This window comes from Nilaparvata lugens, chromosome 3, assembly GCF_014356525.2.
Source record: "Nilaparvata lugens isolate BPH chromosome 3, ASM1435652v1, whole genome shotgun sequence".
NCBI lineage: Eukaryota > Metazoa > Arthropoda > Insecta > Hemiptera > Delphacidae > Nilaparvata > Nilaparvata lugens.
This window is the reverse complement of record NC_052506.1, coordinates 78,821,502-79,065,894: the sequence shown is the minus strand read 5'-3', so window position 1 is coordinate 79,065,894 and position 244,393 is coordinate 78,821,502. Positions and strand designations below refer to the sequence as shown.

General features: G+C 36.2%; 4 protein-coding genes and 1 non-coding gene across 9 annotated transcripts in view; 3 read left to right on the top strand and 2 right to left on the bottom strand.

Moving 5' to 3' along the window:
* Window positions 1–110,948, top strand: part of LOC111046759 (LIM/homeobox protein Lhx3) — a 158,372-nt gene extending 47,424 nt beyond the window's left edge. The window contains exons 1-7 of one of the 3 annotated variants that reach the window (XM_039424734.1): window positions 72,302–73,286; window positions 79,073–79,247; window positions 84,342–84,544; window positions 86,405–86,588; window positions 89,049–89,197; window positions 105,050–105,214; window positions 108,989–110,946. In XM_039424734.1, the coding sequence (XP_039280668.1) occupies window positions 73,223–73,286; window positions 79,073–79,247; window positions 84,342–84,544; window positions 86,405–86,588; window positions 89,049–89,197; window positions 105,050–105,214; window positions 108,989–109,122 (1,074 nt within the window). In that variant the 5' untranslated portion in view covers window positions 72,302–73,222 and the 3' untranslated portion in view covers window positions 109,123–110,946. Of the gene's footprint in view, window positions 1–72,301; window positions 73,287–79,072; window positions 79,248–84,341; window positions 84,545–86,404; window positions 86,589–89,048; window positions 89,198–105,049; window positions 105,215–108,988 lie in introns of those variants that run through there. The other 2 variants (XM_039424733.1, XM_039424732.1) reach the window with 2 other exon arrangements.
* On the bottom strand, window positions 68,696–68,767 carry Trnah-gug. Its single transcript has one exon. It is a non-coding gene; the product is annotated as a tRNA-His (tRNA).
* Window positions 110,949–118,098: 7,150 nt separating the features above from the next.
* Window positions 118,099–137,343, bottom strand: LOC111046762 (mannose-P-dolichol utilization defect 1 protein homolog). 2 transcript variants are annotated; one of them, XM_039424730.1, is made up of 6 exons: window positions 137,005–137,343; window positions 130,625–130,690; window positions 129,521–129,653; window positions 125,345–125,549; window positions 122,882–123,163; window positions 118,099–118,415 (listed from the first exon to the last, which is right to left on the bottom strand). In XM_039424730.1, exons 1-5 carry the CDS (start codon window positions 137,105–137,107, stop codon window positions 122,885–122,887), a joined length of 786 nt encoding a protein of 261 aa, XP_039280664.1. In that variant the 5' UTR covers window positions 137,108–137,343; the 3' UTR covers window positions 118,099–118,415; window positions 122,882–122,884. The 2 variants fall into 2 exon arrangements, with proteins under 2 accessions (XP_039280664.1, XP_039280665.1); XM_039424731.1 differs by having other exon boundaries at window positions 122,875–123,163; window positions 137,005–137,294.
* Window positions 137,344–137,535: 192 nt separating this feature from the next.
* On the top strand, window positions 137,536–215,461 carry LOC111046757 (cleavage and polyadenylation specificity factor subunit 1). 2 transcript variants are annotated; one of them, XM_039424729.1, is made up of 25 exons: window positions 137,536–137,763; window positions 143,222–143,430; window positions 146,532–146,746; window positions 147,455–147,822; window positions 152,087–152,337; window positions 156,457–156,638; window positions 158,189–158,348; window positions 160,458–160,564; window positions 162,358–162,531; window positions 165,023–165,166; window positions 167,540–167,647; window positions 171,785–171,991; window positions 174,288–174,406; window positions 183,835–183,930; window positions 185,899–186,095; window positions 186,968–187,143; window positions 189,923–190,296; window positions 193,271–193,360; window positions 196,410–196,597; window positions 205,997–206,229; window positions 207,540–207,676; window positions 210,681–210,994; window positions 212,535–212,664; window positions 214,329–214,496; window positions 214,595–215,461. In XM_039424729.1, exons 2-25 carry the CDS (start codon window positions 143,250–143,252, stop codon window positions 214,611–214,613), a joined length of 4,338 nt encoding a protein of 1,445 aa, XP_039280663.1. In that variant the 5' UTR covers window positions 137,536–137,763; window positions 143,222–143,249; the 3' UTR covers window positions 214,614–215,461. The 2 variants fall into 2 exon arrangements, with proteins under 2 accessions (XP_039280663.1, XP_039280662.1); XM_039424728.1 differs by having other exon boundaries at window positions 214,329–215,461.
* A 5,376-nt stretch (window positions 215,462–220,837) lies between these two features.
* LOC111046761 (WD repeat-containing protein 74) lies at window positions 220,838–242,515 on the top strand. The gene is made up of 7 exons (XM_022332392.2): window positions 220,838–221,079; window positions 223,090–223,327; window positions 225,373–225,586; window positions 229,798–229,899; window positions 237,036–237,136; window positions 238,952–239,153; window positions 242,123–242,515. The coding sequence occupies exons 1-7, from the start codon at window positions 221,025–221,027 to the stop codon at window positions 242,489–242,491; spliced, it is 1,281 nt and encodes a 426-aa protein (XP_022188084.1). The 5' UTR covers window positions 220,838–221,024; the 3' UTR covers window positions 242,492–242,515.
* The last annotated feature ends 1,878 nt before the right edge of the window (window positions 242,516–244,393 follow it).

Here is a 244,393-nt window from a genome sequence, read left to right as displayed (position 1 = left end):
TGGAAGAAAGGTCATTAGCATACAAAGTGAAGAGGAGAGGGCCTAAAATTGAACCTTGTGGTACTCCATGCATAACGTTTTTCCAAGTAGACTTTTTGTCACCGACAGATACACATTGCTTCCTACCTAATAGATAGGATTTAAACCAAACTAACGAGTTGTGACTGAAACCAAGAATATCCAACTTATTCAGAAGGACTGTATGATCAACAGTATCAAATGCTTTAGAAAAATCAAATAGGGTGAGGATGGTGCATTTTCTTTGGTCCATAGCTAACCTTATATCATCAGTGACACGAAGCAGAGCTGTTTCAGTTGAATGGAATTTTCTAAAGCCTGATTGAAAGTTATAAAGCTTACTATTGTTGTCTAGAAATTTTACAACTTGAGCATGAATGAGTCTTTCTAGCACTTTGGACAATGCAGGTAAAATACTGATTGGTCTAAAATCCTCAACTTTATTGGGTGATGGAACTTTATTTAGAGGGCGAACCAGAGCAAACTTCCAGTTTCCAGGGAAAATGCCTTCTTCAATTGACTTGTTGAAAATGTATGTAATGGTTGGTAAAACAGCAAATAACATTTTCTTGATAATTTAATAGGAATTTTGTCAACACCCGTAGCATTACTATGAATACGTTGAATTGCTCTGAAAGTGTCTTCTTCTGAGATTGGATGGAAATGAAATTGATCAGTAATTGGTAAATCTAAGTTTGTAACCAGCTCTTCAAGATCATCGATATGATTAGCAATGACAACTTCGTCGCGTTGGTTAGAGTGTGAAACGAAATGGTCATTTATATTGTTCAATGCTAAGTCAATTTGTGGATTCGATTTCTGCTTGCCAAGCCCGAATTCTTTTATTCCCTGCCAAAGTGATTTAGAGTCTTGTCTGTTGTTTGTCATAAACGAATTCAAGTACCTAATCTTTGAGTTCCGTAATTCCTGTTTAACTCTATTTCTAAGGCTCCTATACTCTATCAAACTGTCCAAGTCAAATGTCTTTTTAAATTTTCTATGTGCTTTGTCTCTACGTCCCATCATCTTAAGTATGTCTTCAGTCATCCACGGTACTCGTCGTTTTCTATTAATCCTCCTTGTCACATGAGGTGCATGTTTGTCATACAGAGTCAAAGTCCAATTCTCGAAAGTCTTGACCATGTCATCAACTGAGGGTAATGCTTCAATTTGATGCCATGGAGTCTGAGCCACATCAGTCAGGAAGGCGGCTTCATCAAAGTTTTTGAAGTCTCTATAAGTGATAATTTTCTGTTCTGGCTTGGGTATCTTATGGAAAAGTACACAGTAGATCAAATCATGTCTAGAAATAGCTGGGACTGAGATTTGGCCTGCTTGAACAACCTCATTGGGATCACTAACAATGAGAAGGTCAATGAGTGTGTCTGATTCATTAGTATGATGAGTTGGATCGAGAGGTAAAATAGTCATGTTTAGGCATTGGAAAATTGTAGTCAGTTGAAAGTAGTCAAAGTTCCGATTTGTCATGTTCAAGTCGGTGTTCATATCCCCCATAACTAGTATACGGTTCTAACAAGGCATAAGAGAAAGCAAGGCACTTTCGAAATCTGTGAAATGACCTATTTTTGGTGGGTGATAACAGATACCAACGAGTAATTTATCAGTACTAGATAAGGATAATTCAAGTAGCATAAACTCTGGTCTTGAACAATACTCTTGTTTAGATGTGATTAAAACTTTTGTTTTGATACCATCTTTCACATAAATTGCTACACCCCCACAAGCTTTATTCAATCTATCATTCCGGAAAAGATTATATCCAGGCAAAGCAACAAAGTTTGATGGAATACTAGGCTTCAAAAATGATTAGGAAATTCCGATTATATTGAAGTCCTGAAAACGGAAGATTGCTCTGAGTTCATCAATGTGGCAGCTGAGGGATTGTACGTTAAGGTGAGCAGCCTTGAAAAGTTTTTTGAAAGAGTGGAGCTTATTTGTTAGAAACATACCTGCGTCATTATTACTATTATTGAAATAATCATACCTACTTGAGGGCGAGCGAGCTGACGTGTCAGTGAGAGGCATCATGGAAGCAGCAGACCAATCGTGAACCTACCTCAGAACGACACATGACGGGGGAAATGGGGATAAAACTCAACCTAAATGAAAAAGTCTCTTGATTCGAGTGCATTCAGTATGCCTTGACAGTTCGGCTCACTTCACTATTTAAAGCACTAGTTCAGAAATTCACTAAACACAATAAGATGTAGATGTGTGGAGTTTCGGTGATGAATAATCCTAATGGTGAATAAGATGAAGATTGAGGAAGAGCTGGTAGTGGGAGATCTGGTCCAAGTGGAGATAGAGCGAGTAGGTATCCGGTAGTGGAAGAATCGGGTCCAAGTGGAGGTAGAGCGAGATTCAGATTCAGATTCAGATTCCTTTATTCATGTCAGAGTCCAGCAGATAATCCAATGTGGTGGGCAGTTTGCAGTGGTAGATGCTGATGCGAGCGAGCAGGTGGGGGAGCGAGAGAGAGCCAGGGCGGCGGCAAGAGAGAGCGCGTGCAAGAAGTCACAGGAACCAGGTCTGAGAACAGGAAGAAAACTCCAGCAGAAACACAGCAGAAAAAAGTACAGAAAGTATATGAAAATCATTGAGAGGATAGACAATTAAAAGAGAGTGTACAGACCTACAGAGAGATGGAAAATAAGAACGAGAAATATGAATCAGTAGATTGATTTCAAATTGCAGTTGACGGTTGTTAGAGAGAAGAATGTGAAGAGAGGACTAAGCTGTGTGAGAATACACATAGATTATGTAAGATTATTGTCTAAAAAGGTGGATGAAGAGAGAGATATTAGAAGAAAGTAGTAAATATCCGGTGCATAAAATGAGATAGATAATAAGAAAATGAAATTGGAGGGATGAGAAAAACCGAAGGAAAGAGTGAGGGAGTGAGTAAGAGAGAGCGAAGGGATTGATACAGATAGCATAGAGTACAGTGTTAATGATCTGGTATAGAAATGAAGTAAGCATGTCTATATTATTAAAAATATACAGTATAACTAGTTTTGAGCATGAATTGAGCTAATTTGGAGGGAGGTCTGAATGAGAAGAGGTAGGAAGAGAAGAAATTATAGAAGTTACAGACATGTAATACTGCATATAAGAAAACAGAATAACGGATATATAAATAGAATACGCGAATAGAAGGTTGGAATGTGACTATGGTGAAAATCACAATAGAAGTGTCAATCATAAGTTTACCGTCATTATTACGATGACTGTTATTTCTGTTATTGTTGTCAATTCCACGAAAAGTCAACTTGAATCCTGCTGTAAGTTTACTATACACACTAGTAATATACAGAGAGAGAGTGCTTAAAATAAAAATTGACAAAAGAACTAATATTCAAGTCATATAGAGCATGATTTAATGAAGGCATTCAAAGACGGATTGAAGAGATCGATATCACGAGATACTGTGTTGAAAAGTCTCATGGATCGATTGATGGGTGAGTTATAATCTTGCAACGTTTGAGATCTTGGTATAAAAAACGAAAAATACCTTCCACGAGAAACAGTCGGCACGTAGAAGCCCAATCTTTCAAGGTGAAAAGGATCAGTTTGTTAAGACCATTAACTACTCTATATAAATGTAAGATGGCTTGGAGATTACGTCTGGACTATAATGTTGGAATTTTGAACATGATTCTGAGTTGTGATGTGGGATATGCAAAATAGGGATAGTGGCCAAACTTTTTAAAATACAGGTAGCGAAGGAATTTATTTTGAACTTTTTCAAGAGAATCAGAATATTATTCAGCATGATAGGGATCCCAAATAATTGAGGCATACTCCAATCTACTCCTTACCAACGACTTCTACAGATATATTATAGTATCTAAATTACTGAAGTGTTTGCAAGTTCTAATAACAAAGCCCAACAGTCGATTAGAAACATTTAAAATGTGTTCAATATGAGAGATGGTTGATGGTAACGTCAGCACAGGTAATTTTAATTTTATAAATTAAATTGAATTAATTATGATAAATTATAATTTGTAATTTTCCAGTGGTTTATCCATTGTTATTTGTTGTTTCATTTTATTTTAGAAGCCTCTAGTTTATGACAGCTGTGATGACACAACAATTTAAGTCAACTGTGTATGCGCATGCATATTCTACCGTTAGTGGCCAGCCTTAGAGATTGCCGTACATGTATACATTAAAGAACTTTCAAATTTACATAACCCTACATGATCAACTATCCGTTCGGTTTGAAATCACCCTGTACATTAAGAAAAACTTCAAGTTAATCTAAATACTGTACATGATCACTTTCAAATTTACATAACCCCACATGATCAACTTTCCGTTCAGTTGAAAATCACTCTGTGCATTAAGAAAAACTTCAAATTAATCTACATACCGTACATGATCAAGTATAATGGAACCAATCCATCCCATCAATCAATTTAACTATCGTTGAACAGGAGTGTCGATCACCGTATTAACTATTATTACAAACTGTGACAATAGCCACCTTAATTTGCATTTATAGACTTGTCGGATACAAAAAGGGCCGCTCAAATTTTAGGGTGTCGCCCTTAGCACAGGAAGGGTCATTGCATAAAGTGGTCCGTAAAGGGGTTGAAGTCTACTAAAATGTTCATAAGGCAGAGTACTTTTGCATCTGGTCTAATGGACGGAATTGGTAATAATTCTTATCGTGATGACAAATGTAGATTCAAAGTAATGAATAGAAGTAGTCATACGGCCACAAAAGGGTTTATAAAAGGTTGGAAGGAGAAGGAAAGAGTATGAGAGGGAAGGAAGAGATGTATGGAAAGTCTATGGAATAAGGAAAAACTAAAAAATAATCTAAACAGCGATGTATAAGAATTATTTGGGAAGCTTTTAAAATAATTTAAACCTAATGATTTAGTGACAGTGATAATGTGAATCACAAGACAATTAATAAACGATTATATAAAAACCTTTATAAAACTTTGTGAAAGGTTATAAAGATATATGACTATAAGATATTTCGGTACAGTTTTGAGCCACTCAAATCTCCAGAAGTTTTCTAAAAGTAATCTTGAAAGAGTATTACAGTCCGGTTACTTAACTGATTTCGTGGGCACTTCGTGAAGATGGAAACAAACCCAAATATTCTGATTCTAGGGTAACTCAGGATATCCGAACCACTTAATGCGCATTTGGGTGTCGCAACTGGGCCCCGTAATGCCCACGAGACCTTGTTTTTGAGCCATTAGAAGCCGGATTGTAGGACGTTTGATGTTTTGATTGAATATCGATGAGAGTTCTTAGACTTGAAAAAAATTTGGCGAGTAGAAAATCAAAAAAAAAAAAATATAAGTCATCAGATCTTGATGAATTTTCATGAAAAATTCTTGATTTGGCGAGTAGAAAATCAAAAGAACAAAAAAAATTCATCAGATCTTAATGAATAATTGAATATCTATCTGTTTTTAGTCTAATATTCTAGTTACTTGAAAAACTGCTTGAAACTTGAAACAAAACTTGTCTCCTACAATCAAAGGTCTCAAGGATTCTGGAAGTTATCCGTTGCCAAAGTTATCTACAAACTGTATTTATAAGTGATACAGCAAATGTATTAAAACAGAATTTCACATCTTTATAAATGGCTTGAAATAGTATTGAAGAAGCCAATCAAAATAAATAATAATACAAGCTATGAATGAACAACTGTATAAACAAAAAATAATGTAATAGCAAACTCGAGGAGTCAGAGAGATCAATGGGGAGTTACATTAGATAAGAGTTCTGTATTTATGTATGTTGGAATATTTACTGGCTTATATTAAATGGCAGAATTGCAAATTATTCAACGAATTTCACAAAGTAAGAGAAATTGATCAATGAGAATAAAGATTGAATGAAATATGAAAAAGATAATATAATATTGTGATGTAACTTCATAGATTGACGGTTTTTCAACAAATAACTATCGATTCTCTGAAAAAATATCAAAATAATATTCTTTCCAATAACACACGACCGGGGCAGAGGGATATGAGTTTCATAACTGAGATAATATTATTGATTAATAATATTCAATAAGCTAGATAGTATTAATTGAATTCTTTCCCAATTTTCCATCATTATAGAATCGAATTTCTTTGAAAACATCAATTAGTAATAAAACATTTACTCGTTGAAACATAGTAAACGATACATGCTGAGCTGCCATTTTAATTTGAATCGATTTGACAGCATCGTAACCCAATCACAGATTAGCAGCACAGAATCGACACGCCTCCAAACTTGTCGCGCCTTCCTATTGGTCGAAATGGATCAGGCTACTCTCAAGCTATTTCCTTTTAGAAACGAATCATATTCTATCAAAGAAAACTTCATTCAAACAAAAATTATCCAACTTCAAACTGTATTCAAGTGAAATTTTAATTTAAAAAAAAGAATATTTTTTCTCTCACACATTATTTGAGTACTAAAAGGTAACTCGCGCTCTGCAAAGGTCTAATGAAACCTTGACAAACTGAAAACCTGACCTCCTGAAATCTCAAAGAATTAAATATGGGCTATAGCCACCCACGGTAAATTGATAATCTATACACAAAATTTCAATTTAATCAGTCTAGTAGTTCAGACGTGATGATGCGTCATTCATGAATTTCCTATCCCGTACGTGTATAAGCTGATTATTTCCTTTTTATATTATAGAAATTTTTGTACAGCATAAGGATTTTCGGAAAGGCACAACAGCAAACACGAAGGGCTAGGGAAATGCTGCAAGTCTAAAGCACGAAGAGGAAGAAAAATAGTATGATTGTATAAAGAAGAAAAATAATAGAAAACCGTATAAAGGACAAACAAGAAAAAATAACTGAAAATGAATGAATAATTATTATTGTTCGAAAATGCAAACCAAATGCTGTAAATTACCCCGATGACTTCTGGGTGTTTTTCAGCATTTAATTTGGATTTTCGTTTAATAATAATCATTAATTCAATGACATTTAAATGATTGCAATATCTCAGTAATTTCCATGAATAAAGAAATCATACCATGGATGCAAAGTATTGAGTGGAGAAAAAGTTTTCAATTTTTCCCTACTCTCTATTTCTTTTTCTTGCCCATTTTTAAGCTCTTTATTTCTCTCCGCTATGCTTAATTCTCCATCTTCATTTTCTCCTACTCCTCGTCCCTTTTTAACCTCCTTCTCCCACATAATGTAAAGGGAAGTACAAAAAGGATAGAATGAGAGGAACAACGAAAAGAAGGAAATGAAGAATTCTAAAGAGTGGGTGGGTAGTTGGAACCACCGATAGAGTCGATCCGTGGACCCTATGGTTACGATTTTCCAATCTGACTAATGCCCACGCACTAATCTTCCTCCCGTTCTCACTCCCTCTTCCTCTATCCAACCCTCTCTCTCTTCCCATTCTCCTTCATGCAATGCCAGATGTCCATGTGAAGTCACGACACAATACTCATTCATGCACGGTAGCATCTACAGGGTGTATTTCGTACATAAATGCATATATATACTACGATATAATAAATATGTCTGGAGAGTGGGGTTTCTTGTAGGCACCGTATCATGCTATAAGTTAGTAGGTTGGTGGTTGTCCCCCTTCCATTTTAAATGTTAGTTGTACGGAGTGAGTTATTTTCTTTCACCGCTGTAAAATTTATATTTACGACTGTCCATTTAGCGTAATGCCAACCTGGTATTATTCATTTTTGTTTCCCTTTCATCATCTGTTTCTCTTTCTCTCTTCAACCCTTTAAGGGTTGTGTGGGAGAGAGGACCTGAGGTCCTAGCTCCGCCCTTGATAAAGGCATATAGGTAATCAATCAATCAATCTCTCTTTCTCCCTCCCTCTCTCTCTCTCTCTCACACACTCTCTCTATCTCTCTATCTCTCTCCGGTCGTGTGTTGATGGGAAGGATATCATTTATATCCTTCTTAGAGAATCGACAATTATTTGTTGAAACACCGCCGATTTATGAAGTTACATCACAATATTATATTATCATTATTCTAATTGCATTCAATCTTTATTCTCATTGACTAATTTCTCATACTTTAAAAAATTCGTTGAATAGCTAGCATAACCGTCATATTTAATGTAAATTAGTGTATAGGCCAGTAGATATTGTAACATTCATAGATAAAGAAATCTAATCTAATCTAAAGGAAACCCAATGCAAATCCAAAGCAATGAATGCAATGCAATCGGGTTCCTCTATATTCATAATTCTACCTCTATATTCTACATCCTTACCCCTCACCTAGCCTTAATATCCTCCCACTTGTACCTTTCATATTTTCCACTTCCCTGTGAATTCTGCAGATTTAATTCATTCATATCACCCATCATTTTCATTCTCAGCATGAATTTTCGAAATATGTTTTATTATGTACTGTTATTGTAATTAATTTTTTATCATAGAAGTGTTATTATTTCGTTTATTATTACCAACAGTGTTTGCCATAGGTCTTGTCAGACCCGACAATGTAAGATCTATTAAATAATATCAAATATCTCCCACAACCCTTTAAGGGTTGTGTGGCAGAGAGAACCTGGAGTCCAAGCTCCACCCTTGATAAAGGCATATTATCAATCAATCTCTATTTCTCACTCTCTCTCTCTCTCTCTCTCTCTCTCTCAATCAATCGATCAAATCAAATCTCTCTCTCTCTCTCTCTCTCTCTCTCTCTCTTCGAATTGAATTCAAAGTAAAGTCAATATGAATACTTTCATGAAATTATGAATTTTCGCTAAGAACACTTGAAAAAATCGCATAAATTGCTTTCGTTATGACAATTTTCCTTTTGATTCTAATTATGTTGTTCTGGCCAGATAACTCGAATTGTAGCGCCAGTGTTTGTGTTTGCGCCGGCGCAGACCGTCCTGCTTGCTTGGCATTGTGGATGTTTTTTGTAAGTCGTCTCTGTCTTGTTTCGTCGGCCCGTTCTTTTGCAAGAACAAATTTGTGTTTGTCTGTCATGTAATTTTCGTTCGGAAATTTCTTGTAAATTGTTTGAGTGTCGTGTGTGTGAATTATGAATATAACAGCGTAAATAGTATTGAATTGAATTAATTTGAATCGGATTTGTATTTATAAAGAATCCAGTTTGAGCTTTGTTCGAAACACAGTGTATGACCTGCAAGTTGAACGCAGAATCAACGAGAAGGCAGCCCGTAAGCAATAACCTGTCTATTCCCAGATTTCGTCCCACCCTCAACTTGACCAAAACACCCAATAAAGGCTTCGAAGGGCAAGTAGTCAAGATTGAAATAAATTTGGTGAGTTTTTGCTCTTTTTTATTGTTCATTAATGCAGAGTTTAACTGTACAAATAACCTGGCTCAAATTGAAGATTAAATTTTGCCCCTTGTTTGTATTTGATTATTTGAATTGTAAATTACAGTCCTCTGGTAGCTCTAGCCTGAGCTTTGTTCAGAACAATGTTGTTTTAGAAGTAGACTACTTATGCTACTATGCAATTGTGTTGGGTGGTAGAGGGAACCAAATGGTTTCAATCCTGCCAGGAGAAAAATAAATCAATCTCTCTCTGTACGCCCATATATGAAAAATTACTAGGGAAGAGTGAAGTATAAAAGTAAAATAAGTATAATATTATGCTATAGTAGAAAGTAGAAACAAACAACAACTTGGTAATGTCAGCTGGTAGCAATAACTGTGAACAGATATGACAGAAAATACAAAAGACAATAATATTATTTGTTTAAAGAGAGAGAGCTATATTATTAGTCAGAGAGAGATTCAGACTAGAGCAGTCAGCTGTTAGATATATGACAACAAAGACAAAAACAAGAATATTTGTTTGGTCTCCCTATGATATGACTAACACATCGCAGCGGTGTGTGTTGAAGTTTTCAATTAAATTTCATGGATGCCAGCTCCCCGTGGAGTCACTTCAGGGGGGTGAGAGGGACGGAGCTCCCCCGGGAGGCGCCCCCTGGGGACCCACGGCTCAAGTGGCATTTTGTTAAATTAACTCATTGCCATATTTACAAACACACGGCTCTCCTCTCTGTGTTTACACTGCGCCCTTTTTATGGACCATAAATTCCGGAGGGCTCTCACTTCCTCCTCCTCCTCCTCCTCCTCCTCCTCCTCCTCCTCCTCCTCCTACTCCTCCTCCACCTCCCACTCATTGATTTTCGGCCTGAATTATTGATGACGTCGACAAAAAAGGCCCTCGACACCCGTCTACGCAATCTCGCCAACATTGTCAATTCAATTCAAAGATTTATTTTTCTCGGTGATGACTAATTTTTGCGGATGAGCAGCCTACTGTCTTATTCACTTCAAAATGTGAGTATTGGGTGGAAAGCATTTCTCATTCATTGTAATTGACCGAACGTAGTGAGGTCTATGTTTTCACTCGGAATTTCTTTTGTCTGTCTGTATATATGTAACGCAATCACGGCCAAACGCGTTGATAGAATTCTGTGAGATTTGGCAGAAATATTCCTTTTTAACTGCGCGTCTACACAGGTTTTTTTGAAATTTTGCATTTTAAGGATAATATGAAAAGAGAAGGAATTCCTCCATACTCCGATATCACTATATATATAATTTACTCTGGAGATAGGATTAATCAGGCCATAAAATTATTCATAATCAATCAGCTGACAAATGATTACACAGATGTATGGAGAAGCCAATCTATTTCTGTATTTCTATAAGGTCTATGATTTTAATCAAATACCTTAAAGAGGTATGCATCTTTAAGATCTTTGGTTTCAATATTTTGTTTTGCAGTCATGGTATTATTATGCCTGCCAATCAGTATCAATATTCTCACATTTGAAAAAACTAATTCAATGGGTGATTAAAAATAATCAAATGAACTAAATAATGATGAAAAAATTATAATATTTTTGATTGTGAAAAAATTAATTTTCATCAGATGGAAAGATTATCACGGATGAATCATATCATATGGAAAACAAATTCAAACGTGAACTGAGTTTGTTAACATTTAAAACAGGTTGTCACCTGTTTTGCAACTTAGAGTCGCTTCTCGCATACACTTCGCCATGGCTCATTATCTCTCCAGTTATACTCTCGCAAACCTCTGCATTCCATCTCTTCTAGAACATTATATTAGTACTATAGTAATTTCCTTAATAATTATTGACCGAGCGAAGTGAGGTCTAAGATTCAAGTCGACGGTTTGGCATTTCTCTTAATGTTTAAATGTTTTTATGTTGCGCATTTACGGCGAAACGCGGTAATAGATTTTCATGAAATTTGACAGGTATGTTCCCTTTTAAATTGCGCGTCGACGTATATACAAGGTTTTTGAAAATTTTGCATTTCAAGGATAATATAAAAGGAAAAAGGAGCCTCCTTCATACGCCAATATTACTGTAAAAATCAGACTATAGAATTATTATTCCTCATAAATCAGCTGTCTAGTGGACTATAATATTACCCGTTCAAAAACATCGAACATCTTGAAAATGTATCTTTCCTTTAACGTTAGTAGACAGTTGACTATAATACTACCCGTTCAAAAACATCGAATATCTTGGAAATTGTATCTTTCCATCAACGTTGTAGACAGTTGCAGCCAGACCTGATAACAGCGCTCACACTCACATTCCGGGACGACACGTCACGGTACGATAGGACAGAAAGCTCTATGTTTATCTAGGACTTTTTCTAGACATTTTTAATTGATAAATTATTTATTAATCTTTGAGAAAACAAAACAACAGGTCAATGTAACTTACTGAGCGCGAGGTCTACTGTTCACTAGTACTAATGCCACTTGAAGTCCAAAGTTATAGACCTACTGGAATAAGAGATGTAGGGAGGCCGAGAAAGAGATGGGTACCGTAGCAGGTTAATCAATAAACCTAATCCCTGTAGTGAAGATGATGAATAATTTCTAATTTTCTTCACTAATATCGCTTTAGCAGGGTGGCCACTAACGACAGGACAAGTGTGTTGAACATGTGTGCACACACATGCTCGTCATACATTACTGTGTCATCAGACCGAAAGGCTTCAAATATCATTTTTTGAGATTAGGTTTTTGTATCTTCAAATTTTATGTTGCATATTTTTTATTCGCTGCACTATTTTGAGGACGAATTGTTTTTGTATCATCATAATTTGTAATTATATTATCCTATACTATTGAATGAGCAGTTTCTGTTTATATGTTGAGATATTTATATGTTTATATATCTGTATGTGACCAGATCTCGAAAACGGCTCTAACGATTTTCACGAAATTTGGTACAAAGTAGGTTTATGATATGAAAATTCGATTGCACTAGGTCTCAACTCTGAGATAACTCACTGAAGGACATTAAAAGGATAAATACGTCCTTGGAAAAACAGCTGGAAATTTTGTCGTCTGTCGATACCGCAATGGAAGTGATTGGATGAGCGAGTGCATTGTGTTGGTCATTCTTCAGCTGAGCTCACTTGCAGAATAATCCTCCAAGAAAAACTTATTTTTGTTTATTTATTTTCTTTTTAGAAAACATGTTTACTTCAGAAAGTCGAAAATATCAACTAGATGCTGTTAGTGTAGAATAGTACATAGTGTATTAACAAATATTGTAGCAAACATAGTATATCATTCTAAATCGAATTCATAGTATATCTATTTGTAATTGATGATGTGTTTGCTTTTTGAAGTGTGAATAAATTGTTATTTTGATGAGTGATATTAGCTTAATCTAGATTTTGATTTGGACTGTAGTATAAATTTGAAAAGGGACAGTTTTGGGCATAAGCCTGTTGTGCCTCCTCTTACAACTGGAAAAATAATTGTACGACTGAGAAAATGAATAAATAAATATAAACTATAAATTCAATCCTCCGTTACAAATTTTCCATGCTTTCAGTTTTCTACACTCCAGAGCGAAGCTCGGTCCCCCGATATTAATCATAATTTGTAATTATATTATTTTTAATGTAATTGGTTGCTTATTTTATGTTAGAAGCTGCTGTTGAACAGCTGTTCTACGTTCAAAGCCTTCCCCGTATATTACGTCGTTTTCGTTTGAAGACATGTTTATTCACACATGCTCGACACTCTTGTCCTGTCTTTAGTGACAGCCATTAGTGTGTGCAGAGAGAAAAGAATACTAATATAGTAGACTATTATTATCAGTAATAGTTTATCTCTGGAGTGTGCAAATGATAAAATACTGTATCACCCTCTCCTCTTTCCTTCTTGAATAGAGAAGAAAATAAATTTTCAATGCACAGCCCTAATGTGGGACTACAAAAGCCGACCCCTTCACCCTAAAGAAATATAAAATTTGAAAAAAAAACGCTAGCAATACCTTATTTGAATTCAATATTCCAATCTACATCCGATATAGTCCCCTGTAACTATAGAAACTGACCTCTCCACCCTAATAGTTCTGTGAACAGTAGATCTCATGCAGTTTTCTCATCCACAAGTATCTGATGTCACCAATTCTAGTTGATTCAGTTGAATCCCAATTCACAGTTGAATCATAATTTACTCTTAAAAACTGTTATTTGTTTTCTCCGAGATCAAAAACGCTCTTATGTTAATAAACTCAGTTCACGTTTGAATTTGTATTATCCCATATTATAATGATTTATCCAGTTTCGTGATTATCTTTCCATCTGATAAAAATATTTCTCAATCTTTAAAATTAATTATTTTCAATTAAAAATATTATAATTTCTTCAGCATTATTCAGCTCATTTAATCATTTTTATTTTATTTTCAATCATCTATCAAATTTGTTTTTCAAAAGTGAGAATATTGATGGGCACGCATCTTGAAAAATATTGAAACCCTACCTCATAGAAATAGACACGGCTAGACATCTGTGTAATGCATGCAATGAATAAATCTATTGGCGTATGAAGGAGGCTCCTTTTTCCTTTTATATTATCCTTGCAATGCAAAATTTCCAAAAATCTTGTGTATACATCGACGTGCAGTTGAAGAAGGAAATTCCTGCCAATAATTATCGAATTCTATCAAAGCGTTTGACCGTAATCGCGTTACATACAGATAGACTAGTAGTTCTGTGAACAGTAGACCTCACGCAGTAACCTCATACACAAGTACCTGATTGAAACTATAGACCTTATGGAAATACAGCAATAGACTGGCTTCTCCACACAACTGTGTGTTTATACACTTGTCAGCTGATTTATAATGAGTAATTCAATAGTCTGATTTTTACTCTGATATTGGCGTATGAAGGAGGCTCCTTTTTCCGTTTATATTATCCTTGAAATGCAAAATTTCCAAAAACCTTGTATATACGTCGACGCGCTATTAAAAAAGGAACATACCTGTCAAATTTCATGAAAATCTATTGCCGCGTTTCGCCGTAAATGCGCAACATATAAACATATAAACATTCAAACATTTAAACATTAAGAGAAATGCCAAACCGTCAACTTGAATCTTAGACCTCACTTCGCTCGGTCAATAAACATAAACATTCAAACATTAAGAGAAATGCCAAACCTTCGACTTGAATCTTAGACCTCACTTCGCTCGGTCAACAAAAGCAAATCGAGTTGAAACATAAACCTCACTAGGTTCGGTCGAAAAAAGGAAATTTGAAAAAACTCAAGAAATTCAATATTTACTTCGAATTTCAATTATGATCTCCAGAATATGTGGAGGTTCAATACAGACAAACAAAAACAGTTAACCAAGAAATCTATACAATACTGGTTGAGTATATCTATACAACCCTTCAACCCTGAAAGGGATAGAACAATTGAAAAAACGCAAGAAATACCCTATTCCAATTCAATATTCACTTCGAATTTCAATTATGATCTCCAGAATATGTGAGGGTTCAATACAGACAAAAAAAAATTTTGACCAAGAATAGTCTATTCCTACTCACATACCAACCTTACCACACACTGCCCCCCCCCCCAAACTTAACCAAAATCTATTTCCCAAAGGTGAAGTTGGAAAAACAGCGAAAACCGCTGAAAATAGACTGTGGAGAGAGCTTGACTTCTTGACTTCATGTTTTCCAACCATGCGTACAGAAATTGAACGCAAACTCCCCACTTCTTTGCCGCTTGTTTTTTCTCTTCTCACACACTCACTCTCTCTCTCTTTTCTCACTCACTCTCTCTCCCTCATCCGCCCCACTATTTGCTATTCAATATTTGAAGCTGTTGAGCCCGGACCAGTATGTACATACAAACTATGCTGCGGGGCCTGGACTGGCTTCCCTCATGAATTTCATGCGCTTTTTCATTTTTCTCATCCCTTTCTTCATGTTTTCTATTCCTTACTCCCCTAAAAGCGATCTCTCTTTTACAAGTTACCGTATTTATTTGATTCCTTTCTTCATATTCTCTATTCCTTATTTCTCTTATTCTGATATCTCTCTATCTCTCTCTTTCTATCTATCTCTTTTTTACAATATTTCCATTTATAATTATAGTTTAATTAATGAAATTAACGTTTTGGTAGAGAGTTAGTGGGAATGATATTTTTAATATTCTTTCCAAAGAATGGACATTGATATGTCCAAAGCTCTGCCAATTTATGTAGATGCATTACAATATTATCTTGTATAGTTATTCCAAATTGATTTTTTATATCATTGTACAGTTCAATAATTATCTCTTAGTTTATGCTATGTAAATTCATCTAAAACTTTGCTGTATTGTAAGCTATTGTATGAGTGTATAAGCCAGTATATATTGTAATCTACATAAATAAAGTACTCAATCAATCAATCTCTGGCTCCACTTGGTAGAGAGTTACTGGAAAGGATATCTTAATATTCTTTCCAAAGAATGGACATTGATATGTCCAAAGCTCCAAGAGTTTATGTAGATGCATTACAATATTATCTTATATAGTTATCCCAAATTGATTTTTTTTCATATCATTGTACAGTTCAATAATTATTTTCTTAGTTTACGTTATGTAAATTCATCTAAAACTCTGCTGTATTGTAAGCTATTGTATATAAGTGTATAAGCCAGTATAATTGTTGTAATCTACATGAATAAAGTACTCAATCAATCAATCAATCAATCTCTCTCTCTCTGGCTCCCCTCATAAATTTCATACAATTTTCCATTTTTCTTCGTGTATTCGTCTTATTGAGTAAAGTATTCTTCGTGGAAAAAATAAATGCAAAACCGATTTTATCAGAATAATTATTATTAAACGAAAATCCCAATTAAATGCTGTAAATCACCCCGAAGACTTCTGCTACTGCAAATTTTGACAACAGCGTAAACAGCTAGATGGAAATTCGATGAGAGCTCTACTACTGTATACAAAAATTATTTGTTCCCTGGCTGACAAATATTTAAATTTTGTATAGTAGCGCTCATCAAGTTTCAATCTAGCAGTTTACCCTGTTGTCAATATATGCAGTAGAAGAATTCTTCGGGGTGATTTACAGCATTTAAATGGGATTTTCGTTGAATAATAATTATTCATTGATTAGCATTTGAAAAAATGCAACTTCCAATTTATTTCCATCTGTAGATTTTATCAGATGCAAAAAATGGTAAATATTATTATAAATCGAAGATTTACATAGCCATTCTGCAACTTCCCATGCACATGTTTCTCTCTTTTTTGCACTGGACTTTATCTCCACTCTTTTTCTTTCTTCCTCCTACTCCACCACTTCCACCACCTCTTCCTCCTTCTACTCCTCCTCCTCCTTCTTCTCAACTTCCTCCACCTCCTCCTTCTACTGCTCCTCCTCCTCCACCACTTTCACCTCCTCCTACTCCTCCTCAACCTACTCATTCTCCTCGCCTCTTCCAGTCACTCCTGCTTTCCACTCTCAATTCTTACTCCCCTCTTTGATTTGCTCAGGCTACACCCCATGTAAAAACTCCTAAGAATATTAATATTATTAAACCAACACACCGCTGGATTGAACAATTCCCTTGGTCGATTTTTTTTGCAGGATTTTGTGCAAATATACATAGGAACCCACTCCGCTCTTCAGAATATAGCAAAATGTACATAAATGTGATTATATATAATATATGTTGTGATTGGAAAATTTTATAAAAAGATTCATAAATTTTTATTTTTATTTCTATTCAAGAGTAGCCCCAACGAAAAAAGACAGAATACATACATAGGTTTTGTGTATCTTTTCTCAGCTCTTTCCTGGCCTCTCATCTATATGCGTTTTTTGTGTATTTTTCTAATCACATTTCATACCCATCTCTTTGCTCACCACTGATCCATCTATATCACATTTCTCGAGAGTATAAGTTGCCACAGAATAACGATAATTTGGAAAAATCAATAAATAAAGTTTTTAGAGTTTATTCTGTGGCAATCTTTTATCCATGTTGATCACCACTGACAACAGTGGATAATTGAACGAGCGTTCCAAGTTCCTGCTTTCGACTTGGGACACAAGTCGTTGTCCCTGTGTGGGTTTGTGTATATGCTCGACAATAACTTTCGAATGCTATCAACAATCAATTACTAAAATCATTATCCCATATTCTTTGAACCATTGAACAAATCGAGTTTGTTGTACAATAAGATTGAATAAGTGCTTTACCTTTTATGAGTCGAGAAAGGATACAATTATGCTGAATAGCCTACTAATATCAGTTTTACTATGATAGATAGAGCTTACTTTAAATAAGGTGCGTACAGACTAACGTTCTGCTCGGAAAATGAACGTTACACGAGCAGATCGCAAGAAGATCGCAGGTCGAGCAGGAGCAGAACGCGAACAGAGCGTGTAAAGGTGCGTACAGACATACGCGCTACGAACACGCTCCGACCATGAAAGTTAAGCGAGATGTCACTCAAGGGTTCGCTAGAGGTTCGCAATATGTTCGCAAGATGATCGCGTGCTTGTATTGTTGAATTCGCTACAACCTAACCTCACAAAAATGTGAAACGTTTAATCCAGCTGATCGGGTGAGAAAACTAAATAAAATATTCTGACCAGGGAATTGCTGGGTAGCCTAATAATACATTATGTTAATATAATAAATCATAATGAATATTATGTTTATTACATTTATGTTGATGCTTTATTACAAAAAAAGGTTATGTCTGTCAATGTTTTGAAAGGTAAAAAGGTGAAAGGTGAAAGGCTTGGTTGGAAGTTTGGCTTCTCTATTCTAAATTCTAATAAATGCTGGTACCTATTATTAGAAATGTTTTTATAATATTCAATTTTGTTGATTCAATAATAAATTAATAATTTTGATCATTTTACATGCTACCACACAGAGATCGTGATATAACAAAAACGTTCACTGCGCATGCGCAGCTATTGGTCAGTTCGCCCTAGGAGCTTGCCAAGCTCGCGCTCTGTTACACGGGTTGTGTTCGCGCTCTGCTCTTGCTCGACCTGCGATCATCTTGCGATCTGCTCGTGTAACGTTCGTTTACGGAGCAGAGCGTACGTCTGTACTCACCTATATGCAACAGAAACCATAGTTTGTTATTTCTTGTCTCATCATTTTTCATCAATTGTGTACAATTTCGTTAAATCCAAAAAAATTGTCATTTATATCACAATTCAATTTACAAACTATGGTAACTGCTGCATATTTAAAGTCAGCTGTATTTATCATATCATATCAGGTACGGTATGCAATAAATAGAATCGATAATCGCAAGAGGAATAATTTCATGAAAGTCATATCGAATATTCTAAATCGATTCCAACTGGAGAATTTGATAGCGAAGCTAACAGAATATTAGAAAAATTTTGAACAAGTTCTCCAGGCCGGATTTTTTATCTGAAATGACATTAATGTAGTACATACTGTACTCTGAATAAAACAAGTTGAGACTTGAATGCATGTCGCCAAATTGTGCTAAATTTCAATCTTTTCATGCAAGCGACTGGAAATATTCAATTTCACAACACAGTCGAAGAAGAAAATCAACAACATGTAAGAGATAGAGAGGGAAGATGCTCAGGAAAATAGACAAGAGACTAACAATAACCAATCAGTTGATAACAACAGCTTCTATTGTGATAACAACCATTTGCAACATAATAACAACAAAGGTCCGTGCCTTGTGGCACCGTTTTTCACTGTTGCATCTTCCTTCCTACCCTAGCAGCCCTCAGCCCTCATACACACTCCACCATTGTTGTTGCAGCAATGTTGCCCCTATTACTGTATTTCCGTTATCTATATAATAAGAGAGAGAGTGGGGTTGTGTTTGTTCGCATCAAAACATGTTAACTTGTGGATTGCATACCGGAAAAACGGGAATGATTCAGGTCTCCAAATTTTGCACATAGATTCTAAAAATGTCATTCTCGTGCAACTCGCAGCCCAAATTTCAAATTTCCTTTTAGATTTTTTCAAATTAATTTTCAAATTTCATTCTTGAGACAGGAATACATTACAATTGAAAAGTACATATGTTAATATAGAACTACTTTTTTATAGCCCAGAGAGACTAAAGCTTGGTTTACACCAAAGTTATTGACCGAGCGAAGTGAGGTCCAAGATTCAAGTCGACGGTTTGGCATTTCTCTTAATGTTTGAATGTTTGAATGTTTAAATGTTTATATGTTGCGCATTTACGGCGAAACGCGGTAATAGATTCTCATGAAATTTGACAGGTATGTTCCTTTTTTAATAAAATTGCGCGTCGACGTATATACAAAGTTTTTGGAAATTTTGCATTTCAAGGATAATATAAAAGGAAAAAGGAGCCTCCTTCATACGCCAATATTAGAGTAAAAATCAGACTATTCATTTATTTATTTATTCTTACAAAAATTCTACAGAAACTATTGAATTATTCATCATAAATCAACTGACAAGTGATTACACAGATGTGTGGAGAAGCCACTCTATTGCTGTATTTCCATAAGGTGTAGGCCTATAATTTCAATCAGGTACTTGTGGATGAGAATACTGCGTGAGGTCTACTGTTCAAAGAAATACTAGTATAGAACTACTCTGGTATAATCCAGAGAGACTACCTCTTCGAAACAGTTAAAATAATTGGTGGCTAAATTAATAACCAGTCCAATTTTGACAGGTTGGCATTAATTTGAGGAATGTTTTTAAACAAGATTTGAGTTCTGTCACTTCATTATGTTAGTACCAAGTTGAAGAACTTATCTCTACTATAATAAAGGAAACAACTTGCCTATACAAGTACGGGATAGGAAAATTGTGACGCATCATCACGTCTGAACTACTGGACTGAAATTAACTTGAAATTTTGCATATAGTTTCTTAGTTAACCGAGGATGGTTGTAGGCTCATTTTGAACTCTTTAAGGTTTCATTACATCAAGTTAACAACTTGTCATGTTTTAAAATAGACCTTTGCGGAGCATGGGCTTCCTGCTAGTTGTAGATATACTTGGCTATAACAATAAATTGTTGCTACTTCGATTATAAAACGGCACTAAAATGTACTTTTAGATGAATGTACTTTGGTCTACACACAGACACGTGTAACACGTGTGGAACGCGTGTCTGACACGTGTCCCGCGTTTGACAGATTTCTCATCAATCGGCAATGATTGGCACGTAATGTTCCGGCGGTCTGCCAGACCTGGGGACCCTCGCGCGGTGGTCTGTAAGACCCTGAGGCCGCGTGCCCTCTGTATAGGTGATAATGGACTGGGCGGAGTCACTTGTGATTTGTTTACTTTGATAAGTACACGATCCAACCTATATTTTACAGTAATCTCCAGTCTTCTATCCATCATTGAATTCTTTAATCAACAAGTATACTACAGTCCTCTTCTATTCTGCATCTTCTTAATATGTTCTCCATTCTGTTGTACTCATCCCTTATACAACTCATAATAATAAATTATAGCTTCATCCACATGTCCTTTCGAGATCTTCTAAGTGCCGTCTGCACAAAAGCCAGTTAAATTTTAATTGTGATCAATTCCACGAGAACCAATCAAAGATGCCTTCTCTGATTGGTTCTCCTGGAATTCATCACGGTTAAAATTCTGTGCAACAGGGTTTCCAACCGTTTAATAAACTACGAAGTCGCAAGTCTTATAGTCGTAAGTCGTTTAGTAAGTCTTCAAAATTATTCTGTTTTTAGAATGTCCATTTTGCTGTCGTCCCATTTTAGACAACACATAATTTATTTTAGCCACATCATCCCTTCGAGATCTTCTAGGTCTTCCTATAAACTACGAACTATAGTATGTCTTCAGTAATCAGAATTATTCTGTTTTTAGAATCTCCATTCTGCTATCCTTCTATTCAAAATCTCTTAGACGATACATAATAATTATAGTTCAATCCACATTGTTCCTTCAAGATCTCATAGGGCGTTAAAGTTCCAAATTCTACTGTTAACTCAAGCCGAAAGTCCTAGTATTTCTTTTTCGAGATGTTACGTGACGTTGGTAGTCTCTCATACTGTGCCATTCTTAAGGTGCGTACAGATATACGCGCCGCGAACATGAGCAATTCACTTTTAATCAGCTGATGCCAAGCTTTTTATATCTGTATCTTACCGTTTCTGTAAAAATATAGATTTATTTAGCTGATTGAAAGTGAATTGCTCAACATGGTCGTGGCGCGTATATCTGTACGCACCTCAACACTCTCACCCCAACAACACAGTAGTCGACAGAAATTTGGAACATAATCTCTCACTCTCACTCTCATGGGATATCGTCTTAATATGCTATCACCATAAATGATACAGTATGACCACAAAATGATACAGTATCATTAAACATGATACAGTATCATAAAACATGATACAGGATCAACAAAATATGATACAGTATCATCTCAACTTGATACACAACATCATAATTTGTTACAAAACTTACATAGAAACGTCCGTACTTAGAATGAATTCTACAAACCTTGGGATATCTTATGCTATATTTTCTCTGTGATGTCACCCAATCTCACTATAGCCACATAGGCTACATGTATCCAGTAATGACTCCGTTGTTTTTTGCTTCGATTTCTTTCGACTCTTTCCCAAACCATATGCACTCGTATGGAGACCCAGAACACATGTGTTTAATGAACTGGTTGTACGGTCGAATGGAGTTGCGCTAGTAATAATTATTATCGCCACTCTATTGATGGACACGCCACGTGTGTTGTTTTTGGCCGCGTTTTTTCAGGGGCGGGGTTTGCGGGGCGGGAGTGCACGTTGTTTTAATCAATCAAAATGTCGAGACAGCGTTTTGTGGCTACCAGAGCGCCGCGCCTCGCGTTTGGAGGGTGAGGTTTTATGTGTGTGTGTGTGTGTGTGTGTGTGTGTGTGAGTGAGAGTGAGAGAAAAGAGGTGAGAGTGTGTGATAGAGATCGAAACTATTTGTGTACCTGTATCAGTGGCTGTGATAGTATGATGAAATTAACAATTGAAAAAGCCAATCTTCAACAAAAATGTTCATTTAGAAGGGAGCTCCTCAATATTAGATGTTCAATATCAACAGATATTCCAAAACTTTAGGCTGTGAAAAGACTAAAAATAAACTTTTTACACGTGATATTTTTCAAAGTTTTTCGATTTTTATATCATCAAGCTAACAAAATGAAAAAGTTTTCTCAAGAAAACATTTTTTTACGATCATTACTTTTTGAGATAATATGAGCGCCTTAAGTTTAAATTTTTGGTACAGAACATTCCAAATTCGTTAAGTGCACAATAACATAGGCCTACCTTCATGTCCAAATCCTCCTTGCTTCCAGGCTCCCGGGTCCAGATCACGATATGAGACGAGACGACACTTGTAATAAATCACAATAAATAATCAATAGATCACATTGCAAAAATCGACATTACGAGAAGTGAGCTGTTCAATTGGCTGTCAATCGACGACTGGCCACAATTATGCTTTGCGCATCACCGTATAATTGCCCCCTCCACCACACAACGCCAGACAAGCAAGGGAAGCATTCATAACGTCCGAACACCTTATGACTGTCATACTACAGCCGGGACCGACAGTTTAACGTGCCCATCTGATAACCCCGGGAGTGATCTGGTCAAAAACTTTTGGTAATGAGAGGGTTTGAACCCGGGATATCTTTGCTGCTACGCAAGCATTCTCTCTCTCTTCGGTTATGTCGAGTGAGTAAACGTGTGTCAGTTCGGCTCCGTCTTCTAACAGATATTTCGTAGGGTTATACAGTTCAATTCACTTCAAATTATACATCTAGTTATTCAGTTTCTCGAGCTTAATTCAATAGTGAAATTATATTTTTTGATTAACTCACACTCTTTTTATTTATCTTGAAAAAACATTCCTAAATCTTCAGTTCACCTTCTCGCCTATAAAAGTGTAAATCCACCTAACGGTACACGATGGTTCGACCGAATAGAGGCACACCGAAGAATGAGGTCAATGCTCCGAAGCCAGCTATTTCTGGAGCATTGTCCGAAGAGACCCTCCTCATTATTCGACAGCAAATCGAAGAGTCTGTCCACAGTGCTGTATCAATGGCTGTGAAATCTATTTTCGAGGAACTTCAGGCATTGAAGGAGGAGAACAAACAGCTGCACGATAGAATTCGTGAGCTGGAGGTGTCTTGTCACCTGAAGGTCGACGACCTCGAGCAATATGGGCGCCGACATTCTATACGTATTTTTGGGATCCCGGAGAGTGACAAAGAAGACACGGACCTGCTGGCGCTCGATGTCTTTAACAAGAAGCTGAACGTGCCCGTGACTTTGGCGGATGTCAACCGCTCGCATCGCGTTGGAAGGCGTCAACCACCTCAACAAGGGCAAGCTAAACCCAAGGACCGACCCATCATAGTTCGACTCTGCAGCTACCGGACCAGGAAGATGATCTTCGACGCTAAGAGGAAGCTGAAGGGTTCCGGCGTCACCATTCGCGAGGATCTGACTGCGGAGCGCCTCAAGATCCTCAACGCTGCGGCCGACCGTCATGGGCATAGGAATGTCTGGTCATCGGACGGGAGGATCAAGATCTCTATCGGCGAGGGAGGATCCAAGAGGGTCCACACAGTCGAGAGGATGACCGACCTTCAAAAAATAAAGGTAAATTAAATCATTTCAGGATTCGATTACTAAGGTGCCCTTCACTACAAAAATAGGAAATTCGTATTAAAACATTTCACAATAGATATACCTTGGCATTTTTCATGAGCTGGCTTTCTGTTCTATAAATGAATCTTTCCACTGCTATTTATGATTATGTATGAGGCAATTATTTCAAACTAAGGAGATCCACATTTGTTAATACTGATTAATAATTTATCTTGATATTAATTCCCAAAACTACGTTCAATGCATCAACTACTATACTCCAGAGGGTACTTAGAGAATCATTATCTCTATTCTTACTAATAATTATTACATCTCTTACCAAAATTATTTCCATAATTAATAATTTTCGAAATGCTGAATTTCAAATAAATTGGATGATTAACATACGTTATAGATATGGATGTAATCTATAGGTAAAGATAGTAATCTCTTCTATTCTTCTTCTTCTTCGTCTCTTCTTCTTCTTCTTCTTCTCTTCTTCTCTTCTTCTTCTTCTTCTTCTTCTTTCTTCTTCTTCTCTTCTTCTTCTTCTTTCTTCTTCTTCTTTCTTCTTCTTTTCTTCTTCTTCTTCTTCTTCTTCTCTCCTTGATTAATTCAAGATCACAATACGATGTTCTATTTCTTATTCTATAGTTCAGTTTCATAAGTTCTTCTCAATTTGTGCACATTCCTTCTTTCTCTTCTTTTCTTCCCCATTGTTATCATTATTTTCCCTGTGATTTTTTCACTAGCTATCCAGCATGTTCAAATGTTTATTTCTCTTTCTATATCTATTTATCTTCCTACCTTTTCTCTTTCTATCTGATTACCTTCTACTAGTATCCATATATTATATTATAATATCCATATATTTATCCATATAATATTCGATTCTTTCCCACATTGAATCATACTATTCCTCTTCAATTTTATGGGGATATTATTCATTATCAGTTGTATTATGTATCTTTTCTCAATTGATAACTTTCTTCAAAGATTTTTCGTTTTTCTGCTGGCTTTTTCTTCTCTTTTTCAGTTTTTACTGGATCCCATTTCGCTCTATCTCCACCATGAACACGATCTTCCACTACTGGATTCCATCTCTCTCTATCTCCACTTGGACTCGATTTTCCACCACTGGATTCCATCTCTCTCTGTCTCCACTTGGACTCGATCTTCCACTACTGGATTCCTTCTCGCTTACCTCCACTTGGACCCGATTCTTCCACTACTGGATACCTACTCGCTCTATCTCCACTTGGACCAGATCTCCCACTACCAGTTCTTCCTCAATCTTCATCTTATTCACCATTAGGATTATTCATCACCGAACTCCACACATCTACATCTTATTGTGTTTAGTGAATTTGTTTTGAACTAGTGCTTTAAATAGTGAAGGGAGCCGAACTGTCAAGGCATGCTGAATGCACTCGAATCAAGAGACTTTTTCATTTAGGTTAAGTTTTATCAGTTTCATCCCCATTTTCCCCGTCATGTTTGTTCTGAGGTCGGTTCACGATTGGTCTGCTGCTTCCATGATGCCTCTCACTGACACGTCAGCTCGCTCGCCCTCAAGTAGGTATGATTATTTCAATAATAGTAATAATGACGCAGGTATGTTTCTAGCAAATAAGCTCCACTCTTTCAAAAAACTTTTCAAGGCTGCTCACCTTAACGTACAATCCCTCAGTTGCCACATTGATGAACTCAGAGCAATCTTCCGTTTTCAGGACTTCAATATAATCGGAATTTCCGAATCATTTTTGAAGCCTAGTATTTCATCAAATTTTGTTGCATTGCCTGGATATAATCTTTTCCGGAATGATAGATTAAATAAAGCTTGTGGGGGTGTAGCAATTTATGTGAAAGAAGGTATCAAAACAAAAGTTTTAATCACATCTAAACAAGAGTATTGTTCCAGACCAGAGTTTATGCTACTTGAATTATCCTTATCTAGTACTGATAAATTACTCGTTGGTATCTGTTATCGCCCACCAAAAATAGGTCATTTCACAGATTTCGAAAGTGCCTTGCTTTCTCTTATGCCTTGTTATAACCGTATACTAGTTATGGGGGATATGAACACCGACTTGAACATGACAAATCGTAACTTTGACTACTTTCAACTGACTACAATTTTCCAATGCCTAAACATGACTATTTTACCTCTCGATCCAACTCATCATACTAATGAATCAGACACACTCATTGACCTTCTCATTGTTAGTGATCCCAATGAGGTTGTTCAAGCAGGCCAAATCTCAGTCCCAGCTATTTCTAGACATGATTTGATCTACTGTGTACTTTCCCATAAGATACCCAAGCCAGAACAGAAAATTATCACTTATAGAGACTTCAAAAACTTTGATGAAGCCGCCTTCCTGACTGATGTGGCTCAGACTCCATGGCATCAAATTGAAGCATTACCCTCAGTTGATGACATGGTCAAGACTTTCGAGAATTGGACTTTGACTTTGTATGACAAACATGCACCTTATGTGACAAGGAGGATTAATAGAAAACGACGAGTACCGTGGATGACTGAAGACATACTTAAGATGATGGGACGTAGAGACAAAGCACATAGAAAATTTAAAAAGACATTTGACTTGGACAGTTTGATAGAGTATAGGAGCCTTAGAAATAGGGTTAAACAGGAATTACGGAACTCAAAGATTAGGTACTTGAATTCGTTTATGACAAACAATAGACAAGACTCTAAATCACTTTGGCAGGGAATAAAAGAATTCGGGCTTGGCAAAGAGAAATCGAATCCACAAATTGACTTACCATTGAATAATATAAATGACCATTTCGTTTCACACTCTAACCAACGCGACGAAGTTGTCATTGCTAATCACATTGATGATCTTGAAGAGCAGGTTACAAACTTAGATTTACCAATCACTGATCAATTTCATTTCCATCCAATCTCAGAAGAAGACACTTTCAGAGCAATTCAACGTATTCATAGTAATGCTATGGGTGTAGACAAAATTCCTATTAAATTTATCAAGAAGATGTTATTTGCTGTTTTACCAACCATTACATACATTTTCAACAAGTCACTTGAAGAAGGCATTTTCCCTGAAAACTGGAAGTTTGCTCTGGTTCGCCCTCTAAATAAAGTTCCATCACCCAATAAAGTTGAGGATTTTAGACCAATCAGTATTTTACCTGCATTGTCCAAAGTGCTAGAAAGACTCATTCATGCTCAAGTTGTAAAATTTCTAGACAACAATAGTAAGCTTCATAACTTTCAATCAGGCTTTAGAAAATTCCATTCAACTGAGACAGCTCTGCTTCGTGTCACTGATGATATAAGGTTAGCTATGGACCAAAGAAAATGCACCATCCTCACCCTATTTGATTTTTCTAAAGCATTCGATACTGTTGATCATACAGTCCTTCTGAATAAGTTGGCTATTCTTGGTTTCAGTCACAACTCGTTAGTTTGGTTTAAATCCTATCTATTAGGTAGGAAACAATGTGTATCTGTCGGTGACAAAAAGTCAACTTGGAAAAACGTTATGCATGGAGTACCACAAGGTTCAATTTTAGGCCCTCTCCTCTTCACTTTGTATGCTAATGACCTTTCTTCCATTATCAAATTCTCCAGTTTCCATACTTATGCAGACGACCTTCAAATCTATTTAAGCTGTCCCATAACAAAAATTAATGAAACAGTTGGAATAATGAATCAGGATATCAATTCGATAGTGGAATGGACAAAGAAAAATGGCCTTAAGCTTAATCCCATCAAAACACAACCCATTATAATTGGATATTCTCGTCTTATAACAATATTGACCTTGAATCGATTCACAAAATTAGTGTAGACGGTAATGACATTCCTTACTGTAGCTCAGTTAAAAATTTAGGCATTATTATGAATAATACTCTTGACTGGTCAGAACAAGTGAACAAAACTTGTAAAAAGGTATTCTCAGCCATGCATGCATTGAAGAAAATGCACGATATCCTCCCTAGAAACATTAAATTATTATTGGTTCAATCTCTCATCTTCCCACATTTAATGTATTGTAATTCTGTTCTTAACGATATGCAAGTCACTCTGAATGATAAACTACAGCGTTGCCAAAATTATTGTCTACGTTTCGTCTACTCTCTCCAACGCCATGATCATATCACCCCAGCCCACATTGCTAGTTCAACATTAAGCTTCCCGATCAGAGGCTTTTTCGAATAGTCAAGCTTGTTAGAGATATCTTGATATACGGTAATCCGAACTATTTTAAAGATGATTTCAAATTTGTCTCTGAAGGTAGGAGGATAGATGCTTCACATACTAGAACCGGAGAAAGTACTTTAAGGATACCCAATCATCGAACTACTATTTTCACAAAATCCTTCTTAGTCAGTGCCTGTCGTGCATGGAATGCACTTCCTGTTTCTATCAGGTCCATCGAGAGCCGAGCGAGCTTCATCCTAACTTTAAAAAAACATCTTTTGGAACAAATGACTGAAACTGTCCGGCCCTAGAACGATCACATGACATCCATCCCCCACCCATCCCACAAATACAAACCTTTAAACCATGTTATAGAACGAATTGTATATATATATATATATATATATATATATATATATATTATATAAACTCATGTTATTTCAATTATCCACTGCATATGCTGTATATTACTGAAAGTTGATAACCCTGATCTACTTTCAGCCTACTTCATTTTATTAATCAATTATTTGATCTTATCTACCTATATAATTATTTTACTCTATCAATTTTCTGTTTTTTTCTCTTTAATATTCATATTGATTAAAACGTTTTATTTTATGAATTAATGCATCTCTTTGAAATGTCAAATCTCCGATAACACCCATAGTGAGGCGATAACAGTGAGCGCTCGTCGAGAGAGTGAGACAAAGAACCAAACAAGAATAAGAAGGAAAACACGAGAGCAGGCGACACAATGGAACGAACAATGGCTGGCTTATCTAATCATACAAGCCAAGCCAGCATTTCAACTATGCTCGGTAGAAATGATCGGTTACAAGGCTAATAATACCGTATCGATACTCATTGGAACAAACAATATCTGCTATTAATAACGAAGTAACGACAATAATCAATGCAAATAACTGCAAGTATCCTTTGAAAAAGTAACAGTTCCAGTTACTGTTACAGCTAGACGACGTATAAGTCTTTCTCTACTTATCGACACGAACTTGCCAGTCCAGCGTTGTGGCGCCAATGCAACAATCTTACGCAATAATACTACGACACAATTATTTACGAAAATATTACTTGTTCTACTCAATTTCCAACTTAAATTGAGCCCAAATTTCTTAAGAATACCACAATTAAAGCGTATATTCATCTACGACGACAAAAGCAAGCCATATACACAGAACAAACCAAGAATAAAATAGGCATAAAAAACGACAAACCTATTAGACGATATTTCAAACTTATGTCCTATTCAAATTCGATGAACAAATCAATTCCGGACGGTTGGGCCAATGTTTAAATTCGACAGAGGCTGGCTCAAACAGCACTCTGGTTTGTGGACTGTATCAATAATTACATCGAGAACTTTTGGGTTGTCTGGCGTCGGGTAGCAATTTGAACAATTAAAATGGCTAAGTGCACAATAACATAGGCCTACCTTCATGTCCAAATCCTCCTTGCTTCCAGGCTCCCGGGTCCAGATCACGATACGAGACGAGACGACACTTGTAATAAATCACAATAAATAATCAATAGATCACTTTGCAAAAATCGACATTACGAGAAGTGAGCTGTTCAATTGGCTGTCAATCGACGACTGGCCACAATTATGCTTTGCGCATCACCGTATAATTGCCCCTCCACCACACAACGCCAGACAAGAAAGGGAAGCATTCATAACGTCCGAACACCTTATGACTGTCATACTACAGCCGGGACCGACAGTTTAACGTGCCCATCTGATAACCCGGGAGTGATCTGGTCAAAAACTTTTGGTAATGAGAGGGTTTGAACCCGGGATATCTTTGCTGCTACGCAAGCATTCTATCCACTAGAACACGGATCTCTTCAACCAGAGATAAATGAATATCCTAGTATTTTATTCCAAGGCCCGGTTGCACAAAAGCCGGTTAAATTTAAACCAAATATTCAAACAAAAGGCCTGATTAAAGGCCTTTTTGATATAACGGCTTCTCTGAATGGTTCTCGTGAAATTAATTGCGATTAAAATTTAACAGGCTTTTGTGCAACCGGCTCCAAGTATGCTTTTCTATTCTCTCTGAAGTAACCTACAAATTACTGACAATGTATAATATTGACCAGTGCTTAATTTGTGAATTTTCAGGTGCCTGAACTCTGGCTGGCCCGACTTCCGGGGGGTATGGAATACCCCCCAGGGGAAGGGGGTCCCGGGGCCCACCCCCCGGAAAAATTCTCTAAATTTAGCCTTAAAACCCGGTTTCAAGTTTGTTTTCAATTATTTAATTTGACCAAATCTGTATTTGTTTCACGTAAAACTAATTGAAAATTGAAATTCAAATCAAATTTTGTGGAGGAAATAAATTTGATTTGAATTTCAATTTTCAATTAAGTTTAACGTGAAACAAATACAGATTTGGTCAAATTAAATGGTAATCTTACGAAAATCATACGGTGTTGTATAGCCAAACTGTAAAGTATAAACACGACCTAAAAGATGAAGAAACCTAGGTTTGAAAAGCTTTACGAAACCCACAGTTGATCCTCAAAAAAACGGCGTATCCCCTCCCATTATTGTGTTATATTTACTCGTTCACATGCGTGTGGACGCGAGTTGTGACGCGATTTTTAGCTGCAACTACGTTACATTCCGGTAAGTTCCGGACGCCCTGGGAGGTACCGGAACGCCGTTCCGTTGCGTTCCAGCACAAATTAAGCTCTGATATTGACCTAAGCAATATTAGGTCAAGCAATATTGACCTAATCCTACCAACTATTGAACATGCTAAAGTTGCGTTCTATCTGAATTTCTCTTCCTGATACATAGTAACAACTGATTGAATATTTAAAAATAAGAAATTGTGGATAAATCTTCACCAAGAATTCACTATAAAATTTATATGAGAAATGACTGATTAAATAAAAATACTAGGAAATTGTCAAAAACCACAAATTTATTGATACTTAGGAATACCAGCAAAAAAATCTGGTGTGGCGCACTCACACAGCTTTCCTTGCCGTTATGAGAATTGATCACCTGACGCTAGTGTTCACGCGCATCTCAAGTCTACTTATAAACAAAGATCTGAGCCAGCTGGTGACAGGACAATAACGCTGGAGACATACGAGGTCTGTTATCTCTCCATAGTGGATGATTTAATAGAATCAACAGTTACCAACAGTTTGTAATAATTGGATTATCACATTTTCTCGAATTTCGAGCTTATTTTCAATTTTAGGTGAAAATGTTACTAGACATTAATTGAAGAGATTTTCATGCTCAATCTACTCCACTTGATTTTTTTTTGTTTAAATTGTATCTGAAGCCTGATAATTGGGAATCTAAAATCAAACTTTCCATAGATGGGGCGGAGCTTCTGAAATTTTTACAGATATGGGACTTGTGGCAGTTGATAGAGCTTATCAATAACTATTCTAGGTATGAATTTAATTGAAATCGTTGGAGCCGTTTTCGAGAAAATAGCGAAAAGCCCTGTTTTAGACAACATTTTCTCCATTTTAGCCGCCATCTTGAATTGCATTTGTTCGTGTCGGATCCTTATAGTGTAAGGACCTTAAGTTCCAAATTTCAAGTCATTCCGTTAATTGGGTGATGAGATATCGTGTACACACACACACACACACACACACACACACACTCACACACATACAGACCAATACCCAAAAACCAGTTTTTTGGACTCAGGGGACATTGAAACGTATAGAAATTTAGAAATTGGGGTACCTTAATTTTTTTCGGAAAGCAATACTTTCCTTACCTATGGTAATAGGGCAAGGAAAGTGAAAATAAGAAATTTTAGATAAATCTTTACCAAGAATTCACTATAAAATTTATATGGAAAATGACTGACTAATAACCTAATCCTCAAATACATTTCAAAATTTCATAAGCAATCTAACTTCCACCTCCAATCTAGTAACAGCCTTGATTTCCAGCTATTAAATTTGAAAAGGTAGTAAACAAGTGCAGTATTCGATTAAGCTGTGTTAATCCGACATAAGGGGGTGTAATGGAGGTCTTACCTTCTTCAGCAAGTGACACTGAGTGCGCCTTTAATGGAGAGATAATGGAAACTCAAAATGGCTACGAGGAAGGAGATGAGTGAGAGAGAGACAAGGTGTAGAGAGAGCAAGATGTTGTAAAGAAATAAAGGTACTAAGAGGGATAGAGACGGAGTGATAAAGGGAAAGTTCTGGAGATTTTAGCTCGTGAAATCTTAACAGGGTGCAGACTCTTTGACTTGGACCTCAGGTGCGCTACGGGAACTAATGAAAATTCTCACAGCACTCATAGCTAATCATCCCTCCCTATTCACTCAGTTGAAGGATGGAAGATGAAAGATTCTTCAGGACATTTTTAGAATTAAAATTTATCATCCATCCACAATCACTTGGGCCGTGTTAGCGACGGAAAAGGGAAAATTCTTCGAGATTTTCTGAAAATTAAAATTTATGATCCCTCCCCAACTTGAACTGAGTACAAAAAAGAACATCCTTAAAGATTTTCCAAGAATTGAAAATGAGATGAGCAGATTTTTTGAAAGAAATTTCCTTGGAATATTCCAGTTTTGTCTGAGTTCACGGAGGAAGTATCTCTATTGCTTTCTCCAATACTCTACTCAGGCCCGGTTGCACAAGAGCCGGTTAAATTTTAATCGTGGTTAATTTCACAAGAACCAATCAGAGAAGCCGTTTTATCAAAAAAGCCTTCTGTGATTGGTTCTCATGGAATTAATCACTGTTAAAATTTAACTAGCTCTTGTGCAACCGGACCTGAGTAGAGTATTGGAGAAAGCAATAGAGATACTTCCTCCGTGAATTCAGTATACTATAATTAATCAAAATCGATGATATTTTATCATGAGTGGGCTACCTTGAGAAAGAGATGTACTGAATACAGTAATTCACAAGTTGTGGGTGATTTAATCTATATTTATATGAAAGTATAAGATAAATTGAACAATTATTACCTATAATTTATTGGTCAACTGTTTTAGCAATTTCCATCAAATAATCATGATCACGTTTGCAATAATCAATAGTTTATTGATTCAATCTATATAATTATATTTCAATTCAATTCAATTCAATTCAATTTATTAAAAACACACACAAAACAAAATTACAAAGAATTATGAAACAAATAAACACAATAAAATGTTACATATATAAAAAACCATGGGCGTGTTGGAGAAGAGAAAAAAAGAGGAAGATACCTAGCCAACTATGGTTTCCCATGTGGCGGGCAAAGAAGAGAAGAGAAGTAATGAGGGAAAAAGGTAAGGGAGAAAAGGGGGGAAGGAAGAAAACAGAGGAATAGGTACTCAAAATAAAGGTAAGCGAGTCCACTGAAAAAATGAAAAAACAATGCTGGAGCAGAAATCTCGAGTCATATATCTAAATGGAAGAAGAAATTGTCCAGTTTTTTATATACAGTTTAATTTTTCCGCTGATCTTATTGTCCATATGAAAGTATAAGATGAATTAAACAATTATTATCTGAAATTGGTCAACTGCTTCAGCAATTCCTATCATAATCATGATCACAACCATAATAATCAATTATTTTTTGTCATGCTATATTTTTGGGAATATTTCATTCATTCATTTCGTTCATTCTACTCTCAAATTGAAGAGCTAATGATTGCTTGATGACATGGAAAATCAACAATTACTATGGTCACTACTCAGAATAATGACGATCATACTCTAATCATGCAACATTCTCCTTCCCGCAGTATTCCTTCATAATTATTATTGTTTAAAGCAAAATTGATACAAAGAAACTAAACAATTTTGTAAGTGTGTTGCGAGTTTCTACTTTTAACTAAAGACTCGTGTCGTTGTTCGTTTGTGAGTTTGTATGTTCGACTATAACTCACGATCGCTTTCATTGATCAACTTCAAATTATCAACACATATTCTTTGAACCATTAAACAGGTCAAGAACATTGCCTATCAGAATCCATCCACTCCTTCGTCCTTTTCGAGGATATAACAGGATAACTTTATAAAAAGTAAGTTCGTATGGCTGTTGCTGGTGTAGAGTACCACTTCGCCTGAATATATATTTAAGCCGTTAATGAGCCTTACGACTGTCATACTTCAGCCGGGTTTGACAGTTTAACGTGCCCTCCGATAACACGGGAGTGATCTGGTCAAAAACTTATGGTAGTGAGCGAGTTTTGAACCCGGGGTTTTCAATAATGACATTTCAATAATAAATGCTTCAGTATTATTCATCTATTTATTATTAAAAATTGTTCTTATTTTTGTAACCTAAGGATTATGATTCATAAGGCATTAGGACAAAACAAAAATATGCGAGGCCAACTGCAAAAATAGTTTAAAGTTCCCGATCAATTAAACCTAAAAAGCAACAATTCAGTTTCGAGTATTACTCGATATATTATTAGTATTACTCTATAATTATTAATAAATACTTTAATTCTGTAGGAATAATTATTTTTACAATTCCAATCACTTTTATAACACATCATATTATGTTCAATCTACAATGATAACAGCTAAAAATAAATTTGAAAATTGGTGAACTAGAACCCAACAAAATGGCGATTTTCCAATCCATCACAAGATTGTGTCATGACCTGTATTTAAAGACCTTGATTTCAATAAAACAGCTGACAGTTTTGATAAAACAGCGGCATCTTTGGTGAGTTCTCTTTATTCTCTCCTTGCAAACTTCCCGAATATAGTAGCAGGATTTCTAAATTTTAGGCCTCAGAACAACATAAGTAGGAGGAAATATTCACACAAACATTTCCACCCCGTTTCACAGACTCTATGACCGCCGCGCGTGAGAATGCACCGCCTCTCTCAAGGGACATCACTGCACAGTGTGTGGGAACCGTTATTTTATCCACCCGTCTTTCATGGCTCTGGGGTCCACCCCAAACAGGGCGACCGATCTGTAATCAAGCACCCTTCGCAATTCCAAAAGATACACCCGTTGCTATTATCATATTTCATGCTTAAACTGTGTTTACTCTGCTATTATTTCTGGTTTTTGTTTCGGCACCAAAACAGTTGCTCTTTGAAAAGTGCTTAGCGAGGCAAGGGAGCGCCACGCGACCCAACCGATCACTCCCATATTTTGTCGAAACGTGGGAGGTCTGGGGTTCATTAACCCCCCCCCCACAAAAGGGATGCTGTACCACACCCTCTCACCCATAACTTCAACCAAAACTCCCACGATCTCCCACGCACAAAAATTTTGCTATCAAATTACTGCCGGCATAGAATAAAACAATATAGGATGAACGCGTGTCCTGGAAAAATATGTAACGGGTATGTATTTTTCAGTAGAATAGAACAATCTATAGTGAGGTCCACGTTATAATGGCAGTGAAGAAAGATAGGAGAACAACGTTTCCGATCTTCGGTCTAGTAATCTCGGTAGATAATACACGTTTATCAATACTATTATATAAAGCGAGCAATTTCTGTATGTATTGCTATGGTTGTTTATGTCCAACGGATATCGAAAACTGCTCTAACGATTTTCACGAAATTTGGAACATAGTACGTTGATGATATAAAAATTAGATTGCACTAGGTCTCATCCCTGGGAAAACTTGCTGATGGACATGAAAATGATAATAATTATTCATCCTTGGAAAAACAGATGAAAATTTCGTCGTCTGTCGATAACAGAAGATGCATGTGTGGGAGAGAGACAGAATTATTTTCAGCTGTTGAATCAATCAGCTTATTCACGAGAAATATCATCTAGAAATTTTAATCGAATGATCAAAATAATCTGATTTGTTGACATGACATGGTATATCATAATTTTCAAAGTTAATCATTATTTTACAGTTTTAAGTGATTAGTGAGTATTATTTTGTTATCCAATTTGGTTAGTAAACAATCTAAATTAGAACTTTTCTGTTTTCAAATGTTTGGACTGAAAATTGAACCTGAATTCAAGAGTATTGAACATAACCTACTTTTTGGACTATTTATAAAGTATAAATCAAAATTAGGGGAAGAAACAGTTTTGGGCTGTGCCTGTTAGTCCTTCCCCAATCAATTTGAATAATTGTGTTCTGTTCATCAATAAATAAATAACGAGCAAAGCTCGGTGCTTCGATTTTGTAATATTAACTGTTTATTCTCGTTTAAAATAATCAATTATATTTTTTATTAATTTCATAATGAATTTTCATAATTAAAATGGAATATGTTGTTATTGATATTATTCATTCTACATTGTTAAAAGACGATCTGGCAACAGAGCAAAGCAAGAAAGAGATATCGTTATCCGCTTTGTTGAATGATAGACAAGGTTGGCAATACCATTGCTAATCAAACACTGCCATTATAACGTGGACTTCGCTATAATAAGGTTTCTCTGCAGCCAGGATGAACGCGTGTGTTGGGAAAATATTCAACGTGGTTGTATCATGACAGCTTCCCTCATGAATACTACATTATCGCACCCCATTCAATTAAGGCTGACAGTTTAAAGTGAATCTCTCTGCCTCTGCAGCTGGCGGGTGTTTTTCTGCGTATAAATAACAATTATAAGTTGCAAGCAGGAAGCTCTAGGGCCTCGAGCTGAAATGGGAATGTGGTGTATGTTTATGGGTTGAATTATTAATTCTAGTTTCGAGATTGCTTGTGGATGGTGATGGCTCGTCGCATGTTATATTTTTAATGTTTAATGAAATGCTCTGTACAAAGTTTGGAGTAGCATGTAATTTGTGGACTCTTATTTTGAAAAATTAATAGCTGATGAAGTACTGTTCAATTCCCTCTTTCTTGGAAGGTATTATGTTGGAATGGATTTTATGCGAAGTCGATCAATTTTCAGTTTAAGTTTCAGTTGAGTTGAAAAGTATTTCATGTGGAGTCGATCAGTATGCAGTTTAAGCTTCAGTGCAGTTGAAAAAATCTGGTGTGTCGCACTCACACAACTTTCCTTGCCGTTATGAAAATTGATCAACTGACGCTAGTGTACTCGCGCATCTCAAGTCTACTATTCAAAGTTATGAGACAGCTGGTGATAGGTCAATAACGCTGGAAACACACGAGGTCTGCTATCTCTTCATGATAGTGAATGATTTAATAGAACCAACAGTTGCCAACAGTTTGCAATTTAATAATCACATTTTCTCGGATTTCAAGCTTATTTTCAATTCTAGATGGAAATGTTACAGGTCATTAATTGCGGAGATTTTCATGCTCAATCTTTTCCACTTGAAATTTTTTGTTTAAATTGTATATGAAGGCTGATAATTGAGAATCTAAAATCAAACTTTGCATAGATGGGGCAAAGCTCCTGAAATTTTTACAGATATAAAACTTGTTGCAGTTGATAGAGCTTATCAATGACTATTCCAGGTATAAATTTGATCAAAATCGTTGGAGCCGTTTTCGAGAAAATCGCGAAAACTCCTGTTTTTGACAACATTTTCGCCATGTTAGCCGCCATCTTGAATTGCATTTGATCGAAATTGTTCGTGTCGGATCCTTATAGTGTAGGGACCTTACGTTCCAAATTTCAATTCATTCCGTTAACTGGGAGATGAGATATCGTGTACACACACACACACACACACACACACACACACACACACACACACACACACACACGCACACACAATCAGTATTCAGTTTAAGTTTCAGTTCAGTAGAAAAGTATTTCATGTGGAGTCGATCATTTTTCACAGTTCAGTTGAAAAGTATTTCATGTGGAGTCGATCATTATTCAGTTTAATACGTCTCAAGTCGATCAATTTCGGTGTAAGTACAAGTTCCAGTTTGGGCAAGTTCCACATAAAGAATAATTGACGTTTTCAATTTCCCATCACATAATTTATTATTACATCAATACTTATACTAATTCGAAATGTCAAGTGTTACCTTTCAAGAGTAGATCTAAAACTTCACGCCCTATACTAAAAGTATATTCGAATTAAAACTATTACCGTCTTGGAGGGATAGACAAAATTCACTTTTTATCAAAATTTTGTAAAGAAATAGTACAGGCTCAGCCTAATTTTTCCTCCAATGTCATAATTATATTATGATTGTAGTACTTTGTACAGTAAATAAATGAATGAATTGATTGATTGAGTACTTTATTCATGTAGATTACAATATATACTGGCTTATACACTTATATACAATAGCTTACAATACAGCAAAATTATAGATGAATTTACATGAATATGCGGTGCAGAGAGAAATTTAGGGGTACAACGGCGGCGATGTTGTCGTGGTGCTAAAGTAGACATCGTTCTGTAGTCTTTATTAGTGAGTGTTCAACACCTCATGATACGCATACCTAGTTTCCTCTCTGAAAGCACTGCATCGATTGAGTCTGATTGTTAACTTGGCAACCGCGCTTCTTTCTAAGACTCTAGCACTGTAATTGGCTGATATCTCCCTACATTTCTGTGCTCCGCATATCCCTCCAAGTAGAAAATTGTTTTAATTATTCTACTTTAGTTATTCTTGTTTTAATTATTCTACTTTAGTTATACTTGGGGTAACTTCCAATGCTGATAACTGCTCAGAACTCAGAACAAGAATAGAGAAAGCACGTTCCTCATTTATCAGGATCAAGAATTTACTGACATTAAGCTTGAATTACGAATGCGTCTCCTCAAATGTTTCGTGTTTCCTGTACTATTATATGGTGTGGAAGCATGGACATTGAATAGATGGGGTGAGAAGAAAATACAAGCCTTTGAGATGTGGACCTATCGCAGAATGCTGAGAATCTCATACACCGATCATGTTACAAATGAAGAGGTTCTGAGAAGAATGGGTAAGAAACTGCAACTCATTGGTGGAATCAAGGAGCGCAAATTAAGGTACCTGGGTCACATAATGAGAGGTCACAAGTATGGAATATTGCACCTCATTATGCAAGGCAAAATAACAGGTAGGAGGTCAGTGGGGCGAAGAAGGATATCTTGGTTGCGCAATTTAAGGGATTGGTTCAAGTGCACCTCAAATGAACTTTTCAAGTCAGCTGTAAGCAGGGTGAAAATTGCCATCATGATAGCCAACCTCCGCCTTGGAGACGGCACATGAAGAAGAAGAAGAAGTTATACTTGAAATATTGTATTCGTTGCCAACCACATATACCTCATAAGAGAGGCTTTTGTTCATTTAAGAATGCAAATAAAACTATATTATTATACTTTCGTTTCCAGTACACAAGATGAAGAACTACACATTTGCCAGCTCTAAACACATTTTTTTATCAATATTCAAGTATGACATTCAATTCTACAAAGTAAAAATTGTTCCGGAACGTATCTGATACCTGATACCTTCCAACTTAATAGACTCTCAAATTCATTTTAATTTCAGAGAGTACATTTCACAATAAATTCCCCTGAAAATTACTCCTCTAATATGGAACAAGTCCGTGTTTAGAGGAGGAGGGAGGCTCGACTCCCACTTACGCGGCTCAGGTTGAGAAGAGACTCGACTCTAGTCGAGAGCATGTTTTTCCAAATGGTGACACTCAGACCAGTCGACTCTGGTATCCGAGACTGTCACTATTATTTTGAAATCACATGCTCTCGACTAGAGACGAGTTTCTTCTCGACCTGAGTCGCGTAAGTGTGAGTTGAGCCTATATCTATCTCTACCGTTACATAATATCAATGAATACAACCTGTAATGTTTTCAAGTGTAGAAATAAAGGCATTTAATTGATCTATCTCTCGAACAAACTATCTAGTGAATACACGTCAACATGCACCCAGCCACTAAAATATCCCAGTCAATACACGTCGACATGCACCCAACTAATAACAGACATGTCCACCAACCTGACAAGCTGATTAATTGCAACATTGCACTGCAACTAATGGCGATAATTATGATATGGTCTCAGTGTTCAACATGACAGCCATCATAATGAGTGAGTGACCCCTGGTGGCAGACGAAGCAACTAACTACTGTCCCTCAATCCCTGAAATGTACTGTCCTCGTTCCCTCACCTCAAAACCTGTATATATCTGTATTTCACGATCTGTATCCACTTGTGATGCTTATATTGTGCATGTCGTGTCATAGAACTAACACAGACAGCTTGGGACGACACTACGCACTACAATAGATTGACACACAGATGAGAGGAGAGGGGAAGGTTGTCATGTGACTCCACAGGATCCAACACACCGGATTAAAATATTAATTTATAGTTAGGAAGTTTTGTATCAAATTATGGTGTTGTGTATCAAGTTGATATGACACTGTATCAAGTTGAGATGATAGTTGTAAAGTATCGAATTTGGGTAGATAAAAATCCCTAACCGAAATAGTAATAGGTCTGAAAATAAAGTAACTGGCTAATATCGCCAAATAGATAATAACTAAGATTAGATAGCATCAGCTTGTTCTGGCTAAACGGTACAAAAACCTAAAAAGGATGTGAAGGAATTTGTTGCTAATAAATAGATTATTATATAAAATATTTTGAAGATTGAGGTTAGGTACATGTATTCACGGATCGGTGACCTAGAGATCGATCAAATCGAGAAACGTAGAATCTGACCAAAACCCCTTGGCAGAGCTCTATTGCAATCAAACGGTATGCAATGTGAAAAAACACATGATCACGTGGCTAATTATTAGGTAGCATGAAATTAATATTAATGTATAGAATATTAGCTAGCATGTAAAGAGCATAACCAATAAACCAAATAAAAATAATTAAGTGTATTCAGGAAATAGGAGGTACCAGGCGCATGAATACCGAATAAAATTTGCATGCACCAATAGCAAAACGGCGGTTAATAGGCGGCAACTGTAGGCCAATTCAAAAATATTTCTATATATTTATATAAATGTACTGGATTTGTGTTAAAACATTGTATAGTCTATGTTATCGATATGGCTCGAAGGCAAAGAAATTATTAATCGTACAACCTAAGTAATAATTTGATATTTTTTGTACGATCTATTTGAACCTAAATGGCGGAGGACTAAGATATTCAAATTTTATGTTAATTTGAAAGTCGGAAATAAGATTTGTAAAATTGAGAAAGGAGAACCAGCACTCGCCAGCCAAATGCCACCATAAGAGGACCCCAAATATTTTAGAGCGTAGTACCTTGCTAATAATTTTGTAAAAGTTAAAGTTAAATCAAATTATTAAATTTCTTAAAGGACTTTGTGATGCTATTGTAAAGCAGAAGTCATTTTCAATTTCAAATAAATTTATAACCCCTTGGAAGAGACGATTCCGGCTACCATATTCCCGGACCACATGGAGTTGGATCGACATCGGCGGCTTACAAGAAGATTTTCGACACGTGAGTGATAAATATTGAATTAGTGATGGGCGCCCTAGTGCTTCGAATTAATCTAATAATCAAAGCTAGCTCGTCGAAAGGGTTTTTATTATAAATTAAGAAATCAATAAGAGTAATACTTGCGCAAGTAAAATTAGTATTAAAGGTATTTTATTAAAAGAAAAAAGATAGATCAATACATTTCAGAAATTTCTATTGAATCAAAGAAGTATAAAATCTAGGCTATTAAAACATATGCATATGATATTTAAATTTTGCAATATAATTTGCGATAGTTTGTTATAGCTCTAATTCACTAGATGAATGGCTCTACCTATTCCGTCAGGTGCCGAATCTTGCACCCTGAGATAAAATATATTCTCAATACAAAGAAATCTACTAAGTACTAGAGATTTTAATATATATATATATATTTGGATTATTAGTGGCTAATTTATCAAGTTGATTTTAAAGAACATATTTTTTTAATTGAATTGTCCAAGTCGACAAGTATAAGCAAGCGTATATCGCAGCTACATGCAAAAGAATGCATATGATTTTAAGATAAAGGCACATGGTAATGATTCGTGCCATAAATCTAGAATATAAAGTTTAGCCTGTGATATTTTACTGATTTCAATTATTGTTCTATTTTTATATTATATTTTTATATCGCTCTTTATATATTTTTTGCCTCGATCTATTTTCTTTTGCATTATTGTTTAATATATGTATGATATGTTTATGGTGTGCAATTTATTTTTATTCCTCAACACTATAGTATAAGTATCATATTTATATATATATTTATTTTTATTTAATTACAAGAGTTATAGGAGAAGCCCATACCTAGGCCTATAAAGATTTTTTAAGACTGAATCCTATTAAAAAACCACGACCTAAATATATGATTATATCGAATATCTCATGCTTTACCGACTGATGCCAAGCAGGAGGCTAATCGTTATTTAATTATAAAGAATAACGTGACATAAAACATGCCGTACCAACGTGGGACTGATGATGAGAGCCGAGCTCATTGAATAATTATTTGAAATTAAGTCAATAACCATATTGAAAATTATAGATAACTTATACGAGTATTGAGGAAAACTGGCGAAGTAAAATTTGTATTACTTTTTGGGGAATCAATAGCTTTAAATAAGGAGAAATTATATGTTTTAAAGAAAATTTTATATTATTATTGTAGAAAATATATTTTATAGAGAGAGCTATTATATTTTATGGGCCTAAACTGCTAGTCAGAAATCAATGAATAGTATTATTATATTATAAGAGCTTAAGTAATAAATAGGTTACCTGGCTTGTAATGTCCATAGGCCTATCCTCATTTGTGTCCTTATTAATGCCTTGTTGGCCAAAACTTTCACTTTTTTAACAAACACTTGACACTTAATCCATTTTTAAAATATGAGTCTCTTTTCGTCCACGCAAAGTAAGGTAGCAGACACACTGCAGACGGCGATAGTAGCGGAGATCGACGCTGAGGGGGGTGCGATGGAGTCCAATGCCCAGATCTCTTCAATCACCGCCAAGAATCCTGTGAACAGTAATAAACCGTTAAATGTCTCCCAAGAAGCAATAAAAAGGGTTATAGTAGAGGGGATGATCAAGTCATTTTCTAATAGTTTAGAAAAAACAATGACCATGGTAATGAAGGACTTGAAGGCGGAAATGAAGGAAATGCGGGAATCATTGAAGGATACATCGGTAAGAACGGGTAAGGAAACTGCGGACACAATACCAGCATCTACCGCTGAAAATCAAGAACTAATTACAACCGATTTAACAGCAAAAATAGATACTGTCACTTGTGAGTTAAACGAAAGAATAGATAACCTACCAGCACAAAACACTTCGCAAATTCATGAAATAGCTCACCCAAATTCTGATATAAATCAAAACATAGTAGAACTCAATTCATTGGAGACAGCCGTTGGAGAACAGCAATTATTTTCATCTGAATTAAATGCCGAAGTAGTAGATAATGAAACAGAAGCTTCTAGTCATTGGAAACAGGCCCAAGAGAAGTTAGCACAACTTGAAAGTCAAATACATCAATTTCCGCACGAGAATATAGAGCCTATTCCCATAGCAACGTTTGATTCACTACACAGTTTCAATGAATTAGGCCGTTTTGACAATACAGACCGCTATCTCCAACCTAAAGAATTTATAGATCAGATAAAACTAGTTCAATCATTAACACCCACCTCTTGGAATTTTTGGCGTCTTCGATTATCCAGTTTGTTAAGCGGTGAACCCCTGATGTTCTTTCGGAGTAGAGCCCATGAATTTACATCATTGGATGAGTTTGTAGCTGTCTTCCTGGAACAGTATTGGAGCAGAAGTAAACAGTTGGACGTGCTAGCAGACATCATATCATGCGATTTCAACCCTAACTTAGACGGTGCATGTACCACTTTCGTCACTGCCCTACAGTTTAAAAACTCTCAATTGAGCGAGCCCATTAACGAATCGGCATTAGCAAGTATCATTTTAAAGAAGCTACCGTATCAAGTTAGAATGGCACTCGCCACACAACCCATTACTGATTGCAAACAGCTGATAAATCATTTATATGGCGTACAGTCTGTGATGGCAATGTCAAACCACCGATCAGACCAAAGATACACACAGAATCAACATAACTCAAAAAGTAATCAGTATACCAGCCAAAACTATGAATCAGTACCATATGATTGCTCACGATCTACCCCTCAATTTAAATGCCGCTATAATCATAATCAAAATAACAGCTGGAATAATAGAAGTTTTCAGAATCGTCAAACAAACCATTATCCACAGCAAACCTATGAAAGAAATTATTATTATGGCCATGATCGATTTAACACAAATAATGATTACACTCAGAATAATTATAATAGAAATTACAAACCGCCACCTCATCAAATAAGTACAAACTATACATTAGCGCATGCAATAGGATTGAATCAACAAAAAACCCGGAACCCAGCACCCAACGACCCGCCACCAGATATACAGAAAACTACAGCTAATAAACCAGGACTATATGATACCCCCGATATAACAAGCACAAGCTCAAATGAAACAAACCAAGAAAAGCAGGATATTTCAACGTCATACACCACATTCAGAATTCAAACCCAGGGGCGCGTGTAAAGTATCGAATTTGGGTAGATAAAAATCCCTAACCGAAATAGTAATAGGTCTGAAAATAAAGTAACTGGCTAATATCGCCAAATAGATAATAACTAAGATTAGATAGCATCAGCTTGTTCTGGCTAAACGGTACAAAAACCTAAAAGGATGTGAAGGAATTTGTTGCTAATAAATAGATTATTATATAAAATATTTTGAAGATTGAGGTTAGGTACATGTATTCACGGATCGGTGACCTAGAGATCGATCAAATCGAGAAACGTAGAATCTGACCAAAACCCCTTGGCAGAGCTCTATTGCAATCAAACGGTATGCAATGTGAAAAAACACATGATCACGTGGCTAATTATTAGGTAGCATGAAATTAATATTAATGTATAGAATATTAGCTAGCATGTAAAGAGCATAACCAATAAACCAAATAAAAATAATTAAGTGTATTCAGGAAATAGGAGGTACCAGGCGCATGAATACCGAATAAATTTGCATGCACCAATAGCAAAACGGCGGTTAATAGGCGGCAACTGTAGGCCAATTCAAAAATATTTCTATATATTTATATAAATGTACTGGATTTGTGTTAAAACATTGTATAGTCTATGTTATCGATATGGCTCGAAGGCAAAGAAATTATTAATCGTACAACCTAAGTAATAATTTGATATTTTTTGTACGATCTATTTGAACCTAAATGGCGGAGGACTAAGATATTCAAATTTTATGTTAATTTGAAAGTCGGAAATAAGATTTGTAAAATTGAGAAAGGAGAACCAGCACTCGCCAGCCAAATGCCACCATAAGAGGACCCCAATATTTTAGAGCGTAGTACCTTGCTAATAATTTTGTAAAAGTTAAAGTTAAATCAATTATTAAATTTCTTAAAGGACTTTGTGATGCTATTGTAAAGCAGAAGTCATTTTCAATTTCAAATAAATTTATAACCCCTTGGAAGAGACGATTCCGGCTACCATATTCCGGACCACATGGAGTTGGATCGACATCGGCGGCTTACAAGAAGATTTTCGACACGTGAGTGATAAATATTGAATTAGTGATGGGCGCCCTAGTGCTTCGAATTAATCTAATAATCAAAGCTAGCTCGTCGAAAGGGTTTTTATTATAATTAAGAAATCAATAAGAGTAATACTTGCGCAAGTAAAATTAGTATTAAAGGTATTTTATTAAAAGAAAAAAGATAGATCAATACATTTCAGAAATTTCTATTGAATCAAAGAAGTATAAAATCTAGGCTATTAAAACATATGCATATGATATTTAAATTTTGCAATATAATTTGCGATAGTTTGTTATAGCTCTAATTCACTAGATGAATGGCTCTACCTATTCCGTCAGGTGCCGAATCTTGCACCCTGAGATAAAATATATTCTCAATACAAAGAAATCTACTAAGTACTAGAGATTTTAATATATATATATATTTGGATTATTAGTGGCTAATTTATCAAGTTGATTTTAAAGAACATATTTTTTAATTGAATTGTCCAAGTCGACAAGTATTAGCAAGCGTATATCGCAGCTACATGCAAAAGAATGCATATGATTTTAAGATAAAGGCACATGGTAATGATTCGTGCCATAAATCTAGAATATAAAGTTTAGCCTGTGATATTTTACTGATTTCAATTATTGTTCTATTTTTATATTATATTTTTCTATCGCTCTTTATATATTTTTTGCCTCGATCTATTTTTTTGCATTATTGTTTAATATATGTATGAAATGTTTATGGTGTGCAATTTATTTTTATTCCTCAACACTATAGTATAAGTATCATATTTATATATATATTTATTTTTATTTAATTACAAGAGTTATAGGAGAAGCCCATACCTAGGCCTATAAAGATTTTTTAAGACTGAATCCTATTAAAAAACCACGACCTAAATATATGATTATATCGAATATCTCATGCTTTACCGACTGATGCCAAGCAGGAGGCTAATCGTTATTTAATTATAAAGAATAACGTGACATAGTGTATCAAGTTAAGATGATACAGTATCAAGTTGAGATGATACTGTATCAAGTTAGATGATACTGTATCAAGTTTAGTAGATACTGCATTACGTTTAGATGATTCTGTATTATATTGTGGTGATGCTCTTCTGAATCCAAAACACACCGAATTGAAATTCATTCATAGTTTGAAGTTTTGTATCAAGTTATGATCTTGTATAAAATCAAGTTGATATGATAATGTATCAAGTTTAGATGATACTGTATCATATTGTGGTGATGCTCCCCAGAATCAAACACACCGGATTAAAATATTCATTCATAGTTTGAAGTTTTGTATCAAGTTATGGTGTTGTGTATCAAGTTGATATGATACTGTATCAAGATGAGATGATATTGTATCAAGTTGAAATGCTACTGTATCATATTGTGCTGATGCTTCCTAGAATCCAACACACCGATTTGAAATATTCATTAATAGTTTGGACGTTTTGTACCAAATTATGGTGTTGTATCAAGTTGAGATGATACTGTATGATTTTAGAATAGAATAGAAAGACCTTTATTCATCAAACATGTACAAATACATATGAATAGAGTCAGTTTGAAATTAGTCCATGTGATATGATATTGTTTCAAGTTGAGATGATACTGTATCAAATTAGAATAGAATAGAATATAAAAATCTTTATTCATTAGACATGTACAAATAAATATGAATAGCGTCAGTTTAAAACTACATATAAGTCTTGACTATAGTTGGTACACAAAAAAATGCAAAATAAATCGATGATCGCTGTTATAAATCAACTGATCGATATTGTGTGGATACTGCATCATATTGTGCTGATGCTCCCCAGAATCCAACACACTCAATTAAAATTCATCCATAGTTTGGAAGTTTTGTACCAAATTATGGTGTCGTATCGAGTTGAGATGATACTGTATCATATTATGTTTATGCTCCACAGAATCCAACACACCGACTTAAAATTATTTCATAGTTTTGAAGTTTTATATCAAATTATGATACTGTATCAAGTAGAGATGATACTGTGTCATATTGTGCTGATGCTTCCCAGAAACCAACACACCGACTTGAAATATTCATAGTTTGAAGTTTTGTATCAAATTATGGTGTCGTATCGAGTTGAGATGATACTGTATCATATTGTGCTGATTATCCCCAGAATCCAACACACTCACTCAAAATTCATTCATAGTTTAGAAGTTTTGTATCAAGCTATGGTGTTGTGTATCAAGTTGAGATGATACTGAATCATATTATGATTATGCTCCTCAGAATCCAACACACCGACTTAAAATTCATTCATAGTTTGGAAGTTTTGTTTCAAATTATGTTGTTGTGTGACAATATGATTGTATCATCTTGTGTGGATACTGTGTCATATTGTGCTGATGCTCCCCATAATCAAACACCCCGACTTGAAATTCATTCATAGTTTGGGAGTTCTGTATCAAGTTGATATGATACTGTATCATATTGTGTGGATACAGTATCATATTGTGCTGATGCTCCCCATAATCCAACACACCGACTTTAAATTCATTCATAGTTTGGAAATTCTGTATCAAGTTGAGATGATACTGTAGCATATTGTGCTTATACTCCCCAGAATCCAACACCCCGACTTGAAATTCTTTCATAGTTTGGAAGTTTTGTATCAAATTATGGTATTGTGTAATAAGTTGACTGTATCATATCGTGTGGATACTGTATCATATTGTGCTGATGCTCCCCAGAATCCAACACACCGGATTAACAGGAGTTAAGTCCCACACTCAATAAACTGGACAATCGTTTTGTGACTTCAACAAACTAGCCTCTATAATCCCCACCGTGACATTCACTCCATCACATTTAGTCACTCAACATTAGTTGAATACTTTATCTGTCAACATCATTTGAATAGATAGCATTGTTGTTATTCACAAGGAATGCTGACCCTACGAAATGAAACTTACTAGAGCCGGGATATTTAGTTGGCAAATTTCTGTTTGGCCGTGTGCTGTTAATCCCAACTCGCAGATATAAGTCACGAACGCAGGGATTACGTGCCAAAATGAGTCAGATTTGAGTAGAGCTTATGGCCCATTGTTCAATAGTTGGGAGAGGATTTTGGATTTGATGGCTTAATCTCTGGGCATTCAGAATTGTGCAGCCTATTTTCACTCGGGGTTGTTTTCACAGGGTGTCTGATTCTAGTGGATACTTTGTTGAATGGTATAATCTGAGACTTTAGGAACGGTTTGTTGAAGTTTGATGGTAGCTGACAGCTTACAACATCGAAATTGTTCAATTCTATTGTAGATACTTTGTTGAATGTCATAATCTGAGACTTTAGAATCGCTTTGTTTGAGTTCGGTGCTATGTGTTTGATTAGCAATGGTATTGCTATCCTTGTCTATCATTCAACAAAGCGGATAGCACTATCTCTATCTCGCTTTGCTCTGTTGCCGGATCGTCTTTCAATAATGTGGAATTAATAATAAATTAACAAAATATTTCCTCTTAATTATGGAAATGCATTATGGAATATTTGGAAAATATAATTTTCTGCTTAATAAAATATAAATGATTATTGACCGAGCGAAGTGAGGTCTAAGATTCAAGTCGACGGTTTTGCATTTCTCTTTATGTTTATATATATGTTCCGCATTCTCGGCGAAACGCGGTAATAGATTTTCATGAAATTTGAGAGATATGTTCCTTTTTAAATTGCGCGTCGACGTATATACAAGGATTTTGAAAATTTTGCATTCTAAGGATAATATAAAAGGAAAAGGAGCCTTCTTCTCATGCCAATATTAGAGTGAAATCAGACTATAGAATTATTCATCATAAATCAGCTGTCGAGTGGATTATTAATTGCATGCAATAACGCATGCAATTTAATATCTCAATGTAACTTAGTGAAAAAATCAGCTGTCGTGTGGACTATTAATTGCATGCAATAATTTTAAGTGACATAGTATTTTCTCCTGACTTTTCTCTGCTTTCAACTTGTAAGCTTTTGATGATAGTAGCATAGCTGCTCAAATCAAATTATTAGCATTGTCAATACAACAACCAAAACAGCCATTAGTCGTTTATACACCGATATCTGGCCAGCACGACAGGACAGAGTTTACTCTGATGAACAGTATTAGAGGAGACTGTAGGAGGTCTACTGTTCACAGAACTACTAGTTTTGAATGAGACTGAACATTTAATATTTTCTCCCATCTCTCTCCACACTCATTATACCGTAAACATTACTATAGCTGACAGCTCAAAGCTAACCAACAGAGTAGGAATCAACTTGTACGTTAATGATCAGTAAACGACGTGCTTATTAACGAAAGTCCACGTTAATGTTCAGTATACAATGATTCTGAATGCTGATGTACGAAAGTCCACTTTAATATTATTATCAGTAAATGAAGAGCCACTGTACGAAAGTCCACGCCAGTGTAAAACAAACAAACACCGTAGATTAGAGGAACCAAAATAATCTTTCATTATTCAAGTAAGTTTAAATACATGATGGTTGTTGAATGCCATAATCAATTAAATCAATAATAATCATAAAAATGAATAAATAATAATCTTCAACTTCTTATTCTTCATCTTTTCCTCCTTCCTCTTCATCATCCTCTTTTTCTTCTTCTTTTCCTGTCTCCTGCATCTTCTTCTTCTTCTTCTTCTTCTTCTTCTTCTTCTTCTTCTTCTTCTCCTCTTCTCCTTCTTCTTCTTCTTCTTCTTCTTCTTCTCCATCTACTCCTCCTCCTCCTCTCTTGGCTATGTCGAGTGAGTAAACGTGTGTCAGCTCGGCTCCGTCTTCTAACAGATATTTCGTAGGGTTATACAGTTCAATTCACTAGATATTATACATCATTATTCAGTTTCTCGAGCTAATTCAATAGTGTAATTATATTTTTGATCACTCACACTCTTTTTATTTATCTTGAAAAACATTCCTAATTCTTCAGTTCACCTTCTCGCCTAGCCTATAAAAGTGTAAATCCACCTAACGGTACACGATGGTTCGACCGAACAGAGGCACGCCTAAGAATGAGGTCAATGCTCCGAAGCCAGGGCCAGCTATTTCTGGATCACTGTCTGAAGAGACCCTCCGAATTATTCGACAGCAAATCGAAGAGTCTGTCCATTGTGCTGTATCAATGGCTGTGAAGTCAATTTTCGAGGAACTTCAGGCATTGAAGGAGGAAAACAAACAGCTGCAGGATAGAATTCGTGAACTGGAGGTGTCTTGTCACCTGAAGGTCGACGACCTCGAGCAATATGGGCGCCGACATTCCATACGTATTTTGGGATCCCGGAGCCGACAAAGAACACGGACCTGCTGGCGCTCGATGTCTTCAACAAGAAGCTGAACGTGCCCGTGACTCTGGCGGATGTAAACCGCTCGCATCGCGTTGGAAGGCGTCAACCACCTCAACAAGGGCAAGCTAAACCCAAGGACCGACCCATCATAGTCCGACTCTGCAGCTACCGGACCAGGAAGATGATCTTCGACGCTAAGAGGAAGCTGAAGGGTTCCGGCGTCACCATTCGCGAGGATCTGACTGCGGAGCGTCTCAAGATCCTCAACGCTGCGGCCGACCGTCATGGGCACAGGAATGTCTGGTCATCTGACGGGAGGATTAAGATCTCTATCGGCGAGGGAGGATCCAAGAGGGTCCACACAGTCGAGAGGATGACCGACCTTCAAAAAATAAAGGTAAATTAAATCATTTCAGGATTCAATGACTAAGGTGCCCTTCACTACAATAATAGGAAATTCGTATTAATAGATTTCACAGTAGATATACCTTGGCATTTTTCATGAGCTGGCTTTCTGTTCTATAAATGAATCCTTCCACTGCTATTTATGATTATAATAAGGCAATTATTTCGAACTGAAGAGATCCACATTTGTTAATACTGATTTATCTTGATATTAATTCCCAAAACTACGTTCAATGCAAACTACTTTACTCCAGAGGGGACTAAGAAAATCATTATCTCTATTCTTACTAATAATTACATCTCTTACCAAAAGTATTTCCATAATTAATGATTATTTTCGAAATGCTAAATTCTTTATTATTCTTATTCATAACTAAATAATTAAATCTTATTCTTAATTCATAATTAATAATCATTTTCGAAATGCTTAATTACAAATAAAATGGATGATTAACATACGTTATAGATATAGATGTAATCTATAGGTATAGATAGTAATCTCTTCTATATTTAGGTATACAGAATGATATCTTCTACTATTGCCACAGCTCGAACAATAAAAGCTAATGTGTGGAGAATTATTGATAGAACGGAGGGGTGGTAGTCTGTTCATATGCTTATATAGGGGCTGTGTTTCATTTAACGTTATCTTAGACATTCATCACTAAACTATTACAGTTCTCAATTTACTACTTTTATTGTTATTGCATCTCCCAATAGTTAATTATACTTCTAATACTATATAATATTTTTCACACTTCACATACTATTTAAAACTCATCTATAATAATCTAGCACTTTCCCCATCGTCTCCTCTACTCCTTATTTTTTCTTTCTCGTTTCTCTTCTTGATCTTATATTTATAATGATTACTTGAATATTGTTGTTTGCGATGATGATTAGTATTCTTTTCTATTCTTCTCTTCTTCTTCTTCTTCTTCTCCTTCTTCTTCTTCTTCCATTCTTCTTCTTCTTCTTCTTCTTCTCCTTCTTCTTCTTCTTCTTCTTCTTCTTCTTCTTCTTCTTTTTCTTCTTCTTCTTCTTTTTCTTCTTCTTCTTCTTCTTCTTCTCCTCCTTCTTCTTCTTCTTCTTCTTCTCCTTCTTCTTCTTCCTTCTTCTTCTTCTTCTTCTTCTTCTTCTTCTTCTTCTTCTTCTTCTTCTCTTCTCTTCTTCTTCTTCTTCTTCTCTTCTCTTCTTCTCTTTCTTTTTCTTTTCTTCTTTTTCTTCTCTCCTTGATTAATTCAAGATCACAATACAATGTTCTATTTTCTATTCTTATTCAGTTTCATAAGTTCTTCTCATTTGTGCACATTCCTTCTTTCTCTTCTTTCCTTCCCTATTATTATCATTATTTTCCCTGTGATTTTTTCCACTAGCTATCCAGCATGTTCAAATGTTTATTTTTCTTTCTATAACTATTTATCTTTCTACCTTTTCTCTTTCTATCTGATTACCTTCTACTAATATCCATATATTATATTATAATATCCATATATTTATCCATATAATATTCGATTCTTTCCCACATTAAATCATACTATTACTCTTCAATTTTATGCGAATATTATTCATTATCAGTTGTATTATGTATCTTTCCTCTATTGATAACTTTCTTCAAAGATTTTTCGTTTTTCTGCTGGCTTCTTCTTCTCTTTTTCAGTTTTTACCGGATTTCATCTCTCTGTATCTCCACTTGAACTCGATTTTCCACCACTGGATTCCATCTCTCTCTGTCTCCACTTGGACTCGATCTTCCACTACTGGATTCCTTCTCGCTCTACCTCCACTTGGACCCGATTCTTCCACTACTGGATACCTACTCAACTTATACAGTATCAATACAATATGATACAGTATCAACACAATATAATACTGTATCAACACAATATGATACAGTATCAACACAAATGATGCAGTATCAACACAAATGATATAGTATCAACACAAATGATGCAGTATCAACACAACATGATACAGTATCAACAAAATATGATACATTATCAACACAATATGATACAGTATCAACATAATATGATACAATATCAACACAAATGATACAGTATCAACACAAATGATACAGTATCAACACAAATGACACAGTATCAACACAAATGATACAGTATCAACACAAATGATTTAGTATCAACACATCAATATGATACAGTATCATCACAAATGATGCAGTAACATCACAATATGATACAGTATCAACACAAACGATGCAGTATCAACACAACATGATACAGTATCATCTCAACTTGATACAGAACACCATGGAATATCTTCTTATGCTATCTTTTCTCCATGCTGTAACCAAGCTCAAAGGGTGAGCCTATAAACAGTATATAGCGATCTCCCATAGGCCGTTAGAAAAAGTACAGTAACACTGAACATAACCATAACCTTAGCAATTCCATAGGCTAACATTCCCAAAGGAGAGGGGTAGGGTTTGGGTAACAAAGCAGTATTTTGCAAGTCATAAACGAAGTACTCTAAAAGTTGCCCCCCCACCAGACTTTTATTCCTTTTATGGGGGGTTGGAGGAAAAAACCCTGGAGGTATGCATCGTCATCCGGGTATCCCCTCTCCACAACCATCTTAACGCCCCCTTCCCCGGCAACCAACTAGGTAGTGGGGAGAATTTAAGGGGGTGTTCACGTTTTTCCGCGTCACCACTAAACGATACAAGTAAGGGCTTTGACTCGTTTTGTTCGCCACATACAATATTCATGAGTGATAGCTGTGTTGCACCCCCCGACATTTTCGATACTCACCCCTAAATGAAGCCCATTAGCCCCGGGATTACTATACACACACTCACCCCGACTGGTGACATTCCTAGAGGGTTGGGGTCGAAACGTTTTAAATAATTAAACATAACGCAGTTGTGTCTGTGTATGTGTGAGTTGGTGTCCTTTAAACGTGTCGTATGCCCTTCAACAGCACTTCCGCTACTTGGAAGGGCTAAGTGACTTTTTTAGCACCCCTACTCTCTCCCACTCAGTCTCTCTCACTCTTTGTCGTAAAAACAACAGAGTAATTAGCCTATTTAGTCGCAACTAATCCGATTAAAGTGTCGTTCACGCTTTGACTCCTTTGCAAATCTGTTGGAAGGTGAGCTGAGGGTTGAAGTGGTTTGGTTTCATTAAATATTTGGGACATTTTACACGTTGACTGAGTTGATTTGTGTTAACCAGTCTTGGTTGAGCATTATTTTATTTATGTACTAGCCGTCAGGCTCGCTTCGCTCGCCATATCCGTCTAGACCTCCGACTGGATCGTCCAAAAATGAGATCAGCGGGCTCGCTTCGCTTGCCTGCATTTTCATTTGAGCATGCTTTAATTCATCAGAAAGTCAAAGTACTTCCTCGCTCGATTCAATCACCGATTCATTTCAATTATTTAGTGCAGGGTGGAAAACTTCGTTAGGATATTATAAGAATGATTGTACTCCAGTCTATCCTTTAAAATTAGAGATAGGAATGACGTTGGGAATTTACAAATCATTCATTATCCAACTCTCTCGAATATGAATTCAGTTAACACAACATTATTACACTCCAGCTGAGCTTCCAGTAATGTTCTATAGTAAATTTGAACATTTTCTGTTCATTTGTTCTCGATAAAGCTGAGAAAACGCTAAAAAACACTGGAAAAACGCAGATTTGGGCGTATCTTTGAAATTTTTCCAAATCCGTTCTTAGTGCGCCTCTAAAGGGCAACTGAACATACCTACCAAATTTGAACGTTTTTGGTCCGGTAGAATTTTAGTTCTGCGAGTAGTGAGTCAGTCAGTCAGTTAGTGAGTGAGTGCCATTTCGCTTTTATATATAGATAGGTTGTGTATTTTAAATATTCGTTCGTTGACAATAATAACGTAAGTTACGTAGGTTATCTTCTTTCTTTAGGGCTACTTTTAAATATAAATAAAACAAAGAAATCTATGTACCCTTCTGAAATTGTTCAATAACGACATGTTTCGGATATATAATGCCATGAAGGACTTCACTTGATAATGACATTAAATAGCCGAAACATATTGTGATTGAACAATTTTAAGCTGCGTTTATTTATTTATTTATTTATTTATTCAAGGTGATACACATACTATAATTAGGAAAGAAAAAACAGGCAATTGCCCAAAACTTCTTCAGTTCCTGGATTTTCACATAAGTAATTTTTTAATTATACACCAAATAAAATAGAGAGTTGGATAATGAATGATTTGTAAATTCCCAACGTTATATTTTATAATTTACACCAAAGTAACTAGTAGTTCTGTGAACAGTAAACCTCACGCAGTATTCTCATCCACAAGTACCTGATTGAAACTACAGACCTTATGGAAATACAGCAATAGACTTCTCCACACATCTGTGTAATCACTTGTCAGCTGATTTATGATGAATAATTCTATAGTCTGATTTTTACTCCAATATTGGCGTATGAAGGAGGCTCATTTTTCCTTTTATATTATCCTTGAAATGCAAAATTTCCATAAACCTTGTATATACGTCGACGCGCAATTAAAAGAGGAACATATCTGTCAAATTTCATGAAAATCTATTGCCGCGATTCGCCGTAAATGCGCAACATAAAAACATATAAACATTCAAACATTAAGAGAAATGCCAAACCGTCGACTTGAATCTTAGACCTCACTTCGCTCGGTCAAAAAAATGTTTATTTTTATGTTTTTATTAGATTGAACGAAACTTTCATTGAACTAAATAAAAATTCGGCGAAGAAACAGTTTTGGGTTGTGCCTGTTAGTCCTTCCCCAATCGTTTTAAAGAATTATTCAGTTCTGTTTATCAATAAATAAATAACAAGCGAAGCTCGGTGCCCTGATATTCAATAAAAACAATAGAAAAATCTTGTAGTACCTTTCATTTTTTAAAAACTTTAAGATAGCTCAACAACTAGTTACGTCCCTGACTTACGACATTTTCATTTTTTTGCAAAATGAATAGTAGCCTATAGTAGTGTAATAAAGTTAATCTGGCATATCTAATCTGATATAATTGTTGATTCTTTGCGTTTTTCAATATATTCAAGAGGTCATATCTCGTGAACAGTGAAGAATTTACATAATCCGTTTCCAGATTCGGGTTCCTCACATCAAGGACCATAAGAAGGCGGATTTTATAATGATTCTATTACACCCAAGAAATGAGAAAAATAATGCACTGATCAATATGCTTTTCTCAATTCATACAAGAGGTCATATATCGTGAACGATGAAGAATTTTTCTAATCCGTTTGAAGATTCGTGTTCCTCACATCGAGGATCATAAGAAGGTTGATTTTATAATCATTGTATTGCTTCCGGAAAAATGAAACAAATAATGTACCAACGAATTTGCGTTTTTCAATATATTCAAGAGGTCATATCTCCTTAACGGCAAAGAATTTTCCCAATCCGATAGCAGATTCGTGTTCCTCACATCAAGGACCATAAGAAGGCAGATTTGATAATGATGCTATTCTTCTCCAAGAAATGAGAAAAAAATATACTGGTAGCTTTGCGATTTCCTATATATTCAAGGTCATATCTCCTGAACGGTGAAGAATTTTCCTAATCCGTTTGCAGATTCGTGTTTCCCACATCAACGACCATAAGAAGGCATATTTGATAATGATGCTATTCTTCTCCAAGAAATGAGAAAAATAATATACTGGTAGCTTTGCGTTTTCCTATATATTCAAGAGGTCATATCTCCTGAACGGTGAAGAATTTTCCTAATCCGTTTGCAGATTCGTGTTTCCACATCAACGACCATAAGAAGGCATATTTGATAATGATGCTTTTCATCTACAAGAAATGAGAAAAATAATATACTGGTAGCTTTGCGTTTTCCTATATATTCAAGGTCATATCTCCTGAACGGTGAAGAATTTTCCTAATCCGTTTGCAGATTCGTGTTTCCACATCAACGACCATAAGAAGGCATATTTGTTAAAGATGCTTTTCATCTACAAGAAATGAGAAAAATAATATACTGGTAGCTTTGCGTTTTCCTATATATTCAAGAGGTCATATCTCCTGAACGGTGAAGAATTTTCCTAATCCGTTTCCAGATTCGTGTTCCTAACAAGGACCATAAGAAGGCAGATTTTATCATGATTCGAATGCTCCCGAAAAATGAAAAAATAATGTACCTGCCAATCTGCGTTTTTCAATATATTAAGAGTTCATATCTCTTGAGCGGTGAAGAATTTTCCAATCTATTTGCAGATTCGTTTTCCACACATCGAGGATCATAAGAAGGTTGATTTGATAATCATTGTATTGCTTCCGGAAAAATGAAACAAATAATGTACCAAAGAATTTGTGTTTTTCAATTCATTCAAGAATTCATATCTCCTGAACGGTAAAGAATTTTCCCAATCCGTTTGCAGATTCGTGTTCCACACATCAAGGACCATAAGAAGGAGAATTTGATAATGAATCTATTTCTCCAGGAAAAATGAGAAAAAAATGAACCGATGAATTTGCGTTTTTCAATATATTCAAGGGTCATATCTCCTGAACAGCAAAGAATTTTCCAATCCGTTTGAAGATTCGTGTTCCTCACATCAAGGACCATATGAAGGCAGATTTGATGATGATTCTATAGCTCCCGAAAAAATTATAAAAATAATATACTGGAAGCTTTGCGTTTACCAATATATTCAAGAGGTCATATCTCCTGAAGAATTTTTCCAATCCGTTCGAAGATTCATGTTCCACACAACAAGGACCATAAGAAGGCAAAATTGATAATGATTCTATTGCTCCAGGAAGAATGAGAAAAATTATGTACTGATCAATTTCTGTTTCTCAATTCATTCAAGAGGTCATATCTCCTGAACGATAAAGAATTTTCCTAATCCGTTTGCAGATTCGTGTTCCTCACATCAAGGACCATAAGAAGGCAGATTTGATAATTGTGATAAATGCTCCCGATAAATTTTTGATTTAGAATAAAGAATAAAGAATAAAGAATATTTTATTTGCCAATGTACAATACAAATAATGAGATGAAATACATTTTTACACATACTTGGCACAGCCATCAAAGTAAACTTGTGCCGTTCCAAATTTGAGATTTGATAAATGCTCCCGAAAAAATGAAAAAAGTAATGTACCAATGAATTTGCGTTCTTAAATATATTCAAAAGGTCAAAAGATCTCCTAAACGGCAAAGAATTTTCCTAATCCGTTTGCAGATTCGTGTTTCTCACATCACAGACCATGAGAAGGCAGATTTGATAATGATTATTTTGCTCCCGAAAGAATGAGTAAAATAATGTACCGACCGTTTTGCGTTTTCCGATATATTCAGGTCTATAGACCTTAAGAGGGCATATCTGTTGAAGGAGAAGGAATTTTCTCAATCCGTTCGCAGATTCGAGTTCCTCACATCAAGGAGCATAAGAAGGCAGAAAATGTTATTCAACTCATTTTTCTGAATATTTGATGTCAGCTAATAGTTTCCAATTTCAATAAAACCTGACAATTGATTTCATATGAAATGAAAAATGAGAAAAGAAAATGACAAATGAAAATAAGAATAACCACAAACTCATTTGACACTTGCTCCCACCTCACCAGTTGTCACCACAGAGTGATTAGTCAGCACAAACATGCCACATGTCACCCACTAATACCATACCATCCATCACACCACAATCATCCTCACAAATCAGCGGCCTGTGTAAACAGAGCCGCGCATGCGTACTGAACCCACAAATCCGCAGTCTGTCATTTATAACTATAATCACTAGATTCCATTTCAATAGACTATGAAATCTTCCGCTATAAATGCGGCAGCTTATGATAGAAGGAGACAAAACACCAAATCTTTGGTAAATTTATATGAAGATAGAGGGAGAGAAAACACCGGCTCTATGGAGAATGTACAAAGAGATGGAGTGAGAGAAAACACCGACTTTTTGGGAAATGTACACACAGATGGAGGGAGACAAAACACCGACTCTATGGAGAATGTACATGAAGATAGAGGGTGACAAAACACCGGCTCTATGGAGAATGTACAAAGAGATGGAGTGAGAGAGGGCACCGAATATTTGGTAGATGTACACACGGATAGAGGGAGACAGAACACCGGCTTTTTGGAAAATGTAGACAGTCAGTGCATTTGTGCACCATACAGATCACAATGATTTGCACAAAAGATTTCTGGTTTCACCCTTCACAAATCACCGAAAACTACTAGTAAAGTCAAAAACAGGGTTGGCAGTGGAAGAGAAAGAGAGAAAAGAGAGGTAGGGTGAGAGAGAGGAAGAAAAAGCTAGGGAGAGAATAGTAATTCACCATCTGCTCATTCATAGAAAGGTAGTGGCACTTGTCAATACACTGTGGTGTCAGCGTTCACGATTTATAAATTACAGTAACCCCCATTCAACTTCCACTGACAGGGTGATGTGGATTAAACTACAGATGAGAGTATGACTTACAAAAACCATTATTATTATCCTCTCCCACAGTCAGTGTCGATGCGGCTTTTTGTTTTCCACCCCACGATATTACGGTCCATTCTTCCCCTTTCACAATAATTCGCAAACAGACCTAGAAACAGACTGTGAAATAAAGAGAAATCAAAGGAAGAAACTGGCAGATGTCTGTCTGTCTGCAGAGAGGGAGGTGAAACAAGTGAGAGAGAAAACATTCAACCTACATTTTTCATCTGTTTATGTGTTTTGAGCCATTTATTCCATTATAATCGAAATATTTTATTGCCTCAGAGATAGTGACCGTAATGGTGTACAGTTGGAAACCCCATCCATCTACAAACAGCTCAGTTTCTAGTGTTGTCTAAAATGGTCCATCTTTTGGGGGCATCCCAAAATTACGTAACTAGAAAGGAAATCAAAAGCGTTACGGTTGAGTGTTAACTCTTCGAGACTGAAATTATTTATTCAATTTATTTTGTTATCAGAAAGAACGACTAGCAGTCTAATTTCTTCAATAAATGAATTTATTAACTTACTGTGACAACGAGATGTTTTGGCAGGTCTGCCATCTTCCTGGATGAAATCCTTTCCAAAAATAAACATCCATACTTCCAAATTCATCGCTTTTACATACACTCCACACATGTATGTTTGCATTATCGATAATATAATAAAGGAGAGAATCGGTTTATACATCCAGGGGATGGGATTTTCACGAATGATGCATCATCACGTCTGAACTACTCAATTGATTAACTTGAAATTCTACATATGGATTCTTCATTCACCGAAGATGGATATAAGCCTGTATTAGTATTAGTATCATTTCATCCACTGACCACCTGTAAAAGGGGTATAAGGATATGTCAATTTGTCATTAATCAAACAGTAACATGTTTTCTATCTTCTCAAACCTCCATCTTGAGGTTTGTAAAAATCTTTGTATTCCTCCACTGAGTAGGCACATATGGATAGCAGCTCTTTTTTCAATAAAAATCTGAAAGCTTTACCAGACTTTTCTTTTATGTGAGATGGCAATAAGTTGTACATCCGGATACCTGAACTCCTTACCCCTCGCTCATACATAGTACTACGGTGTGCATCATCTCTCAAATTATTCCTGTATCTGGTCGAATATTGGTGAAATGTTTCTCCTGTATTAAATTCATTTATGTGTTTTTCTTTAAAGCAGATTGTTTCCAGAATATATAGGCTAGGAAGTGGGAGAATTCCAAGTTTTTTGAAATAGGGCCTACAACTAGTTCGGATTGACTCCCCTATCAACACCCTCAATGCCCACTTCTGAAGTCTAAAAACCTCACTACACTGCTAGAATTACCCCAAAAAATAATTTATTCTATTCTTAAAGATTTCATTACATCTAGTTTTTAGTATGTCAAGCTTTCAATTGGACCCTTGTGGAGCACGGGTTACCTGCTAGCTATCAATATATTGAGCATCTAAATACCGAATACCTGTTTAAATAATCTGCTAATAGAAAATTGTGAACTTCAAAATCACATTTCTGGTGGCTCGTACTCATACTCATATCTAATCACTATTTCTCTCATTTCTCACGTCTAGGGCTTATATGGACATCATCCTAGTCGAAATGATCATAACATAGGAATAGAATATTTCTTTTATTTCTTTGACCGTATTCATTTATCAAAGCGGATAGTGCTATCTCTTTCTCGCTTTGCTCTGTTGCCAGATCGTCTTTCAACAATGTAGAATTGATAATTCATTAACAAAATATTCCATCCTAATTATGAAAACGCATTATGAAATTGTTGAACAATTTTACTTCTTGCTTGGTAAAATATAATTGATTATTTTAAACGAGAATGAACCGTTAATATTACATTAATAAACCTAATAAAAACAATATAAAAACTTGTAGTTTAATATTTGAAGTTTTTAATAAAGTTTTTATCAATTGAATGAAAAAGCCCATCTTTTATCAATTGAATGAAAAAGCCCATATAAGTGAAGTGATTCTATCAATAAACCTGTATCAGCTACCACCTATAGAAGGCATTGACAAGACAGAGGATCGGCAACGTTTTTCTCCTATCTTTCTCCACTGCCATTATAGCAACCCCAGTCAGGTTCACCCGCAACTCAAATGGTGTGGAAATTATAGTTGCCAGGCTATTTTCGAAATTGTAAACATTGATAGAATAGTGTGTGCAGTTGTAATGAAACTGTCTGGAAAATTCTATAGCCTTGGAAAAAATCGTCAAGGTTTTGACGTCAGAACAGCAATTAACCATTTTTATAGGTTTCACTGCTTGTTGGGAGTGGATATATATCACTAGAATATGCACTTGGCTCAGTGGCAATTATTGTGAAAACGTAATACCCAATTTGTTCAATTGTTGTGATTGAATTTATTGCGGCAAGTGCTGTACTAGTAGTCATGTTTCAATACATTTTTGTGTATTGTCCTCATTTTTCCTATATTCCAGAACCAGTTAGGCTAGCTGGTACTCCCTAATATGGCAAAATAACACTTGTAGCAAAACTTTCACTGTTATATTACAAGACTTGGTTTCTGAGTTCCATACTATCATAGAGAAACAATAGCGTAATTAGATATCCCATGGTATAGGGCGTTTATGTCGCAACTTCAACTGTTATCTCAAGCCGATTACAGTCTATTATTGTCGATTTTTACTATTTTGACCGGGTAAAAGTGTATGAACATCACAATATGAGAGACTACCAGCGTCATAAAGCTTCACAGGAAAGAACTACGTGGACTATCCGCTTGAGATAACAGTAAAAGTTGCGACATAAACGCCCTATACCATGGGATATCTACTTATGCTACTGTTTCTCTATGATATTACCATAGAAAAATATAGCACAAGAAGAAATACCATGTTATAGGGCGTTTATGTTCCAATTTTCAATGTTTACTCAATTCAATTTATTCACAACACACAAAAATACAATGAGAAAACAATGATATTAACACATTAAAAGACAATATTGCTAAAATGATGTGTAAAATTATGCGTGCTGGAAGAAAGAGGGGAAAAATACCTTGCCAACTATGGTTTACCATGTGATAGACAGGTAAAATAGTCCTATAATGATGTACACGTTATAATGGCAGTGTTTGTTTAGCAATGGTAGCCTATTGCTATCCTTGTCTATCATTCAACAAAGCGGATAGCGCTTTCTCTTTTTCGCTTTTCTCTTTTGCCAGATCGTCTTTTAACAATGTAGAATTGATAATCAATCAACAAAATAGTTCATCTTGAAAAATATATAATTTCTTGCTCAATGAAATATAATTATCTTAAACGAGATTGAACAGTTGATATTACATCAATAAACCTGTATCAGCTAAAGTCTGTAGAAGGCATTCACAAGATGATAGAGGATCGGCAACGTTGTTCTGCATTACCATCATAACGTGAACCTCACTATAGTATTTTTTTTCGTGAAGCTATGTGACGCTGGTAGTCTCATACTGTGCCGTTTCTACACTCTCACCCCAACAAAACAGTAATAAATAGACAGTAGTCGACAGTAATAAGCTTGAGTTAACAGAATCTGCTTGAAATTTGGATCATAAACGACCTATATCAGGGGATATATTATTGTGCTATGTTTTATCTATGGTACTATACATTTCTTAAAGCGTATGATTGCTAAACGGCTGGGTGTCTAAACCGTTAAATTATGACGTTGAAAAATTCATCCTCTTACGGTCATTCAACCAAAAAAACTACATTTCAACGTTGAAAAGATGATCTTGTGCTACCTGGGTTAACACTTTTGTGTTGAGAAACGCTTTCCTCAAATAAAAGTTAACTGATAACTTAGTGGGCTTTTGATTTGGAAACACAGTAATATGATCTATAATTAATCTGAAAGAAGGTACTTACCACGCCACTGAGCCGAACTACCTGCAACAGAAATAAATTTTAATTTATTATAATATGAAGACGTGTATTGTGAATAATTGAGTGCGGTTTTAATTTGATAAGGAGGAAATTAATAAAAAGGAAAACGTTTTCTACTAGAACCATTCGATCAATTAAACAAAATGAGTGCAGGACCAGGAATACATCTCATGAAACAAACAATTTTCACAAATGCTCCACCAAATCATGGGTTTAAACTAAATCAAGTATTTTTATGTGCGAGTATTTGAACGATTTATGTAATCTAGGCCTATTATCTTTCTGAAATATTACATTATTTTTCTGGAATATTGGATTGCTTCTCTAGAATATTTGATTGCTTTTTCACTTTCTTACCGTACCATTTATGTATTTGTCATTCATTACTACTTTTCTCTCATCTACTCTCTCTTCAATTAAACTGTAACTAATTTCAGTTATACGTCGATTATCTAGTTAGGGCGATGAATAAACCTAATTTTTCCGAACAATCAAGAAGTGATTTTGAACCTTAAAAGCCTAGGCTATTTTATAACAGAGCTGTTCTCAGGCAGCCATCATTCCAAGGGAAAGTCTCCGAGATCACATTTAATCTATCTAAAAACTTTCCGAATTAACTTATAGTGCCCATAGCGTTATAGAAAAAATAGCTATAGGAAGATTCACTCTCGTACTCAACTGTAGAAATTCCATACAAATAGCATTGATGCTTCCCATTTAACACATGCTTCAAATCTCAAGTGTATGATAATTTCTCTGATTTCCAATGAATTACCATCAGAGGAGTTTATTTACTAACGCATTTCCAAATATACTGTTTTAAAAATATCACTAAAGATTCTGCTAATCAAAAATGGGAGAGTGAAAATAATTTGAACCTGTTTCAAATGAAATTCAATTATAAATAGTTTGCCTTGCTAAAATGAGAGAATGTCTAAGGTGGGAATGGCTATAAAAGCAACGAAAACATTTCGACCAATAGGAAGGTGGTGTAACGATATTGTGTTCCTGCTCTGTGATTGGCTTACAATTCCAAGTCGATACCAAGTCAAAATGGCGGTTCAGCATGAATTGTTTACGTTGCTTCAACTAATTGATTAATTCAGGTTTTTGTTCAATTACTCTAATATTACAATAATAATAGTTACTGAGGGTGATGTCCACATAATCTCTTAGGCTTGTGCGTGGGAGTAGGCGTAATGAGTGAGAGAGATGATGATGAGAGATGACGACTAGTTTTTAGGTTGTCGGGACCGACGGCTTAACGTCTCCTCCGAAAAAGAAAAAAAGAAAAAGAAAATTAATTCAGATAATACTATCTAAACGAATTATTAATAGTTAACTTATAAGCCAAAAGATAGATTCCGTTACTAATTTTTTTAAAAACATAGAAATCTATCAGCTTCTCTGATTCTCTGACCACTTCATAATATACTCTTCACATTACCAATACTATAGAGAAAATGTAGCATACAAAGATATCATGGTATAGGGGTTTATGTTCTAATATTTTCATTGTTAAAACTCAAGCCGATAGTCCCAGTACTTATTTTTGAGATGCTATGTGATGCTGGTAGTCTCTCATACTGTGCCGTTCTTACACTCTCACCTCACCTGGCCAAAACAGTAATAATAGACAGTAATCGGCTTGAGTTGACAAAAATGAGCTTGATATTTGGAACATACTCGCCCTATTAATACCATGGGATATCTTCTTATGCTATCTTTGCTCTAAGATACTAGTATAAGCCGATCGGTCACAACTCTAAGAAATTGTCGAAAACAACAGATTTATTGATACTTAGAAAGACCGATTTTGGTTGTTACACTATTGTCAATCTCTTATAAACTAAAACTAAATACAGTTAGTTTATCAGAGATTGACATGGTATAACAACCGAAACCGGTCTTTCTAAGTATCAATAAATCTGTGGTTTTCGACAATTTCTTAGAATTTTTACCGATCGGTTTCGATTAATTACCACAACATCAACTTCTCAACATCTTTGGAAGTCCAAAAAAATAACAAAGATTTATCACACAGAGTGCAACAAAAATAGGAAGAAAGAATGAAAAGTAAAGCATGAAATCGGTGCAAAGGAAGGTTACGTGAAAAATAGCTATATTTTTTCTGCTGCCGTCTATACCATCCACAATGTGGCAAGCGAAAAAGAAAATTAAGAGCCGACAAAAGAGCAAAAAGGAGAGAACAAGAAGAAAGAAACCAAAGTCTGGCGGTTGTTCCGGAGAAAGAAAAGGCCATAAATTGAGCGGGGCAACGGTCATCGAGGGAAAGGGGATCTAAGGGGGTCAGCACCCCTGAGACGTTCAAATTTCATTAAGAGCCACGATTTCCAGCTTTTCAGTGCAACCCTCACGCAGAATCACATGTGTGTGAGTGAGATGGAATGATTTAGAATCACATGTGTGTGAGTGCAAGGGAAAGAGGGAGAGGGACATTTGAGTGAAGAGACAGAAAGAGAGAGAGTGTGAGTGAGGAGGGGGAAACAAAACGTCTCTCACCTGGTGTGTCAGTGGTCAAAAACCAAAGTCGTAATTTGCTGAGTTTTTCTTTCCCTTCTCAATTCTCAACCTTTCCCCAGTCAATTCAAGGTTGGATTGGTGGTTTCAAACGCGGGAGATTTCGAAGTGATCAATGCAAAATATAATGGCGTTACTATTTTTTTATAGTGGCGAGAGGAAACTATAAACTAACTGTTAACAACTGAAGGGAATAGATATAAGACTGCTAAAGATTTGAAAAAAAATTTGAATAATTAAATGTTATCACCTTATTTTCTTTCATTATTTTTGAAACTGTTCATTACAAATATGAGATGATACAACAGAACTTATATAATAGGTTCATAAAATTGCATATTGAATGAAAAAGACTAAGAAATTGTCAAAAACCACAGATTTATTGATACTTGGAAAGACCGGTTTCGGTTATTACACCATTGTCAATCTCTGATAAACTCAGTTTATACTGATAAACACTCATTTTATCAGATATTGACAATGGTGTAATAACCGAAACCGATCGGTCACAACTCTAAGAAATTGTCGAAAACAACAGATTTATTGATACTTAGAAAGACCGATTTTGGTTGTTACACTATTGTCAATCTCTGATAAACTAAAACTAAATACAGTTAGTTTATCAGAGATTGACAATGGTGTAATAACCGAAACCGGTCTTTCTAAGTATCAATAAATCTGTGGTTTTTGACGATTTCTTAGTATTTTTCATTCAATATGAATAATTACCATAATATCAACTTCTCAACTACACAAAAAGTGAAAGATTGCATATACTTAACTTCATATAGTACGTACATCAGCTACTTACATATAACATTGACTAAGAAATTAGACAAAGTGTCTATTTGAACTATGATACATTTATCACGTAACAAAATTATACACATGCACATTCATATCTGTTTTGTCAAAATAATGACAGTAAAATTTATTTATTATCAAAAAGAACATGCCAATATAGGAATGGTAACATATAGGAATATATAATGGTAACCAGTATAATTATAGTTATAATAGTTAATTATAATTATATATAACCAGTATATTATAATGATAACCAATATAATGGTAACAATATAGGAATAGTAACATAATAGAAATACTTTTTTAGGAATTAGGTACTCTCAACGATACCTTTATGGGAGTTACCAAATGATAGAAAATAATATAATTCTCCTATGAGCATTATAAAATCAAAATGATGTACTGTATACTAACTACATCCTTGTATCGAAAAATTAATTAGCCCACAGTAAAATTATATTTCGCACAACTCATTTACTCTAATTGAAAAAAAAAATATTTATTTAGCGTATGACAGATACACAACAAATATATAGCTGATGAGTCTCAAATCCCTAGATATACACTGTATATTTCTAAATTCTTTGAGATATTGTGTAGTTTTTGGTCAGGAGAACATAAGTTTGTCTGACCGCCATCATTTGCTAGTCCATTTATTGTTACCCAATGTGCACCATGGAGGCGAACTAGCGTTACACATATTTATGTTCAAAATCTGATTGCTGGAACAATTTTGAGGTTAAACAAGGTTGAAACTCAATTTCAAATTTTCACAGAAAAAAAACATTTTCAAAAAATCATCTTCACGATTACAAGTATCCAAAATTGCTTAAAATAGTAATTTATCACATAAAAAAAATCCAAATGTAGAATTTCTGTTTGAAATTCATATCAAATCATATTCAAATTCATATTCATATCATGCTGTTGTTGATTCATGAAGTAGCTCGAAAATGACCCATAATAAGTCAGAAATGAAAAAAATATATATAAAATTGGGGTAAATTTCCAACGTAAAGTACCTTATGCCAGTATATTATTGAACAGTAGTAATGAAGTATTAGTAATTCTGAAGAATCAATTGAATTGAATTGAATTCAACAATAAAATTGAAACGTACAACAGTATGGAAACGAACAATAAGATAACAAGTCCATAATTCATAATGCATCTATTGATGCCTCTCATCTCAAATAATGTAGCTTATATTACATGCCATTCTTTAACACTTCTAAATAAATAAATAAATAATTTTATTTCCCTCATAAATTTCACTTGACATTCATTTTAAGTTTTGGAAATTATATGAACACTTTGACAAGTTGTGTGGTCATTTCACTTCTTTGTCCTGGAGTAAGAAATACTTGATTGATTCATGATAATAGGGATGGAATTAATCAATAATTGATTTGTAGTATTCAAAATTGTATAAATTTCTCTCAAGTATTATTCTTTGTAAGCTACATCTCTTTTTGTTCGTTTGATTCTACCGTTGTATGACATATGATTTACATACTGATTGCACATTTTTAAATTTCATAATTTAAAAGACATTATCAATAAACATTGCAAAATCAAAAAATTGTGCCGTGACCAGGATTCGAACCTGGGTTACTGCGGCCACAACGCAGGGTCCTAACCACTAGACGATCACGGCTTGATGGAAACCAACAGTTGGTCTAAGTACAAGAGCTGTACAATCTGCAACTGTGAAGCGAATTTAATTAGAGCACTTCACGGTGTGCTGGTCAACAGTTTATAGCTGCAGTTCGATTGTAAAAACGCTGGAGGAAAGTGGACTGAGGCGGAAACAAGGAGTGGATCGGTCGAGATGCGCGGTGAAGACTCACAGTAGAGAGCGGAGCTTTCCTTTCCAGACAGGATAGGATCAACTGACTATAGTGAGGTTCAAGTTATAATGGCATTGTACGATTAGCAATGGTATTGCTATCCTTGTCTATCATTCAACAAAGCGGATAGCGCTATCTCTTTCTCGCTTTGCTCTGTTGCCAGATTGTCTTTTAACAATGTAGAATTATGAAATTAATTAACAAAATATTTTATTTTAATTATGAAAATTCGCTGAGAGAGTGGAGCTTTCCTTTCCAGGCAGGATCAACTGACTATAGTGAGGACTACGTTATATTGGTAGCGTTTGATCAGCAATGGTATTGCTATCATTCACCAAAGCGGATAAGCGCTATCACTTTCTCACTTAGCTCTGTTTTTTATGTCGATTTTATAAGATTGTTTTTTACAATGTCGAATTAATAATTAATTAACAAAATTTTTCATCTCAATTATGAAAATTTATTATGAAATTATTGAAAAGTATAATTTCTTGCTTCATAAAATTTAATTGATTATTTCAAACGAGAATGAACAGTTAATATTACATCAATAAACCTGTATCAGCTACCGTCTTTAAAAGGCATTGACAAGACAGAGGATCGGCAACGTTGTTCTTCTATCTTTCTCCACTGCCATTATAACGTGGACCTCACTATAGTTACTTGTTACGAAATAGATATGCGAAATCAATAGGAAAATATTACTAGAAAACTAAAGGAATAACAAGTTACTAACAAATTCATATAAAACATGATTGGTGATGTTGTAGTCTATTGGTTGACATGAATCTGATCTTTTCAACTTATTGTGAACACCTGTTCATTTCTAAAGTCTCTAGAAAATTAAAGCCCGGTTGCACACCAGACGGTTAAATTTCAATCGTGATTAATTTCACAAGGACCAATCAGAGAAGGCGTTTTCGAATAATAGTCTTCTCTGATTGGTTCTCATGAAATTAACCACGATTAAAATTCAACATTCTCCTCGGCCTTCAATTTGTAGTCGTTTAATATGTTATTAAATGTTCAGAAAAGTTAGAATCCCCATTAATATATTCCAATCTCTGATATAATTATGTTCTTTGACCCCAAAGTTAGACAGAACTGTCTACTATATAACGTTGCTTCGACCCTACTTTTGAGTTGATATATCTAATCTGGAGTTTATAGTTTAGTCTGCAATTGATTTAGATTTCTGTTCTGATCATTAGTGATTTATAGAGTTCAGTCCAAATATGTACATATTGAGAGTTTTTTAGTCTAAACAGTTTTGGATTGATTTAAAGCTCAGTTTTTTAGTCTAAACAATTTGAGATCGATTTAAAGTTCAGTCTGAACATAGAGACTTCAGTAGACATCAGATTTTAAATCTAGACTAAACAGCTAGAGTTTTCTAGTTATTTCTACTAAAGAATACATTTAGATTCAATATAAAGGCTAGATTTAGATTCAATAGAGAGACTACATTTGAATTCAATTGGTTCATTTAGATTTCAATGGCCATAATCTTTCCTTCAGGAGTTTTAGGAGTTCTGAGTCTCACACGACACACTGAAAAAGAATTATTAACAACGTTCTTCTTATAAATAATAATTGAGATCTTAGTATCCTTTTCAATACTGTTTAGTCACCACATGTTTCAGCTATGTTATGCCATTATCAAGTTAAACTTGATTTGACAATTTTAAAAAAGTACTTAAATTTCAATTATTATTTATAAGAAAAACATTGTTAATAATTCTTTTCAGTGTGTCGTCGTGTTTGACACAGAACTCCTAAAACTGCTGAAAATTGGAGAGGATGAGGCCATTGAAATCTAAATTGATCGATTGAATTCAAATGTTAGATTTCTATTTTTGATTATATTTAAGAGTAGGCCTAAAGAAAACAAGACAAATGTTTCTCTTGTCTAGTATGTTTATTGTACATCCTTGGGATCCTATAGGCTCTTCCTGTTCTACAAAACTTCTAAATTTTCATGAAACTTCAGTTTCATTCAACTTACTGCTAAATAGGATTTAATAGTTTACTTCTTTTCTCCAATGTTTTTTCATCTACCAAATTTCACCGTTCAATGAAGACTTTACCATTCATTTATTCCCTGTCATTGAATAATACTTCTTCATTAGATGCTCTTCATAACACCTACTACAACGTAATAAACTACGATATCTAATACATTATGATATTAACACTCACGGTTACAATACAAGGTTTGGTCGTATAATAGACAGGCACAGATTAGATCTTTTTACGAATAAAAACCATAATATATACAGAGGTAAGAAGTGTTTTGTAAAGTTACCAAGCAGTCTCCAAATATTAGAAGATCCAAGAATGTTTGCAAAGAATTTTAAGGAATATCTGGTCAAATTGTCGCTGTATTCGTTTCAAGAGTTCAACATTGATTTTTGACGAAACATTTTTGTCTAACTAGGCTAGCCTAGTTATTTATATCTATACATATTTAATTATTGACACTGTTCCAATGTATTTCTTACATCTGATGAATAAAGACTATTTCTATTCTTTTCTATTCTATGATAATACATAAGATAATCCAAGATCGAAACCATATCGTTTTTGTAATTCACTATTGGACTAAGAAATTTGGGGACTGATTTACAAAGCTTTAAATGTTTCGGGAAGATGAAAGAAGGCTTCCTAAAATATATTGATTCATTACAAAGCTCTTCTTACTTGAGTTTTGATAAAGACGTGGAGATACGTCTACTGTTTTCGACTCTTTCTTCTCTATAAAATAAAATTTTGAAAAAACAGTAGTTCTCATCTTCTCAAAATGTCTACTACACTACAACAATATTCTTGTTATGTTCCAAAATAACACGCTGTCAAGGAACCTACAACAATTCAACCTCCAGAGTTACAAGTTTTCGAGAAACCTACAAAAATGTCCTGGTTATCTTCCAAGGACCGAATGTTTTCGTGTAAACTAAAACATTTTCCAAGTTACACAATTCCTTGTCAAATTTACGTTCAGTGCATGTAACCATTTTCCCAAGCTTTCCACAACCAAGCGCTGTTGCCAAGTCTCATCCCTTATCAGCATTTTTATTTCCTCGAGACAAAAGTTACAGCATTTCCTGACTGTTGGGGTGCACTTCGAGGGGGTAGTGACGTCACAGAGGGGGCGGGCTTGAGTCGGGCCAATGGGGATGCGCGTTACAAGCGGCTCTCGGCCATAAGGTCGAATTCACCCCTCAAAAGGGGCAGAAAAGCGACCTTATCGACCGACCACGATCGATTCTAGTGAATGGTCAGGGTGGTAGAGCACAGGCAGTCATCAGTACTTGCGCTGAAGCTCGCGTGAACGGGTCGAGGCGTGCGCATAACGATCTGACAACGACTTCAACTTTGACTTCATCGTGCGTGCTTTATAGTTTTCTTCAAGAAATTAACAACAAATTTCCAATCGTTTCTCTCGACATCTCACTAGAAAAATTTCCAAACTATTCGACATTGAAAAAACAGTGGTAACGTGAATCTACTTTCAGACAACTAGTGATAACTAACCTCAAATCACCGAAAACTTGTTGGGAATTATTGTGCAAGAGTGAGTGAACTCTGTTACCAAACACCTTAGTTTTATCAAATAACTTGCTATTATATCAATATCATGAACTTGTAGAAAAAACAGCCTTAGAATAACGTAGCCTACTTGAAAAGATTTTGAGAGTGGACCCAAAATGTGTTATAACGAGGACTTATACGAATACGTACGGTAGTAATATTCTGACAACAGTTGCTTTAACTTGAAATTTATACAGAAATCTCAGTTGGGATTATGTTAGGTTGTTGCACTGTGACAATTTTTTTGCTGTAGAAAAGTGATTCATGGTTGACGAAATGACCATTGATGATTGTATACTTATAAAGAAATTGAGAATTTTATTCTAAAGACATAGACAGGGTTCTAAGTTAAGAGTACCGCATGACTGTTGGGGTATCTAAACAGTAGTTGTGAACGCTGTTGATGGCAATCATTATTATAAACTTTGAAGTATATAGATTTGAAAACAACGATTGATTCTTGAAAGAGATTGTACTTTCCTGTAGTAGGATCTTATTAAAGAATATCTATCTACCGGTACCCAATAACTTAAAGTCTGAATTCTCCGTAGATAATAGACAATTAGATAGGATCCTGAATGATTTTCCGTTGTAAATTTTGTCGGACTCGGAAAGTTGACGTGATGTTTGTCAAGTGATCAGAGTGCAAGTGAGTGAAATGTGCAGAAATAATGATCGACTCGCACTTCCCGCAGCACGCTCAAGAATTGAAAAACTTTCCATGGCAAATTTGGTGTAAGTTACATTATTTTTCATTATTTGATATAGTTTTTCATGGTTGAACAATCTTTTTGCTGAAACGATTGTCTAGGAAACTGAAGAAATTGATTTCCACAGTGTTTTTTCTACTTTCTGTGATAATTTCCATGGTTTAAAAATCGTTTTGCTAAAACGAATTGTCCAGGAAAATGAAGCGATTAATTTCCACAGTAATTTCTCTACTTTCCTTCAAAATTTTCCTTCAGAAAGCCAATTTTCTGACTCCAGCTGTTTGAAGTCTAGGACTTGGCTAAATCCCGAGCTCGAAAATGGCCCTAAATGTATTCTGCCGTCCTAATACAAATGTATACAAAACGTAGACAAATAACCGGACTTAATTTCAATTCGAAACGATCATAGTGATTTAAATCTGAATGACTACAGAGATGAAATTACTAGAGAAGAAACACTACTCCAAACCCACAGCACCAATCAAGGCTATCTTTATTCAAAAGTTTCATCTGCTTTATCCAATACTGTATTCATCAAACAACTCAATTGATTGAATTTGTAGATTATGTATTGATGTTGTGGAACTTTTCCATAATTGAAGAGACTTGAAATGTTGTCAAAAACTCCACTTTACTTTAATTAATAAAAATCTGGTGTGGCGCAATCACACAACATTCCTAGCCATTATGAAAATTTATCACCTGACGTTAGTGTTCCCGCGCATCTCAAGTCTACTATTCAAAGATCCAAGCCAGCTGGTGACACGACAATAAGGCTGGAGACACACGAAGTTTGCTATCTCTTCATAGTGAATGATTTAATAGAATCAACAGTAGCCAAAAGTTTGTAATTGAAATAATAACATTTTCTCGAATTTCGAGCTTATTTTCAATTTTAGGTGAAAATGTTACTAAACATTAATTCAAGAGATTTTCATGCTCAATCTTTTTCACTTGTAATTTTTTGTTTAAATTGTATTTAAAGCGTGATAATTGGGAATATAAAATCAAACTTTGCATAGATGGGGCGGAGCTCCTGAAATTTTTACAGATATGGGACTTGTGGCAGTTGATAGAGCTTATTAATAACTATTTCAGGTATAACTTTAATCAAAATCGTTGGAGCCGTTTTCGAGAATTTCGCGAAAACCCCTGTTTTTGACAACATTTTCACCATTTTATCCGCCATCTTGAATTGAATTAGATCGAAATTGTTCGTGTCGGATCCTTATATTGTAATGACCTTAAGTTATAAATTTCAAGTCATTCCGTTAATTGGGAGATGAGATATCGTGTACACAGACGCACATACACACACACATACAGACCAATACCCAAAAACCACTTTCTTGGATTCAGGGGACCTTGAAACGTATAGAAATTTAGAAATTGGGGTATCTTATTTTTTCGGAAAGCAATACTTTCCTTACCTATGGTATAATAGGGCAAGGAAAGTAGAAATTACTATTTCACAGGAGAATGCTTTCTTGTATGCTCACACATCTTAAGGTGCGTACAGATATACTCGCCGCGAACATGAGCAATTCACTTTTAATCAGCTGACTATATCTGTATTTTTACAGAAACGGTATAAGATATAGATATGAAAAGCTTGGCATCAGCTGATTAAAAGTGAATTGAACATGTTCGCGGCGCGTATATCTGTACGCACCTTAACAGCTGATGATGTGTGAGCACACACGAAAGCATGCTCCTGTGAGAAAATTATAATTTTTATTAAAATGAAGTAGATTTTTTGAACATTTCAAGTCTCTTCAATTAACTCAATTGATGTTTAAGCTCCGTCAAATCACCGCGATATATAACAGTCATTACGTTTCACACATTCTACATTCTTCACTCAATTAACAAAACAAGGATCCTCAAAACATTATCCTCTGTTTTGATTCAAACCACATTTGATTTGGTCATCAAATACAATGTTGTTAGAGACAGTCATGTGTTTCGCAAACGTATTCTAATAAAAATTTCACTGTCTTCAGAAATGTTGTCGAACTTCTCCATGATGAGGTGGATAAGTGATTACCCAAATTCGACTGAGTCATTACCTGAGTGATCATTACCCAATCACTCAGTCATCGACTGAGTGATTACCTGATTCGACTGAGTCATTGTCAATATTGTGGAACCGTTCCATAATTGAATGAAAACACATATATGTTGTCAAATTGTACACAGTTTTATTCGGTACACGACCATGGTTTCGTGACCATACCGGTCACATTTTCAAGTTGACTGTCAACCATGGTCGTGTACCGAATAAAACTGTATAGAATTTGACAACATATTTTATGTTTGTTTTTATTCAATTAGGCTACCAAAATATTGTGAAATCCACAAAAATAAGTTTCTATATAAGGATTTAGATTGGAAATTGTCGACCTTTCTTCATTGGAGCTCTTGTAAAATTTGATGAAATAGGTATCAGCTTATTTGGCATGAAATAGCATTTTCCGCTAATTGAAGTATTTAAAATTCATGTTCAATCAACATAAACATTGTATTTATATCTTTTCTGTATAGGGCTACTTTTATAGAAATAGAAATAAAAATAAAAATCTTAGTACCCTTTTTGAATATTCAATCACAACATGTTTTGGATGTTGTGATTGAATATTCAAAAAGGGTGTTAAGATTTTTATTTTTATTTCTATAAACATTTATTCAATTAGAAAGTACTATTGCTTTGACAGCGGAGCTCATGTTACCAGATAGTTGAAACTAAAACGATGAAATTGTTTTTTTTGTGTACGGTAGTTGAGAAGTTGATATTTTGGTGATTATTCATATTGAATAAAAAGACTAAGAAATTATTGTCAAAAAACACATAAATTTATTGATAGTTAGAAATACCTATTTTGGTTGTTACACTATTGTTAATTTCTGATAAACTGGTTCAGTCAGTTTCATCAGTTCAGTTTCGTCAGGTTCATCTCTGTTTATAAGAGATTGACAATGGTGTAACAACCAGAACCGGTCTCTCTAACTATCAATAAAATCTTTGGTTTTTGACAATTTCTTTACACTTTGACAATTTTTGAAATTTGCATAATATTTGAACGATTTGAGACAAAATTTGTGAATATTCTATTCTGGGCAAGTTCAGGGGAAGTTCTGGGCAATAGCCGATTTTATATTATATTCAAATTCAAATGATCTTTATTCACAAAAATGTTATACAGCAGCAGAAACATTATATATAAATAGTGAATATTCCCCACAAAGACAACAAGTCTGGGTGTGGGGAATGAGCACCGTGAACTGCATTACAACAACCCGACAGTTGAAGATGTACAATAAAAAAACAACAAAAACAATAGAATAAGTAAAGTACAGCAAATAAATAAAAAAGCATCTTTAGAGGATGTGGAGAGCACTTATTGCTTGCTCTCTCTAATGTACTAATATTTGACCGCGGAGTTTTGGGTTGGTTGCGGCTGGAATACCTTTTATTCAATCGTCCCAATGACTCTACTATTAACACTAACCAATAATAACTAGGGTACAAGAGTGGAAATGAAACCACTGGCATAAATGGAAATTGATGTTTGCCAGTAGAAATAGCAAATTATGCAAATAATTGACCAAGATTTTTGGTTTCTTTGCAGCTAACTTGACTTCTTCAACTTCTCTGCCAGCCTTCTACGATACCTTCCTACCTTCCACTGTGTCTTAATAGATGCATTACTTTCTACACTGTATAGGTGCGTACATATTTACGCGCCGCGAACATGAGCAATTCACTTTTAATCAGCTGATGCCAAGATTTTTATATCTGTATCTTACCGTTTCTGTAAAAATACAGATATAATCAGCTGATTAAAAGTGAATTGCTCATGTTCGCGGCGCGTATATCTGTACGCACCTTGAGCTACTCACACTCTACCTCCACTGCTCCACTATGACGTCATCATCGTCGCCATGGATTAGGTTCTTCAAGCCAGTTCCGGGCCCATCTCCTCCAATCGGTCTACCAATACGTCTTCTGCCTATTGGCTTGTGCAGTATGTCATTTAATGGGGAACAGTCAAGTGTCATTCAAGGACATGATCTGATCAATAAATATTTCTGTATGTTCCTATCAAACTCAACACTAGTTGGACATCACATTGTCTTCTTATATTTTCATTTCGAATTCAATCCTCCCTTGTGCATCCCTTGACTTTTCTAAGAAATCGCATCTCTTTTGACTGTATACTTGATTCATGCCTCCTTGTCAGCAACACTCATGCTTCACTTCCGTAAGTCAAAGTTGGTATTGCCAAGACTCTGTAAAATTTGAGCAAGGTGTTCCTTCTGGTTCTACCTTTGAGAAATCGAGTAATTGCTCCGCATACCAGGTTGAATTTTGATACCTTGTGGTCTTAATCATAATTATGTGATGGTAAGATCCGCGTTATAATGGCAGTGGAGAAAGATAGGAGAACACCGTTGCCGAACCTCTGTCTTGTCAATGCCTTCTATAGAAGGTAGCTGACAGGTTTATTTATGTAATATTAACTGTTTATTCTCGTTTAAAATAATAAATTATACTTTATTGAGCGAGACATTATATTTTTCAATAATGAATTTTCATGATTAAGATGAAATATTTTGTTCATCAATTATTAATTCTACATGGTTAAAAGACGATCTGGCCACAGAGCAAAGCGAAAAAGAGATAGCGCTATCTGCTTTGTTGAATGATTACCATTACTAATCAAACACTGCCATTATAACGTGGACCTCACTATGGTATCAAATCAACTTTTATTCAATGATATCGCTTACATGACAAATTCCATTATACAAATGATATTACAGATCATTGAATACAATACTGTTCGCTTAAGAAAAATCTCGTCTGCAAACAGGAGTGAAATACATTCAGAACTCAATGCTTATTGTAAACTCAAATGAAAATACTCATCTTAATTAAGTTTAATCATCTTAATTCATCCAACACACACACACACACACAACACACACACACACACACACACACACACACACACACCACACACACACACACACACACACACACACACCATGGAGAAATCATAATAATCATTGATAAAATACTGAAATAATTGAAAAAAGTGACTGTCAAGGTGATTCATCTAAGAATGATAAAAAGTTCATTAATCTCAACCGGAGAATGATCCATCAACCATAGGTGTAATTTATATTTGTAAGATTAAAGATTATTTGAATTTCTAATCTCGACGGGCAGGCTATTGAAAAATTTAGGTCCCAAGAAAACGAAGCTCTTTTGAAAGAGACTGCAATATGATCTGGGAGAAATTATAAACCCTCTAGTATTACCTCTTGAATTATAAGCAACATCCGCACCTCGATTGCCACTTAACCTAAAGAACATGGAAAGAACTTTGAATACGGTACATATAAATGGCGCAGAGGCAATATAGATGATTCTCTGAAAAGGGGGTAAGAGTGAGCACGTCTACTTAGTACTTTGATACCCGTTCCGAAATCGTGGTTCCCAATATATTACCCAATGTTATTTGTAATATTTGGAAATGTAATCTAAATAGCAATGTAATAGTAACAATGTGTCTCTTAATGTGTGACTGTCTATTTCATGTTCTACTTGTGTGACTTTGTCTTGTGCTTTTTTGGCTGGCTGAAAATAAAATTGTATTTTAATACTATGTTTGACCCTGTCAGCCACTTGCCATGATTTTGGCTCTAATTGGCGGGATTTTCATCTTAAAATACTGCATTTGCTTACTATGTCGAGCTTGTGAACGCTTGAAATAATAGACTTGGATTGTTGTGATTTGTTTGCAGCTAGCATTCCCAAGTGCGGCGGTTGCCACGAACTGATCTTGGACCGGTTTATCCTGAAAGTGCTGGAACGCACGTGGCACGCACGTTGCCTCAAGTGCAGCGAGTGCGGCGCTCAACTCGCCGACAAGTGTTTCGCGCGCAACGGCATGCTCTTCTGCAAGGAGGACTTCTTCAAGTCAGTATCTATGCCCACTCTATCACTTATATTCAGATTAACTAATATATTCTATACTATAGCTTTTGAAAAACATTGTGAGGAAATTGGAGAAGATTGAGAAAAAATAGATTGAAAGAATAAGACTTTGATATTGTCAATACCACTTTTATTTATTCGAAAATTAATTTATAATTCAGAACCAGGTTTCATGGTAAAACCTACCACATCTTCAGCTGAACTAATAAGTTTGTTGTTATTGGAGGAACAGGAAATTCAATTTTAGGTTATGTGTTGGGATTGTATAGGGGAAGGAGAATGAAATTTGTTAGTGGGAATGGATGGATTAATGATGAAATTAAACTATGTTAATATTTGAAGCACATATTTTGGTATCAAGTTCTTTTTTATGCACTGTTGATTAAACCAATTAACATAAAGTAATTGAATAAACTTTCAATTGACAATATCAAAGTCTTATTCTTTCAATTATGGAAAAATACCACAACATCTCATACCATACAATCAAATCAAAAAATAGATTATCATTGAAGTTAAATTTCGAAAAATACAGTTATCATAATGGCGTCCTAGCACGTGACACGTTTAGAGTCATGGCCCTTGTCACGTGTGTGTAAAGTAGAGCATGCACTAGGTCGATGGAGCGGCGCGGCGCGGCGCGGAGAATTTAAGTGCACCTCTGTGCACTAGGACTGACGCGGGGTGCGACGCACTAGGTGCCTGACAAGGTGCCTACTGCCTAGGGGTCTGACGCACTAGGTGCGACGCGGATTTCGAAAAGTCTCAGGACTTTTCGGGGTCGGACCGCGTCGCGCCGCGCTCCTAGTTCACAGAAGTCAAGTCGGAAATTTTCCGCGCTCGGGTAACTTCGTGAGGGCTCGGCTGTTTCCGACCTATGCTTTAGTAAACAGCCTGCTGTTCTGTCGTCTTCCAGTTCACATTCTAATCAATTACCTACGATTACGGTAAGTTAATCGGATGTACCAACATTTTCTCTTTATCCCTTGATAGTTCCTATTTCTTTGCTTCATCCACAACTACCAAAAATAGTATTTCTTCATCTAGAGTCATCCATCACTCACATCTGCCACTTTATCACTACCTCGAATTAGAACTGACTTCATTTCATTCATTTCATTCATTCATTTCATTCATTCATTTCATTCATTCATTCATTTCATTCATTTCATTCATTCATTTATTGTATAAATTACTATAATCATAATACAATTATGACATTGGAGGAAAAACTAGGCTGAGCCTGTACTATTTCTCTCCAAAAATGTTGATAAAATGTTAATGTTGTCCAAAAGATAAGGTTATGTAATCACACACTGCTTCGTTACTTGATTTTCGGTCCAGAAATGATGATTTAAAATTTTGAATTTTGAAGGTTGATTTTATACTCCAAATGAATCACAGAATGTATCACAATAAATTAAAAACTTTAGAAATATTGCACTTATTTAAAAGATTTTAATACAAAATCAAAAACCTACTCACTATTTGTTATTCACAGCATCAATTAGAACTCTTACTTCAAAAACTACGTCTTAATTCGAATCGCAATTGACAAGTCTACGTCACGACTAACTAGTCCAAAACGAGCTCGTAGTGCACGGACCTTCCATTTTCCGCTCTCCTGCGCGCCGCGCCGCGCCGCTCCACCGACCTAGTACACGCTCACGCTCACCGTGCGTAAATGCCGTCGTCGACCGCGACAGGGTGAGTATCTCAGATTGGGTAGATTTCAATTTGTCTAAATAGCCTAAAAGATTGTTTTCAATTATTTTCTAATGGGGGAGGTTAAGTTTATACTTTTAAATGGCAATATGTTGATATTATTAGAAATGTTTTGATTCTTGAATAGTAAACTCAGTTATTTGATCAGCTGTTTTAGCACACTTGAAATTTGGACAATATGAATGTCAACAATGCTTGTCGTCGTCGACTACGCGGAAGTTTACGCACAAATGAAAATGCACCTTTAAGTGTGATGTCTCATAAAGGGATCTGCAAAGAGAACTTCAAGTCCATACGTCTGCAAACACTAATTAATTTACTGTAGGGGATTGAGAGTTTTATACGAGAGTAAATTCGAAAATACTGTAGTAATAAGTTTGTGACAGTTTTCAATTTCATATTCGTATGTTGGCCTACACACACACTTCATTCTATGCTTGATTCAATTCAATTAAAAGAATTCTTTATTGGTTCTTCAAGAAAAAACATATGCAAAAAAAACTTTCAACCAGAATACAAGAAACCAATCACCTGCAAGGAAAAACTTGTTCGCAGGTAAGAGTTGCTAATACGATTCAATTCATACGAGTCATTAAGAGCTTACAAAAGATGAAAATTATATAATATAATAACAAAATGAGATGATTATGAGATTTCTTACAAAAATTGAGCAACCAACAATCTCATATGAGACGCAACTTGAAAAATTCTTCTAAATAACTACATTACACTCAGCTTCACATTGCAAAGAAATGAAAAGATCAGTCGGAAAAAGCAATGAATTCGTGAACATGTTTCAATGTTTGAAGATGCTCAAATCAAACAGTGATTCTCCCAATTGAAAATAAATTAGTATCACTCCACCCAGTATTTTTCCGGCTTCTGCAAATTAAAAAACTTCTCTCTGTAGTGTGGGACAGAGAAGAGGATGGTATCAGATGATACCCTTCAATTCTCTTCTCATTTTCTTTCTTTCTCTTTCCCTCTCTACTCTGCCACTTTTCATCTCTCTTCTTCTTTGAGCGCCGCACTGAATAATTTATCAGGTTTAATCAATTCGAGCGTGAATAAAAAATCGCGAAATTCAGATAATATTGAAGATAAGGGTGGTTGAGGGGTAGGAATGGACTCCTCCAGGAATACTGCAGTGTGAAAAATTGTTTGATAAAATGAACCGACAGGGTAGTAATGAAATGTTTCATTTGAGCAGTTCTTTCAATTTTCATAAATTTTTGATTCGCAATTTGCTGTGTGGCTGTAGTTTCAATTTCAAGTCCGTTTCAATTTCATTTTGCACGGATACTTTGTGGAAACAGAAATATTCCCAGTGTTTCTCTGTACCAATGTACGTTTCTCAAGGCATAAGAGATAGAATGTTAATTAGATTGTAATTTTCTAACTTTTTACTTTCCTTGCCCTATTACCATAGGTAAGGAAGGTATTGCTTTCCGAAAAAAATAAGGTACCCCCAATTTCTAAATTTCTATACGTTTTAAGGTCCCCAGAGTCCAAAAAGTGGGTTTTGGGTATTGGTCTGTAAGTGTGTGTGTATGAGTGTATGTATGTCTGTGTACATGATATCTCATCTGCCAATTAACGGATTGACTTGAAATTTGTAGCTTAAGGTCCTTCCTTACACTATAAGGATCCGACACGAACAATTCGATCAAATGCAATTCAAGATGGCGGCTAAAATGGCGAAAATGATGTCAAAAGTAGAGTTTTCACGATTTTCTCAAAAAACGGCTACAACGATTTTGATGAAATTTATACCTAAAATAGTCATTGATAAGCTCTATCAACTGCCACAATTCCAATATATGTAAAAATTTCAGGAGCTCTGCCCCATATATGCAAAGTTTTATTTTAGATTTCCAATTATCAGGCTTCAGACTTCAGATACAATCTAAACGAAAAATTTCAAGTGGAGAAGATTGAGCATGGAAATCTTTAAAATTAATGTCCAGTAACATTTTCATCTAAAATTGAAAATAAGCTTGAAATTCGAGAAAATGTGATTATTCAAATGCTAACTTGATGGGAGAGGCAATGAAAGAATCATTCACTGGAAGAGACAGCAGAATTGATCTAGTCAGCTGATTGATTTTAAATTATAATGGAAATTTTCATAACGGCAAAGAGTTGTGTGAGTGTGCCACACCAGATTTGTTTTGTTTTCTGCCAAATACTCTGTCCACACGAAACTGTGGTTTTAAATAATTTAGGATGTGTGCACAGGCGTTCCGAGTTCGGCGTTCTTGTCAAAGACCTTAAAGATGTCAGATTTAAAGATTGGCAAAGACCTTGGCAAAGACCTTACCTCTTCAACGTCTTTGGTTCTTGGAAACTGAATACATGAAAAATTATGTCAATATTATTGAATAGACAGAGAAAGAAAGACGCTCATCACATTGATACTGAAGCTGAAACTCTCTGTCTGAGTATCTTATTTTCTTTCATTTATCTTCAAATGAGAAATTCAACTAGAACCCTTTTATTTGACCGCCGCCATTTTGTCCGTAGAATGAGCGTGGGCCACAGAGATTGGAACGCCTGATCGCTCGCTGTTTGTACATACATACCCTAGGTTGAAATGTGTTTGGGTCAAGAGACAAAGATGAAGATGCGTACGAGAAGATGAGATGGAAGATAGAATAAAAATTTGGATCCTTTCGTCCCATTCTGATTACTTTCGGGTCGTGAGGAATCTCTCTGGAGTAGCAAACCAACCTTGAGTGATACGCTACTTCACTATGGTTACTACTACTCTTCAGCATTTTACTCCCAATTCTTCTTCTCCTCCTCCTCTTCTTTCTCCTCCTCCTCTTCTTTCTCCTCCTTCTTCTTTCTCCTCCTCATCTTCTTTCTCCTCCTCCTCCTCCTCCTCCTCCTTCTCCTCCTTCTTCTTCTTCTCCTACTTCTCCTCATCCTGCAATGTGTCTAACTGATGTTGGTTTGTTGCAAGGAGGTTCGGCACCAAGTGCGCCGGCTGTGAGCTGGGCATTCCGTGTGAATGCTCTCATAAGATGCAATGTGTCTAACTGATGTTGGTGTGTTGCAAGGAGGTTCGGCACCAAGTGCGCCGGCTGTGAGCTGGGCATTCCGTGTGAATGCTCTCATAAGATGCATGTGTCTAACTGATGTTGGTGTGTTGCAAGGAGTTCGGCACCAAGTGCGCCGGCTGTGAGCTGGGCATTCCGTGTGAATGCTCTCATAAGATGCAATGTGTCTAACTGATGTTGGTGTGTTGCAAGGAGGTTCGGCACCAAGTGCGCCGGCTGTGAGCTGGGCATTCCGTGTGAATGCTCTCATAAGATGCAATGTGTCTAACTGATGTTGGTGTGTTGCAAGGAGGTTCGGCACCAAGTGCGCCGGCTGTGAGCTGGGCATTCCGCCGACGCAGGTGGTGCGGCGCGCACATGACTATGTCTACCACCTGCCCTGCTTCGCCTGCGTCATGTGCAGTCGTCAGCTCAACACTGGCGACGAGTTCTACCTCATGGAGGACCGCAAGCTCGTTTGCAAGCCCGACTACGAGGCCGCCAAGACCAAAGGTATGTCCCGCAACTCATTCATTAATTCATGATAACTCATTCAACTCATTTTACAATCATGCTTCTATCAGTCAATCATGCTTCTGCCAGTCAATCATTTATAAAATCATGACAAAGATGCATCTGCAACTCATTCAACATCACATCTATAGTGAGGTCCACGTTATATAGGCAGTACTTGATTAAAATTGGTGTTGCTATCCTTGTCTAACATTCGACAAAGCAGATAGTACTATCCGTACGGTACCCTTAAAGGTACGCCCCCGAAACTCATTCTATAATCATCCATAAACTCATGATAACGGTTTGCCCCCGCTACTCATTCAACATCATATCTATAATGCTGCTATCCTTGTCTATCATTCGACATCCTCTTCTAGCTCCACCAAATCGTTTTTCAACAATGTAGAAATATAATTTGTTGACAAAACATTTAGTCTAAATTATAAAAATGAAATATTCAATCATTGAAAAATAAATTTTCTTGGCGAATAAAATATAATGTATTATCTCAAATAAGAAATAATAGGTAATTTATTGTTTCAGTATTTTTCTATATTTTTGTTTCTGACAATTTTTGTATTTTATTAGAAACTTACTTTTGATTGTGATTTTTTGTATTTTTATTTATTCTATGTATTTGTGTTGAATTGAATGAAATTATTGATTCATTGATTGAGAATGAATAGTTAATATTACATCATAATATACCGGTATCAGCCAGCTATCATCTAGATAGAAAAGGGGAGAGACTACATCATGTGAATATATGAATTATTTGAATTCTTTGCAAAACAATTAATAACATTTCTGAACGTATGGTTTTTATCCAGGGGCGCCATTTAGGGGTGCAGGGGGGGCCTAGGACCCCCAAGGATCAGATAAATATTGAAAATACGGGTCTATCTACACGAATCCTCAGAATCTCATTCTGATTTAATACTTTTTTAAACAGTAGTAGTATAATTCCTTCTACACAGTATCAACAATGTAGCAAAATTGCCTTGAAAGTATGGATACGGGTACGGAGTAATAAAGAATATATTTTTCTCTGTGGTATAGTTGAAGCTTGAATATAGAATGGGTATAATATTTTGATCAGGGCACAATAAGTGAGTTATTGCATAGACCCCAACGTGAGAATTAACAAGTTGCAAGATGGCACAGTGAAAGCAAAAGAAAGGGCACAATCAGACAATCAAAAATGTATGTACAGAGTTGGTGAAAATTATGAGAATAGCTTAATGTTTCTTTAGCTATTTAACTGGAAGTTATTCTCCAATAACTTGAATATGATCCCAATAAAACTGTCATTGTAAAAGAAAAATTTATCTTTTTCCATTATTTTAGGAAATCTGTTTCAGTGTATTCCTACTTTAGGGCCTCTCTGTAGACCTATATTTCTAATAAATATTTCATGATTTAATAACTAATAATGTATATGTTTGTATTGATACTTCAACCACATTTGTATAAAACTGGAAAAAATGAAGCATATAATAACATCTTCGGAAGTAACATTTATGGGGAAAATCCAGGACCCTCTATCCTTTGATGGTATTCCTTCCACCCCCCTTACCTCTTGGGTTTTGCCCCCCTAGCAGTTTGGTGAAATGGCGCAACTGTTTTTATCAACCGCTTAATCGAGTATAAATGTTGATTTCAAGGAGGCCCTCAATTTTACTTATCAATCTGTAATATTTGAATTTTTTGCAAGACAATACCATTTCTGAACTTATGGTTTTTGTTAACTGCTAATTCAAGTATAAGTGTTGATTCCAAGGAGACCCTTGATTACATATCAAAATTTGTATTATTTGAATTTTTGGCAAGACAATAAATTGGTTTTTGATTGGACAGACGGCGCATGCTTGGACGGCGACCAGCCGAACAAGCGGCCGCGAACGACGATCACCGCCAAGCAGCTGGAGACGCTGAAGATGGCCTACAACAACAGTCCCAAGCCGGCCAGGCATGTGCGCGAACAGCTGTCTCAGGACACGGGCCTCGACATGCGGGTCGTCCAAGTCTGGTTCCAGAACAGGTAAACTAACTAATCACCTCTTATCTATTCAACAGTAACCCCTACTATCAGTAAGCTTGGATATCTAACACACATTATAAGTGGAATAGGTAGAATGAAAGAGAAAGCAGGAAAATGCTGACATGTAAAAAAATCAGCTGATAGTTGCAGTGATAGTAGTTTTAATTTTTCTGCTCAAAATTTCAAGTTTATTTCAATATTATTGAAACTTTCGGATTGTTTAGTGTTATTTCCGGCTCTTATCAACCCTTCGAAATTCAAAATTCATCTTATGAGTGTTAATCTTTAGTGAAAACAGAAATTTTAAACTTAACCTCACTTTGGACTATTTATGTGCCAAAATCAAGGAATTGAAGAAGTTTTGGGCAATTGCCTGTTTCTCTTTCCAAATATCGTGTTTGTGACTGTTCTAATAAATAAATAAATAAATAAAATGGAAACCAGCAAGACCTATTCTATTACAAATTACAACAGAGACAACACCATATATAATATCTCCAACAACAACCCCTACTCTAAATAAACAGGGATACATGACCCCTCATCCTACTTGGCACAGAGTGAATGAACCTAGCAGGAGGGATGGGAACTGGAAAGGACTGGCATACTAATTAATCAAATACACAAATCGCCATGCACTTAACAGTGCGGTTGATCATACAAAGGGCAGGTTTCGAATCTACAGTACCATATATACTATATCTATATCCTATATATACTATATATACTATACCCCGAATATGTATCCCCCTGTTTGTGAACTGTAGGCTTATAGTAGACTATACCCCGAAAATATGAATTCCCCTGTTTGTGAGATTCACTGGCAGCATTGATTAAATGGGGAGTATTATTGTTCTTATTTATTGGGGTTTCTGACAGTTTAAAGTGAATCTGCCGGAAGTCATCCCTAGGGACAGAAGCAGCCGTAAAGATCAATAAACTATGCATGGTTTCCTTGTGCTGGCAGCTGATCAAACCTCCGTATTTATATATTTTCATCCGTTCCTTTGTTTTTTCAGCTAGAGGTTATTGTCATATTGCTTCTTCTAATTCTTTTCATATTTTTCTTTACAGTACTAACTGCTTGTTAATGATCACTTTCAAATACTTGAAAGTATTCTGCAAAGATTGCAGTCAATCAGACTGCTATGTCGTAATCTAATTATTTGAAAGTGATTCCTCTATTCTTACATTTTATAGTAAGATTCACTTTGAACTGTCATAAATGGATCATTGGTTGAGTAGCAAGTCATCATATTCAAATTCAGTTTTCCCCCACCTACTGTCTAAAGTTACTATAGTACCTTAACTGTACCTCATTTTTTTCTTTTGAGGGGAAACAAACATTTGAAAACTGTACTTTTCATTTTAGATAGACAAAAATAACTATTATTTTCAAAGAAATTAATGCAATTGATAGAATACATTTCACCAAAAATTACTGGGATTAGTGAGTGTTAAGATGTTATTATTTATGATTAAGCTACATTTTTTATTGTTATTTTTAATAAATGTTGACAGTCTCAATAAAAATTTCCACCTGAAACCTTTACATATTGAACTGTTTGTTGTTGTTAGAAACCGCATGCAATCTGACCAGAATAACGCTTACAGTTATTGTTATAAGTTTTGCTAAAATATTCTATCAGGATTGCCAAAGGAATCCATAATATTCAAGGAGACAGGATCATTTGTTTTATTACAAACCGCTTGTAATAATTTGGTCCAGTATAACTCACAGAGACAGTCATTAGTTTTTTCAGAGTATTTGAATATACCTAATATATTGAAAGGATTTTTATATTACAAATATTACTAAATTAAGCCTTCTGTATTTATTTATTTATTTATTCCAAGAAAAATATAGAAAAGCTCACAGACAAACTCCAGTACGAGCCTTAATGACATATACGATAGTATAACATTACAATTAACATACAAAAAAGAAAACAAAAGAAAATAATATCGCACTTCATTAAATATTCACGATTCAGTATAACTAATAAGATTAGAGGAGAGAGATATTTGGGTTAGATTCCAGAAAGTTAGTAGAGGGTTATAGGGTTATACATTATACTAAGAAAGAAGAAACATTTGAAAAAAAAAGTTAGTAGAGCTTAAGAATAATAAATTATTCATCAATTGAGCAGAATAATTTTTCACAAGACTTTCTGAATGTATTGTGGCGGTCATAGAAGGGGTCAAGGAATGGGTTTAATAGTCTATTGTACAATCTCATTGGTCTATTTAGGTAGGAATTGAAATGGTGAGCGGTTCTGAGGAACGGTATTTGAAATAGCATATTAGTGCTATATTCATGAGTGCAATATTCATGACATAACAGAATGATTACAACAAATCTAAAAATCCTTGAAGGTGATTAATTGTTCACTCATCGGTCATCACACAATATTTTATTTGTTCGCTTCAATAAATCTATTTCTTAAATTATTGTTGAAGGAGAGCGAAAGAGAAACGACTAAAGAAGGATGCAGGAAGAACAAGATGGAGCCAGTACTTCCGGTCGATGAAGGGTGGGGGATCGCCCCGCCATGACTCCAAAGATGACCTCAAAGTGGACCTCGATTCCAATTTCAGTCATTCTCATGGTGAGTAATTTGCAAAATGTACTAGATAATTTTTTTCTCGTTATGCTACAAGAGAGACGTCGTACAGAATTTTCTCAAAAAACATTCATCAAACTCAAATCAAATCAAATGGTTCTTCATTTTGATATCAATAGGCTACAATCTATTACTACTGTGGTACACTCTTCTGAAAGTTGTGGTAATTTTTCAACCGGGCGATATTGTCTTTGGTATGACTTAAAGTATAAAGCATAAAGTAAGTGTATTTCAATGAAAAATAACCATTCCATGTGTTACTCACTCAATAAAATTTTGGAATTTCCTTTAGACGAGTTTCACTTATCATCCCGCCGCGACGCTGTCTTCTGGAAAATTAAAAAAGTTATCCAATAAGCATATTTATTAATAAAAAACATGAATTGAGAATTTGTAGCATACAATTACATACCTCCGTAGCTTGTGATATTTGGTGAGATGCACACTCCAATTTCCTAGTATTTCTATCTAATAATATTAATAACTCTTCATTCTTGTTTTAAATAATCAATTATATTGTATTCGTCAAGAAAATGTTTTTTCTATGATCAAATGATAAATTGTCATAATTGAGATTAAATATTTTGTCAATTGATTATATTGTAACATTGTTAGAAAACGATATTACAAATTTGCAGAGGGTAACGCTAACTGCTTTGGAAAATTATAAACAAAGATATTATAGTAATCTTTTTGGTCAGGGAAGGGTGAAGCATGTAACTTATTTAGTACACGTTTTAGAGGTATTTATTCATTTATTTGAAAATTTACATATTTTATATTATCTACCCAAATCATATAGTCACATTACATATAATCACATTAATCAAGAAAGGCCCATATTCATTCTTATATTCTGTATATTTCTTCTATTTCTCATCTTATTTCATTCTCATAATTTTATAATTAGCTACTTATTTTTATAATTTTTCATCTTATTTCATTTTCATAATTTGATAATTGGCTATTTTCATAATTTATTATTTTCTCATATTTTCTATCTTCTTTTTATTGAAAATTGTATTAAGTTGGAAATTATTGTATAGTGTGAAGGAGGCAAAATGGGGTTTTCACCTGTTGTCTCCATGAATACATAAATAAATAAATAAATAATAGATAAATAAATAAATAAATAAATACATAAATAAACACAAATAGTGTGTTTGTCTTTTCGGTCTCAAAATTTTATAGTTTTTCAAAGTTTGGAATTTTCTAATTAATTGTGAATAATTTAATTTAAAAGTATTTTTTTAATTTAAAAATTATTTTTGTGTGTTTTGAATTGTAAATTGAGTGTTTAATTGATGAATGTTAAGTGACACATAACCTATTAGCTACATTATTCGGACTGTTGTATAAATTAGAATTGGAACCGTTTTGGGCTTATAAGCCTGTGGTACTTTTCTATAAGTTGTGTAATTCTGAATGATTAAATAAATAGATAAAATAAATAAATAAATAAATATTACATGAGGATAAAAATTTTCAATGCTTTGCCACATAGAATTCAAGACAGTGTAACCCATGATCGTTTCAAAGAAACCCTTATTAAATAATAATATTGTCTCTCGAATATTTGCCCAAATAAAATTGAGGAATTTTTTGGAAAAATCTCCACTGAAACTTGATGCTATACATACCCTAAAATGTAATAAAATGTATCCTAAAATGTATCATGTAATATGTATCGTCCATTCATCTATTAATTAATTCTTCATTGTTTCCATTTATATGAGGTTGACGTTCCATACATCACTGGAGCTTTGCTCTATCAAGTGATTTCATGTGAAATTTATGAAATAATTATTATACTAATGTTAATCAAATACTGCCATTATAACGTGGACCTCACATAGCATATCTCACTAAAGTAACAACACGCTATACTTATACAGTTTAATTGAATGAAAAAGACTACGAAATTGTCAAAAAACCACAGATTTATTGATACTTAGAAAGATCGGTTTCTGTTATTACACCATTGTCAATCTCTGATACAGTTAGACAGCCAAACAAACTTATACAGTCGTATCGTATAATATGTAGGCTATTGATAGCTATCTTTCACCAGAAAATCTTCAGTTATGATGTTGACAGTAGGCTACATAATCACAGACCAGATCACGTGTGTTATAACAGATTTAATTGATTGTAGAACAACTCAATAAAGGGGTTTACTATTTACACTCCACCTAACACACCGAAAAAACACACAAAACATTTCCGGTTTGAAGAGGTTCGGTTAGGACTCTCGACCACCTGACGCGCGCGTGCGATACGATGGAGTGCCCTTCTGGCTTTTAAATTTTCTAGCATGCATTAAGGTTATGTGGGGTGCTTTTTCTAGCGTGACGTCGGTCCCTTCCCTGGCATTTTACAAGGGTGGAATATCCGTCTGGTGACACCCTTTGCAATTTACAAATGCACTCATCGTATAGATCACACACACTCGTATAAAAAGCTGCTGTTTGGAGTCGGCAGATTATCGTACATTATCGGGGATCTAATTAGGGGTGCTCATCCACGTCATATGTTGCCGGTGGCGCTTTTTTGGCAGGATGAGTCAACTGGTTGATTTCAAATAGATAAAAAGGTGGGGAAATTACCGTGAAAAATCTATTCCACATAGAATAATAGAATTCTGTTTTCATCAAGGGTCGTTTTCATCTACTCTGCTTGACAATATTTGTAAAAATATATTTATTTGTAAAAATATTTCTTGTATTTGGCAATAAAAAAATATCACTTCTTATCAAATTTATTTGATAGAGCAAAAAAATAAACAATAGTCAGATAAGAAAAAACAGGCTATTGACCAAAACTTCTCCTACTTTTGTTGATGATAACAAAACTTCTCCCACCTGGTCATATGGGACATTTATAATTAATCTCATATTGATCAGGGTTTAAGGCTATGTACACATGGTAGCGTCGCACCGCGCGGTTTGAGACGCGCGTCCGACCGCGCGGTGTGATATACAATGGAGCTAATGGCAGCGTCCACATGCACCACTCACTCAAATCTGGACGCGCCGCGCACTGCGCCGCCCAGACTTTCAACCTGAACCGCGCGGCGACAGCGCAGTTCCCAGTACACTACAGTCAGTTGGACTGTACACATGAGAGCAGTCGGACGCCAGTTTTGATCTAGTTCACTTGTTTTGGGTAGTGATTTTACAGCAACTCTGTTCAGTGTGCAGCCATGGAAATGAACAATTTTGACACAGAATTGTTTATAGAAGAAGTAAAAAGTCGACGTGTCATATGGGATATGGCGAGTCCTGATTACAAGAACAGAACAAGAACTTGATGCCAAGTCGTCTTTTACGATCTCCAACAACTCGTCAAAAGATGAAATCGACATTCGCAAATAGTTAAAAAATTTGGGTTCGTATTTCCTCAAGTTAGGGTAAAGTGTCACAAAAGCCCAATGCGTTAATTTATCTGTCAAAATAGGGTGAACCCAAAAGTTTCTTTGCCTTCGTTTTCTCGCTTTATATCTACGATACACAAGCCACATACATGTTACCTCTTCAACTTCCATTGCTAAACTGGAGGTGGACGCTGCGTATAAAACGCTCGCATGTGTACAACTGCAGAATTTTGAACGAGCGTCGCACCGCGCGGTGCGACGCTACCATGTGTACATAGCCTAAGAGTTTTTAAATTAAAAGTTCAATGAACAGTATTTTGTCTTTGAACAATCTTTTGTCATCGACAGAACGATTGTTTATTTTATTTGTTGTCAATATTAACGTTAGCATCTTTCTATTTTTAATAAGAAACGTGCGCGTGTACGATAGATAGAAATATGTACTCGAGATGGCTTTTATGTTTGGCATTCACTGGTTGAAACGCGACTTTACAGTTAGTATTAAAAAAAAATTAAATGAACCAATGAATAGGTTCAGAACCTGTCTCCCTTGATAATAAAATTATTTTCAAACTGCCGGTCTGTGACAGAATAACTGTATTATGAAACGAAGCAGGTCTATCCTTTTTCACTGGATCAGCCGGACTTTACTCACAGTCCTAACGAACAAGCTCTCCCCAAAAAGATAAATGTTGGGTATTAATATAAACTTAGTCAATGCCAAACATAAAAGCCATCTCGGGTATTCCTATCTATTGCACAAGCGCACATTTGTTATTAAAAATAGAAAGATGCTAACGTTAATATTAACAACAAATAAAATAAACAATCTTTCTGTCGATGACAAAAGATTGTTCAAAGACAAAATACTGTTCTTTGAACTTTTGATTTAAAAACTCTAAAATCCTGATCAATATGAGATAAATATATGATTAATGTCCCATATGACCAGGTGACACTTTCAAATAAAATATTTTGACGCAAGCAACAATGATTAGAGACGGAAGTTTCTTTCAATCATTGTCATAATTATTATTATAATTAGCTTTTTCATATAGACACTTTGTTTTTATGTAATTATATAAACCTTTTTTGTCATGTCACATATTACTGAGAAATGCTCCATTATATGTAGTGCTTATTGTGATTCGATAAAGTCTATTATATTCTATTATATCGTCGTATAAAACCGCATTTAATGAACACAGCTACATTGTGATAAGAACGTTACTTAGGTGGAATATTATTGTGACTGTGGGATCAGCTAGAAGAACGTTTTACTGGCGATATTTTATTTGGATACTGGCATTAAGTTATCAAAAAAAATCCAGGAAATTTAAGAATATTGATTTCTGAGATATGAACGTCAAAAATTTAAATTTTTGGAACATATATCATTTCAAAAAAAATTGATGAGAGATGAAACAATAAAATTTTAAGGATACATTCTTCATGGTATTGTTGATAAAATGAAGATATTTTCCTTAAAATGTCAATTTTAGAAAAAAATAGGTTATTCCATTTTTAATATAAAAAAATGTCTAAAAGCTGCTTTTACACCAAAGTTATTAACAAAATGTTAATAACTTAATCCTTATAGATTCTATTAGATTGAACATAACTTATCATACACATGATGAACATATGTGTTTGTCAAGTTCCGTTCAATCTGATAGAATCTATAAGGATTAAGTTATTAACATTTTGTTAATAACTATGGTGTAAATGCAGCTTAACTCAATTTGAGTAATTTTTTGTGGTATTAAAAATGAATGTATAACGTTTTTCAATTCAAGTAGGCCTACGGTATTGAAAATGACTAAAATAACTCAAGCTATTTTTACTCGAGTTACCTTGAGTTATATTTTTAGTCATTATATTAAAATTAGAAATAAATAAGTCAATATATGAATGAAAATAAAAATTGATGTTATGAAGAAACAACTCTTCATTTCATGAAAAAATACCATGAAAAATGTATACTTGAAATTTCATTAATATTATTCATCTCTCACCGTATTTGAAATAATCTGTTTAAGAGATTTGAACTTTAGGCGATCATAGTCTATCTCAAAAAGTAGGGAGCTTAATAATTTGAAAATGATCGTTTTTTTCTATATTGATAACAAACTAATCTTATTCTGATAATTTATCCAATTGTCAAAAAACGTTACTAAAGTTCCGCATCCGCACCTAAAAGTTAGGCTACTACAAGTACAACAGTACTGTTTTTGTTTCAATTTATTTTATTGCGGATGATGACCATAATGATCTTTTTGCTTGTGCATGAGTAATTACGAGAAATGCAAAAGTGATTTGATCAGATGATTAAATTTTTATGGCTATTCATGGGATATTCAAACCCGCGACCAGGCAGCACTAGCAGACTGAGTGCCGGTTAAATTTTAACAATAATGATTAATTCCACTAGAAACGTCTTTTCAAAAACGCCCTCTCTGATTGGTTCTCGTGGAGTTAATCACTGTTAAAGTTTAACCGGCTTTTGTGCAACCGGGCCTGAAGAGTGCAACGTCTTAGTCCTTTCAGCTATCCTGGCCAAGGATTTTGTTTGCATTTCTGTTCAATGCATTGTATTCTTAATGTAAACACTTGGTCTAGATTAGTCATTATAATAATTTAATAATAGGCTATAAAATAGGAATATTATAAAGTTCAAAAGTTGTTTGATGTTGATGGACTGAAATAAGTGAATCGGTAATACCTGCATTTAAATCACACAGAACAGCAGAGTTTCTAGAAAAAATCTGTTTTACATAATAACTATTCAACTGTAATGTTATAGCACTTGATTTGAGCAAGTAGAATAAACACAATATAAAAACAAAACACTTTTAAAATCAAATTGATACACCACTACTTCCACAGATCAAAGAAACACAATTCGTATTTATGCAGTTTTGAAAACCAGTGAAGCCAACCTAATCAGTTTTGATTTTCGCAAATGGTGGACACAGAAAACTCAGTAGAAAGATTATATTATTGGAGAAATATAATGAATTTCGCTCTAAATACAAATTTCAATCATCAATATTATCATTCAATATTCCTAATAATCACAAAATGATTGTTCCAATCAAATACCTGTCCGCTCGACACTACTTTGAACAGCGGGAATTTTGAACTGTGCGTAGAACTGATCTTCATAGACTTTCTCTGCAAATAAATAAGTTATGTTTTCATAGCTGATTCTTCTATAAGAACTCATTTTTTCTGCTCAGTTAGCTCATTACACATAATATATTATTATAATCAGCTTTTATTGAATGATTTGTCATAATTTCTTACGCAAATAGGAAATGATTTACATTTATTCATGACTTGAGAAATAATACCGTAAACCGGGGTGAATTCGGACTACTGTGGCGAAGTCGGACAGAGCTACCCGCGTCTACTGATTTTGAATTTGGAGGCATTAGACACTCGATATAACCTCAAAAAGTGGTGACTCGAGAAGGCAGTAAGCTGTTGAATGTTGTTTACATGTTTTAAGAACCAACACACGTGATATTTCGAGTGAATAAATAGAAATTTGAAGTGCCAAAAATATTGATTTACATTTATATTGATCAAAACCTCCACAAATCATCGATATCAAAGTAAGTTGAAGCTTGCACTTATTTTTCTTCGATAATACATATTCTCAGCTACATAACCAAACTTTCACATTCTATGTTTTCGACTTTTTAGTATTTTTTATATAATAAATACTGAAAAGTCACACTTTTCAGGGGCGAATTCGGACATGCCAAGAATGGTTGTAAAATGGTGTTTAAAGTTTAAATGTCAAAACAAACGTAATTTTTCATTATTCTATGCATTGCGGTACAGATACGGTATCATGACAAACTTTTTTTTGGGGGGGGGGGGGGGGGCAAAATGTTTTATGAGTGAAGGGGTGTACAACATGCCAATATTGTGTAGTTTTTCATTATTTTATGTTTAGCTAATGCATTATTGTGTACCTACATTTTTATTACCTATTCTATGCATGTCGGTACAGAGGTGTACTGTGATCAACTTTTATTGTTGGGAGGGGGGGAGTAGAATAACTTTTTCTTGAAGGGGGTACAACATGCCAATATTGTGAACTTTTTCATTATTTTATGTTTAGATAAAATGAGTTACAGTGTAATGTTTCATTATTATTAGCTTAGTGGTACGGAGGCGTACCGTGACCTACTTTTTTAAAATGGGGGGGGGGGGGGGGGGGGCAAAAATATTTTTTGTGGAGTACAACATGTCAATATTGTGTAGTTCAGGCATTGACAAAATTCTTTTTTTTTAAGGGTTTTCAACATGACAAGGAAATATAAGCCAGTCCTTGGGCCAACTGGCCACAAGAAATATAGTGAAGAATCACTTCTAAAAGCTGTAAGAGAGGTGAAGACTGGATTACTAACGATACGTAAAGCTGCAGAGAAACATGGGGTCCCAAGGTCTACGCTATCAGATTATCTGAAAAGAAGCCGTTCAGGACAAATGCATCGTAAACCGGGGGGACAACCTGTTTTGTCAAACAATGATGAACAATGTTTGATGGATGGACTCCTTGTATGTGCAGAGTGGGGTTACCCACTACACGCTGCAGACGTGAAAGATGTTGTGCAGTCTTTTCTGAACCGGGAGGGTAGGGTAGTGAAGCGTTTCAAAGACAATAGGCCTGGAGAGGATTGGACTTGGAATTTTTTAAAAAGACACACCCAACTGACCAATAGGTTCGCGGAGAACATCAAGAGGTGCAGAGCAGCAGTTGATGCTGAGGCAGTAAAAAGCTATTTTGAACACTTAGACAAAACTCTTGAGCCTGAAGGAAGTGCTGCAATTCCACCTGAAAATTGGGTGAACTTCGATGAAACAAATTTTTCCGATGACCCCGGATCCAAAAAAGTAATTGTGCGTCGAGGCTGCCGCCGTCCAGAAAGAATAATGGACCACTCTAAAAGCTCCACTAGTGTTATGATGGCAGTAAATGGGAGGGGTGATCTACTGCCACCATTCACTGTGTACAAATCTCAATTTTTGTACCCCACCTGGATAGAGGGTGGTCTCCCAGGAATGAGATATGGATGTAGCAAGAGTGGGTGGTTTGACATGCGCCTGTTCGAGGAATGGTTCATCACGGTGGCCCTCGTCTATTTTCGTGACAAAGTGGGGAGAAAGTTGTTGATTGGTGACAACCTAGCCAGTCACTTCTCAGCTGAGGTTATAAGACTGTGTAAGCTGAATGGCATTGATTTTGTTTTCTTACCGCCAAATTCTACCCACTTATTCCAGCCGTTGGATGTTGCAGTTTTCAGAAGCATGAAAGCTGCCTGGCGTAGCACATTAGGAGAGTGGAAGAAGAGGAACAGAGGTGCTGTGCAAAAATCTGTGTTCCCCAGACTTTTGCGTGAAGCTATAGAATCCATGGGGGACAAACTTCGAGCGAACATCATTGCTGGATTTAGGGCTACTGGTCTAATCCCATTAGACAAAGAGGAGGTGCTCAAGAAGCTACCTAAGCAAGCAGATGATACTTCACCAAATTGGTGCGAAGCTCTAAGAGAAAAGTTGGAGGAGACACGAAAAGGTGACACTCCTAAAAGTCGTGGGAAACGCGTGACTGTCCATCCAGGGCAGAGCATCACAACAACATGTTTGAATAATGACACCGACAATAACGTCCTGCAAACTGTTATGGCTGAAGAGGAAGGAATCTTTGCATCTGAGTCTGAAGAAAGTGATGCTGGCACCTCCCATGAAGAGCTGGTCGACATCCCTGATGAGCACAAGGCTGAAGGTGACTTCGTCCTTGTTAAATTCGTGACACAAGAAGATAACCGGGACAAAGTTTATGTTGGAAGAATCGAAAACATCCTTGATACAGAGAACACCGAATATGAAATTCGATTTTTAAGAAAGAAGGATGGAAAAAAGGAGATTACTTTCAGTTTTCCTGATATCCCAGACATTGAAACTGTGTCACTGGGATCAATCATAACAAAACTGAAACCCAAAAAACTGCGTAGAGAAAAGTTCATGTTCCCTGGACTAGAAGACTTTGTAAATATTAAGAATGTATACTAATATTATCTGATTGTGTTCAATTCATTCCTTCATATTATCTGATTGTATTTTTGATTTTTTGCATTATTGATTTTGCATTATAGTAAATTTCAATAGTGAATTTTATGGATAAATGCTTCTAATTATTTTTAAAGGGTTTTCTGTTTTTTTTTAAAACGAAAATATGTGTCCGAAATAGCCCCTAGTGTCATCAGAATTCGGAAATAAATGCAAAACAACCTGTGTCCGACTTCACCCCAACCCATGGGGTGAATCCGGACACAATTTGGGATTTAAAAAAAAAAAAAACGGGTTGGTGTACAAATATGAAAATGGGATAGAAAGCACCGGGAAGAACAGTAGATTTTATATTCCAAGTATGAAAATGATCATTTTAATATAAACCACTTAAATATTTAAAAAACCTGAAAAAGTGTCCGACTTCACCCCGGTTTACGGTACCAAAGTGTGAACTTTAACTTACTATCAATATTACCGTACTGTGATAAGTGGAATGATTCAATTTTGAACTTGATTTAATTATTCTTATTCCAATTCCGAATGTTTCCATCCTGCTGCCTTTCTAAGTCAATATTACATTTACTAGGCTATTACTTATACGGTAATAGCTATGGTGGCTCTAATAAAGGTGGCTGCTTATAGCCTACGTGCACTAGCTCTCTTGACAGTATTCAATGAAAATGTACCTAACTATAATAGTGAATAAATATATTACATTTGTTAAACATTATCATCGGAAAGCCAACCTTATTAACATTAATAAAACCACTTTTATGCACTAGTCAATCTGCGTGTCAATAATGATATGTTGTGGAAATTATCATCTGTATATCACACACTGATGTTGCAGTCTTTTTTATGTTAGACATGTGCCACAGTTTTACAGCTGTTACAAAGTGGTGGACAGCCCATTATCTACTAGTAGATCACGATCGCGTGGCGAATAATTTTGGGTCTAGGGGTAGGTGTGGGGGCTGATGACCCCAAGGGATGGAACGTCTCTTTTAGTCGACTAGCTTTATTTATTGGGTCTGATCATGCAGTTTTCCAAAGCCAGGTGACTCTCCTACCAATACATGGGTGATATGTAATAATAATGCTCATAGTAATAATAAGAGACATCAATGTTGAGGGGGGTTGAAGGGAGCCCTGAGGCACCATTTGACTAGTAATCCCTTGGTAGATTAAGAGAGAGAGATAGAGTGAGAGAAGAGCATCACTAAAAGTGGAAAGCATTGATTTGCTTCCCACAGAGGGATCGATCATGCGTTTATAGGAGTGCAATAACTTTGTTTAATTTGTCATAGTTTCTAAAGTGGGTATCAGAGAGACATGGAAAAAGTGAGAGAGAAAGAGTTGATAGCTGTGTGTGAGAGAGAGAGAGAATGAGTAGGCATCAGAGAGAGAAAGAATTGATAGCTGTGTGTGAGTGAGAGAGAGTGATAGAGAGAATGAGTAGACATCAGAGAGAAAGAGAAAAGGTGAGTGCGGGGGTGAGTGAATTATTATTAGGACGTCCATTTGCTTAATCAAACGTTGTTGTCTATTATGATCATCTATATCAAACTTGTCACTGATTATGGTGGCATTAAATAATCATTCATGCATGCAGAGAGTGGACTACAGAGCTGATTGACTTCTAGGAGAAGATTTTTTGGTAATTTGATTGATATTCAGTTGATCATGTGTGATGGATCTTGATGGGATGTGTCAGTTATTTATTGAATCAAAATTATTTTCCAGTCTTTAGGGGTTCTTTTTTATTTATTTATCATTTACAATCAACTTTAGGACAAAGAAACAGACTACAGTCCAAAACTTCTTTTCATCCCAATTTCATAAAATAAATTGTCCAAATAAAGGTTATGTGCGACTTTTTTGAGCTAATCTGTAGATTTTCGAGTGATTCAACTATTTATATAATATAGTATATAGATACTATTATAAAATCACTTCAAGAATCAAGAATTTTATTTGCCGTAAAACTTTACAAAAAAGCAATAAGCATCGTCAAACAATGGAACAATTTATAATAAAATAATAAATTATAATACAACCTCTATTGTGAGTTACATAGTTGAAACCGTTTACATTATTTGAATATCATAAAATTTATAAGCTCATATTACTTATAGTCTAGTTGAAATAATGTCATTATTACTACAGGGTACTTCATATGTATGGGATACATTATTACAGTTACTATAAAGAATATAAAAAATGTAGTACCCTTTTATGTCTTAAAGTTTGCAATGTTTCAAATACAAGGGTACTTCATGTATTTATATTGTTTTCAATAATTAATACTATATAATTATTGTATTCCATTCAATTACCGTACCTCTTTTTTCTTCCCATTTTTAAAAAATCTAAAATTTCACGTTTACTGAAGTTTTATGCGTTGATTTTTCTCAAAAAGTTCTAAAAGCTGTGAAATTGCGTTAGCATTTGCCTTAAAAGCATCATTATTTCGATGGGACACATTTGATGGTTACAACACATTAATTTTGTTCTTGAAAATTAATCTATTTTTCAATGATAAAGTCTTCCAGAGAAGTAGAGCCTACTCAGATATTTTCTATGATAGCAGTACTAATGTAGTCTATACATTTTTTCCTACAGTTACCTTGAAAAGTGACCATGCACTGATTACAAAACGCAAAGAATCACTTTTCCGCTCTAGTGCGCAAAGTATTACTTTGCATACTCTTTATACTTTGCGTATTATCTTGCAGCCATCTCAATCAGCTGTTGACATTGTTGGCGTGTATTTTGAATGCGAATTTGTTCTATCTATATTTTTTCTGATTATCAAATAAATTAAAATGAGTACTCATTAAATTATACATCTTGAATATTATCAATTACTCATTATTTCAAATAATATTCAAAAATTATTTAGAAATTAAGATTCACTCAAAATTATTCAAATTTTCAAATTAATTTGATTAATTTAATTTTCAATTTGAATAAATTATCGATTATTAATTTTCAATTGGATTATCAAGTTTAAAATAAATTAAAGTTGTTATTAATAACAAAATTATACAGACAATAAACATTTGATGGATTTCAGCCATCATTTTACCCATAATCAACCACTTTTCATATTCAATGGTAACTGTAGGAAAAATTTAATGTGAAATACGAGCGCAAAGTTCCTCTGCTGCAATCAAGAAACCATTCCGTAAACGTTTCTTTCGGTGCAGCAAGCTGTCACTTTGCGCACTAGTTGCACAAGTAACTATTTCTGACTACAAAAATCGCCATTATAGAGTATTTTTCTTTCATTTATAATCTTTCAAATCTTTAATTCTAATAGAATGATGTCTAACTAACTTTGAATGATTAAATAATAATTATTTCAAAACTCAACCCATATAGGTTCAAGAGGATCAAATTTTCATGTTTTTTTAGAATCAATAAAATCATAGTTTTATTGATCATCAAACTGCCCATTCACACACTATACTCACCAAATTCAATTAAATGGAAATCAACATAATAATATTCATACTGGAGTAAAGAACGGTACCTGTTATTCATTCAAATATTTACTGACAGCGTTTTATTAAATGAATCGCAAATACTATTATACTAGTGCATTAGAGTGACTAAGCAGGTTCTATTCCAAATAATTATACAGAATCCTGTCCACTATACATGCTTGAAATAATATTATTGTAATACATTCACTTTTATGATAATTGAAAGAAAATGCAGATTAATATGCAATCGACCATCCTGAAGACTTCTGCAACATACAATATGTATTTATTCAATCATATTAATAAAAACAATATAAAACCTTGTAGTGCCCTTTATTAAAGACTTTAAAATATGAATATCAAGTTCTTGAAAATGACCTATGGTCGAAACTAGTCGTTAAAATATTTTAAAGTTTTTAATAAAAGGTACTACAAGTTTTTAAATTGTTTTTATTAATTTGAACAAAAGTGGCCCATATAAGTGAAGTGATTTTATTCAATCATTTACATTCTTACACGAGATACGATACAAATATACAAATAAATAGGTTTACATTTACTTTTATGATAGTTGAAAGAAAACGCGAAATAAATGTGCATCGACCAACCTGAAGACTTCTGCAACAGAACTATATATTTATTAATCATTTACGACACGAGATACAATACAAATATACAAATATTGGTTTACACTTATTTATATGAGTTTAGTCATTTATTAAATAAAGCAAACAATTACAATATTCATAAAATAAAAAATATTATAGATAAGCACTTGTCAATTGCAATACTATATTATTATTATTATACTTGTATAAATTCGACTGAGTCATTGTCAATATTTGACAACATATGTGGGTTTTTATTCAATTATTATACTTGTAACGTGCAAAATCATTTCCATGATGTGTGACTTCATCATTACTGCTTCTATTAACATCAACAATCACACACATTCTTGACGGAAAACAAAGGGTTTTCTCTGTGATGTAAAAATAAAATAATAAAACCAAAGGTGGTTTTTCACTATCATGTAAAAATAATGTCTGCAATAATAAATTAATTTGTCTTGACTATATAAGTCTCAATACATCTGAAGAAACTCTGTACTATTTCAGTCTAAATCTTGACGTCAACTAGATTTTATACATCCACTTCTGTTTTTTTTATTGTAAATCAAAGTACTAGCATAAAACTTCAGATTAGCTCTATATCACTTACAATTTGTAATGAGAGTCTCTCAAAAAAGGTCGCTTTCTCCAAAAAAGTAAAACTAAATTTCTAGTTTAAACAATCAGCTACCTCAATTGAAAAACATTATAATAAATGCAACCATACATTGTTTGAACGGGTTATAGTTGAACCTATACAGTAACTATATCACCCAATATAGGGCCGGTAATATAGTTACTGTAGTTGAAACAACTTTTTGGAGAGAGCGGCCCCTTAAGGTTTCAAATCATCTGGAAGAAGCTCCATATGATTGCCACAATCTAAATCGTTGGGGAAGGACATTATCAATCGTGATAATATACAATTATCGGCACACTTGGGGATGCAGTGACATTGTGAGACTAGGAACGGGGAGTGATTCCCAGAAATCCCGTTGGGACCTTGAACGGTGAGGGACTTACAAATGTCCCTTTCTAGTTCTCGCTCTCTCTCACTCTCACTCTCTCTCTCTCGCCCATCATATACCACACAATTCACATGCCAATTTAGTGAATTACACACGGTCACTTGCAGTAGTGTACACTGCATATATAGTCAATTTTGTCAGTCTTCGAATACAGAGTGTAAGATAACTGGTGGGGACAATTTTGATAATATGAACAAAAAAAAATACTTTCACCTTTGAGCAATTTTAGAAGTTTTGGGCTTATTTGTGCCGGTTTTTTTAATTCAAACATACTCACTTTCTTACTCCCAGGGCCATCTATACCTAAGTTGACATTTGGCCACACCAACAAACTGTCTCCACGTAGTTCGCTCCTCAGCATCTCTTTCTGTCGCTCCAAGTCTCTCCATGTTAGTCTTAACCTGTTGCCACCATCTTGAATTGAATTTTATTGAATTTCTTATTGTCAGATCCTCATGGTATAAGGACCTTAAGTTGAAAATTTTCAATCGGTTAATTAGGAATGGAGTTATCGTGTTCACAGACACACACACACACACACACACACACACACACACACACACACACACACACACACACACACACACACACACACACACACACACACACACACACACACACACACACACACACACACACCAACACACAAAAATCATGTTTTTAGACTCAGGGGACCTTGAAACATATAGAAAACTTGAAATTAGGGTACCCACTGTCTGGGTCTCCCACGGGGTCTTCTTCCTAGAGGGTTGGGTGTTGAAACTTGTTTCAGTTTGGACTCTTTTCCTCTTGTGAGTATGTGTCCAGCCCATTGTAATCTCCTACATTTTATTTCACTTACAATGTCTGGTTTATTGTAGAGGTCTCTGATTTCCTTATTATGTTTCCTCCTCCATTCTCCTTGCTCATACGTGGGCCCATATATCTTTCGCAGCACTTTATTTTCAAAGACAATGAGCTTTTGTTCTTCTTTCTTGGTCATTTTCCAAGTTTCAGACCCATAGAGTAACACTGGACTTATAATTGTCTTGTATAGTCTGAGCTTTGTTCTGTGAGATAGGGACTTAGAAGAAAGTCGTTTTTTGCAGGCATACATACACCTGTTGGCTGAGTTTACCCTATTTTGAACATATTTTTTTAAACTACAATGAATGAATTTTTTAAGTACGGTATAAAATAGAAACATAAATTTAATACAATCACTGGTTTTTAACAAGTTTGAGATACATTTATTATGTGTTTTTGTGCAGATTTGGAGAGCAACGACAGCTATGGCACCCTAGGCTTGGACCAGGAAACCACGTCGCCCCCCCACAGTCGATACCTGCACGGAGGGGGCTCCCCCCCGCCCTACATCTCCTCACCCTCTCAGCCTCTGCCTTACAACAGTGAAGCCTACTCTTCGCTAACCGCAGGTAAACCTAATTAAACTATTTATATTATCATAGAGAAAAGATAGCATTAGAAAAAAGCATGGTACGGTATAGGTAGTTTATGTTCCAAGTTTTAAGCCGATTTCTTGTTAACTCAAGCCGGTTCAACACCGACATGCTGTTGTGTATCAAGTTGAGATGATATTGTATCATATTGTGGTGATACTGCTGTATCATTTATGGTGATAATATCCCATGGTATAGGTCGTGTATGTTCCAAGTTTCAAACCGATTTTCTTGTTAACTCAAGCCGATTCAACACCGACATGCTGTTGTGTATCAAGTTGAGATGATATATTGTATCATATTGTGGTGATACTGTATCATTTATGGTGATAATATCCCATGGTATAGGTATGTTCCAAGTTTCAAGCCGAGTATGTATGTTCCAAGCCATCGTGTATGTTCCAAGTTTCAAGCCGATTTTCTTGTTAACTCAAGCCGATTCAACACCGACATGCTGTTGTGTATCAAGTTGAGATGATATTGTATCATATTGTGGTGATACTGTATCATTTATGGTGATAATATCCCATGGTATAGGTTGTGTATGTTCCAAGTTTCAAGCCGATTTCTTGTTAACTCAAGCCGATTCAACACCGAGATGGTGTTGTGTATCAAGTTGAGATGATATATTGTATCATATTGTGGTGATACTGCTGTATCACCTTTGAGCAATTTTAGAAGTTTTGGGCTTATTTGTGCCGGTTTTTTTAATTCAATCATACTCACTTTCTTAACCTAAGTTGACATTTGGCCACACCAAAAAACTGTCTCCACGTAGTTCGCTCCTCAGCATCTCTTTCTGTCGCTCCAAGTCTCTCCATGTCAGTCTTAACCTGTTGCCACCATCTTGAATTGAATTTTATTGAATTTCTTATTGTCAGATCCTCATGGTATAAGGACCTTAAGTTGAAAATTTTCAATCGGTTAATTAGGAATGGAGTTATCGTGTTCACAGACACACACACACACCACACACACACACACACACACACACACACACACACACACACACACACACCAACACACAAAAATCATGTTTTTAGACTCAGGGGACCTTGAAACATATAGAAAACTTGAAATTAGGGTACCCACTGTCTGGGTCTCCCACGGGGTCTTCTTCCTAGAGGGTTGGGTGTTGAAACTTGTTTCAGTTTGGACTCTTTTCCTCTTGTGAGTATGTGTCCAGCCCATTGTAATCTCCTACATTTTATTTCACTTACAATGTCTGGTTTATTGTAGAGGTCTCCTTATTATGTTTCCTCCTCCATTCTCCTTGCTCGTACGTGGGCCCATATATCTTTCGCAGCACTTTATTTTCAAAGACAATGAGCTTTTGTTCTTCTTTCTTGGTCATTTTCCAAGTTTCAGACCCATAGAGTAACACTGGACTTATAATTGTCTTGTATAGTCTGAGCTTTGTTCTGTGAGATAGGGACTTAGAAGAAAGTCGTTTTTTGCAGGCATACATACACCTGTTGGCTGAGTTTACCCTATTTTGTACATATTTTTTTAAACTACAATGAATGAATTTTTTAAGTACGGTATAAAATAGAAACATAAATTTAATACAATCACTGGTTTTTAACAAGTTTGAGATACATTTATTATGTGTTTTTGTGCAGATTTGGAGAGCAACGACAGCTATGGCACCCTAGGCTTGGACCAGGAAACCACGTCGCCCCCCCACAGTCGATACCTGCACGGAGGGGGCTCCCCCCCGCCCTACATCTCCTCACCCTCTCAGCCTCTGCCTTACAACAGTGAAGCCTACTCTTCGCTAACTGCAGGTAAACCTAATTAAACTATTTATATTATCATAGAGAAAAGATAGCATTAGAAAAAAGCATGGTACGGTATAGGTAGTTTATGTTCCAAGTTTTAAGCCGATTTCTTGTTAACTCAAGCCGGTTCAACACCGACATGCTGTTGTGTATCAAGTTGAGATGATATTGTATCATATTGTGGTGATACTGTATCATTTATGGTGATAATATCCCATGATATAGGTCGTGTATGTTCCAAGTTTCAAACCGATTTTCTTGTTAACTCAAGCCGATTCAACACCGACATGCTGTTGTGTATCAAGTTGAGATGATATATTGTATCATATTGTGGTGATACTGTATCATTTATGGTGATAATATCCCATGGTATAGGTCGTGTATGTTCCAAGTTTCAAGCCGATTTTCTTGTTAACTCAAGCCGATTCAACACCGACATGCTGTTGTGTATCAAGTTGAGATGATATTGTATCATATTGTGGTGATACTGTATCATTTATGGTGATAATATCCCATGGTATAGGTTGTGTATGTTCCAAGTTTCAAGCCGATTTCTTGTTAATCAAGCCGATTCAACACCGAGATGGTGTTGTGTATCAAGTTGAGATGATATTGTATCATATTGTGGTGATACTGCTGTATCATTTATGGTGATAATATCCCATGGTCGTGTATGTTCCAAGTTTCGAGCCGATTACTGTCTATTATTACTGTTTTGTTAGGGTGAGTGTGTAAGAACGGCACAGTATGAGACACTGACCGCATCACATGTATAGTTTCACGAAAAATAACTACTTGACCTATCAGCTTGAGTTAACATTCAAAACTGGAACATAAACGCCCTATTTCATGGGATATCTTGGCTATATATTAATCTACATTGATAATTAATAAAAACAATATGAGAACTTGTAGTACCCTTTATTATTTCTTTTTTTTAATCTTCATTATCATCTATATATATAAAAGCGAAATTGCACTCACTGACTGACTAACTGACTGACTGACTGACTCACTCACTCACTCACTCGCAAAACTAAAAATCTACCGAACTAAAAACGTTCAAATTTGGTAGGTATGTTCAGTTGGCCCTTTAGAGGCGCACTAAGAAATCTTTTGGCGATATTTTAACTCTAAGGGTGATTTTTAAGGGTTTAAAGTTCTTTTAGCATGTATATTCTTCTTATTCCAATATCTTAAAATTATAATTGAAATGTCCATACCATATGTTAATATAGAATTATAATCTAGAGAGAGTACCTCTTCGAAACAGTTGTTCTGGTAACTAAATTAAAAATTTTGTCAGGTTGGCATCAAGTTGAAGATTGAAATGCATTTATCCAGGACCTCCTAAATACCAATTCATCCAGTTAGCCAAAATTAGCGTTTTCTCAGCTTTTCTGCGTTTCCTCACCTTTTTAATATATTAAAAAAATTCAGTACACAGGTTTAGCTGAGGTGGAAGAATTTTGTTCGCTAAAGATACGCCGATATAGTAACAGGTTTTTTTCGAGATCAAATTGACATAATACGTTCAAATTCGGTACAGAGGTTCCGCTGAGGTCTACATGCAGGCGAGCGAAGCAAGCCCGCTGATCTCATTTTTGGACAATCCAGTCGGGGGTCCAGAATTCGGTACAGAGGATCCGCTGAGGTCTACATGCAGGCGAGCGAAGCGAGCCCGCTGACCTCATTTTTGGACGATCCAGTCGGGGGTCCAGGGGGCGGAGCCCCCTGTCTAGACGGATATGGCGAGCGAAGCGAGCCTGACGTCTAGTACTTTTATATAGAGAGAGTGGCCAAAAAGTATCACCTATGAGAATATTTTTAGGAATGGTGATGTTTTATTAGGTTCTAATATGATTGGTTTTATAGTTTTTTATTAGTATGATTCAAAAACGTGACTTTAATAGAACAATTTCCTATTAATTTTAGAAAAAATGTAAAAAATTGTCTGTTTTTTTTGCAGTGCAAGGTACAACAGCACCGTCAGAGTTGAGCGACGGAAGTAGCACACACGGTTATCCCGACTTTCCGCCCAGTCCGGACTCGTGGCTCGGCGATAATCCGGCAGTGGCCGGGGGGGCACCCCACCGCTACTGAGACAGGGCCCCCCCACCCCTCGTCCAGGACCTGTCCACGAGGACACGATCTCCCTCCATCATGCCCCTTCAGCGCTAGAAACAGACGATAATGGTGTTACAGTACTGTGTTTAGTACGATTCTTCGACAGTGTATCCTACTGAGTTTAGACGAACTAATATTTGAAAAAGTCTTGCTTTTAGTACGATCATTCAACAAATAACTGTTAACTAAGTAACAAATAACTGTTAACAACTGTTGACAACTTTTAGCTTTTAACAAATAACTTTTATTTGTTAAATAACTGTTAACTGTTAGGACTGTGTTTAGAACTAAAATCTTTGGAGTACTGCGTCTAGACGAACTAATATTTGACAAAGTACTGCGCATTGAGTACGATATCTCAACAAATAACTGTTAACTGAGTAACAAATAACTGTTAAGAACGGTTAACAACTGTTTTAATAGATGTTAACAAATATACTGTTAACAGTTATTTGTTGAATAACTGTTAACTGTTAGTACTGTGTTCAGAACTAATCTTTGACAAAGTACTGATGTGTTTAGAACAATAATTTTCCAACACAAGCAGCATTGTCCAACTTTTTTGACAAAAGTTAAAAAAGTTCTACAAAGGTCTTTGGTATTGTATAAACATAATCAGAGTACTGTTTTTAAACAGTGTGGTGTCGTCAAATATATGGAGCAAATTATGATACTGTTCTGTATTTAGCACAATTTGCCAACAGTATTCAACAAAGATCTACTGTTACTGATACAGATGTTGAGCAGAATACCATTAAGGTGAAATAGCAATATCTGCTCTTAAGTGGTTGTCAGGTAAAATATCTCTGTTCAGTGCAAAACACTATTTTTAGTGCGAGTCTTCACCAGACGTCTAGCACCAAAAACCAGTTAATTGGTACTATTTTTAGTACAATTAAATTTGGCAACAGCATCATGAAGTGCTATAGGCTGAACACAGAATAAGTTGGCATACTGTTTCTAATGCTAGTATATTGATAAAAATACTGTTTTTAGTGCAAGTTTTCACCAGTCTTAGCAGCACTAAAAACTAGTTAATTGGTACTATTTTTAGTACAATTAAATTTGGCTACAGCAACATGAAGTGCTATATATTGAACACAGAATAAGTTGGCATACTGTTTCCAGTGCTAGTTGCTATATTGACAAAAATACTGTTTTTAGTGCAAGTTTTCACCATACTTAACAGCACTAAAAACCAGTTAATTGGCACTGTTTTTAGTACAATGAAATTTGGCAACAGCGTCTTGAAGTGAATTGAACACAGAGTAAGTTGGCATAGGCTACTGATGTTTTCAGTGTGCTTCCTAAGCAAAGTAGCTATGTATAGGCTACTATTGTCAGTTCAAGTTGTCAACAGTACAGAACAAAGAGTTACTTTATACCGAGTGGTTCAAAAGTAACCATAACTACCCATTACCCTGAGGTATTAGCTTCACCTAATAAGCTGTGAGATGGGTAGGTAGTGACTTCTAGGGCACTCTGTATATAAGTACGAACTCCAGCTGTCTTTAGTAAGAATCGTCAAGAGCACCGAACTAAGTATTGTTTTTAGTCAACAACATTGAACAATGTACTGTTTTTAGCAGAAGGGGAAAAGCGTCCTGGACTTGTCGGCTTGTGATTGGCCGAGCGGTCACCAATGAACCGCGTGGTGGTTGAAAATAATATTATATACTGTACTATATTTAGCTAGCGTGTTATTGTAAATTGTCTGATTCATTGTAAGTTAGTGGAAACTATATTGTGAGTGTAAAGTATATGCATGTGTGAATTGAATATATTATTGAGAAAAGAAAAACACTGCGATAATACTGTGAGTTAATGAATAAAATCAAAGTATGGAACCGGTATGAGTATCAAAACTGTGGCCTACAATGTTTGAAAAAGTATTTCGCTCTTCCGAATGAAATATTCTTGGATCTCCAAGATAATATCTTTATAATATATTATAGAAGCTCTAATATTTTTTAGAGCAGTAGGCTACAGTTTATTTGCCCAAAAAACTATTTTAGCGAATGTGTATAATCTCTGTTCTATTAGATGAGATGGGAAAACTGTGGTATCCTATCAGGGACTTGGCAAGCTTATATTTTATGAGATATGAAATCTGTTTGATTTTTGCGCGGAAGAAAACAATAAATAGGTATTATGACCTGAACATTTTTCAAACATAGTATTTACCAAAATACTGTAATTTGTTCCAAACTGAAGGACAACAAAAATGAAATGAATAATTCAACTAAATAAATTCAATAAAATCTTCATTACTTAACGAGTATTATGGTTGTGATAAAAAGCCTATGTAGTAGTTTAATAAACATTATAATTATACTCATTCATTTGGCCTACATGAATTTCACATAAGTTACCGTACCGTAAATATATTATAGTTTATCACAAACATCTCATAGATATCTATCATTATCATCTAAAGAAAATTATGAAAAATAAATCACACTTGATAAATAAAAATTGATAAAACTAAAGCTGATGAAAATTGGATGAAGAAGTTTGTAGAATTCAATGACATTTATACACATAATGCACTGAGAATTTTTACCTCCTAATTTCAAGAAAGAATCCTCTGTAATTACGTTCAAATAATGAGGTAAAAATGGTGATAAATTGATAAGCTTATTTGGAACTATTCTATTAGTTTCCCGTATGTCAGAGCTGTTTGATTATAAGAGATAAAATCTGAGAATGAGAATATTATTGGTAGATTTACTTTGTAATAAAACCAAGTAAAATTTGTAATTAATATTAATAAGTTACCTTCGATATTTTTAAATAAGCAATTTTCTTCTCAAAGTGAGAAATTAACACAAATTTCATAAAAATTATTATCAGTTATTCTCTTTTTCTTAGTCCTTATTTTCTAGTCATTTGTTCAAGTTATAGTCAATTTATTTATTCTAGTCATTCTATTATAGTCTATTATTAAGTTACCTTCGGTATTTTGAAATGAGCAACTTTCTTTTCAAAGTGAGAAATCAGTACAAATTTTATAGAAATTATCAACAGTTTTTTACTTTTTACTATTCGTTATTTTCTAGTCCAGTTTTTCTAGTCACTTGTTAAGTTATAATCAATTTATAATTTATTCTAGTCATTAATTTCTTGTCTTCAAGTTTCTAATGATTTTATCCATTTAAGCAACTTGAAACACACAAGATAATTATAATTCCATATACAAACACTGTATATAGAAGACCTATTTTAAATATCTGTATGAGTATATGAATATTTCATGTTGAAATTAAGAAATATCTCATGTTGCACTGGAAAAGTCTAGTTATAAAAGCAAGTCATCACGCATCCTGAATCATTCTTTCCAATTTTTTTTCGTTGTTGTTTATCCATCTTGTTTTCACTATTATTATTAATATTGAATTTTGTAAAACTTTAGAGTGAAAAAACACTCACATTCTTTGATGTGGCAACGTCCGTTTCGTGCTGGTATTGCACATTTTCAAGCCAAACAGTTAATAATTATATTGTGTGTTTCTGTTTGGCTTGAAAATGAGCGATACCAGCACGAAACGGACGTCGCCACATCAAAGAATGTGAGTGTTTTTTCACTCTAAAGTTTTACAAAATTCAATAGTAATTTATTTTTGTAAATGTATACAGTACCGTATTTGCGATTATAATTTATGAAAAATGATATAGGGAAATCAAGTCAAATCATTTTTATTTTGCCAAAACAATAATAATTCCTATTACATAATTCAGGTGCAGAAGTACCCTGTAATTTATATTTATAACGAATACTATTCAAGTGTAGCCCTAACGAAAAAATACGAATAGGCTACCAATTTCCTACTTACATTACACACGGTAGAAAATCCCTCTATTTCGAGACCTAATTTAATGTGTTTTTATTACCTTATATCAAATCTAATCAAAATTATATAATTCAATAATTTATTATTCGTTTTAAAAATACGTCATAATTACGTCGATATTAAATGATATGGAAACACTCACAACGAAACCGATTATAATAATGAATCAGGATGATAGCTTATACTAAAATACTCAATACAAACAGGAAAATTCTATCAAACGTTTATCCTGCAAAACAACGAAATTCCGTCGTCTGTGGAATGAGAAAGAATTAAACGGAAGAGCTAAAATGTAATGAAGTGAATCAATTAATTCAAAGACCAAAGTGATATCTCAATAATTATTAAAATTTTTGCATCTAATTAATGATTGTCAATTAATAAGGAAGTGGAGATCTGTGAGAGTGAGATGAAGACTTGTAAAATAGTGTTTGATTCTATTGCTGTAACCAAAGATCTATCGCCATGTAATTTTAAAATAATATATTTGTGTGTAAATAACTATCTACTATTATAAAAAACAACTAGTCGATCTGTTAATATGAATTTATAAATATTATCTCTATGGTTTCTGGAATTGATAGATAGCTAGTCGTAGTTTCAAATTTTTAGATGAACGTGTAGGTTTAAAGAAGAAATGTGAATACAAATTTTTGATCAATCATCAATAATTATTGATAAATTTCATTCATAATCGAGATAAAAGTCTAGTAAATCTTGATCTATTACAGTTTTATATAAATTTTCAGGTCTAATATAGAATATATCTTAGTGTCTGACGATTAGGCATGAATAGATGTTTGTTTCAAGAGAATGTTTCAATTATTTAGAAATCATTAATAATTTACATCCATTTTTAAGCGATTATAATATGTTGTAATACTTGCTTGAGTATTTTTTCTATCACCATGTGTGACTAATACAGTAATATCCTATAAATACTAGGAGCATTTATATCACTTTTATTTTAAACATGAAAACAGCCTTACAAAAATTATTTCAGATTTTCAATCAAAATGTATCTGGTAAAGTTGTACCATAGAGAAACAATAGCGTAAGTAGATATCCCATGGTATAGGGCATTTGTGTCGCAACTTTTACTGTTTTCTCAAGCCGATAGTCCACGTATTTCTTTCCCAAAAAACTGTGTAACGCTGATAGTCTATCATATTGTGCCGTTTATACACTCTTACCCGGTCAAAACAGTAGAAATCGACAATAATCGACAGTAATCGGCTTGAGATAACAGTAAAAGTTGCGACATAAATGCCCTATACCATGGTATATCTACTTACGCTATTGTTTCTCTATGGTTGTATACTCTTATTAAAAGTTTCACTGAAAATTGTCCAAACAGTATATTGTTGTAAAACATTTGCCGACACAAAGGAGTTAGTAGCCTAGTAAATCATTTCACATTTCAAGAGAATCTTTAAATTTTCAGAAAATGAATTTAGTTTCAATAATTTACATCTTTCATCTGCCCATTTGTGAATGATGATAACTAAATGGATGTGCACAAACGTTTTCTATGATGTATGTTTAATGGAGTAAATGTTATGTGATTATACATGTAATTATTACTGTATTTGAACGTCTTATTCATTTTAATAACCCACACCTTATGTAAATAAAATATAAATCTAAGTAGACCTACCCTTTTTGAATTATTTCGTCACTATATGTTTCGGTTACTAATGCCATTTTGACTTGAAAATAGCTGGAACATGACGTGATGAAGTAATTTAAAAAGGGTACACTCACATTCATATTTTTCTATTTATATTCAAAAGTAGCCCTAAAGAAAAATCTGGTGTGGTACACTCACACAACTTTCCTTGCTCATATTTGAAACTACGATCAGACTTTTGTATATGTGTATATATAATTGTTTTCAGAGTACTTTTTCCTTTGTGTAAATTGTGAAATTCGATAATTTTTTTCAGTCGTCATTTTTTTAAAGTCGTCAAAACAGCTGTTCTACAGATGAAATATCTCGACTATGTGTTATTTTTATGAACTGCTCTACCTACCTACCTCATGCACGAGAAGGAGGTTACAAAGTCCATTTCTCAAGGATGGGGTGGACCCCCCATTACTTTCCCAGAAAGGAGACTCATGCCAGTTAATAGAGTGATAAATAACTATACAGAGTATGAATATGAAAAAAATCGGTCAAGTTATTTTGAGAAAATCGTGAAAAACATGTTTTTTTTTAGTAATTATCCGCCATTTTTCTCAAGTATATTACGGAGCTCCTGCAATTTTCTCAGAAATGAGACTCATGTCAGTTGATAGGGCTTATAAATAGCTATCAATGGTATGAATTTAAAGAAAATCGTTAGAGCCGTTTTCGAGAAAGCCGTGAATAACATGGTTTTTTAGTGATTATCTGCCATTTTTCTCAAGTATATTATGGAGCTCCTGCAATTTTCTCAGAAATGAGACTCATGTCAGTTGATAGGGCTTATAAATGGCTATACATGGTATGAATTTAAAGAAAATCGTTAGAGCCGTTTTCGAGAAAACCGTGAATAACATGGTTTTTTAGTGATTATCTGCCATTTTTCACAAGAATGTTACGGAGCTCCTGGAATTTTCCCAGAAATGAGACTCATGTCAGTTGATAGGGCTTATAAATAGCTATCCATGGTATAAATTTGAAGAAAATCGTTAGAGCCGTTTTCGAGAAAACCGTGAAATACATGGTTTTTTAGTAATTAACCGCCATTTTGAATTCAATTTTATTGAATTTCTTATTGTCAAATCCTCATGGTATAAGGACCTTAAGTTTAAAATTTCAAGTCAATCGGTTGATTAGGAATGGAGTTATCGTGTTCACAGACATACACACATACACACACACACACACGCACACACACACACAGACCAACACCCAAAAATAATGTTTTTGGACTCAGGGGACCTTGAAACGTATAGAAAACTTGAAATTAGGGTATCTTAATTTTTTTTTGGAAGGCAATACTTTCCTTACCTATGGTAGTAGGGCAAGGAAAGTAAAAATATACAATTAGATGACGAATCAGCCTACACCTTATATCATCTTCCTACAAACTCGCGTCTTCAGAGCAGATACTTTCTTATCTTCAGCTCACTCGGTAGGCCTTTTTCCCATAAAGAACGGCAAAATACGCCTAGATATGGGCCTAAAACAAAGCTAAATCCAACGTATGTGAGACTGTATATCCCTGATTTGAAAGCCCAGTCCAAGCCCAACATATTACTGAGTGCATACCCAATCAAGAATCTACTGCCTATAGTCAGGTCCACGTTATAATGGCAGTGTTTGATTAGCGATGCTATTGCTATCCTTGTCTATCATTCAACAAAGCGGATAGCGCTATCTCTTTCTCGCTTTGCTCTGTTGCCAGATCGTCTTTTAACAATGTAGAATTAATTATACTCAACAAAATATTTCATCTTAATTATGAAAATTCATTATAAAATTATTGAAAAATATAATTGCTTGCTTAATAAAATATAATTGGTTATTTTTAACGAGAATGAACCGTTAATATTACATCAATAAACCTGTATCAGCTACCGTCTATAGAAGGCATTGACAAAACAGAGGTTCGGCAACGTTTTTCTCCTTTTTCCACTGCCATTATAACGTGGACCTCACTATTTATTTATTTAATCATCAGAATTACACAACTTATAGAAAAGTACCACAGGCTTATAAGCCCAAAACGGTTCCAATTCTAATTTATACAACAGTCCAAATGTAGCTAGGTTATGAGTGTCACTTAACATTATTCAATTACACACTCAATTTACAATTAAAAACACAACACAAAAATCATTTTTAAATTTAAAAAAATACTTCAAAATTAAATGAATAGAAAAGTCCAAACTTTAAAAAACTATAAAATTTTGAGACCGAAAAGACAAACACACTATCTAGATCCAGAACTTATCACTATAGGAGATAACCTGTTCTAATACAACTAGTATTTTTATTAAATTCTTTTATTTTTTGAATAATAAAATACAACTAGTGACCCCGTGGGTTGTACAACTCGCTCAACAACTGTTTTATTGTAATCTTCGAAACCTGCAACTTTCAATCATACAGAGTTGATGAAAATTATGAAAACATCTAAATATTTCTCTTACAAGAATAATTATTTGACAGTAGGTTTTATTGGGGACCCTATTTGAAATGAAAAACTATTCAAATATTACGCCGAGTCTACACTAAACAAATGTTCGACATACATGTTTGTTGAGGAGCTCAGGGACAAACATTTGAAAAAGTTTGGACAGTCGTTGTTTGCCAAACAAAAAGTTACTGTTTTTCCAAACATTTTCAGGGTTGACAGCTGTAAAACATAAAATCTGTTCTTCCCACTTACAAATATTTTGTTTGGTGACGCGTCCACACTGGCTCCGGGCAAACATTGTTTGTCAAACATAATAAAATTTGCACACACTTTTTAAACAAACATGTTTGTCGAACATTTGTTCAGTGTGGACACGGCTTTACTCTATCGCTTCAACATCTAAAGCTGCGTACAGATATACGCGCCGTGAACATGAGCAATTCACTTTTAATCAGCTAACTATATCTGTATTTTTACAGAAACGGTAAGATAGATATAAAAAGCTTGGCATCAGCTGATTAAAAGTGAATTGCTCATGTTCGCGGCGCGTAAATCTGTACGCAGCTTAATATTAACCAGCTGAAATCATGTGTCAGCGCGTGTGGTAGCTCCTAAATAGCCTCAGCTGATGTTTTGAATGAATGGAAAAACTGTAGTAATTGCATGCAATGAATTATTCAGCTGACAGAATGATAAATCTTGACATCTTTTTTCTCATGCACTTTCAATGTTATTTTTATAACCCAAAAAAGGACGAAGGTGTGAGTCAATTTTGTTGTCCAATGAACTTGTTTCGAAGAATAAGAGTTCAAAATTTGAAACTGATTCATCAATTCTTGCTAAATTTATTGTAGAACATACAAACAGACGTACAACGACTTTGGCCTTCAGTAAGTCAAAAGTGAGAACTCGCTGACGCTCGTTCAATAACACTTCGAAAAGCACGGGTAATTCGAGACAATAAAACTCAGAAGCTATTTTGCAAAAATATAATTTATTTCGTTTCGTCAACGAACATTATGCTAGCCTACATCTCTTAGAAAATTGACACAAACACAAAGCAACCGATTACAAAAAATTGACTACAACACTAGATTCAATAAATTATCGATTTCGATTAGCCTAATCGATGGGTTGAGATAATAATTTAAACGTGTAGTGGAATTTTGAAAATAAAGCTTTAAGCCTTTGATGAGGAAGAATTTAATTGGAGAATGGTGATTTATACTAGATCCATTACCAGCGAGATCGATCTTATTAGGCCAAGTTGCTACATTAACGCCGTTTCAACCTGAAATCAAAAGAAAACATTATGTTAGATTCATGTCAAATAGACGGAAGGTTTTTAAGGGCCGGTTTCCGAGCTCGGGATTTAGCCAAGTTCTAGACTTTAAACAGCTGGAGTCAGAAAATTGGCTTTCAAAAACGGGGCATAGTCACAGTAAATAGTTACAGCAAAATAAATCTTTCTCATTTCTATAATTATTGGAACCGTTTTCCTTTATGAAATGAAACATTCCTAAATAATTCAAAATAGCTAAAACTTAACACTATCTTCTTTTTATTTTACTTTGTGTTCAATTTTCTAATTTTTCAAAATTTACTTTAAACGTGGACTGCGAATTTTCTGACTCCAGTTGTTTAAAGTCTAAAACTTAGCTAAATCCCGAGCTCGGAAACCGGTCCTAAGTGAAAATAGATGTAACACTTTAAATAGGGGCTTGGTATGGGTGTTTTCAGTGTCCCATCTTACAAATATTTCTATAAATCAGTGCATTCCAATATTACTACCCTGACACTCTCGAAAGTTAGATTTAATACAAGTATTCTTTATAAATAGCTTCCCATGCTTCTCAATGAACTAATGCTGTAAAGTGAATCTCAATAATAAGTAACATAAAATTATATCTGAAATATAATTATTATACATTCACAAGGGGAAATATATTTCATGATTAAATAGTGATAATAATAATAATAATAATAATTGTTGAATTTCACATCCAATTCAATGATTGAAATCATTAGTTCCTTCTTTACCGCCTGGAGCGCTCATTTCTTCTGCTCACATTTCGTCTTCTCTCCAGCAGCTACTGCGCTCTGGTGACTGCTTTTCAAAGCTGGACACAGCCTATGACTTGCATTTTTGATGGCGTTTAGCGTCTTCTCTTCTTCTCGTCATGTTGAAGTCGTGCTTCGTTTAATCTCTTCAAGTTTTTCAAGTGAAAACTTTGTTCAGTGTAATGGGATAATCCTATTTCTTCATTCTTGTGAGTTGGTGACGCGTGCGTGTAACAAATTGATTTAATATCAATTTCATTTTCTTTTGGGTGAACCCGTAACAACATCTACTTTTGACTGTAACTTGGCGTGCCTTGTTAACATTTTGTGAATCTACTTCAACTCTATCATCTACTTTCAACTTGGATTGACGTTCCTTGTTGCTATTAATGAATCTGTTTCAATATCATATTGAATCTTCTTTTAAACTTGATTTCGAACTGTAACTTACTAATGTTTGGTAATGCCCTGCCTTTACTTGACTGTTGTGTTTAAACTGGTAGCCACACTTGCTTAGGCTTACCTCAGTTTCCATATGAACTGGACAATTCAACTAAAGTTAGCTCTTCAAATATTGAACAGTGATTAATATTTTCTTGGAAGATCTTTCAATGTTTCCAAATGAACTGGGAGTTATCCATGTGCTGTAACCAATCGTCTTATCCATACAAGTGTTGGAAATCTGCATCAATTCATCACGGACAGTATAACCATACTTCAAGCAAGCCTACCTTGACTATTTCCTGGAACCAACTTGAACACCACTATCATGTTGAAACCCTAGGTAACTGCATATTTTTACCATCTTTGTATTTGCTAATTACCTTTATCTTCTTATCCCTTAAATAAGGTTAGGGTTGAGTTCATTTATTATTTGGATCTATTTACTTAGGCTAATTTTGATTTTTTGTTGCTTCATCATAGGTCAGATTTTTGTATGAAACAAGAATAACTTGACAACCTATTGTAATTTTTTCAATCATGAATGTTGTCAGAACATAATCTTTTCTTGTTCATGATGCAATTTACTATTGCAGAATCACTTAGCCTAACATATTAAAATATTGGTTACTTGGTAAAATATTGTACATCACTTGCTTAGGCTAGTTATTTGATCATCACAATTTATTGATTTAGGATTTTTAAACAAACAAGCAATTTTTATTGCATCAAATATATTTTGTTCAATCACAATATTTTGTAATCTACAAATTTTATAAATATTAAATTCATCACATTTTAAATTCAATTTCAGTATTTTTCAAGCTCATTATTATTGTAATCTTATGATTAGTATTCAAGTTCTTTGTAAGTGTGAATTACCATAGATTCAGTGTATCTTAACTGAATCGTCCCTATTAAACTTCGATGTTTATCAATTATAAATTTTCCATATTAAACCTCAATGGTTACTGATTTTGAACTGCTTCTAATGATTCTTGATGTTTATCAGCTATCTTGATTGTCTGTTTCTCCATTTAAATTTTTATGTTTGCTGAACTTGACAATTTGTTATCAACTTTACTTTTGTATGACTATTGAGCTACTTGTATTCACTATCAAAAATTATTGTTCTGCCATTTCTATTTCAATACATTTATATATTGCTCATTTGGTATTTTTTCTCCAAGAACCTATTCATGTTAGTAATAATTTTTCCGTCTTTTATGAAACAAGACGGTGGTCCTCTTCATTAAAATTATATTGTATCTGGGTCAATGACCAATAAGCAAAATATCTACATCACATTGACCAGCCGCTCTATACTGAGCCACTAGCTACCAGAATTCGGACTCAGAAACAATATAATAATAATAATAATAATAACAATAATAATAATAATAATAATTGTGAACATAAGTGAAATTTTCAATTTTTTTGCGATTGTGAAGGAAGATTTCTGCTTTGTCTAATGATAGACAAGGATCGCTTCTTCTTCTCTAAAGGTGCGTACAGACTTTCGTTCTGCTCCGCAACGGAACGTCACTCCAGCAGAGCGATTGATGATCGACCGGGAGCAACAGTGGTTCGACCGGGGAACGTGAGAAGATCTAACATCTTCCGTAACGTTCATGATGGGTGCGTGGGAGGAGTGACTGTGGTTCGATGGAGGATCGAGGGCGGTACGAGGGCGGAGCGTGCTCGGTGTGGGTTGGAAGCGCGTATATGTGTACGCAGCTTAAGAGCCGTCTCCATTTCGGAGGTTGGCAATCATCATGGCAATTTTTACCTTGTTCACAGCCGCTCTAAATAGGTCAATTAAACGCTTCCCTCAGGTTTCTCAACCAAGACATTCTTCTACGTCCCACCGAGCGCTTACCAAACTATTTTACCTTGGATTATGAGGTGCAGAATCATGTACTTGGGTCCTCTCATAATGTGTCCAAGGTATGTATTTCGTATTTTAATGTCACGCACAATATCTAGTTGCTTACCCATTCTTCTGAGTCTATTCGTGACTCTATCTGTCCACGATATACGGAGTATCCGCCGGTAGCTCCACATTTCAAATGCTTGAAGTCTGGTCTCACATTCCCTATTTAGTGTCCATGCTTCCAAACCTTCAAGAGAACAGGGAACACATAGCACCTCAAGAGACGGGTCCTAACCTCAAGAGACAAGTCACGAGCCGACAGTAGAGTTCTCATTTTTACAAAGGCAGCTCTGGCCTCATTTTTATTTCTGGCATGTGACTTGCATTGCAGCTGACGCAGGTTCCCAGATAGTTATATGCCTCTACCCGCTCTTTCATATCCTGTCCAGCAAAAAGGTGCTCTTGTGGAATTTCTTGCTTTTTAATGACTATGTACTTTGTTTTCTTGGCATTTAACGTGAGCCCATATTCCTCACTTATTCTTATCAAATTGCTTAGAATTCTTTGCAGGTCTTCTATGCTTTCAGCAAGGAGTACAGTGTCATCTGCATAGCGGATGTTGTTTATATGGATACCATTGATGACAATGCCCGCTGCTTCTTCTTCAATAGCTTTTGCTATGATATTTTCCGAGTATAAATTGAACAAGAGAGGGGAGAGTACACATCCTTGACGGACTCCACGCTTTATTGTAAGTTTCAATTTATACTCGGAAAATATCATAGCAAAAGCTATTGAAAAAGAAGCAGCGGGCATTGTCATCAATGGTACCCATATAAACAACATCCGCTATGCAGATGACACTGTACTCCTTGCTGAGAGCATAGAAGACCTGAAAAGAATTCTAAGCAATTTGATAAGAATAAGTGAGGATATGGGCTCACATTAAATGCCAAGAAAACAAAGTACATGGTCATTACAAAGCAAGAAATTCCACAAGAGCACCTTTTTGCTGGACAGGATATGATAGTGCGGGTAGAGGCATATAACTATCTGGGAACCCGCGTCAGCTGCAATGCAAGTCACATGCCAGAAATAAAAATGAGAATTGAAAAGGCCAGAGCTGCCTTTGTAAAAATGAGAACTCTACTGTCGACTAGTTCTTGACTAGTTTTCGACTAGTTCTTGATTTGACTCGGAATTCTGCTGTTTGTATAAATTTTTGATTATAATAAAGTATACATTTTTGATTATCTGAATGTCCCTAGTATCAAGGATAGTAAACCAATAAATCAGGTGCTGAGTTTATAACGTGTACCTAGCTACAGGTTTGTTTGCTATATCATTATCAATCACTAGTGAACTATTATCTGACCACTCACTCGCTAGCTAGTCTTCTTAGCCTTGGCCGCCTTTGCGCCCTTAGCCGGCTTGCCACCCTTGGCACCGGCTGACTTGGCCTTGAAGTAGTAGTAAATGAACTGTGAGACGAGCAGGGCGTTGCCCGCCGTGGCCAGCGAGTAGATGAGCACAATGATGGGGTCGCCTGTCTCCTCGATCGACGTGAAGATGCGAGCGGTCGATCCAAACAGCAGCATGAAACACATCATCGCCGACAGCTGACCGGTGCTGCCGTTTGCGTAGTTTGTGTATGCTTGCACCAGCTGCAAAAATACGAATACAAATTGATTTCAATCAAAGCAATAACTAAGATAAGGCAAGATACATTGTTCTTAAACAACAAGGATCGGACAACTTAAAGAAAGGTAAGTCAAGGTTAATACTATAAGGTTGGCCTGTCCACTGGAACCGTTTTCGTCCGAACTAGTATCGGCCGAAAACAACCGACCGCGACCGAACGATCCCCCAACAAAGAAAGGAATAGATGCTCATCCATTGCAACATGCATCGTCTCCGGCTGATCAATTTTTCGATCCGAATTGGATGGGATTTTCCGGCTCTATCCGGCCGAACTAACTAGTCGAGCTGAGACAACAAAGTGTTCCTAACCTAAAATTGTTTCACATTCTTGTTTGTTTTTGTTTTTTGAAGTTGTTCTGTTTTATAAAGTTGTAACTATGGACAATGAAAAGTTGATAAGTTTGGTTCACGAGCATGTTCCATTGGGGATATGCGAGACAAAATATATCATCGTCGTGATGTTCAAAGGAGTCTGTGAACATAGATTGCTTGGTAATGAATATCTAATTTAGTGGATATTTGTTTATTCAATTTTCAAAATCTCAATAAATTATAATCATTGTTTATGAAAAATTTTGATAGCTATAATAGGAGTTAATTCAATAATTGGCAACTGGACTGACGTAAACGGTCCAATGGGCGACCATATTCGGCCGAATTAACGGCCGGCAGATTCGTTCGATCCAACGGTCGAACGGATCGGTTCCAGTGGACGGTTACCCTAAAGGCAAGGTTCTTGTTTCTGTATGTATTGTATGACGATTGTCTATATAGTAGCCTATGTATTACTGTTAATGGCAAGTAAATAAATAGAAATATGAATACATTATATTATATGTTACCTAATTTTCGCCGCTCTACTATTTTCTGACACATTTTCAACATTCTCAGTTACCTTCTGTGTGTCAGTTCATTCAAATGTGTCAACAAAGTGGAGCAGCGAAGGTAGGCAGCTTCATCAAATTCTCAGTCAGAGCTCAGAGCTAAGAGCTTGTTCACATGACAGCGATTTACGCTCGGTTGTCGCGCGGTTGACAAATCGCTCGATTTGCCAGTCTCGTACACATGACAGCGATTCAAGAGCGATTTGCCCTCGGTTAAGGCTGTGCAAAGGCTGAAATTGAACTTTCTACTGGTAATATTTTTCAAAAGTTTTTCGATTTGTATATCATGAAGCTATCAAAATGGAAAAGTTTTCTCAGAAAAACATTTTTTTTTCGATCATAACTTTTTGAAATATGAGCGCCTAAAGTTTAGATTTTTGGAACAGAACATTTCAAATACGGTAAGAGATTTGGAAGATAAATTCTTCATGGTATTGTTGATTGAATAAAACGAAAAGTTTCTGAAAATATCAACTTTTGATAAAGCTATTCAATTTACTAAAAATGACCAAAAATAACACATTATGTACCTAAATAACCTAAAAGATTATGTTCAATTATGTTTAAATTTTGTTTGAAACGTGGGCCTAGTTTACCCTACTATGAAATATGATCCTCTACAAACTAACTTAAATTGAACTTACAAACTAAATGAACTGAAAATTGTAATAGAATGAATTTTAATTGAACTGAAATTGTAATAGAATTTGCACTATGAGAACTGTTCTGCTCGAAACCGCTCGGTTGACTGAAGACATGTGTACGCTCTCATGCCTGCTCTGGTATATCGAACCGCCCGGCAACCGAGCGGTTGGACTGGAGACTACAACCGCCGCGATTCGCCGGCGACTGCTCAAACCGAGCGATGCATGTGTACGGCACCATGTGTTTCCCTATACCTGGCAACCGCTCGGTTGGTCAACCGCGTGACAACCGAGCATAAATCGCTGTCATGTGAACAGGCTCTAAGATGCATATGCATATTCAAGATGAAATATTTTATTAGAAAATTGTAGTTAACCAGCTGCTTTAATTAATATTATCACTGAATTCTATTATATTATTACTGTGTTTTATTTATAGAGCTTTTATTGGATATCTATTATATAATAAAGGAAAAAATTGGCTTATACTCGTACGGGATAGGAAATTCACGCATCATCACGTCTGAACTACTGGATTGATTAACTTGCAATTTTGCAGTAATGCGCATATCCATTTTATGATCAATTAATTAGTGAAAAAAGGTATGATCCTGACCTTGCCAACGAACATGATGGGCGCGCTAACCGCCTGCATGGACCAGAGAACGTCGAGACTGGTGAATCCCCCGATGAGACCCACCAGCACCCCGCAAAAGGCCACCACAAACGAGGCGGCTGCAGACGGCGAGAAGTTGTATCCGAGCACCAGAGCTGTGATTATCGTGCTCTGAATCAGCAGGAACAGAGCGTCGCCCCAGGCACTGCAATCAAACATTCGTCCAAGTATAATACACAAAAATTAAAGCCAAATATTAAAATCTAAAGGTGCTCACAGACTAGAACGCCACGAACACACACATTTCACTATTACATATGTATTTGTACAGAAAAAAATTAAAAATGTCTCTAATAAGTGAATATTCTCTATTTTAAAAATAACTAAGTGTTATGAATTATTATTATTATTCTGGTATTTAAAAGATCTGAATACAAAAGAATGGTTTGTATAAATATTTTTGGACTGAAAATTTTGTGGAAATCTAGAAGACATAACCTCATTTTGGACTATAATGTTTTTTAAATTTGGGAGAGAAATAGTACAAAGTATTCTTTGTTTTTCTCTCCCGATTTGTGCTCTATTGTAAAAAATAATAGATAAATAGAGAATAAAAGGTAAAGTCTAATATAAAGAATAATAGGTAAAGTTCGGGTCCTGTAGCTTTGCCTAACGGCGAAGGGCCACTATAGTAAGGTCCACGTTATAATGGCAGTGTTTGATTAGCAATGGTATTGCTACCCTTGTCTATCATTCAACAAAGCAATAGCGCTATCTCTTTCTTCCTTTGCTCTGTTGCTAGATCGTCTTTTAACAATGTAGAATTAATAATTAACAAGATATTTCATCTTAATTATGGAGATTCATAATGAAATTATTGAAAAATATAATTTCTTGCTTAATACAATATAATTGTTTTCGATAATTTTATAATGAATCTTCATAATTAAGATGAAATATTTATGTTAATTATAAATTCTACATTGTTAAAAGACAAAGACGATCTGGCAACAGAGCAAAGGAAGAAAGAGATAGCGCTATCCGATTTGTTGAATGATTATTTCAAACGAGAATGAAACGTTAATATAACATCAATAAACCTGTATCAGCTACCGTCTATAGAAGGCATTGACAAGACCGGCAGATAGACAACGTTTTTCTTCTATCTTTCTCCACTGCCATTATAACGTGGACCTCACTATAGACTACAATACTACCCGTTCATTAACATGCAACATTTTTGACAATGTATCTTTCCATAAGCAACAGATGCTCTTTTGTATCTTCTCAAAAGCAACGTGTTGCATCCGAAAAGATATACAAGGAGCTTTACTGTATCTTTCCATAGGCAACATAATGCTCTATTGTATATTATCAAAAGCAACGTGTTGCATCCGAAAAGATACACAAGGAGCTTTAGGCCCGCCGCAAAGTAGACCCACGCTAATCCACGAAAAGCAAGACACGCCGTGGGATGTTTTGTAAACCATTGCTAGGCTTCTCCAGACATCTGTGTAATACATGCAATGAATAATCCACTTGTCAGCTGATTGATTATGGATAATTCTATAGCAATGATTTACAAAACATCCCACGGCGTGGGTTGCTTTTCATGGATTTGCGTGGTCTACTTTGCGGCGGGCCTTAATGTATCTTCCCATAAGCAGTAGATGCTCTTTTGTATCTTCTCAAGAGCAACGTGTTGCATCCAAAAAGATACACAAAAAGGAGCTTTAATGTACCTTTTCATATGCAACATATTCTCTTTTGTATCTTCACAAAAACAACGTGATGCTTCCGAAAAGATACACAAGGAGCTTTAATGTATCTTTCCATAAGCAACATTATGCTCTATTGTATCTTCTCAAAAGCAACGTGTTGCATCCAAAAAGATACACAAGGAGCTTTCTGGAGTTGAATCATGTTAGCACAACACAGCCTATCAGCTGACATTCGTTCAACACTGAACGATCAACTGAAAACTTGATGGAATGAGAACTTGATAAGCTGAGATCTTGATGGATTGAAAATTCAGTTTGAAAAAATACAAACTAAATGTATACTTGATCAAGTGAAAACTAGACAAACTGAAACCGTATCAGAATCAGAAACCATGTTTTAATGTTGATGCTACCAGCATCGAAAACCGTGTTTTAAATGTTCAAGCCATTGCATGAAATCCTCATTATAGTATAGATTTGAAAATTTATTGCGAAATCATTTCATTAGCAAATAATATTCTTATTTATAAAATTAGAGATAATAATAATGAAATAAAGATTTAATTATCCTACTAACAGTAACTATATGGTCTATGGCTGGTTACAAAACTTATTTCGAGCTCCTGTATCACCATTGGAAAGACTTGCAGTTACTTTAAAATAGCTATGAGTCTTAGATAATAAATGTAGATAATGACCTAGGCCTTAATGTCGATAATAATGATAATTTATGATTTTTCAAAATAAGAAAGTCAGAGATGATTGAAGGAATGTATGAAAAATAATGATTTCAAATATGACGTATTCTTTATTAATTGAATTCATTTATTATTCTATTCAATTCAGCACATCAGTTGAAAACTATTGTGAACGCTTCTATTTGCTTCAATAGCGCGTCAGTCGAACGATGGAACGAATGCGCACGAGCTCGACCGATGGTCTTTGTAAGCAGTGTAAAACGCATGGTACTGACCGTGCGCATGCGTGCGCTTAGTGCAGGGACACACGATCCGGCGACATCGCCGTCCGGCGTTTTCGCCGGATCCGGCGGCAATTAGCATTCAGAACACACGACAGACGGCGAAGCTGCCGTCCGGCGTTTTCGCCGGGCCCGGCGGCAATTATTTCCTATTATTATTATTATTATTGTTGGGGATGAATATTTCCTTCCTGTAGGACAGTCGCTGTTCAGAAATGACACTGTCAAGACGGAAGAAATTGGCTGCGATATCTCTGCTCCACCACAGGAGAAAGAAGAAGCACACCAGAAACAGAAACATCTGGGTTCATCCAATAGTAGAAAAAAGACTGTTCCATGGTGCATTTTATACTCTATTTCTGCTGCTCAGGGATGACCAGAACAAGTTTTTTAATATAATGTAATATATATATATATATATATATATATAATTATTTATACTGTATATTTTCCTTTACTATAATATTCTTATTTTAATGAACGTTTATACACATGAGATGAAGATAATATAATATTATTATAGAATGCAATAGATAAATAGTGGAATTTTGCAATGTAGAATTGCAATAATTATACATGAATAATGAAAAATGTCTCAAGCCCCCCACTTTTCCCCTTAATATAATTAAACTTACCATAGTTTTTCCTTTCGCTTTCTTCCAATTCCTCAAAGTCAGGATTCAGAACAGAATAAATTTGCCGCCAGCTATCTCTGGTTTTGTTTTTGTCTTTGTATATTTCTAAAGATCGGTCCCAGATTCCAGGCTTTTCAGCAACAAGGCTGATGAGTAGGTCCATGTCTACGTTGTCAGCACACATGACAGGAACAAAATATTGGAAACTAGACAGTAACAACAATATTATACTCGACACTGAACGAAAAAAGGGCAACACAACCAGTTGAATCAGGGTTGAATCAGTGTTGTAAACCCTGCAGAAGAAAAATATCGTAGCAGCTACCCTTACAACCCTACCCTTGTAACCTACCCTTGTAACCCTACCCTACCCATTTGTAACTTTACAAATGTTAATAAATAAAGAAGTGGCATGGGTGGGGACAGCGCCGTCCGGCGTTTTCGCCGTGTCGTGTGTTCATCTCCATATAGTACAATGCCCTGCTACTGCTTTCCGGCGGCAAAACCGGACGGCGAAGTAGAGAATACCCGGCGATATCGCCGGGTCAATTTCTCGCCGGGCCGGCGTTTTCGCCGTCGCCGGCGTCGTGTGTTCTGCCCCATGCCTTCCTGTGTACTTCTTGCAACCGGACGGCGAAGCTTCGGACGGCGAAAACGCCGGACGGCGATGTCGCCGGATCGTGTGTCCCTGCACTTACGGATACATGGAATCTCTATGGAAAAGACAAGCGCGGCTGACGTACGCACTGACGGTCGGTCGAGCTCTGTAACCGGCCTATAATTATTATGCTTCCACGAGTACTGTGAATGAGATTCAGAAATGAATAAATGAATGAATTACCTGAATGGAAATTGCTTAGCATAGGCATATGCGACGCCCGCCACAACGGCGTACAAGTCGAAGAGGACACTTGTGAAACTAACTCCCGCGGCACTTTTGTTCTGCATTATTTTCAGTATTTGAGGCACTTTCACTGAAATAAACAGCAATCGTCAAGTTTAGTAACAGAAAATCAAGTAAGATTCTTCAAGGAATAGAATCAATACAATGAAATAGTGACTAGAATCTTAGAGAAAATATGACTAACAATATTGACAACAATTATTTAGGCTAAATCAAATTAAATACTTTGGAATACTTTCAAAAATTGACTTCTATTAACATGAATTTTATGATTCGTATTGATGAAATTAATGAACCAAGCAAACATTCAATTACAGATAAAATCCACAAATTCAATTCTTGAGCGAGTTCCAAAAATTTTCTTGATCAATGGTTGAATTACAGATAGCCTACTGTAAGTAAAATACAATAAATTGCTTGAATACAGCAGATTTATATTATCTAATTACATTGACAGCTGAGTTAAAAAAAGAAAACTAGAATTTTGACACAACACTAACAAACTAAATTCATGGTCTTAGCAACTTTACAAGACTTTATTTTACTCCTACTATATTTTTGTTGAATCCTAAATCAAACATGAATTTCAAATCTTCATTTACCGAATCTAAAGCTGGGTTTACACCAAATTTATTAACAAAATTTTAATAACTTAATCCTTATTGATTCTATTAGATTGAACGGAACTTGACAAACACATAATATATGTTCATAATGTGTATGATAAGTATGTTCAATCTAATAGAATCTAAAAGGATTAAGTAATTAACATTTTGTTAATAAGCAGCTTATAGCTGAGTTTACACCAAAGTTTTTAACAAAATGTTAATAACTTAATCCTTATAGATCCTATTAGATTGGACATAACTTATCATAAACATGATGAACATATGTGTTTGTCAAGTTCCGTTCAATCTAAAGATTAAGTTATTAATATTTTGTTAATAACTTTGGTGTGAACGCAGCTTTAGAGCTGGACATTTTACTGCAATCTTTATTTACTTTTTAAAATGTGGAATCTTGTAATTGATGTAGTCTTACCCATGCAAGAGCCAGCTACTATAGCCAATCCGAGACCTTTGCTTATAAGGGCTTTGATGCATTGTTCTGGAAAAATAGCAAAAAGAAACTTGATAAATGATATGATACATAGGGAGGTTCATCATAATATAGTGAGGTCCACGTTATAATGGCAGTGGAGAAAGATAGGATAGCAACTTTTCCGATCCTCTGTCTTGTCAATGCCTTCTATGGAGGGTAACACAGTCGGACGGTCACTGCGGTATCACAGCTAGTTGCTGAGATCCTCAACTCTTTTGAGGCGGGTGACTCAGTGTCTCTTGCTCTAGCGGACTTTAGCAAGGCTTTTGAGTGTGTTTCACACGATATTCTCCTCAAGAAACTGGCTGCTTATGGAGTGCGCGGTCCAGTCCTTGCCACCTTCAGAGCCTACCTTTCTGATAGGAGGCAGGTTCTTACCCTTGATGGAGCGAACTCGGGTCCACTACGGGTTCGTCACGGAGTGCCACAAGGTTCAGTGATTGGTCCTGTTCTGTTCCTGGTAATGATAAATGACCTTGGATTTATGGGCAACATCCTCATGTTTGCTGACGATGCCACTATTTTCGCAAGGGGTAGAGCACCAGATTTGTCCAAGAGGTTGGCAGCAGATATTTTTGAGCAGGCGAAGCAGTGGTTCACCAGCAACGAGCTGATGCTTAATGAAAGCAAAACCCAGGAGACAACATGCACTCTTGTTCGGGAGCAGCTTGACGATCTCACAGAAGTGAAGCTACTGGGTTTTACACTGGATGCTAAACTTGGCTGGAGTAGCCACATTGATAACATCTGTAGGAAACTAGCCAGAGTGATGTACCTACTGAGACGTCTGAAGCCATTAATCTCCAGGAAGCATCTGGTGGAGGTGTATTTTGCTATGTTTCATAGCCATATCAACTATGGACTTCAGTTATGGGGGCACGCTCCAGGCTGTAAAGATGTACTGCTCCAGCAGAAGAAGGCTCTAAGGATCCTAGATTCGGCGGGATACTTGGACCACTGCCGACCCATCTTTATCAAGCTGAGAATACTCACGGTATACAATCAATATATCTGGCTCTCCCTGTTGCACGCAAGGGATAATTTCCACTTGCTCACAAGAAGAGAAGACAGACACTCCTACAACACCAGAGGAAAAGCGAAAATAGACATCCCTTTCTGCAGGCTGAGTAAGAAGAAGGATTGTTTCCCAATACTAGCCCTGAGGATTTACAACGCCTTACCTGACAGTGTGAAGAACTTGGACGACAGGAGCTTCAGAACAAAAACCAAAAACTGGTTAATAGAGTCTCCATTCTATTCAGTGGAGGAACAGCTAACGTCGAGTGATAATTAATGTAATGCATACAGGCAAGGCCATCTTGAAAAGTTCAAATATTACTATTCTTAAATGTTTTTTATATGTTTGACTAAGTTTATAAACGTAAATAAGTGTTTATTACGGACATAGTTTTATGTCAACTCTACGACAATGACCAAGTCAGGTCCATTTTCTGACACAGTCAATCCAGTTATCTGGTCATGACTAAGGAGAGAAGTATGAAGTAAGTACAGATACCGGTTTATCGACCAACTGTTCATTCTCGATTAAAATAATCAATTATATTTTATCAAGCAAGAAATTACATTTTTCAATGATTTCATAATAATTCTTTATAATCAAGATTAAATATTTTGTTAATTGATTATTAATTCTACATTGTTGAAAGACTATCTGGCAACAGAGCAAAACGAGAAAGAGATAGCGCTATCTGCTTTGTTGAACGATAGACAAGGATAGCAATGCTAATCAATCACTGCCATTATAACGTGGACCTCACTATAGACTACAATACTACCCGTTCATTAACATGCAACATTTTTGACAATGTATCTTTCCATAAGCAGTAGATGCTCTTTTGTATCTTCTCAAAAGCAACGTGTTGCATCCGAAAAGATACACAAGGAGCTTTAATGTATCTTTCCATAAGCAGCAGATGCTCTTTTGTATCTTCTCAAAAGCAACGTGTTGCATCCGAAAAGATACACAAGGAGCTTTAATGTATCTTTCCATAAGCAGCAGATGCTCTTTTGTATCTTCTCAAAAGCAACGTGTTGCATCCGAAAAGATACACAAGGAGCTTTAATGTATCTTTCCATAAGCAGCAGATGCTCTTTTGTATCTTCTCAAAAGCAACGTGTTGCATCCGAAAAGATACACAAGGAGCTTTAATGTATCTTTCCATAAGCAGTAGATGCTCTTTTGTATCTTCTCAAAAGCAACGTGTTGCATCCGAAAAGATACACAAGGAGCTTTAATGTATCTTTCCATAAGCAGTAGATGCTCTTTTGTATCTTCTCAAAAGCAACGTGTTGCATCCGAAAAGATACACAAGGAGCTTTAATGTATCTTTCCATAAGCAGTAGATGCTCTTTTGTATCTTCTCAAAAGCAACGTGTTGCATCCGAAAAGATACACAAGGAGCTTTAATGTATCTTTCCATAAGCAGTAGATATTTTTGAGCAGGCGAAGCAGTGGTTCACCAGCAACGAGCTGATGCTTAATGAAAGCAAAACCCAGGAGACAACATGCACTCTTGTTCGGGAGCAGCTTGACGATCTCACAGAAGTGAAGCTACTGGGTTTTACATTGGATGCTAAACTTGGCTGGAGTAGCCACATTGATAACATCTGTAGGAAACTAGCCAGAGTGATGTACCTACTGAGACGTCTGAAGCCATTAATCTCCAGGAAGCATCTGGTGGAGGTGTATTTTGCTATGTTTCATAGCCATATCAACTATGGACTTCAGTTATGGGGGCACGCTCCAGGCTGTAAAGATGTACTGCTCCAGCAGAAGAAGGCTCTAAGGATCCTAGATTCGGCGGGATACTTGGACCACTGCCGACCCATCTTTATCAAGCTGAGAATACTCACGGTATACAATCAATATATCTGGCTCTCCCTGTTGCACGCAAGGGATAATTTCCACTTGCTCACAAGAAGAGAAGACAGACACTCCTACAACACCAGAGGAAAAGCGAAAATAGACATCCCTTTCTGCAGGCTGAGTAAGAAGAAGGATTGTTTCCCAATACTAGCCCTGAGGATTTACAACGCCTTACCTGACAGTGTGAAGAACTTGGACGACAGGAGCTTCAGAACAAAAACCAAAAACTGGTTAATAGAGTCTCCATTCTATTCAGTGGAGGAACAGCTAACGTCGAGTGATAATTAATGTAATGCATACAGGCAAGGCCATCTTGAAAAGTTCAAATATTACTATTCTTAAATGTTTTTTATATGTTTGACTAAGTTTATAAACGTAAATAAGTGTTTATTACGGACATAGTTTTATGTCAACTCTACGACAAGGACCAAGTCAGGTCCATTTTCTGACACAGTCAATCCAGTTATCTGGTCATGACTAAGGAGAGAAGTATGAAGTAAGAAGTATGAAGTAAGTACAGATACCGGTTTATCGATCAACTGTTCATTCTCGATTAAAATAATCAATTATATTTTATCAAGCAAGAAATTACATTTTTCAATGATTTCATAATAATTCTTTATAATCAAGATTAAATATTTTGTTAATTGATTATTAATTCTACATTGTTGAAAGACTATCTGGCAACAGAGCAAAACGAGAAAGAGATAGCGCTATCTGCTTTGTTGAACGATAGACAAGGATAGCAATGCTAATCAATCACTGCCATTATAACGTGGACCTCACTACAGTTGTTGAATGGATTCAAACCATAGGCTACTTATTATTCCACAATTAACTTCAAGTCAGAGCAAGAAGGTCATGCGTTTTCCTGTATTTCCTGACAACTAAAAACGAGAGTATTAATGATTTGAGCAGTCCATAATACAGCTATAGTGAGGGGTCCAAGTAGGCTTAATAATGGCAGTGTTTGATTAGCAATGGTATCCATCTATTCAATCATTTACATTAACCAATGCACAAATCAAATAAATGATAGGAAAAGGACCAACAGGTCTAGCCCAAAACTGTTCCCTTTCCAAATTTTGATAGTAGTAAGCCAATGTCTAAAAGGTAGGTTGAGTTGCTACACTTTAAATCAAATTCCGAGTTCAGAAATATACAAACCAAAATTTAGAATTTAATTAGATTGAAAACCGAAAAGAATAAAAATATTGCACTAAACTATAACTTTAAAGTTTTCAAAACTTGAAAACATTGCTATCCTTGTCTATCACTAAACAAGGCGGATACCGCTATCTCTTTCTCGCTTTGCTCTCTTGTCAGATCGTCTTTTAACAATGTAGAACTAATAATTAACTAACAAAATATTTCATCTTAATCATGGAAATTCATTACTGAGAAATATATTTTCTTGCTTAATAGAATATAATTGATTATTTTAAACGAGAATTGACAGTTAATATTACATCAAAATAAACTGGTATCAGCTACCGTCTATAGAAGACATTGACAAGACAGATGATCGGCAACGTTGTTCTGCTATCTTTCTCCACTGCCATTATAACGTGCACCTTAATATAGGAAAAAAATATTGTATGGTCAACTTGAAGTGTGAAGTCAGAGCAAGAAGGTTATGCATTTCCCTGCATTATTAAGACAAATAAAAGCCTTAGTATTAATAATTTGAGCAGTCCATAATATAGCTAGGCAATAATTATAGTAAATTTCATAATATATTCTTCGCATGATGTATTTTGCTTTTTTCAATTGTAGGTTGGAGTATGGAATTTCTTGCTATGCTTCCACATTCATGTCACATTTTAAAAATCTTATAGTTCTACAAAAATCTGTCATTAGGGTCATTTATGGTGCTAGTAGACGGGCTCATACTTTCCCTATGTTTAAATCATTGGGGATTCTCCCTTTTAGATATATGAATGTGTTGAAAGTTCTATCCCTGTTTTATAAAATGAGTGGGGATAGATATTTGATGGAAAATATTGGACAAGACAGTTTGGTTACACGGCAAACTACACGAATGCTGGTGAGACTTCCCAAACCCAACTGTACCACCTTCCAAAGATGTTTCATTTTTCTGGGACCAAAATTTCACAATATCCTTCCTGAGGAAATAAGGAAGCTGAAAATTTGCAAACAATTCATCCGTAAAACGAAGTGTTGGCTATGGCTTCATTCACCTTTGGAAATTGAGAATTTATTCAGAGTGGTAAGCTAAGTAAATAAATTGTCATAAAACCTAAACATTTTTCTTCTTCTTCTCTCTTCTGTCTTAAATTTTTTTTCTGCCTTAAAATACCTATTGGTCGATTTATAGGTGGTGGCTTCCTCCCTACTGTTCACATGAAGTTTATATCACTATGAGATATATGTAATGAGGGGAATGCTCTGATATGTCAATTGTCGAATATTGATGACTGTGTGAATGCATGTGTGTATGTGTCTTATCTTTTTCATATGTCCCATTATTCAAACTCCTATTCACGGACAAGGGCTTTGCGGAAGCTCGGCTTTTGATTGCATACATCATGAAACCTTCATTGCTTGCAAAGTAAACACTTGGTGGTGATGTGTTTGTTTGTAATCCTCAGCTCCTACTTGACTGGAAAGAAACACACTTTGTCCATTGGAGATGCTGTAATCGCAGTGTGAAACTGTTCGGATTCAAGATGGATGCCGCATTGACATAAAAGCAACATGTTGACATGATCTGCAGTATCCAAATATATAAATTCTTGATCGTTAGCCAAGTGTTCCCAGAAAGATCGCGTCAAAAAGAAATAAGAAACTTTTAACTGGAGAATCAAGATGGCGTGATGGCATCACAGTAGATAGTCAAATGTCACATTTGTACCTGGTTACAGCATACCATGGTCTCTTCCACAGCCATATAAATTATGGCATTATGCTTTGGGGTAATGCAGGGGCTGTAGAAAGATCCTGCTCCTACAAAAAAAGGTTCGCCGGAACAACACCTCGTCTCATCGGCTGGAACACTGTGCGTTGTGTGTACAGGCTGATTTACCTTTACAAAACTAGGTGATGAGAGTGCTTATTTTCATATTTGATTACTGCCTATGGGGCAGCTTTATTTCACTTTTTCGACGTGTTCCAGTGGGCTTCACTTTAGTGATTTCTTTTATGGACCTAATTAATTAAATACAAAAAAGAAACTTGGCATTTAATAAGCCAGACATGTAAGAGATTTCAACATTAATACTTAATAGTAGACATATTTTGTTTTGCAAAGAAACGAGTTAAGTTACATGATAAGATTAACCTACATTATAAGTAGTCTATGCAACTAACAAGGTTAGCGGTGCGTCATCCTTCATGTTTCTGTGTTGAAAATACTGCTGAGCATTTTTATTTGATACAGAATTCATTGAGAACAGAATAAATGTATACTTACCATGGAGAAAATTGTATTCAATAAAAAATTCGTTGTAACATTGCGGTGTAACCAAAAACAAGGCTGCTTTTTCAAAGTATTCTGTAGCATTGAACGAAGACATTGTAAAGAATTTTATATTACAACAAGAAACTATGACTGATCAGTACATAACTAATCTGAAATAAACCTTAATGTACACGTATTATAAGTTATAAAAATGAAAATGCGGCTTGGATTATCAGCAAAAATTAATCAGCATTGGTTTTCTTTCCATTCCACATCAACAACGCAGAAGACAAGAGTAATTCACAGCGCAGAGACATAAATAGATAGAGTAGTCAACATTGCTGTTTCAAATATTTCTATTTGGTGAAAAATATGAATTTGATGTGATATGATATCAATTTTTTATTCTTGTTGATAATGAACAATTATACTAATTTTTGAACAGATATAGATTAATTTTTATTTGCCATCAATCTTTCACTACTGCCATTATAATCTGTGCTTTCAGGTAGACCTCTCTACCGAATTATCAAGCTGGCCCGCTGCCGCTGACGCTTCCAAAAAAATGTTGAATTTTTCATCTTCGGAGCATTTTATTTAAAGATTTATTTAAATATTATAAATTATGATTTATTAAAATAGTACTCACCTTTCCCATAATATACTCACAGCTTATTATTGCATTAGAGGACATAAATTACTGTCAAATTTATTGGTTACTGTGATATAGAACAATGCTATAAACTCTACAACCGGGTTAACCTAAAATAGGTAGGTATTGCTTTTTGCAAGGTTTTTATAAAATATTTAATTGAATCGTTTTCATTTTAACTTGGAAAGTAAATTTAAAAGAATACATTCAACGAGTTCTAACAATAATATTACATCTTGTCTTCAGGTTCAGATAGAAAATGCTTGCACTGAATGATAGTTTGTTGGCATTATTCAACTAATAGAAACAAAATCAGACCTTTAATATGAAGATATTTTTAAAAATTATCTATACAAATTCTTTCTTGTAATTACTGCTCACAATATTATATCCATATTGTATAATAATTGTAAACACAACATTTTCATTATTGTAAAGCTATTTGAAATGTAAACATAACCTCCAAAGGTAAGTTAGTAAAGTTCAACTTATACGTTCAACCCATCCTTAGCATTTAGTATCATAAGTCCAATGTGATTACAAAAACCTTAAAGACGTATAAGAGCAACCCCTTTACCTGTGACCTATTTTACGGTCAAATTGTGTAACTTGGCCTATTTTATTCTCTATTAGGTCCAGGCGTGGATCCAGGACTGGGTGATTGGTCGTCCATGGGACCCCCCTTTCCGTTGTTTGTCTTTCGGCACTCGAAAAATTGTTGAAGTTTTTATTTAATATTAAGCTAATTAGATTTTTTCAAACACCACTTAAAAAAGTGGTGGGGGTGGCGATCGCCCCGCGCTGATTTAGATCTGTTTTCATCTAGCAAACAGTCAAATAAAGATAACCTATCAAACAACACTGATTAAATTAACCGGTTGAGCGGGTCATTCACTATGTAAGTTATATGATGTCATGTCCAACATTCAATGTTGGATCTGACTTTGGTCGTGAATGGGGTTAAATGTTCAATGTGTAGTTGGATGAGTTGGATCTACCGGAGGTCTAACATCCAATGTTTGTCCTTATAATCATAGTGGAATGGAGAAGTAATATCCGACTAGTTGGGAAAGCAGTGGGAGCAAAGCAGTGTTGAAAGATTCAACTAGTGGTCTTACTGCCGTTCCAACACGTTGGACCGCATGTCGGACACTGAAATTTCCTGCCATATGTTTATAATGGCTCAATTGTTTTTCAACGTAAAGTTCCTATTAAAATTTAAAGATTACTAGGAAAAACCCATTAACATAAGCGACTCATAAATCACCAGTATGTGTATTGCATACACTCTTTGATACATTCTTATGATACACGGAGACGTCACCATTTATTTAATTCTCATTTAATAGTACCAGAGACAACTGATACAACTTTTTCAGAGATGAACAACAAAGAACCACACTATATGCTAAGGGGGTTCCAAGTTTAGGTATAAATCTTTATAATGCCTTACCTGATTATATGAGTCAAAACGATTCAGAATGGAATTGAATAGGAAGCTGGTAAAGCATGGCATCTATTCAGTTTCCGAATTCCACGATCACTTCGCCGGCACCAGAGTATCGACATAAACTCTAATGTTATTAATTAGTTTAATTAGGAAACTGAATTTTAGTAAAAAAATTGACAAATCCTTATACCACTTCCACAGGAGGTCACTGGTGAAATATATTAAACTAAAGTAAACATAAAAATTCCTGGGATTTGTTATTGATTCCAAGTTAATATGGGCAGGTCACATCGATGGAGTTTGCACCATGCTGGCACGGGTAGTCGAGTAGTCTACTTACTGCTTAGCCTCAGAGCTAAACAATTTGGTGATGGTGTACTTCGCCCTTTTCCATTACCATATTTTGTATGGACTCCTGCTTTGGGGGCATGCGGCGAGTTGCTGATGCTCCAGAAGAAAGCACTTCGTAAGATGCTCATAATGCCCTACTGAGATGATCACTTCAAGTGATTTCTTCTGGAGCATCAGCAACTCGCCGCATGCCCACACAGCAGGAGTCCATACAAACTCCATCGATGTGGCCTGCCTACCTTATACCTTATAATCTTCTCCCTTTTTGTGTAGTTGAGAAGTTGATATTGTGGTAATTATTCATATTGAATGAAAAGGGCTGAGAAATTGTCAAAAACCACAGATTTATTGATACTTAGAATGACCGGTTTCGGTTATTACACCATTGTCAATCTCTGATGATGAGTTTTTGATGAGAGAAATTGTCAAAAACCACAGATTTATTGATACTTAGAAAGACCGGTTTCGGTTATTACACCATTGTCAATCTCTGATGATGAGTTTATCAGAGATTGACAATGGTGTAATAACCGAAACCGGTCATTCTAAGTATCAATAAATCTGTGGTTTTTGACAATTTCTTAGTCCTTTTCATTCAATATGAATAATTACTACAATATCAACTTCTCAACTACACAAAAAGGGAGAAGATTATAAGGTAGGCTAATCTTCTAGGTAAGGTAATCTTCTTCTTCATCCATCTCCCACACTTGTAGTATCGATGGCGTCATGTCATGAAAAAATAAAATAATCAATAAACACTAATTGATCAGATGGCATTGATCAAGTTCAGATCGAAAATTATTTATCTTACGAGGCCGCGCTCTTTAACATAATGGAACTATAGCCTGATAAAATTTGAGACAGGTCATCATTTACATATTCCTGGACATCGTAATAAGCCCTGGTTCTCAGGAAACCGGTCACAACTCTCTTGAAGACGCTGAGGTCCAACTGCTCCACCCCTGCAGGTAGCCTGTTGAAGAAGCGTAGCGCTGAACTCCTATATAGCATACCCGCGATCTCTGGAGGCGCACCCTGGGGACGTCAAACAGCTCTCGATGCCTGGTGTTGTGATGATGCACATCAGTCCGAGTCAACAAATTTTGTTCCCGTGTTATCGGATGGGCATGTTAAACTGTCGGTCCCGGCTGAAGTATGACAGTCGTAAGGCCCATTGACGGCTCAAATTATATATTCAGGCGGTGGGACCTTCCCGCAAGGGACTCCCCACCAACAAAAGCCATACGAATTTACTTTTTTTTAACAAATTTTGTTGATTCTTCTTGAAGTACATGAGGCAGAAAAGGAGGAAGTGGCTGATTACAGTTACAATACCCAGCCTAGCAAAAATGGGCTTGCAATAAGCAAGATGTTCGCATCCAGTAATGATCCTGGCGGCCATTTTTGCAGCTTCAGTATGTCCACAACCATGGCTGAGTGACCCCACATGAGTAGACCGTAGGAGATATGGCAGTGGAAAAGTGCTTGATACACCATGACCAGATTTGCCTCCGTCACATGTCCCCTCAGTTTGAGCAAAAGGAAACAGATTCGGGACAGTCTCTTGGTCACTTGCTGGATGTGGCTGGCCCAGCTGAGCTTTGAATCCAGTATAAAGCCCAGCAGCTTCACAGGTTCCTGATCATGAGGCAGACTTCGCGACAAACTGCAGGCAATGTTTTTGCCCATGTTGACTCAGAATCAATAAGAAATCCCAGGAGTTTTATTGGTGATTTATGAGCTGAGTCAGCAAGGCTGCGAAGTCCACAGACTAGATGCCGAGTCTTCTACTCATTCAAGCAGAGCCTATTTCTCTCAAATCAAACCACAACTTGGCGTCATCAAAAACCTGCTGAGCCCGCAAACCAGCCTGTTCAACCGTCGGCCCTCTGGAGAAGATTGTTGTTTCATCCACAAACATCAGCACCGGTCCAAGGAGTCCAAAATCTTTCATCATGACCAGGAAAGGTCTGATGATCTTAGGATTATCAGAGGTGGTAGGGGGCCCACCAATGATGCCTGTGGTACGCCATGATCAAACTGCATAATATAAGCTGTGATAGAGCATCTCCAATATATATGATCTGCTTCTTTCCAGTCAAGTAGAACTTGAGGGTCACCCATACAGCGATTTTCCCCTGTAGACTACCCCCTGTATACTTTGAGGCCACTAAAAACATCAGCTGACGTCGAGTTTATTAATTCTTATGGCTTCTATTGGCAGAGAGATCCTTTCGGATGTTCTGCCTTGCCGTATTACCCAATGTCTAGTTGACGTCGAGTGATAATTAATGTGATGTCTACAGACAAGGCCATCTTGAAAAGTTGAAATATTACTATTCTTAAATGTTTTATATGTTTGACCAAGTTGACAAACGTAAATAGTGTATAATTATTATTGATATAGTTTATATGTCAACTCTACGACAAGGACCAAGTCAGGTCCACTTTCTGACACAGTCAATCCAGTTATCTGATCATGTCTGAGGAGTGAAGTAAATTAGTAAATTACTGAGTGTAATAAATCAGTAAGGAGTGTAAGTAAGAAGACGATTTGGGGAATAGAGAAATAGTAAGCATAATTTAGTGAGAAAGATACAGACTGATTTTTAGTCATGTTCCTCTATTCTAAGTGTTTGGTAATTTATCTCTAATAACGGGAAAATTAATCGTTTTGTAGCCTACGTCGAAGCCTCAGTCTCTAACGTTCAGGTTTTCGACTGTATCGGTCATGTGAAACAATACGTTAGTGGTCTGCCAAAGAGGGAGAAGTTCAATATTCAAACGATGAACTAGATACTTAGAAACTAGATAGAAACTTATACTGGATATTATAAAAGGTCAAACTTAGATATTATAAGGTCAAACTTATACTAGATAGAAACTTATTCTATAGTGAGGTTCACGTTATAATGACAGTGTTTGATTAGCAATGGTATTACTATCCTTGTATATCATTCAACAAAGCGGATAGCACTATCTTTTTCTCGCTTTGCTCTGTTGCCAGATTGTCTTTCAACAATGTAGAATTGATAATTGATTAACAAAATATTTCATCTTAATTATGTAAATTCATTATGAAATTATTGGAAATATAATTTCTTGCTTAATAAAATATAATAATTGTAATCAATTATATTTCAATATCGGGGCATCGAGCTTCGACGTTATTTTTATTTATTGATAAACAGAACAGAATTCTCTAAAATGATCGTGTTTATATTTCACAGCTGGCTATATGTCATCTTATGAATTTCGGGGATGCGATATTTTGATTTTTCACATACTCGCTCACTCACTTTTTTACTACCCACAGCTGTTTCAGCCAAGTATAAATTATCCTTTTAATGTCGTTCAGCGAGTTTTCCCAAGGATGAGACCTAGTGCAATCGAATTTTTATATCATAAACCTACTATGTTCCAAAATTCGTGAAAATCGTTAGAGCCGTTTTCGAGATCAGTTGAACATAAATATCCAGATATAAATAAATATATATAACCAGATATAAAAATACAGAAATTGCTCCCTTAATATAATAGGATTAAGCAAGAAATTTCATAACCTAATTGTAATCAATTATATTTTATTAAGCAAGAAATTTTAAACGAGAATGAACTGTTAATATTACTTCAATAAACCTGTATCAGCTACCGTCTATAGAAGGCATTGACAAGACAGAGGATCGGCAACGTTTTACTCCTATAGATATAATATATATTCTAAATAACATGGAAGTATCACTAATTTTAGCATTGTTTATGTTATTTTGCAGAGTTGGAGAGATACAAAAAGGCTTGAAAATGCGCATGTACTCAATTTGCAAGCAGACCCATCCGGCGACGGGGATCGAGCATGCAATCACCTGCTACTTCTTCAACCGAGTCGAGCGGTCCCTGGTGGTGGCTGGAGCCAATGTCCTCCGGGTGTTCAGGCTCATACCTGATGTCGACATCAACAAAAAGTCCAGATACAAATACACCGGTGAGCTAACTTTGAATCTTCTGTTTCAAGTTGAGATGATACTGTATCATATTGTTTTGATACTGTATCATGTTTGGTGATATCATGTATCATTTTTTCATCCCATGGTGTTGTGTATCATGTTCATAGTTCCAATCCTGATCTTAACTTTCTCTTGTGGTGCTGTTCCACTACGCCTATTAGCAAAATGTCCTCCCCGGAGATTCGAATGGGGGACTATTAATCTATTTATCTATTTAATCATTCAGAATTACACAACTTACAGAAAAGTACCACAGGCTTATAAGCCCAAAACGGTTCCAATTCTAATTTATACAACAATCCAAATGTAGCTAGGTTTTGTGTCACTTAACATTCATCAATTACACACTCAATTTACAATTCAAAACACACAAAAATCATGTTTAAATTTAAAAAAATACTTCTAAACTAAATTAAATCATTCACAATTAATTAGAAAATTCCAAACATGTAATATGTAACATCGGGGGACCGACTTTCTCTCTGGAGTGTAAAAGCATAGCACATTTGTAACGATAGATTGAATTTATAGTCTATATTTATTAATTCCTTTTGTCAGTCGTACAATTATTTTTACAGATATATGAGAAGACACAACAGGCTTATGCCCAAAACTTTCCCTTTTAAAATTTATACTACAGTCCAAATCAAAATCTAGGTTAAGTTACTATCACTCATCGAAATAACAATTTATTCACACTTCAAAAAACAAACACATCATCAATTACAAATAGATATACTATGAATTCGATTTAGAATGATATACTATGTTTGCTACAATATTTGTTACTATACTATGTACTATTCTAAACTAACAGAATCTAGTTGATATCTTAGACTTTCTGAAGGAAACATGTTTTCTAAAAAAATAGAAATAAACGAAAATGATTTTTCGCCACACTGCACAGAAAGCAGCTGTTTTCCAGTCCCTATGTAGATCTGAAAGACCTTGTTTGCAGACGACTCTCGTCTGACGTCAGAAAAGGGTTTCTTTTCCGGTCAAGGCCAGAAAGTGTTCACTTTCCAGCCGCTCATGGAAGTCCGTAGTTAATGAGTCATCCGCTAGATCAGGCGAGTGTCCACTTATCTGAAGTCGCCATGATTTCGAATCAAACTAATTCAGCATTCGCTTCGCAACCATTTTTATTCAATAATTATTTATTGTTGATTAGCGCATTCCGAATTTTCAAAAATGCTTGAAGATGACGACGCCCGTGATATTCCAAGTGAAATTTTAAAAGAATCTGAAATCCTGACTGCAAATCTTCTACCTCTAAAATCAAGAGATAGGTACGATAACAAGTATTCTCTATTTTGTATTCTTTATTTATTTTGTCAGCAATACCTGTAGTGTGGCGAAAAATATCGTTTGCACCACGTGCAAAAATGTTTTTCCGGCTCTCAATCTTTTCTAGTCCTCGGCCTACGGCCTCGGACTTGAAAACTGATTTCGAGCCGGAAAAATATATTTTTCTGCTCTAGGTGCGAAATATACTATTTTCTTGCTGGATTATTTTTCTCGTGAGATCAGCTGAGGAATAACCCAACATGCAATCGCTCACTCACTTCCATTACGGTATCGACAGACAACAAAATTTCCAGCTGTTTTTTCAAGGACGTATTTATCCTTCTTATGTCCTTCAGCGAGTTACCCCAGGGTTGAGACCTTGTGCAATCGAATTTTCATATCATAAAAAAACCTACATTGTTCTAAATTTCTTGAGAATCGTTGGAGCTGTTTTCGAGATCCGGTCACAAACAGATATATATATATATATATATATATATATATATATATATATATCCGGTCCTATACTATTAAACGAGCAATTTCTGTTCATATGTTTGGATGTTTAGATGTTTATGTTTGTATTTCACCGGATCTCGAAAACGGCTCTAACGATTCTCACGAAATTCAGAACATAGTAGGTTTATAATATAAAGATTCGATTGAACTAGGTCTCATACCTGAAAAAACTCGCTGAAGGACATTAAAAGGATAATTCATCCTTGGAAGAACAGATTTCGTCGTCTGTCGATAACAGAAGATGCGTATGCCTGTGTGGGAGATCAGCTGTGTAATCATTCAAACAGCTTACCGTATCTCGCGAGAAATATCTAGAAATTTTATTAGACTTTATCAAAATAATCTGATTTGTTGACATGACATGGTTTATCACTCTAAATTAAAGTATATAATAATATTCAAAGTTAATCATTATTTTACAGTTTTAAGTGATTAGTGAGTGTTATTTTGTTATACAATTTGGTTTGTAAACAATCTAAATTAGAACTTTTCTGTTTTTAAATATTTTGACTGAAAATTGGACCTGGATCGAAGTGTATGAAACATAACCTACTTTTTGGACCATTTATAGTGTATAAATCAAAATTCGGGGAAGAAACAGTTTTGGGCTGTGCCTGTTTGTCCCCAATCATATTTTGAAAAATTGTGCTCTGTTTATCAATAAATAAATAACGAGCGAAGCTCTGTGCCCCGATATTAAACATATGAACAGAAATTCTGTTAAACAGGTAATTCTGCAAAAGCAAACCATTCTGCCTCCGTTCGATCGTCCGCTTCCAATTGGCCAACTGAAGCCTGTCCATGAGATCCTGCCTATGGACGTTTATGACGAGATCATCAGTTGTGCAATGGACAAAGCAGCTTCTAACAAGTCCTGGTTGGACGATCTTATGGAGGATCGCGACAGGAAAGAGAAGAGTAAACCTGCGAAAATGCAGGGTTTGTATCCGTGTAACTTTTTTCGTGAAATGCCTCGACCCAGAGAAGGAGCCATCTGCTATGGAGGAGTGTTTAGTGACTTCGCAACCACCCACGACATGTAACCTTGTAACAACTGTCGTGTTCCAGACACATATTGATAATCCAATGTAGAATGTTCAAGAAGAAATAAACCACATTTTTACAAATTGCTCGTTTAATAGTATAGGATTGACTATATTATTCACTATTCATTGACCATTCTTATTCATGTGACTAGAGTTGATATTGTAAATTGTAATGTGTTCAATGAATGAATAAAGTCAAAACATTTGTGGTTTTGTTTCTGTGGCAGAGCTGAACCCGCCGAAAATGAAGCTGGAGTGCCTGGCGTCGTATCAGCTGTTCGGCAATGTGATGTCGATGCAGCCAGTGTCGCTGCCCGGCTCGCAGCGCGACTCGCTGCTTATAAGCTTCAAGGACGCCAAACTCAGTGTCGTCGAGTACGACCTGGACGCGCACGACCTGCGAACGCTGTCCTTGCACTACTTCGAGGATGACGAGATGCGGGTAAATATTAGTCAAGCTTACTTGAATTCAAGATGCGGGTAAAGTAGGGTTCACATTAGTCGAGCTTGCTTGAATTTGAGATGCGTGTAAAGTATCAAGAATCAAGAACCATGAATTTTTATTTGCTACAAAAACTCTACAAAAAGAAATAAGCATCGTCAATCAAATACATTACAATAGAAATACAAAAACATGAAGTAAGGTAAGCTAATAGAATAAATACATTCATATTGCAGAATATTTACAAAAATCAATTTAAATCAAAATCTTTATTTTGCCAAAATACAAAAATACAAAATACAAAATCACCTGAAATACTTCAAATTATTAATACAATAATAACTGCAATATTAAGTAAATACATAATCATCGAAATGAATAATACATTTTTGTCTTAATTGCTCGGTTTTCTCTGTTTTCTTCCTTCCCCCCCTCCATTTCTCCCTTCCCTTTTTTCCTCATCACTTCTCTCTTCTCTTCTTTGCCTGCCTATTACATGGAAACAATAGTTGGCTAGGTATCTTCCTCTCTTTTTTCTCTTCTCCAACACACCCAACCACAAAGCCCATGGTTTTTTTCATATTTGTAACATTTTATTGTATTTTATTTGTTTTGTAAGTATTCTTGTTATTTTGTTTTGTGTGTTTTTAATAAATTGAAATTGAAATTAAGATTATTTTCTTCACTGAATGTATATTTTGTGTGCAGGGTGGTTGGACTCAACACTTTCAAATCCCGATGGTGCGCGTGGACCCGGAAGGCAGATGCGCAGTCATGCTAGTCTACGGCCGGAAGTTGGTGGTGCTTCCCTTCCGGCGCGAGTCGTCGTCAGCCGCTGCCACTTCCGGTGCCGCTGCTTCCGCTTCCGGTTCCGCTGGTGCCGGTGGCGACGCCGCCGACAAGTCAGACCCGAAAGCAAAGTCGTCCGGCGCGAGGACGCCTGTCCTCGCGTCCTATACTATTCGACTGAAAGATCTGGAGGAGAAGATGGACAATGTGATCGATATACAGTTCTTGCACGGCTACTATGAACCGACACTGGTCATACTGTATGAGCCGGTCAAAACGTTTCCTGGGTGAGTGATTCCTTCTATTGCTTCATCTTTTTCTTCTACTCATTTGTGTTACATGGTCTCATCTACTCCAATTCTAAGGCTCGTCGCAAAGTAGACCCACGCTAATCCACGAAAAGCAACCCAAGCCGTGGGATGTTTTGTGAACCATTCCCAGGCTTCTCTAGACATCTGTGTAATCCTATTATATTAAGCGAGCAATTTCTGTATATCTGTTTATATTTTTATATCTGGTTATTTATGTTCAACGGCTCTAACGATTTTCACGAAATTTGGAACATAGTAGATTTATGATATGAAAACTCGATAGCACTAGGTCTCATCCTTGGGAAAACTTGCTGAACAACATTAAAAAGATAATTCATCCTTGGCTGAAATAGCTGAGACTTTCGTCGTCTGTGGATAGTAAAAAGTGAGAGAGTGATTCTGTGGAAAATCAAAATATCGCATCCCCGAAATTTATAAGCTGACTTACAGCCAGCTGTAAAATATAAACAAGATCATTTGAGAGAATTGTGTTCTGTCATGGCTTACTCTATCTATAGTATAAGAGATATGGTTCTGTTTATCGATAGTTTATAAATAAATAACGATCAAAGCTCGGTGCCCCGATATTGATATTAAAACATGCAATGAATAATTCACTTGTCAGCTGATTGATTATGAATAGTTCTAAAGCAATGGCTTACAAAACATCTCACGGCGTGGGCTTAGCGTGGGTGTACTTTGCGGCGGGCCTAAAGCCTGCTTACTCGGTTGCTGCAGTCATTTTGTCTGTTCGTTTCCGGCTCTGACATTTATCAAAGACAACCTAAAGCAATTAGATCTAAGATGCTATATACATGAGCACTATACTAGAGAGCGTAAATTCCGGGCGGGTACGACTCTCAAAAACGCAAAATAACGCTGAAAGTACCCGTAATAAAAATTCTAAATCATTCAAGTAAACAATTTCTAAATTATTCAAAGATAGGGATTTTTATTCATTCGATTGAGGAGATGTTAGACCATATAACTTTTTAGCCTATTATGTGTATTAATATTGGGGCACCGAGCTTTGCTTGTTATTTATTTATTGACTTTTGATAAACCGAACACAATTCTTTAAAATGATTGGGGAAGGACTAACAGGCACTGCCCAAAACTGTTTCTTCCCCGAATTTTGATTTATACACTATAAATAGTCCAGAAAGTAGGTTGAATTTACTTGAATTCTGGTTCAATTTTCAGTTCAAAAATTTGAAAGCAAAAAAGTTCTAATTTAGATTATTTACAAACCAAATTGAATAACAAAATAACACTCGCCAATCACTTAAATTGTCAAATAATGACCAATTTCGTAAATTGATATACTCTAGTTTGAGAGGATTATCATGTCATGTCAACAAATCAGATTAATGTTGATCAAGTCAATACACTTGTTTAGCTAGATAAAATTTCTCGCTGATTGATTACACAGCTGGAAATAATTCACCTTGCATTTTCTGTTATCGACAGACGACGAAATTATCATCGGTTTTTCCAAGGATGAATTATCCTTTTCATGTCCGTCAGCGAGTTTTCCCAGGGATGAGACCTTGTGCAATCGAATTTTTATATTATATCATAATAAACCTTCTATGTTCCAAATTTCGTGAAAATCGTTAGAGCCGTTTTCGAGATCGGTTGAACATAAATAACCATAAATAAATATAAATAACCAAATATTAAAATGCAGAAATTGCTCGCTTAATATAATAGGATTCTATGTTACTTTTATGTGCTTATATCAACTATTCAAATGTCTACTCGTACAAAAATTTGTATGACTATATATTCTGACTTTGCCTTGTTTACAATTTTTTGTATTGTTGGCTGTAAATAGATAGAATTGAATAGGTATGACGTCAACCATAAGCCGCATCTACTAACATGTTGGCCCAATAAAGGCCAATGTCAACCAGCGCCAGTGTGTGGATGCGTGGTTTGTCAACGCTGGGCACTGGTCACATTGTAGGTTGGGTCAGCGACTGGGCCAATATGTAGATGCGGCATTACCTCCTATAAATTAATGAATGACTGATCGGATCATCATCTAAGAGTAGCCGTCCACTGGAACCGTATTCAACCGATCCGTTCGGCAGTTGGATCGGACAAATCTGCCAGCCGTTAACTCGGCCGAATGCGAATATGGTCGTCCATTGGAACCGTTTACGTCAGTCTAGTTCAGTAGTTGGCTGAACTATTGAATATTGAATTAACTACTATCATAGCCACCAAAATTTTTCATAAACAATGATTATATTGGTATTTTGAAAATTGAATAAATATATCCACTCAATTAGTTATTAATTACAATAATCTTACCTTTAGATCCTAATTTGTTCAGTAATCTTTGTCTACAGATTCCTTTGAAAATCACGACGATGATATCATTTGTCTCGCATATCCCACAATGGAACATGCTCTTGAACCAAACTTATCAACTTTTCATTGTCCATAGTTAAACTTTATAAAACAGAACAAGTTCAAAAAACAAAAAAAGACAAGACTGTAAAACAATTTTGAGGTTAGGATGATGTTGTCTCAGCAATTTTTAAACTTTACTTAAAAACTTTAATTAAACTTTATAAAACAGAACAAGTTCAAAAAACAAAAAAAGACAAGACTGTAAAACAATTTTGAGGTTAGGATGATGTTGTCTCAGCAATTTTTAAACTTTACTTGAAAACTTTAATTAAACTTTATAAAACAGAACAAGTTCAAAAAACAAAAAAAGACCAGACTGTAAAACAATTTTGAGGTTAGGATGATGTTGTCTCAGCAATTTTTAGGTTAGGATGATGTTGTCTCAGCTCGAATCAGGCCGGATAGAGTTAGAAAATCCCATTCAAAAAACTTTTTCAATTCAAAAACTTTATTGTTTCTTCCAAAACCAATACATTCAAAAATTTCACTTGAACAGCAAAAATACAAGAAACCATTCAATTCGGATCGAAAACTTGATCGGCCATGCAGTGACGTGCACGTATATGAACCTGTTGCAATTGACGAGCATCTATAGCTTTCTTTATCCCAATGGGGGATCGTTCGGACGAGTTCGGTAGTTTACCGCCGATGCTAACAGACGAAATCGGTTCCAGTGGACAGCCCAACTAAACACTGGGCCCGTTCTGTGTACATGGAATGTGGTAAATTGTCCGATTCACAATTTACCAAGTAAAATGTTCCACGCTCCATGGGAGGAATTTTGACAGATTCTGTTCCAGAATCCTGTTCCAGCTCCAACTTTTTGCCCCACAGTCGAAGTGTGGTAAAATGTCCGACCTGGTACAGTTCCAACAGGTTCCAACTATCTGAGCTCTCATTGGTCGATCATTGTAGTCTGCTTGCTTCTCTGCGCATGCGCTGATAGTTCGTTTACCATAGCATAGAATACATAACCAACAATATGATGTTTGATAGCCATTCATTATATGAATTTTTCATATTTTCATATTTTCTCAATTTTCATAGAAAATTTGAGAGTAATGGAATAAAATAAATTTACACTTTTCTAGACGGTAGGTTTGTAAAACAGCCTTTCTTCATTCACGCAGCTAGTAAACGACACATTTTAGTGTAAATCAACTTTATATGTGCGCGCCAAAAGCTTGAACCAACGATTTTGAAATGGCGTTCCATGGGAACATTTTGCACTAGTCACGTGATGGAACAATTTACGATTGGAACTGGAACAATTTACTGTACACAGAACGTACACATTGACAAGACACAGGATCGGCAACGTTGTTCTGCTATCTTTCTCCACTGCCATTATAACGTGCACCTTAATATAGTAAAAAATTATTGTATGGTCAACTTGAAGTGTGAAGTCAGAGCAAGCAGGTTATGCATTATTCCACTGCATTATTAAGACAAAAAAAACAGCGTATTAATAATTTGAGCAGTCCATAATATAGCTACGCAATAATTATAGTGAATTTCATATATTCTATGAAGAAGCAACTTGTAAAAAATCACCTCACAACGTTCTCAGCTATACGAATGGTTAATTACACCATTGAAGCATTTGAGGAGATGGATCTTAGGCATATCTCGTCCTATGTGATCTGAGCATGGCTTTTGATTGCGTACAATCTTTATTGGAATCCTAATAAAAAATCTTGCAAAGTAAACACTTGGTGGTGATGTGTTTTGTTAGTAATCCTCAGTTCTTACTTGTACACAGAACGTACACATTTTCAAAATTTCAAAGAAAACTATAAATTAATAATTGTGTTTGCAGACGCATAGCAGTTCGGAAGGACACCTGTTGCATGGTGGCGATCTCGCTGAACATCCAGCAGAGAGTGCACCCGGTCATCTGGTCGGTCACCAATCTGCCGCTAGACTGCACCCAGGTGGTGCCCGTGGCGAGGCCCCTCGGCGGCACACTCATCATGGCCGTCAACGCACTCATCTACCTCAACCAGAGTGTGCCGCCCTACGGCGTCAGTCTCAATTCGGTCACCGATGTCAGCACCACGTTCATTCTCAGTAAGTTTACAGAAAAGATTAACATTGTTCTTATAGGAGTGTTCACACAGTGGCCGGAGAAGATTAACATTGGTTCTTATGGGAGTGTTCACACTGATCCACCTCAACCAGAGTGTGCCGCCTTACGGCGTCAGTCTCAACTCGGTCACCGATGTCAGCACCACGTTCATTCTCAGTAAGTTCACTAACAAATTAACATTGATTCTTATGAGCGTGTTCATACAGTGGCAGGGGAAGAATACAATACTTTCTTATGGGAGTGTTTACACTCATCTATCTTAACCAGAGTGTACCGCCCTACGGCGTCAGTCTCAATTCGGTCACCGATGTCAGCACCACGTTCATTCTCAGTAAGTTTACAGGAAGATTAACATTGGTTCTTATGGGCGTGTTCACACATAGATATGGAGAGAATACAATACTTTCTTATGGGAGTGTTTACACTCATCTATCTTAACCAGAGTGTACCGCCCTACGGCGTCAGTCTTAATTCGGTCACCGATGTCAGCACCACGTTCATTCTCAGTAAGTTTACAGGAAGATTAACATTGGTTCTTATGGGCGTGTTCACACATAGATATGGAGAGAATACAATACTTTCTTATGGGCGTGTTCACACATAGATATGGAGAGAATACAATACTTTCTTATGGGAGTGTTTACACTCATCTACCTCAACCAGAGTGTATCGCCGTACTGCGTCAGTCTCAAATCGGTCACTGATGTCAGCACCACGTTCTTTCAGTGATTTTACAAAAATATTAACATTGATTCTTATGAGCGTGTTCACACATAGATATGGAGAGAATACAATACTTTCTTATGAGAGTGTTTACACTCATCTATCTTAACCAGAGTGTGTCGCCCTACGGCGTCAGTCTTAATTCGGTCACCGATGTCAGCACCACGTTCATTCTCAGTAAGTTTACAGGAAGATTAACATTGGTTCTTATGGGCGTGTTCACACATAGATATGGAGAGAATACAATACTTTCTTATGGGAGTGTTTACACTCATCTATCTTAACCAGAGTGTACCGCCTACGGCGTCAGTCTTAATTCGGTCACCGATGTCAGCACCACGTTCATTCTCAGTAAGTTTACAGGAAGATTAACATTGGTTCTTATGGGCGTGTTCACACATAGATATGGAGAGAATACAATACTTTCTTATGGGAGTGTTTACACTCATCTATCTTAACCAGAGTGTACCGCCCTACGGCGTCAGTCTTAATTCGGTCACCGATGTCAGCACCACGTTCATTCTCAGTAAGTTTACAGGAAGATTAACATTGGTTCTTATGGGCGTGTTCACACATAGATATGGAGAGAATACAATACTTTCTTATGGGAGTGTTTACACTCATCTATCTTAACCAGAGTGTACCGCCCTACGGCGTCAGTCTTAATTCGGTCACCGATGTCAGCACCACGTTCATTCTCAGTAAGTTTACAGGAAGTTTACATTGGTTCTTATGGGCGTGTTCACACATAGATATGGAGATAATACAATACTTTCTTTTGAGAGTGTTTACACTCATCTATCTTAACCAGAGTGTGTCGCCCTACGAGGTCTCGGATGTCAGCACTACATTCATTTTCAGTGAGTTTACAAAAAAGTATTAACATTGTATCTATCTGGGAAACGGTAAATTGTTCCAAGCGCTACATTGTGACTAGCGGTAATAGTATTTTACGTCACATGGACGGGAAGGGCCCCTTTGCAGGGCAAGAATGATGTTTCTAGACGAGGCGGTAGCCGAGACTAGAATTTCATTCAAGCCCTGCAAGAGAAATTCACGTCCAAGTAATGTACGCTATTTTTTGTAATAATGATCTAAAGAAGAATAATTTGGAAATAGAAAACATTACCTGCTTATGCAGAAGTTACTACATAACCTTATACCTTATACGCGGGGTTTTACAGCCTTCCCGGCCGTTTCCCGCACTCAACATCTGCCTCGATCTCTCCATATGTCTTGTTTGATGCCCCTAGTTTACAAATTCCGAATCAGGAATTTCTTGATTGTAGATGACAAAACTTTCACCTGGAACGCTAAAAGGCGTTTTTTTTTGTAGCAGTTTTGCTGTTCCTTTTTTTTGAACTGGGAAGCATACTCGACTGTAAAGAAAACATATGATTCTATTACAGTCTAGTATGCTGTAATGGGAATCATAATATGTTTATTTGTTCTACTATCAGCTATTTACCGGCTTGATTTCATACATGTAAAACAGCTGAAATTGAATGACTATGACAAAAAAAGTTTCACGTTTCATGGGAACCATTTTAACAGTAAGACTCAACTCACACTTACACGAATCAGGTCGAGAAGAGACTCGACTCTAGTGGAGAGCATGTGTTTCCAAATGGTGACACTCAGACCAGTTGATTCTAGTCTCCGCGACGTCACCATTTGAAAACACATGCTCTCGACTAGAGTCGAGTCTCTTCTCGACCTGAGTCGCGTGAGTGTGAGTTGAGCCATAAAGTTCCAAAATCCAGTTACCGGTAAATTATTCCTGCCTCGCACTCACCACTAACTGCGGTGCATTCACAATGTACCACAATCGAAGAGCGGTCGTTGGTCGATAGGATGATCCGTCTGCGCATGCGCTGATAGATTGTTGGTCCTCCATAGCAAAGCCACAGAATACATAACCAACAAAATGGTGTTTTATAACTAACCATTCGTTAAATGAGTTTTCTTTAAATAATATTTGAGAATAATGAAGTGGAAGGAGTGCACACTTCTCAAGATGGTAAGTTTGTAAAGCAGCCTTTGTTCTGTAACCGCCCTTGATGGAGGTTGAAGATATCTTATTATTACTTCAAGGGTGTCATGGGAACTGGATAGACAACAATATTGTATTACCTAAAGAATTTCTCATTTATTATGCCAATTACTTGAAATTTAAAGAACGAAATATGCAGTACATTTTATCAAAATATTATTCCTACAAAAACTACCTGCCAATAAGATTCTGAACTAGAAATTTTACTACAACAAGATCATCTCTAATTAGGGTCTCGGTCGGGTGGAAATGTTTTATAATGAGCTAGAAATTTTTGGCACTTACCCACAGCTATCACTCCCACTGGTAATCCCAAAACACAGGACACTCACGTATCTCATGATGCCGGAAAATTAACTAAACTTTTTGCAATATGGTTTTTGATCCGCTCGGTATCTCGGTTGTTCAACGACTGCAGGTTTTCCATCCGGAAAACTTCCCCCTCTCCACGTTAGTGTTCCAGAAGGCCTAACTGCTGCTATTGGAAGAGTCGGTTCTCACATGATTCGGCAAGCGGGTACTTGCCAGGTCTGCAGTATTCCTCTGTGAGAATATCTACAGGCTACCAAAAATCCGCCGTGTCCTTGCCTTGTGGAGCCACCTCATCCGTGAGAACTAGCAAATATCCCTGAATTTGCTGGTTCTCAGAGTCGTTTAGACATAAGTTAGCAGAATCTTATTGTCGCTGCAATAATACTACTTACTCAATTATATTTTCTCACTATAGTCCAACTACGGAAATTGTTATTTTAATATCAAAGTCTTATCTCCTGAAAAATCTTAAATCTAAAACACACAAAAAATCAATCAATAAAATAAGTACTTAAATCCTACCCATGTCACAGTTCATTTACGGATCTAATATATACTCACTTTGGTGGAAAGCAACTTCAAAAGTGCGCGTCAGTCTCAATTCAAAGATTTTGTAGGTTTTGGGAGCAATTAGTTCTGCACCAGTAACGTTATAGGTACAAGTCACGTGACATGTAACAACTTACCACTGGAACTGGAACAATCTACCATTTAACGTGTTTCCAGAACGAACTCATTGTTTCTTATGAGAGTGTTCACAGGGAAAGAATATGATACTTTTTTATGGGAGTTTTCACACTCATCTACTTCAACCAGAGTGTTCCACCCTACGGCGTCAGTCTCAATTCGGTCACCGATGTCAGCACCACGTTCATTCTCAGTGAGTTTACAGAAAAGATTAACATTGGTTCTTATGGGCGTGTTCACACATAGATATGGAGGTTTAGTTTAGTGACTTCTTTAGATTATAATATTGTATTTCAATGTCGTGACATTTTATTTTTGTTCACAGAGCCACAAGAGAACGTGAAGATAACGCTGGAGGGCGCACAGGCCTGTTTCATTTCACACGAACGACTTGTGATCTCACTGAAGGGAGGTGAACTCTATGTTCTAACTCTCTATTCCGATAGCATGCGCAGTGTCAGGAGTTTTCATCTGGAGAAAGCTGCTGCCAGTGTCTTGACTACTTGTGTGAGTGAATTTATTTATTAAATTCAATCTTATTGGATTGTTTTGGTAGAATTACGAGGGTGAATCAAATGAAAACCTTGAAAGTGTAAAGCTGCGTACACATATACGCACTTCCAACGCGCACCGAGCACGCTCCGCCTTCGTACCGCCCTCGTACCGCCCTCGTTCCTCCATCGTACCACAGTCGCTCCGCCCGCGCACCCATCATGAACGTTACGGAAGATGTTAGATCTTCTCGCGTTCCCCGGTCGAACCACTGTTGCTCCCCGGTCGATCATCAATCGCTCTGCTGGAGTGACGTTCGGTTGCGGAGCAGAGCGAAAGTCTGTACGCACCTTTATATATTATTCATTTTGACAACTAATTAATAAGTAAAACTTACATTTACCATTTTTTACTTTCCTTGCCCTATTACCATAGGTAAGGAAAGTATTGATTTCCGAAAAAAATTAAGGTACCCCAATTTCTATCAGAAATGGGGTACAAATTATGTTCAGATCGAACAATTTCGATCAAATGCAATTCAAGATGGCGGCTAAAATGGCGAGACTGTTGTCAAAAACAGGGGTTTTCGCGATTTTCTCGAAAACGGATCTAACGATTTTGATCAAATTTATACCTAGAAAAGTCATTGATAAGCTCTATCAACTGCCACAAGTCTCATATCTGTAAAAATACCAGGAGCTCCGCCCCATCTATGCAAAGTTTGATTTTAGATTCCCAATTATCAGGCTTCAGATACAATTTCAAGTGAAAAAGATTGAGTATGAAAATCTCTACAATTAATGCCCAGTAACATTTTCACCTACAATTGAAAATAAGCACGAAATTCGAGAAAATGTGATTATTACAATTGCAAACTGTTGGCAACTGTTGATTCTATTAAATGATTCACTATGAAGAGATAGCAGACCTCGTGTGTCTCCAGCGCTATTGTCCTGTCACCAGCTGGCTCAGATCTCTGTTTACAAGTAGACTTGAGATGCGCGTGCACACTAGCGTCAGGTGATCAATTTTCATAACGGCAAGGAAAGTTGTGTGAGTGCGCCACACCAGATTTTTTACTTCCCTTGCCCTATTACCATAGGTAAGGAAAGTATTGCTTTCCGAAAAAAATTAAGGTACCTCAATTTATATCAGAAATGGGGTACAAATTATGTTCATATCGAACAATTTCGATCAAATGCAATTCAAGAAGGCGGCTAAAATGGCGAGACTGTTGTCAAAAACTATTGAAAATAAGCTCGGAATTCGAGAAAATGTGATTATTCAATTATTGCAAACTATTGACAACTGTTGATTCTATTAAATTATTCACTATGAAGAGATAGCAGACCTCGCGTTATTGTCCAGTCATCAGCTGGCTCAGATCTTTAAATAGTAGACTTGAGATGCGCGTGAACACTAGCGTCAGGTGATCAATTCACATAACGGCAAGGAAAGTTGTGTGAGTGCGCCACACCAGATTTTTTTTTGATACCTGATCTGATACACTCTACCTTTGCAGATCCACTTTGTTTCCACCTTACTGATACTTTTTCTGTTTCCAGATCTGTGTTTGTGAGGAGAACTATCTGTTCCTCGGTTCCCGTCTTGGAAACTCACTGTTGCTCAGGTTTACTGAGAAGGAATTGAACCTGATTGAGCCGAGAGCTATCGAAAGCTCACAATCCCAGAATCCGGCCAAGAAGAAAAAGCTGGATACTTTGGGTAAGATGAAAGATAATTTGACTCTTGTATTCCATACCCAAGGTATACATATCATGAGATTGTAAAATTTATAGCGGCTCTTTCGTTTTTATAGTTTGAAGTTGAAATATTTTTTGTTCCTTCTATTCCATAATCAAGGTATCATTATCATGCTATAAGAATGCGGTATGTAGTGTCTCTTTCATTTCATAGTTTTTAGTGATGTTTTATAAATTATAAGTAAGACCAATTATATCGTGGTTCATGTATCATCATCAACCATGATACATGGTTCATTAACCATGTTCTTTGTATCAACGAGTTCAAAAGTCGGCCATTACAGTTATGGTAAGTGAAACAGTGAGAACAAGCTGCCGGCCATTCTTCAAGGAGCTGGTATTCTTCCTCTTCTCAATGTTTTCATGTATGAATGTATCTCCTTAATTAAGAATGAGAGCGATATGACAAGAGGATCGGCATACATTTATTCGAAACAAAGATACGCCATCATCTTAGAGATGATCATCATCGCACTACTCTTTTCGCTAGAGGGGCTAGGAGTTTGGGTATCAGTCTTTACAATGCCTTGCCTAAACATATAAAAATTTTTGAATTCAAAAAATTAAGAAGAGAATTGCAAAAGAGCTAATTAAATGTTGTTTCTATTCGATATGTGAGTTTAATGAGCATTTCAACGGTAATCACTCATCCTCCAATGCTCTTATCAATTAAAAGTAAAATGACTCAACTTTAAAATCGACATGACAAGTCCTTATACCCCTTTAATTGGAGGTCACTGGATGCTTTAAATATCAAATATCAACAGTTCATGGTAAGCAAAAGCAGGAGGATTCAACACAGGCTTTCCTTAAAACTGTTGTACTCCCATATCTATATTATAATAAAGGAAAGAACTGGCCTAGGCCTACACACGTACGGGGAGGAAGTTCAAGGATGACACATCATCACGTCTGAACTACACAACTGTTCAACTTGAACTTTTAATAGCACCCTTGCGGAGCACGGGTTACCTGCTAGTTTCAAATAAACTGTCCATAGGTTTTGTATTTGATATACCTATTTTATTCAAAATGTTCATAATAATTAGTCTATTTTACGATATTCTAAGAATATGCTGAAGATTGTTATAGAGATGACATTTTTTCACGCTATTATTTCAAAATTCTAAACTCAACTAACCTAAAACTCTATTCATAAATAGAAAACAGAGCAGACGACGCAAACACAAGCGGTGCACCCTACTTGCATATTTAGCGCTTCCGTGAGCTATAAAAACAAACTAAGGCTACAAAAGCGAATCAGCTGATGAAAAATCTCTAAAATACGTGAGCATTTGCTCCAGAGTTCAGGAGCTTAAGGTAAGAGTATAAGGTAAAGCTTATTCATATAAAAATGAGCAAATGCTTTTGCTTCTACCTTTTGCTCATGAGCAAAACCTTATGCTCCATGCTCTTGCTCATGAGCATTTGCTCTGGTTTTATTCATATGGGCCTTTATTTCGACGTTTACTCTGGTCAGCTGTGGAAACAAAACTGAAAGCTGAATGGTGAATAGCTTTATTAGTGAGCACAGTTTGTAGTCACACTACCGAGTCGTCAACAACATGTCGCCACTCATTCATTTCCCCCCTACGCCTCAGACCTCAGAAGCCAAGTTACGAGCGGTGGACAGTACTATCCAAAACTTATTTACCAGTCCGGGAATCGAACCCGGTACCTCCTAATTGCTAGTCAGGTATGGTTCACCCTTACACTAAACTGACAATCTCTGGATAGCAGAGATCATTTTATTCTAAGCCATAGCGGCCAGCCAGTTTACCGATGGAAATTGATGAGAAATTTCATCTATTCGAATTCTGATGGGTAAATAATTATTATTAAACGAATAATATGATATATTTTATCATATCAGTGGGATAGACTTTTAGAAGAATATCAAATCCGTATTTATTTATACATTGATAGATATAATATCATTCTCAACTATGAATGGTTGGGGAAGGAACAACAGGCTTAGAGCCCAAAACTGTTCCTTTATCAAATTGAATGTAAGAATATGGAATCGGCAATCAAATGTAGCCCTTTATTAATATTGTCTTTCTTATTTTAGGAGATTGGATGGCGTCTGACGTCACTGAAATACGCGATCTGGATGAACTGGAAGTGTATGGCAGTGAAACACAAACCTCTATGCAAATTGCATCCTACATATTCGAGGTAAATTGAAATATTTTCTATAAATAATGGAGATTGGACTTTTAATTGAATTATTCATTTATTGTATTAGTGTTTGGAGTATAAATAAATCATTCAAATTCTTAAGGTGCATTTCCTAAGCGACGACTGTATGACTCTAGCCAAGCTGTAGTTGACATTATAAGCCTGGCTTTCATTAGTAGAGTTAGTGGTAGAGTTTCCTTGGCAAGTACTAACTATCTTGTGAACTCTCCCAATGAATACGTTCATGATGGAGTAGTCATGGTAGAGTACTAGTTTTTAGTAGAGTAGAGTGGGATAGCACCGTGGGATAGTACCATAGAGAAACAATAGCATAAGCAGATATCCCATGATATAGGTCGTTTATGTTGCAAATTTTACTGTTATCTCAAGCTGATAGTCCACGTAATTCTTTCCTGTGAAGCTTTATAACGCTGGCAGTCTCTCATATTGTGCCGTTCAAACACTCTTACCCAGTCAAAACAGTAAAAATCGACAGTAATCGGCTTGAGATAACAGTAAAAGTTGCGACATAAACGCCCTATACCATGGGATATCTACTTACGCTATTGTTTCTCTATGATAGTACTCTACCACTTGCCTTCCCCCTTCTCGAGCTAGTAGAGTAGAATCGAATAGAGTAGTTTTTAAGGTTAGTTCTCTTCACTAGACAACGCGCTTCAACTACTATTCTCAATTATAGTGAAAACAGTTACTCGACCAAGTAAGTAGAGTAGAGTTAGCTCGGTAGAGTTAGTATGCCAGTTACTCGACCACTTGTGAAATCTGGATTAACTAGTGAAAACCAGGCTTAACTGCTATTCTCAATTTTAGTGAAAGCCAAGTAAGTACCAACCGACTTAACAACTAACCAACTACTAACGACTAACCAACTTACCTACTCGACCAAGTGAGTAGAGTAGAGTTAGCTCGGTAGAATTACTCGACCACTAACTCTACTAGTGAAAACCAGGCTATATAGACTACAATAAAAGTAAATTTGTATGGCTTCGGGGTCCCTTACGGGAAGGTCCCACCTCGCCTAAATATACAGAGTGGCTCATAAGTCAGTTGACACTAGCAATTTTAAGGTCAGCTGTTGTTACAAACGAAATCACAGGGTTTGTTTACCACAGTTTAGTTTGAGGTCAAGTTTGGTGGTTGTTGGTGATAGTGTGTTCATTGTTATTCGATAAACAATGAATATAAATTTAACAACTTGAGGAGCTAAAAACCAGTACCACAGAATAGGTACAGAATGGAAACTGTCAATCAAACGCCTATCTAACCAATGCTTTTTACATGACGCAAATACTAGACACGTCACGTGACCTTAGGAAGTTCCAATCCTGGTCTTCTGATTGGCTCGCGGCAGTGAACGAGATCAAATGATCCGGATCAGTAAAGTGATCCGAACCTCCCATCAATACTATTACAATGCGGAACTTCCTAAAAAGATGGCGGATTTTCGCGCAAGGGTACTATCCAAGTTTCCATACTGTATGTATACTGTGCCAGTACAACTGATGCAGTAGCTACAGTCCGAGAAGACATCTTGCGAACAGTCTGCAATGAATTTTGCTACCGTCTAGGTGTCGTCCGAGCCTCAAAAGGAGGGCACATAGAACACTTGAAATACATCATCATAAACTTGATACTGTGAGTAATTTGATGTAAAATTGGTTTGTGTGCACGATTTTTTTTAATGAATATAACTGTTGAAATTGGGTCATTTTTTTTTAAACAACCGGTATATTTCATCAGTTTTAATATTTTATTAATGAAATTTGTAGGTGTGTGACAGTATACTGAACATCGGTCCATGTGGCAACGTGTCAATGGGTGAGCCGGCCTTCCTATCGGAGGAGTTCTCCAATAACCCCGACCCGGACATAGAGCTGGTCACCACCTCTGGATACGGCAAGAATGGCGCACTCTGTGTGTTGCAACGGTCTCTCAGGCCTCAGGTCAGACAAACTATATTTAAATGATACTAGCCTAGGTAAACCGTGCCTCCACAAGGGTATAATTAAAAACTTGACCTACTGAAATCTTGGAGAATTTAAAATAGGCTTATAACCATCCTCGTTAAATTAAGAGTCGAATTCAAGAGTAGAATTTCAAGATAATCAGTTCAGTCGTGATGTTGGCAAACATGTACTTTGTATCGCGCACAAGTATTATATTCCTTCATAAATGAATATCGGGGCACCGAGCTTCGCTCGTGATTTTTATTTATTGATAAACAGTACACAATTCTCTAAAATGATTGTTTTTATATTTCACAGCTTGCTATATGTCATCTTATGAATTTCGGGGATGCGATATTTTGATTTTCACATACTCGCTCACTCACTTTTTTACCATCCACAGCTGCTTAAGCCAAGGATGAATTATCCTTTTAATGTCGTTCAGCGAGTTCTCTTAAGGATGAGACCTAGTGCAATCGAATTTTCATATCATAAACCTACTATGTTCCAAATTTCGTGAAAATCGTTAGAGCCGTTTTCGAGATCCGTTGAACATAAATAACCAGATATAAATATGAAAAATACAGAAATTGCTCGCTTAATATAATATGATATATAGTACAGATATAGAAAAAGAATAAATTATAATATATAGATTGAAGAACAATAAGAACATAGAAGGTAAAACCGTTGAATACTATCATAGCCACCTCTAATACCTGTATTAGAGGTGGCTATGATACTATCTTTTATCTATGAACAGTCTCAAGCAAAGTAAAAGAAACTCGAAGCATGACGAATTGAAAACTAGACAAACTGAAAACATGACGTACTGATATATTGAAGAACTGAAAATAGGCCTACAAATCATATTGAAAATAGGATTAATTCATCCTCGGTGAATTAAGAATCTATTTGTAGAATTTCAAGTTGATCAGTTTCGTAGTTCAGACGTGATGATGCGTCAAACTTGTATTTCGTATCCTGTACAATTCCTTCCTTTATAATATATAGTATAGATTAGGTATAAATACAATATTGTATCACTTACAGGAAAGTCTGTTAGGTTGGGCTTTCATCATTGCATGAACTTTGAATCACAAATTTAATAAATTTGTTTTAATTATTCAATTAGAATTAATAGATCAATGACAATGAGATAAACCTATGACCAACCTCGGTAAATCAAGAATCTTTATGCAAAATTTCAAGTTAATCAGTTGAGAGTTCAGACGTGATGATGCGTCATTCGTTTATTGTAGCACCTTATCAACATCGGTTTGCTATCTTTGCCTGTCATTTGACAAAATAGATAGCTCTATACTCTTCTAACCCCGAACCTTTGCCAAATTGCTTGTAGATTATGGAGAAATATGATGAACCTCAAGCGGTCTTAAGATGGTCTACATTATTTTACCATATAGTACCTACTAAATTCCATTTAGTTGCTACTTTCCTTGCCCTATTACCATAGAAAGGGAAGTACCGGGTGATTACAAATGAAATAGACAGTTTGAATAGCTTGTATAGAATTTATTATTTAAAAGTTTAGATCATTACTTACATGATTACATAGAAGAATTCTTGAAGTTTTTATTGAAAATTTACAGATGTTCAATGTGTGCACCATTTGCAACACGACAGATATCAACACGGTAGTCAAATTCTGACCACACACGACTAAGCATCTCACGGTTAACTGTAGCAAGAGCATTTGTGATTCGTTGTTTAAGATCATCGATATCAACAGGAAGCGGTGGTACGAAAACTCTGTCTTTTACATAGCCCCACAAGAAAAAGTCGCAGGGCGTTAGGTCCGGACTACGAGGTGGTCACGGCTGAAACACAACGTTTTCCTCACTTGCACGCCCGATCCATCGTCTAGGAAGATGTTCATCCAGATACCCTCTGACGTCTGAGTACCAGTGAGGCGGAGCTCCATCTTGTACAAAAATGAAGTTACAACTATCTTCATGGAGTTGAGGCATTAACCATTCGGTTAACATGTCCAGATAAATTCTTCCGGTTACTGATGGTTCTTGGAAGAAGAAAGGCCCGTAAACCTTTTCACAAGATAAAGCGCAAAACACGTTCACTTTAGGAGAATCGCGTATATGCTGTACAGTCTCTCTCGGGTTTTCTGTTCCCCATACTCATACATTATGTCTGTTAACTTCTCCACTAATGTGAAAAGGACATTCCTTACACTCTCCTTACACTAAAAGGATCCGACACGAACAATTTCGATCAAATGCAATTCAAGATGGCGGCTAAAATGGCAAAAATATCGTCAAAAACAGGGTTTTTCGAGATTTTCTCGAAAAAGGCTCCAACGATTTTGATCAAATTATCTATGCCTGTTAAGAAATTATTCAATGCATAAAACTTATTTGTTCTATTTGTATTAAATGTTGTAGTATTCAAATAAGTATTGTAATTGTTTTTGATGAATAAACTTTGATTTGATTTGATTTGATTTATGATGCAGGTGGTGACAACTTTCGAGCTGCCGGGCTGCACGGACATGTGGACTGTGGTTGGGTCGACGAGTGAGAGAGGAAAAGAGAGAGAGAGTGAAGGCCACGACGCAGCACATGCCTTCATGATACTCAGTCAACCTGAATCCACCATGGTAACTATATTCACCAAAATATTCAACACATTTTTGTCAATTCTGCTATCTTAAGCTGGGTTTTCGTTTGTGCGTAAATTTCCGCAGTCGACGACGGCAAGCATTGTTGACATTCATAATGTCCAAATTCCAAGTGTGCTAAAACAGCTGATCAAATAACTTTTCATTGTTTTTCTTTATTATTCAATAATCAAAAATTTCTAAAAATATCAACAAATTGCCATTTAAAAGTGTAAAAAAGTATAGGCCTAAGCTCAACCTCCTCGATTAAAATATAATTGAACATAATCTTTCAGGTTATTTAGACAAATTGAAATCTACCCAATCTGAGATTCTCTCCCTGTCGTGATCGACGACGGCATAAACGAAAACCCAGCGTTAGAGTTCATTGAAGCTTAAAGCTGGGCTTTCGTTTGTGCGTAAATGTCGTCTTCGACCACGACAGGGTGATGATTCCAGATTGGGTAGATTTCAATTTGTCTAAATAACCTAAAAGATTATGTTCAATTATGTTTTAATCGAGGAGGTTGAGTTTATACTTTCAAATGGCAATATTTTGATACTATTAATTATTCTCGAATAATAAACACAAATAATGAAAAGTTATTTGATCAGTTGTTTTAGTACACTTGAAATTTGGACAATATGAATGTCAACAATGCTTGTCGTCGTCGTCGACTGCGCAAGTTTACGCATAAACGAAAGTTCATCTTTATTTGAAAATAAACAAGAATCTTACTAGAACTATACTTTGCAACCATGCAGTGAAAAATATAAGAATTACAGAAAGTAAAGTGTTTTAATTATAAGGCTGGTTTGTTTGGAGATTCCCATATCGGTCTTAAACAATGTAGAAATATTATTAATTAACAAAATATTCAATCTCAATTGAGAAAAATTAATATAAAAACATTGAAAACTATATTTTCTTGCCGAATGAGATACAATTGATTATTTTAAACAAGAAAAACCAGTTCATAATATCACTTCACTTATATGGGCTACTTTTGTTCAAATTAATGAAAACAATATAACAACTTTTAGTACCCTTTTTTGAAAACTTTAAAATAATTTAACGACTATTTTCGACCATAGGTCATTTTCAAGTTGAAATTTTAACTTGAAAATGACCCGTGGTCGAAACTGTTCGTTAAAATATTGTAAAGTGTTTAATAAAGGGTACTACAAGTTACAAAATTACAAGTTACTTACTTAGTTAGAATTCTAAATTCTAAGTTACTAACTCACAAGTTACTTCAAATGTGAAGTTAACATTTTAACTTGAAAATGACCTATGGTCGAAACTGTTCGTTAAAATATTCTAAAGTTTTTAATAAAGGCAACTAGAAGTTTTTATATTGTTTTCATTTATTTAAGAATAACCAGACAATATTACATTTCAATTCAGTTTATAATTACATCCTAAATGTAGGCGCACACAGATCGTCATCGGACGAACGGCACGCATCGGACGATTAGATTTGATGCATTGTTTTCAATTGGAGTGCGCATACCTATACGATGCGGTGCGGATAGTTATGCGCACTCCAATTGAAAACAATGCATCAATTCTAATCATCCGATCCGTCCGATGCGTGCTGTCCGTCCGATGACGATCTGTGTGCGCCTACCTTGAACATCTGATGATTAGACAGAGAATGAGTGGAAAAAGAGCAACATTGGGAAGGTTCTCAACACATCACAATGATAAAATACTGTATATTATTATACAATAGTCACATAAATTGTTCTTTTTTTAACGCAGTCAGTCGAAAGTACGTACCGGTATGTGCAAGGGTCTGGGTTGAATCAAAGACAAGGAACAATATTACTAAATATTACTTTGTATAGTAGCGCTCATCGAATTTCCATCTAGCTGTTTGCCCTGTGTCAATATTTGCAGTAGCAGAAGTCTTCTAGGTGATTCACAGCATTTAATTGCAATTTTCGTTTACTATTAATTAACAATATTACTCCTGCAGAAATTCATTCACAGATTAGTATGGCCTTTCAAGTAATAGCCTCTTTAACATTCCTCTGAATTTTCCTAAGTCCGTCATGTCTCTAGTAGGTATCATGAGGAAGCCTTTTATATAGTTTTGAGTTTAGCACTCGCATTTGATATACCGGTATCAGCTACCCTTCACAGAAGGCAGTGGCAAGGCAGAGAATCAGCAACGCTGTATCTTTTTCAACTGTCATTATAACGTGGATCTCACTATAGTTCCGAACCCTGTGTAGGGCAATTAATGTCAATGGATAATGTGAGAATTATCATTCGTATAAAATATGTAATCTCTATTGTATTATAAAGGAATGATTTGATTATTGTAATTCATAAAACTGTAGTTTTAATTTGTGGCTTCCTTTCAGATACTCCAAACCGGGCAGGAAATCAACGAATTGGATCATTCTGGGTTCAACACTTTGGGACCCACCATCTACGCTGGCAATTTGGGAAACAACAAATACATTGTTCAGGTATGACCACGTTATATTGTTATAGTGAGGTCCACGTTATAATGGCAGGGTTTAATTAGCAATGGTATTGCTAACCTTGTCTATCAGTCAACAAAGCGGATAGTGCTATTTCTTTCTCGCTGTCTTTGTCTTTTAACAATGTAGAATTAATAATTAATTGATAAAATATTTCATCTCAATTATGAAAATTCATCATGAAATAATTTAAAAATATAATTTCTTGCTTGATAAAATATGATTGATTATTTTAAACGAGAAGTACAGGGATACATCAATAAACCTGTATCAACTACCGTCTATAGAAGGCATTGACAAGACAGAGGATCGGCAACGTTTTTCTATCTTTCTCCACTGCCATTATAACGTGGACCTAACTATAGTATTTGATTAGCATTGGTGTTGCTATCCTTGTCTATCATTAGACAAAGCAAACAGTGCTATCCTTTTCTATCTGCTTCGTATGACCAGCTACCTCTTTTTCATTCATTTATCAATTGAATGAATAATTTATTTACTTGGTGAATTCATTTTTCTTAATAACTCGATAGTCACCATGAATAATCAAGTCATACCATAGAAAAGAGATAACATGAGAATATATCCCATATGTTCCAAATTTCACTGTTCACTCAAACCGATAGTCCTAGTAGTTCGTTTTTGTGATGCTATGTGACGTTGGCAGTTTCTCATACTGCGCCTTTCTTACACTCTCACGAAACAGTAATACTAGACAGTAGTCGATAGTAATCGGCTTGAAATGTGTAACATCTTCTTCTTGTTGTGGTTCCTATCTGTTTCGGATGTTGGCAACCAGCATGGCAAGCCTATTTTGTCCACAGCCATGCGGAAGAGTTCAGCTGATGTTTTTCCCGTCCACTTTCTAAGCTTATGCAGCCAACATATTCTTCTCCTTCCAGGACCTCTTTTTTCATCGATTTTTCCTTGGACGATTGTCTGGAGTAAAAAGTACCTGGAGTCGTTCCTCATGATGTGGCCCAGATATTGCAGTTTCCGGATCTTGATAGTGTTCATAATTTCCCTTTGTTTATTTATTCTTTTCAGTACCTCTTCATTAGTGACATATTCAGTCCATGATATCCTTAGCATTCTTCGATAAAGTCTCATTTCAAAGTCTTCTATTCTCTTGGATATGTCTTTATTGAGTGTCCAAGATTCTGCGCCATACAAGAAAACAGAAAAGATGTAACATCTCAGAAGTCTCACCTTTGTTACAAGAGTAAGATCTTGGCTTCTGAAGAGTTTATTCATTTTGTTAAAGGCGGCTGTGGCTTTGGCTATTCGTGATTTGATTTCTTGAGTTGTATCCCAGTTCTCATTAATGCATGTTCCCAGGTATGTGGGGTGTGTTTTACTCTCTCTATTGGCTGATCGTTGATGAATAGCTGGATGTTGTAAATCTTGTTTTTGCTGATAACCATAATTTTGGTCTTTTGTATGTTTATGTCCAATCCATTTTCCTTACTAACTCTTGCTATTTTGTTGATAAGTCGTTGCAGTGCTTGTGGGCTATCAGCAAACACGATGGTGTCATCCGCATATATTATATTACTCAACTTCTTCTCATTTATTGAGATGCCTTCCTCTTCCTCCTCTTCTTCATCTAGTGCTTCTTTGAATATCTGTCCAGAATAGATGTTGAATAGCAGGGGCGAGAGCACACATCCCTGCCTCACTCCTCGCTTTTTTTGTGGACTTACCCCAGTACAAACTACCTATGATATTCAGGTCCCTGGTACCAATACCTGTATTCTTTAGTATTTCCATAATTTTGTCATGTTGTACCCGGTCAAATGCCTTAGCATAGTCAATTAAACAGCAGTAAACGTCACAGTCAACATCCCTGCATCTCTGGACAAGGACCTGGACAGCAAAAAGTGTTTCCCTGGTTGCCATTGCCTTGACAAACCCGAACTGGTTCCGAGAGATTTGGTTCTCGCATCGGTTGTGTATTCTGCCATGCATGATTTCGAGAAAGACTTTCAGCAGGTGGCTCATGAGACTTATTGTGCGATACTCTTCACATCGTTTTGCACCTTGTTTCTTTGGCAGTGCAATAAACTAAACGTTTAAACGTGTGTAACATAAACAATCTATAACATGGGATAAATATCTTCTTATGCTGTCTTTTATTCATAGCCATACTTCTCAATGAATTTATTTAGTCTCTTAGTATCAGAAACATAAACTGCTAGTCCGCTAATGTATGAATACATTCTAAGAACCAATGGTTCTTCATGGTTTATGTTTCTGCTGTACAGAACATGAATTATTTGAAAAGACATGCTAAATACAATTTTGGTTTCATTCACAATGACTTCCTCAGCTCTGCAACTACAAATATTTCAAATAATAATTTTTGTGTGTAAGCAATCTCTTTTTTGTATAGTAGCGTTCATAGAATTTTCTTGGAGCAGTTATCCCTGTTGTTAATTGAACGAGCGTTAGTTCTCACTTTTGACTTACTGAAGGCCAAAGTCGTTGTCCGTCTGTTCGTATGTTCTACTATAACTTTAGAAAGAATTGATCAATCAGCTTCAAATTTTCAACACGTATTCTTCGATCCTTTTTACAGGTCAACTTCGTTGGACAACAAAATTGACTCAATCCTTCGTCCTTTTTCAGGATATAAAAGTAACATTGAAAGTGCATAAAAATATTTTTTTATTTATCATTTAGCCAGCTGAAAAATTCATTGCATGCAACTACAACAGTTTTTCCATTCATTCATTCATTCATTCATTCATAACATCAGTTGAGGCTATCACACAGACAGACCTTCATGACGCATTATTTCATCTGGTTAATATCCTATTTGGTTATTTTTACTTTCCTTGCCCTATTACCATAGGTAAGGAAAGTATTGCTTTCCGAAAAAAATTAAGGTACCCCAATTTCTAAATTTCTATACGTTTCAAGGTCCCCTGGGTCCAAAAAAGTGGTTTTTGGGTATTGGTCTGTATGTGTGTGTATGAGTGTATGTGCGTCTGTGTACACGAAATCTCATCTTCCAATTAACGGAATGACTTGAAATTTAGAACTTAAGGTCCTTACACTATAAGGATCCGACACGAACATTCTCGATCAAATGCAATTCAAGATGGCGGCTAAAATGGCGAAAATGTTGTCAAAAACAGGGTTTTTCGTGATTTTCTTGAAAACGGCTCCAACGATTTTGATCAAATTCATACCTAGAAAAGTCATTGATAAGCTCTATCAACTGTCACAAGTCTCATATCTGTAAAAATTTCAGGAGCACTTCACCATCTATGCAAAGTTTGATTTTAGATTCTCAATTATCAGGCTTCAGATACAATTTAAACAAAAAATTTCAAGTGGAAAAGATTGTGCATGAAAATCTCTACAATTAATGTTCAGTAGCATTTTCACCTAGAAATTAAAATAAGCTCGAAATGCGAGAAAAAAATATTATTCAATTGCAAACTGTTGGCAACTGTTGATTCTATTAAATCATTCACTATGAAGAGATAGCAGACTCCGTGTGTCTGTAGCGCTATTGTCCTGTCATCAGCTGGCTCAGATCTTAGAAAAGTAGACCTGAGATGCGCGGTAACACTAGCGTCAGTTGATCAATTTTCATTACGGCAAGGAAAGTTGTGTGAGTGCACCACACCAGATTTTTATATCTGGTTATTTATGTTCAACAGATCTCGAAAACGGCTCTAACGATTTTCACGAAATTTGGAACATAGTAGGTTTATAATATAAAAATTCGATTGCACTGGGTCTCATCCTTGGGAAAACTCGCTGAACGACATTAAAAGGATAATTCATCCTTGTCTGAAACCGCTGAGACTTTTGTCGTCTGTGGATAGTAAAAAGTGAGCGAGTGATTCTGTGGAAAATAAAAATATCGCATCCCCGAAATTCATAAGCTGACGTATAACCAGCTGTAAAATATAAAGACGATCATTTTAGAGAATTGTGTTCTGTTTATCAATAAATGAAAATAACGAGCGAAGCTCGGTGCCCCGATATTAGTAATAATTCAATAACAGGGGTCACTAGTCTAATCATAATGTGATTGCAGGTAAAAAGTTTTAAATAATAAAGGGTACTGCAATTTTTCATATTGTTTTAATTAATTTGTGATTTCAGGTGTCACACATGGGTGTTCGGCTGCTTCAAGGCCTGGAGCAGACCCAGCATATCCCGATCGACCTGGGTTCGCGACTGTGGCACGCTTCAGCTGCCGACCCCTATGTGGTGATCAGCACCGAGGATGGCCAGCTCATCATGCTCACCTTCAAGGAGACAAAGGGAGTCGGTCGGCTCACCGTAATGCGGCCCAGTAGTCTGTCGTTGGTCAGTTTCAAACATTCTGCTTCTAAGCATATCGATCTATGAAGTTATAATCAGGTTACACTTCAAAGGGCAGCAAATTACTTATTATTGAGAGTAGAGAAAATACAGTTAAGGATCCTTAAAGTTATTGCGTCTAGAATACCTTAACACTAAACTTGAATTTGAACAACCCTCAAACCCTACAAATTTTCTATCAAAACCCTGACACCAAGAAATTTTTACACAGTATATTTCAAAAATAATTTCCATTATAGATTTTTAGCTTCTCCTGCACATTACAATTTCAGGTCATCAATAATATAGAAAATTCCCCGATTTAATAATATTTATGGAAAAAGATCTCTGTTCTACATACTACCCTTCCTTTTCAACAAACTACCTGCAAACATATGAGAGTACTCGAAAACAGATGTAATGATCTATGTAATAAACAATTCGCTCTCGATTTCAATTCAGTAAAATCAAAATGAGAATAAAATACAGTGATAATAGAACTCTGTAATAAACAATTAATATTACTTATTATCATTATTTGAAAAATAATTCCTAATAGGCCTGCGTTCGATGAACTTTTTTCAATTAGCCTATTTTGCTGGTTCCTAATTATTTTATCTGTTGTAAAGTCACAGCCGCCAGTCTGAAAGACTAATAATTTAGTAATAATTAATTTTGTATAAAATAATTTCCTCCTTTTGTCCTTCCTTATCCCCTTTTAGTTCTTGATTAACTCCTTATTTGTTTTAATTCTAATTATTATGTCTATTATAATTTCTCATTATGATTGTAATCCTTTTATTTCATTTCTAATATATTATTCTTGATTCACGACAAGCTATTTTATTTTATTTATTCTTAATTTTAATTTTACGTTGTGAATAATTTTGTTTTTGATCTGGCACCTGCTGAAAAACCCACGGGTTTAGCAGGACCCAACAATGTAAAAATGTTTTTCTAATAAAATTGATTGAATTGAATTGAATTGAAGCACATTGATCTATGAAGTTATAATCAGGTTCTATCTATAAAGCTATAATTGGGTATTGAAGCATCAAGGTTAATTCAGAATAGAGAATGGGACAAGTGGAACCTTTTGATGCTATAATTGAATAATGAAGCATCTATCAATCTCTTTATCCAAGACTCACCCCCAGTTTTTTGTACGTCGGTTAACGTTTAATCACGATTAAATGCTATACTTTAATCAAGATTAGTGCTAACCGATGCATTTCGGTTGCACAAAACAGAAATTTCAAGTGATAACGCCTATTAAACTAACCGGCGTAAACAGTTTTTAATTCTGATTAGTTGGCACCATTTTAACCGCGATTAGTTGAAACGAAGAAGATTTGGTTGCACAAAGTTAAAAATCGAAAAATAACGCCGGTTAAACTAATCGTCGTGAAAGATTCTTAACAAGCCATTCACGGGGAATTAAATCCAACTAACGTCGATTAGGTACCAACTGATAGCTGTCTTACAATTAGTTTTTGGTAAAAAAGCTATAAAATTCAAAGTATGAGCTAAATATATGCATGAATTTCATCCGTTAATAAAATAGAGAAGTGTATTTAGCCGATATTAGCATTCAAAATTATATTCTGATTTTTGAGGTTAGTTTTCGATCTGGTTCGTCTGCAGATAGCACTGGACACTAGCGACAGACAGAACATTTTTATGGCGCATGCCTATTGAATAGTCACCGCTTCATTAACATAACCTCAATTTTGTGGCATTTGTTCAGAATAATAACATCTGTCGGTTAAATTACAGTGTTGCCAGATTGTGAAACCGTTAAAATCTTGGTTAGTTAACCGAAAAACTTAATCGGGATAAAAAACTAACCGATCTTTGTGAAACACAAATGAATTCGTAAAACTAACGCTGATTTGTTAATCAGCTTTAATGTCCATATTTTACAGACGCACGTGCAACTGGCCCTTACCATGTTATCTTGCATAAGAATGTGTCACATTTGTGTTGAATAACAGTGATTGTAATTTGGAAATCAAACGAAGAAACACATCAAAAAATAACAGCTTAGGTATCCTTAGTTTCCCCTATAAATCTTCAAGAGTTTCTAATTCTTTTAGGACCTTTTTTAACTCGATTTTTCAAGGTTAATTCAGTATATAAGAGGGTCATTTTTATCACATAATATCATAAGACACAGACAAGCAGTAGAGTGACGATTTCCACACAGCTGAACAGCTTGTTATCCTCACCAATTCTCTATGTTACTGTAGATTTCAATCTGTCTATGTTAACCTGAGACAATTAATTGCTTTGTTTGTTGTAGAAACCAACGATTACAGCTCTGTGCGTATACAGAGATGTGAGTGGACTCTTCTCCACAGTCATTCCAGATGCCGACTTCAACCAGGCCTCCAAAGCTGATCTCCAAGAGCATGTTAAAAGGTAATGTAAAATGTATCATCATAGTGAACATGTAGCGTAAGAAGATGTCTCGTATTATAAGATGATTTCCCATGGTGTAAGGAGTTTATGATCCAATTTTGAATGTTAACTCAAGCTGATAATCCCAGTAGTTCTTTTACTTTCCTTGCCCTATTACCATAGGTAAGGAAAGTATTGCTTTCCAAAAAAAATTAAGGTACCCTAATTTCAAGTTTTCTATACGTTTCAAGGTCCCCTGAGTCCAAAAACATGATTTTTGGGTGTTGGTCTGTGTGTGTGTGTGTGTGTGTGTGTGTGTGTGTGTGTGTGTGTGTGTGTGTGTGTGTGTGTGTGTGTGTGTGTGTGTGTGTATGTGTGTATGTCTGAACACGATAACTCCATTCCTAATCAACCGATTGACTTGAAATTTTAAACTTAAGGTCCTTATACCATGAGGATCTGACAATAAGAACCATGTTTTTCACGGTTTTCTCGAAAACGGCTCAAACGATTTTCTTCAAATTTATACCATGGATAGCTATTTATAAGTCCTATCAACTGACATGAGTCTCATTTCTGGGAAAATTGCAGGAGCTCCGTAATATTCTTGTGAAAAATGGCGGATAATCACTAAAAAACCATGTTATTCACGGTTTTCTCGAAAACTGCTCTAGCGATTTTCTTCAAATTCATAACATGGATAGCTATTCATAAGCCCTATCAACTGACATGAGTCTCATTTCTGGGAGAATTGCAGGAGCTCCGTAATATTCTTGAGAAAAATGGCGGATAATGACTAAAAAACCATGTTTTTAACGATTTTCTCAAAAATAACTTGAGCGATTTTTTTGAAATTCATACCCTGTATTTATCAGCTCTATCAACTGGCATGAGTCTCCTTTCTGGGAAAACAATGGGGGGTCCACCCCATCCTTGGGAAATGGACTTAGTAACCTCCTTCTCGTGCATGAGGTAGGTAGGTAGCGCAGTTCATAAAAAGAACACATAGTCGAGATATTTCATCTGTAGAACAGCTGTTTTGACGACTTTAAAAAAATGACGACTGAAAAAATCATCGAATTTCACAATTATTCACACAAAGAAAAAGTACTTTATATACACATATACAGAAGTCTGATCGTAGTTTCAAATATGAGCAAGGAAAGTTGTGTGAGTGTACCACACCAGATTTTTCGTGAAGCTGTGTGATGCTGGTAGTCTCTCATACTGTGCCGTTCTCACACTCTCACCCAGCCAACTATTAGTAACTATTAGAACTTTGTAGCTTTTTAGTATTTTTGTTTTTCTAGGCAGTTCTTGAATGTTAATACTTAGTCAGCATCAGCTTAAACATTTGCAATTTTCTTATTTAAATCATGAATTTATGACACCATGTGTAGGTTAGATAAAAGGCTGTTAGGCTCAACTCACACTACCTCGACTCAAATCGTACGACTCCAGTCTCTCAACCTTACGACTTTCTTGCTCATTGTCACTACTTCAGTTCCATACTACTCCAACCTTTTCTAACCTTACTTTATTCAAAATATAAGATCTAATTCGTCACTACTTTGCATGCAACACATTTTATAATAATTATTATCAATTATATTCTTATGTAATTCTTATTATTATTATTATTATTATTATTATTATTATTGAAAAATATTTTTTGTCTTAATAACTAAGTAGCCGGAGATCAATTCTGATCTCAAGACTAAAATAGTTGCAATTCAAAGCAGAGACTCATTCACTCTTTTCCAGATCAGAGGCTTAGAAACTTACGTACAATATTAGTTGTACCAAGGACTGCTGCTTTCTGCATAATTCTCATATGCCAGTTCTCCAACTGCAGTTGTTCCATTGCTTGTCTCCATTCTTTTGTGACCAGTCCATTGGCAGACACTACTATAGGGATTATCACCACCTTCCTTAATTTATACATATCTCTCAGTTCAACTGACAGGGGCTGGTATTTTCTTTTCTTTTCGGCAATGGTACTCACAAGATTCTCATCAAGGGGCACTGCCACATCAATTATGTAAGCCTCTTTATTCTTTCTGTCAAACAAGACGATGTCTGGCCTGTTAGCCTCCACTGCTCTGTCAGTTGTCATACAACAAACCCAAAGAAGTCTTCCCTTTTCACCATTCAAGACCATTTCTGGCTTACACTTGTAATAGGGCACCTCACTCGCTATCAACTCATATCTTTTCGCCATTGCCTGATGAACCACTTTATTATTATTATTCTCTTTTTCACGCAGTTGCGGATAGCTTATGCGAAGAGGGGCAAAATTTATGCAACCTCTTGGCATTATTTTCTATTATTGATGGAGTATTTTACCAAATATGTTGGAGCGTTTGGCGTACTATGCGAGCTGTATCAAGCAGAACAGACTTCTGCATTTTCCCTACCAGAGTTTCTGAGACATCAATAGCCTTACAGCTCTCCACTGTTGAATTAAGAACCAGACCATTCACAGATATTACGATTGGGATTATTCTAACATTATTGAGCCCATACATATCTTTGAGCTCAAATGCTAGCTCTTGATACTTCCTCAATTTCTCACCTCTTGTTCTTTGACAATTTTCATCTGCTGGTATGGCTACATCAATTATCAAGGCTTCTTTTTGATTCATGTTCAACATTAGGATGTCAGGCTTGTTATGAATGACTTGCCTGTCAGTGATCATTTGAACATCCCAATAGATCTTAATCTGGTTTCTCTCAATAAATGCAGGAGGAGAGTAAGAATAGTATGGGGGCATTTCTTCAAAGAAGTCAAATTCCTGCTGCAATTTCAGGTGCACTATTTTTGCAACATTATTATGTCGCCTCAAATACTCTTTTGGTGCCAATATTGAGCAGCCTGAAACTATGTGCTGAATACTTTCTACTGCAGCGTTACAAAGCCTGCATTTATCACTTATGCTCAGATCTCTGATGATATGTCTTCTATAGGCATTGGTAGCAACAACCTGATCCTGCATAGCAATTATAAAGCCTTCTGTTTCTGGGAAAAGACTTCCATCTGTCAGCCACCTGCTTGAAAGGTCATGATTATTATGATCAGAGTTCAGATGCTTACAGTAGCGCCCATGCAGTTCCCTCTGTTGCCATTCTGCCTTGTAATCATGCACTGTCAAGGGCTCTCGACCATTAGGATTCCTCAGGTTAAGTGCAGTATAATTTTCATCCAGTCGGCACACTTCCCTGAGGAGATTTGTGTTAGCAGAAATGAAATACTCTCTTAGTCTTTTCTCTTGTTTTGCACACAGATCTGAAACCCTGGACAAGCCCCTGCCACCCAGCTTCCTTGGCATATATAGACGACTCATCGATGATCTTGGGTGATGCACCCTGTTTTTCGTCATTTGAGTCCTCACAAGCCTGTCCATTTGTTCCAGACGAGTGTCAGACCACTTCAGAACACCAAAACTGTAGGTCAGAGATGGAATAACCCAAGAATTTATTGCCTTAATCAGATGCTTTGAAGGCAATTTAGATTTCATGACTTTACTTAGTCTTCTCTTAAATTCAATTTCCAAGCGGCTGAACACTTCAACACGGGAGATTTTCAAATGCTGGTGGAGTCCCAAGTATGTCTGTCCTATTTGCAACTGCCCTATTTCATTTTCCAGTGTCAACATCCCTTCTGCTGTATTTACTACTTTACCTTTCTTCACATGCAGTACTGCACACTTCTCCAATCCTAATTTCATTTTGATACTCTGGCTGAAAGTAGTGACTAGCTGAAGCAAATTCTCAAGCTGCTCTGGTGACTTGGCATAAAGTTTCAGGTCATCCATATAGAAACTGTGTGATACTGTAAGCTCTCTTGAAACATTGAGCTTATATCCATATGGGGAATTTCTTAGCAACAAACTAAGAGGATTTAAGGCCAGGCAGAACCAGAGAGGGCTCAGACTGTCACCCTGGTAAATTCCTCTGACAACCTTGATAGCACCTGTTTGAAATTGATCCACTCCATCCCCAATACACAGCCTGACACTCCACTCGGTCATGGCTAGCTTCAAAAAGTTGACAATACCTGAACTGACTTTATAAAGTTGGAGAACATGCACCAGCCAACTGTGTGGGACGGAGTCAAAGGCTTTTGCATAATCTATCCAGGCAATGGATAGATTCCTCTGCTTAGCACTCGCCTGACCAGCAATGAAGGAGTCAACAACTAGCAACTCCTTACATCCTTTTGCTCCCTTCTTGCACCCAAGTTGTTCTGGGGCAATTATACAGTTCTCTGTAATATGCTTCTCAATTTTTGTGGTGATAATGGAGGTCAAAAGCTTGTATACACTATTCAAGCAGGTGATGGGCCTGTAATCTTTGGGACCGAGTTCACCGTCTTTCTTAGGTACCATATAGGTCAAGCCTGATGCAAATCCTGCTGGAATCTCTGACTCGGAATTTAGAAGGTCATCGAAGCACTTTGCAACAACAGGATGGAGGCTTGAAAAATTTTTGAGCCAATAGTTTTGAATTCCATCAGGTCCAGGTGCCTTCCAGTTGTGTGCTTTCTTTGCTGCCAAAGCAACATCTTCTGGCCTGATTATACATTCTGCCATGACAGGTATCTCCCTCGCTTCATTCTCCACCTGCCTCATCCAGTACGCATCTTCCTCATGCACAGCTGGCCTTTCCCAAACAGACTTCCAGAAGTCTTCCAATGCCTCTGCACTTGGATGCTTTACTTTTCCAACACCTCCATTCAGTCTCTTGTAGAATTTACTCTCATTATTTGCGAATGAGGCTGCTTGGTGCCCTCTATCCTCAGCTTGTGTGTACCTTCGACATCGGTTTGCTAACGCTGCCAGCTTCTGTTTCCACAGGTCCATATGCAACTTCAGTGTTTCATGCAACTTGCTTTTCTGAATAAATCCAACATACTGCACAATGATTCCATCTATTTGAGTCTTCTGTTTGTTTGAAGCTCTACCAGGGTTTTGCAAATAGCTTGTGACTATCCCAATACGTTTTCTCAAGTCACTTATCTTCTTTTCAAGTCGTATTTTCCACTTTGACTTGCACTGTTGTTCAGAAGAGCTACTTTTCTTAACCCTTGGTACCAGTTTAATTCTCAGCTCCTGTAGCACAGTCAATGCCCCACAATAGATCCAATGTGTCACCTGGCTAATGTCAGTTATCTCATTAACATGTCTTGCAAGTATCCTATCTACAGTCTTAACAACACTGAATGCCTTTCTGTTATATGGAATCTTTTTTAGCTGATTTCGACATTCCATTGCAATTCCTGCTAACTTATGAACATTACTCAGCAATTCCTCCTCAACTCTACCTTCATCAATTTCGAGTGCCTCAGTCACAGGGGCTACTACCTCCTCAGCATTCACTGCAATGTTAGTATCCACATCAGCATTCTCTTGTACTGCATCCTCAAGAACTAATGCCTCATCAAGTAAATTTTCATGATTTTCCTCACCATTCAATTGTTGCAAGACCTCTTGTTTTATGTTCGCTAGGTCAGCATCTGAGAGAAATTTCCTGCGCATTATCACTCTAACTTGATCAGATATTCTCTGGGCTGAGAGTTCAGACTCCGGTAGAAGCTCACGCCAACACTGCAACAGCCTTTCCCTATATTGAGTATGATCAGTTTCAGCTTTTGTAGCCAGATAGTAGGCCCGGATAGCAAATACATTCATATCTCTGCTCCACTTCATCCTTCTCGGCCTATTCACTGGCTGCGGTACCCTGACCTGGGCGGGGGGAGGCACCACCTCCTCCAAGCCCTGATCAGATTCATTACCAACAGGTACAGGTTCAACTATTCCATTACCATGTCTCAAATTGTATGTCCGGGGCCTTGTGGTACCTTGCACAAGAGGGGTGCCACTTGGTCCACCTTCCTCCGTGCCAGACTGTCCATGAGGTGTCCGAAGGGGGTCAGCCTGATCCCCCCTCACCTCCCGAGTTCTATTACTTCCTTGTCTAGGTGCAACTCTTTTATACCACCAGGGGGCCGCAAACCCAACTGGTAGCTTTTCCACTCCACACTACAATCAGAAAAATTAAAATTGAAATAAGCCCACAGGTCCACTAGCAATCTTAAGGGCCAGGGCTTGAAATACAAGAGTTTGGCCAAGGAAGGTCAGAGAGAAAGATGTAAGGCGAGTGATAAGAAAGAATGACAAACAGCAAAGTCAGTGGAAAAACTGTCATTCTAGAGATTAGACAGATCCAAAGCATGTTGAAGAAGATGAAGGAAGAACGAAATGAGGGCTTTGGAAGAAGAGGAGGGTCCCCTTTTAGTCGCCTCTTACGATATCAAGCAGGGGATACTGTGGGTGCCATTCTAGTCAACTTGATACTGAGTCCATGTGTTTGACTCAATTGCCCCCCACCCACAGGGGGATTATTATTATTATTATTATTATTATTATTATTATTATTATTATTATTATTATTATTATTATTATTATTATTATCTTATCTAAAATGAAAAGAACACTTTCAAGAATCAAGAATTTTATTTGCCGTAAAACTTTACAGAAAAAGCAATAAGCATCGTCAAACAATGAAACTATTTATAATACAATAATTATAATACAACATCTGTCGTAAGTTACATATAGTTGAAACAGTTATAAACATAACCTCTCTTTCATTAAAAATGCACGGTACTACGCAACTCAAGTCGAGGCTCGACCAACATTTCGAGTCGACGCTCGACTCAGTCTCACAGTCGTGAGGTCGCGGAGACTAGAATCGACTGGTCTGAGTGTCACCATTCGAAAACAGATGCTGCGTCGAGAAGGGACTAGAGTCGCAGTCTCTTCTCGACTTGAGTCGCAGTCTCTTCTCGACTTGAGTCGCAGTCTCTTCTTGACTTGAGTCGCAGTCTCTTCTCGACTTGAGTCGCAGTCTCTTCTTGACTTGAGTCGCAGTCTCTTCTTGACTTGAGTCGCAGTCTCTTCTCGACTCGAGTCGCGTAAGTGTGAGTTGAGCATTAATCTTTGACCGAGCGAAGTGGAAGTGGCTGTGGTTTATTACTGCGCGAGGTCTACTGTTCACAGAACTTCCAGTTAACCGTGAATAAATGCCATGATAACATAGCCTTCGTTTAAAAAAACCCTCCACCGATTAATTATTGTGGCTCTTAGGCCCTTTGCACACTGGGTCACCATGGAAGAGCTTCCACGGAAGCGCCATCACGTGGTTGCATTGTCTCTTATCTGTCACTGCACACTAGAGCCACCAGCCGAGCTTCAAGGAATGTGGTGGTTTGAGCCGCCGATTTTGGTGGCGCCAGACTGTCACGCCACCAGGTCATACCATTGAGTATTTATTATCTGACATTGCACACTATAGCCACCAGCTACCAGCCACCAGAAAATCATCTCCAGTTCAGTTTCAATTCAAATCAAGTTCAGTACAGTTGTCTGTTGAAGTTGTCGTAATGAATAGTGAACAATTTGATACAGAAAGGTTCATTCTTGAAGTTGAAAGCAGACCAGCTATATGGGACATGTCTTCAAAATTATATGCAAACCGGGATGGGAAGAAAAATTCTTGGAAGGAACTGGTAAATATTTTCATTGGAAAATATAACCTCACAGAAAATGAACAAAATGAATTTGGTAAGTTACATAACCACTTTTCTTGAGCATTATTCATTATAATTATTCAACATATGCCAATCAATAGTCCTGCTACTTCCACGTCCATTCTTCAACTGATCATGAGTTGACTAGTGAACTGGAGTGATGAGTCAATCGGTGGCTGCGTGGTGGTGGCTGTAGTGTGCAATGCTATCAAATTTTGATGGTGGCGCTTCCGTGGAAGCGCTCCATGGTGGCCCAGTGTGCAAAGGGCCTTAATCAACTATAAAGAACAATTTCAAAAAACTTTAACACTTTGGAAGCACATAAATATTTATTGAAATTACCTACAGAATTGAGAAAGGTGTCATTTTGTTACAAAACACTTCAAGTTTAAGGCTTGGGTGTTATTTTAGTTCGATGTGACAGCCGTTGGTAATGCGCGACATACATCCCACCGATAATCGATTTCTTGCCACACTCGTACCAGCATAATCTGGCATAATTTGTGCTACCGCAGCGATCTGATTGTGATCCGATTTTGGAGGTTATTAAGATTGTCTGGTTGAGGCGGAACATAAACCTTATCCTCAATGAATCCCACAGGAAGAATACCATCGGTGTTAAATCTGGTGTGCAAGGTGGCCATGCAATTGGCCCTGCATGGTAAATCCAGCGAAGTTGAAAGCGAATGTCTAGAAAATTCCGAACTTTTCCGTGTAAATAAGCTGGTGCACCGTCATGCTGAACAAGATGAACAAGTGCCCTCTTACTTTCAGCATGACGGTGCACCAGCTCATTCCCACAGAGAAGTTTGGGATTTTCTAGACATTCGCTTTCAACTTCGCTAGATTGATCATGCAGGGCCAATCGCATGGCCATCTCGCTCACTGGATTTAACATCGATGGATTTCTTCCTGTGGGATTCATTAAGGATAAGGATATGTTCCGCCTCCACCAGACAATCTTAATGACCTCCGAAATCGGATCACATTCGGATCGCTGCGGTTGCACAAGTTACGCCTGATATGCTGGTACGAGTGTAGCAAGAAATCGATTATCGGTGGGATGTATGTTGCATTACCAACGGCTGTCACATCCTTAGACCAGTTATAGAATAGACACGGCCCATTGTATATTCATACTGAAAGTCGATGAAGCCAACATCTACTGCCATATCACCATATCGTGACGTCAGCATCGGAAAGAAAAAAATGCAAACAAACTCTGCAGAAAAGTTTTCTATCCGATGCAGACGTCACGATATGGTGATATGGCAGTAGATGTTGGCTTCAGAGGCTAGACTTCCCAGCGTGTCTATTCTATAACTGTTCTAAGGTCACATCGAACTAAAATAACACCCAAGACTTCAAGAAAGTGACACCTCTCTCATTTCTGTAAGTAATTTCAATAAATATTTATGTTTTTTTTTCACTTTTTGTGTAGTTGAGAAGTTGATATTGTGGTAACTATTCGTATTAAGTAAAAATACTAAGAAATTGTCAAAAACCACAGATTTATTGATACTTAGAAAGACCGGTTTCGGTTGTTATACCATTGTCAATCTCTGATAAACCGAGAGGTTCATACTCACGAGTTGATACTTTCTAACTATAAATAAATCTGTTGTTTTTGACAATTTCTTAGTATTTTTATTTAAAATATTTATGTGCCTTCAAAGTTGTAAAGTCCTTATGTATATGTTATCTTGTATATGTTATTTCGGTGGCTTGGAACAAGAACTAACTTGTCAATGTCAAGTGACTAGGTCACAAGGCACACATATGTAAGTGAGCCTGTTCAAATATCTAATGATTTTCCATTGATTTTCTAATAATTCTAATGATTGAATTTGTGTTTCAGGGAAGTTGATGATGAAGACGAGCTGCTTTATGGAGAACAAACTGCGAGTAAGAAGTCCAATGTGCCTGATAAGCCGGTCAAAAAGAAAATACCCTGGTGAGTGAAGATTTTAGAAAATTCTTACAAAGAAAGGAGAAATTGTTTAATCTGAATTGTATAAAACTTGAGCTAACACAAATCAATGTAACTATTCCTCCACGATAAAAATATCGATTTCTCGATTTTAGTATAAGTCGATACCTGACTTTTTCCTCTTTGTAATTATGTATAAAAATATGTATTAATCAATGTTTTTTATGAGAAAAAAATAAAAACTACATACATGTCATACAGGCATTAAATGTTCAACTTTTACAGCTTATTCTCATAACTTTTTATTAGCAAAGTGAGGTCTAAGATTCAAGTCGTCGGTTTGGTATTTCTCTTAATGTTTAAATGTTTGAATGTTCAAATTTTGAATTTTTAAATGTTTATATGTTGCGCATTTATGTCGAAACGCGGTAATAGATTTTCATGAAATTTGACAGGTATGTTCCTTTTTAAATTGCGCGTCGACGTATATACAAGGTTTTGGAAATTTTGCATTTCAAGGATAGTATAAAAAGAAAAAGGAGCCTCCTTCATACGCCAATATTAGAGTACAGAATTATTCATCATAAATCAGCTGTCTAGTGGACTATAATACTACTCGTTCAAAAACATCGAACATCTTGAAAATGTATCTTTCCATCAACGTTAGTAGACAGTTGACTTTAATACTACCCGTTCAAAAACTTCGAACATCTTGAAAATGTATCTTTCCATCAATGTTGTAGACAGTTGCAGCCTGACCTGATAACAGGGCTCACACTCACATTCCGAGACGACACGTCACTGTACGATAGAACAAAAAGCTCTATGTTTATTTAGGATTTTTTCTAGACATTTTAAATTGATAAATTATTTATTAATTTTTGAGAAAACATAACAACAGGTCAATGTAACTTACTGAGCGCGAGGTCTACTGTTCACAGAACTACTAGTTATTTCTGATTCAATCAACGATCATAACCTATAAATCAAAGCTAAGGATTTTCTTTAAAAAATCATAACTTTTTTTATAAAATGATAGGCCTATAAGGTGATATGAACAGGTTAAAGTCTCCATAGTACAACAGTCTCCATAGTTACTATGAAACAGTGTACCAAGAAAATGTGTGGTTTCTGAGAAAAAGGTACATAAGTTAACATTGCAGAAGATAGGGAAGACTGCTGGCCTCAATTGTGTTGACTTACTACCTTCGTAAACAAAGCCATAGTGCATGACAGGTGGTTGATGGTGACGTCAACACAGGTAGGGCTCCTACACCAATAAAAAAACCAGCTGATATAGATCAGCTGAAATCAACAAACTTGCCGACTCGTCTACCACCATTGCAAAAACGCCTGAAAAATGCATCAGAACTAACATTAGATTTACACAAACCAATGTTTCACTATTCTTTGAACGTAACGACTTTATATTGTGCTTTCTCGGCTGGCTGACGTTTAATTTGTTTGAATCTTTAATAATTTATTTATTTATTGATATACATATACATACAAAGGCTCACAGACAATACCATGAAGAGCCTTTTTTTACACAATTAATAGATAACCATAAATATTGATTCATTGAAAAGCCAATTTCAAATAGTTATATCTATAACACATGACAAATTCAACAAATTCCACTTGATCACCTTTTGCTGCACATCAAATATCTAGACGATATTCAATTTCACGCCATACATTGTCGATCTGGATTGATGTCCTGAATTACAACTTCGACTCTTCGTTTTAGTTCATTAATATTACAGAAACTTCGTTCCGTTTTTCGCGGCCTTACTTTAAACAAAAACGTATTCCAATTCAATTAATTTTATTATTTGTCATGCTGAGGAGCAAGTTCACAAAATAGTTACATAATGCAAGGTAACGCAAACAATACGCATAACAATTTATAACTATGCTAAACATTTTAATTGCATATTGAATTGAATTTTATTTATTTTTTGGAATGATATAAATGTTTTGTGATGACAGGTGGCAGAAATTCCTGATGGAAGTACGGCCCACCTACTGGCTGCTGTTGACCCGTGACAACGGTCACCTGGAGATGTATTCGTTGCCCGATCTGAAGCTCAACTATTTGGTGTCGAATGTGTGCGCTGGCTTCAAGGTGCTGACAGACTCACTGGGTGCGGCGCCGACTGTTGCCCAGCCTCAGCAACAGCCCGAAGGTGAGCTGTACACAAACAAGCAACTGGCAACTTTTTTGTCAATGGGTGGTTGCACACTCACGACTGGTAACTTTTTTGTCAATGGGTGGTCGCACACTCGCAACTGGCAACTTTTTTGTCAATGGGTGGTCGCACACTCGCAACTGGCAACTTTTTTGTCAATGGGTGGTCGCACACTCGCAACTGGCAACTTTTTTGTCAATGGGTAGTCGCACACTCGCAACTGGCAACTTTTTTGTCAATGGGTGGTCGTGGTCGCACACTCGCAACTGGCAACTTTTTTGTCAATGGGTGGTCGCACACTCGCAACTGGCAACTTTTTTGTCAATGGGTGGTCGCACACTCGCAACTGGCTACTTTTTTGTCAATGGGTGGTCGCACCTGCGATTGGCAACTATTTTATCAAGGGGTTGTCAGGGGGTGTAATATTTTTCGAACTGTCTCAATTTCCATTGAAGTTAAAACCGGTTGCATTGGACTCCAAATTAAATGTTACATATAAGATCTGACCATTTCAAAATATATAGGTGCCAAGAAACATGTTTACTTGCTTATTCTGGCGCTACAGCCCGATGTGGGCTTTGGCCTCCTCCTCAATCATCCTCCAACTATCTCTGTCTTCCCCCTTCCTCCTCCAGCCTCTGACTCCCATCGCTCTAAGGTCACTATCGCTCCACATCCTGCTTCCATCGTATTCTCGGCCTTTCTCTTCTGGCTGCATCTAATTTTTCATTCAACATGACCTTTTGACTGTGTTCAATATTAGCATGGAACTGTTGAAACTAAATTTAATCTATTTATGCTTTTAACAGACCCTTGCGGAGCTCGGATTACCTGTTGATTGTTATTAAATTGAGTTTTGTTTTGTGTAGTAATGGCGGCAAGTGACACCGAGCTACCTCAGGTGCAGGAGATGCTGGTGGCGTCACTGGGCCACAATGGAACCCGACCTCTGCTGCTTCTGCGCATTAACCAGGAGATCCTCATCTACCAGGCCTACCGCTATCCGCACGGCCATCTCAAGATGCGCTTTCGCAAGGCCAACCAGGTACTCTAACTATATCATCATTCCAATCACACCATATAGCTTAAAAAGATATCCCATGGTGTTGTGTGTCAAGTTGAGATGATACTGTATCATATTGTGTTGATACTGTATCATGTTCAGTGATACTGTATCATTTTGTGGTGATACTGTGTCATTCATGGTGATACCATAGATGAAAAATATAGCATAAGAAGATATCCCATGGTGTTGTGTGTCAAGTTGGAGATGTTACTGTATCATTTGCTGTGATACTGTATCATTGTGTAGTGATACCATAGAGAAAATATATAGCATAAGAAGATATCCCATGGTGTTGTGTGTCAAGTTGGAGATGATACTGTATCATTTGCTGTGATACTGTATCATTGTGTAGTGATACCATAGAGAAAATATATAGCATAAGAAGATATCCCATGGTGTTGTGTGTCAAATTGGAGATGATACTGTATCATATTGTGTTGATACTGTATCATGTGCAGTGATACTGCATCATTGTATAGTGATACCATAGAGGAAAGATAGCATGAGAAGATATTCCATGGTGTTGTGTATCAAGCTGATATGATACTGTACCAGATTGTGTTGATACTGTATCATGTGCGGTGATACTGTATCATTGTATAGTGATACCATAGAGGAAATATAGCATGAGAAGATATACCATGGTGTTGTGTATCAAGTTGAGATGATACTGTACCATATTTTGTTGATACTGTATCATTTATGGTGATACCATAGAGGGATTGAGAATAGAGAAATTGCTCGTTTAATAGTATAGGATAAATGGATGTTAAATTCAATTCCAATTTCATCCATTGCCAATTAGAATATTCAAAACATATTACAAACTCTTTATAATATGACATATCATTAAAAATATAATTAAATAAACATAATTACTCATACATATACTTGAATAAAATTAAAATAATATATAAAATCTAGGCATCACCAGCAAAAAGAAAATCTTTGCCCGCTGGTGAGAGTTGCAAAACAGTAAAAGAAGAACATAATATTACGTAATAATGCAGAAAGTTAAGGTTAAATTTAACTAATAATTACAATAGAAACTTTAGAACAGCAGAATCATAAAAAATTAAACAAATATTTTGCAGCGAAAAGACTATAAAATGAAAATAAAAGAATTCAAATTAAATTGCTATATTTATGGTAAAGAAATATTCCCTCTTAATCCACTCATTGACGCTCTTTTTACTAATTTTGAAATCGAAGTCAAAAGATCAGTTCACTGCTTGTGTAAATAAGCTGTCTTCAGATCAATGAAAGTTTAGTATGATAAACTTGAAATTCCTCTGTTACACCCGGTCTGAAATGATAAGTGTTATTGATCAACTTGGGAAGATAATTTTATTTTTCACTAAGTATTTTATTAAGACTTTGATATATAGTTGTCTCACGGTAAAAACATCAAAATCCAGGAGAATTAGATTTGTTGGGTATAACCTTGGTTTATTCAAGATACTTTTTATTATATTTTTTGAATGATAAATAGATTTTCCATGTGAACATCATATCATAGAGAAACAATAGCGTAAGTAGATATCCTATGCTATAGGGCGTTTATGTCGCAACTTTTACTGTTATCTCAAGCCGATTACTGTTGATTATTGTCGAATTTTACTGTTTTGTTGGGGTGAGAGTGTATGAACGGCACAATATGAGAGACTACCAGCGTCACACAGCTTCACGGGAAAGAATTACATGAACTATCGGCTTGAGATAACAGTAAAAGTTGCGACATAAACGCCCTATACCATGGGATATCTACTTATGCTATTGTTTCTCTATGGTCATATGCAGCACCCCATATCAGCAATCCATATTGTAAAACTGATTGAACTATGGCATGATAAACGGTTTTTAAGTTATTTATATTCAACTAGCCGTCAGGCTCGCTTCGCTCGCCAAATCCGTCTAGCCAGGGGGCTCCGCCTCCTGGACCCCCGACAGGATCGTCCAAAAATGAGATCAGCGGAACCTCTGCACCGAATTTGAACGTATTATGTCAATTTGATCTCGAAAAACACTTGTTACTATATCGGCTTATCTTTGGCGAACAAAATTCTTCAACCTTAGCTAAACCTGTGTACTGATTTTTTTGAAATATATTTCCAACAATTATTGAAATGGTGAGGAAACGCAGAAAAGCTGAGAAAACGCTAATTTTGGCTAATTGGATAAATTGGTATGAATTAGGAGGTCCTGGATAAATGCATTTCAATCCTCAACTTAGTGCCAACCTAACAAAGTCAACTCAACTTAATTCCAACCTGACAAAATTTTTAATTTAGTTACCAGAACAACTGTTTCAAAGAGGTACTCTCTCTAGATTATAGTTCTATATTAACATATGGTACGGACATTTCAATTATAATTTTAAGATATTGGAATAAGAAGAATATACATGCTAAAAGAACTTTAAACCCTTAAAAACCACCCTTAGAGTTAAAATATCGCCAAAAGATTTCTTAGTGCGCCTCTAAAGGGCCAACTGAACATACCTACCAAATTTGAACGTTTTTGGTCCGGTAGATTTTTAGTTCTGCGAGTGAGTCAGTCAGTCAGTGAGTGCCATTTCGCTTATATATATATATATAATATATATATATATATATATATATTATATATATATATATATATATATATATATATATATATATATATATATATATATATCATTTAATTTGAAGAATTGAGCATACAATATACATTATTTTAGAATACAACACTATCTTAACTTTGTTTAATACGTTTGCAGGTGATCGTGATCAAACAGTTCAACACATCCCCTTCGGCCGCCAAACCGACGTCAGCCGCGGACGACGCGGCGTCGAAAGCGTCGTCGGCCGAAAGCCGCGTGAATTTGCTGCGCTACTTCAGCAACATCTCGGGCTACAACGGCGTGTTCGTGTGCGGTCCCTACCCGCACTGGATCTTCCTGACGTCGCGCGGCGAGCTGCGCGTCCATCCGATGGGCATCGACGGCGGCGTGCACTGCTTCGCGCCCTTCCACAACGTCAACTGTCCGCAGGGATTCCTCTACTTCAACCGCAAGGATGAGCTGCGTATCTGCGTCCTGCCCACGCATCTGTCCTACGACGCGCACTGGCCTGTCAGGAAGGTGCCGCTCAGGTCTGCATTCACCCTTTTATTCATCTATTCACGTGCTTTCATGAATAAGAACCATTATAAACTGGAAATGCATTATATACAGAGTGATACTTGATAACGGGAACATTATTGAAAACGCCATAAAACATTAGTAAGAAGGACAAAAATGATTTTATTCAAACTAATGTAAAGTTCAAGACTTGCCATTTGACAATTTGGAATAGGTTAGAAGGTCTAAGCTCAGATGAAGCATATAGAGTAGTCATTAAACCAACTAAATTTAAAACCTCATATCGGTGGAGAACTGTGATTACAAGCCAGCCCAGCTGTTTGCTTTTTAAATCAGGTTGTAACACATTGTTTGGCGACGTACGTTTTTGAAAAATTATTTTTCATTTGCAGTTTTTTATAAAAATGTAGGTGGAGGAAAAATCACGAGTGAAAAATGTTTTTTCTCCCTCAGGAAAATTGTTGCCCTCGACTTCACCTCGGCCTTCAAACTTTTCCCTCATGGAGAAAAAACAGAACTTTTCACTCTAGATATACAAATAACTATTATTCAAACTAATGTAAAGTTCAAGACTTACCATTTGAGAATTATTAATAACATCTATCACTTTTTGACAATAATTACTTCTTTAAGATGGCTTCCTCCTGCACGAATACACTCATGAAATCTGTGTTGAGATTCCTGAACGATTGCTGATGGGATATTGTTAATTTCATTTTGAATTGTCTGTTATGATTCAACCACAGCTATTGGTCAAGTTGTGAAAACGTTTAATTCGAGATAGCTCCACAAACATAAAATCGCAGATGGACAGATCATGGGACCAGGAAACGCAGATGTTGCAGCGATCAATGAGAAATCGTCAACACAGATTTCAAGAGTGTATTCGTTCAGGAGGAAGCTATCTTAAAGAAGTAATTGTCAAAAAGTGATAGATGTTATTAAAAAATCTCAAATGGCAAGTCTTGAATTTTACATTAGTTTGAATAAAATCATTTTGTCCTTCCCACTAATGTTTTATGGCGTTTTAAAAGTTCCCGTTATTCTGTGGGTAATGGATATTTGCCTGTGGGTAATGGTGAATCTGGATCAAAATGATTCAGATGAAACTTGTATGAGAAAGTAGTCTAACAGTAAGGATAATAAAGGAATAAAGAGATTTGAAATTTAGTATATGTTTATTTATTTCTTTCTTTACAAAAAATACATCCAGGTTCTTGAGCAATAGAATTTACCGGAGCTTGAGAACGTCCACTAGTTTGTAGCCTACTTGTTGCATCTAGAATAAATTGTGTATAACTCTATAACCTATAAACCGAGCTAATGATATTTTCGGTTCCATCCCTACCTATTCCGTTTAGCCAAAGATTCACAATTTTTTTGTACATCACCGAATATGCTGCATCAAATTCTCTGAGTTTGTTGGGGAATATTCCTGAAAAGCATATTAACTATGCAATAAATGTTTGTGGATGAATATGTTTTGTTAATTCTATGTGTTATTATTCCTAAATTGTTGCTGTTCGGGTGGGATATGTGTGGGTGTTTCTAATGAAAATATCACTATGTTGCTTATACATATAAATTAGTGCATTTTTCACAAACAATTGCCTGATATCCAAAACATTGAAGTCTTTATACGGGTCATGTGAGTTGGATCTACTGTCTCTCTTCAGGGCTACTCTTAAAACAGCTTTCTGTACTACTTTTAAAGGTTCCAAATTAGTTTTATAGCATCCACCCCATGAGATTATACCATCCTGTATTAGTGACTGAACGTATGTAATAGTATATTTCGAACCTAGGGCCGAAAATGAGACTTTTCCGGCTTGAAATCGGTTTTCAAGTCCGAGGCCGTAGGCCGAGGACTAGAAAAGATTGAGAGCCGGAAAAACATTTTTGCCCGTGGTGCGAACGCTATTTTTCGCCACACACAAAAATAAACAATATATAATATGAGAATAATTGTTTATTAAGCACTTCCGAAAGCAGAAGTAGAAGCTCATAGCTCTAGCAAATCTGAATATCAGGAAATTGTCCAAGTATTTTTATTTTTTATTCTTATTTGTCTAAAAAACCTAAAAGATTATGTTCAATTATGTGGGAGGTTGAGTTTATACTTTTTTATTCTTTCAAATGACAATAAGATGATATTATTATAAATGTTTTGATTATTGAATAATAAACACAAATAATGAAAAGTTTTAGCACACTTGAAATTTGGCCAATCTGAATGTCAACAGGGAAGTTTAGGTTAGAAGTTCTATCCTATTCTGAAAATCGAATTTGAATAGTTTATGATATATATCTCATCTGTATTTCATTCATCCAAATAAAATGATAGTATATTATTGCAGAATACTTTATTCAATTCTAGAAGCATAAACTGATTCCGTTTATCCACCATGTTTCATGATAAACGCAGTACTATGAGGTTTGAGGTTAGATTCTATTATACTCTGAAAATTGAATTTGAATAGTTTATAATATCTCATTTGTATTTCATTCATCCAAATAAAATGATAGTATCTTATTGCAAAATACTTTATTCAATTCTAGAAGCATAAACTGATTCCATTTCATAAACTATTTTGTAAACACGTTCACATCAAATCAGAATCAGCTGACTTCAAGGTTATTTTACAGCCCTAGGGCAGTAAAACTTTTACCGGCCTGGTCAGAAAACAATCACTTTCAGCCTCCATTCACTTTCAGCCTCCATATGACACACGAAAACCAGCTCATTACATCCAAGTGGGGCGAAAATTATAATTATGTTCCTGAGTTCCTTCTGATCTAATTTGTTGTTGAGCTTGTAGAACAAGAATATAGCCTTACGAACTCTGTTTCTAATGTATGCAATATGTGCTGACCAATTGAGGTTGTCGTCGAACATTACGCCCAAGTGCTTGTAGCACCTCACACGTTCTATCGATTGATTGATTGAATTATGTAGTGAATAAAGTTGATGATTTGATTTTGCAGGTGTACACTGCATTCTGTTACCTATCATGTGGAGAGCAAGACCTACTGTATCATCACCAGCCTTGCAGAGCCATCCAACAAGTACTACAAGTAAGTGATCAGTACTACAACTTTAAAACTACATTAGGAAATTGAAGAAGTTTTGGGCAATAGCCTGTTTTTTTTTCTTTTCCGATCATTGTATTGTTTGTGCTAACCTAATAAATAGATAAATAAATAAAGTACTACTGAACTGTACAGTTCCCGTCCTCAATAAAATAAGCATTAGGTTTTCATTAGGCTACGCATCAATCCTGATATAGTTATTTGTGCAACTAGTGCGCAAAGTGACAGTTTGCTGCACCGAAAGAAACGGAATGGTTTCTTGAGTGCAGCAGAGTAACTTTGCGCACGTATTTCACATTAAGTTTTTCCTACAGTTACCATTGAATATGAAAAGTGGGTAATCATGGGTAAAATTGCCTGAAATCCATCAAATGTATATCTGTGTAATTTTATTATTAATAAATAAAATAGAATGTAGTATGTGTGTTTGAATGGCGGCTGTGTGCTGTCAACTGCTGTCATCCACCACACTCCACCACCCTCAAGACTCTTATAACGTGCACCACCACACTATACCACAGTTACCAACTTAATTTTGATTTTGCTGCACTGGTGCTCCATATAACCTACTAACTATTTTGCGTTGCCATGTTGCAAATCTGGAGTGCAGGAAAATTTTTTCCCGCACTAGAGCGGAAAAGTGATTCTTTGCGTTCTGTAATCAGTGCAGCAATGTCCACTTTTCAAGGTAACTGTAGGAAAAGAATATTTTATTAAGTTTTGTCGACTGATCTGCTCGATTGAACGTTTCACTTTTGTGAGGTTGGTTTACTGTTGTAGAGCGTATTGAAGTCAACATCTCGCGAACATATTGCGAACCTCTCGCGTAACATCTGTTGTAACGTTCATAATCGGACACTTATAATAAACTTCCTGCACATTTAAATGAGCTAGAAGTGGGTAATTTGAAGAGAGCCATAAAAAAGGTTTTAATAGAAATATGTCCATATAGTAAAGAGGAGTTTCTAATCTAAGGGTATTTTGGTTGCTGTTTGTGTGCTTGTGTTTGAATTTTTATTTCTTTGAATGTAAATACAGAGTGACACAGAATAACGGGAACTTTTAAAAACGCTATAAAACATTACTGGGAAGGGTAAAAATGATTTTGTTTAAACTATTGTAAAGTTCAAGACTTGCCATTTGAAAATTATTAATAACATTTATCACTTTTTGACCTTCAAATTCAAATTTTATTTATTCAAACTCACAATATTACAATCAGAATCAATAAGAAAAACAAAAACACACAGCTCAGTAAGATGAAAAATAATTAATGAAGATTAATAAAATAAATACTGGTATTTATAAATAAATTTGTGAATTGGAATAAAAAATACTACTTGCTGGAAGTATACAATACTCCACGTTTGCAAGCAGGAATGATTATCACTTTAATTAATTCTAAATGCATGAATAAATGGAGAAAGAAAAAGAAAAGAGAAAGAAAAGACTAGCAACCATTCACTCTCACATTCACTCACCTTGCACACTTTTCAATAACAGATCATATTACTAATGCTTATTGCAAGCCACCAAAATTACATTTCAACTACGAAATAACATTAAATAAGGATTCCAAATGGTCAGGCATAAGACCTCTGAGCCAAATAAGAATTCTTTTTTTGAAAACAGTTGATTCTGAACCCTCTTGATTTCAATTGGGATGTTATTAAAAAACTTGGGGCCAAGATATACAAACGATTTCTTCTTTAAGATGGCTTCCTCCTGAACGAATACACTCTTGAAATCTGTGTTGACGATTCCTCATTGATCGCTGCGTTTCCTGGTCCCATGATCTGTCCACCTGCGATTTTCTGTCTGTGGAGCTATCTCGAATCAAACGATTTCACAACTTGACCAAATACTGTGGTTGAATCATAACAGACAATTCAAAACGAAATTAACAATATCCCAGCTGAAATGTTGCTGCAATCGTTCAGGAATCTCAACACAGATTTCAAGAGTGTATTCGTGCAGGAGGAAGCCATCTTAAAGAAGTAATTGTTAAAAAGTGATAGATTTTATGATTAATTCTCAAATGGTAAGTCTTGAACTTTACATTAGTTTGAATAATAGTTATTTGTATATCTAAAGTGAGAAGTACTGTTTTTTTCTCCCTGAGGGAAAAGTTTGAAGAACTTTTCCTGAGGGAGATAAAACATTTTTCACTCGTGATATACACAACATTTTTCCTCCACCTTCATTCTTATAAAAACTGCAAATAAAATAATTTTTAAAATCGTACGTGATCAAACAATGTGTTACAACATAATCTAAAAAGTAAACAGAAACATCTGGCTTGTAATCACAGTTGTCCGCCGAGAGCGCTATATGTCGGCAAAACTTGTAACAACAATGACCGCCACAACTACAGCTATGATGAAATTCCGGTTTAAAATTTGATTAGTCAATGAGGAATATTTCCTTGGCTGGTATTTTGAATAACATTGAATATAAAAAAATAATATTTATACATTTTTTTAGTATAGTGATATGAAGATTGTAATAATTTTAGTATACAAACATAAATTTCATATATTGATCAAATGTCTGGTTGAGGTATTGAATTTAGTTAGTTTGATGACTACTTTATAATTATGCTTCCTCATCTGAGCTTAGACCTTCTAACCTATTCCAAATGTACGTTTCTAAAATAGAGATGCTTCCCATGTTATTTAAATGGAGTCACTTTTACGCTCTAGGGAGTTTTCCTGTTTTTTCCTCCCAAGAGCGAAAGAGTGAAACTTTAGTATTATGTTCCAGAGAGTAAAGTAAGCACTCTACTCAGGATGTGGAGGAAAAATCATTTTTGCCCTTTCCACCAATGTTATATGGCGTTTTTGAAAGTTCCCGTTATTCTGTGTCACCTTGTACGTTGTATTTATCATGTTTAATTTATGACGATGCAATGCGTTTGTCCAAATGTTTTATGCAATAAAGAAATCTTGAATCTCGTGTTCGTGGCGCGTATATCTGTACGCTCCTTTATATGCTTGTTGTGCGATAAAATCAATTTGATTTATGTGATGTTTAGGTTCAACGGTGAAGACAAGGAGCTGACGGAGGAGGACCGCGGTGACCGCTTCCCCTACCCCCACCAGGAGCGCTTCAGCGTGCTTCTGTTCTCGCCCGTCTCCTGGGAGGTCATCCCCAACACGAAGACCGACCTCGACGAATGGGAACACGTCACCTGCCTCAAGAACGTCAGTCTCGCTTACGAGGGTAAGTCAAAATATAAATTACAAGAAGCTAAATATTGTCAGTTCACCAAGAGATGATCCGTGGTTTTCAAATGCCACCCTGGTATTTTAACACCCTGGTATGTCTAATTGTTGTCTGGGCCTCTAAGGTGGGTTTTCGTTTGTGCGTAAACTTCCGTTATAATTACTATTATTATTATTATTATTATTATTATTATTATATTATTATTATTATTATTATTATCATTTCATTCATCACATGACAAGTGAGTGTTTATTGCAGTCAAAGTCGGCCTTTGGCAAGACTTTGGTGCATTACTTCTAAACTGAAATGTTCAAAAATGATCTCACAATGGATGCTGTGCTGAGAACAACTGCTTTTTCCATGGCATATTTTGCACTTTTCGATATTCCCATCTGATTGATTGATTGATTGATTGAGTACTTTATTTATGTAGATTACAATATAACTTATGTGTCTCATTCTCCAAGACTGGGGATGGCTTGTACAAGTAGTAGGGCAGCTTCTGATTGATGATTTGGTACTTCAGAGCAAGGTCCTGATGCAAGATCCCAGCTACTGCATTGTGGCGCTTTAAATAGTCAGTAGCTGCCAGTGATTGACATGCAGACATGATGTGCTGAATAGTCTCAGATGCCAAGCCACAACGTCTGCATGAATCATCATTTATAGGCAGCTTCATTATATGCCTTTGATAATTTTTTGTTGCGATTACTTGATCCTGTATTGCCACCAAGAATCCTTCCGTTTCAATAAACAGGTCCCTGTGCCAAAGCCATGCATTGGAAGCCTCCTCATCAACTCCAGGCTGAGATAAGGCAAATGCATGTCTTCCATGAAGCTGCTTCGACTTCCATTGCTCCAGAATCTCACTCTCATGCTGTCTGTTGGTTTTAAAGTCCGCAGTAGGCAGCTCAGAAAGATTAAGTGGAGTGTACCCTTTATCAGCTTTTCTCACCACTGCATACAAGCCACCCTCCTTCTCCATGAAGTATGTCTTCATGCTTCCGATTTGTCTCTCACAAGCCCATTTTATATCAATGAGCCCGCGCCCGCCTTTCTTTCTTGGCAATATGAGCCTCTCCATACAGGCCTTGGGGTGATGAGCTCTGAACTTAGTGAGGAGCACTCTTGTTGATCTCATAAGATCTTCCAAATCAGTTGCAGTCCAACAAACAACACCGAATGAGTAAGTCAGCACAGGTATTGCATAAGTGTTGATGGCCTTGAACATATTATTGCCATTTAGCTGAGTCTTCAAAAGTCTCCTCAGTCTGGTCAGGTATGTATCTTTCATTTTCCGCTTGACATTCTTCTGGTCTATTTGTCTAGCCTGGCAAAAGCCCAAGTACTTGTAGACATCACTTGGCCCCATCGCTGCAAAAGCACTCTCCAGGTCCTCATCAACCATTTGTGCCACGACTTGACCTCTCACAACACTGAGTGTCTTACACTTCTCCAGACCAAATGCCATGCAGATATCAGCAGAAAAGGTTCTAACCAGACCCAGCATTTCCTTCAGTTGATTTTCAGTACCTGCATAGAGCTTGATATCATCCATATACATCATGTGGGACAGTGGATGAATTTCTCTTGCTTCTCCCTTCAGCTTGAATCCATGTGTTGTGGAATTGAGTAATGCAGACAATGGGTTCAGAGCTAAACAAAACCACAATGGGCTCAAACTATCCCCTTGGAAAATACCTTGACAGACTGGTATAGTATTGGTCTGAATTTGTCCAGCATTACTTCTCATTTTCAGCACTGTCCCCCACATCGACATGAGATGCTTCAGCAGCATTATGACTGAGTTGTCAATTTTGTAAATATACAGGACTTCAATCAACCAGGAGTGAGGGACACTGTCAAAGGCTTTTCGGTAGTCAATATAAGCCATATGAATATGCCTTTTCTTTTTGACAGCTTGTCCCATTGCCACTGAGTCAATGGTCAAAACCTCCTTGCAGCCCAGCCCACCTTTCATACAGCCTTTCTGCTCATCAGCCAGCAGTCTCTCCCGACTCAAGTATGACTGCACTTGATCTGTTATACATGCAGTGAGAACCTTGTATAGTGTACATAGGCAAGTGATTGGCCTATATTGGGAAGGGTCATGAGTTCTATCATTTTTAGGAAGCAAGTATGTCACTCCTTTGGTGAGAAATTGTGGAACTCTGTTGGGACTCTCAAGAAATGAGGAAAAGTGACTTGCTATGAATTGATGGAAGATTGGAAGCCTTTTCAACCAAAAATTGTGGAGCTTGTCTGGTCCAGGCGCAGACCAGTTGCTGGTTTTTGAGATTGCGTTTTTAACTTCAGCTGTTCCAATCAATATTCTCGGCATTTGTTGAGCTCCAGCCACTCTATCTTTTTCATTCTGAATCCATAAAGCATTTTGATTATGATCCCTGCCACCCGCCCACAAACCTCTCCAGTACTTCTCAACCTCACTCAGCTGTGGATGCTCTCCTCCATCTTCAACCTGTTCTCCACTTAGGCCCCTGTAGAAAATCTTCTCACTTTTTTGAAACTTATAATTATCCTCCTTCCTTCTCAATGATATTCTGTAACGTCTCAGCCTATTAGCCTTAACAGCCAGCTTCTGAGTGAGGGTATCTAGCATCTCTTGAGGGGTTCTATTCAATGGATCCCTGTTGGTGTGATGTGATGCTTCTCTTCTCAATTGTTGGTAAGCATGAACAACCTTTCTTGATCTATTACCTTGCATGTATTGAGTAAGTCGTCCTAGTTTCTTCCTGAGCATATCAACCTGTCTACAGAGTCTCTCTTCCCAAGGTGGTATCCTTTTCTTCCTGAGTACTCTTTGTGCACCAGATACATCAATCCCAATTGCTCTCACAATTGCCACAACTGAGCAGTACATGACTGAATGAAGTTCATCAAATGTCAATTTATCCAAATCAATGATTCCAGGTATCAACTCATTCATATTCTGGCAAGCCAATAACAGGTTTCTTGAGGGATGTACCCGAGGTATTGCTGGCCTACTTAAATGGTCTGTTCCATCAAACTCAGCAAGTGCTCTCCTAAACTCAATTTCCTCCTTCAACTCCTGATCAGGACCCTCCACTGCACCAACCTCATTGAGTGGAACTGGGTGAGCAATTTCTGGCAAGAGGACAGGAATCTCTCCATGATTGATATCATTGTTCAGAATTCCCACTTCAGGAATGACCTCATTCAAGTTTAAAGCTTCTCTTTCCTCCCCTGCTATCTCTCCAGCCACCTGTTCTTTTATCTCTGCCAAACGTACACCAGATATCAACTTATTCATGACAATAACCCTTCGCTGATCTGCCACTCTCTGCTCTGTTACTGTCATCTCGGGAAATCGTTCAGAAAAAGCAGTATGCAGCTCTCGACGATATATATTAACTGACTCTAATCTAGTTATTTTGTAGTAGGCATGCATGATGAAGGTATTCATTTCTTGTGTCCACTTCATGCGCTGCCTAGGCAGACCTGCTCTAGTGGTCCTCTGTAGATCAGGGGAAACATTTTGAGCAGGTTGTGTATTGACAGGTCCAGGTCCTATTTCATTGTTGGGTTGCCTCCTTGTGGTTCCGGCTGGGGGACAGGCGCCACTTGGTTCACCTACATCATCCCCCACAGGCTGTGTATAACGACGGTTCCGAACAGGGACAGCCCTCACCCCCGTACCGCCCCGATTGCTATTCCTTGTATCTCTAGGAGCAATGCTATCTCAGAGAACGCGAGCTGCTAACACACGCCTCCGGTATGCGCAGTTGATGCTTGAGGTACTCTTATATATCTTCTGAGCACCCTAATACCTGGGACGCAACGGTCTTAGTTGCCAACCAGTCTACATCAACTACTTGCTAGGTTACCCCGGGGGATCGCCACACCCCTAACAGAATTCTGTCCCCTGCGGGGACGACTTATTATTATTATTATTATTATTATTATTATTATATTATTATTATTATTATTATTATTATTATTATAGCCTGGGTTTAGCCTGCGCAGCTCCATTAGTAGGTCATGATATTTGGTCTGTTTTTCCTCCTCTTTGGTGACAATGTTACCCTCAGCTGGTGCTGAAAACTCAATGACATACATTGTCTTCGAAGTGATGTCAAGAAGGACAACATCAGGCTTTGTGGCTCTTAAAAGCCTGGTGGTAGAGAATGAGTAATTCCAATAAATTCGGCACCTCTCATTCCCCACAACAGATTCAATCTCCCCTGGGGCATAAGGCAGCACTGGTGTTTTGTCGATACCATATGAGTGTCTAAGATGGTAATAGAGAACTCGCAGAGCAGCATTATGTCGATGGATGTAGCCTGCAGTTGCATGCACAGAACAAGAAGACAGGATGTGCATGATCGTCTCTGGTGCTCTATGACACACCCTGCAACTGATATCAGGAACATCCATGTGCATTACTCTGCTGCGGTATGACAATGTGTTGATGACACCATCTTGACATGCCAGTATGAAACCCTCAGTCTCAGATTTCAGGGCTGCTGACTTCAGAAAAGCAAAAGTCAGTGGCTTGGACAAGCCTTGCTCCTCAACATGCCTGTAGAAAACACCATGCAAGGACTTGTCCTTATGTTGCTGCAACAGGAGTCTTTATTCTAGCCCTGAGCTGATTAGGCTCATGCTCCTCCTCCCGATCAGTGCGAAAATCGAGACCAAGGGTATCTGCCGCATGCTGGGCTGCCTTATATAGGAAGGCCCCAACCCCTGCAACTTCATGGTCATGAACCAGCTGCATAAGGGGATCAGAGCATCTTTGTATGCTGCAGGCAAACTGTAAGGCCACCCTGTTGTGCAGATTCTCCAAACCAAGTAGACCTCTGCCCCCTTCATGCCTTGGCAGGTATATTCGGGCAACAGAAGAGCGGGGATGTAAACTTCTCTCCATGTGCATCCTTTTTCGGGTTTCCCTGTCCAGGTCCTGGAGCTCATTCCGATTCCACTTAACCACTCCAAAAGAGTAGGTGAGAACCGGCACAGCGAGCATGTTGGTGGCTTCAACTTTATTCTTACCAGATAACTCAGATGACCAGAGCCTCCTGAGTCTCCTCTTATACTCACTGCAGAGAGCCATCTTTACTTTTACAGCATCCTGAGCTTGATTCTGATCAAATCCCAGATACTGGTATGACTCTCCAGCTCTCAGGGCTCTTATTATGCTTCCATCAATAAGCTCCATTTCCTGCACCAGGCCCTGTAACCTTCCTTTCAGGAGATGTGTTACTGCACACTTGTCCAACCCGAAAGACATGCCAATATCATTTGAATATCGCTGCACCACACCTACAGCAAACTTGAGGTCAGATTTGCTAGCTGCATAAATCTTCAAGTCATCCATATAGAAAAGGTGGCTCACTCTATGGATCCTGTTTCCTGGTGTGCCACAGCAATAGCCCTTTGTTTTCTTCAGGGCAGCAGACAATGGCAGCAGTGAAATGCAGAATAGAAGAGGGCTCAATGAATCTCCTTGGAAGACACCTCTCCTATAAGTTACCACTCTAGTTGACACCATTCTCTGCTGTGATCTGACCTCAAAACGAGTTTTCCACAGGGCAAACAGATCTTCCAGGCATCTCACTATGCTTGGAGGCACAGAAAGGCATTGTAATAAGTGCACTATTAGCTGGTGTGATGTGGTATCAAATGCCTTCCTGTAATCAATCCAGGCCATGGACAGGTTACGTTTATATTGAACTGAATCTTGCATGATGCATCTATCAGCAATCAAATTTTCTTTGCAGCCCGCCATGTTCCTTTTACTGCCCCGCTGCTCAAAACACTGCTGCCATACTGGCTGAATGTGCTGCAATATTCGATCACTTATGATCCTTGTAAGGATCTTGTAGCAGACATTCAGGCAGGTGATTGGTCTATAATTGCCTGGGTTGGACAAATCACCCTTTTTGGGTAGGAGGATCGTTCTTCCTTCCACCAGCCAACCTGGGATGGGGTGATGTTCACACAAATAATTGGTGAATATCCGTGCCAAGTGACGATGGGTACAAGGCAGATGTTTCCACCAGTACCCACTAATACCATCAGGGCCTGGTGAGGCGAAGTTCCTTAAGCCTCTAATCACTCCTCTCACCTCCTCCTCAGTTACTGGTGCACAATCCTCCCTCTCATTCCATATGGATCTGCACATGTCAGCAAAGGCCCTCAAGGCAGGAGTCTCCTTATTTAGCAGAGGCTGAACCTCATAGATTGACCCCCAAAAAGCTTCAATCTCCTCTACAGCAGGTAGTGCATTGTTTGCTTCTACAGGTTTTTGTCCCTCCAACAGTCTTGAAGGGTTGAGGCTGAATGTAGCATTATCATCAACCCATCTAACTCTCTTTTTCAAGGACTGTTGAGCAATTTTCAGTGCCTGTATCCTGTCTATACAATGTTGTTTGATAGTGAGAAGTACTCTCACATTCAAAGTGTGATGCTGTTGTCTTATCTTATGAGCTATCCTCCTTATTCTTGGGGTAAATACTCTTCCTGCTTTCAAGAAGTCAATCACACTTTGAACTCTGGATGCCTGCTGTCTAGCTGTCGTTATTTTCTTTAGAAGCTGTTCCATCCTCTTCCTGGCTTTGAATATGAAGCCACCATCTTTAGGCTTTGGCCTAGTTCTGGAAAGAACTATCTGATAGACAGCTTCATTCAACGTGAGGATATCCACATTGTCCGGGAGTCTCTCCATGAGGCCTTGATCCAACTGAGCCAGTTCTTGTGGCTTCAGATTGAGTTTTAGGTTAGTGTTCTTCCTCCTAGCACCCAAATCTGCTTCTGAATGGGGCTCAATGATTCCAGTTCTGGGCTGTTCTTCCACCTGATCTCCTGGCGGTGTCAACTCATTAATCTCCTCATTTCCAACAACTGGTTTCACTGCTGTGTACCCACTTTTCCGCAAATAGGATACATAGTCTCTCAGTTTTTGTGCAGAGAATTGCAGATCTGGATGCTTTTGCAACCAGCTTCTTTGCAAACGTGCCATATATCCTCTTCGCTAGGAGAACTACCCTCGAGGCATATAAGCAAATCATTTATTATTATTATTATTATTATTATTATTACTATTATTTTGTCATGTGAAACTGTATTAGTCCAGTCATTGGTGCATGCAATTTATATCGTAGTTCTGATTTCTTAATACTGTATATTATTTGGGTACATAAGAGAAGTCCAGAACCAATTTCTTCATGGAAATTTTCCTTGTGCTGGATACAGGGTGAATTTAGACATTGACCATTTTTTGTGTATTGGAATATATGGGCTTAAGTACACTCAACAATAAATTTTCCATTTTTTGATCGAATTTGACTTATGATCCATGATTTTGAACCACCTTGACGAGCCGAGAAGAATAAAGTGTAGTATGATGAAATCTGAGTCAAAAGTTTTATGTGTTTGAAATGTTGATTCTTGAGGTGTCCTTAAGCGCGCCTCTCCACTAGGAAATACTGAAATAAAGTGCATCTGACGGGTGATTCTCATAGAACATAATCCCATGAACTTATGCCGTTGTGCGAAATTTCAATGTGAGGACAATGTAGTTTGTGATGATGGTTGAAGCTGAAAATTGGGTGTTTTTCACAATACAAGGAGCATTGTTGTCAGGTGTACCTGGAAATCTATATCAGATAGAGCGCTCTCCCTTATCTCAGATTGTAGAGCACTAAAATACGCCCAGAGGGATTTTGAATTATACATCAAAATTTTAATAATCGGAAGATATTGTTGATCAAAAACTAAAATACATCAAAATTGATTTTTTTCTTCAAATTTCACTCATTTTTGAAGAATCATAACTTAGTACTTATTGGAGATAGAGAGTTCCGAATGTTCTCATTTTATTCAGAATTTTATGATCTAAAAAAAAGACGAGAGCAAATTTTTCTGTCCGATTACGAGATTTGGCAGAAATAGCTGAAAACTGGAAAATGAGCTGAAAATACGAGGTTTTTGGGCCAACCTGTATCTAGCACAAGACAATTTTACATGAAGAAATTGGTTCTGGACTTCTCTTATTTGTACCCAAATAAGTACTATTATTTGTGTACTTTTATTATTTGTACCCAAATAATATATTGAAAAATCAGAACTGCAATATAAATTGCAAGCACACCCCTTTTTTATGTCTATATTGACTGGACTATATAATTTGAGCATAGCTCCAACGTTGTATGACATGTCAATTAAACAGTAAACTAAATCTAGTTTTCCCAGCCCTGAGGTCACAACAATTTAAAAAAGAATCTTATTACTGATTTACTCCATGCACGTTGCGCGTATCTTGTCTTGGCCGAAGACAAGCCCAACAAAGTCGCGGAGACCAGGGCGTGTTGCTAGATTTACAATTTCCACATTTATCCAGCAAACCCCCCCATAGAGCTACGACGACAAGCTTTGTTGTCTAATGACGTTTATATTGTTCAAATTTCAAAAACTGAAGCGATAACTCTACAAATTAAGTACTGTACGACATACGTTTCTAATTTTCGAACTGTTTTTAGCACACAAACCTATAAGGATTTCCTGGTGAAGGGAATCAATTTTTAGAAATTAAATTATTATATTTTCCGACAGTTACCTTGAAAAGTGACCATTCCTGCACTGATTACATAAGGCAAAGAATCACTTTTCCGCTCTAGTGCGCAAAGTATTTCTTTGTGTACTCTCTAGTGCGCAAAGTATTACTTTGCGTACTCTTAATACTTTGCGTATAATCTTGCAGCCATCCCAATCAGCTGTTGACATTGTTGGCGTGTATTATGAATGCGAATTTGTTCTAACTATATTTTTTCTGATTTTCAAATAAATAAAAATGAGAAAAAAATATTATTAATCATCCATTATTTCAACTAATATTTTTTTCATTCATAAATTGATTGGTTGAAAATTATTTAGAAATTAAGATTTACTCAAAATTATTCAAATTTTCAAAATTAATTGGACTAATTTAATTTTTTATTTGAATAAATTATCGATTATTAATTTTTAATTGGATTATCAAGTTTAAAATAAATTAGTTATTATTACTGTAATAACAACAAAATTATACAGACAAACATTTGATGGATTTCAGCCATCATTTTACCCATAATCAACCACTTCTCATATTCAATGGTAACTGTAGGGAAAATTTAATGTGAAATACGTGCGCAAAGTTCCTCTGCTGCACTCAAGAAACCATTCCGCCCTCGCCTACGGCTCGTGCGTAATCGTTTCTTTCGTTGCAGCAAACTGTCACTTTGCGCACTAGTTTCACAAATAACTATTTTTGTACTTTAAAGTGTTATTTGATATAATATTATGTAGGCTATTGGTTTTGTGTATCATTTTGATGTGAATGAATGAACAAATATGTATGTGATGGGCTTTGTGTAGGTACGCGCAGTGGTCTGAAAGGCTACATAGCGCTGGGCACCAACTACAACTACAGCGAGGACATCACGAGTCGCGGCCGCATCCTCATCTTCGACGTGATCGAGGTCGTCCCCGAGCCAGGGCAGCCGCTCACCAAGAATAAGTTCAAGATGGTCTACTCCAAGGAGCAGAAGGGGCCGGTCACCGCCATGACGCATGCGCTCGGATTCCTCATTTCGGCTGTTGGACAGAAGGTTTGTGTACATGAGAATTACTTTTCATGTTACCATAGAGAAAATATAGCGTGAGAAGATATCCCAACGTGTTGTGTATCAAGGTGAGATGATACTGTATGTGTATACTATTAATTTATCATTATCAACAAGAATACACAATATCGTATCAGATACACCAGAATATTCTATTTTAATTTTGAAAATTCATTATATAGCCTAATCATAGAAAAATGTTCTTTTTCTTGGTGAATAAATTATATTCAAGATAGAATTGATTATTTTAAACAATAATACACAATATTGTATCAGATACACTGGAATTACCGAAATGTACTATAGAAGGCATTGGGAAAAGAAACTTGGCAATTATGTCATCCCTCAACTGCCAGTCTTTCTAATCTGAACAAAGTTCTTTTATTTTCAAACAAAGATTAGATGTAGTTTAGTTAGTTTAGTTTAATTTTCGTCATGTAACACTACATAATCAAGCAAAGCTTGGTAGTAGATGACACGTCAAAAAGTATTGAGTATAATACTAAAAAAAGTAATCATAAAATAGAGAAAAAAGAAGAAAATCAGAACATACAAAGTAGTTGAAAATATATGCCAGCAAAAAATACCTACACGCGCCAACAGTTGAAGCTTTCCTCTACACTGTGCGGAGATGCATCGATCAATTTAGCTTTTATTGCATTCTTAAACCTTTTTGGGCACTCAATACATTTTATTTCAATAGGAAGAGAGTTATAAGCTCTTAATCCGCTATAATGTGGCCCTTTCTCTAAGCTTGCGGTTCTGTGTTGCGGGTACTGAAGATGAACTATCTAGTTTCTAGTATTGTAACTATGATGGATATGACTCTCTCTTAATATCTTCTCGTTTTTCTTCGTCATAGTTGCAATTTCGAGGAAGTACAGTGCAGGAACTGTTGAAATTCTAAGTCTTCTGAAAGAGTTTTTACAAGATTCATAAGGCTTCAAGTTGTCGACAATTCTGACGGTCATCCTGCGCACATTTGGATGCGCCGTGTCATTTCACTTTACGTTCTTGTGATGAACACATCTCCGTAATCACACAAACCAATATACCTGCTGACCAGTAAACAATTTTGGAACAATGCCAGGCGATAGCTGGAGGGGAGTGTTGGCGCGATGCGTAGGTAGTGGGAGTGATTAGTGGAGGATAGAGCATCGGACCTCTCCGTCTTCGAGAAAGATCCGTGTTAAAAGTAATATCTCACAGACTTTAGCTGGATTTTTCGAAATATTTCGATGCAATTTTCTTCACATTATTCCTTTCATTTAGATTTATTTTACATATTTTTTCAGATCTACATTTGGCAGTTGAAGGACAATGATCTGGTGGGTGTGGCTTTCATTGACACTCAAATCTACATCCATCAAATACTCGCCATAAAGAGTTTGATTTTGGTGGCAGACGTCTACAAGTCTATATCTCTTCTAAGGTAAGTGCTTCTACTATTAGCTCTAATTCTGATTTAGTTTGTGTTAAGATGCTATTTTTAAGCTTGTCACTGGTCAAAATATGGCTGTTTGATTTCTGACTTTGAACTTCAATGACCTTTTTATTGATAGTGTTGTAATAGTGGGTATATTGTAGTTGTTTTTGTGTATCTTATATTATTTTTCAGGTTTTTAAACTGGAATGCACTTTGATTTTTACTGCAAGTTGAACCCTGCGTTTTTAGTGTGAGAATTTACTCTGTCTTGTTTGAATTTGCTAACTTGTTGCTTAGTTGTCGAAATTAAAGCAATTTTCGTGCATTTTTCAAATGCAGTTTCAATTTCTTGTCGAAAAAGATACTGTATTTGGGAATTGTACGACCATCGACCTTTTTGCAGCTTTGGCTTTTCCACTGGAAGTTAGGCTCAACGCTCGTGGAGGGGTAATAATTTTCAGTGAAAAGGCCACAGTTAGAATTGAGACGTAATCTGGAAAACATGTAACGGTGTGCGAGCCTCGGTCCTGTGAATGGATCTGTTTTCCATTCAGAGGGACAAATTGACAATTTCTCGTTATATCATCATTAATTTTGATCTAGTTTGAAGAAGAAACCGATAAAATTAGTAGAAGTAGAATTAGGAGATTAATTGCGTGGGTGAATCTGAGTAAAGTATAGTGAGTTTTCTTAAATCGTGTGTGTGTGTGTGTGTGTGTGTGTGTGTGTGTGTGTGTGTGTTTCTAAAGAGTCGAAGTTTAAATTGTGGAAATGGTGAGTGCCAAACTGTTGTTTTTATCTAGCTAAAATTCAGCTACATAGAATAACCGAGGCCCGAATTTAGTTGCAGCAAGTTAGCAAGTTCCTAAGTGTAGAAATTAAAAATTGAATATGCCTTCTGTTCCAAATCCATTACTGGATAACGTTGTTTGGAAATTTAACATGTGACATGATTTCTATTGATTCGTTTTTTTAATTCAATAAACCTGAGGTTGAATTTAAAAATAAGTTTCATTGAAGTTCCTGGCTCGTAGTTGCTAGTTGCTAAAATAGGTGACAAATAAATAATGATGATAATCTGTGCATTTGAATGAACGAATCCATTTAAAGTTCCCAAACAATCAAGGATTCAAATAGAAATTTGATAGCAGTATAATTTTAGTAAATATTATAGAAGAGAAGAAACACCCCCTCTGTTTACATTTGGTGGCGTGCGGTGAGATAGTCTGCAAGATTGACTATGGAACCCTTTGTTTTCGAATATTTCACGTATAAGATTCCTATTTTGGAAGATTAACCAAGTCATGAGACGAAGATATCACTGGTTACAGTGTTTTATTAATCTTGGTCGAACTCTCATGTATAATCTATGTCGAGTTTTCTTATTTATATATTTCTTAGATAGATATTTTATAAAATATTTGATAGTGCATTCCCTTATAGAGGTCAAGTAAAACGCCAATTTGAAGTACTTGTCAACATGTTTGAATTTTCAAGTTATTTTCAAGTATGATGGATGGAAGGATAAGATGTTAATGTTGTCAATACCACTTATATTTGATCAAAAATTAATTCACATTACAGAACCAGGTTTCAAGGTAACACCTACCACATCTTCAGCTGAACTTAGTTTCAGAACTTAGCAGAATTAATTTTTGAACAAATATAGTGACAAATACATTGACAACATTAACGTCTTATTCTTTCAATTATGGAGGAATACCATACCTCATACCATACAATCAAATTATGATAGGATGCGTATGATATGGATAAATCATTTCGAATTCAAATCTATTTATTTCGAAAATTAAATTTATTATACCATTTTAATTCAAATGGAAACTTTTACCTTGATTGATTTGCATAGTTGTAATAGTTATTATAGTTTAGCCTACCATGTTACTAAATATTATTTCTATTGGAGGTAGTATTATCATTTTTCTGCTCTGTTAGTTTAGTTCCACAAATACATTTTTGGACGTACGATTTTTTGTCGTCCTTATAAATTCTATTAGATTGAACCATAGAGAACCAATAGCGAAAATAGATATCCCATGGTATAGGGCGTTTATGTCGCAACTTTTACTGTTATCTCAAGCCGATAGTCCACGTAGTTCTTTCCCGTGAAGCATTATGACGCTGGTAGTCTCTCATATTGTGCCGTTCATACACTCTTAACCGGTCAAAACAGTAGAAATCGACAATAATCGACAGTAATCGGCTTGAGATAACAGTAAAAGTTGCGACATAAACGCCCTATACCATGGGATATCTACTTACGCTATTGTTTCTCTATGATTGAACATAACTTGGCAAACAGATGATGTGTTTGCCAAGTCACGTTCAATCCAATAAAATTAATAAGGGCGGCCAAAAATTGTACATACAAAAATCTGTGTGTGTGTAACTGTCTTTACTCGTCACCAGCACTCAAACAATAGTTTTGTTGGTGTCCCAAATCAGTATAAATGGTTGAAAAAATAGTATTTCTAGTCTCAAGAACTAGTCTGCATGTGTAATTTGTATTTAATGTAATAACTTTTTTGTAAGGCCTATGTATGCGGCATTAGCGCTCATAAAATTGCCTTAAAATTGTCTCAGGCAATAAAATATAAAATGCTGTCACGGTATTGACCTGTTACTTCCTCTTTTAAAATTGCTGAACATTATGAATGAGTCTCACTATAGAATAGAATTCTTTATTGCCATTAAACACCTAGTGCAATAGACATAGTCATCAAGAAACAAAATACATACAATAAGGTTAACTTATTTTTCCTCTCCCTATCATTTTGACAATGTAGTTATTGTATAAATGAATAAAGAATAAAGAAATAAAAACAATAAAGTCACACATACAAATAAAAATACAGAATGAAGCAATTCACACAAATCAATATGAAGTCTGAACACACATAACAATAAGGCTTCCACAAAATATATGAGTTTAATACTTGAATATAGTATTTTCGTGTGGGATAAATAATAGAATGACGTATGTTGGCAGGTTCCAAGAAGAGTACCGCACTCTGTCGCTGGTGTCGCGCGACTACCGGGCGTCGGAGGTGTACACGGTCGAGTTCCTGCTGGACAACACGCAGATGTCGTTCGTGGTGACCGACCGCGACAAGAACGTGGTGCTCTACATGTACGACCCGGAGTCGGCCGACAGCTTTGGCGGGCAGCGGCTCATGCATCGCGCCGACTTCCATCTGGCGCAGCACGTCAACGCCATGTTCCGCGTCAAGTGCAAACTGGTGCAGGGCAGCCACGCCAATAAGCACCTCGCCAACAGTGATAAGCGACATTGCACCATGTTCGGTGAGTTGAGTAGCTAGCTTGATTCAAAAAACAGGCGTTTGAAAATGTGTAATTTTTCCGGGCCACTCCCGAGTTTCAGATGGACACGTTAAATCGTGTGCCGATTCCGGCTGCCTAAAACAGTTTTTAGGTTATGTAAGAAGCCCTGAAATTGATAGGGTGTGACCTGAAAACTCTGCCACCAGATCTGAGCCAGCCAGGTCATTTGATATTATTATTATTATTATTATTATTATTATTATTATTATTATTATTATTATTATTATCATTTCCCTCTTTGGATAGAAGTCAAAAAAAATTTTTGTTGTGTGCCTACATAGATTTACTAAGATTCAATTAAAGAATGATCGAAAGCTGGAAATAGAACATACTCCAGCCTACAGAAAAATTTTAAGGCTGATAAGCTGGAGCAGTAAAATTAACATTCATTGCTGCGACCAGTGGTGATGCTTGTGAAACATGGGTGTTGACAAGTTGTGATAAGATGTGGTTGAATTGATGGGAGAGGAAGATGCTAAGAAGAATTTATGGGCCAGTGCTAGAGGCTGATAGGTGGCGATTCTATAATCTGTATGGGCAACCGAGCATTGTTACAGAAATTAGAACAGCTAGAATCCGTCGGTTAGGCCATGTGGAACGGATGCTGGAAATCCAAACAGCACGTATGTCTCTGTAGCAGAAACCTGGAGGACGAAGGAAACGAGGCCGACCACGCAAGAGATGGCTGGACGACGTGGAGGCAGAACTTCAATCCTTGGGCGTAAGAAGGTGGAGACAGCGAGCACAGACAGACAGAGATGCGTGGAAAAGGCTGGTGGAGGAGGCCAAGGCTCTTCAAGGGCCGTAGTGTCAATGAGTAGCAGTAGTACTTGAATTCAATTATAATTGCTAGCATTTTGAGGATTGTAAGAAATGCAATTCATCTGTTGCTCAAATTTTAAGCTCTAATTTTACTAGAAATTGGTTATGGTTGTATGAACGCCATAGTTCATCAAAATGCTTTAATTAGAAGTAGTTATGAGTGACTTTCCAAGTTTTTTTCATTTAATGAATGCAGTTTTCTAAACCAGATTGCTAAGTTGATCATTTCTCAACCTGTAAACCTTTCGGACGGCAGGCAAAATAATTGGACAAAAAAATTCACTGCACATATACAAAATGTGGGGATGCGTCTGGTATACATAAACTATGTATAATACAGTATTCGGACAATTTGAAACTAAATTAGGAAATTGAAGAAATCTTTGAGCAATAGCCTGTTTTTTTTTCTTTTCCGATCGTTGTATTGTTTTTACTAACCAAATAAATAAATATAACAATGAATAATGGAATATCTCCTTTCTCAATGTGTGTGTATTATCAATAATTAGGATATCGCTATCCATGTGATGTAAACTATCTTTGTTCTAGCTGTAAACAGTGTGATTTTTAAAGTGATTTATTATTTTACTTTGCTTTTCTATGATCACCATGGGATATTTGATGATTTTCAATTTTGTTTCGGTTCTAATTTTCCAATTTTGTTTGGATTTCTTTGCAGCCACACTGGACGGTGCACTGGGTTACATGCTACCAATCCCGGAGAAAATCTATCGGCGACTTCTCATGTTGCAGAATGTACTCGTTAACAACATTCCACATATTGCTGGGCTCAATCCCAAAAGCTACAGGTAATTGGAACATAATCTATTCTATAATAAAGAAATGGATTGACTTATACTGGGTGCGGCAGCAAAACTTCCTTTTTACCTACTTACTTATGTGCCTATTTAAAATTCTTCAAGATTTCAGTAGGTCAAATTTTCAGTTTGTCAAGTTTTTAATTAAACCCTTGCGGAGCACGGGTTACCTGCTAGTAATAGGTAATAATAATTATTATTATTTTAAATACCAGGGGCTACTTTAATATTAATAGGAAATAAATGAAATAAACCAATTGTTTTGTAAAAAGAATTAAAAGGTGATTTCTAAGAAATACAGTACGTATTCCATTTCACTTACTACTTATTGTAGTGACCACTCGTAACCCAGTCGGTACTTGGCCTCATCAACTCTGCCTCTCCATCTATTCAGGTCACCAGTGTCATCCTCATTTAGCCCCATGTTTCTCATGTCTTTCCGGGCCTGGTCCCTGGGCCTTCCAGCTGTCTCCTTCCTGTAGGATTGTTCCTCAGTACACTGCTTGTTAATGAAGTCCATTGTAGCCTTTTGCTTTTAAACTCACATACTATGTGTGGTTCCTTGAATAGCTGGCGTATTTCACAGTAGCTGTGAATTAACTTATAAATAATAAATCAATTGAATCAGTAAAAGTTTTATCCTCCAAACTCCGTTCTTTAGTGTTGGGCCAAAGATTTTTCCAAGTACCTTGTTTTCAAAAAGAAGGATCTTTTTTCTTCGTTTTTGTTCAGTATCCATGTTTCTTATTCCATAACTATTCCTATTAGTTATGGAATAAGAAACATAATAATTAGTTTGTTTGTTATTTATTGAAGTTTTTCGGTTTATCTTTTGATAGTTTGACACCTTGTGAGACCGGACTCCCCTTTATTATTATCAAATTGTTAAATTTATTTTAGTTTTGTTGATCGAAGGGGCAGTTAGGATATTATTCAGTTAGGATAAAGCATTGTAATAATGATTCAGTAGATACCGACTCCTGACAGACAACCTTCCGGTTATGTCAAATTAGTCTTTATACAGTTCAGTAGGTTTAGTTAGAAGTATTTTTTTTTTTTTGAAAAAATTTTGTTCAATATGTTGTATGCTTGTTGATTTGTTTTTTTTTATAATTAGTTTAAATAACGAATAATGCTATTTCAATAATGTGGTTATACTGGTTATACTGTGGCTATTTCATAGTGAGAATACTGCAAACTGTCAACATTGATTAAATGAGAAGCGTTTGGTGTTATTCATTTGAAACACTGACAGTTCAGTGAGTAAAACGGTTTAGTGAGAGTGTAAGCATCCTAAAACTGTCCGACTAAGTCTAAACCCCCGTTAAACTGTCACTTGCTAGTTACCGTTTAGTTAACTTCAACTATGGATTGCTAGAGAATAATTTAAATTGAAGTCTGTGTGTTTATTCGAAGAAATTGGCATAAGTGAATATCTGTATAATATTTTCTTTGATTCAACCAGAAAAAACTTCCCTGTGGATAACTATTGATTACTTTTAGTTAAATATCACCATGCCATTCTTTTGAATGATTTTTTATGTGAATGTAAATCTGGACGTTACCCAAGTTTTTAAGACTATGAGACAAAATTTATTGTTGTTGAATGAAATAAATATCGTATTCTATTTTTTCATTTTTTTACATTGTTGCAGAACGTTCAAGAGTGCAGACAAACTGCTTGGATCTCCTTCAAGGGGCATAATCGACGGTGAACTAGTATGGATGTTCTTATCGTTGCCTCTCCTCACACGTCAGGAAATCGCCAAGAAAATCGGCACCAAAGTCGACGATATCATTGAGGACCTGACTGACATAGAGAGGCTAACTGCTCATTTTTAACAGCATCGTTGTAAATGACGAAATAGAGAGGCCAACTGCTCATTTTTAACAGTTACGTTGTAAATGACGAAATAGAGAGGCTAACTGCTCATTTTTAACAGCATCGTTGTAAATGACGAAATAGAGAGGCCAACTGCTCATTTTTAACAGCATCGTTGTAAATGACGAAATAGAGAGGCTAACTGCTCATTTTAACAGCATCGTTGAAAGTGTTTCACTATAGAGGGGTTCGCCACTCAGTGTTAACAAAATCGTCGATTTGTTTCGCTATAGAGGGGTCAACCATGCAGTTTCATCAGAATCTGCCAAAATACTTTATCGGAAAAGTTACTCGTTTATTTTTAGCAGAATCGGTTCAAGAAAAGGGGTTTTAGGTGTGGTCACTCTGAACCTATCTGCTATCCTATAGGTTTCTGTATCTATGTCTAAGGTCCGGATGCAGATACTCGGTTTAAACGGAGAAATGTCTTATTATGTTCGTTTAAAGCCCGGTTCAGACGCTCAAGTTTAGCTTCAGTCTTCTGCTCAAGCAAAAGTCGGAGCATGTAAGTCGTTGCGTCTGGACGGTAAAACGGATCGGACGGTCTTCAAGCTTAAGTCGTCAAACTTGAAATGTATCGGCCGGGAATCTTTTTCCATCAAACCGTCCGTCTTTTGTCTATCCACCAAAACCTAAATCGCGTAAAAATGGCGATAGAGAAATTGTGATTTCAGATTCGGATTCAGCGCCCTCAAATTAATAAAATGCCTTGCGAGTACTTGAAAATAAGCAAGTTTTTTTATCGATTGTATATAACGCCATTTAACCCTTTTTTCTTCCTTGATTCTCATGATACTCTCAGAATTTGATGTTGATATTATGATTTACTATCATGATATATTAATATGTACTATATTGTTGATAAGAATACTATCTACAAAATTTCAATCCATTTACAATCACTGTGTATCGAGATATGACATGTAAACAAAGCCATTTAGCAATTAACAGTAATATTTTTGTTATTGTGTTGTTAAATATAGCATTATCCAGTTGAATCAGCAAATAATACAATATAATTATCACTATTAAATTCTATAAAACTTTAAAGTGAAAAAGCACTCACATTATTTGATGTGACGACGTCCGTTTCGTGCTGGTATTGCACATTTTCAAGCCAAACAGGAACTGAAGTCAACTTCAGTTGGCTTGATAATGTGCGATACCAGCACGAAACGGACGTCGCCACATCAAATAATGTGAGTGCTTTTTCACTTTAAAGTTTTATAAAATTTAATAGTAATAATAATAGTGGAAACAAGATGGATAACCAACAACAAACGATATAATTATTACTCATCTACCGGATATATATCAATCGTATACAATTCAGACTCAATGAACCATATCACAATTCATATTGAAGTGACACATAACCTCTAGCTACTTTGGACTGTTGTAAATATTAGAATTTTAACGTTTTGGGCGTAAGTTATCCTTTGGTACTTTTTTGTAAGTTGTATAATTCTGAATGATTGAATAAATGAATTAAACATATCAAGAACTGAGCTTGTAAGCATAAAAATAGGAAAACAGACGACATAAGATGTGGACGAAATTCTACATCCGTCTTTTGCTTGAACCAAACGATCCGTCTTTTGCTTGAGTAAAAGACTGATGGTAAAGACTCTGACCCGGACTTGAGTAAAGACTCTGGACCCGGCTTGAACCCCGTATGAAACTCATTGTGATGAATGCGACCGTATCTATAAGCAAACTTGGTTTAGCGCTAATCGTAGTTGCTGCATATGGCCCTTAGTTATGCGATTCACGGCCGTATGCAACATCCACGTTTAACGCTAAACCAGGTTTATTTGTAGATATGGTTACATTTTTATCATATTGCGTTTCATACTGGGTTTAAACGAACAGCTTCTTTGATCTTCACCAGAAGCCAGCTGACATTTCTCCGTTTAAGCCACGTATCTACATACGGACTTTAAGCCGGGTCCATACGCTCAAGTTTACCATCAGTTTTCTACTCAAGCAAAAGACGGATCGTTTGGTTCAAGCAAAAGACTGATGTAAAATTGCGTCCACACGCATCCGTCTTATGTCGTCCGTTTTCCTATTTTTGTGCTCACAAGTTCAGTTCTTGATATAGGTATTTAATTTATTCAATCATTCAGAATTATACAACTTACAAAAAAGTAACACAGGCTAACTTACGCCCAAAACGGTTCCAATTCTAATTTTTACAACAGTCCAAAGTAGCTAGAGGTTATGTGTCTCTTCAATATGAATATGGTTCATTGAGTCTGAATTGTTTACGGTTGACATAATCCGGTAGATGAGTAATAATTATATCGTATTTTTTCGCTGATTCAACTGGATAATTCTATATTCAACAACATAATGACAAAAATATTACTGTTAATCGCTAAATGGCTTTGTTTACATGTCATATCTCTAGACACAGTGATTGTAAATGGATTGAAATTTTGTAGATATAGTGAAGTCCACGTTATAATGACAGTAATTGATCAACTTTGGTTTTGCTATCCTTGTCTATCATTTGGCAAAGCCGGTGGTACTATCCTTGTCTAGTTCCACAACGATGACAATTATGTTTTTGACAGTGTAGGAATATAGTCTAATTAATTAATGCAGAGAATCGGCATCGCTATTCTTCTATCTTTATCCACTGCCATTATAAGGTGGACCTATAGTATTTTATCAACAATATAGTACATCTTAATACATCATGATAGTAAATCATAATATCAACATCAAATTCTGAGAGTATCATAAGAATCAAGAAAGAAAAAAGGGTTAAATGGTGTTATATACATACAATCGATAAAAAAACTTGCTTATTTTCAAGTACTCGCGAGGCATTTTATTAATTTGAGGGCGCTGAATCTGAATCTGAAATCACAATTTCTCTATCTCCATTTTTACGCGATTTAGGTTTTGGTGGATAGGCAAAAGACGGACGGTTTGATGGAAAAAGATTCCCGGCCGATACATTTTAAGTTTGACGACCTAAGTTTGAAGACCCATCCGTTTTACCGTCTAGACGCAACGACTTACATGCTCCGACTTTTGCTTGAGCAAAAGACTGAGCTAAACTTGAGCGTCTGTACCGGGCTTTAGATATAGATATAGAAACCCATGAGATCGCAGATCGCTCTCTGTCTGGTTCGCACCATAAATACTTATTTTTACAGAATCTGTCGAAAGTGTTTTACGTGTGTGAGGATTAGCTCTTATTTTTAACAGTAATTGTCGAACTGTTCATGTCTTGTTGTGTTTTTTTGTATGTAAATAGAAAATACATGTCTTTCTATTCTCAACTTGTAATACTCATTTATTTATTAGTTTTATGGATGACTGGGCCCTGTTTCATAAAACTTATAAGTCACGTAATACAGGAGAATCACCATTCCAATTACATGCTCAATATAGCAGATAAAATCAGCTGTTCCTGTATTACAGGACTTCTAAATTTATTCCAATTGCATGCTCAATATAGCCGATAAAATCAGCTGTTCCTGTATTACAGGACTTCTAAATTTATTCCAATTACATGCTCAATATAGCCGATAAAATCAGCCGTTCCTGTATTACAGGACTCCTAAATTTATTCCAATTACATGCTCAATATAGCCGATAAAATCAGCCGTTCCTGTATTACAGGACTCCTAAATTTATTCCAATTACATGCTCAATATAGCCGATAAAATCAGCTGTTCCTGTATTACAGGACTTCTAAATTTTTATGATACTTCATGTATTCTCCTGTATTATAGGACTTGTAACTTTTATGAAACAGTCCTGTAATACAGGAACAGCTGATTTTATCGGCTATATTGAGCATGTAATTGGAATAGATTTAGGAGTCCTGTAATACAGGAACAGCTGATTTTATCAGCTATATTGAGCATGTAATTGGAATAAATTTAGAAGTCCTGTAATACAGGAACATCTGATTTTATCGGCTATATTGAGCATGTAATTGGAATAAATTTAGAAGTCCTGTAATACAGGAACAGCTGATTTTATCGCTATATTGAGCATGTAATTGGAATAAATTTAGAAGTCCTGTAATACAGGAACAGCTGATTTTATCGGCTATATTGAGCATGTAATTGGAATAAATTTAGAAGTCCTGTAATACAGGAACAGCTGATTTTATCGGCTATATTGAGCATGTAATTGGAATAAATTTAGAAGTCCTGTAATACAGGAACAGCTGATTTTATCGGCTATATTGAGCATGTAATTGGAATAAATTTAGAAGTCCTGTAATACAGGAACAGCTGATTTTATCGGGTATCTTCATAGAATTAATTTAATTATTAGAACAGTTAGACCCGGTTGCACAACAGCCGTTAAATTTTAACCGTGATTAACTTCACGAGAACCAATCAGAGAATGCGTTTTCGAAAAAACTACTTCTCGTGGAATTAATCACGGTTAAAATTTAACCGGCTATTGTGTAACCGGCACTAAGTCGAATAAAAACTAGAATTTAGTGGCTGGCTAGTTGTCATTAGTTCCAGCTATTCTGGTAACATAGTTGACTTGAACCCTAGCATTTTCTTGAAAATGTCTCAGAATTAAGCAATTGATAGCTTTTGTTCAATCGACCTACTGTCAACTCACTCATTACTTTATTAGTTGATGTTGGTGTTCCCCTTATTGGAACCTGGATCACATAAAGCTGCGTACACATATTCGCGCTTCCAACCAGTACCGAGCACGCTCCTCCCTCGTACCACCATCGAACCACAGTCGCACCGCCCACGCACCCATCATGAACGTTATGGAAGATGTTAGATCTTCTCGCGTTCCCCGGTCGAACCACTGTTGCTCCCCGGTCGATCATCAATCGCTCTGCTGGAGTGACGTTCGGTTGCGGAGCAGAGCGAAAGTCTGTACGCACCTTAATGGTTAGATATAAAATTGGACTATTAAATAATAGGCTACATTTGTTGCTGGAGCCTTCTGAGTGTCTCAGCAAAACTAGTAGTTCTGTGAACAGTAGACCTCACGCAGTATTCTCATTCACAAGTACCTGATTGAAACTATAGACCTTATGGAAATACAGCAATAGACCAAAGGCCTTAAAGAGATATCTTCAAGGTCTTTGCAATAGACTGACTTCTCCACACATCTGTGTAATCACTTGTCAGCTGATTTATGATGAATAATTCTATAGTCTGATTTTTACTCTAATAAATTGGCGTATGAAGAAAGCTCCTTTTTCCTTTTATATTATCCTTGAAATGAAAAATTTCCGTCGACGCGCAATTAAAAAAGGAACATACCTGTCAAATTTCATGAAAATTATTACCGCGTCTCGCGTTTTCAGTGCAAAACAGATTATGGAATATTGATGAGCCTCTAACCACATCCTAGCTTTTGAGTGTCATTAATTCTTTTCTATCAACTTTATATAATTATGATCATAAAAAGAGATCCTTATTGATGTTGGTTTCTACGTGAACTATTAAAAACTTCTAACATGCTTTACTCATGATGCTGCCATCAAACGTATAAAGGCAATAGCTGACAAAAACTGCTCTGATAGCTTACTACTCGGTATTTGCATCACATATGGGCTATGGAATAATAGCATGGGGAGAAGCCCCACAAACCTACATTGTGCAAGTTCTAAAAAGTAAAGTACTCAGCTCAACCTATGCGTGAGTAATACAACTGTATCATATTGCTATTAATGAGGCCTGTATAAGGTTTTGAGTCCCTTTTGTAGTAGAGAAATGTTAAATTCAAAGCAATCCTCTTTAGGGCATTTTATAGCTTCTTGAACAATATTCATTGGATACAAGAAATCTTCTCTAAATGTAATGTTCTGGATTGAAAGTATATTTAAGACTAATATTACTGTAATTTATGAATTTTAATCAAGATAATTTATTGAATTACTTGGCCGGTTGCACAGAAGACATTTAAACTTAGTTTTCTCTTATTGGTTCTCGTTAAATTAATCAAGATTTAAATTTAACCGGCACCAAGTGCTGCAGTGCGTTTACTGCTCAGCTCGAGCTAGCTCTTTCAGGGAATTAGTTCCTGATGTTTTATTTTGTCCAATTTTACTAAATTGTTACCATTTTTACAGTGTATATTTTATAAATTTTTACGTGATTTTATGAGGAAGAAATAAATTTCTCAGAGTATTATTAAAAAAAACACGGTGTATCTTTATAAACGTTTGAAATCTCGCGCCTAGTTGGGCTACCAATCCAAAGTCGATGTCAGTATCACAATCTCGATAATGGTATCGATATCAATAAGTCGATATCTGCAAAACGAGATATCCATTATCCATTCCTTATTTTTAGGTTAGACGCTCGCATCACGTGTGAATTTCAGATTATCAGTTTGAAAGGATTTTATAAATTGAAAAAAAACTTAGAATCAATATAAAAACTGTAAAAACAACTATAAATAGCCTATTCTAATGTGTTTTTGATATTTTTAATAGTGTGCCTTCTCTGTAAAAATGATTGAACGACAGTACAATGTTTATGTTGGTGGAACAACAGGAGTTTTCAAAGGTAAGTTTGCCAAAACTTAATCCCAATTGTTTGTTTTTTTTGGGTTGATAATTCTGTTTAATTATTCATCCTTCTTCTAATTGTATCATATAAATTGAAATATGATTTCTAATATCTCTATTGTTTGTAAAAGCTGTGTTGTCAGATGGACAATATTTTGCTACTGTAACTGGCTGTTTTTATCAATATAATCAACATAATTAAATTACTTTCTTAATAAGTCCTATTTTTCAATTTTAAGTTTGCATCCAAGAAAGACTACAATTCCGCCGCATACTGAACTTGTCTATATTATTTTCAAGTTGCGATGGCAGAGTTTTGGGTTGAGCTTTTTACCCCAAACCATTGTGCATTAGTATTTTTTGAAGAATTTATTGGCTAAGTTGTAGTTCATATACCCAACCCCAACCAGCTTGTGTCAATTTTTTTGTTGCATTTAATTGAGCAAGCTAGCCCATTTGGGGACACTTTGGTAATATGGGCTAATCCTTTGAAATTGACAAAAATGTAATACATGGTAGAACTTGTCTCAACCCCCTCTATCAATATACATAGGTCTCAATGCTGGATTATTCATTATTTACGTATGACAGATATACACAAGACAAAGCTCATGAGTATTAATAGCCTACATTTATACACTGTATATTTCTAATTTCTTTGAGATGTTGTGTAGTTTTTGGTCAGGAGAACATAAGTTTGTCTAAACGCCATTATTTGCTTGTCCATTTAGCGGCTGTGCCAAGGCTAAAAATAAACTTTCTACTGGTGAGTTTTTCGATTCAGATATCATCAAGCTATCAAAATGAAAAAGATTTCTCAGGAAAAAATTTTTTTTCCGATCATTACGTTTTGAGATATGAGCACCTGAAGTTTAAATTTTTAGGACAAAAAATTTCAAATTCGGTAAGAGATAAATCCGTGAGATGTAGAGGATGAATTCTTCATGGTATTGTTGATTGATAAAACATAAATCTTTTGAAAATATTAATTTTTGAGAAAGTTATTAAATTTACCAAAAATAACTCGACTAAAAGTTATCTTTGGTCTTTTTTAGTAAATTGAATCACTTTCTCAAAAATTGATATTTTCAAAATATTTGTGTTTTATTCAATCAACAATACCATGAAGAATTTATCCTTTAAATCTCATGGATTTATCTCTCACCGAATTTGAAATATTCTGTCCAAAAATATAAACTTTAGGCGCTCATATCTCAAAAAGTAATGATCGAAAAAAAATTTCCTGAGAAAACTTTTTCATATTGATAGCTTGAAGCTTGATGATATACAAATCGAAAAACTCTAAAAAATATCATCAGTAGAAAGATCATTTTTAAGCCTCTGCACAGCCACAGATTAGATACAGAATGGAAACTGTCAATCAAACGCCTAACCAATGCTTTTTACATGACACAAATACTAGACACGTCACGTGACCTTAGGAAGTTCCAATCCTGGTCTTCTGATTGGCTCGCGGCAGTGAACGAGATCAATTGATCCGGATCAGTAAAGTGATCCGAACTTCCCATCAATACTATTACAATGCGGAACTTCCTAACAAGATGGCGGTTTTTTTGCGCCAGGGTACTATAGTGCGGTCCACGTTATAATGTCAGTATTTTATCAACTTTGGTTTTGCTATCCTAGTTTATCATTCGACAAAGCCGGTGGTACTATCCTTTTCTAGGTCCACAACGATGCCAATTATGTTTTTGACAGTGTAGAAATATAAATAATTAATGCAGAAAATCGGTATCGCTATTCTTCTATCTTTATCCACTACCATTATAACGTGGCCCGCACTATAGCGGAGTTTCCATACTGTGGCACAGCCTTAATCAATGTGCACCATGCATCATCAAAAGCTGGATTCCGCGGCCCTTGAACTAAAGTGCAATTTGCTAGTCTGTTGACAAAAATTAGCTGTGTAACTGTATTATTTCTTGTTATAATTAGTTGTCAGTTGTTAGAATTATTGTTTATAGTAGCATTTTCCTCTCTATTCCAGGTTTAAGGATATCTCACAGTGGTTTGAAAAAGACGACGAACCTTGTCGATGTTAAGGAAGTGTCGAACAAGAGAGAGATAACATGCATGAACTGGTCGATGGCGGACAGCAGTCAGATTGTGATGGGATATTGCGATCAGACGGTCAGGATGTACGACACTGCAGCTCATGGGTTTGTCTTTGATAATAAACTGAATTGCGGACAAGGATCCATTGTTGGGGTCTCGTCTCATAACAAGTGAGTTATATAAATTCAAAGTAGCCTACATGAAAGTAAAACTATTTGTTACCGTGAAACATAGTCTATACTAACCTTATGGAAATACAGCAATAGACTGGCTTCTCCAAACATCTGTGTAATCACTTGTCAGCTGTTTTATGATGAATAATTCTATAGTCTGATTTTTACTCTTATATTGGCATATGAAGGAGGCTCCTTTTTCCTTTTATATTATCCTTTAAATGCAAAATTTCCAAAAACCTTGTATATACGTAGACGCGCAATTAAAAAAGGAACTTACCTGTCAAATTTCATGAAAATCTATTACCACGTTTTGCCGTAAATGCGCAACATATAAACATTAAGAGAAATGCCAAACCGTCGACTTGAATCTTAGACCTCACTTCGCTTGGTCAATAATAAGAGTATTATACTCGTATAACTAAAGTTACTAGCAGACTGAAGGCCGATCTCCAGGCCTTCAATGGCTTTCGTTGACCTTTGCTCCGTTGATCATTTTTGTCGAGCGAAGGCCAGCGCTAGCAAGCCACCCGTCCACACTTGTCGAGCAATGCGGTGCTGTTTCCTTTTTTGTCGTCTGCTCTGCTGTTTTTAATATGCAATTGAGTTTCTATATAGGTCTAATTGTTATCAATTATTATTGTTGCGTTACTTTTTTATTGTCTTTTCATAGGTTTTTTTAAATAGTTTCCAGTGTTCATTGCGGCAAAAGAAAAGTATAGCAGTATCTACTTTGTGGAATTTAGACAAGGATATCAACACCAATGTCAATCACATAAGCCTGGTTTCTGGTTTTCACTAGTAGAGTTAGTGGTCAAGTAACTGGCATACTAAGGCTCAACTGACACTTACGCGACTCAGGTCGAGAAGAGACTCGACTCTAGTCGAGAGCATGTGTTTTCAAATGGTGACAGTCGCGGAGACTAGAATCGACTGGTCTGAGTGTCACACATGCTCTCGACTAGAGTCGAGTCTCTTCTCGACCTGAGTCGCGTAAGTGTGAGTTGAGCCTAACTCTACCGAGCTAACTCTACTCTACTTGGTCGAGTAACTGTTTTCACTACAATTGAGAATAGTAGGTGAAGTGTGTTGTCTAGTGAACAGAACTCACCTTAAAATTACTGTACTCTACTAGCTCGAGACTATTTTCATTAGCATTGTAGTTGTAGAGTAGAGTGAGAAGCGGTGGTGGGGGAAGGCAAGTGGTAGAGTACTATTCCACTCTACTCTACTAAAAACTAGTACTATACCTGACTCTACTCTACCATTAACGTTTCCATTGTTAGAGTTCGCAAGATAGTTAGTACTTGCCCAGGGAACTCTACCACTTAGGCTCAACTCACACTTACGCGACTCAGGTCGAGAAGAGACTCGACTATAGTAGAGAGCATGTGTTTCCAAATGGTGACACTCAGATCAGGTCGAGAAGGGACTCGACTCTAGTGGAGAGCATGTGTTTCCAAATAATGGTGACACTCAGACCAGTCGATTCTAGTCTCCGCGACTGTTTTTGGAAACACATGCTCTCGACTAGAGTCGAGTCTCTTCTCGACCTGAGTCGCGTAAGTGTGAGTTGAGCCTTACTCTACTAATGAAAACCAGGCTATACTGTCATTATAACCCGGACCTCTCTCGAGAGAGATTGATAATAGTGTAGTAACTGGAACTAATAGTTCAAATTGGTTTAACAGTGTTCAACTTATTGAATATGTTTTTGGCTTGCTATTGGAATGCAAGGGCCGGTTACACAAAGCCGGTTAAATTTTGACCGCGGTTAATTTCACAAGAACCAATCTGAAAAGGACTTTTTGAAAGACTGATTGGTTCTCGTGGAATTAACCGCGGTTAAAATTTAACCGGCTCTTGTGCAACCGTCAGAGAAGCCGTCTTTTCAAGAAGGCCTTCTCAGATGGTTCTCGTGAAATTAATCACGGTTAAAATTTAACCGGCTTTTGTGCAACCGGCACTAAGATTGTTTTCTCTTGTTTAACAATAATGATTTGTTTTAAGGGATGTTTTTAATGTTTGATTTTATATTTCAGTGCACTTATAACAGCGGCCAAATCGGGCGAGGTGAAAATCTGGAACACAGTGAGAGACAAAGTTGAAGAAACGTTGTTGATAAAAAGTGGCGGCGAGCTGGACAGAATGTGTCACAGCAGATTCGACGTGAACTGCATCGCAACCGGAGGCAAGGAGAACGACCTGAAGCTGTGGGATGTTGAAACGGGCGCTTCCAAATTCTCTGCCAAAAATGTGAGTACACATTGAGCCCGTTCTGGGTACATGAAATGTGGTAAATTGTTCGATTCACAATCCACCCGGTAAAAAGTTCCGCGTTTCATGGGAGGAATTTTGACAGATTCTGTACCAAAGACTAGCCCTAGTAACAAGTTGCTGACCCACAGTCGAAGCCTGGTAAATTGTAACAGTACCAATTTTTTGTCAAAATCAAATTATTGCTAAATTCATATAAATAATTCACAAATAAAATCATGGAAAACAAAATTCAGTTTCATACATTAGAAATTTACTAAGAAAATTGAAAAAGCTTTCATTGAAACTAAATAATAATCTTTATATATATATATAAAGCGAAATGGCACTCACTCACTGACTGACTCACTGACTCACTCACTCGCAGAACTAAAAATCTACCATACCAGAAACGTTCAAATTTGGTAGGTATGTTCAGTTGGCCCTTTAGAGGCGCACTAAGAAATCTTTTGGCAATATTTTAACTCTAAGGGTGGTTTTTAAGGGTTTGAAGTTCGTCTTTTAGCATGTATATTCTTCTTATTCTCTTAATTATAATTGAAAAATGTCCATACCATAATATGTTAATATAGAACTATAATTTAGAGAGAGTACATCTTCGAAACAGTTGTTGGTAACTGAATTAATAATTTTGTTAGGTTGGCATTAAGTTGAGTTGACTTTGTTAGGTTGGCACCAAGTTGAAGATTGAAATGCATTTATCGCGGAAAAATTGATTGGGCACTGCTACTTCAATCAGAGCTATTCCTGGGAATATTATATTACTAGCCGTCAGGCTCGCTTCGCTCGCCATACCGTTTAGCCAGACGTTTAGTCTGGACCACCGACTGGATCATCCTAACATATGATGAAAATGATCAAATGAAAAATGCAGGCGAGCGAAGCGAGCCTGCTGATCTCATTCTTGGACGATCCAGTCGGTGGTCCAGGGGGTGGAGCCCCCTGGCTAGACGGATATGGCGAGCGAAGCGAGCCTGACGGCTAGTATATAATATTGGCGTTGCCAGCAAAACAAAGTTTGTGAAGAGCTCTGATTGGTCGATTGAATTGTAGTCTGCTTGCTTCTCTGCGCAAGCGCTGATAGCTTGTTTTCTCACCATAGCATAGCCATAGAATACATAACCACAAAATTATGTTTGATAACCATTCGTTGAATGATTTTTTCTTTATAAACGGGTATATTATTTTTCCTACAGTTACCTTGAAAAGTGTCGATTCCTGCACTGATTACAGAATGCAAAGATTCACTTTTCCGCTCTAGTGCGGGAAAAATTTTTTTCGCCACACTTGGATGTAATGAGCTGGTTTACGTTCGCCATATGGAGGCCGAAAGTGATTGTTTTCCGACCAGGCCGGTAAAACTTTACGGCCCTAGGGCTGTAAAATGACCTTGAATAACAGCTGATCGTGTCCGATCTCACAAAAATCATAGAGAGATAATCTCATAACGACTGTAATAATCTATATAATTATGTATCGTGAATCGCGGTATTATGTCTATAATATATTTTATAAACTACTGTTTCATAATTTATTATTGTGTTTTTGATATCAAACAATGAATACAATGGCTGCATTGTCCATTGTCAGAAAGGTACGTATCGCAAGTATTTAAAAGTGAAGAATCGAATTTGAAATCAAAGTACAATAATTGTATCAATATTTAAAAGTGAGGTAGAGTAATAATTGTTTCTTTTTTATTATCGAATTCCACTTCTTAATGCAATACAATCAACTATAATAACAAGAAAATACAGCAGAGATCTGAAGTTTAAAGGTAAGCCTACTGGTGAAACTCAGCCTTGACTAAAAAATTCCTAGTAATTTTTCCGTAATTCATTATTAAAACTTTTAGATAATTTTTCTTTAATATTAAACCATATAGAGAAAACATTAGGCCCACTCAAGATTGAATCTTCGAATGTTTTCTCTATGATTTCAGAGCAATATTTTGTTGTGAAAATTCCGGCAAACCGGCTTCAAATATGCCGCTATAAGTTACACTATTTATAGTAGCCTACATACGTTACCTGACTTAAGTCAGAGTGAAAATTTTATTGTGAAACAGATAATAATATTAATTTTAATAATATAAGTCATGAGCCAAAGTCTGTTGTACCTTTGACTATAGAAAGAACCTTCTTCTATAGAAAGAACAACCTTCTTCTATAGAAAGAACAACCTTCTTTCTATAGTCAAAGGTTGTACGCTTTTTAGGAGTGAAGTAAACTTTTTTAGAAGTCTAGTTTACAGTATTACGTGTATGCTAAGTGTTATCAGTCAGGCCTCTACGTTTAACAATACGCAATGGCCGAGAGTGTAAAGGCGTAATTCATCAGAACCCAAAGCTCAGTGAATAACAAACATGATCTAGGTTCGAATCTCGGTCAATGACATTTTTTTTGTCGAATTTCGACTTTTATTAGCTATTTTTTATATTAGTTACCATAATTTAAATTTCAATCAATTTTTTAGATATATTTTGAGACAAAACTGTGAAATATGCAATTATATTAATTTTTTCATCACATTATTTCAAAATAGTAATGAAAATTCTATTCATCCATCTATCCATAGATATTGCACCGGGCGCAAAGCGTGAGCTATAAAAATTCAAACAATTATTCGAAATATTAATAGTATAAAAATATGGTCACTATTGTAAATTATTAATTAGTAATATTGAAATTAATTGACAGTAAAAGTTGTCATAACCAAGATTCAAACTATCAAAATAGGCTGTTTGAATTTTATTAATTTTTCAATTTCTTATAAATATTGGGAAGTTTTTTTTTGGTGTGGCGAAAAATAGCGTTCGCAACACGGGCAAAAATTTTTTTCCGGCTCTCGAACGCTTCAAGTTCTCGACTTCGTCTCGAACTTGAAAACCGCGATCTCGAGCCGGAAAACTTACATTTTCGACCCTAGGTGCGAAATATACTATTCTGCACTCCAGATTTGCAACATGGCAACACAAAATAGTTGCTGGGTTATATGGAGGATTAGTGCACGAAAACAAAAATTAAGTTGGTAACAATGACTGTGGTTAGATTTAGATAAGAAACATTTCAATGGCTACCCTACATTTATGATAAAATCCCAATCTAGAAATCCAAAACAAGAATAATGTTCATCTAAATCATAATTAAATAATCATCATTTACGAATTCTCATCATTTAATAATAAATAATAGTTCTTTTCTATTGATAATTATTATTTCAACTGCAAGAAATGAGAGAAGTAGCAAATATACATTATAAAATTCGAATTTTGAGGTTAAATGATTACCGTTTGATATTCATATAAATAAAAATAATAAAAACATAACAATACTACAATAAATATTCTCTGTTGTCTATGTTATTTTTATAAATATTTTTCAGTTTACTTTGAGCATTTTTCTCGGTAATTTGAGCAAAAGTCTAAATTTCTGAATCGTGTCTCAGTAATTCTTAGCTGGATGAAACAAACTTAGGTACGATTCTTCCCGCTAGGTCGCGCGCTTGTCGGTTCAGCCATCTTGTTGTGTTCAGCCATCTTGCAGCTTGGTTCAGCCAACAAGCTGTTGGTGTGTATTTTGAATGTGAATTTTTTGTTCCATCTGTATTTTTTCTGATTCTTGAATGAATAAAAATGAGAACTTTGGCTGAGAATTTTTAACTTCAATTGGATTATTAATTTTTAAATGAATCAAGGTTGTTATTAATAACAGCATCACACACACACACACACAAACATTTGATGGATTTCAGCCATCATTTTACCAATAATTACTGACTTTTCATATTCAATGGTAACTGTAGGAAAAATTAAATGTGAAATACGTGCGCAAAGTTCCTCTGCTGCACTCAAGAAGCCATTCCGCCCTCGCCTACGGCTCGGGCATAAACGTTTCTTTCGGTGCAGCAAACTGTCACTTTGCGCACTAGTTGCACAAATAACTATTGTGTATTATTGACGGGTAGTATTGTAGTCTAGTGGCCCCCCGCCGATAGGCAAAGCTACAGGGCCCGGAATATAATATAAAATGTATTCATTAGATCTGCAGTATATGATAATAATACAGTTGCTTTTACTAGGATTGACTTTAATCGTCATCATCATCGCCTTTATGTTTCAATATTATTTATTTTGGTAATATTTGTTTACTTAGTTGTGAATAATTTGTAATTGTTGTTTATTTTTTCAGGTGAGACCAGATGAGCTCGAATTGCGTGTCCCTGTGTGGGTATCTGACCTTACATTTATGCCTGATACACCAAAAGTGGCGGTCGCCTCTCGATATGGTTTCGTAAGTAGGCTACAACATTTTCAATTATTTATAAAGTTAAATTCATTACCGTTTTGTCTACAAAAAGTATTATTATTATTATTATCATTAGTATTATTTTGGGATGGCTTGGATGGTGGGCAATCCCGTCGGAAATAAATATGAGAAGCTTTTGTATTGAAAAAAATGGATTAATTAACTGTAAGTAAAATGTATGGGTCCGCTAAGTTTTGGTAAAACCTGTATGTATCTTGATACAGTACAGATTCACAGTGACTGTTATCAGTTTTCTATAATGAGGTCCACGTTATAATGGCAATGGTATTGCTACCCTAGTCTATCATTCAACAAAGCGGATAGCGCTATCTCTTTCTTGCTTTGCTCTGTTGCCAGATCGTGTTTTAACAATGAAGAATTCATAATTAACAAAATATTTCATCTTAATTATGAAAATTCACTATGAAATTATTGAAAAATATAATGTCTAGCTTAATAGAATAGAATTGTTTATTTTAAACGAGAATGAACAGTTAATATTACATGAATAGGCTATACTCTTGAATCAGTTACCGTCTATAGAAGGCATTGACGGCAACGAAGAGGATGGAAGAGGATCGGCAACGTTGTTCTGCTATCTTTCTTCACTGCCATTATAACGCGTACCTCACTGTCACTATAGTGATAAAACTTAAACCAATATATCCTATTAACTGGAATGTATATAGGAAGTGACATTGGGTATTACCATAAAGAAAGGCATAAGAAGATATCCTATGGTATAGGACATCTATGTGCCAGTTTTCAATGTCAACTCAAGCTGATAGTCCTAGTACTTCTTTTTCGTGAAGCTATGTGACGCTGGTAGTCTCCCATACTGTGCCGTTTATACATTCTCACCAGGCTAGAATAGTAATAGTAGATAGTAGTCCACAGTAATCGGCTTCAGTTAACAAAAAACATAAATTAACCAAATCAAGGGGTATCTTCTTATGCTATCTTTTCTGGGTCGCCGTCTAGGTGTCACCCCGACTATTTATTATTATTATTATTATTTTACAAAGGTGATTTTCTAGAAGTATTTTAGTCTTCTAAGACTTCCTGACACCAGGTCATTTTGGCCATAGGCAACAACCTGTACCCTCGTAAAAATATACCATTGCAGTCAAGTTGTCACCCCGACTACTTGTCACTTACTGGACCGAAGGTTTCAACTTGTCATGACCGTAAACGACAACCTGACACCTCGCACGCACACGTCAGAGTGTCACCCCGACTACTTGTCTCCTGTATCTACAGGGGATAGTTTGTCGGCACCCTGACGCTGGCGTCAAGGTTTCACCTCGACTACTTGTCACCAGAAGAGCACCAGTTGACCAGTTGGCACAACTTACACCGCCGCGGCGTGGGGAGGGGGGTCAAGCAATTTTTATTGCTGGTTAAGATGTAGAATTGAACTCCAAGCACTTTTGGTTCAGCAACGTTTTCCCGTCAAACGCACGGTTCGTGAGATATTCGCCATTTCTGCTATTTTTAGGACACATTTTTCGAGTTGGTTAAAAACAGAAAAAAATGAATAATAAGCTTTGAATAAAACTGAATTGAATAAAACTTTTTAATGAAGAGCCAGCCAGAATGGTGATTTCTTGTGGTGTAGAATCGAGGTGATAGGTTGTCGTGACCGTAGACGACAACCTGTACCCTCGTAAAAATATACCATTGCCGTCAATTTGTCACCCCGACTACTTGTCACCTACTGGACCGAAGGTGCCAACTTGTCATGACCGTAAACGACAACCTGACACCTCGCACCCCCGCGTCACAGTGTCCCCCGACTAGTTGTCACCTCCTTAGAAAGGAGACAAGTAGACGGGGACGGCTCACGTCAACCTGTCCCCTCAAACCCGGTTTTAAAAGGGAACAGGTTGACGGGGTGTCAAGTAGTCGGGGTGACACCTAGTCGCGTTCCCTCTTTTCTCTATGGTATTATAAGCAATGACAATAATATTAGGAATTGAAGGACTTATTTGTTTCTTGGATTGACGATGAGTTATAACAATATTACCAGACCTAATTCATCTAATGGGGGAACCTGTATTGACAATATCATCACTACCATCAGTGAAGGTTCTTTTACATGTGGGGTTGAAAAGACATGGTACTCAGATCATTGGGCTCTCACATTTAAAACAAGATTATTTTCAAAACATTCAGGAAGCAATTGCACAGAAACCAAAACTATTCGACACATCAACAGTGACAGTATTATACATTTTCAAAATTTGCTACATAAAATAAATTGGACGGACCTATATAGAGATGGCAATCTAGAACTAAAAACCTCCTTTTTCCTGAGTACACTCAAGAATATTGTGGATTTGACATTTCCATTGAAGACTGTAAAATTGAAGACAACAGCTCCTAAGCCAGGCAAAATCTATAGTGTTGAATTAATGAATATCAAGAATATGTGTGATCTGCTCTATGATGTTTATCTTAATACTGGTGATAATGAAATAAAGATTCTGTATAAAATTAGAAAAAAGGAATTCAAAGACATGTTAGTGACTCTAAGGAAGACACAAAATGACAAAAAAATTATTGAATCCAAAACAAGAGCAGGGCAATTTGGGGTATAATTAAAAAACTGAGTAAATCCAAGTCAATGATTAAAAAAGGCTCACTAAACTCAAATCAGTTCAACAATTCTTTACAGAAAACATAGATAAAATTGTAGCTGAAGTTGAAAGTAAAAGTTGCAGTCATAGTGCAATGGACTTTTTGAGAGCTGGTTACTGTGCGCCCACGTCCAGATTTGAATTTGAATTAGTTGAAACAGATAACATAATTAATATACTCAAGAAAATGAAGGGGAGTAATAGTGCAGACGTCTATGACATTAGTCCTAGGATGCTTAAACTCAGTCTTGATTATATTATAGATCCTCTTACACACTTAGTTAATAGTTCAATCCTTGAAGGTGTTTTTCCACAAAGCTTGAAGATGAATAAAGTTCTGCCCATATATAAAAAAGGCTGTAGATCAGATTATAATAACTTTAGACCTATTAACATAACCACTACTGTTTCAAAAGTACTTGAAAAGGCTCTAAATGATCAAATGTGGATTACTTCGAAAGAAACAATCTTTTCAACAATTCTCAGTTTGGATATAGGACTGGGAGAAATACGGTTAGAGCTGCAATTGATCTATACAGGGATTGTCTGAATTCTTTGGAAAACAAGAAATTTACTCAGACTAAATTGTTTGACCTGTCAAAAGCATTTGACACTGTATCGCACAAATTGTTGCTAGATAAGCTTGCATTTTATGGCTTCCAGGAAAGATCTTTGAGACTGGTAGAATCTTATTGGGGGATCGATTCCAGAAGGTTGTTTTGAGGAATCTGAGTCACAGTATCTACCTGTCTCCCATGGCGTGCCTCAGGTTCTATTTTAGGGCCTATTTTGTTCATCGTCTATATAAATGATCTACCAACAATTGTAAACCCTCCAGCCAAAAGCTATTTGTTTGCGGATGATCTGTGTGTTTTTCTGAGCTTTCCCACAGTAGTTTCATTGAGTCAAGCTTCCCAGGACTTGGCTGATTCGATCGAAAGCTGGTGTAATTCAAATTTATTATGTGTAAACTCTGATAAAGTTCAGAACTTGACTATCAGTTATAATAGAAGACTGACTATGAATGAGGAGAAAGAGGCAAAGTTTCTGGGCTTCACACTTGACACTTGCCTTAGTTGGTCCCAGCATATTGACATTGTTGCTAGCAAGCTGAATAAGGGAGTCTTCTTAATTAGAAAACTGAGGTCATATGTCAGTTTGGATGTTTTAAAGGTGATTTATTATGCTCACATCAATTCTCATCTGTCATATGGCACCATACTTTGGGGTTCCAGAGCTTACAGTGGTAGACTTTTTAGAATACAGAGAAAGGCTATCAGACTGATTTGTGTGCTTTCTAAGCGAGCACAGTGTGAAGAGCATTTTCAAGTTCTGGAATATTGACTCTACCTTCAATATTTGTTCAACAGAGCCTTATTTATGTTAAGGAGAATTTGGAGAAGTTTGTGGAGCAGGGGGTAGTTCATAGCCATAACACTAGAAATAGGGGTAATTTGACTACTTATCGGTATACCTATTCTAGTACACAAAAAACATTTCTATTTTTATCAATAAAATTGTTCAATTCACTTCCTGAAGATCTTAGAAATATGGAGAATGGAACTTTTAAAATTCATATGAAACGTTTCTTAGCAGCTAACCCTTTAAACAAGATTGAAGATTTTTATACATTAGCTAGGAATATTCGGTTATAAGATGAAAATCAGGTCACATATTATCATAGGGTACTGATAGTGTAACTTACTGATGTAATATATTTTATTTTGTATCATGTTGTATATATTTGACACTTGTATTGTATCTGATGACCTCAGATATTGCTGCAATAAAGATTCTATTCTATTCTATTCTATTCTATTCTATCTTTTCTGGGTCGCCGTCTAGGTGTCACCCCGACTATTTATTATTATTATTATTATTATTTTACAAAGGTGATTTTCTAGAAGTATTTTAGTCTTCTAAGACTTCCTGACACCAGGTCATTTTGGCCATAGGCAACAACCTGTACCCTCGTAAAAATATACCATTGCAGTCAAGTTGTCACCCCGACTACTTGTCACTTACTGGACCGAAGGTTTCAACTTGTCATGACCGTAAACGACAACCTGACACCTCGCACGCACACGTCAGAGTGTCACTCCGACTACTTGTCTCCTGTATCTACAGGGGATAGTTTGTCGGCACCTGACGCTGGCGTCAAGGTTTCACCTCGACTACTTGTCACCAGAAGAGCACCAGTTGACCAGTTGGCACAACTTACACCGCCGCGGCTGGGGGGGGGGGGTCAATCAATTTTTATTGCTGGTTAAGATGTAGAATTGAACTCCAAGCACTTTTGGTTCAGTAACAATTTCCCGTCAAACGCACGGTTCGTGAGATATTCGCCATTTCTGCTATTTTTAGGACACATTTTTTCGAGTTGGTTGAAAACAGAAAAAAATGAATAATAAGCTGTGAATAAAACTGAATTGAATAAAACTTTCAAATGAAGAGCCAGCCAGAATGGTGATTTCTTGTGGTGTGGAATCGAGGTGATAGGTTGTCGTGACCGTAGACGACAAACTGTACCCTCGTAAAAATATACCATTGCCGTCAAGTTGTCACCCCGACTACTTGTCACCTACTGGACCGAAGGTGCTAACTAGTCATGACCGTAAACGACAACTTGACACCTCGCACCCCCGCGTCACAGTGTCCCCCGACTAGTTGTCACCTCCTTAGAAAGGAGACAAGTAGACGGGGACGGCTCACGTCAACCTGTCCCCTCAAACCCGGTTTTAAAAGGGAACAGGTTGACGGGGTGTCAAGTAGTCGGGGTGGCACCTTGTCGCGTTCCCTCTTTTCTCTATGGTATTACTGCGAGCAGATCATTTGAAAGGATCTTTCTGTCAGTAGAAGCCATAAGAGTAAGGGTAGAGACACATGAGGCGTTTTTCGATACGGCTCGACAGAACAGGAAGCTCTCCGATTGGCTGATACTCTATACACCAACCCAATCAGCCAATCTGGGAGCTTCCTCTCCTTTCGTGCCGTGCCAACTTGTTTAAAAATGCCTCGTGTGTCTTTGCCATATATTATATAATAATATGAGTATATAATATACAGAGTGAGCGATATGTATGGGAACCCTTCAATAAGTTGGAGACTGTAGTAAATATAATACTGTTACTTCCAGGATAAGGTATTGGTCGAATAGGCTACTCTACCTTTTGACGTACAACTGAATTTCAACCCCTCATAAGGGGGTGACTCTGGGGTTGTAACTCGAATATTTCAAGTGTAAACATCCATTTGGAATAGGTCAGAAGGTCTAAGCTCAGATGAGGAAGAATATAGAGTAGTCATCAAACCAACTAAATTCAATACCTCAACCAAACATTTGATCGATGTATAAAATTTATGTTTGTATGCTGAAATTATTATTACAAACTTCATATCACTATACTAAAAAAATGTATATATTTTTTCCTTTTATTCAATGTTATTCAAAATATCAGCCAACGAATATTACTTATTAACTAATCAAATTTGAAACGGGAACTTCATCATAGCTGTTGTTTTGGCTGTCATTGTTGTTACAACTTTAGCCGACAGATAGTGCTGTCGGAGGAGAACTGTGATTACAAGCCAGCTGTTTCTGTTTACTTTTTAGATTATGTTGTAACACATTGTTTGGTGACATACGTTTTTAAAAATTATTTTATTAGCAGTTTTTATAAAAATGTAGGTGGAGGAAAAATGTTGTGTATATCACGAGTGAAAAATGTTTTTTCTCCCTCAGGAAAATTGTTGCCCTCGGCTTCGCCTCGGGCTTCAAACTTTTCCCTCAGGGAGAAAATACAGCACTTTTCACTCTAGATATACAAATAACTATTTCGTGACGCTGATTCTTTTTCTTTTTCTCTCATACTGTGCCGTTCTTACACTCTCACCCCAACAAAACAGTAATAGTAGATAGTACTTGACAGTAATCGGCTTCAGTTAACAAAAAACATAAATTAATCAAATCAAGGGGTATCTTCTTATGCTATATTTTCTCTATAGTATTACTACGAGCAGAACAGAACAATTTAAAGTATCTCATTAATAATAGAAGCCAAAGGAATAAGGGTAGACACACGAGGCGTTTTTCGATACGGCTCGACAGAACAGGACGCAAATCGATTGGCTGATACTCTGTACACCAACCCAATCAGCCAATCTGGGAGCTTCCTCTCCTGTCGTGCCGTGCCAACTTGTTTAAAAAATGCCTCGTGTGTCTTTGCAATATATTTTATTATAATTTATGTAGATAATTATATATGCCATATTTAATTTTATCTTGGACTTTGTCACCTATACATTTTGAAGAAAATAGCACAAGGGCTACCTTATTATTTCATCTACCAATGTTATTATATTATTGTCATATGCATTGTAAATAAATAAAATATAAATAATTAGTTCTGATAATTTTTTATAGCTTTATTGTGAAACATCCCTTGCAATTTTGATTAATTGAATTCTTTTGTATTATTTCAGGTTCGTCTGTACGATCCTAGCTCTTCGTTCAGAAGACCAGTCATCAATCTGAAAGTTCCCGATCAGGCTTTCACTTGTATATCAACATGTCCCAGAGAAAAGTACGTTTTTTTCCATTTTATCTTTCTTCCTTCATGTTCCTTTTTTGTCTTTTGCAATGAAAATTTGTTGTTGCTTCAGCTTCCAATCCTGTAAATATATTTTGTAATAACATGGACAGCAATAATTTATTTTAATCCAGTAGCTAGTAGTAGCTCTGGTTAGAACTATTACCTTAAGCCTCATTTCCATCACCACAGATTCAGCGCTGTAACATGACTGGAGATCAAATGACGGCAACTTGTAATAATGAAAACGGTCCACAACATTTCAACTGGGCAGCTCCTTGTGCCAGTCCAATGTACCGCACAAGTGTTGTTGCGGATTCGTATTTCGCAATTGATTACTCATCTCTTTTTCTCTCAAATTCTAAATTCCTTATAAATAAGGATGGAAAGATTATGTTGCAGCACCGACTATAATGCAGTTTGCGCCGAAATGGAAAAAAGAGAAGAAAATTTGTTAAATTCGCTCAACAAGCTAGCACAGCTTGCCATGTTGCTGTGATATTGCAAATTTCAAGAATGGAAACCAGGCTTTATTCATTGAAATAATTCTTATATCAGAGAAAAATTGTTCATTAGCCTATTAGACTAGATTGCAATAAAAACAAATAAATAAAATTATTAAAATCGAAAAACTTATTTGGGTAGGTTTTAATAAGTTTTTCATCATATCTTAGGCTCAACTCACACTACCTCGACTCAAATCGTACGACTCCAGTCTCTCGTCCTTTCATCGTTTTTGCTAATTTAATTGTCACTACTTCAGTTCCATGCTACTTCATTTCTAACCTCACGTTATTATATAATAATAATATCGATTGACCTGGCTGGCTAAGGTCTGGTGTCAGAGTTTTCAGGTCGCAACTGATCAATTTCAGGGCCTCTGACATGGCCTAATGTCTGCTTTTTAGGCAGCCGGGACTGACGACTTAACGTGTTCATCCGAAACCTCACGTTATTAAAAATATAAGATTCAATTCGTCACTACTTCGCATGTAACAAATTTTATAATGATTATTATGAATATATTGTCTTATCTAATTCTTAATATTGTCTTATCTAAATTTATAAAACATCACTTTCATCAAACATAACCCTACTTTCATTAAAATTGCACGGTACTACGCAACTCAAGTCGAGGCTCGACCAACATGTCGAGTCGACGCTCGACTCAGTCTCACAGTGGTGAGGTCGCGGAGACTAGAGTCGACTGGTGTGAGTGTCACCATTTGGAAACACATGCTGCGTCGAGAAGAGACTAGAGCTGCAGTCTCTTCTCGACTTGAGTCGTGTAAGTGTGAGTTGAGCCTAAAGCTTCCTCATAGCTAAAGTAATATGAAATAATATGGTCGTATTATTCTCTATCTTATTTATTCGCACAAATGACACTGAACGTAAATAGCATGTAAATACAGTCATTTATCAACGCGACTATAATCTATCATGCAAATAAATTAATCACGTCTGCATGATTGAGTTAAGTTCCAGATAAACGTTGTGTGTGTTTGGCGAGAGTTGGAAAATACCCTTTTGTTTCATCCATAGGCCCGTAGACCCACGAAAAGCAACCCACGCCGTGGGATGTTTTGTGAACCATTGCTATAATATTACTCATAATCAATCAACTGACAAGTAGATTATTCATTGCATGTATTATTATAATTATACAGATGTCTGGAGAAGCCTAGCAATGGTTTGCAAAACATCCTACGGCGTGGGTTGTTATTAGTGGATTAGCGTGGGTCTACTTTGCGGCGGGCCTATTTGTTTCATCCAAATGTTTGTTTCATATTTTCGGCAACAATTTTGCAGTCACGTGTTGGTGGGCAGTGGAACAGGACACATGTTTCTGGTGGACCTTCGGGGCAAGGGTCTGTTGCTGAACCACTACAAGGGCTTCGTGGGGGGTGTTCGGCACATCGCGTGCCCCCCCTTGGAGCCGCTCGTCGTTACGGTCGGACTGGACAGGCATATTCGTGTGCATGATCTCAACACCAAGCAGCTCTTGCTCAAGGTATTGTTTGATGCATTAATCCACTATTTCTAATTTAAAACAATCACTTGAATACAACCCAACTTTTATCGGAAATCATTAGGCTGGCCACAAACGGTTAAACGAGCATGCACATACACAGTCGACTTACATCGTTGAGTCATCACAGCGAAACGCTTCGAACAATATTTTTCGAGTTCAGGTTTTTATCTCCAATTTATGTTGTTCATTTTCTCTTTGCCGATCTATTTAGGTTAAATTTACTTTCTATCATTATTGACCGAGCGAAGTGAGGTCTAAGATTCAAGTCGACGGTTTGGCATTTCTCTTAATTTTTAAATTTTTAAATGTTTAAATGTTGCGCATTTACGGCGAAACGCGGTAATAAAATTTTATGAAATTTGACAGGTATGTTCCTTTTTTAATTGCGCGTCGACGTATATACAAGGTTTTTGGAAATTTTGCATTTCAAAGATAATAAAAAAGGAAAAAAGAGCCTCCTTCATACGCCAATATTAGAGTAAAAATCATACCATAGAATTATTCATCATAAATCAGCTGACAAGTGACTACACAGATGTGTGGAGAAGCCAGTCTATTGCTATATTTCCATAAGGTCTATAGTTTCAATCAGGTACTTGTGGATGAGAATACTGCGTGAGGTCTACTGTTCACAGAACTACTAGTAATACTGATGTAGGCTAGCCCTACATGGATACTTAGGCTATGTACTCATGGTAGCGTCGCACCGCGCGGTGCGACGCGCGTCCAAAATTCTGCAGTTGTACACATGCATGCGTTTTATACGCGGCGTCCACCTCCAGTTAAGCAATGGAAGTTGAAGAGGTAACATGTATGTGGCTTGTGTATCGTAGATATAGCTTGAGGAAATACAATCCCAAATTTTTCAACTATTTGCGAATGTCGATTTCATCTTTTGACGAGTTGTTGGAGATCGTAAAAGACGACTTGGCATCAAGTTCTTGTTCTGTTCTTGTAATCAGTACTCGCCATATCCCATATGACACGTCGACTTTTTACTTCTTCTATAAACAATTCTGTGTCAAAATTGTTCATTTCCATGGCTGCACACTGAACAGAGTTGCTGTAAAATCACTACACAAAACAAGTGAACTAGATCAAAACTGGCGTCCGACTGCTCTCATGTGTTCAGTCCAACTGACTGTAGTGTACTGGGAACTGCGCTGTCGCCGCGCGGTTCAGGTTGAAAGTCTGGGCGGCGCAGTGCGCGGCGCGTCCAGAATTGAGTGAGCTGTGCATGTGGACGCTGCCATTATCTCCATTGTATATCGCACCGCGCGGTCGGACGCGCGTCTCAAACCGCGCGGTGCGACGCTACATAGCCTTTTGATGTGAACACCGTTGCCAAGGTGATTGTTCTGGAAACAAACTGTTTATGAAAAGATAACAAGTTAGTTTTATGAGATACGTTCAAAGATGATGTTTTATTCTATTTTTATCTTGTTCATAGATGTAGAATTTTAATGAATAAAGTATTAATTACAAAAGCACATTTACAACAATATGTAATTCTCCAGTGGTTTATTTATTGTTTATTTTGTAAGTCAACTGAGTATGTGCATGCATGATCTACCTTTAGTGCAGTCTAAAGTCGCGCGTTTACACCAAAGTTATTAACAAAGTTTTAAGAACTTATTCCTTACAGATTCTATTAGATTGAGCATAAATAGATTCTATTAGATTGAACATAACTAATCATACACATGATGAACATATTATGTGTTTGTCAAGTTCCGTTCAATCTAATAGAATCTATAAGGATTAACATTTTGTTAATAATTTTGGTGTAAACCAAAAGTAACAAAAGATTAAAAGCTTAAGAATTTTCAATTTGAAACGAATGCAGAATTTTGATTCATTCGAACTTTTTTAACAAAAATCGTCAACAGATGGAAATTACTGAGATATTGCAATTATTCAAATGCTAATGAATTAATAATTATTATTAAACGAAAATCCAAATTAAATGCTGTGATTCACCCTGAAGACTTATGAAGACATTATTTGCAAATATTGACAACAGGGTGAACAAATTAAAAAATCTTTAATAAACATATTTTTAATGAGAAGTTAGGTTATGAAGACATTTCAAATGTAAACAAACGCAAAGTAGACTAACTTTTGTTACTGCTTGAAATTTACCAATTTCTGTCAGAGATGGTGCCACCATCACCCGCCTCTCCAAGGTCTATAAATACAGGTCTTGACACTATCCCGTGATGCATTGCAAAATCGCCATTTTATGGGGTTCTAGATCACCAATTTTCAAATTTATCAGCTGTTATCATTATAGATTGAACAAAATGATGTGTTATTTTGTTATGAACAATATTATTGTTCAAGGATTATTGCTTGGCTTTGAATAATTGTAAAATAAATTCTTCCCACAGAATAATCTAACATTTAGATTTTAACTAGGAACTGAATTGTTGATTTTTAAATTAGGAACTTAAAACTCTTTTTTAGCCTCTTGTCCCAATGCCTCATGAATCATAACAAGTTACAAGAATAAGAAAAAAATTTAATAATAAGAAAATGCATTATTGAACCATTTATTATAGAAATTTCATTATTAGAAAATCGAAAACCTGAATTTACATATTATATGTACTAGAATATTGCTTTCAAAAAGCAAAATGCATGATTTTGTTATGAGCAGATTGGAATATTTCAAATGCACCGCCATGAAGACCCCACACAATGGCCGCTCCATAAGGAACACAAGTGTCATGACCTGTATTTATAGACCTTTCCTCTCCAATTAGTGTTTACTATAATCAAACACAGCCATTGTAACGTGGACCTCACTATAGTTTATTGTATTACATGTTGAAAATAGTTTTGTTTCAATATTTTGATACTTGAATTTGTTTGACAGGATTACCTGTTGTATTACATATTAAAAATAGTTTTGTTCCAATATTTTGATACTCAAATTTGTTTGACAGGAATACCTGCAGTCACGTTTGACCAGTGTGCTGCTCACGCCAGGCTTCACTATGGTCAAAGTCAAAGAAGAGGAGGAAGAAGAAGAAGTGGAGATAAAAATCGAGGAAGGCGAGGTGAAGAAAGAAGAAGAAGATGGCGACCAAGACCTGGACGCCATGTTTGATGGAATGCCGACTGTGACCGATGCGAAAAAGTCGAGAAAAGTTGCAAAGTTGGATGTTGAGGTGAAATCTGAGGATGTGAAAAAGTCGAGGAAAGTTGCAAAGTTGGATGTTGAGGATGTGAAAAAACGGAAAATTGTTAAAAAAATGAAGAGTAAAGACAGTGTGTTGTGTGACAGAAGTGTGAAAAAGAAAAAAGTCAAGTAAATTGCAATTTCAATGGTTTTTAAATTTTGTTTTTCACTTTTTTACCTCTTCCATTTTTTGTAATTTATAATTAAGGTACCTTCAGAGACCTTCATTTGGATTTAATGAATTTTAATCAGATTTAGTGAATTTTCTATTTACTAAAAGCTATCAGCACTGGTTGAATGTAAAGTATTGATGCTAATTATAAAGAATGGTGTAGTTCAAATGAAACCACATATCTAACCACAGATCTTATGTTTAGTTAGTCTATGATGAAACTTAATGCATCTTTATAATGTATTCTTTCAATTTGCGAGAAAAAGACCATCAATTTTTTTATAGAAGACAACAATTGACATTAAGCTGTACACACACTAGACATGTAACCATTGGTATAGTGCAGTCTATGGTACGCTTGTGTAGTGTGTGGGAAGCTTAAAGATAACTGTTGTGTTTTCCATTAAAAGACGTTACGTGAAATTTTTGATTTTCCAGTTCTGAACAGATTAAATTTCTTTTCAAGAAAATCTCAAACATTATCTCAAGAGTGCAAGTAATTTGTTTTTCCTACAGATACCTTGAAAAGTGACCATTTCTGCACTGATTGCAGGCCGCAAAGAATCACTTTTCCGCACTAGTAAATAAAATTAATAAAAAATAAAATAATTTAAATAAATTAAGGTTTTATTAATAAAATTACACAGAAAACATTTGATGGATTTCAGGGAATTTTACCCATAATTACCCACTTTTCATATTCAATGGTAACTGTAGGAAAAATTTAATGTGAAATACGTGCACAATAGTTATTTGTGCAACTAGTGCGCAAAGTGACAGTTTGCTGCACCGAAAGAAACGTTTACGCCCGAGCCGTAGGCGAGGGCGGAATGGTTTCTTGAGTGCAGCAGAGGAACTTTGCGCACGTATTTCACATTAAGTTTTTCCTACAGTTACCATTGAATATGAAAAGTAGGTAATTATGGGTAAAATTGCCTGAAATGCATCAAATGTTTTTCTGTGTAATTTTATTATTGATAAAAACCTTAATCCTAAAGTCCTCGTTGTCCTTGGTTATAATATCTACTTAATAATTAGCGCGTTGTGCTTGGTTGCACCTCTCCTCAATATAGCAGCCCAGTCACTGTTACCAACTTCATTTTGATTTTGCTGCACTGGTGCTCCATATAACCTACTACGTATTTTGCGTTGCCATGTTGCAAATCTGGAGTGCAGAAAAATTTTTCCCGCACTAGAGCGGAAAAGTGATTCTTTGCGTTCTGTAATCAGTGCAGCAATGGCCACTTTTCAACGTAACTGTAGGAAAAGTTCATTTGCTGCACTCAAGAAACCATCATTCCGCACTCGCCTACGGCTCGTGCGTAAACGTTTCTTTCGGTGCAGCAAACTGTCACTTTGCGCACTAGTTGCACAAATAACTATTTCAATAATGATGAATTTTTGTAATTGAAGTTGAATATTTTGTTAATTATATTTCTACATCGTAAAACACGATCTGGCAACGTTACGGAGCTGAAAGGGATATCGCTATACGCTTTGTCGTATGATAGACAAGGATAGCAAGACCAATGTTAATCAAATACCGGTATACCAGATATCAGATATACGGTCAAATCAGATATACCAGTATCAGCTGTTTTGGTGGCAAGGCTGAGATCTGGCAACCCTTTTCTCCTATCTTTCTACACTGCCATTATAACGTGGACCTCACTATAGAAGGAAAACATTAAGTAGTGAAATAATACATCAAATTGAAGAGAAAACAAAGCTCTACAAATCTACGGTGAGCATTCATTTTTACGATGCATTGTTGGAGAGTTGTAGGCCCTGAAACATCAAAAAATAGGATTGAAAGCTGCTATTTTAACAATTTTACACTTTTAAGAGCGTATATCTCGAAAA

Bases quoted from the DNA above. Each gene is read 5' to 3' on its own strand.
- LOC111046757 (XM_039424729.1), top strand. From the start codon at position 143,250: ATGCGCATGTACTCAATTTGCAAGCAGACCCATCCGGCGACGGGGATC. The intron at 162,532-165,022 runs GTCAGACAAACT...TTTATGATGCAG, and splicing joins AACGGTCTCTCAGGCCTCAG to GTGGTGACAACTTTCGAGCT. The intron at 190,297-193,270 runs GTCTGCATTCAC...TTGATTTTGCAG, and splicing joins GTCAGGAAGGTGCCGCTCAG to GTGTACACTGCATTCTGTTA.
- LOC111046761 (XM_022332392.2), top strand. From the start codon at position 221,025: ATGATTGAACGACAGTACAATGTTTATGTTGGTGGAACAACAGGAGTT. The intron at 221,080-223,089 runs GTAAGTTTGCCA...TCTCTATTCCAG, and splicing joins AACAACAGGAGTTTTCAAAG to GTTTAAGGATATCTCACAGT. The intron at 225,587-229,797 runs GTGAGTACACAT...TTATTTTTTCAG, and splicing joins CCAAATTCTCTGCCAAAAAT to GTGAGACCAGATGAGCTCGA.
- LOC111046762 (XM_039424730.1), bottom strand. From the start codon at position 137,107: ATGTCTTCGTTCAATGCTACAGAATACTTTGAAAAAGCAGCCTTGTTT. The intron at 130,691-137,004 runs GTAAGTATACAT...CTATTTTTCCAG, and splicing joins TGAATACAATTTTCTCCATG to AACAATGCATCAAAGCCCTT. The intron at 123,164-125,344 runs GTCAGGATCATA...GTATTTTTGCAG, and splicing joins CCATCATGTTCGTTGGCAAG to CTGGTGCAAGCATACACAAA.